This window comes from Trichomycterus rosablanca, chromosome 9 (genome assembly GCF_030014385.1).
Source record: "Trichomycterus rosablanca isolate fTriRos1 chromosome 9, fTriRos1.hap1, whole genome shotgun sequence".
Taxonomy (NCBI): Eukaryota; Metazoa; Chordata; class Actinopteri; order Siluriformes; family Trichomycteridae; genus Trichomycterus; species Trichomycterus rosablanca.
Window position 1 is genome coordinate 8,740,934 of NC_085996.1, and position 258,023 is coordinate 8,998,956.

General features: G+C 40.9%; 12 protein-coding genes across 20 annotated transcripts in view; 6 read left to right on the plus strand and 6 right to left on the minus strand.

Annotated features, from left to right (window-relative positions):
• LOC134320439 (exostosin-1) overlaps window positions 1-38,835 on the plus strand; it is a 148,562-nt gene extending 109,727 nt beyond the window's left edge. The window contains exons 3-11 of the mRNA XM_063001822.1: window positions 344-451; window positions 4,217-4,336; window positions 9,059-9,191; window positions 13,640-13,758; window positions 14,725-14,820; window positions 25,552-25,641; window positions 32,325-32,485; window positions 37,323-37,494; window positions 38,271-38,835. Coding sequence (XP_062857892.1) covers window positions 344-451; window positions 4,217-4,336; window positions 9,059-9,191; window positions 13,640-13,758; window positions 14,725-14,820; window positions 25,552-25,641; window positions 32,325-32,485; window positions 37,323-37,494; window positions 38,271-38,456 — 1,185 coding nt within the window. The 3' untranslated portion in view covers window positions 38,457-38,835. The remainder of the gene's footprint in view (window positions 1-343; window positions 452-4,216; window positions 4,337-9,058; window positions 9,192-13,639; window positions 13,759-14,724; window positions 14,821-25,551; window positions 25,642-32,324; window positions 32,486-37,322; window positions 37,495-38,270) is intronic.
• A 19,332-nt stretch (window positions 38,836-58,167) lies between these two features.
• On the minus strand, window positions 58,168-70,449 carry gnpat (glyceronephosphate O-acyltransferase). The gene is made up of 16 exons (XM_063001106.1): window positions 70,310-70,449; window positions 68,824-69,012; window positions 68,518-68,694; window positions 67,888-68,017; window positions 67,636-67,763; window positions 67,065-67,140; window positions 65,982-66,133; window positions 65,103-65,233; window positions 64,395-64,618; window positions 63,724-63,975; window positions 63,510-63,589; window positions 63,215-63,355; window positions 62,942-63,038; window positions 61,558-61,651; window positions 61,403-61,464; window positions 58,168-60,484 (listed from the first exon to the last, which is right to left on the minus strand). Exons 1-16 carry the CDS (start codon window positions 70,331-70,333, stop codon window positions 60,441-60,443), a joined length of 2,001 nt encoding a protein of 666 aa, XP_062857176.1. The 5' UTR covers window positions 70,334-70,449; the 3' UTR covers window positions 58,168-60,440.
• A 200-nt stretch (window positions 70,450-70,649) lies between these two features.
• Window positions 70,650-74,403, plus strand: c9h1orf131 (chromosome 9 C1orf131 homolog). Its single transcript, XM_063001107.1, has 7 exons — window positions 70,650-70,854; window positions 72,000-72,262; window positions 72,480-72,539; window positions 72,632-72,727; window positions 73,611-73,697; window positions 73,936-73,973; window positions 74,080-74,403. Exons 1-7 carry the CDS (start codon window positions 70,767-70,769, stop codon window positions 74,213-74,215), a joined length of 768 nt encoding a protein of 255 aa, XP_062857177.1. The 5' UTR covers window positions 70,650-70,766; the 3' UTR covers window positions 74,216-74,403.
• A 4,067-nt stretch (window positions 74,404-78,470) lies between these two features.
• On the minus strand, window positions 78,471-95,809 carry LOC134319852 (tripartite motif-containing protein 67). Of its 7 annotated transcripts, none has more exons than XM_063001109.1 (10): window positions 95,048-95,809; window positions 90,015-90,110; window positions 88,910-89,029; window positions 86,375-86,485; window positions 84,833-84,986; window positions 82,710-82,870; window positions 82,029-82,167; window positions 79,899-80,202; window positions 79,171-79,333; window positions 78,471-78,548 (listed from the first exon to the last, which is right to left on the minus strand). In XM_063001109.1, exons 1-10 carry the CDS (start codon window positions 95,807-95,809, stop codon window positions 78,504-78,506), a joined length of 2,055 nt encoding a protein of 684 aa, XP_062857179.1. In that variant the 3' UTR covers window positions 78,471-78,503. The 7 variants fall into 7 exon arrangements, with proteins under 7 accessions (XP_062857179.1, XP_062857180.1, XP_062857178.1 ...); XM_063001110.1 differs by having other exon boundaries at window positions 79,953-80,202; window positions 88,910-89,032; XM_063001108.1 differs by having other exon boundaries at window positions 88,910-89,032.
• A 2,070-nt stretch (window positions 95,810-97,879) lies between these two features.
• Window positions 97,880-100,948, minus strand: exoc8 (exocyst complex component 8). The gene has a single exon (XM_063001824.1). The coding sequence runs from the start codon at window positions 100,868-100,870 to the stop codon at window positions 98,810-98,812; it is 2,061 nt and encodes a 686-aa protein (XP_062857894.1). The 5' UTR covers window positions 100,871-100,948; the 3' UTR covers window positions 97,880-98,809.
• A 1,163-nt stretch (window positions 100,949-102,111) lies between these two features.
• Window positions 102,112-107,467, plus strand: sprtn (SprT-like N-terminal domain). Of its 2 annotated transcripts, none has more exons than XM_063001825.1 (5): window positions 102,112-102,570; window positions 103,420-103,519; window positions 103,591-103,743; window positions 103,925-104,216; window positions 105,004-107,467. In XM_063001825.1, exons 1-5 carry the CDS (start codon window positions 102,257-102,259, stop codon window positions 106,179-106,181), a joined length of 2,037 nt encoding a protein of 678 aa, XP_062857895.1. In that variant the 5' UTR covers window positions 102,112-102,256; the 3' UTR covers window positions 106,182-107,467. The 2 variants fall into 2 exon arrangements, with proteins under 2 accessions (XP_062857895.1, XP_062857896.1); XM_063001826.1 differs by having other exon boundaries at window positions 103,615-103,743.
• A 3,880-nt stretch (window positions 107,468-111,347) lies between these two features.
• Window positions 111,348-116,915, plus strand: fam89a (family with sequence similarity 89 member A). The gene is made up of 2 exons (XM_063001116.1): window positions 111,348-111,931; window positions 114,649-116,915. The coding sequence occupies exons 1-2, from the start codon at window positions 111,653-111,655 to the stop codon at window positions 114,904-114,906; spliced, it is 537 nt and encodes a 178-aa protein (XP_062857186.1). The 5' UTR covers window positions 111,348-111,652; the 3' UTR covers window positions 114,907-116,915.
• Window positions 116,916-119,872: 2,957 nt separating this feature from the next.
• arv1 (ARV1 homolog, fatty acid homeostasis modulator) lies at window positions 119,873-123,297 on the minus strand. The gene is made up of 5 exons (XM_063001830.1): window positions 123,023-123,297; window positions 121,586-121,705; window positions 121,313-121,466; window positions 120,444-120,665; window positions 119,873-120,357 (listed from the first exon to the last, which is right to left on the minus strand). Exons 1-5 carry the CDS (start codon window positions 123,116-123,118, stop codon window positions 120,224-120,226), a joined length of 726 nt encoding a protein of 241 aa, XP_062857900.1. The 5' UTR covers window positions 123,119-123,297; the 3' UTR covers window positions 119,873-120,223.
• ttc13 (tetratricopeptide repeat domain 13) lies at window positions 123,257-136,391 on the plus strand. 2 transcript variants are annotated; one of them, XM_063001828.1, is made up of 23 exons: window positions 123,257-123,467; window positions 125,209-125,303; window positions 125,428-125,503; window positions 125,592-125,662; window positions 125,774-125,839; window positions 126,149-126,241; window positions 126,672-126,788; window positions 127,435-127,545; window positions 128,294-128,376; window positions 128,874-129,015; window positions 129,154-129,328; window positions 130,123-130,279; window positions 130,663-130,793; window positions 131,047-131,179; window positions 131,276-131,368; window positions 131,740-131,823; window positions 131,937-132,021; window positions 132,652-132,761; window positions 133,796-133,931; window positions 134,089-134,168; window positions 134,270-134,348; window positions 135,239-135,318; window positions 135,416-136,391. In XM_063001828.1, exons 1-23 carry the CDS (start codon window positions 123,299-123,301, stop codon window positions 135,528-135,530), a joined length of 2,481 nt encoding a protein of 826 aa, XP_062857898.1. In that variant the 5' UTR covers window positions 123,257-123,298; the 3' UTR covers window positions 135,531-136,391. The 2 variants fall into 2 exon arrangements, with proteins under 2 accessions (XP_062857898.1, XP_062857899.1); XM_063001829.1 differs by having other exon boundaries at window positions 132,655-132,761.
• A 3,048-nt stretch (window positions 136,392-139,439) lies between these two features.
• Window positions 139,440-144,901, minus strand: clec11a (C-type lectin domain containing 11A). Its single transcript, XM_063001117.1, has 4 exons — window positions 144,681-144,901; window positions 143,401-143,500; window positions 142,083-142,274; window positions 139,440-140,083 (listed from the first exon to the last, which is right to left on the minus strand). The coding sequence occupies exons 1-4, from the start codon at window positions 144,816-144,818 to the stop codon at window positions 139,683-139,685; spliced, it is 831 nt and encodes a 276-aa protein (XP_062857187.1). The 5' UTR covers window positions 144,819-144,901; the 3' UTR covers window positions 139,440-139,682.
• Window positions 144,902-147,071: 2,170 nt separating this feature from the next.
• Window positions 147,072-150,802, minus strand: c9h1orf198 (chromosome 9 C1orf198 homolog). Its single transcript, XM_063001118.1, has 4 exons — window positions 150,491-150,802; window positions 149,434-149,484; window positions 148,765-149,337; window positions 147,072-148,592 (listed from the first exon to the last, which is right to left on the minus strand). The coding sequence occupies exons 1-4, from the start codon at window positions 150,800-150,802 to the stop codon at window positions 148,536-148,538; spliced, it is 993 nt and encodes a 330-aa protein (XP_062857188.1). The 3' UTR covers window positions 147,072-148,535.
• Window positions 150,803-153,066: 2,264 nt separating this feature from the next.
• Window positions 153,067-184,261, plus strand: rps6kc1 (ribosomal protein S6 kinase polypeptide 1). Its single transcript, XM_063001119.1, has 16 exons — window positions 153,067-153,168; window positions 155,086-155,121; window positions 157,010-157,130; window positions 157,439-157,554; window positions 158,804-158,897; window positions 159,089-159,148; window positions 159,831-160,154; window positions 162,654-162,778; window positions 163,389-163,481; window positions 164,294-164,341; window positions 165,724-165,856; window positions 171,133-172,518; window positions 175,259-175,348; window positions 180,921-181,003; window positions 181,420-181,515; window positions 181,921-184,261. Exons 1-16 carry the CDS (start codon window positions 153,067-153,069, stop codon window positions 182,020-182,022), a joined length of 3,009 nt encoding a protein of 1,002 aa, XP_062857189.1. The 3' UTR covers window positions 182,023-184,261.
• The last annotated feature ends 73,762 nt before the right edge of the window (window positions 184,262-258,023 follow it).

The window sequence follows — 258,023 nt, forward strand, 5'->3', positions numbered from 1 at the left end:
TTGATTTGTGTTATATATGCTTAAATACATGCCAATCAAGAAACCAGCTCCAGTTGTGTTCTGTGCTGAGATGCTTCAGTATTTAAAATGTTTTGCTAATGAGTGACCACGATATTGCTAAATATACATGAGCGCTGTGTTTTCATGGACCACAGAACTGAAGTTTTTACAGACTCAAGCTGTTGTTGTGAGATCTGAATCTAATATTAGCTACTGCCTCATTATTTTGACAAATGAAGTTTTTGAGGAGGTAATGAAACTAAATTGACAACAAAAGTTGTTATTTTTGTAATTTGTGTCTGCTTGTTTATATTGGGTGTGTGTGTGTGTGTGTGGTCTTTAGGCGGCATGTATCCCTGTATTACTGAGTAATGGATGGGAACTCCCTTTCTCTGAGGTCATCGACTGGAGTAAAGCTGTCATTATTGGAGATGAGAGATTACTACTACAGGTAACACACACACACACTTAAATTTTATATACAGTATATATACAGGTCCTTCTCAAAAAATTAGCATATTGTGATAAAGTTCATTATTTTCCATAATGTAATGATAAAAATTAAACTTTCATATATTTTAGATTCATTGCACACCAACTGAAATATTTCAGGTCTTTTATTGTTTTAATACTGATGATTTTGGCATACAGCTCATGAAAACCCAAAATTCCTATCTCAAAAAATTAGCATATTTCATCCGACCAATAAAAGAAAAGTGTTTTTAATACAAAAAAAGTCAACCTTCAAATAATTATGTTCAGTTATGCACTCAATACTTGGTCGGGAATCCTTTTGCAGAAATGACTGCTTCAATGCGGCGTGGCATGGAGGCAATCAGCCTGTGGCACTGCTGAGGTGTTATGGAGGCCCAGGATGCTTCGATAGCGGCCTTAAGCTCATCCAGAGTGTTGGGTCTTGTGTCTCTCAACTTTCTCTTCACAATATCCCACAGATTCTCTATGGGGTTCAGGTCAGGAGAGTTGGCAGGCCAATTGAGCACAGTAATACCATGGTCAGTAAACCATTCACCAGTGGTTTTGGCACTGTGAGCAGGTGCCAGGTCGTGCTGAAAAATGAAATCTTCATCTCCATAAAGCTTTTCAGCAGATGGAAGCATGAAGTGCTCCAAAATCTCCTGATAGCTAGCTGCATTGACCCTGCCCTTGATAAAACACAGTGGACCAACACCAGCAGCTGACATGGCACCCCAGACCATCACTGACTGTGGGTACTTGACACTGGACTTCAGGCATTTTGGCATTTCCTTCTCCCCAGTCTTCCTCCAGACTCTGGCACCTTGATTTCCGAAAACAGTACTTTGGACCACTGAGCAACAGTCCAGTGCTGCTTCTCTGTAGCCCAGGTCAGGCGCTTCTGCCGCTGTTTCTGGTTCAAAAGTGGCTTGACCTGGGGAATGCGGCACCTGTAGCCCATTTCCTGCACACGCCTGTGCACGGTGGCTCTGGATGTTTCTACTCCAGACTCAGTCCACTGCTTCCGCAGGTCCCCCAAGGTCTGGAATCGGCCCTTCTCCACAATCTTCCTCAGGGTCCGGTCACCTCTTCTCGTTGTGCAGCGTTTTCTGCCACACTTTTTCCTTCCCACAGACTTCCCACTGAGGTGCCTTGATACAGCACTCTGGGAACAGCCTATTCGTTCAGAAATTTATTTCTGTGTCTTACCCTCTTGCTTGAGGGTGTCAATGATGGCCTTCTGGACAGCAGTCAGGTCGGCAGTCTTACCCATGATTGCAGTTTTGAGTAATGAACCAGGCTGGGAGTTTTTAAAAGCCTCAGGAATCTTTTGCAGGTGTTTAGAGTTAATTCGTTGATTCAGATGATTAGGTTAATAGCTCGTTTAGAGAACCTTTTCATGATATGCTAATTTTTTGAGATAGGAATTTTGGGTTTTCATGAGCTGTATGCCAAAATCATCAGTATTAAAACAATAAAAGACCTGAAATATTTCAGTTGGTGTGCAATGAATCTAAAATATATGAAAGTTTAATTTTTATCATTACATTATGGAAAATAATGAACTTTATCACAATATGCTAATTTTTTGAGAAGGACCTATATATATATATATATATATAATAAAATAAAAATAAATTTAAAGTAAATAAAAAATAATAATAATAAATAAATAAATAATAATAAAAAATATATATATATGTTTTTCAGTAAATGAAATTTTTCAGTAAATGAATCATTTTTATTCATTATATATAAAATAAATAATAAATAAAAAATAAATTAAAAAAAAAGTTATCATGAATAATAAGTATAATAATAAAAAAATGATAATAAATAAAAATAATATATATATTTTTAATTAACTATATAATATATATATTTTTTAAATGTGTATATAATATCTTCACATCTTCATATCTTTACACAGTGCATCAGAAATAAATCTAATACATGATTCCACTCTGAATATGACCCTTGTTATCTGTTTAACCTGTAACTTCTCTAAGTTGAAGCATCTACTAAACAGTTCTTGGCTGATTATGAGTTAATCCTTCAGCCCTGCTGTAATCATGGACCTTTAAAACGACCAACTCATCAGCTGTGAATAATGAGGTTAAAAATGGATTTTTCAGCCCAGAGTGGTAAATTTCACATAGACGTGAGTCACCAGGCTGTAAGGTGTGATGTGATATTTATGTTCATTAATTACTAAGGTTATTAATGGTTGCTACCTGCCTGCCCTTTCCAAGCAAAGTCATTAACGTGCTGGTTGCGCCACGGCTGAAATATCACGGGCCAAATGTCACTAACGACAAGAAACGTGACCTAAAGCTTTTACACCGGGGGACAAGACTGAAAATTCTGATTATTAATGACCCAACACCCTTAAGGCCCCGTCCACATACACACATTAAATGTCTCTTAGACTCTAATGGACTCAAATAGCCTCTCATAGCATTTTGTACAAACCTGATATGGTTGTGAGTTTTGGAATTGATTAAACTCAAATTACCCAATAAGTCATTTTTTTACCAAGTCATTTATAATGTGAGCCGAGTTTGACACATTCGCCTTGACTGAATCATTTTTACACTGCTTTATTATTTATTAATTCATTTTATGTAACCAGGGTTGCACCGGATCTAGTATCACTAGGAAACCCTGGACAGTAATAGTTCCTTGCAGACCATCACACACCAATTCACTGACTTACTTAGATCTAGGGGGCGAGTTAGAGAAGTCAGTCTTTATTTTGCATGGTTTAGAGAACACTTTACACCTTAAAATACCACAGGGTCATCAATTCAAATTGTATTTGCACTTTTTTCTACAATGAACTTTGTTTCAAAGCAATGCTGTAAAAAAAAAAAAAACAACAAACCACGACTGTAATGGGAGATCCATCCTGCTTGAGCAGTACAGTGGAATTAAAAATTATTTTTTCTTTTGGGGTTGGGGTTGTTTATATTAAAAGAACAATAAAAAGAACATAAATCCAGTCTAGTATGAGAACTACACACACATTATATGGTTGAAAGTATTTGGACACCTGACCATGGGCTTGCTGGACATCCCATTTCCAAAACAAACAGTATTAAAACAGAGTGACCTCTCAGCTAGAACAAGAGCCACTCTTTTAATAAGGCTTCTCAAAAGACTAAAGTATGTCTGTGGGAATTTGTGCCTATTGAGTCAAAACAGTATTTTTACAGCTGGGCACTGATAGTGGTCAAGTGGCTGTTCAGTGGGTCTGAGGTCAGGGCTCTGTGCAGGTCACTGGAGTTTCTTTAAACCGAGATTTTAATCATGTCTTTATAGAGCTGGCTTAGTGCAAAGGGGCACAGTCATGCTGGAATAGTAAAGGACCTTCCCTAAACTGTTGCAGCAAAGTTGCATATAATATCCTTTGTATAATTGATTTATTACACCTGTTAGCAATTGTTGTGGCTGGAACACATCAATTCAGAAATAAAAAGGGATGTCCCATTACTTTTGTCCATAAAGTGTAATTTGTGTTTACTAAATGCTATTTTCCATATAAAAGCAGACCTGTAGTAGATCCGGTACCTACTCCAGACATACTTCATGATAGAAGGGAACACACCGTTGGCAGGTTGCCAGTCTATTGAATCTCACACTCACACATGCCAGGGGAAAATTTCTGAAGTGTAAAGAAAAACAAAGTACCTGGAGTAAAGACACACTCTTTTTCTGTCTGTCCACTGTCCGTCTGTCTTAGATTCCCTCCATCACCAGGTCTATCGATGCAGAGCGGATTTTGGCTCTGAGACAGCAGACCCAGTTCCTGTGGGACTCCTATTTCTCCTCGGTGGATAAAATAGTCTTAACCACGTTAGAGGTAAGTAAGAGCAGCAGGACCAGAAGTAAGAGTTGTTGTGTGGTGGGTTCAGAAGAAACCAAGTGCATTTTCCTAATTTGTTTGTTCTACGTTTCTCGAGCATAAACGCTTCGGTTTACATCCGTCTGTGTGGCACTGAAGTGCTCCAGTACCGTCGGTGTGACCTCACACTGTTAAACACCATCAATCTTCACAAACACCTCAGGTTCAACAACTTTATTTTCAGTGCAGCGATGAGAGGTGGAGAAGGTTCGTGGTAAAACAAAACAATGAGATTTAGCTGCCGTTTCTGTACAGAGTAAAATCTACGAGTCTACGAGATTGATTTATTATCTTTGGTCCCATGTCACCGCTGCATTCATTGTGAAAAATAATAATAATCTGTCAAAAACGCAGATTCTAATTCTGATTTGGTCTGAGGGATTCTACAGACAACTTTAAAAGGTGCTGGTCACCTTTTTATTACTTTTTTTTTTTAATTCCTTCTACAGCTCCCAGCGGAAGACCTAGATACCCACCCCCCCCCCTTCTTTCTTACCCCTCTTCCTTCCCCCCCTTTATATTTATACACTAGGGATCTTCAAAAAGTTTCGGCACTTTTATGTTTTGGTTGAAAACGGTGAGGGTGGGAGGAGTAGTAATCGGTCGTGTCCGAGAGACTGAGAGACGCTTATAGTCCGGATTTAGCGTCATCTGATTTCCACCTTTTTGGACGCTCAAAAGCTTTAAGGGGAAGAAGATTTTCATGTGATAATGATGTGAAAGCAGAGCTGCATCACTGGCTATGCGCTGAACCAAAATGCTTTATGTAACATCTTGTACAGAGACAGTACGATGCATTGTGTTGCCTGGGTCGATAGACTGTGTGTCTGTAAGAGGATGGACAATGGCTAAAACTGGGTGCAACCTCTGCTGACCAATCAAGGGAACTGCACAGGGACAGCTAATCATGGATGGCGATGTGTGGCTCTCTATATGTGAAACCGCACTCTGTGAGACCCCGCCCCTGACAGGTGAAAAGAAGTGAACACCGCAGCTGCAGAGATCACCCCTCCCCCTTTGATCCTACTACTTTAACTTTCATTTACATCAACTAACTATCAATTATCCTGGTCAGGGTCACAGCGGGGTCCAGTTTTACAAGGAAACACTAGGCGCAAGACAGCAACACCCTGGACAGAGGGCAAATCCATCACATGACTTCAGCCAGTTACCTAGTTGAGAAAGATTTATCTAATTTACTGGATATGTATCTAAATATTGTTAAATTTAATGTTTAATGACTGTGTGTGCTTAACTGATGCTGCTGTTGGTGCTGCTGTTAACGTTTTGTTGTGCTCACATAGTGATAAATCTTCCAGCATTTAAAACTGTAATTTAACGGCTCTCTGGACCACCGCTGTCTGACGCTGGTGCCACCTGTGAATAAGAAATAATTGAAAAAGACAGTGAATTAAAGAGAGGAAATAAAGCAGAACTATGATTGTGGAGGTGCCTGGAGAGAAAGAATTAATGAAAGTGAACAAGGAAGAAAGAAGCACTTGAGTGTTTTACTTTTGAAAGTTTGTCTTTGTACCAGGATTAAAGCTCCAGCTTCATGTTATGCCAGCGTAAATGTTACCAGGTGCAACACTGAAACTTGTGAGGAATAAATTAGACTCTGGTTTGAGCTCCTGTGTGTGTGTGTGTGTGTGTGTGTGTTTGAGTATGTGTGTGTGTGTGTGTAGCAGATGCTCCAACAAGGGGAGGAATAAGTGCATTGACACTGAGGTAAATGAGGCGTCTGTAACACCTCATGAACTGTGTGTGTGTGTGTGTGTGGAAGGGTGTGTCTTGTGTTAAATGTAATCTAAACTACTGTCTCAATCTGTAGAAATATCTTCACAGCCTTTGTGTAGTAAAAGTAAAAAGTAAAAGCAGCACTAAAGAAAACAAATGAGGTGCCAGGGTGGCGGGGTGTCCCACAAACAGGTGCTAAAACAAACTGGGAACCTCTTTGAATTTACCAGGATTTCAACAATAATTACAGATGAGATCTGATGTTTATAGTAGAAAAGCACATAGTGCCCAAACTATGTAACTCAAAACTATTATTGGAGGGTTGAGTTGCTCTTAATTACACAAGAAAGAAAAACACACACATCCAAAATCTAAGGGCGCATTGACATGAAAAGCGGCAAAACCGCGAGTGCAGGCGCAAACTGCCTCTTTGCTCAGCCCTCAGCTTGAGCGGTGTGGTGAAACGTCATCAAAGTCCACCACCGTCAAATCGTCAAATCCACTCTGAAAGCTCCACGTGTATCTGCGTTTAGCTGGATTTTCCTCACTGTTTCACTTTTAAACTTGTGTTTTAGCTCGGGCTGCTGAGAAGTTGTGAGAATCAGTTCATCTTATTGGAAGCATTTTGAAAAGGTCAGAGGAAAACTGGGTCAAAATTTAATCAGGTGAACTTCGAGCGCCACGGCCAGCACAAAAATCGGAACCCAACACAGCAAAAATGCGCCACACTTTATAGGAAACAATGGAACAGTGGCCCTAAGTCTGCTTTTCTAATTTTCTTTCCCAACAAACAAACTTAGAGATGCATTAATCTGAAAAATGCTATAAAATATCAGTACTGTTGCTTCTGATGAACAGGGTGTGTTCACCCTGCAAAAACTCCAAGTATACAAGTGCAATGCCTGAGAATGGAAATAGCATACACAAATATTTGGAATTTAAAAATATTGGTTTATATCTTTACCATAAAGAACATGATTGTGTTGGTGGAAAAAAACTAAGAAAAACAACCGCTGCCAAAACAAATGTAGACAAAAGAGATAAAAATAAATAAACCAACACCAAACTTCAGAACAACTGTGAAGGATGCTGGAGGAAGCATCAAGGTCTGGAGTGGACAAACATGAACAGTTTGTATTCATTAATTTGTTTGTTTGTTTATTAGGATTTTAACGTCATGTTTTACACTCTGGTTACATTCATGACAGGAACGGTAGTTACTCATTACACAAGGTTCATCAGTTCACAAGTTTAATGTTGAACACAGTCATGGACGATTTAGTGTCTCCAATTCACCTCACTTGCACGTCTTTGGACTGTGGGAAAAAAACGGAGCACCCAGAGTAAACCCACGCAGACACGGGGAGAAAATGCAAACTCCACACTGAAAGGACCCAGACCGCCCCACCTGGGGATCAAACCCAGGACCTTTTTGCTGTGAGGCGACAGTGCTACCCACCGAGCCACCGTGCCGCCCTTGTATTCATTAAAGAAACAAATATCAAATTACTGCTAAATGTCATGGTAGTTTTCTGTCACCTTGAGCTACATTAAGGTTTAAAATAAAACTATTTGGGGGGTTTGCTTTGGCATTTGGGTTGAAGTCCAGATGATGCGGCATGATCTGGTCTGTTAATGATTTAAACAAATCCATGAATGGGTAAAAATAACTCACTTCTGTCCAAGTTTGATCCAGGAAACATCATCGCTGCTTCAGTGAGTTCACATACATGTTCCTGCCTTACAAAAGATTCATTACAGCATTCACTAGAGACTAGAAAAAGAATTAATATTCACTGTTAGTTGAAAGAGAATGTGATATTTTATGATTAAATAGGGCCAGTTGGATATTTTTTTCCTTCGGCATAAGGGTGCCACTTGTGTTTTCTCTCAGACCTTTAAACTTGTGTTAGAGCTCGGGGTGCTGAGAAATTGTGAGAATCAGCTTCTCTGAGAGAGTCTAAAACGCTTATGGTTAAAAAAGATTAACGTGGTTTAATGTATTAAAAGAATGACACAGAAACACTAAACTTCTCTTAATTATTACTGCTCATCTCTTCACTAATTAAATTCCTCGCTCGTTGTTTCAATACAATAAGTCACGTTAAGTTTTGTTCTCATTGAGCGTTGTTCGTACGGAGGTCTCATTGGAGGAGCTTTGAAAAGGTCAGCGGCAAACTGGGTCAATCAGGTGAACTTTAAGCACCACGGCAAGTGCAAAAATCGCGAACCCAACGTGGCAGGCTGAGCAGCACCGCCTCACTATGCCATACCACCGCTTCTCATGTAACTGTATGTACATCTGAGTTGAGCTGTTTTTCCTACCTTAACTCTATAATTGTGTGTGTGTGTGTGTGTTTAACTTCAAGGGTTATTTTCAGCACTTGCCACAGGTCTTTCCTTATGAGATCCTTGTTATGCCCTCGTGTGCTGATTAGGATGAGTGTGAATAATTAGCACGACACTGCAGTGAGCTAGCTGCTAATGAAGTTTTTCTCTTTTGATGAAAATATGCTGAGAGCTTCTTGCTGGTGAAGCAGAGTGTCAAAAATCTGATATGTTTAATTTACACAAGGCTAGACTTACAGACTTACAGACTCTGACTGTAATCATTTTGAGGAAACCTTCACAGTGTTAGTGGTAGCTTAGTGGGTAGAGCTTTGAGCTATCTACTGTAAGATTGTTGGTTCAGATCCACCGTTGGGCCCTTGAGCAAGGCCCTTAACCCTATCTGCTGCAGGGGCACCGTTTATTGGCTGACCCTGTGCTTTGACCCAAGCTTGGATATGCAGAAAAAGAATTTAATAGTGGACTTTTATTTCTAAGTGTGTATGTGGTGGATGTAACCGGACAATCATTTTGTATGTTAATGATGGGTTAATAACACACTCAGGGTTTTTTCCTCATTATGTGTGTGTGCGTGTGTGTGTGTGTGTTTGACAGATTATCCAAGACAGGATATACACACATACATCCAGAAGCAGGCTGATGTGGAACTCTTTACCTGGTGGATTATTCACACTCCCTCAGTTCTCTTCTGATCTCTCCCTATTCCCCTTCTACTACCGATTAATGGGTAAGTAAGTGTGTGTGTGTGTGTGTGTGTGTGTGTGTGTGTGTGTGTGTGTGCTCTACTGAAGATCATGTACAGTGTATCACAAAAGTGAGTACACCCCTCACATTTCTGCAGATATTTAAGTATATCTTTTCATGGGACAACACTGACAAAATGACACTTTGACACAATGAAAAGTAGTCTGTGTGCAGCTTATATAACAGTGTAAATTTATTCTTCCCTCAAAATAACTCAATATACAGCCATTAATGTCTAAACCACCGGCAACAAAAGTGAGTACACCCCTAAGAGACTACACCCCTAAATGTCCAAATTGAGCACTGCTTGTCATTTTCCCTCCAAAATGTCATGTGACTCGTTAGTGTTACTAGGTCTCAGGTGTGCATAGGGAGCAGGTGTGTTCAATTTAGTAGTACAGCTCTCACACTCTCTCATACTGGTCACTGAAAGTTCCAACATGGCACCTCATGGCAAAGAACTCTCTGAGGATCTTAAAAGATGAATTGTTGCGCTACATGAAGATGGCCAAGGCTACAAGAAGATTGCCAACACCCTGAAACTGAGTTGCAGCACAGTGACCAAGATCATCCAGCGTTTTAAAAGAGCAGGGTCCACTCAGAACAGACCTCGCGTTGGTCGTCCAAAGAAGCTAAATGCACGTGCTCAGCGTCACATCCAACTGCTGTCTTTGAAAGATAGGCGCAGGAGTGCTGTCAGCATTGCTGCAGAGATTGAAAAGGTGGGGGGTCAGCCTGTCAGTGCTCAGACCATACGCCGCACACTACATCAAATTGGTCTGCATGGCTGTCACCCCAGAAGGAAGCCTCTTCTGAAGTCTCTACACAAGAAAGCCCGCAAACAGTTTGCTGAAGACATGTCAACAAAGGACATGGATTACTGGAACCATGTCCTATGGTCTGATGAGACCAAGATTAATTTGTTTGGTTCAGATGGTCTCAAGCATGTGTGGCGGCAATCAGGTGAGGAGTACAAAGATAAGTGTGTCATGCCTACAGTCAAGCATGGTGGTGGGAATGCCATGGTCTGGGGCTGCATGAGTGCAGCAGGTGTTGGGGAGTTACATTTCATTGAGGGACACATGAACTCCAATATGTACTGTGAAATACTGAAGCAGAGCATGATCCCCTCCCTCCAGAAACTGGGTCGCAGGGCAGTGTTCCAGCATGATAATGACCCCAAACACACCTCTAAGACGACCACTGCTTTATTGAAGAGGCTGAGGGTAAAGGTGATGGACTGGCCAAGCATGTCTCCAGACCTAAACCCAATAGAACATCTCTGGGGCATCCTCAAGCGGAAGGTGGAGGAGCGCAAAGTCTCGAATATCCTCCAGCTCCGTGATGTCGTCATGGAGGAGTGGAAAAGCATTCCAGTGGCAACCTGTGAAGCTCTGGTAAACTCCATGCCCAGGAAAGTTAAGGCAGTTCTGGGAAATAATGGTGGCCACACAAAATATTGACACTTCAGGAACTTTCACTAAGGGGTGTACTCACTTTTGTTGCCGGTGGTTTAGACATTAATGGCTGTATATTGAGTTATTTTGAGGGAAGAATAAATTTACACTGTTATATAAGCTGCACACAGACTACTTTTCATTGTGTCAAAGTGTCATTTTGTCAGTGTTGTCCCATGAAAAGATATACTTAAATATCTGCAGAAATGTGAGGGGTGTACTCACTTTTGTGATACACTGTAAATACCTTTCTTGAATTATTGCAAAAGTAGAATTGGGTTGGCTTGAGTGGTGCTTTTGTGGCACAGCATTGGGGACAGTTCACGCTCACGAGTTTGAATCTTAGCAGTGTTACCAGCCTGGCTGGGTGCCCAACATACACAAATGACCTGTCTAAAGGAGGAAAGGTCAGATATAGTTCATCATGCTGATAGGGGGAGGATGGGGTTAACATGGAAACCCACACTGACCGCACACACCAGGCTAGAACAGAGATGGTGCAAGTGGTAGTGGAATCTCAAGGGAGAATTGGATATGACTAGATTGGATGGAAAGGGAAAAATGCAGATTATACTCTCACAGACACAGATTTCCATTTTACTTCTTGTTTAGGTAGCAGGAAGGTGTCATGTGTGTGTGTGTGTGTAAGTGTGTGTGCGCACGAGTGTGTATGTGAGAGAGAGAGGGAGAGAGAGAGAAAGTGAGAGCAAAATGCCACCGTCTTGTCTCTCCTGAGCATCTTCTGCTCTGAGCAGTAAAAATCTGTCGCAGCAAAAATGAAACCATAACTCAAGACAGATGCCAACCTGTCCCTGAGCAATAGTGTGTGTGTGTGTGTGTGTGTGTGTGTACAGATAGGTAGACGTATTATTGCCAGCCCACATGACTTTAGGGAATTCATCCCCCAACCTGAATCATCACCACAATCTGAGATTTAAATCTCTGTGAAGAGAAGCTTTGGTGCCCGTTAAAGCCAGTGGTGTTTTATTGTTAATTAATTTTGCTTTAGGGTGGCGGCATGGTGCAGTGGGTAGCGCCGTCGCCTCACAGCAAGAAGGGCCTCGAACCCAGGCCCTTCTTGCTGTGAGGCGACGGCGCTACCCACTGCACCAGGGTTCTTTCTGTGTGGTTTGCATGTTCTCCCTGTGCCCGTGTCCTGTGTTCCTCCCAAGTCCAAAGCCCTGCAGTCTCTACCCAGTGATGGACTGGCAACCTGTCCGAAATGTTTACTGCCTTTCGCCCAATGAATCAGACCCTCTGAGACCCTGACCAGGAAAAATCTGAGGTTAAACAGACAAAAAAATAATCTTGGTTTATTAAGTGCTTAATTAAGACCCTAATTATGACCCTAATATGTGTGTGTGTGTGTGTGTGTGTGTGTGTGTGTGTCCGTCGGCTCACAGCAAGAAGGGCCTGGGTTCGAGTTGAATTCTCCAGGGAAATCGACTCAAACCCAGGCCCTTCTTGCTGTGAGGCGACGGCGCTACCCACTGCACCAGGGTTCTTTCTGTGTGGTTTGCATGTTCTCCCTGTGTCCGTGTCCAAAGCCATGCAGTTTCTACCCGGTGATGTACTGGCAACCTGTCCAGGATGTTTCCTGCCTTTCGCCCAATGAATCAGACCCTCTGAGACCCTGACCAGGAAAAAGTGGAGGTTAAACAGACAAAAAATACTTTTGGTTTATTAAGTGCTTAATTAAGGGCCCTAATTATGACCCTAATGTGTGTGTGTGTGTGTGTGTGTAAACTTTTGAACTGCACCTGCGTGTTGCGGGTCCCTGTATTTAGTCTCTGGGCTGTAAATCTGGAGCACGGCGATGATGGATGCCCTGTTTCTCCAGCAGCACTGACACTGTTACTCTCACTTTTCATAATTCTGATGACACTGCAGGAACGACTCAATGCGCTGATGTACGACGACAGCGACCCTCATAAATCTGCTCCCTTCCTGCTGGAATTTAAACACCACCACACACTACACACCACACACTCTAAGTATGCAACGCTGGATTAAAATATGTACCGGTAAGGGTGGCGTGGAGGCACGGCTGGTGGAGTGGGGTGCCACACGGCAGCGTGGGTCCTGGGGAGCTGGGTTTGATGCTAAGTAATTAAGTCTGTGAGAGGGTTCCACAGGTTCTCGGAGGTTCTTTTGTGTTATACGTCCCTCCTTAAATATGCAAAGGATGGACTGACCACCCTAAAGGTCATGGAATGAGTCCTGAAGTGAATTCTCTTCAGCTCTTCTTTTCTCGCCTCTGCATTCGGCACAGGTGTCTCTTCTGCCGATCAGGGTCCTTACACAGCGTATGATGACCCACCCAGATGCAGATAGGGTGGCCAATTAGTATCTGCTGCAGACACTGCCAATTACGCCCGCCAGATAGCAACGCCGAGTTTCGAACCGAGGAGTTCAGAATCTCGGCGCTGGTGTGCCAGCGGAATCTCCAGCTGCACCACCTGGGTTCCTCCATGTGCTGATGTTTAATGTCTGGATGTTTTATGTGTTGTTCTGCTGTCATATGACTGGCTGAATGGACGATTACATGAATTGGCAGGTGAACATCTGTTCCTAACAAAGTAGTTGGCGAATGTAAGTGTGTGTGTGTGTGTGTGTGTGTTGCTGTGTGTGTTGTCTGTTAGTGTATATGAGTGTATATGAGTTCCGTCCACTATGTGTCCATCACATCTATATTTTAGGCTGAGGCCAAACGAACATTTACACCCAGTCTAAAGTACAGAAATGAATAAATGTGTGTGTGTGTTACTATTGCAGTGTGATTTTGTATTATTTGCCTTTATAAAACGTGTAATGGATTTCGGTGTGAACGTAAATGCAATCAGTAAGTAATGCTGAAAAATGACAGCATATGGACTTTCATGCAAATATATACAGTATTTGTATTTGTGTGTGTGTGTGGGTGTGTGTGTGTGTGTGTGTGTGTGTGTGTGTGGGTGTGTGTGGGTGTGTGTAGGTAAGACCCCGCAGCAGGAGTTTACAGCTGTAATTCAGGTGGTCACACCTCTTCAGTCTCCACAGCAGCCTGTCCTTAAACTCATCATCGCAGTTGCCAAGTCCAAGTTTTGTACACAGGTAGGATACACACATACAGTGCTGACCTAAAGTCTGAGGCCACTAGTTGAAATTAATTATTTGCATTTTTCTCTATTTTAATATAATATGTCAGTGACTTCCTGTGTAAATCCACCTCAAGCAGGTGAAAAGAAGCAGTTTGCCTCTGCATACATGTCTGAGGGGGTGTGTGTTAGGTACAGCTCTATTCGGTCAGGATCAGGGTCTGCAGCAGTGAAGAAATGTTAAAGAAAAAAATGCAGAAATAGAATAAAAGAAAGAATAGTGATGCTTAAATTCCTCCACAATAACGTAAAAGATAACACCGCTCAGGTGGCGCAGCGGTAAAAAGACACGCTGCAACCAGAGCTGGATTCTGAGTACATCGTTTCGAATCCAGCTCTGCCTTCCCGGTTCGAGGCTGGTCGGCTGTATGAGCAACGATTGGCCGGTTGCTCAGTTGGGGCGGGTGGGAAAAAGAACCGGATGTGGGTCTCTCCCTGTCAGAATGCGATTACGACCTCTGCCGGCTGGTTAGAGGCGCCTCATCATCAAGAGATGAGGAAGAGTGCCCTTAGGGTGTGTCTCTCCGCATGCAACGCTAGGTGGCGCCAAACTCATAAATGTGTGGGTGGCAAAAATGCATCCGGCTGCTGCTCATGTTTCGGAGGGGATGTGGGTTAGCTTCGATCTCCTCGGTCAGGGCAGGGTTCGGCATAGACAGAGAGGAAGCACGATGCAAATTGAACAATTGGATGGGGAGAAAAAGGGGAAAAAATTTAAAAAAAAAAAAAAAAAAAAAAAAAAAAAAAATTACGTAAAAGATGAATATGCTAAAGATGCTGTGGGGTAGAAATTTTTTTCAACATTCATACAGATGTTGAAAAGCCTTGTTCTTTAAATCACGTTCTACAAAATGTACCTGTGATCATCTAATAATTAAATGTTAAACGAATACAGTAATGTGTTTTGGGCGTGTCTTTGCAGATCATCGTGTTGTGGAACTGTGACAAACCTTCACCTGCCAGAAACAAATGGCCGTCTATTACCGTCCCTCTCATCGTTATCGAGGAGGAGAGCAAGGTACATGCTACAAAAACGAGAACATTTGGATTTTGTGTGTATTGAAAACTGTGTGTGTGTGTGTGTGTGTGTGTCAGGTTGCCAGATATGACTACATTCATGCATCCACATTAACACTAGTTAGTACTAGCTCTACTGAAAGTGAGCTAAGTGTACTAATAAGGACTGATAGATTAAAGGTTCCAGAGCATATCCCCTAAACACTGGGCACAACACCACACTGGCCATCCCAAAATCATTCATGTATGTCACGGCATTCTGGCATTTCAGCAATTCAACAAAATACGCTAAGTGGCCAAAAGTATGTGGACACATAATTTCCACACGATTTTCTAGTATGTCTGCGATCGTTTGTACCCATTCATCTAAAAGAGCATTTAGGACATCAAACAATGTTGCTTGAGGAGAAGATCTTCAAGCAATGGACATTCTATTAAATCCTGAAAGTTTTTAACAGGGGTCAGATTAAGCTCACAGCAAACTACCAAATCACGTCTGACCCAGCAGATTTTTTTCATTTTTTTTTAAACCCACATTAAACTTATATTTATTTGTTTGTTTATTAGGATTTTAACGTCATGTTTTACACTTTGGTTACATTCATGACAGGAACGGTAGTTACTCCTTACACAAGGTTCATTAGTTCACAAGGTTATATCGAACACAGTCATGGGCAGTTTTGTATCTCCAGTTTACCTCATTTGCATGTCTTTGGACTGTGGGGAGACACAGACACGGGGAGAACATGCAAACTCCACACAGAAAGGACCCGGACCGCCCCACCTGGGGATCGAACCCAGGGCCTTCTTACTGTGAGGCGACGGCGACAATGCTACCCACTTAGCCACCGTGCCGCTCCATTAAATTTATGTAAGATACTACATCAGTTTACCAAATGATTAACTGACTATATGCTTAGAAACCTTTGTACACCACACTTCTCAATACGTCTCAATAAGCTTGAAAAAAAAAGAAGATCCTTATTGAGAAAATGAAGCGTATCTTAGTCATTTATTCAGTCACAGAAAAAGAAACTTGCAGAAAACACTGAGATCTCAAGCCTGCCGTGACATGCACGTCTCTGATAAGTGAACGTAACTGTTTGATCAGTATCAGTATTCATATTGTGGATACAGTATTTATTTAGCATGTAACAGATACCAGAATACAAAAGTGGTGAAGATCAACACATGCTTCTTTCATGCCATTATACATCAACCAACCCCTATTTATAAACTGTTGGTAATGCAAAGTCAATGTGTAGCTAATCACGCTTGGAGTACTGGACTAGTTATCAAAAGGTTGCTGGTTCAAGTCCCACTACCACCAAGTTGCCACCTTAACCTTCAATTGCTTGAATTGTATTCAGTCACAATCTAAACACAAGGTGACCCATGCGTACGAGTGACTATTGTTGCTCCTGTAATAGAGGAGTTGGGAATTCTATACCTCTCAGCCTAAGAACAGGGCTTATTTTGCTCTCCTGGACTCCTGTGTACTTGTTTAGTGTTCGGCTGCTTTACAATCTCTCTGGGAAGGTGCACACGTTACTGTTGTGCTGCTCAGAAGTCCAGACTGGTAGATTTATGGATTTTTGCTGTGACAGCTTTCAGAGCAACAGCAGGACAGGAGGTCTTTCACTCTTCATTGTTGTGCTGTAGATTTTAATAAACTGACCTTTACCAGCGACTTTATATCACACCCTCCCACAGGATGTGTGTGTGTGTGTGTGTGTGTGTGTGTGTGTACTTGACAGTATATAATAAAAAGTAAATGAAACAGTGGTACTTTTGCCAAGGTAACTTTCATCTTCATAGTTTAATTTTCTGTTTTACCACCACTTTATCCTGGTCAAGGTTGCGGTGGGTCTGATTCATTGGGTAAATGGCAGTAAACACCCTGGACACACACACACACACACATTTATACAGCTCCAGTTGATCTAACTGCATGTCTTTGGACTGTGGGAGGAAAACTAGAGCACCTAAAGGAAACTCACACGGACACAGGGAGAACATGCAAACCCCACACAGAAAGAGCCCTGGCCGTCCAGCCAGGAAACCAAACCCTGGACTTTCTTGCTGTGAGGTGACAGTGCTACCCACTGTCTTTAGGCCATGCCACCCTAAAATTAATTGTTCTGATGGGTTTGTAATTTACAGTACAAAGAACAGGTCTGCCATTCTGCCATGTACCATTCTGTATCATAATAGGTTCAGCCAAACTAGCCTTATTTATAATGGTACAGAAAAGCTACAGGATTTTTTGTAAATTATAATCACTTACTACTATTAATTAAGTAATTAGAAGGTCATACCAAATGATGAACTGACATTATAAACCTTTGTACACCACATTTTGTCCCAATACGCTTGGAAAAAATGATCCTACCCAGAAAAACAAGTGTATTTTATTCAGTCACAGAAAAAGAAACTTGCAGATCGCAGAATAAAACATTGAGACCTCAAGACCGCCACAACATGCACGTCCCTGATAAGTGAAAGTAACTGTTTGACTCTTATCAGTATTCATATTGTACTGTAGATCGAGCTATCCCAAAACATAATAAAACCAGAACACTAGAGATGTTTCTAGGCCACCGCAGTAGTTATTAACAAGCAATAAAAATGCACCAGACAATTTATTATTCTACATAAATAATCAGAATGATTTAATATTGCATGGTCAGGAGTGGTTTATAGCGTGATGCTTGTGTTTTTGTGGCTCACAGGAACACGGCTGATGAAAGTGGTTCAGATTTATTAATGTTACACATTAAATCATTACAGTTATCATGACTGAGGTTGTTAATGAAGTTTTTAATTACGCTTGGTGACTTGCTTTTCAATTAGATCACCTTCAGGGTAATTATGTTCACAGAGCTTATAGATGGTTTAATTAAGGGGCTCATGCACTCATTTATTCATTTGTATGTTCTTAACTAAAGCCCAGAGGAGCTACTGGCAGGACAAACTCCCTGTTGTGGTCTCAGCATTTCTGCTCCCAAATTTGTTTACTGAAGCAGCTGAAGTTTACTTTCTATCAAACTGAAGAAACTGTTCTCACTTACAAGCCTTAGTGTGTCAATATTGAACATCTTAACATACACTGATCAGCCATAACATTAAAACCACCTCCTTGTTTCTACAATTACTGTCCATTTTATCAGCTCCACTTACCATATAGAAGCACTTTGTAGGTTTACAATTACTGACTGTAGTCCATCTGTTTCTCTACATACCTTTTTAACCTGCTTTCACCCTGTTCTTCAATGGTCAGGACCCCCACAGGACCACCACAGAGCAGGTATTATTTAGGTGGTGGATCATTCTCAGCACTGCAGTGACACTGACATGGTGGTGGTGTGTTAGTGTGTGTTGTGCTGGTATGAGTGGATCAGACACAGCAGCGCTCCTGGAGTTTTTAAATACCATGTCCACTCACTGTCCACTCTATTAGACACTCCTACCTAGTTGGTCCACCTTGTAGATGTAAAGTCAGAGACGATCGCTCATCTGTTGCTGCTGTTTGAGTCGGTCATCTTCTAGACCTTCATCAGTGGTCACAGGACGCTGCCCAAGGGGTACTGTTGGCTGGATGTTTTTGGTTGGTGGACTATTCTCAGTCCAGCAGTGACAGTGAGGTGTTTAAAAACTCCAGCAGCACTGCTGTGTCTGATCCACTCATACCAGCACAACACACACTAACACACAACCACCATGTCAGTGTCACTGCAGTGCTGAGAATGATCCACCACCTAAATAATACCTGCTCTGTGGTGGTCCTGTGAAGGTCCTGACCATTAAAGAACAGCATGAAAGGGGACTAACAAAGCATGCAGAGAAACAGATGGACTACAGTCAGTAATTGTAGATCTACAAAGTGCTTCTATATGGTAAGTGGAGCTGATAAAATGGACAATGAGTGTAAAAGCAAGGAGGTGGTTTTAATGTTATGGCTGATCGGTGTGAGTATATTCATAACATTCACAACATTCACAACAGTATATTCTTTAACATTTTACTTATTGAAAATAGTGGTTACCATGACAACCACTTGTGTTTCTGCTCAACAGCAGCAAATGACTAGTGCATCACAAAATAAGTTCATCACATCCTATAGTGAAATATATACAGTATATATATGTATATATATACACACACACACACATACATACATACATATATACAGTGTATCACAAAAGTGAGTACACCCCTCACATTTCTGCAGATATTTAAGTATATCTTTTCATGGGACAACACTGACAAAATGACACTTTGACACAATGAAAAGTAGTCTGTGTGCAGCTTATATAACAGTGTAAATTTATTCTTCCCTCAAAATAACTCAATATACAGCCATTAATGTCTAAACCACCGGCAACAAAAGTGAGTACACCCCTAAGAGACTACACCCCTAAATGTCCAAATTGAGCACTGCTTGTCATTTTCCCTCCAAAATGTCATGTGACTCGTTAGTGTTACTAGGTCTCAGGTGTGCATAGGGAGCAGGTGTGTTCAATTTAGTAGTACAGCTCTCACACTCTCTCATACTGGTCACTGAAAGTTCCAACATGGCACCTCATGGCAAAGAACTCTCTGAGGATCTTAAAAGACGAATTGTTGCGCTACATGAAGATGGCCAAGGCTACAAGAAGATTGCCAACACCCTGAAACTGAGCTGCAGCACAGTGGCCAAGATCATCCAGCGTTTTAAAAGAGCAGGGTCCACTCAGAACAGACCTCGCGTTGGTCGTCCAAAGAAGCTGAGTGCACGTGCTCAGCGTCACATCCAACTGCTGTCTTTGAAAGATAGGCGCAGGAGTGCTGTCAGCATTGCTGCAGAGATTGAAAAGGTGGGGGGTCAGCCTGTCAGTGCTCAGACCATACGCCACACACTACATCAAATTGGTCTGCATGGCTGTCACCCCAGAAGGAAGCCTCTTCTGAAGTCTCTACACAAGAAAGCCCGCAAACAGTTTGCTGAAGACATGTCAACAAAGGACATGGATTACTGGAACCATGTCCTATGGTCTGATGAGACCAAGATTAATTTGTTTGGTTCAGATGGTCTCAAGCATGTGTGGTGGCAATCAGGTGAGGAGTACAAAGATAAGTGTGTCATGCCTACAGTCAAGCATGGTGGTGGGAATGCCATGGTCTGGGGCTGCATGAGTGCAGCAGGTGTTGGGGAGTTACATTTCATTGAGGGACACATGAACTCCAATATGTACTGTGAAATACTGAAGCAGAGCATGATCCCCTCCCTCCGGAAACTGGGTCGCAGGGCAGTGTTCCAGCATGATAATGACCCCAAACACACCTCTAAGACGACCACTGCTTTATTGAAGAGGCTGAAGGTAAAGGTGATGGACTGGCCAAGCATGTCTCCAGACCTAAACCCAATAGAACATCTTTGAGGCATCCTCAAGCGGAAGGTGGAGGAGCGCAAAGTCTCGAATATCCGCCAGCTCCGTGATGTCGTCATGGAGGAGTGGAAAAGCATTCCAGTGGCAACCTGTGAAGCTCTGGTAAACTCCATGCCCAGGAGAGTTAAGGCAGTTTTGGGAAATAATGGTGGCCACACAAAATATTGACACTTCAGGAACTTTCACTAAGGGGTGTACTCACTTTTGTTGCCGGTGGTTAAGACATTAATGGCTGTATATTGAGTTATTTTGAGGGAAGAATAAATTTACACTGTTATATAAGCTGCACACAGACTACTTTTCATTGTGTCAAAGTGTCATTTTGTCAGTGTTGTCCCATGAAAAGATATACTTAAATATCTGCAGAAATGGGAGGGGTGTACTCACTTTTGTGATACACTGTATATATAAAATATTTCACTTAAGGATGTGATGAAGGTAAATAAGTTATCATTAACAAAAACACCAGCAAGCCACAGCAAACACCTCAAACATCCCAGTCAGATCAATCAGCTCAGTAATCCTCAACTGGAAACCACAAATCAGCCAGATACACACACACAACATGCCGTCTAATGATGCGTAAAGAAGAGCTATAAACAGCAGGAAATACAGAACAAACAGCACAAAGAACAAAAACAACATACTGCACCACAATCATCTCAGTTTTTTTAAAAAAAAGCCCACCATTGCAACATCAAACCCACATAGACGTATATCTGAATGGAGCAAATGTACCAGGAATTTGAAAGGAATTTAACCTCATTAACCAAGAAATCTGGATGTTTTCACACAACAGTGACCACAAAATTAAGCCAAAGGAGGGTTGTTGTTTAGTTGAGATCTAGTTATTTACATTTTTATTGTATATAAAATAACTAACATGCCCACCTGTTGTGCCCATGTTGGCTGACGGGGGGCGCAGATTGACACGTTTTCCTTAAACTGCACTTCAAAAGCCTCATCTACACCTAATTAACCTGGGACTGGCCTCATCTCATCTCATATTAGCTCAACTGATTTTAATATGGCTTATGCTTTGTGTGTTAATCTTGTATTTGTTGATGCAGTGATGAACTGTGTTTACTGCCGAGGGTTTTCCGAAGTGTTTCTGAGCCTATGTTAGACTCATTACAGAGGCATGTTGGTTTTTAATGCAGCGCCATTTGAGTGATCAGAGGTCACAGGGATTTAATATTGCTTTTCAGACATTTCTCTGGATCCCCTGGATCTTTTTATAATGTTATGGGCTGTAGATGGTGAAAATCCCAATATGCCTCGCAACTATGCATTGAAAAGCACTGTTAAATTTAGAAGCAATCACTATTTCACTGAATCAATTAATATTCATTTAGTTCCCTAAACTGGTGCAAAGTTGGAAGCATTTGATTTTTTTTAATTAAATTTTATTGATGTATTACACCTGTTAGCAACTGTTGGCTGACACACGTGAATTAAAAAAATTATAAGGGCTGTCCCAATATTTCTGGTTCGTATATTGTATCTAAAATTAACTCACTATTAAAAATGGGTGCCTGCAGTGTAACTTCATGGTCTGTAGGCGCACACACACTGGTACCATTTATTCTCAATTAATTTTGATAAAAATATCCTTCAGGTACCCATTAACTGTCTCCAAAGAAAAATTGGCTTTCCTTTTTTAAATAAAGCCGTTTAAATAACTCAGGGATGCTAATTAAGAATCAATACTGTAATTAGGCTAGTGCTGAACCTCAGGCTCTTTATAGATAGAAATGATTGAATAGAGTCCATCAGAGCTGCAGAATCGATGCTGGATTTGCCCTGATACCCCTGGAATCCCACGTGGCCAAACGTACGTTTTAGCTTTTCTGCACTGAGCATTAATGGTTTATTTAAACACTGTCGTTACTGAATCTACAGGGGTGTAAAAATGTAAAAACCCTCCTTTTTACACTCCTTGTTGCTGCACATTTATTACACAGATTATTTTAGAATATTGAATGACACATACATGACACATACATACATACACTTTATGGCTAAAAGTATTTTGACACTTGACCAAGAGCTTATTGGACATCACATATTAAAAATAAACGGTACTGAATTAGAGTGACCTCTATGTGATCTTTTCAGCTATAATAATAGCCACTCTTCTGAAAAGGCTTTAAAGTATGTCTGTAGGGATTTGTGCTCATTTAGTCAAAAGAGCATTTGTATGGCTGGGCACTGATGTTGGTCAAGAAAGCCTTAACTGATGTTCCAGTTCATTCCAAAGCTCTTCAGTGGGGTGGAGGTCAGGGCTCTGTGCAGGTCACTGGAGTTTCTTTAAACCAAGATTTTCCTAATGTGCACATGCTAGAACAGAAAAGGACCTTCCCTAAACTGTTTGATTTATTACAACTGTTATTAACTGTAGCTAAAGCACATAACTTAAAATAGAAGGGCTGTCCCAATACTCACTCACTGTCTTAATCGCTTATCCAATTAGGTTTGCTGGGGGTGCTGGAGCCTATCCCAGCTTTTCAATGGGTACAAGGCACACAGTAACACCCTGGACGGGGCGCCAGTCCATCGCAGGGCAGACACACACACACACACACACACACACACACACACCCATTCACCTATAGAGCAATTCAGTGTCTCCAATTAACCTGATTGCATGTTTTTGGACTGTGGGAGGAAACCCACGCAGACACGGGGAGAACATGCAAACTCCACACAGAAAGGACCCGGACCGCCCCTCCTGGGGATCGAACCCGGGACCTTCTTGCTGTGAGGCGACAGTGCTACCCACCGAGCCACCGTGCCGCCCTGTCCCAATACTTTTTCCTATATAACACATTTTACAAAAAACACCTTGCATCAAAAAGCTACAAAACTCCAGATTTGCTTTTCCCCCAGACATGTTGTGTCCCCTGTTCTTCAAAAATGTTGAATACATTTTCAAGAACACATCATACATGCAAGGTCTGAGCTTCATCCAGATGTTTTAGTTGCAAATGTCAGACCAGCACTGATGCCTCTCTTGATTATCAGTGATTTCTTTTTTTCCATCCACCATAAATCCTTCATTTTTTTGCCCGGTCTGTTTCATATCGTGGAATCATAAACAGTGACCTTAGCTGAAGATAGAGATGCCTGCTCTTCTTTAGACATTTTGATGAGATATGTTGTGTACTGAACAATATGTTGCTGAGCTCATAGAGAAATTCCCTCCCGGAGGAAACCCACATAGACATGGGGAGAACATGCAAACTCCAAACAGAAGGGACCTGGACCACTCCACCTGGGAACTGAACCCAGGACCTTCTTGCTGTAAGGCGACAGTGCTACCCACCGAGCCAGCAAGCCCAAAAAACGTTCTCTTTTGCTTCATATGATGGATGTCATGTTACAGCAATAAACTGAGAAGAAAAGCTTCATTACATAAACTGAACACTAAAAGTTTCATGTTGGAAATTTGTTCCATTTTTATTATTTTTGTTTCACTTCAGTAAAACTTTTAAACAGGTCATTTTGATTCATAGCAGAATTTTAAAGGTTGGCTATTTTTGGGAATAAATATGTGCAGCTTATTTTGGGGAATAAATATCTGCACTATTTTGGACTTGCTGAAACAGCTACACGGCGCGGAGGGTGAGTGCTAGGTTTACAGAGAGACGGCGGAGGGAGGTTGTGTATTTCGGTGGGAGCAAACCTTGTGTTCATGTGTTCAGTGTTTTACACTTTTTTTTGTATTTGCTATTCAGTTTTAGTAAGCTGACTTCTGTGGAAAGCAGCAGCAAATGGCCAGAAGTATGTGGACACTTATAGTAATTATTAGGTTTAGGTGTTTCAGCCAAACCTGCTGCTATCGGGTGTATTAAATAGGTAATCTGTTATAATCTGTAATAATCTGTAAAAATAAGTCATTTATGGCAACAGTTTTTAGAGGCGCTTTTGTGTTCCATTATGTTTGTGCCCCTGTGAACAAAGTGAAGTGACTTCAACCCCACTGAACACATCTGAGATAAACTGGAAGGTCTGGGGCTTCCCAAGTTTGAACCTCAGCTCTGCTACCAGTCAGCTGGGCGCCCTCTAGTGGGCATAATTGGCAGCGCCTGCAGCAGACAAAAATTGGTCATTAAGTCTGCTGGGTGAGAAAAAGACCGGACCGAAAAAGTGATCCCTGACGCTGTCCAAGGATTCTGGTTGGTACCCTGAGGCGTCTGTACAGGTATTAATGGAGCACTGAGATTAGGGCGTGGCTCTCCGTGCGTGAATAAGAAGGGTTAGGGCTGCGTATGCGTCTGAGGGAGCGTGAGGCAAGCAGCCCTCCTTGGACATGACTGGAGTCTCCATCATTTGGGAGAATAGCAAAAAATATTTATTTATATATATTTATTATTAATAATAATAAATTGGAAGGTCAGTTGTGAGCCAGGACATTTCATTCAGTATTAGTGCCTAACATTACATCTGCTCTTTTAACTCAATGGGCTCAAATTCCAACAGATACAATCCAAAGCCCTGCCAGAAGAGTTGTATAGCTGCAATGCTGGGTCAATTCCATATTAAAGCAGTTTAAATACTGGTTGCCAGTTCAAGCACTACCACCACAAGTTGCCACTGTTGGACCCCTGAGCAAACTCCTCAATCTTTAATTGTTTTGAATTGTATTCAGTCACACTTGTATTAAGTTATATCAATGCTCATGGTTTTGGACTGGGATCTCCAGCAAGCTCATGGTCAAGGCCACAGTCATGCTGGAACAGGGACTGCAAGTGACTTTATACATCACGCTGTGCTGAAATCCAACGTGGCTGTTTAGAAATACATTATATAATCAGAAATATGTGGACACCTGACCATGAGCTTTTCAGCTAGAACAACAGCCACTCTTTTGAAAGGGCTTCTCACAAGGCATTGAAGTATGTCTGTAGGGATTTGTGCGCATTTAGTTAAAAAAGCACTTGTATGGCTGGAAACTGGGAAAGGGAACTGGGTCAAGTTGATGTTCCAGTCAGGGCTCTGTGTGAGGAAACCAAAGCACCCAGAAAAAACCCTCCTGAAACCGACCTGAAGACTAGTGGCGTCCACATACTTTTGCTCTTATATTCTAGCAGTTTTAATTGAATTGAGAAGCTGCAGTTTTACAGCCTAAATCTGTTTGTAATTTGTCATCTTTCTTTGGTGTGAAGCACAAGTTGAAAACAGATGTTTTGATAATGAAGATGGTGAATACACCAGACACAGATTTGTTTCTTCATGTGAAAATTAAGTGTGAAAAACGAAGTCAGAGCTTTCATTTCATTTGCTGTTGTTGTTTCTTTTAGACGATGAGCGGCCGTTTTTACCCTCACGATGTCATTAAGACTGACGCTGTGCTCAGCCTGGATGAGGACTCCGTACTGTCCACCAATGAGGTAAGAATCTACCTCGTCGACTGGTAGAACAGATGAGTATCATGAACAGATGAACATCATGGCTTGGATGCCTCATACGTGACTCAGGTCAGCGTTCATGGCATTGGACCTGTACAGCTGTTTGTCTGGGGTTCTGCTAGTCTCTAATAAATAAGTAATCGAGCAGTAATCTCTAATAAACGGTGTCTGCATCAGGCAGTAAGCTGTGCTAAAATCCAGCGTGGCTGTTTAGAAATACATAATATAACCAGAAGTATGTAGACATGCCACCTAATTATTGAGTTCAGGTGTTTCAGCCACACATTGCTAACAGGTGTATAAAATAATTGACAGAAAATGTATTTTGTATTTTCATTTTTCTGGCAACAGTTTGAGGAAGGTCCTTTCCTGCTGCAGTTTGACTGTGTCCCTGTGCTCACAGTGAGGTTAATAAAGACATGGTTTAATGAGTTGTGTGAGGGAATTTTGGTGACATCGGATGCGGGCCATTCACAAATGATTGCATGGGCACAAATTCCCTCAGATACACTCCAAATCTTGTAGTAGCCTTTCCCAAGGCTGTTATAGCTGCAAAAGGGAACAACTACATAATAACATGGTTTTGGAATGTGATGTAAAAGAAACTTATGATCAGGTGTCCACATACTTTTGATCATAAAATGTATTTGTACATAAATCAGAACAAAAGCTTTTGTTTTTTATACATAAACAACGCTTTATTAATCCCTCTTTATCTCCTCATTTTTTTGCTAACCGAATTAATACATTGGACAAAAGTATGTGGACACCTGACCATGAGCTTGTTGGAAATAGAAGGGGTGTCCACATACTTTTGTCCAATGTATTAATCCAGTTAGCAAAAAAATGAGGATACTTTTGGCCATATAGTGTACTTTCTTTGAGACTTGTTTGTTATGCAGAACATATCGTCTCATCCCTCAGTGCAGGTTTTGTATTTGTACGTTCACTTTATTAATGTCAGTTTTTCTCTCTTCAGATTCAATTAACACAGCCTGGAAATGTACTCAGTGAGGGATCAGTGAGCCGCTGGATTTGCTCGTAGTTGCTCTTGGCTGCAATTACAAAGCAACATGTCGGGGGGGGGGGGGGGGGGGGGGAAGGTGAAAAAAAGGGGGCGATACTTTCAGAGTTTTACATTTTACTACAAAACGAGTGATGTTAATCATTCATAAACACCAAACAATACGTATATTTTCACCTTTTTACATCTAATCCTTATGCTCTCTGGTGGGCTCTGCCTGCTGCAAAACGCCCTCGCCTTCCAAGGATGTCCGCAGTCTCAACACACACACACACACACACGTTTGAAGAACATGTTTACCAATAAAAAAAAATTACATTATTAATAAAGTAAAATGATTAAATCTAAATTATTTTTAGAAAGCCAGCAAATGCCTATATAGAGTTGTTAACAGCTACCCATCTTTCAGCCAGTTTTTTAAAACGTCTTTTGTCAGGATCTTTTCCTGTTCGTAATCCTGCCACTGAAAACAGGCGCTCATGGAACTAATATGAACCATTTCTAGATGCAACACGTATAGCGTCATGTGGACCCATATCGTTACCTATGTTAAAGCGTCTACAGTCCATTGCGATCCAGTTAACACCAGTGTTTGTAATGTTCCCACAATGGGTACAGTTCATGGACTTTCCATCCAAATTCATCTGAAATAAAGTTAAACTGAGTCTGAGTTCATTTAGCCTGTAACGTGTATCCGTGCACTCAGACGCCTGACGAGACAAATGTGCTCTGACCGAAGATGATATTAAAGCGGCAATTAATAACTGTAATTTTGTCTAGTGATGATTTCTTACACTTTTTGAAAACAAAAATTTCTATTTAAAACCCCCTGTATTTCACAATATGTAGCAGCAGCAGCTCGAGTAATTCGTAACTCACGACCGCAACCTGGAAAAAGACCCGTGTTATCACTACACAGTATAAACACAATAATGCTGTGTTAAAGCAGCGCAAATGACCACAGTGATGTATGTTTAAAGCTTCGCAATAAAATCATTTGATTATTCTTGATTAATTTTTTTATTGCAATTAAAATTTTAACGCCCTAATATATATATATATACTCCAGTCTTATTTTTCCACTGCTTTTGCCACAACCACCCCTCCCTCAGACACAACCAGCTGTGTCTGTCGAGCTCCCGCCAGACCAATGGCACTACAGAGACCCTTTAGGTCCCTAAATGATTGTCTTTTCTATAAGATTCTGCTTTTGTTTATGCAACATTAGGTAAAACGTGTACGTGCTTGAAGTGGGTTCAAATCTATAAAAGTCTAACATTGCTCACAATGCTGAATCTGATAACCAGGCTTTTTCATCCTGATGAATCTGACTCACGACTGCCAGACAAAATGATCCAGGCTGCCAAAAGAAACCTGGAGCCAAACCATCTCAAACATAAATGATCTGGTGAAAATGAGAGTCAGATTGTAAAGTAGAAATTTGGACACCGTGCAAGAAACAAAAAAGAAATAAAAAAGTTCTGCTGGCAGTTCTAACCATAAATAAATAAAATCATTCTTTCTTTCTTTGTTAACTTGCCTGCTGCTGCTATTGTCAGTTTGAACAAATGGACCCGAGGTTTTGGATCGTTCACTTTGGCCAGGGGCGCAGGAATGTGGGAAGTATTTATTTATCACACGTTGAAAGTTTGGATGGAAAACAGCGTTGGAGTCTTTGGCTCAATAAGAAGTTCAATCTTAAGCATAGAAACGTTTATGAAAGATTTAGAATGCAGATACACCAAACTAAAGAAGAATGCATAACAAGCAAATGCATAACAATGGATCATCAGTGAACTAGAGAAAAGGAACAGAGGAACTCACTCGTATATGCTGGACATCCTATTAGAAAAACTAACAGTATTAAAACAGATTGAACCTTATGTGATTTTTTTGGCTATAACAACAGCCGCTTTTCTGACAATACTTTGCTGTATGTCTGTGAGAATTTGTGCCCATTCAGTCAAAAGAGCATTTGTACGACTTTGTACTCATAAGCTTTAACTGACGTTCCAGTTCATTTCAGAGCTGATCAGTGGGGCTGAGGTCAGGGTTCTGTGCCAGTCACTGGAGCTTCTTTAAACCAAGATCTTTATAAACCTTACTTTGTGCACACGGGCTAGGCCTTCCCTAAACTGTTGCCACAAAATTGGATACATAGGCACCCAGGTGGCGCAGTGGGATATTCCGCTAGCTCACCAGCTCCGAGATTCTGAACTCATCGGTTTAAAACTCGCCGTTGCCACAAGTCGGCTGGGCGCCATCTAGCGAGCACAATTGGTGGTGCCTGCAGGGAGGGATGACCGGACTATGAGGGCGGAGTCTTCAAACGCTGTGTAAGGACAGCGGGGGTCGGAGGAGGCATGAGCAGCAATATACCCTCCTCAACTGAAAAAATACAAATAAAATTGTGGATCCCCAGCAGCGGAAGACAAATTGACTACGCTAAATTGGGAGAAAATGGGAGAAAAATGCATCAAATATATATTTAAAAAATTGGAAGCATATCATTTCATTAACATAATTGTTTATGTTAAAGTGTATATATCAATCCAACCTCCACATAGCAAATCAACTCATTATCAAAAGCTGTAATCAGAAACACCACCCCTCACACTACCTTAACCTTTAATGACCCTGTAAAAAATCAGTAGTAAAACAGTGTTGATCGAATCGAAGTTCCAACCAAAAGCATCAAGCAGTCGGGACTGCCTGGATTTATCAAGCGCCGTCAGGCCCAGTGTGTGTTCAGAGCCTGTCATTTATTATTCATCCAGCTGATCTTTTATTAACACCTGATCAATCTGCATCTCTGCCCACCTGCCTGCTTCTCTGAACATGTTGACTGGTGTGGTTGGGCGAGCTTACAGAGGTTTTAGATGTGATGGCGTAATAATATTCAGTCATACACAAGCGCAGATGCTTGTTTAAGCTGCAATCAGGAGTGAAAGTTGAGTGTAGTGATAAAAAAAGAAATGGTAGATGCAAAGGTTCAGACCCACCACAACCTTGATCAGGATGAAATGGTAACTGAGGATGGATGGATGGATGGATGGGCAGATCAGAAGGATATATGAATTGACAAATAAATTAATAAACGTATGGATGAAATGATCAGATATATATACAGATTAGTAACAGACTGATAAATGGATGGATATAGAGAGGGAGGAACGAAGGGATGGATGGATGGACGGACGGACGGACGGACAGACAGACAGACAGAGGGAAAGGTAGATGAAGAGAGGAATGGATGGATGGATAAATAGATGAAGAGAGGGAGGAATGAAGGGATGTATGCAATGAGGAATGGATGAATTGATGGATGGATGGATGGTGGATGGATGGATGGGTGAAGAGAGGGAGTAATGGATGGATAGGGGGAGGGAGGGAGTAATGAAGGGATGGATGAATAGATGATGGATGGATGTAGGGATGGAGGAAGAGGTAGATGAAGGGAGTAATGGATGGATGGATGGATGGATGGAATGAGGAATGAATGAATTTTATGAACATGTACTATAGAGAAAGATCTACAGATTTGTAAATGGATTGATGGACAAATGGATGGACGAGTGGATGGACAGATGAAAGGTTGCGTGGATCATGGGAATGACCAGTGGCATTATTTAATATATCTTTTGGACACGTCAGAAATGACCATTTGATTTGAATGTCAGGTGGTCTAACTGTCCGAACATCTTCAAAACATAGGGCAGCGGTAGCTAACCAAAAGGTTGCCAGTTCAAGTCCCACTACTGCCAAGTTGCCACTGTTGGGCCCCTGAGCAAGGCCCTTAACCCTCAATTGCTTGAATTGTGGTCATAAATAAATAAGCGTCTTCTAAAAAGTCTTCATAAAGACCAAGACCTGTTTGTACATTATTAGTTTATCAGTTCAGGCAGAATGTGTTGATCTATTGAGACTTGTATGAAATCAGACTCCTCACATGCGTCTAGGTTCTGCTGCTTCGTGCTTTCTCACCTCGTTCACAAACCCATAATTAAATGAGATAAATGTGCACTCGTCAGTTTACTCAACATATCACAGTGAAGCCTGGAGGCTGCATCATTTACACGAGCTTCATTCATCATGAAGTGAGGTAGCTTAATGTAGTATATAGAGATGGACCGATCGGGGTTTTTGGCACCGATTCCGATCTCCGATCTCCTTTCAGGGACATCGGCCGATAGCCGATTCCGATCGGGAAGGGGGGGGTGGGGGATTAGCAGTAAATAAACGTAAAAAGAGCCTCACAGTAAAGATAAACCGGAGCAGCGCGCGCGCGTGTGTGTGTGTGTGTTTGTGCCTTTGGAAGAGACGCTTTGTTCACAGTATCGCTATAAGTGATTCATTGATTCATGAGTTGATTCGTTTTTATGTGAAGCGTAAGTTTCTCTTCTCAGTTATCTCTCCGTGTTTACTGTTATTAATTAAATGTCGTGGTTTTAAATAAAAACCAGCAGCTACTACAGAACATTCTGTGTGACTCTCTTACATTAAAAAGCTTCATTAAACTGCTATTACCACAGATCTGTAACCGAGTCAGACTCGTTCCGTCTAAGGAGCTAAAAGTTTTCTAAAAGTTCAGCAGATGATCCTGAACTAACGAATTTGGTAATGAATAAACTTTTGCCTCTGATTGGCTCTGTAACGTCTTCTGTTCTCATCTACATCACAAGTAAGAACCGCTCACGATTTACCAAAGTGAACCAGGAGTTTATATAACGTGCTGATAGAATCGACTCAGATGTGACCGGGTTGAATGATCTTTTTAAAGTCAATATTACAATCAGCAAAATTACATCGTAAGAGCTTTCACGATGGTTTCTGTACGATTGTTGATGAATGGTGATGTGATGGTTGGTGCTTCGTAGCTCAAAGTCTGGATCAATCCACTGAGCTGTTAACTTAACGTGGTCTTTATATATCACACGATCGGATCGGCTACTTTTAGGAAATATCGCCGATCGCCGATAGCATATTTTGATTAAAAATCGGCCGATACCGATCCGTAGCCGATCGATCGTCCCATCTCTAGTAGTATAACATGAAGTCTGACATTTTTAGCCCTTCTTCCACTTTAAGTGGATTGTTTTTTATTTAATCTAGACACAGCAAACAGATCAGACACAGCAAAACCAAACTTTTCTGTGTGCCGTTGCAGAAATCTGAGTCTTTATTCAGCATGAGATGGATGTGAATAACTGTTTCTAATCTCAATGCTCCGAGTTAGCCAGCCGTTTGAATCAGGTGCTAGCCTGCTGGTATTTTGTTTTATAGTGTAAAAGAATATTGTCCTAACTGTAAATTTCATATGATGTAGTGCTTGGACCTCAGTACAATACAAGAGTCACTGTATAAGAACCAAAAATAGTAATGGGGGGAGCACAAATATTCTTTATAAGCCTTTATAAGTCTATGCTGTAGATGCGGTAGTTACACTGTATGGGACAGGCAGGCAGATTTTGGAACATGTCTGTAGGGATCGGTTGTAATTTACAAACCTTTCTTTCCACCTCACTTTTAATTCTCAAATTCTAAAGATGCCCCAGATTATTGCTCTCTGAAGTGTATATTGTGTAGTGTTCGCATTTACAGCTGTGTAAAGTGTTTTTCTCTGTGATCTCTGTGCTGACAGGTGGATTTTGCCTTCATCGTGTGGCACAGTTTTCCAGAGCGGATAGTGGGATACCCAGCACGCAGCCATTACTGGGATGCAGCCAAAGGGAGGTGGGGCTACACGTCTAAATGGACCAATGAGTACTCAATGGTGCTGACGGGTGCCGCCTTCTACCACAGGTACAACATTTACACTGAATTCATTGCGAAGTATACAAATAGCTAAATTTGCAAATAAAACTAGTCTAACTAGTGCTAGTTACTTTGGTACTTTAAAGACAAACCAAAGCTAATTAAAGTCATACGTTAATCACTAGCTGCTTCATCCTAGTTAGGGATGTGGTGACTCCTCACCAGAGATGGGCGCTCAAGTTAGCGACTCAAGTTACCGACTCGTCCCCAGTGACACCCGACTAGGGCGCCCATACATCCTCTTTTTCCTGCACACGGCAGGGATTTCTAAATCACCAAATATTTTGTGAGATCGGGTAAAACAGAAGATGTTGTTACTGCTGCAGAGTGAGTTTTTGCATTTCTTATCAAGAAGCATCACAACCGCTATGAATAATTCAGCATAATAATGTACAACAGATCATCGCAAAATAAGCTTATACTGTATCGCTCGGGTGGTGCAGACGTCTACAACACTAGCCCACTAAAGCTTGGACTTTGTTTGAATTTTTTCAGTGCTGTAGACCAGGCCAGGCATCTACACAGACATGATTGGCCCTGCAGTGGATTGGCGCCCAGTCCAACGTATTCCTACCTTACGACCAGAATTACGACCACTACAGCCCCGACGAGAAAAAAGCAATAATGAAAATAAAATAAAGATATAATAATAATACAAACATGTTTAGAAATTCTTATTCCTATTCTAAACAAATGTGAACCTCATACCCTAAACTGCCGCTGTTACATTTGACTTCATGTGGTGCTGTGTGGCACCTACGCCGTCTGCTGCATCACTGTGCCGCCTCTGTGGCTTTACAGTGTCTTTTTATGAATGAAGCTGTCTGAAGGTGTGTGTGTGTGTGTGTGTGTGTGTGTGTGTGTGTGTGTGTGTGTGTGTGTGTGTGATGGAGAGAGCTCTCAGACGCCATGTAATGATATGAATGTATTTTCTGACAGTTTCAGTGGGAGATTTCATAAGATCTATAGTGCATGAGAGACAGCAATCACAGTTTGTTTTAGGTGAAGGCCTTTCTGATCATTCTTCATTGCTGAAACACACACACACACACACACACATTCACACACACTATGGACCACGGATGACTCTAGGCATTTTGGTGCTCAAGACAAAAGACAGGAAAGGACAGAGCATTAGAGGGAATAAAGAAATCAAAGGGATTATTCTGGTACAACTACCAGTCTGTAGTTCAAATCCCATTTAAAGCAAATCACTACAAAAAGACACTAAATACATGAAGCCAATCTGCACTCATCAATCCAAGCAAAACAGTACCAGGACCCTAGAGACACACCATAGCAATATACAGCAGTCTATCTATTAATACAGACCCCACCGCTCTGGCTCAGGGCTAATGGTCTTTACCAATTGCTGCTCATAAACATTATCAATCATACACACTGATTTATACCAGTTGGCTACTTTTCCTTAAAACCCTTTATAAACAATAAAGCCACAAATAACAAAATAGTAGAGATGAAGAGAACTGTGATTGCTAAGCAAATTTCTGTAAAAATACCACCTATTAGCATGTCAGACAGGGCAAAATATGCAAATAAAACTAGTCCATGTGCAAGTCCTACCTGTTTGTTAATGCTAGTTACTTTGGTACTTTAAATACAAGTCATACGTTTTTCATTTTCACTACTGCTTCATCCTGGTTAGGAATACAGTGACATCTCACCAAAGATGGGCACTCAAGTTACTAGTGACATCCGACTAGGGCGACCATACACCCTTTTTTCCGGACTTGTCCTCTTTTTAGGACCTACAAAATGCACTGCTGGAGCCTATCCCAGCTTTTCAATGGGCGCAAGGCACACAGTAACATCCTGGACGGGGCGCCAGTATATCGCAGGGCAGACACACATACACACACACACACCCATTCACCTGTAGGGCAATTCAGTATCTCCAATTAACCTGACTGCATGTTTTTGTATTGTGGGAGGAAACCGGAGCTCCCGGAGGAAACCCACGCAGACACGGGGAGAACATGCATACTCCACACAGAAAGTACCTGGACTGCCCTGCCTGGGGATCGAACCCATGACCTTCTTGCTGTGAGGCGACAGTGCTACCCACCGAGCCACCGTGTCCCCCCAGACTCTAGTTCAGTCACTTAAAATATTTTGCTGATTATCCACTAGTTAAATTATTTCAATCTCACATAATAACTCACAATTTAATGAATCCACAAATAATTACATAATTTTCAAAATAATAATTGTGAGCCCACACACTCACACACACTCTTTCTCTCACACACATTCACTCTCTCACACACTCTATTTCTCTCACACACATTCACTCTCTCACACACATTCACGTTCTCACACACACTCTTTCTCTCACACACATTCACTCTCTCACACACTCTCTTTCTCTCACACACATTCACTCTCTCACACACATTCACGTTCTCACACACACTCTTTCTCTCACACACATTCACTCTCTCACACACTCTCTTTCTCTCACACACATTCACTCTCTCACACACACACATTCACTCTCACACACTCTTTCTCTCACACACTCTTTCTCTCACACACATTCACTCACACTCTTTCTCTCACACACTCTCACACACATTCACGTTCTCACACACACTCACACTCTCACACACACTCTTTCTCTCACACACATTCACTCTCTCACACACTCTCTCTCACACACATTCACTCTCTCACACACATTCACGCTCTCACACACATTCACTCTCTCACACACTCTCTTTCTCACACACATTCACTCTCTCACACACATTCACGCTCTCACACACACTCACACTCACTCTCTCACACACTCTCTCACACACACACATTCTCTCTCACACACACTCTCACACACCCATTCACTCTCACACACATTCACTCTCTCACACTCTCACACACACACTCTTTCTCTCACACACACTCTCTTTCTCTCACACACACTCTCTTTCTCTCACACACACATTCACTCTCTCACACACACACATTCACTCTCTCACACACACATTTACTCTCTCTCACACACACACTCTCTCTTTCTCTCACACACTCACATTCACTCTCTCACTCACGCTCTCTAACACACACTCACTCTTAATAGCACACCAGTACAGGCCTGTACTATGCTCAGTGGCTGATGAGGTAAAATAAAGATACTCACAGTTCAGAAGCAGCAGAAAGGAGACATAACGCGAAGGACAAGTCACGGAATTCCTCTTTTATCGAAGCAGCAGCGACACGATGAAAACTTCATCAGAAAACCCCCAGTTACTCCTGTCTCAGTGGGGTCTGGCTGAACTTTGTCTTTGTAAGTTCTCGGTCCTGGTAATGTAGACCCTGAAATCCACAGCTCGTGGGCTGAGTTTAACAACAGCACGAGCCAGCCGATTACAGGCAGGTGTAACGTTATAACCGCTCATTAACTGGTGCTAAAAAGTTCACAACTCATATCATCACAGCTTTAAAAACAGTGCTAACTTTTAGTTATTTTACTATATTTCTAATGCTTTCTCACAACCTATTTTTGCAGTTTATTCTCCAGTATGTATTAGCGATTTTGAACAGCTTTGTGCACGAGTCTAACTCGCTTATTCTCTTAAAGTGACAGTACATACATTCAGTCATGTAAAACATACACACCGACCAGGCACAACATTATGACCACTGACAGGTGAAGTGAATAACACTGATTATCTCTTCATCACAGCACCTGTAAGTGGCAGGGATAGATTAGGCAGCAAGTGAACATTTCATCCTCAGAGCTGATGTGTTAAAAGCAGGAAAAATGGGTAAGTGTGAGGATTTGAGCGAGTGTGACAAGGGCCAATTTGTGATGGCTAGATGACTGGGTCAGAGCATCTCCAAACCTGCAGCTCTTGTGGGGTTCCGGGTCTGCAGTGGTCAGTATCTATTAAAAGTGGTCCAAGGAAAGAACAGTGGTAAACCAGGGTCGCTCAGTGATCCATGTGGGGAGCGAAGGCTGGCCCGTGTGGTCCGATCCAACAGACGAGCTACTGTAGCTCAAATTGCTGAAGAAGTTTATGCTGGTTCTGATAGAAAGGTGTCAGAATACACAAAGCATCGCAGTTTGTTGTGTATGGGGCAGCAAAAGGGGGAACAACACAATATTAGGAAGGTGGTCATAATGTTATGCATGACCGGTGTAAGTACCTGGCTACAATTCACACAAAGAAATACTTTCTGTCACTTGCACACACCCTGCCTGGATAATAATGGAAAGTCTCTTGTTGTTCATGAGTTAATTTTGACTTATGAGTCAAGTCAGGTGTAGGGTGACCATATTTTGGTTTTCAAAAAAGAGGACACTAGTGGTAAGATGGCACTGAGTTGACAAATACATTAATAACGCAACTGTGTTATTGAACTTTAATGAATAAACAGCTACTCTTTAACAAAACTACTAACAAATGCCTCTATGATCAGATAATCTTATTCCCTTCCATTCAGCATTCAGCCCTAAACAATAAAAACAACAAATAAAATAATTCATCAGTTGAGCTGTTTTACCAGAATGTGGCGCTATCACGGCATTGACAATAACCTCCATCTTAGTACGCGCATTTGGAAATGTTTACACTGTTTCAGAAAAAGAGAATGTATGGTCACCCTAGTCGGGTGTCATTAGGGACGAGTCGCTTACTTGAGTGCACATCTCTGGTGAGGAGTCACCGCGTCCCTAACCAGGAGAAGCAGCTAGTGTAAATGAGTAATGTATGACTTGTATTAGCTTGTAAGAATTAATTTTTTATTGTGTAAAAGAGAGACACATGAAGCTGGAAACCTCATTCACTTTCTCCTTCTTTCTCAGGTACTATAATTTCCTGTACACTCACTACCTACCCAGCCGACTCCTCTCCGTGGTGGACCAGCTGGCCAACTGTGAGGACATTCTCATGAACCTCCTCGTCTCAACGGTGACCAAGCTCCCTCCAATCAAAGTCACGCAGAAGAAACAGTACAAGGAGACGATGATGCAACAGGTGTGTGTGTGTGTGTGTGTGTGTGTGTGTGTGTCTCAGGCAATTCCTATGCTGCTTTAGGTCCTGGGGCTGATCACTGATTCAGCATTATAACCTCCTTGACAAACGTCTCAATAGTTATGTCCATAGTAAAGTCCAAAGCACCTCGTTCATTCTTTCCACTGGTCAGAAAACCCATTGCTGTATATTCCTGCATTCTTGTAGGTGTGTTTGCAATTAATGCTCTGCTATAAGTCAGGGATGGGCATTTACCTTAGTATATAAAATGTAAGTATATGTCCAAAAGTATGTGCTCGTCTGACAATGAGATTGTTAGACATCAAATTCCAAAACCATGGGCATTTGGTGTGTACCCCAAACAAACAAACACACACACACACACACACACACCTTGGAAGATTTTTTTGGGTCTGTCTATGTGAGGTCAGACGAGTAGGTCTAGCTTGCAGTTGACATTCCAATTCTTCCCAAAAGGTTTTAGAGGAGTTGAGATTTTCATAGACCTTGCTTAATGCACAGGGGCACAGTCATGCTGAAACAGAAAATGGCCTTCCCCTAACTGTTGTCATTAGTTTATATAAATTATTTGATACTCTGGATGTTGCAAAAACATCAGAACTTAATCATTACAAGGGGTGTCTGCTGGACTAACCATGTCCAACCCTGGTCTCTTGTCCAACCCTGGTCTTTTGTCCAACCCTGGTTTTAGCAGATCAAATCATTTTATCTGTGTCTTGTCCTTTATCCTTCTGCTCCAATCTGCTTTTCTTTCTCAGGGTTCAAAGTCGTCGCGGTGGGCCGACCCGGACCATTTTGCTCAGCGGCAGTCCTGCATGAACTCCTTTGCCGCGTGGTTCGGCTTCATGCCACTTGTTCACTCTCAGCTCCGTCTGGACCCGGTTCTGTTCAAAGACCAGGTTTCCATCCTACGTAAGAAATACAGGGACATCGAGAGGCTGTAGGGCTGACCCGGAGTCCCTCGGACCAACTCGAACATCGTCTAGAAACTTTTTATCGAGAGATGTGCTGATCTCAGAAACCTTATGTCTGCAAAGTAATTTAATAAAATAATATATGCAACCCTGGATCTTTTATTGTTCGGTGACTCTGGTCGGAGTCACTGTGGGTATTTGAGAATCTAGCAATGCTGCTGTTGTTGTTGTCGTTAATATTGTCATTTGCAGAGACTGCAGCCTCTCCAGAAGAAAAGAAAAGTCTGAAGTTTAGGCCCCAGGGAGGAAGCCAAACTTGCCGATGCCTGTAATATGTACTTTCAGTTCTTTCATTTTTTGTACTTTTTTTTTTTATAAAAAAGACGTCTGAAGCTAAATAAAATCTCTGAATGCTACAGAAGTCATGCTTGATTAAATCTGAGGGCTCGTCTCAGCTGTTGTCTCTGAGGTCATAAACAGTCTGTTTATGACGACTCCTTTTTCCCGGCAAAAGGTTTTGTAGTTGTCAGTGATACACAGAGGCAGCACGGTGGAGCAGCGTGTAGCACAGCAGGATGGGCCTGGGTTAGAGTTTCGGCTGGGCGGTTGCATGTTCTCCCTGTATCTGCGTGGGTTGGTCAAAGTCTGTGCCATCCAGTAAAGCTTTATATTGTCAAAACATTTTAGCTACACATGTGAACAGTGTCATGTGAACAGTGTTAACACCTCTATCAGATGTGATAGAAGTCAGAGAGTGTTCTGTGTGTGTGTGTGTGTGTGTGTGTGTTAATTGATTTTGATTTCTGCTTGCTATAGAAACTCTTTCATGCCTCTCATGAGAAACATGTGGAACAGAGAGGACTGAGAGGTGGAGATTATCCCCTCTGTAACACTCCCTCCACACCTCCATCAGTGTCTTACACTCCATCCACTCCTCCTTATTCTCCTCTCTTAAAATCTCACCCTTTTTTAACCCCGTCTCTGGACTTTCTGCCCTCCCAGCTGCCAGCTCTCATCACAGCTGATGGCTTTAGCATGAACCTTGTGAAGATTGAAGACAGTGCTAATAATTCCACACATCATTCCTCACTTGTGTTTCTTTAGTTTGAGACGTTAACAGTTCTGTCACTGACTTCTTAATAGCCTTAAATCTCAGAATCATTTCTGGAGGGCACGGGTGGTGCTGCTGTCTCTTACGCCAGTCCATCACTGGTGCACCTGGTGCAAGATTCGGCAGTGCTAACAGCCAGCCAGGAGCCTACAGAGACACCACTGCCTTGCGCTCAGTGTTTCACGGTGGTAATGGACCCGCCAGACCCTGACCATTATAAAGCAGTTAAAATTGATAAGAAGCGGCTGCAGATTGGACATGTGTCGGAGGGGCCGTATGGTGATCCGGCTCTCCTTGATCAGATAGGGGATCGGATTCACCATAGGGAATTAAAAATTACTTAATTGGAAGATAAATGGGGTGTGGGGGATGGGTTGGGGGTAAAAATAACGCACCAGTAGGCATGCTGGTTCTTTCAGGAGTATAACAGTGCAGGCTAAAAATAAATGGCTGGTTTAAAATGGACAGTGAGTACTGATGGATATGTGGAGAGTTCAGCTGTGATTTTGATGTGATGCTCCACTCGAGTATGGGGTTAGAGAAATCACACACACTCTCTCTCCTCCAGGTCCTTTCTAACACCCCCAGATTGCTGGGCTGATGTCTGTCACTATTGGCTTTTCATTTCTCTGACAGATTTTTTTTTTCTTTTCAAGGACAAAACACAAACACACACACACACACACACTTGCTATCAGGACTCCAAACTTATATCATCCACAATATTACCCCTGAGTCTCACGAACCTATTCCAGCATTCTTGATGTCTGTCAGATTTGTTTTCACCATCAGAGAAAGAGTGATTGCTCTGCAGATGCTGAATTTGAACGTTGTTACATGCGACACATGTCTTGTTGCAATGTCCACATATTTAAGGCAGCTGCTGCTGTGTTGCTGTTTTGCTTCTAACATGTTAAAAGTCAGCAACACAATTCACTTAAGCAAGGCAGCCAGTAGGCCAATTGCAAATTGCAGCCTGCTTGACTGTGGACAGTGTCCTTTATGTTACAACAGGGTTTAATTCATGGCACACAAACTTTTAATGATTTACTTTATTATTATTATTTAGTAGTAGTATTGGTTTATTATTATTCATGTATATTATTATTTCCTTGTTTTACCACCCATTTGTTCAGGTCAGTGTGGCGGTGGGTCCAACTTTCCCGGATTTACTGGGCCCAATGCGGTAACACACCCCAAACAGGATGCCAATCTATCACAGGGCTTCAGTCACTCCCTCCCTCAGACACAGCCAATCATGTCTGTATGTAGATTTGATTTCTCAGAGACTTAGTTATTTATTTATTTATAAGTATTTTGACATCATGTTTTACACACTTTGGTTACATTCATGACAGAACAGGTAGTTACTGTTTACACAAGATTTAACAGTTCAAGTTTAATGTCAAACACAGTCATGGACAATTTTGCATCCCCAGTTCCCCTCACTTGCACATCTTTGGACTGTGGAAGGAAACCAGAGCATCTGAAGGAAACCCATGCAGACACGGGGAGAACATGCAAACCACACAGAAAGGACCCGGACTGCTCCACCTGGGAATCAAACCCAGGACCTTCTTGCTGTGAGTCGACAGTGCTACCCCGAATTCCCAGAAACAAAAACTCTCAGCACTAGATCACAGTTTGGTTTTTGTCCCAATCTTGGTAATAGATCTACGGTTTATGAACTTTGCAATGGGTTCAGTCAATCTAGCCCTGTTTATATAGGCACAGAGAAGTCACCAGCAACACTAACAATAGTCAATAATATTCACTAATAATGAATTAGGAGACTATACAACAAAGCAGAATGACATTATAGAACTTTCTCTACCATTAAGTGAAGCCATTAAATTGCTGTATTTATATTTTACTCAACAGTGTTCCAAACATCCCATCACAGTAAAACTCAGCTGCAATACTTCAGTTCTCAGCATCATGTTCTGTATCATGTTTATACTGAGTGGCATCGTTCAGCTTTTTTCACTGCTGCAACTCAATATTTACAAAAAGCATTTTCTTCTCCGTTAATGTTGACGTGACGGGAGTGGATGAATCACTCGATAAGCGAGGCAGTGTTAAAAAATACATTTCTTTCAATAAATGTTAAAAAAGCATTTTCTCTGAGCGCTAATAGAAATGATTTGTGCACCCTGTAGATTTCATAAGTGCATGTCAATACTCACTAATAAACTCGGCATGGTATAAATTGAGTGGAGATTGGAGATGCGGTGGCTAAAGCAGATTTCTCATCAGCGCTGATATTACACACAGTCGGGCTGATAAGCATGATCTAGCAGAGCTCAAACTTTTTTTCATGCGCTCATCACATCATAAATAGCCATTATTTTCTCTCTCAGACTTTCACACGAGCTTGTTTTCTTTCTCATCACACTCTCATTTAATTTCTAAATGGACTTGTTTATAAATACTCCTTTATGCGCTCATGCAGTATTTTCATTTATTAAATGAAATCTAGCTGAGAGCAAAAGCTCATGACCTGTTTTAATGACCAAATATAACAGATAACATTAAACAAATAACATCTATTAATTAATACATTTTATAGATATACTAGCACTGTCACTTCACAGCAAGAAGGTCCTGGGTTCGATCCCCCGGCCCGGCGGTCCAGGTCTTTTCTGTGCGGAGTTTGCATGTTCTCCCCATGACTACGTGGGTTTCCTCCAGGAGCTCCGGTTTCCTCCCACAGTCCAAAAACATGCAGTCAGGTTAATTGGAGACACTGAATTGCCCTATAGGTGAATGGGTGTGTGTGTGTGTGTGTGTGTGTGTATGCATGTAGGTCTGCCCTGCGTTGGACTGGCGCCCCGTCCAGGGTGTTACTGTGTGCCCATTGAAAAGCTGGGATAGGCTCCAGCATCCCCTGCAACCCTAATTGGATAAGTGGTTAAGAAAGTGAGTGAGTGAGTGAGTGTTCTAATATAAATGCTTCATTTTTCCGGGAATCACCGTGCACAATGCAATGACACACCCCAGACAGGACGCCAATCTATTACAAGGAATCTGCCATCCCACCATACACAACCAACCATGTCTGTATGATGCCTGACCCACAGATAGCACCACTATAGCACCACCCGAGCATCGTCCACTATAAACATAAAGAGATGACTGTCCATTTTCATGTGTTTATGCTAATAATAAATGGTATAATATGAAAATACAATACAATTAGTAGGGCTCTAGTCATGACTAAGAGTACAGAGCAACATATAGGCTACAGTCAGTAACTGTATGAGCACAGTGTTCATCTATATGTTAGGTGTAGCACATAAAATGGACAACAGATGTTCATACCAGATACTAGATAGGCTTAGCTAATAAAGTGGCAGGTAAGTATCTGGTTCTATTTGAGGTCGAATGTAATTTAAAAGAAATATTACTGTCGTATTGACGAGCCGGGTCAGCTGGATATTTATTGTCCGGGAGTGAACTGAATAGACGGGTTAAGTACAGCAGTCGCTTCCGAACACTGCTTCACCCATCAAAAAAACTATTACACACACCAGACGTGAATTTTATTAGTATTTTGACCCTTGGGCGCTGTTGTCATAGCTACTATAGGGTACGTCTGCGCCCTGTGAGATGATGTTATTTGTTTAGAGCTCAACAAAGCTCACCGTGTTACTCCCTGTCTGTTTATTCTCCACTTTTTTCATTTCATTCATGAATTAGTAGCTTTGTGCCTGTGCAGCAGATCCGGCTTTCATCTTTGTCCAGTACAAAGTGTGCACTGCAAAACCGAATCAAAAATAATATATATTAGCATATTCAGCAAAAAAAAAGTATAAACTGCACATGGAAAGACTTCTGACATTAAAGTGACCAAATCACCGTGAGCCAGGTAGGTTCATTACAATTACCAGCGTGTATTTACTAGCTCACTCACTCACCTTCTTAACCGCTTATCCAATTAGGGTCGCGGGGGGTGATGGAGCCTATCCCAGCTTTTCAATGGGCACAAGGCACACAGTAACACCCTGGATGGGGCGCCAGTCCATCGCAGGGCAGACACACACACACACCCATTCACCTATAGGGTAATTCAGTGTCTCCAGTTAACCTGACTGCATGATTTTGGACTGTGGGAGGAAACCGGAGCTTTCGGAGGAAACCCACGTGGACATGGGGAGAACATGCAAACTCAAAAGGACCCGGACCGCCCCGCCCCGCCCCGCCTGGGGATCGAACCCAGGACCTTCTTGCTGTGAGGCGACAGTGCTACCCACCGAGTCACCGTGCCGCTCTATTTACTACCTTTACTATATAATTTTTTATACATTTCTCCCACAATTTTCCTCTTAATCTAGTCATATCCAATTACCTGATCATAATTTGCCTGTACTGCTGCTGACTTCTGACCAAGGAGAGCCATAACACATGCCCCCTCTGACATGTGCAGTAGCCAACCACATCTTTTCACCTGCAGCATGCAGGTTCATATGAAGATCCGTATCACGCATGTAGAGTCACGCACCAATCTCCATTATTCCCCATTTCTGTTTAAGTGCCAGCAGTTATGTGGAATCCCTCAATGCCAATGTCTGCACCATTGGACTAGCGTTTTTACCGTTCCGCCACTCGAATACCCTGATATGTAAGGTTTTAATGCAACCTGAGGCAACTAACTAACACATAATATTCTTTTGATAGTTCTTTTTTAAGGACTTTAAAGTTTTGACTTTTAAATCATTCTACTGTACTTTTCACTCCTCAGTTCATCAAGGTTATTTTGACAAATGTGTGACGAGCCTCTTGGTTAGCAGTGGTTTTGTCTTTTAACTGAAGAATTCCTTTCAGCTGCTCTCATTAGGAGTCACCACAGCAGATCAGCAGAGCCAAATTCCGTGTACTATATCGCCAAAAGTATTTGGACACCTGACTATAAGTTTGTTGGACGTCCCACAAAAACAAATGGTGTTAAAATAAGTGACCTCTGTGTGATATTTTCAGCTATAACAGCTCTCTCTCTCTCTCTTCTCTTATGAGAAGGCTTCTCATTCAGTCAAAGGAACATTTGTTTGATTGGGCACTGATGTTGGTCAAGAAAGCCAGAAAGTCTCCATTGATATCCCAGTTCATTCAAAAGCTGCTCAGTTCATTCCTTTATATAACTGATTTATTACACCTGCAACTGTTGGGGCTGAAACACATGAATTCACTAATTAGAAAAGATGTCCCAATACATTTCTTTTTATAGTCTATGTACAGTAGGTCTACAGGGCAACACAAACACACAAATCAATTTGATTGTAATTGATCTCTACAACGACATATATTTAACCCTAAATTAGGAGCTCTGAACATTAAAACAAAGATAATTAAGTTTTCCAACTGCATGCACAGCCCACAACCAATTAGCCTGAGTAACCGTAGAGTTCATGAGTCTCTGCCAGCCTGTAATGGACATTAAAGACAATTAGCATGGTCTCCAGTGGACTCCATTTAGGGAATCATTTCAGCATGATTCGCTGGATCAGTTCTTCCGCATGCTGGAGCTGTTCCAAATCCATCTAATTACAATTTTCGTTTGCATAATAATGAGGTTCTGAATATAGTTTTGATCCAAAAATAGAGCCAATTACACTGTGAGAACTTTTGAGGAAACACAATTCTGGATCCATGGGAAGAATCGGGAAAGATCTATCTTCTCGAATATCAAATCTATGGCTGTTGGGGGTGCTCAGCAGTCTTTACCGTGAGTTCAAGTTCTGGCCTTGCTACCAGCCTCAGTGTGTCTGAGGGAAGGAAGCCTGGATGAGGTATGACTTCAGTGCCACTATAGCAGCAACTCCTATTTTCTAAATGAGGAACTGAAGCGAGTGGCTGAGAAATAGAGAAAGAATAGCAACTGTACTTCCTCCATACATAATAATGCTTAGCCACTGGTGTTAGCTAGCCTGCAGCTTTCCACTCTAAACATCACACCCAGACATGGGTAGACATGGGGAGAACATGCAAACTCCACTCGGAAAGGACCCAGAGCACTCCACATGGGAATAGAACCCAGGACCTTCTTAACAGTCTTTCAACAATGGCCCTAAACACTTTAAAATTCCAGCATTCATAATAAAAATGCTCAGTTTGCTCTGGTTGGGCACTCATGCTTTTTTTTCATATTCCGATCAATAATTTGCAGTGTTATGAAACTACCGCAGGCTTGTTCATGTTCAGTCTGACTCAGAGACTTTGGTCACTTTAACAACCCAGCAGAAAAGTGTTAACCTGCAGGATATTAACAGTGGGCGAGCATCTAGGTCTTCTCAACCCCACATCTCCCTCCGGCTCAGCCTGGATGAACAAAGAGTGCAGTGGAAGACAGAAACAGAGCGAAGCGGGGATGGAGGGGAGGGCAGGGAGGCAAAATTGAAAACCTGCTAGAAAATGAGATTTCAAATCAAGTTCTACCATGGGAATGAACATGGTGTGGTTTGTGTGCTCACAGTGATGGATTGTTGCGGCGCTGTTATTAGGATCAGACATACACACACACACACACAATCTTACACACACATGCTTCCAACCTTGTGGAGTTCAGGGAAGATTCCTTCCTACTTTAGAATGACTGTGCTTCTGTGCATGAAGCCCGGTGCAAAAAGACTGTCACTGTCTGCAAAAAGACGATTAAAAACCCACCTCTTTACTAAGCACTTAAGCTGAGAACCAACATGTACTTACTATCGCTCTACTTACTAACACAGATTTTTGTTCTTGGACTGTTGCCTACTTAAATTAGAGTAGGGAAATGTTTACTGTGGAAGATCTTCTGTAAGTCGCTCTGGATAAGAGTGTCTGCTAAATGCTAAAAATATAACCGTTAATGTAAAATACATGGCTTGACAAGTTTGGTGTGAAGGACCTCCACACAATTCAACACCAAACGTTGATTGTAAGCAAGATATCAGTGTCTGTCCTCATGAATGCTATTTTAACCCTATAGACACAAATATCCACAGATACACTTCAAAATCTCCATAGTAATGCAAATGGTTTTTGTATTGGATGTCCAACAATACTATGGTGAGGCATCCACATAATTTTGGACATTATGGAACATATACATGTCTCTTATATATACGCCAACCTGTGAGTGAAATATATTAGGCAGCAAGTGAACATTTTATCCTTAAAGTTGATGTTAGAAGCAGGAAAAATGGGTGAGCGAGTTTGACAAGGGCCAGATTGTGTTGGCTAGACGACTGGGTCAGAGCATCTCCAAAACTGCAGCTCTTGTGGGGTGTTCCTGGTCTGCAGTGGTCAGTATCTATCAAAAGTGGTCCAAGAAAGGAACAGTGGTAAACCGACGACAGGGTCATGGGCTGCCAAGGCTCATTGATGCACGTGAGGAGCGAAGGCTGACCTGTGTGGTCCGATCCAACAGACGAGCTACTGCAGCTCAAAAGAAGTTAATGCTGGTTCTGATAGAAAGGTGTCAGAATACACAGAGCATCACAGTTGCAGGGCTATTTTGGCAGCAAAAGGGGGACCAACACAATATTAGGAAGGTGGTCATAATGTTATGCCTAGTCGGTGTATATATTGATTATCCAAAACAGCTAGGTTTTTTTTCCTGGGGTGCACAAATATATACGAAAACACAACACTAAGGTCCACAACAGTGCTAAACATGCACATATGATAAACAGTAAAATTAATAACATGAATAGAGATGTAAATATGTAATGTGAAACCTGAAATAAATGTTAAAATTGGTGTACTGTACTACTGGGGAGAAATTTCATTTCATTTCAGATGTTTATTTTTTTTTTGCCATGATTGTATACTGGGGACTCAGAGTTTCTATTATTCTGAGTCTGAAGCACTGCTGGTGGCTACTGGAGCAGCGCTGGTGCAGAACTAAGCTCTAGAACTCGTAAAAATTAGATATAAAACACAGAGGGAAAAAAAACTAAATAAAGCGAGCCTCCAGACAAAATAAAGCCTCTCACTCATGTAAACAGAGAGACAACAAAGATTAGTGGACAATTACTGAACTACTGGTCTTGGTAAGCTTCTCACGGGAATATTAAACAATTGGACCGGACAACTGGTTTTCCAGATTTTGTCAGTTAAATCCGAAATCCGTTAAATATATATTTACACTGATCAGCCATAACATTAAAACCACCTTCTTGTTTCTACAATTACTGTTCATTTTATCAGCTCCACTTACCATATAGAAGCACTTTGTAGTTCTACAGTTACTGACTGTAGTCCATCTGTTTCTCCACATACTTTTTAGCCAGCTTTTACCCTGTTCTTCAATAGTCAGGACCCCCACATGACCACCACAGAGCAGGTATTATTTAGGTGGTGGATGATTCTCAGCACTGCAGTAACAATGACATGGTGGTGGTGTGTTAGTGTGTGTTGTGCTGGTATGAGTGGATCAGACACAGCAGCGCCAGTGTCCAGTCCAGCAGTGACAGTGAGGTGTTTAAAAACTCCATCAGCGCTGCTGTGTCTGATCCACTCATACCAGCACAACACACACTAACACACCACCACCATGTCAGTGTCACTGCAGTGCTGAGAATGATCCACCACCTAAATAATACCTGCTCTGTGGTGGTCCTGTGGGGGTCCTGACTATTGAAGAACAGGGTGAAATTAGGCTTTAAAAAAGCATTCAGAGAAACAGATGGACTACAGTCAGTAATTGTAGAACCACAAAGTGCTTCTATATGGTAAGTGGAGCTGATAAAATGGACAGTGAGTGTAGAAACAAGGAGGTGGTTTTAATGTTATGGCTGATCGGTGTATATATAAATGCTATTAAGCAAAACAGCGCTCGTATGCAGCACGCCTGATCAGTTCTTGTCTTACATCAACTGGAAACAATAGATTTCCGTCCCTGTGTGACACCAAGACCCACTTCATCACTTTGCCACTTTCCCTATCTAGGTATTATTGCACTGAGACACTTTCAGGAAAAGGAGGTGAAAGGATCATGCATAAAACAGACCAAAAAACACCTGCAGAAGCTGCTGAATATGAACCACTACATCATCCTGGAGGGAAACGGAGGCCCTGATGAATCCTGCTGTCGTTCTCCCCCTGTATTATATTAGTGCTGGAAAACTGCTCTGAGAAACCCAGCGAGTCATGAAACAGTGAAAGAGTAAAAGGAAAGATATTCCTGATTTTTTGAGTGCATCATGTCATCTCCACTCTGTTCAATTTTGCAGCGCTTGCAGGCTTTTACAGCACGACAAGGTCAAGCACGGGCATCCATATCAACACTGAGAATATCTCTTGGCAGGAATCAAAGGGATAAAGTGTACAGAAGACCATCTGTTCTTCATTTCAGCTCCTTCAGAGGGACATTGAGGGGAAAAAAGCATCTAAAACCAATTAACTAGTGTCATTACATAATGGAAACAAGCTCATTTTATCAAGATAAGTCAAGCAATGGTGGCTGATAGGCAGGGTGGGATTGTGAGCCAGGCAGAATGGGCAAATGCCCAGGGTGCCATCATGACGCTTTATAAAACAGAAGGATCCCATCTTTGGGGTGTTGACTCAACAAACCTACCCAGTAAATTACCAATAATAAACATCTATTAATTCTATTATTTTACTAGCCGTTCATCTTGGTTAGGATTGGGGCAGGTCGGACGCCAGATTAGAAGCAAGAGTACTGATCCCATGTCCTCATGACCCATGTTTTTCTGTACCTTGATGCTGGGGTATAAAGTACTTGTAGGAGGGTTTTTTCACACTAATAGTCACTCACCTTTCTTTCTGTCTGTCTGAATTGCACCCCCCCTTCCCCCCCAACACACACACACCCCCCTCAACAGCTCATCCATCTCTCCCAGTCTTGTACCAGTGTGATTTATGAAAACAGAAGCAGTGAAGCTCAGCAGTGCCGGGAGCAGCAAAATCCTGATAAAACCTCGGATAAAACCAATTTAATGCCATCAATCATGCAATACAGAAGCTGACGTGAAGGTGTGTGTGTGTGAGTATGTTTGTGTGTAGAGGGGGGTATTTTATGAACAGGGAAGGGGCAGTAGGGTCACTAGTGTGAGTAAAGTTTCTGAAAGATAGCACAGTGCTCGCTACACCTCTTTAAAATACAAAATAAATACACATCACAGTCAAAATTATGCGGACGCCCCTCCTAATAACTGAGTCCAGATGTGTGTCAAGCAGGTGTGTGTAGAAGGCCTTTTCCTGTTTTAGCTTGGATGTGATCCTGTGCACAAAGCAAGGTATGGAGGAACCAGTGCCCTGACTTCAGTCCCATTGGCCACATGGGAGAAACTGTGAACCAGGTCTTCTCATCCATCATCAATGCCTGACCTCACAAATTTAACCTAATTGGCACAAACTCTCACAGACACACTCCATTGGGTCTGCTTAAAAATCTAGTGATCTGCCTTGGTGTCTACTGTCTACCTAAGCAGCTGCCTAAATAGTGAGGATTCTAATAAAACATCGAACAGGGTGCCAATCTATACCAGGGTTTTAGCCAACCCCAACCTCAGACATGGCTTATCATGTCTGTGTAGACTTCAGGTCGGCTGATAGCATGGCTGAGAAAAAAAAATCGAATTCGATTACAGAAGATGAATGAATGAAACGAGTTAATGATTATTTACCTCAGAACCCGGAGGCACGGTGAAGAATTTGCTTCTGTGGATTTGGTTCTGTGTGATCTGTAGATATCGATTGATTTTTCAGACACCTGTCAAATCCGTTTCCAAGCCTTCCCTGGAGACAGGAATTATGTTTATCACACACTTCACTCTGACCACAACACACACACACACACACACACACACACACATCTTGTGAAGACCACTGACAGCTCATTTACAGAGCTCACAGAAACTTCTGGGATGGTTCTTGTTGACAGTAAATAGTAATAAAAGCATAAAATCTGTTTTGATCTAGATTATCACTCCTAAAATTCAGGTCCTCAACATAAGGGGGCAGTCCCCGATTTTGGGAACATGTTCCCATCTAGAGGAAGGCATGCAGGAGGATGTAATTAGGTCACACACACAGGGGCTCAAACATGCAATAACTGACTGACAGCCAAGTTATCAATCAGCAATAACTGATTGAGTTGCTGTTACAGATGTTGATTAATCAAACCCTTACTGCATGCCAGCAGTGTTCTCAGTAATCTTGTGTCCAGTGTGAATTTTGACTTTCTGCTGTCATGAAGCTTCCAAAAAAGATGTCATATTTAATCTGTGCAGAATGTTTATGGTGCACTTGCATTACAGTTAGATGTACTGTAAGTACATCTTGTAAATCATAGTGCTTTTACATTGGCATTTGAGTCTCTGTAAAGAGCACAGCAAAGTCTGGATGCAACACAGTGTGATAAATCTGGCAACCCTTAGGTTATTTTAAATGCAATTACCTTTGGTTGGCAAATGTACTGTTAAAATAATATGCTTACTTAACATTTATTTAATCAGTACATAAGAGAAATTGACACTCAGGTGATGCAGCAGGCTATTACGCAGGCCTATGATATATATTCTGAACCTATTATTTCTATTTAAATTTTCAGCATTTAGCAGATGCTTTTATCCAAAGTGACTTACAGTACTGTGACAGTATACTGTCTGAGCTATTGAGGGTTAAGGGCCTTATAGGGCCATATATATACAGTGTATCACAAAAGTGAGTACACCCCTCACATTTCTGCAGATATTTAAGTATATCTTTTCATGGGACAACACTGACAAAATGACACTTTGACACAATGAAAAGTAGTCTGTGTGCAGCTTATATAACAGTGTAAATTTATTCTTCCCTCAAAATAACTCAATATACAGCCATTAATGTCTAAACCACCGGCAACAAAAGTGAGTACACCCCTTAGTGAAAGTTCCTGAAGTGTCAATATTTTGTGTGGCCACCATTATTTCCCAGAACTGCCTTAACTCTCCTGGGCATGGAGTTTACCAGAGCTTCACAGGTTGCCACTGGAATGCTTTTCCACTCCTCCATGATGACATCACGGAGCTGGCGGATATTCGAGACTTTGCGCTCCTCCACCTTCCGCTTGAGGATGCCCCAAAGATGTTCTATTGGGTTTAGGTCTGGAGACATGCTTGGCCAGTCCATCACCTTTACCCTCAGCCTCTTCAATAAAGCAGTGGTCGTCTTAGAGGTGTGTTTGGGGTCATTATCATGCTGGAACACTGCCCTGCGACCCAGTTTCCGGAGGGAGGGGATCATGCTCTGCTTCAGTATTTCACAGTACATATTGGAGTTAATGTGTCCCTCAATGAAATGTAACTCCCCAACACCTGCTGCACTCATGCAGCCCCAGACCATGGCATTCCCACCACCATGCTTGACTGTAGGCATGACACACTTATCTTTGTACTCCTCACCTGATTGCCGCCACACATGCTTGAGACCATCTGAACCAAACAAATTAATCTTGGTCTCATCAGACCATAGGACATGGTTCCAGTAATCCATGTCCTTTGTTGACATGTCTTCAGCAAACTGTTTGCGGGCTTTCTTGTGTACAGACTTCAGAAGAGGCTTCCTTCTGGGGTGACAGCCATGCAGACCAATTTGATGTAGTGTGCGGCGTATGGTCTGAGCACTGACAGGCTGACCCCCCACCTTTTCAATCTCTGCAGCAATGCTGACAGCACTCCTGCGCCTATCTTTCAAAGACAGCAGTTGGATGTGACGCTGAGCACGTGCACTCAGCTTCTTTGGACGACCAACGCGAGGTCTGTTCTGAGTGGACCCTGCTCTTTTAAAACGCTGGATGATCTTGGCCACTGTGCTGCAGCTCAGTTTCAGGGTGTTGGCAATCTTCTTGTAGCCTTGGCCATCTTCATGTAGCGCAACAATTCGTCTTTTAAGATCCTCAGAGAGTTCTTTGCCATGAGGTGCCATGTTGGAACTTTCAGTGACCAGTATGAGAGAGTGTGAGAGCTGTACTACTAAATTGAACACACCTGCTCCCTATGCACACCTGAGACCTAGTAACACTAACAAATCACATGACATTTTGGAGGGAAAATGACAAGCAGTGCTCAATTTGGACATTTAGGGGTGTAGTCTCTTAGGGGTGTACTCACTTTTGTTGCCGGTGGTTTAGACATTAATGGCTGTATATTGAGTTATTTTGAGGGAAGAATACATTTACACTGTTATATAAGCTGCACACAGACTACTTTTCATTGTGTCAAAGTGTCATTTTGTCAGTGTTGTCCCATGAAAAGATCCAGTATACTTAAATATCTGCAGAAATGTGAGGGGTGTACTCACTTTTGTGATACACTGTATATATATGAATTGGTGTCCTGTCTGAATTGTTTTTCTGCATTACAATAAATGATTCACCGTGACCCTGACCAGGATAAAGCACTGGTAAAAGAAGAAAATGATTATGATGATGGAGTTTTTATATAAGATGTATTTTTTCTTTGTAGCCTGTGTTGCAACAGACCCACTGCAACCCTGACCAGGATAAAGCCGTACAAGAATAAATGATTCAGATATTGTGAAATGAAACTAAAGTAAGTGCTTTTGTCACTTGTGCAGTAATACAAACTCATATAAGTCGACCACACATCTCCTCTGGGATGCCAGATGCTTCCATTCATTCTGCCTACACACACACACACACACACACACACACACAGACACACACAGACACAGACACACACAGACAGACACACACACACACACACACACACACACACACACACTTCTGATTGTACAGCCCAGTTCAGTTCAATGGTCTGTACTCTCAGTGGGAAGCAAACACCAGGACTCACACTGATATTGTTAAGACTCATCCTCTCTAACAACTCTTCATCCTTTCATCACCCTCCTCTCAAAGAACCCTGTCTGACAGCTGCCGTCCTACCCCAAGACCTGCAGACAGAGACATTCACAGTGGGGGAAACAAGTATTCAACCATATATTTACATTTACGGCAAAGCGACTTATAGTTTTGACTGAATACAATGCAAGCAGTTGAGGGGTTAAGGGTCTTGCTCAGGGGCCCAGCAGTGGCAGCTTGGCAGTGTTGGGGCTTTAATCTGAAACCTTCTTATCACTAGTCTACCACTTCAACCACTGAGCTACTATTGTCCCTCATGCATTTTTATTTAATATGACACCATGACACCATATTTTAAAACTATAGGCATTACTATAGAATTGTCTTTTCACAAGATTTTGGAGTGCACCTGTGGAAATTTGTGCCCATTCAGTCAAAGGAAAATTGTTACGGTCAGCAGCTGAAATTGCTCCCAGGTGCAGATGAGTGAATAGATGAATGAATGAATGAATGAGTGAGTGGATGAGTAAGTGTGTGATATCCTGACTTAATGCCAGATATGCATTTTAGTCCTTTAGCTGCATTGATTTTAATACAGTGGAGCGAGAGCTAATCAAAAGCACTTTGGTTATGAAAATAGACAGCGCTAATGTAATAGCAATGCTAATGTGGATGAGTGCCGTTTATTCATTCACTTCAATCCGACGACGCTGCGTTTTATTCATTTTGGCCTCAATGGCCCATCAGCGGTGGTGAAAGAGAAGAAGAAGGGCGAGCGTATGCCGCGTTAATGCACGGTAATTGTAAGTTTAAGAGCTTTTTTGGCAGCAGTGTGACGAAGTTTACCTATCAACCCATTTTAATTAAACCAGCCTTCGCTATTCACTTAATAAAAAGCTTCATTGAAACCCAGTGGAACTCATTTGGTATTGCTAATTGGCTAGCGTTGCGGCCACAGAGGCGATTGTGGTGCGCACACACACACAGGACTAATACGCTAGACACTCTCATTTGAATAGTGCTGATCAGACCAAGAGGCTGTAATTTCATCATATAATTTCCTGTAATGCACAGCCATGAGCCCGTTACCCATGACATCACTATGGAGTTAAATCCCCATCCCCCATTTGCAGCTGTTACAGCTTCCTCTCTTCTAGGCAGACTTTCTTACAAGATTTTGGAGTGTGTCTGTGGAATTTGTGCCTACTCTGTAAAAATTGATGTTGACAAAAAAGGTCTAGCTCAAAGACAGCATTCCAATTAATCCCAGAGGGGTTTGGTTGGGTTGTCACGTTGTGCTACATAACTACACCATAATGGTGTTGCAATGGTTGGCTGCACAGCTGGCCAGTGGCGTTCCTCCATACTAAACCTGTCAAAGAAAGTCCTATAGTTCTAAGTTCTCAGGTTGTTATATTACTAGACAAAATTCTACATATTTATAACAATGTTTCCAGATTTTAAGATTCTCAAAACAATACGTTTCATATTTCTAGAATGTGTTCCCAGAGTCTTACATATGTAGAACATACATATTTCTAGAACGCTGTGTGCCCAGTTTCTTATTTCTTGACCATTATGTTCCCAGAGCCCTACATTTCTGGAGTACTATGCTATCTGTTTGTTTGTATATCAGGCGTTTATTTTAATGTCATGTTTTACACCCTTCGGTTACATCCACGACACATACTCGTTACACAAGATTCATCAGTTCACAAGGTAATATCAAACACAGTCATGGGCAATTTTGTATCTCCAGTTCACCTCACTTGCAAGTCTTTGGACTGTGGGAGGAAACCGGAGCACCCACGCAGACACAGAGAGAACATGCAAACTCCACACAGAAAGGACCCGGATCGAACTGGACCTTCTTGCTGTGAGGCAACAGTGCTACCCAGTGCCACCGCGCCGCCTACTATGCTAGTAAAGTTCTTTATTTATAGGGCCTAATGTTTTTTGTTTTTTTTTGCAAATAAAAAACTGGCTCTCAGGAAGCTTCCGTTCACCACGTCACATGGATCGCACTAATTGCGATTCATTTTAATGTCAACGTTGTATGAAGTTCTTAGTGCAGTGTCACAGTGTTTGGTTAGTAATGGTGAACATGGAACTGAAACCTGGGTTGCCAGTTGTGGTATCTGTAGCAGCTGTAGGGCAGCTGTAGCCTAGTGGTTAAGGTACTGGTCCAGTAACCAGAAGGTTGCTGGTTCAAGCCCCACCACTGCCAGGTTTCCACTGTTGGGCCCTTGAGCAAGGCCCTTAACCCTCAATTGCTTAGACAGTATACTGTCACAGTCACAGTGTAAGTCGCTATGGATAAAAGCGTCTGCTAAATGCTGAAAATGTAAATGTATCTAGTGCTACCATACAACCCCCAAAAGCAACATCTCTTTATAAAAACTGGCAACCTTATCATTGAGGATTGCTGCACCGTGCCCAGTCTTCACATGAGAGGCTCCTTACCCCGTGTTAGCAGCTACTGAAAATGAATAAATGAACCTTCATTTCTTATAGCTCTTGCAGCTACTCTGGCAGTCCTCTTCAAAGTGGCATGTCTGCTAAATGCTAATGTGCTGAAAAGGTTCCTCTAAATGAGCCCAATCAATCAAAGAGTGTCTGAGACTAACAGAGCTGAAAAGAGCACATGGATGAGCACAGTGGGACATGACGGCCCATGTAATATACACTGCAGGAACCCATAGAGGATACGGCTACACCCCTGCACCAAAAACCTACAGCTCGAGTGCTGCTAATGTCAAAAAAAAGTTTCGTTTCAACAAACACACAATTGTTCAAGGAATCAAAAATACAGGAGAGTCAAAGGCTGAACTGGTTTCAACACAAACACAGAGCACCAAGATGTAAACGTTGCTAGTTTTTTTTTAAGAAAATGCTTCAGGAATTTTGATCTGCCACCTGAAGAGAAGATTCTGTCTGCCATCTAGAGGTGAAATGCTGCTCTGCAAGGAGGCAGAAAATACAAGCAACCTCACTGAATGTTATTCTTCTCATACACAAAACCTCCCACTGGTTTTCCTACTGACACACACACACACAAAACACACTGCAAGACTCACAGAGGTACACACAGTCTCACACACACACAGTGAAACACACAAAGGTGCAAGCATACACACACACACACAGTGAAACACACAAAGGTGCAAGCATACACACACACAAACACAGTAAGAATTACAGAGGTACACACAGTCTCACATACACACACACACACACACACAGTGAAACACACAAAGGTGCAAGCATACACACACACACACACACAAAACACACAGTAAGACTCACAGAGGTACACACAGTCTCACACAGAGTGAAACACACAAAAGGTGCAAGCATACACACACACACACACAGTGAAACACACAAAGGTGCAAGCATACACACACACACATAAACACAGTAAGAATTACAGAGGTACACACAGTCTCACATACACACACACACACAGTGAAACACAAAGGTGCAAGCATACACACACACACACACAAAACACACAGTAAGACTCACAGAGGTACACACAGTCTCACACACACACAGTGAAACACACAAAAGGTGCAAGCATACACACACACACACACACAGTGAAACACACAAAGGTGCAAGCATACACACACACAAACAAACACAGTAAGAATTACAGAGGTACACACAGTCTCTCACACACACACACACACACACACACCGTGAAACACACAAAGGTGAACACACACACACATACACACAGTAAGACTCACAGAGGTATACAGTCTTACATACACACACACAGTGAAAGACACAAAGGTGCATGCACACACACACAAACACAGTAAGAATTACAGAGGTACACAGTCTCTCTCTCTCACACACAGTGAAACACACAAAGGTGCACGCACACACACACAAACACAGTAAGAATTACAGAGGTACACAGTCTCTCTCTCACACACACACATACAGTGAAACACACAAAGGTGCATGCGCACACACACAAACAGTAAGAATTACAGAGGTATACAGTCTCACACACACACACACACACAGTGAAACACACAAAGGTGCACGCACACAAAAAAAAACACAGTAAGAATTACAGAGGTATACACAGTCTCTCTCTCTCACACCCACACACAGTGAAAAACACAAAGGTGCATGCGCACACACACAAACACAGTAAGAATTACAGAGGTATACAGTCTCACACACACACACACAGTGAAACACACAAAGGTGCACGCACAAAAAAAAAACAGTAAGAATTACAGAGGTATACACAGTCTCTCTCTCTCACACCCACACACAGTGAAAAACACAAAGGTGCACGCACACACACACACAGTAAGAATTACAGAGGTATACAGTCTCTCTTTCACACACACACACACACAGTGAAACACACAAAGGTGCACGCACACAAACAGTAAGAATTACAGATGTATACACAGTCTCTCTCACACACACACAGTGAAACACAAAGGTGCACACACACACAAAAACACACAGTAAGAATTAGAGGTACACAGTCTCTCTCTCTCTCTCACACACACACAGTGAAACACAAAGGTGCATGCACACACACACAAACACAGTAAGAATTACAGAGGTACACACAGTCTCTCTCTCTCTCACACACAGTGAAACAAAAGGTGCACATACAGTCACAAACACAAACATACAGTCACACACAATAAAACACACAAAGCTGCATGCACACACATACACACACAAAGTAAGAAAGAAGTACACAATCACACAGCTTTTGAAGCTTTTCAAAGAAATCAGCAATTCAACATTTGTATTATAAACATTATTATTTTAATTACTTAATATACACTTACATACAGTGCATAATGGGTTATACAAACATTATCAAACCGTGACATTAGACTCATTGTTAATGCTCAAAATCCCACAGCAAAACAAAATTCAGGAAATGGCTTTGGCAAAAGAGTTGGCATAGTTCAGTAAATGTTCCTTGGAGTGACGTTCACACTCTCAACAAAGTCATTTATTTATTAGGCTTTGAAACAGCTGCTGAATAGAGTGTTAAAGTCTAAACCGTGCACTGGAATTCAGATATTACCTGCTTAGTTCTTCTGAATTTCAGTGTTTCTAATTTAGAAAACATACTCACAGCAAAAAATAATCATAGTTTTAAGTTTGTGACTGGAGAGGAAGGCTGGGGCACCAGTACTGTGGGGACAGACCTGGGCTTGATCCTCACCCCACCTGTCATTCTAGACGTTGGTATGCTACTTTTGTGTTCCCAGTGTGCTCCGGTTTCCTCCCACAGTCCAAAGGCATGTAAGTTAGATGAACTGGAGATACAAAATTGCCAGTTTGACACTGAACTTGAACTGATGAATCATGAGTAACCTGTAGCTATCTGTCCTGTGATGAATGTAACTAGTGTAAAACATTACATTAAAATCCAAATAAATAAAATAAATAAATGTCCATATGTATGAAGCTCTTTTAGCCTCAAAGTGGAGGAAGGGGGTAATTTAGTATTTATGGCTATGGTTTTGGATTGAGATGTCCAACAAGCAACATTACAGAACATTACACCAGACGTTCTTATAGAATTGCATATTCTGTTCTACAGTACAAAACTAGAGTTCACTTTTATCTTTATATGAATAAAAACATGTAAACATCTGATGGCATTCAGTGTCCCGAAAAACTCAGCGATTAAACAACCTCTGAAAACCATTTGGCAGGAGTAACAGATTAGACAGTTATCAACACTCAGTCAGTAACTTTAAAGCAAAAAAATATTTGTAACAAACTTAGAATAAACTTTCAACCCAGTACAAAACAGAACACTGCAGCAACGTGCAAAAATCACCTCCACAATAAAGCACACACCCAAAAAAACCCATTCAATATTACAATAAAATGTAGAGGGTTACATTTGTGAAAGTGGCAGTAAATAAATGAAAAGATGTAAAGAAGAATTAGAAAAGACAAAGTGTTTGAGTCTGTCTGCAAATCACAGAAGGCATGTCTATACATGGCCCTGTCAAAGGTCACCAGTTTATATATATAAATAAACAAGGCCGTTTAATGAAATTGTGGCCATGTCTGAAAAAGGGGATGGTCACTAAGTCCATGTATGGAAATGTCATCGTTACTAAATACATACATATAATTGGGGCCATAATTAAATCCATTTATGGAAATTTGAACATAACTAAGTCCATATATGAACATCTGGCTTTAACTATATACGGATGTTGTTCAGCATCTGAAGGGATGCCATGCCATCATGTATGGATTAAAGGACACAGCCACCACAAACAGACCCTCTGACAATGGAGTTGATTTAGATTTGACATCTTTGGTCACCTGCTACAATAATAGCAGAACAATACACACTACATACCATGTTATTACTTTGTTAGTGTCACTGCAGTGCTAAAAAATGGTCAAGCACCCAATTATTATCTGGTCAGTGCGGGGTCACGGGGGTGAGGAATTGTACAGAGTAACAGATGGGCAACAGTGGGCAACAGTCAGTAATAGCTTTTAAAATCCAAATATTTGTACCTAATACAAAGTGATCGGTGAATGTATATGTAAAGATTTGACTTATATATCTTCTAAGTATATTCTATAGCCACAATTTGTTTCTCATTTATATTCTTCTCTGACAGTAATGAATAAAATTCTGTCTCTGATTGGCTGACGCGTGATTTGGTCAAGATGCCTTCAGACTGAAATTGTGAATTTTTGTCGAATGATCTGTCATGTAATACATCAAGGTCTTACTCTTTATGCAACAGTGCATTTCTGACAGATGTTGAAAATGCCCTTGTGAACACAGCCTCAAAAATGAGACAGAAAGAGAGAGACACACAGAAAGAGAGAGAGAGACACAGAAACAAACAGACAGAGAGAGAGAGACACAGAGGGAGAGAGAATAGAGAGAAAGGTCATTACTGTCGAGAGCTTGTTCCAGACGGTTACAGCTCCTTAACGCTCCTTAACAAACACTCTTTGTAGTCAGCAAAGCTGTGCCATCTTGTGAAAATGAGCCATTATGGAAATGAAGGCAGTTCAGGCTGCAGTATCCTCACCGGAGTGTGCGTTTGTGTGTTTATAACCGTGCCAGGACAGGTTTCTGGGTGGGAATTTTACCCCCTGTGAGACGAAGCAGAGGTAAACGTAAACATGTTCTGATTAGCAAAGCACACTGCCACAGCTGCACTGTTCTTAATAAAACTGAGGCTTTGCCTGACAAAGACCCACAGGCCTGTACCAGGTCTAAGCTTAATAACAGCTCCATAAGTTACATATTATGTGGACACCCCTCCAAATGATTCAGTTTAGGTGCTTCAGCCACACCAGTTGCTAACAGGTGTATAAACTTAATGATATGAAATAAATGATATGCTTTAAAGGAACCCCAGTGGCCTGCACAGAGCCCTGGCCACAAACCCAGAGAACACCTTTAGATGAATTGTAGCACTGAGTGCAAGCCAACCTTTCACATCTAACATAAATGCCTGTCCTGACCAATGCTCTTTTTTGCTCTGTGAGTAGAAATCCCCACAGACACACTCCAAAAATCTGTGGAACGCCTTTTTAGAAGGTTATAGTTCTAGAGTGGGGGCAATACCATTTTACAAGTGGTTTTGTAATGGGATACTGTTTTCATTTATCCAAAGCAACTTACAACTGAAACCAATAACAATGCAAGCAATTGAAGGGCCTTGCTCAGGGGACCAGCAGCGGGAACTTGGTGTTGGGGCTTGAACCTGAAACTCTGGATGCCCTTTCTGATGCAACCCTAATTATTTTATGCAGGCTTGGGACCATCATTGACCATCATTGGTCAAGTGACTGGTAAGTGCATCTCCCAACGACTAGGCTCTTCAGCCACCAAGCTCTCAGACCTCAACACTCAAATCAAAGATCTCAGCATTAGTGGGCTAGCATGAATTACCGCTGCACCACCAAGCACCATATGTAAAATCTGTATTGGAGAAGCTGGATTTGTGGGCTGAGATTCCATTGGTATAAACTGTGTTCTTTGACAGGACAGGATGTGACTCTTACCCAGCATGTCTTCCAACGAGTTGACAGCAATCTTGTTGACCTTCAGTCTCACCTGATCTCCACTGTAAGAGAAAACCAGACAGAGGTCTGTTAGATAACTAAAATTCCTTCAAAACCAACCATTATGTCCGTAAAGTTATCAGAATGTCTCTTACATTTTGACCTTCCTGACAGCCTTCAGTTGTATCAGAGCAGCAAGAGCATTCTTCTGCAAATCTGAAGATAACACTTCATAACACTTCAGACTTCCTGCAATGGTAAAAGGAAACAAGACATCCTTAATAGGACAGTAACATCTCGCTTGTAATAATCTAATCAAAACAAAGCAGGAAAATTACCAGTATAAGCATTGTTTTCAGAAAAGTTGAGACATTTTGTAAAAAACAATAAAGACATGAATTTGTGATTTGTTAATTCACTTGCATTATTTTTTTTAATTACAGTCAAATTTAGAATATGATGCCTCCAACACATTCAAAGAAAAGAGGCCTGTTTACCACTGTATTCCATCACTTTCCATCACAAACTACAAACGGCAGTGATAGCTCAGTGGTTAAGGTTCTGGATTAGTAATCAGAAGATTGCCAGTTCAAGCCCCATCACCACCCAGTTGCCACTGTTGGACCCCTAAGCAAGGCCCTTAACCCTCAAGTTGCTTTGGATAGAAGCGTCTGATAAATGTAAAATGTAAATGTAACTTTTAATATTAATCCTATTAATATAACTATTTAACAGTCTGGTAAATGAGGACACTAAGGGTGTGTTCGAAAAGCTAGGAAGCTCTCTACATAGACAGCATTTTACGTCATCCTACGAGCTCTCCCGAGAAGGAGGCCGTACGAAATCCTAGATGCCTTAATAAGCTGTCTAGTAAGACATCTTAAAATTTCAATGTTATTTTGACTCAAGAACGAGTGAGCATCGGAAGCGTCCTTAGTGATCAAGGAAATCCCAGCATTCAGAGTTATTTTCAAACGTAAATAAATTATTATTGATTTTTAACATGTATAAACTTGCACAAGTGTTTTTATTTGCAAGTTCGGGCTTGTCAGCCTGCCTTATAAGTCATTGACTTATTACAATCCTCTCTACTGAGGCAGCTGCCTATGTAGACAGTAAGAGAGCAAGGCAGCTCCCTAGGTTTTCGAACACACCCTAATTGTTGCACTTTTGAAGGTGGAATTTTTGCCCATTCTTGCTTGACACAAGACTTCAGCTGCTCAACAGTCCTCAACAGCTGTCTGATTCTCCTCTTTACGCATTTTTAATAGTAGACAGATCTGTACTGCAGGCAGGCTAGTCAAACACACACACTCAGTGTCTACAAAGCCAGACAAAGCCACCGCAAGCACAAGATAAGGCCTGGCAAAACCTAACACTTCAGTCTGGCATTTGGAGTAATTTTTTCCCAATCTGAGATTAAGGATTTTAGGGACTTTAAACATCCCAAGCTAATTACTGTACAGTGTGTAAAGAGAATAAGAACGTACTAATGGGTCTACACTGTTTTTGCTGTAATAGGAAGAGTAATGCAGTTACCTTTGAGGATGAGTTGGAGAGCAAAGCTCCTCACTGCAGGAACATATTTACTCTCAGATAGATCCTCCATCTCCTCACACAGATACCGACACACCACCTCCAGAGACACACAGACTTTATGCAAACTGAAAACACCAGCATTTTCTCCTGCCATCCCATAATAGTAGACATGTTTTTGTCTAAATGGTGTAGAATCAGAATCGACTTTCTGAGAGGTTTGACCAGCTTTTGTACCATGCATTGTGAAAATATCTTCAGGCCTGAAGATGTTACCTGGTATCCCTGCAGAAATGGGTCCAGTAATGAAGACAGGAATGCAAGTGTGGTCTGTCCACTCGATGACACGACAACTTCCTGCTGCAACTCCTGAATCGCGCCACACCTCGTCAACAGGTTACACGCCTTCTCAAAGTCCTAAAGACAAACACTAGTGACCAAAAACGACTGACACTCTGACACAGGTCTCTGCAGTCGTGCACTATTCCTCTTCTTCTTCTTTTCTAATTATTTATGATTGTGCATGCGTGGATGTATGTATGTATGAATGTGTGTGTGTGTGTGGTCTGACCTGAACTGAGAGTCCAGGACAGAGGATAAATTCATTATAAAACACGTTCCGCAGGAGATGAAAGCAGTTGTAGATTTCCTCTGGAACAGGAACACACAGAACAGAAATCAGAATGAATCTCAGTGAGCTGGATTTTAACTCATTTTACTCTGAGAAAACCATGAGTGTATGTGTCAGTGCATATTAACATACGGGTCGCAAACCAATCCCCTACCTTTCCTGTGTGAGTTGGCCATGTGCATAGCCACAGCCAGCAGTGCAGGTCTGATAAACACATGCAGTATCTGATTCCTGTAGGAGGCACAAGAGAGCACACTGACAGCTCGGTTAAACTCCGCCTCCTCAGCACTGTGCTCCGCCCCCAATGGTTCAGAAACAACCAGTCGCACACGGCTCCCAGATACACAAGCTAAGTTTCTGTGTAGGGTCAAACTGGAGCTGATCACCGTACTGCAGGGTTCATGATCTGAAACGAGACAGAAAAGAGAGAGCGAGAGAGTGAGAATGAGAGTGAGAATGAGAGAGAGAGTGAAAGAAAGAGTAAGCGAGAGACGCAACAACTATGCAACACAGTTTTTCCCTGGTACGGTCAATGGAATTTAATGTGGGGCATTCTGGTGACACAGCAATGTAATGTGCTAGCCAGTGACTGCAGAGACTCAGGTTAGATGGGGCATCCACATACTTTTGACCATTCGATGTGGCAAGATCTTTACAGGAAAGACTTTGGGTAAGATTCACTTTGGTAACTTGTAGCAACAGCAGACTTGCAGCTGCAGTGCAAAAATAAAGAAGCAAACAAAAACAAGCATGTCTTGGCTTATCATACATAATTGGGACATGTGAATCATGAGAAATGTCTTTAATTTAAGTAAAGTCTCTTACCAGGCCAGTCTAGGAAAGCACCAAAGCTAAGCGCTAGACTCCTGAGCCAGTCAGCCTGCTGGGTGAGCTCAGTCAACTCCATGCCGTCTGGGTTCTGTAAGAGGAGCGTGCAGATCAGGGCCCACGGTTTCAGCACCATGTTCTGCTCCTGCAGACGTACCAGGTGATACGCCACATCATTCACGAACACCTGAGTGTCTGTCGTCGGCCTCTGTGGAATGTGCCTGAAAGAAAGCATGTAGAACAGTGGGAAAGACTGCATAGTTCAAGAGCTCAAAAAATGAAATGCTATTATTATTTTCCTTATGGCCATTTGCAAAAAAAGGCACAAAACCTTGGACTACTGGCATTATATTCCACAGACTGCCTGTTTACAGATAAATCACAGCCCTCAACCTACATTGATACATTGAAATCAAAAACAGATTTCAGAAACAGAAGTCTCCAATCTGATGGTTGGTTAGCAAATTAGCTAGTTGTGCCTCTCAGATGCTTATAGTCTCGGGATTTTAATAACTGTTGCAACTGTTTTTTTTATTTATGACTGAGTGATAGGAACAAATACATTTTTACACGTTTGTCAAATTTCCTAAGATTCTTGATGGATTCAGGAAAAAAAATGCTTAAATATGCAATAAGTAGCTTCTGACTGACCACAAAATGTGTGAATGTGTGTGCTTTAAGAGTACAGGGCTAGGCTGGTATCACCTGGGCACCAGGTTGTAATGAGAATGGCTGATTTGTCCCTGTGCCAGGCTGCGCAAGGACACTGGGGCGCCAAAATATACATGCATCTTCCCATAATCCTCACTGAGGATCTGTCTGGCCTTCAAAAGACCCTGATAGAGAAAGAGAGAGAGAGAGAGAGAACATGTTTAAGAAAACACAGTGAGATCAAAATAAACTAGAACACATACACACAGCACTTTTACCAAATTATTTCAGTGATTTAAGAAACAAATTTATCCAACACATATACTATATGGCCAAAAGGATTTGGACATCTGACCACGATTTGTTGGACATCGCATTTCAAAAACAAATGGTCCTAGAGCTTCAGAACTAGTTTTTGAACTCCAGTGTTTCCAGTCTGACATGTTTTTTGATGGCACAGTGTTTATGTAAGAACTTTAAGGTGATGTTAGCCATTAAGCTAAGTGAGATTTATATTATACAGGTCTAAAATCAGACCTGGCTGTGTTCAATTTTCTGAATTGACTTACATATTAAATTTGCCAAATGGGTTCATTAGGTAGCCAAAACGACAACTGATTTTCACCAGGGTGATGTAGGTGTTTCATCATTTTATTTTTTGATAAATGATATTGTTTTTAAAAATGTGTTGTTCCCTTCATGTAATATGTTTTGGATTAATAGTAAATTGTGTTTATACATGCAATGACAGGCATATCGGAGAGGGGGCAATTACTTTTTCACAGCACTGTACATGCTCAAATTATACATTTATTTACTAAAATTGTGCATTTTAATTATAGTATGTGTAGTATATGTAATAAATGTTGTTACAGCTGTTTTACTGCATTGTTTCACACTGAAAGAAGAACTATGAGGAAGAACGTTACTTACTGATGTGGACTCTTTAGGTTTGGGGACTCCAAGTAGCTCACGTGCATACAAGGACTCCTCTAACATTCTCTCATAGCTGATACTGACCGGAACAAGGTTCACATCAAACACTTCTCCTTTAAAGAATGGCTCCATTACTATATTTAAAAGACCTGAGAGATACAGTGAGAGAACAAAAAATTACAGTATTAAAACCTGAAGATGACTGTATATTCAAGTTTAAAACCACACATTGCTAGATGTTTCTTCACAGATCTGATTAATGATCAGATCACATTTGGGCTCATCGCATGAATAATGCAGGGTGATTAAAACCCTTCTCTGGCTTTGATTTGATTATCCAGCTGTTCACTTTCCCCCAGGTGTGTTGGCAACAACAGTATTTTTCCTCCATCACCTCCCTCACCTCCCATTTATTTTCCAAGAAAGTGAAAATAAAAAACGTAATAAAAAAGTAAAAGCTGTGACATGGCACAATATTGAGCCTGAGTCAGCAAGTGTGCTCAGTCAAAAACTGAGATGAGTGGAAACCATGCCAAAGTTTTATGCAGATTACATTAACTGAATAAATGAGGGTTCAGACCTGCCAACACAAGCACATTACTCTATTTATATTACACTATAAAGCCAAAACCTCTATAATTTGGATAGGACACCCATCCAAATTAATGACTTCAGGTGTTTCGGCATGCTTTTTAGTATTGTGACTACAGCCTGGGTAAGACTCTTGTCTGTTCCAGCATGACTTTTTTGTAAGACAAAGTTTATAAACACATGGTTTAATGTAGAGAAACTCCAGAGGCTTGACCTTACTAATGTTCTTGTGAGTGAACGGGCACAAAATCGCTGTCCCTGTGCCAGGCTGCGCAACGACACTGGGGAGATCCACCTTCAGAGTGTTGCAAATCGTAACCGACCTTATATAAATGCTCATAAATTTAAGCTCATGAGCAGGTGTCCACATACTTTTGGTCATGCAGTGTATCTACATGTACAGACGTTTTGTGTATGAAAATTCACCGTACATAAGAAGAAATGTAGGATCTACTACATGAGCTGTCTGTGGTTTAATGGTCAGATTACCTGTTTTTGGTGTGAGTGATTTGGCAGTTCGGCTCCTGGTTCCTTCCAAGAAGAACTCGATTGGTGCATAGCCATTCTATAATGTTAAATACAGATGCAACACATGATATGGTATTAGGTGCAGCTCCTCGACAACCCTTTGATTGTATATTCTCTTTTTTATCCCAATTGTCTGGCCATAAATGTTTACATATTCTCTATTCACCACATAACTTATAAGGAACTACCATCGGCCAAGCATTTAATAGATCCCTGATCCACACATGCACCAACAGGCATTGCCATGCACATTTTTAAGGGGTTTGGCTCATAAGTGTTAATAAAGAATTATAAAAATGTAAATATAAGTTGATATAATATTCCATTAATGGAGTATGATAAACTGTTGATTAAAGATGAATGTGCACGATGGTTGGACAGATTAATAAATAAAAGATGAAATAAACTGAATTGATGAATAAATAAAATAAATTAATTAATAACACAAGCTGAATTAATCTAATCTATGTCTAATGACTGACTTTGGTTGAGTGTACACAATACTTCGGGTGGATGGATAAATGCTTTTTACCCTCAGCATAGTTTTCACATATTCTGAGAAGACAGCCCAGTAGAGTTTGTCCCCGCCAAATGAACGACGAAGGAAAAACGCTCCCGACATTCTCAGCATCTCACCGACAAACTTCATACTCATAAAATCTGAAACGAAACAAAGAACATCAATTCGTGAGTTGTAACAGAAAAGATATCAACAGAATAATTTCACTGCTACAACATCGTGCTTTGAAACAGGGGTTGGTACATTCCTACAGAAGATACAAACCCATTCCTGCAGCGATGACGGGCAGAGCTAGGTCATAAGTGTACAGAATATAGGACATCATCAGGAAGTCCATGTAGCTGCGGTGACTTGGCAGAAGAACCACTGGATGCTCCTGAATGGCCTGCTGAAGCTGGAACCAAAAACCAATACAAATGTATTAATCTGTAATAAATATTAGAGAATTAAAACAGGGCTATGAATGAGGGCTCAAGAATAAGTACAGAATTTGCTGTGACCGCAATTTACTGATTAATCCAATGCATCAGAACATATTAACTGATGAATAGTAATGAATATTAAGTAATTGTATTTAGCCTTGTGATAGAATGGCATCCTGTCTTGCACGTAGTGTTTTTGGGCAGTGGCAAGCTCACCGAGGCCCTGATGGATGGATGGATGGATGGATGGATGGATGGATGGATGGATGGATGGATGGATGGATGGATGGATGGATGGATGGATGGATGGATGGATGGATGGATGGATGGATGGATGGATGGATGGATGGATGGATGGATGGATGGATGGATACTTTATTCCGATAGTAGCTCAAGGATCAAGGTTCAAAATTTGGCACACACACACTACAATTGTAAATAAAAAGTTTGACAGATTGCAGACTGGACTCACTCTCTGAATGCCCTCCTCATTGACACACACACTACGGTAAAGCGCCTTAAAGGCTTTGCTAAGCGTGAAGGCGAAGAAGCGGATGGTGCTGAGCTGCAGACGATGAGCCATTTCCTCCAGCACATGAGCCGCCTCTTCCTGAACCATTTCGCTGGTCTCACCTCTCTCTGCTGAAACCTACAGAGGGAATAAAAGGGTAATTTCAAAGTACAGTATATAGACAAAAATATGTGGACACCTGCCCATGAATTCCGTGGACTTTTTAAAAAAACCTAGGCATTAGATAGATAATGAGTGCAATCGTACCTGGTTGATGACGTACTGCAGTGAATCGGACTGAAGCACAATGTTTTGAAGCATGCTGGCTTTGCAAGGCACCAGGTTCTTATAAACAGCAGGTGTGTAGCACTTTAGAGCATATCTCATATCACTAGATTTCCTCCTCTCTTCCAGGATGTCTTCAAAATCATCTCTCTTCAGCACAGGGTCTCTGGACTACACATAAAAAGCATAAGAATAAGAAAAAATTAAATTGGTGATGTGAAGTTTGCTTAACTGTGGACAATAGCTTCTGATTTCATGGAAGACTTTTTGTGGCTCCTACATTACCTCTGACCAGCTGGAAAAATTCCCTCGCAGCATAGAATAACAGATCCGTTTTCCCTGACCTTGGCAAGCAGACTATTGCTCCATATACTTTGTACTTACAGTTTGTTTGGATGATCCTGTGATTTGGGTAAATCTACAATCAGCTTGCGTTTACAATTATGACATTTAGCAGATGCTTTTCTCCAAATCGACTTACAACTGTGACCAAATACAATGCAAGCAACTGAGGTTGCTGTGCTCAGGAGCCAAACAGTGGAAGCTTGGCAGTGGTGACGCTCGAACCAGACCTTCTGGTGGTTAATCCAGTACTTTAAGCACTGAGCATTGACCGTTCTCCATTGTAAAGTTTGTAGCCTAGTTCAATAAGTGCAGTCAAACTAGCATTATTTATATAGACAGAGTATAGAAAGAAGTTCTTAACATGACATTACAGAACTGTGCGGCGACACGGTGGCTCAGTGGGTAGCACTGTCACCTCACAACAAGAAGGTCCGATTACCAGGTGGGGCGGTCCGGGTCCTTTCTGTGTGGAGTTTGCATGTTCTCCCCGTGTCTGTGTGGGTTTCCTCCGGGAGCTCCGGTTTCCTCCGACAGTCCAAAGACACACAAGTGAGGTGAATTGGAGACACAAAATTGTCCATGACTGAATCTTGTGTAATGAGTAACTACCGTTCCTGTCATGAATGTAACCAAAGTGTAAAACATGACGTTTAAAATCCTAATAAAGAAATAAATAGAACTGTGCACTCCACCGAGCTTTATGTCTGTATAAATTTAACCAATTAGACTGTGTATTTTCAATAAACTCACAAAATACCTTAATATTGTGATTTTTTTGTTACTTTTTAAGAGTTATGTGTTTCAATCATGCAATCAAAGTAAAATAAAACAGTTGCATTTAAATCTCAAGGCTGTCACTCACTTCAACAGAACCAGGACCTGAAAACTATTTTTAAAGCAATGTAATCAATTTTTCAGTTTACTTTAGTTAGGTAGGTAATTTAGTTATATTGTGTGCACATTAGACTAGTCTGATAAAGAATACAGCTGGACAGATGTGGAACTGCTGTAACAGAAAACACTCAATAGCAAACAGGAATGAAACTCATGATATCATCTATTACAACATGGTGTGTGGACACAAGCACACTAGCATTTACAGCTTTAAGAAATAATTACTTACCGAATAAACTACCTTGGTTGCCATTGCAGCTCAGACTCTAACAAACCATGAGTGAAAAGACGAAAGATTTATAAAGATAAACTAGTTAGAAAACTAACTAAAACATGGCAGTGACTGCAAAGTTTACCATTCAAACACTAGCTAGCTGTTTAACCTGCTACACATGGGTGGTGTCCAAACTGATAGGCTGCACTCCAAATGCCTACGAATTGTAAACATAGTGCACTTAAAAGGCTACATAAACCGTTACCTTTATGAGATTTTGAGATGAATTTGAGACAAAGCCGTAAGTACCGGATACGAGCTGTACGGACGGTGGCTGCGAAAGGACATTCCACGAAGGTGGAAGAGGTTGCGCTGCTACACGTGATAAGTCGGTGTTTTTATTTGTAATGATCGACAATTTTCGAGTGGAATTTTTGTAATTCATTTGTTAATTTGTACTTTCATTTACAAAATGAAACAAACAAAGGAAGAAAATGAAAGCGAAGTCGACGTGGATCAGGATTTTCTGGACCGCGTTTTGAACAAGCTGTATGATTTTGGTCAGTTGTCTAAGCTACTAACTGGCTAACAGTAACGTTTACAAATGTACTTTTTTGTTTATTTGCATTTTGTACTTTTGTTTTATTTATGTGATTTACATTATTACATATCACTGATCTGCATGATTCATTTGATTACGCAGTCTATCTGTTGTGAGTGACAAAACAGGGGTTCACAAACTTTTTCCAATTAGTGACCCCCCTTGTTGTTACACCACAGCATGAACTATTCTATTATTGAACGCATTAGGCAAAAACTGTTTATGTATTTGAAAGTTATGTTTGCATACTTGTTGGGCAATAACACTTGGCCCAGTGTTGGTGCTCCAGTTTATGTCAAAGGTATATTTGCTGTTAAATATTGTATACTCTCAGACATTATTAGGAACGGCTTACTAATACTGGGCAGGACCCCCTGTGTTATCAGCCTTGTTTCTAAACATCCGGCTTGGAAAACCTGTGACCACTGTAGCTTTAGTTTCTTGCCATTCTCTGTTGAGCTCTCTGATCGTCAAGGCATTTCTGCCAGGAGAACTGCTGCTCACTGGATGTTTTTGTATGATTTTTTTGTGTGGCCGGCACGGTGGCTCAGTGGGTAGCACTGTCGCCCCACAGCAAGAAGGTCCGGGTCCTTTCTGTGTGAAGTTTGCATGTTCTCCCCGCGTCTGCGTGGGTTTCCTTTGGGAGCTCCGGTTTCCTCCCACATTCCAAAAACATGCAAATGAGGTGAATTTGAGGTACAAAATTGTCCATGACTGTTTGATGTTAAAACTTGTGAACTGATGAATCTTGAGTAACAAGTAACTACCGTTTCTGTCATGAATGTAACCAAAGTGTAAAACATGACGTTAAAATCCAAATAAAATAAATAAATAATGATTTTGTGTAAACTCTTCAGACTGTTGCACAATAAAATCACTGAAGCCACACTTTAAGATTTGTGCAGAATATTTGTTGAGATTTATACCTTTTAATCTTTGCTGTAGGATATTCACTTTTAATAAAGAAACAGAAATAAATGCCCATGGGTCAGGATGGTGAGGTTTAAATAAATGGAGTTTGGTTTAAGTAAATGTAAGGCCTTAAAATAACAAAGGTTTAAAGGTTTAACCTTTCTGTTTGTCTCTTTTTCTTGCACTTATCAGGAGATGCAGCCAACAGTAAGCGATCAAACAAAAAGCAAAAAAAGAGAAAAAAGCAAACTGATGTGGAAGATGATTATACCAGTAAAATAAATGGTGAAATGGATGGAACAGATTTGAGTCAAGATGAAATAAGATGTACATCGACATCTGCAGAGCCCAAGACTGAGAGCGCAGGGGGAAAAAAATCCAACGTAGAGGTTGTGACATTTCAGGATCCCCGGAAAATAAAGAAATTAAAAAGAGCAGCTGACCCCGAAGCTAAAGTAATCCGATGTTTGTTTTTGTAATTCTCTGTATTATGTGTATTATAATATTAATATGATTGTAATTGTTAGTAATAGCAACTTTAATAAGATTGAATCAGCAACCCTCCAGTTACTATCCCAGAACCTTAACCACTGAGCTACCACTGCCACTAGGACATAGCGTGAGCTGTAAACTGAGAAAAAGCTTTTTCTAACTCTTGCTTTGTATTTCTAGCCACCTGAAGTGACGGACAAAAGGAAAAAAGATGCAGATGAATTTTTAACCATAGAAAAGGTAATTCACATCAGTCTGCTGTCCACTATAAGGACAACAGTACGTTTGTGTGTGTGTGCGTGCATGTGATAGCTTCTCTTGTTGCTCTACAGGCTCGGCTGGATGTTCACCGCTTTGGAATCACAGGGTTTCAGAAGCAGCAGCAGAGAGTTTTTGAACAGGACAGAGCCATCATGCTGGGAGCCAGGGTTGGTCTAATTTTGTACATATACACTTTCCATTCCCAGTTTCCTTTGGAATCACTGGGTGCAGTGCAGTAACACTACTGGAGAAGAAGTGTGGATTTATGCTTTAGTTTCTTTATTTTCATGAATGAGAAAACAGGTCTCTGGCTCCCTCTACCGGCTGACTGCGGTAAAAACTTATTTCGAGTCCTGTGTGCAAAAGTTTGGACACCCCTGGTCTAATTCCATGTTTTTATTTATTGTTTTTTAAATTTAACATTAAGCACACCATAAAGGAACAAACATTTGCCCATTTCATGGCCATGTTTATGGGATTTTTATATATTGTGTTAAACTCTACTACTACTAAATACAAATCATGGGGCGGCACGGTGGCTAAGTGGGTAGCAGTCGCCTCACAGCAAGAAGGTCCTGGGTTCGATTCCCCAGGTCCGGGTCCTTTCTGTGTGGAGTTTGCATGTTCTCCTTGTGTCTGCATGGGTTTCCTCCTTGTGCTCCGGTTTCCTCTCACAGTCCAAAGACATGCAAGTGAGGTGAATTGGAGACACAAAACTGTCCATGACTGTGTTCGATCTTGTGTAATGAGTAACTACTGTTCCTGTCATGAATTTAACCAAAGTGTAAAACATGACTTTAAATCCTAATAAAACAAACAAACTAAATACAAATCATGCACGCTGAATTTGCAGAAAATTGCCATATTTAGATTTGTTTCTAATACAGGAACTTAATTTTAACTGTCAAATCAGAACGTGATTTTTACCAGCAGTGTCCAAACGCCAGTAACAGTTTCCTTCTTTTTTTTTTCTTTCCAGTTTTGCATTTTCAGAAACATGCTGTAAGCTTTTATGTTCATGCACTCATTTTTTTTCCCCTCATTTCTCAGCCTCCGAAAAAGGAATACGTGAATTATAAATTATACCAGCAAATAATCAAAGAGAAAAAGATGAAAGAGAAGGAAGAGGCAACATCAGTAAGTTGTACTTTTTTTGTACTGATTGGGGATTTGATGGGGTGTGTGTGTGTGTGTGTGTGTGTGTGTGTGTGTGTGTGTGTGTGTGTGTGTGTGTGTGTGTGTGTGTGTGTGTGTGAGAGAGAGAGAGAGATATTAAAGAGAAAGTGTTATCGAGGACTCATTTCTCTTAGGCTTTATATTTACTCTATGTAAGTTGCAAGTAATACAAGATGTTTTTATTTGGATTTATTTTCAGGATACACAAAAAAAGAAGAGAACATCAGGAAAGCAGAAGTATGTGCTAATCATGCTGTCCTATAAAATATCTATAATGAAATTATTAAGATTTATAATTCAATAATTACATTCAGTAAAGTAAATTTTTCTTATTGGTTTACAGAAATGTGAAACGCAAATCTGGCTCCTCTGGTGCGGAACCATCAGGACAAGTCGGTCACTTCAAGAACGGGATGCTGGTCCTGAGCTCTAAAGACATTCAGAAATTAAACAGCAAAGGGCAAAGACGAGCGAGATAAGCATGTGTGTGGAAGATTTTCTGTGCTTCTTTGCCTTTTATAGACCGACCTAATTCCTCCACGTCTCAGCTCACCAGTTCCAGGACTAAACAGAGTGTATCATACGTGTGTGTCATCATGGAATTTAGAAATCGTGTTTTCCAGGCCTGGAAGAGTCCAAGCAAATAAATACAGAAAAAGCTCCTGGAGTTTTGACTGTAGTGGTAATTAATTTTCATGTTTGTGAGTAAAATCCTAGGTTACACTGTTGGTTTAGAGGCTCGGACTGCGTTTTATTATCCAAAACATTAGCAATTTAATGGTCATTTGACATTAAAGTTTTTGCATACAATTTAGAATGTAACCTGCCATGCTCTTGATCTGAAATAAATACTACTGTAGTCTTATATAATGTAATCATAACTACAGGTTAAACAAATGTTTTCAACTGTCTTTGTAGGAATTTCATGTTTCTCCCTCTTAGTTCAAGCTCATAAAATTCTAGTTACAAGCTTCAGTTAAACAGCAGTAGTGTGGGGTTTGGGATGCAGCAGTAGTGTGTGGTAGTGTGGGGTTTGGGATGCAGCAGTAGTGTGTGCTAGTGTGGGGTTTGGGATGCAGCAGTAGTGTGTGCTAGTGTGGGGTTTGGGATGCAGCCTGTATGCTGTCTAAGCTGTTTTTTTGTAGGTCACCCTGGAAAAAAGCGTCTGCTAAATGCTGTAATTGTAAATATTAGGAATAATCTTCAGTGTTATTTAGCCATGCCCAAACCTGGATTTTGAACAGGAAGTGTTTAAAGCCCAAAAGAATGAACTAACATGAACTTATGTTCTACACTATCTGTCAAAAAATCAGCAGCATTTCAGCCGATTTGTATCCTTGACTGTTGTCTACTTAAGGGTTTGTCAAACCCTGGGTCACGACCCCTGGGTAGGTCGCAAGCCAAAAAAATGTGCCACAGACAAATAATAATTAAGGCAGGATATTCCTCTATCACACCAGCACCGAGATTGGTTGGACGCCATCTAGCGGGCACAACTGGCAGGTGCCTGCAGCAGAGAATAATTGGCCACCATGTCTGCTAGGGCGGGATGACCGGACTAAGTGGGTGGTGTCTTCAAACACTGTGTAAGGACCCTGGTTAGCACCTGTGCAGAAAGCATGGGTGAAAAGAAGGGGTCCACTAGGACTGCGCACGGGTCGGAGGATACGTGAGCAGCAATATACCCTCCTCTAATGCAATCAGGGATCCACAGCAGCGGAAGACAGATTTACTACGCTAAATCTGGAGAAAAATTCAACAAGGCACATAAATAAGAAATGACCTTGTACACAAATGCCCGTGACACCTTGTAAACCACAGTGGAACAGGATTGCCACCATTTACATTAATACATTACATTATATTTTGTTTTGTGTTTTGTTTTGATGAATTTGATGTGTTGCCTGAGTCACGCTAAAAATCATGAACAAAATGTGTGAAGAACGAATCAAAGCCCAACTTTTTTTGAATCTCACAGTTTCCATCATTTATGAAAAGCAGAAAAGACGCCGCTTTTACAAGCTGTAGTAGGAAAACCATGGCAGATACAGTGTACTTTAATATACAAATGGGTGCAGAGAAGTACAAAATGTTCACATTGGCAGGAGGGAAAAGGTAATTGAGTGCATGAAGAGGGAAAAAAACATCACAGCATTAAAACACTCGAGAGTGAGCTCAACGTGGTTCTGTTCAGATTAATAACCTACATCTACCAAACTGTACAAACCAAATGTCTAAATCAAATCAGAGGTTCCAAACCTGGGGTTCAGGTCTTGAGAGCAGGGGAATAGGAGGAACTGTACGTGGACGCCCTGTTTGTGGAAACTGTACACAAATACTGTATATGGTTTGTGTGGGAGAAACTCCAGTGGCCTGTACAGAGCCCTGACATCAACCCACTAAATACCTCCAGTCCTCTCAAATACTTACAATGCACAGATTCCCACAGGTACAGTTTACGTTCTTGTGGAAAAAATTTTCATATAAGTGAAGGCTGTTAGAGCCGCAATGAAGAGACCAAATTATATTAATCGGATCATCGGTCATGGAACAAGATGTCCAACAAGCACATAGTTAAGTGTCCACTTTTTAGACTTTATAAAAAATTACATAAACAATTCGTTTTTTTGTGTTTGGTTTGTAATTGGTAACATTATGAACTAGGTGAAAGCTTGTGATTTAACAAACCTTAAAAATGGATCATTTTCAGGCTTGTTTGTGCTGTATAGGTTTAAATACTTGCAGGACATTTTTTTCAATGAAAATTCACTGCACATGTTAGAATCTGGAACAGGTTGCAATGCTTCTGATTTGCATGAAATACATTATATACAACACAGGTTTAATATCGGAGTGTAAACCCCATGCTCAGGCTGTGTCTGCTCCACCGGTCCGTCCATATTTACAATTGTGTACCATGCACAGCTCAACCTTTCTCACAACACCTTTAAACTGTACAGTACAGAAGTTATAGAAGGAAAAACAAGGACAGAGTAATACACTGAAGTTTAATAAAGGATATACAGTATAAACTATTTAGGAATGTTAATACAGTTGCAGGAAAAAGTGTAAACCTTTAGCTTTGGAGACCTCAGCACAGGTGGATTTAACCCGGTTAGGATGCTGTAGCATGAGCTGTTCATGCAGGACATTTCTAAATTGCCCTCAGAATTCCTCATCACCCTTGTCTAAGTCTTAGCAGCTATGTAGCTGCTAAAGATGGTTCCACCATTTATTAAATCCATCCTGAAAATGGTCCTTCAGTGTCTTAAGTACATATATTACAGTGTTACAGTCTGTGTGCTATTCACTAAATCTGAATTATGACTTTTCAATCAAAAATCAGACCACAAAAATTCCTTATTGTAGAAATTCAGGTCAATCCAGATGTTTACAAACTTTTTCCTGCACCTGTTTGTATCACAGTGTGAAATAATTCAGTCCTACGTTTAAATCCAGACTGAACATTGTGTCACAAGTTCAAGCAGCAAATAAAATATTTATTGTTTTTCTGTACAAACTTTAGTTCCAAAAAAATGTTTGGGCAGGATGTAAAATGGTAAAAAGCAGTGATTTGTATTTGTAATTTAGATCCTGTCCTAACTTTTCTGGAATTAAGATTTTCATCATCCTAACTTTCTGTTGGCAGTTCGTACTGTTTGTAAACTTAAATAATTATTAAATAATGCCAAAGTTGTGCGTATCAAACATTTCATTCAGATCTGAATATTCAGAGGTTATTATCCAGAACTTTCTGTAAGGTCTGGCTACAGCCAGTAATTGTATACCCACAAAGTTCATATGGCAGTGGTAGCTTAACAGGTAAGGTAATGGACTCGTAAATAGAAAGTCGCTGGTTCAAGCCCAACCACTGCCAGGCTGCCACTGTTGCCACAAAACCCTTATCTATAAATTGCTTGAACTGTATTCAGTCAGAATTATAAGTCGCTTTGGATGAATGTGTTAAATGTGAGTGTGGTATGTGTGGCTCATAAATTACATACAAATTAAACATACATAATAAAGTGGCCAGTGTGTGTGTGTGTGTGTACGCATATTTGATCACATTGTTTAACTGCAGCAGGTTTTATTATTTCCATTTATATATACACTCACCAAGCACTTTATTAGGAACACCTATCTGGTATGTTCATTTATTGATTACTTTATAAGCTACATCTACCAAACACATTATCTTTGTGGGTATACAATTACTAACTGTAACCTATTTCTGTAACCTGTACACTTCGTAACCCCTCTGTACCCCATTTATCAATCAAAAAAAAAAATCATATACCAGATAGATGTACCTAATACTCAGTGCTCAGTGAGTGTATATAAGTCTCAGTATAAGTTTTGAGTATCTGCTTGTAGCCAAATCTTAAAATCTCAGAACTTGATCATGACACGTTTAAAGGTTTTGATTAAATCAGCGCTGTAAACCAGAGTAAGCATGAATGTAAAGCACCAGGATGGAACAGATGTAACTCGCTCTTTAAAGCCAGCGACACCTCATGGGAGTTCAGTTCAGCTATAAAAAGCCTCCTGGGGTGAGATTACTGTAAACACTGAGCTCTGATTTTACACTCTGAGAAGCAATTAAACATGAAAAACAACAACATTAACATGAAATATATTAGAGATATGTTTCCCAAAATTCCTCCTTGATCCCACCAAACCGCAATCAACAGCAGCTTGTTTCATGTGGAGAAGGAGGATTTGCACAAAAAACCAGACGTACATCACATCTTCACGGGTCCACGGTCTTTATTTGATGTTCTTTGGCACTTCTAGACCTGTGAGTAGAGTCACCTACAAAAGAAAAAGCCAAAAAGTGGAACATTTATTTAAACATTATGGAGACCACTGTGCAATACTACTACTACTAATAATAATAATAATAACAATCATCATCATCATAATAATAAATATTATTATTAATATTAATTAATATTACTATGATGATGATGATGATTATTATTATGAAAACAATTAACAATAACAAAAAAATAAAAGAAAAAAAAAATAATAATCATAATGACAAATCTATAACAATGTCAATAAAGGTTTCTAATAGTATTATTAATAATAATACTAATAAAATGAATAATAATTATTATTATAATTATTTTTATTTTTATAAATTTGTATAAAATCCATAATAATAACAATAATAATTATTGCAATAAAAAATTAAAATAAACACACTCACACTGTTCTTAAACAGCCCTTAATGAGAAGCTCAACAGTTCTACATAGCGTCTATCCTGCTAACCTGCACTAGACTGTAGTTAGCAAGCTAAGTTACTGACTCTTTCATGTTTATTAACCACTTTATCCTGGTCAAAGACACAGTGGCTCCAGGTTCAGGGACCATTTCTCTTTTCAGACAGGTATAGCTTTACTTTTGAGGTTTTAAGGCGTGGTACTGTACCTGTACATTGCGGTTGAGGCTGATGGCAGGCATGAACACTCCCTCCATGTTCTCGAAGGCCACGGGGCCATGCTGCTCTTTGTTGATGAAAAAGATGAGAGTGTGTTTGGTCAGGTCTAGCAGAACCCCCACTGTGGAGCCCTTGGTTATTCCTCCCTCAGCCCTGCAGGAGAGAGGATGCCAAGCAAAATTGTTTAATGCTGTACATGACCATTTATTTGTTTATTAAGAATTATAATCAAAATATACACTGTACTGCTAGAAATAAATGTGAACATGACATGACAATTGGTAACAGTTGCAGAAAATCAGTGATAATGAAACAGCTCTGGCTTCAGCCCAATTTAAAACCGAAATGGACATAAATTTCCACAGACAGACTCCAAAATGTTATGAAAAGCCTTTCTGGAAGAGTAGATGCTTTGCAGATAGCTGCAAAGACCCATAGCTTTGGAATGAGATGTTGAAAGACTCATGGTCAGGTGTCTACATACTTTTGGCCAAATGATATATTTATGCAACCAGGTTCAGACAACTTAACAAGTTTAAAGAAACTGTTACTATTCCACATGAGTGATATACTGTATGTGTTGCATAATCATTTTCTTATAATAAATAAAATGATCTTTAAAAACTGGTTTGTGTTTCTCTTAAAAAGGAAATCAGGAGGGGAGGGGGTAAATACTTTTTCTTGGCGCTGTAGCATATAGAAAATAAACATGTCTCACCTGTTAGTGTGTGAGTTGTTGTGCATAAACCACGAGCGATTGTTGTCCACATACATGGCCCAAGCTTTATCATCTTTACCCAGCATCGTGTCCTTCGTGGTGTTGATGCGAGCCACTCCGAACGCAGGGTCCGGGTGGTTATCGTAACGGTCAATGCTAACCTCCCAGTAATGAACACCTTTAGAGAAAGCAGCTGTTCCGAGCACCACACGGTCGTCGTAGCTGTTACAGCTCACCGTCTGGTTCTCGTTGGACAGGACGATGTCTCTGTGTGCTGAGGTAGGATCAAAGGTGAACCAGGCAACTGTGGAAGTACAAGAGAAGTAAGATCCAGTAAGTGAGGCTCAGAGGAAGATGATTAACGCTTAAGCGATGTGTTAACCTCAAACTGCTCAAGCAACGCAAAAGTGTTGACTTCTTTCTTAAGCTTAAACTCTTGTTGGCTTGTGTAACCCTGCTGCCAAATTCAATGATGTTAGAGGAATTTCTACCCCCCAAATTATGCATTTTAGCTGGTGTACACATACAAGCATTTAATTAAAAACAGCACAAGGAAGTTTTAATGTTTTTATTTAACGATGTGACACAAGAACATCGTGGTTACACAACATCGTTTTAAATACAGTGGGAAACATGCTCCTGTCCAAACTTTTCTGGCAGATGTTGCAGTCATTACATTTCGAATAAGCATAAATATCCATAAATATGTTTTAGCTCATTGGGGGTGGTCGTAATGTTTGGGCTCATTAGAATGGTGGTCATAATGTTTTGACTCATTAGGATGGTCATAATGTTTTGGCTCATTTGGGGTGGTCATAATGTTTTGGCTCATTGAGATGGTCATAATGTTTTGGCTAATTGGAATGGTCATAATGTTTTTGGCTGATTGGGGTGGTCATAATGTTTTGGTTCATTAGGGGTGGTCATAATGTTTTTGGCTCATTGGGGTGGTCATAATGTTTTGGCTAATTGGGGTGGTCATAATGTTTTGGCTGATTAAGGGTGGTCCGAATGTTTTGGCTCATTGGGGTGGTCATAATGTTTTGTCTCATCGGGGTGGTCATAATGTTTTGGCTCATTTAGGGTGGTCATAATGTTTTGGCTGATTAAGGGTGGTCATAATGTTTTGGCTCATTAGGATGGTCATAATGTTTTGGCTGACTAAGGGTGGTCTTAATGTTTTGGCTCATTGGGGTGGTCATAATGTTTTGTCTCATCGGGGTGGTCATAATGTTTTGGCTAATTGGGGTGGTCATAATGTTTTTGGCTAATTGGGGTGGTCATAATGTTTGGGCTCATTAGAGTGGTCATAATGTTTTGGCTCATTAGGGGTGGTCATAATGTTTTGGTTTATTAGAGTGGTCATAATGTTTTGGCTCATTAGGGGTTGTCATAATGTTTTGGCGTATTAGGATGGTCATAATGTTTTGGCTGATAGCAGGCTGATGAGCCAAAACATTATGACCACCCCAATTAGCCAAAACATTATGACCACGCCTAATGGGCCAAAAACATTATGCCCACTTGCTATCAGCCGAAACATTATGACCACCCCAATCAGCCAAAACATTGTGACCACTCTAATGAGCCAAAACATTACGACCACCCTAATGAGCCAAAACATTACGACCACCCTAATGAGCCAAAACATTATGACCACCCTAATGAGCCAAAACATTACGCCCACCCTAATGAGCCAAAACATTACGACCACCCCTAATGAGCCAAAACATTATGACCACCCCAATGAGCCAAAACATTGAGTCCACCCCCAATCATCCAAAACATTAGGATCTCCTAATGAACCAAAACATTGTCTTTAATTTCAGTGGGAATGCATGTGTTTTCAAGAAGCTCCATTTTATTTAATGGTTAAATTTTGTAACCTTCAAGTTTGTATTTTATTACAAAAGCTCCTTAAGCTCTCAGGAGGTCGCTGTGCTTCAGTGGTTTGAAGATTATAAAACAAGGGGAGAGATTTCCTCAGGCGCTAATTAAATCACACCAGCCCAGTCGGGGTCCTTCCTTTTCAAGATCAGTGAACGGAACGAAGGGGGGTACAAAACAAAGTAACCAGGCCATAGTGTGAGTAAAGAACACGGAGTTAGCTGAACAAAAACAGATACCAACCATCAGATGTCTTCAAAACTACTGTCTTGCTGTAAGCTCCAGGCCCGAGGGAGTTGTAAGCTTTGACTCGAGCATTGTAGGAGCTGTTGAAGTGAAGACCGTCCACTGTGCACACCGTCTCCTTTCCCACGTACACCTCCTACCACAGAGAGAAACGGAAGATTGGAGGGAGAAATATTCGCTGTGAAAATATGCAGCATGTTTGTCATTAATTATAAATGCACAGATGAACTGAAATGTTCTGAACTCAGTAATGAGAAAACATCAGAGAATCGTCTGTTCCCAAAGCCTAAACAGAATTTGGCTGGGGATAAAAAGTCTTCGTTCATTAAGTCATTTAAAAATTCTGGTGAGTCCAGACCAAACCTGAACCACTAAGCTGGTACAGAACTTAGTTGTAAAATATGAAGATCTGGCCACCATATCACAACACAAGTACTATTAACTTTGTTAAGTGCTCATAAAAATAAATAACTACATCCCACTTGGTCTCACCACGTCACATCACTGCTGGTATGTACAAGAGTACAAATCCAACCCACACGCACTAATTAAAGTAAACTAAAGAGCTGAAAAGATTCTCCAGCGAGGATTCATTTCTGTTTCATTTCATTTTAGCATGAATGCAGTATGTTCAGCCATTCCTCTTAAGCTCTCAAGAACCTAAATCTCAAGCCGTACCCGATACTGTCCACCACTCCCATCATCGAGTTCCAGGATGTAACCCTCAACTGGTAGCACCTGAGGCGTAGTTATCCTCCAGGCCAGCGTGGCACTGTTGTTCCTCAAGCAGCACTTCTCCAGCTCCAGTAGAGGAGCGGAAGGGACCGACTGGGATTCCACTGCAACATGAAATGATTTCACATATCATATTTGATTTTAGCATGCAGATGGGTTAGAGGGTGAGGTTGAGGGTTAAGGTTTTGGGGTGTGAGTGAGGTAGCATGCACGAGGGTACGCTGTGGCTCAAACAGCAGCAGAAGTTAAATTGGCCTTTCTGTGCTGATTTAAGACAAATACTTTCTGATAATTAGGGTTATTGGTTGTAATATGTAATGTACTATATATTAGGGAATTCAACATGGCCTTGTACAACTATCTAATCACTTAGTTCTGACCTGATCTAGATATAAAAAATTTAAAACAGCTAGAATGTGTAAAAGCTTCTTCAGAGTCACAACAGTAAAGCAGTTGTGTGAACGTGTGTTTCTTTCTATTTATTTATGCATTTTCTCCCTTTATCTCCTGATTTAGCGTAGTCAATTTGTCTTCCGCTGCTGGGGGATCCCTGATTGAGTTCAGGGAGGGTGTATTTGCTGCTCACGTGCCCTCTAACATGTGCACAGTCCTAGCGGACCCCTTCTTTATGCCCGTGCTACTGCACAAACGCCTCTATCTGCTAACCAGGGTCCTTGCACAGCGTTTGAAGACCCCACCGACTTAGTCCAGTCATTTCCACACCCAGCAGACACGGTGGTCAATTAGTGTCTGCTGAAGGCACTGTTAATTGTGCCCGCTAGGTGGCGCCCAGCCGACCGGTAGCAGAGCCAAGACTCGAACCGAGGTGTTCAGATTCTCGGCACCGGTGTGCTAGCGGAATATCTTGCTGCACCACGTGGGTACCGTGTTATTTTAATTGGATTAACAATTCACTATCAACCCTACTCATGTGAGTTTATCCAGCATATTTGATTCTTACATGCCAGCTTATTTTTACAGGTTAGCATAAACAAGCATCCAGAGGTGCAGGGACACAGGAGGGGAAAACAGCTGTTTAAGGTGAGGAGACATTTATAACGTATCAGGTCTTGAAATACCTCCTGTGCTCTCCGTGTCTTTTTGCGTCCCTGTATGCATTTGTCTCAATAATGGAGACTCCTTAGTGAGACAATCTAAAGGATGATAGGAGATAAAGCACAGCAGTCTGGATGAGTATGCAGACAGTGGATTTGTGTAGGTGAGGTGATGGTGCGGGGGCTGATTTTTTCCACAATGAGCCATGATGTCAGCCATGATTTGTACTACTGTGAAAAAATGTATTATGGAATATATTTAAAATGGTTTTTAATACTTACTTACATTTAGGGGCATTTTAGAGCAGCCAGAACACCTATCGGCATGTCAGGAGGAAACCCATGCTAAACACCTTATAGATGGTGCCCAAAGACTGGTGTGTGTGTCACTCAAGCCAGTACAACACACACTACCATGTTTGTGTTATTTCATTGCTAAAAATGGTTAACAATTCAGGTCCAGTTGAAACATTGTACTCAAATAGAATGCCAACTTGCAATTCAGTTACATTAAATGTAAACTGTAAGTAAAGCATGCCAGCACTGGACTCTGGAGCAAGTGAAACATTCTTCATCATCCGACAGTCTGACATTCAATAAACCTGGGTTTATCAAATGCCAAGCATTTATGTTAAAAACTATAGTGTTTGCTTGAGGAGAAAAAAATGGTCTGAGCTGTTTTTGCTGGTTTGGTCAGCACAGTGGCACAGCTGGTAGTGTAGGTGCCACTCAGCATCTGAGTCTTGGAGGAGTTTGACATGTGCTCTCTTTTGGGTCTGCATGTGTTCATATTGGAGACTCTGATTTCCATCCACCTTTCAATTATTTTCTAAAGGTGGACTGACTGCACTCAACTGGCCTTAACTGTAAGTGAGCAAGTGCTTGGTGTCCTTTGAAGGACTGGTGTCCAGCCCAGTGTTTAATCCCTGTCTCGCAGCAGGTATATAATAATAATAATGTCAGTTTTGTACATAAGTGTGTGTGGTGTGTGTGTGTGTGTATTAGTCTTACCATGGGCCTGTGTAAGGTCGAGTTGGAGAATGGCCTGCAGTAGGGGGTCGGTGTTGATGCTCAGGTTGAATTCAGGACAAACCTTGGGTTCCAGAGCACCTTTTACCCACTGCTCCTGAGAGAGCTGGACCCGCTTTATTAATGCATCAGAGATCTGAGAACAACCAAAAAACAAGAAATCAAATCAATAACAGTGTCCTGTTCATCCTGAAATACCAGTTTAAATCTTGACAGTGACAGTGGAATCATTTTAATTGCTGGGAAAAGTTAAGAGGGGGGTGGTGTGGCTGAAGGCCTGCAATTGATTCTGTGCTAATATCACTGGAAAAAGCAAGAAAAAGAGGGAGGAAAGGAAGGAAGGAATTGTGTTTGATTGAATGTGTTTATCTGAGGTTGTATATAGCAGGGTGCTGAGGTGGAACAGTGGGGTCTCAGACAGAAAAAAATCCAAACACTGAGATTGTTGATAAAAGAAATTCCATCTGAAAGGCGAATATAAATCCTCAAGAGTGATCTCAGATCTCTTTCATCTCTACTCCAAATAAATTATTCATAGAAAAAAATGGCTGAATGAGGATGAACAGGTTAGTCTGAGGGTCAAGAGGAAAGGAAACTGATACTTAATCATTAGTGAATTTCACTTATTACATCTGAACTGAAGATAAAATACCTGCATGTAAATAAATAATGCAATTACTATATTATTATAAATTATACATGCTAATGGTGATTTACACTGTCTATTGCTTGGAGATCATTACACTAAACATTTTGAAATCAATTTTAAAAATCTTAATCATTGAACACAGCCACTTTACAATCTCATGCCCACCTGCCATGCCATTAATGGCCGGCAGGGGGCATGGAGGCGCACACAACTAATTGTCTCAGTTCCATGAACCAAAAGTCTCTGCGCTTCATTGAGCATTAATTCACTCCAGGTGCTTCTAAGTTGGCAACTTGCTTTTTTATTTTTGAAACCGAGATGCCGGGTTCCATCTGGTCTGGTTTTTCACTGGCACAAATTTTGGCATCCCTAATCGTCTTCCCAGAGAGCTCCTGTGATTTGGGTGACTTTTTGCTGCCACGATCAAAGCACTCTGGACGGGACAAGCTACCTCCAGGGGTGGGATGATGGCCCTCTTATGAGCAGGGCCAACACATGGATACATGCTGGACTTGCATTGTGTCAGCCAGTGGAATGGCTGCCCTGCTCTTGTTATAGCCTCTCTCAGTTTGTTCTGTGTTCATTCTCTCTATTCATTTATTTGAGAACTTGATTGTTGCATGCGAGTAGCTGGTCGGTTCTCAATTTAATCCCTTTTCTGTCCTCTTCACTATGGGCTGTGGATGTTTTATGTAATTTTTTTGCTGCAATTCTGTCCACTATTTATTTTCAGCATTCCTCTTTTGACCCTGTTACACATTCCAAATCCTGTTCATCTCTTGTTATTTTTCCCCTATAAGTCCCTGTTCCAAATTTCTCTTCATCCCTCTTTGTCTCACAACAAATACTGTAACATAAACTCCTCCCATGATTACCAGTAGGAAGCCAGTGGGGTCGTTCTCCTTGATGACCTCCAGACAGAATTCCATCATGCCAGTGGTCTGTCTAAGCTTCATAGTGCAGTGTGTGATCTGATCTCTCACAGTCTGTAAACATAGACCAACATTTAGTTTAGCACACACACACACAATATTAAATTTTGCTTTAATAGGTCCCATCACAATCACTCCATTCATGTTTCCTTTGATGAAATGTAATTCCTTGTAGCCTTTGCAGAGAAGCAGTCGTATGTCATGATGCCTCCTCCGCTATACTTCACTTTCACTTCACTCACAAACATGACAACCTGAATTATTGCCAAATAGGACATTGGATCAAAGGTGTTCTGATTTGTCTAAGATTAATACATACTTCTGTTCCACCAAAAGCTTTTTTGCATTTACTTATGCATTTACATTCAAGTTTGCAGCATTTAACAAAAGCTTTTATCCAAAGTGACTTGCAGTTATCACCATTGAGCAATTGAGAGCTTTGCTCAGCTGCCCAGCAACCTTCTGATTACCGGTCCAGTACCTTAACCACTGAGGTACCACTACCACGAATAGCAACCACCCCCTATGACACATGCACTTCTTTGGACCAACTGCTTCTTTTTTACATCAGCCAGTGGTGGATTCTCACAGAAAGCCATTCAGCATATCAAGGATTGCAAAGAAATGGTATGCCCAGCCCTACAGTAGCAGTCACTGTTACAACAACATTGAATTAAAACTTTATCCAAATTCTCTCTCAGAAATGGCCAGTTGAGTCTGTTGAGTGCCCTGCCAAGCTGGTAGCACCACTAAACACCACTGTAAAAAGTAAAACACAGCCAGTTCTTCTTTTCCTTTACTCACAGTCATTTTTATGTTCATTTGTTCTCATGTGCTCCACAGAGCTGGGTTTCTGATTAGACAGGGAAGAGGTAATTACTGCAGCTTATATCCAGAGTTCAATCCCTGAGGTCACCATGCACAGCCTATATGGATTAACTCAATCACTGGATCATTTTTCCTCTCTTTTTTCACGCTTCTCCCTCCATGTGCATCCTTTCATCCTATCCTTCTCTATCTCTCTCTCTCTCTCTCTCTTTAGTATGACAAAACAGCCAACGCTGATGCCAAACCATTATAATATTAACAGTGGAGATCTCAGCTTTAGCTTAAAGATGCAACCTCTTCGATGCTTAATAGCATGTGTGATAATTGGCTAATGAATGAAATGAGTGTGTGAGCAGAAACACAGCGGGGAAACGGCACAATGAAACAAACACACCAGTCACATCAGTGACTGTAATGATGGGGCATTTGGTACGTCTGGACCTAAATGGTTCCTCCTATTGGCGAATTACTCAACACTAGGACTAAATAAAAAGCAACATTGTAGGTACTGAAAATAGGAACAACAAGAGCGTCCAGTGAAAATGAAAAGCTTGTCTTCTGGGTTAAAGATTTCATTTGATCCAACAGCAGTCTAGCAGATGAAAAGATTTATTGGGATGGATGAAATGAAATAAGATGAAATGAAATAAAATAAAGCTCTCAGGCTGCCGTAGGGAGCCACACATCAGCAAACAGAAAAACTCAATTTGCTGTCTGGAATCTAAATGTAGCGCTCTGACACAGAAACCTTAATTTTCCTCATAGTCATGCTTCCATTTTCTCTCATCTGTTTCAATTTCTCCTGCATAGTGTGGTGGAAGTTTGACCATGTGAACCAGTGAGATTCCCCCACAGGATGCAACAAATCTACAACAAAGCTGATATATTTTGCTTGCGTGTGCATGAAGTGTCACATGATTGGATCATTATACATTGACACTGTTGTATCACTAGATGCCAACACGATAGGCCACAGAAAACCCAAAACTAATCACAGGGCTGAATTAGGTCTCATGAGCCCTTTTTGTTTTAAACACACCCCACACCATGATTAAAATGAATAATAAATGGAGCTCAGGTGGCGCAGCAATAAATTATGCTAGCACACCAGAGCTGAGATTTCTGATCGCCTACAGGAATAACGATTGGCTGTTGTTCACACAGGATGGGAAGCCGGACCAGGGATTCTTCATAACTGATGCAATTACGACCTATGCTGGCTGACTGATGGCGCCTGCATAGAGTGAAGGAATAATGCGTTGATCAGGGTGTGGCTCTGTGTACACAAAGCTGATCCGCACGTGAACTCGCCTCAAGCAGGTAAAAAAGATGCAGTCGGTACTGCACACGTGTCGGAGGGGGTGGTGTGTCAGTTGCTTCGCTCCTCAGTCTGCAGTGGAGGGTGGTATCGGTGGAGGGAAAGCGTAATGCAATCAGGGTAGTTGGATATGACTAGATTAGGAAGGAAATGGGGGGGGGGGAATTGAAAACAGCAAAAGCAAAAAAAAGGACTGACAGCTCTCACACTATAAGCAACATCCTGTCATTTCTGAGTTGTGTGTTAATTCATAGATTCTTGATAACAGAATTAAACAGTCCCAAGTAAGTGTGTGTGTGTGTGTGTGTGTGTGTGTGTGTGTGTTAACCCACCTTCAGTTTGCTTTCTTTCTCCTTGGTGACCTTGGTAAGAAGTTTGGCTTTCTGCCTCGTCAGAGCTTCAATTAGGGCGTCACACTGAGCCACCAGACATGCTTCAAACTCCACCCCGTTCTCCTGTCACACACACACACACACACACACACATTGGATTCAATTAGAATTTACACATTAAGCACAACACATGTACTGTATGTGATGTAAAACATCTTAAAGCAGCAACACCTATATTCACCTTTTACAAACATACCTGTTATCTACACTACAGAAATGCTTTAAATCAGACTACTCATTTCCTTTCTCACCACACCATCTGAAGGACTATGACTAAGCCATTCCAAAACTTTTATCCTGTTTCTTTTCAGCATTACTTACCCTTGGATTTTTTAACATTCTGTGTATATCACAATGCAGCTCAATCACACCTCAGCTTTCACGATTTTAAATGTAATATTGTCCCCAATAAAATTTCTTTATACTAGAATTAATTGGTTTCTGCAAATGAGACCAGTTCAGAATCATGTTTGTGGGGTTTGAGTGGGCAGGATTGCTGATGGATTGGAGTACAACACTGATCACAGTGGTACTTTCCAAAAGCAAGCTGGCATGGTTTTGCCAAACCCTACACACACTCAGGACTCTACTCTCTCTTACTGCAACACAAAAGCATTTTACACTCTCACATCCTTTTAGCTGGACTAAAAATAACCTGACCTCTATAATCCAGCCTGCTCTAGATAAACCCACATCATGGTGAATGCACCCATCACTGCCCCACATACGCTATCCACATTAAAGCTTTATGCATCTCCTCATGGCACATTATCCACTGAATGTGTAAATGTGTGGTTTTTAAAATGGATTCATAAAATATCAATGTACCATCTTCATCCTGGCATTGCATCTCTGATGATTTTCTGTTGTGTTTTTTTTTCTTTTGGGCCAGGCAATGCAATGCAGATGCATTTATCAAAAGAACTTGTAATTTGGAATAACTGAACCCTTACACACATCTAGTGTTGTACTGACTCCTACGTTGTAAACACTGTAAATAAGAGATTTCATAAAAGCTGCTTAATTGTGACCATTTAAACTGTACCTGAATCTGTTGTAGCAGGCTCTTCAGCTGAACCAGAAATTCCTTGGCATCTTTCGCTTTTTCAGAGACTCCATTCAATGCCTGGGACAGCTGGCACTGTGAAGAAAACACACACACATGCAACATTAAAAATAAGGGGCAACTACAAGCGGTAGGCATCTAAAATTACCTTTGCACTGAGACCAAGACCAAGACAAAATCAGGAACCATACCAACCAAAACTAAGACCAAGCAAAATGTAACAAACCAAGACAAGAATCGTACCAATAAAAACCAAGACATGACCAAGATCCATATGAACTGAAAAAAGGAGAACACCAAAAACCATAGTGGCCAAGACAAGACTAATAACTAATGCCTACCAAAACCAAGACAATACTAAGACCTATACCATCCAAGACCTAATTTCCTTCTATATTTAACAATAAATAAATAAATGCCAAATCCAAAGCTTTGCTAGTTACCTTAAAAAAGAAAACACTGCTGGGAATTAAATCCTAATTAGCATCACCTTGGCACTTGGCAAACAAGGAACGACATGTCTATCACATACTGTGTTATTTTGGAAATATTATGCTATAAAACCACTTGGTTTTTTATCAACCCACCAAACACTGCTGAGACCTTGGACCTGATCCATACACACACTTCCCTCCCACCTGCTGTGCTTCCTTTGGGCCTCACTGGACCACCCGGCAATTAGCAGGATCTTAAACCAGCCCTCCTTTCACACACACACACACACTCCAATAATATGCCATCTGCCTCACCAAGCTGGCCGGTCCACTAACAGGAATATGAGGGATCAGATCCTCCTGTTCATATCTCACAACTGTCACTGATACGAGAACACTATTAGGTCACTGGTGCAGCAAGGTGGTCACTCTTCAGCTTGTAGTCCAGCCTCAATGCAAATTTGTCTTGCATTAATTTATTAAGATTAAAACCCAGCATTTACGGCTATACCAAACTTAAAACATCTGATCTCTGAAGCCAAGAATGTTGGGCTTGGTTATTACAGAAGTATGACCACCTAGAATCTTGTAAGCTTGCATTTTAGGGCATTTACTCATTTAGGTCTGGTCCCAGTTCTCTAAAGCTGCTTTGCAGTGATGTCTATTGTTATATGTACTATCTAAATACAACTGTAAGAAATAAAATTGTTAATTTCTTTTAGGCTCACTGGTCAGATATGTTTTATTCCTGAGTAAATTATTGTCTTTACAGGTGTGATGAAGTAACTTTTGCTTACAAATTCCTCATTGTATTTGGAACATCTACCACATGCCTGAATCATACAGTCTGTCCACCATTAAAAGCATATAGATCCTGTGGAAGACCAGGCACTATGTGACGTTTACCTATGGAAAAATGGCACCAAAATGTGTAAAAACAAGACATGACATTTTACCAAAGATTGTAAAACATTCCTCTGGTTACCTAAAAACATTTGACTGAATTTTTTAATTGCTGTCTTGACTTGTTTGTAGGTAAATTATATGAAAGATGGAAACTACATACTGTTTTTTCCACTCAGCTATATAAAGGAATAGCATGGGAATAGTACTGGTGTAATCTTGGTCAGATTCTGGCGCTGTGCAGCAGTGTGACTGTAGATAAGTGTGTTTGTGTGTTGGGGGGGCATAAGCTAAATCTCTCAGTCTCTAATGGAATGATGTGTTCTTCCTGCTGAAAACATTTACTGCCATTATCTCATTATGTACTCCAGTATGATGGCTGGACAAGAGACTGGAAGAAGAATGATGGAGAGGGACACTTGACACAATGACATGTAGAGCTGATGTTTGCTGTTTACAGACTGATGGGTTTAGCAGATCAGAGTGTTTACTAATGAGAAGATTGTGAGTCCAATACAAGGCAATATAAATATGTGCTGATGTAGCAGTGACCTTGGTTTTGAGTCAGTTCGGCATACATATAAAGTGTGTCATACACTATATGGCCAAAAGTATTTGGACACCTGACCATGAGCTTGTTAGACGTCACATTTAAAAAATAAATTGTATTAAAATATGGGGGTATTGCTGCCTTGTGCCTAGTGTTTCCTGGAGGTACCGGACACATCATTACCCTTACCAGAAAAATGAAATGAGAATTACTTCACACACTTGTTAGCTATAGGTGAGTTTTACACATATAAACTGACTAAACAGAAGGATTGTCCAAATACTTACGCCCATACAGTGTATTTTCCAGCTCTCTCTGTCTCTTTTGATCTTTTATTTATCATCTTCTTTGATCTCACCTGTTCTATTTCTTCCCCAGATCTCTCACTTTCCGTTCTGTTCTTTTCGCCTCCCACACATCCGTCTCTGTTCTCTTTTCCCCTCTTTTTTCCAGACATTCAGCCGGTCACATTAAAGCCCTATAACTCCAGGGACTGATTAAAATACTACATGGTCTATCATTCGCATGAGCTTTAACGACTGGGATTATTAAATATTCATACGGTTCTTCTCCTGTAATGAAAAAGACCCAATGTGGAAGAAGGTGTAGAGCTCAGATCCTCATGTTCACTTCTCTTTATTTCAGCATCACTGCAGGATTCATAAAAAATAGCTCACATTTACGAGTCTGCCCACAGGCAGGATGCACGAAACACTGACGGCTTGATTTAGTGGAGTATCCAACAGATGACGGGCATATCCGGAGAAGCTGTGGGCTTGTATGAGCTGGCGAGAGGACCCACGCTATTATGCCATAAATAACTCATCCTCTTCCTTTCTAGCATTCACAATCACTCTTCAACGCACAGCATCTAGATGGGTAGAGATCTGGTGACTGTGTAAGCCATTGCATGATTTACAATCTTGTTTGTCCAAAACCATTTTGTGCCCCCCCCCCCCTTATTCCCTGTGGATGGGAGCACAGCAATCCTAGAAGAGACCATGATCATTAAGTCAAATATGTTTCATTATATTGAGCAAATGTTTTGTTCAAAGAGCGGAGGTTGTTATTGTCACAAAGGAGGCTATGGAATGGTTTAGGTGTCCACATACTTTTGGCATCTTTTAGCATTTAGGAGACACTTTTATCCAAAGCGACTTACAGTACTGTGACAGTACACAGTCTTAGCAATTAGAGGTTAAGGGCCTTGCTCAAGGGCCCAGCAGCAACCTGGCAATGGTGGGGCTTGAACCTGTGATCCTCCTATTACTAGTCCAGTACCATAACTGCTAGGCTACAACTGCCCCATATATTAGCTATTTATTCTTTTACGGGCATAAACAGCCCATTTGAAGTCAAAGAGCATTCAAAACAAATCAGGGATCATAATTACAGTGAAGCACCAATCTGGAGAGGAACCATCTCAAAGCAACACAGCCCAGAGTTTAGCACAGTCTATTTTAGGAAAGTTCAGCAGATCCAAGGTGTAACACCAAAAGATCAGCATGGATTCACTCAAACAGTCTGACAGTAAAAAGCAAAGAGGCAGAAAGTCTGAGAGAATAAATAAAAATCAGCCAGGTAACACCATCCCAACTGTAAAATATGGTGGTGGTAGGGTAACATTATGAATAGGAGTTTTAGCAGCAGGGACTAGCTGATCTGATCAGAAATGATGGGGAATTTACTGGTGCACAGTACAGTACAGATCTTTGAAACCTACCCCCCTTTGGTAGATAGCAAAGCCTTAGTAAAGGGCAGCTTTTTAGCATTTTATTGATCCAGCGACACCCAACCATTCATCCAATGTCTATGTACAACGTCAGTGTCAGAGGTCAGGGTCAGAACCCTGAGAGATCAGAGATCAGAGGTCAAAAGCTAAACTGTCACCCTGATGAAGTGATCAGTGTTAATTAATAGCGATATGTGAGCTTGTCAGCAAAGCAAGGTCTTCATATTTTGATGTTACTGAACGTCATGGCAGAAATGACAAACATAAGAGGAACAAAGAGATAGAAAGAGCAGCTCCACCCATTTTGGAGCCAAATGAAAAGATTTATGGCAACCTTTCATTTACCTGACTCAGTCATTTATTTTCCTTTATCTGGTTTTATCTGTCCATATTCCTATTGTCCACTAGATCCATCTCATCATCATTCACAATTGAAGAATTCTCTCATTTTTTGATAAAACTCTAAGTATGTATAGTATGCTACACTGTATGGTCAAAATATGTCCAACAATCATGACTAGGTGTCCACATTTAGCTATATAGTGTGTCACCGTCACTGCTCTTCTTAGGGTCTTTAAATACGTTACGCAGTTACTGTCTGGAAGCACATCAAGATTTGACATTCGTCAGCTTTACGGCCTTATGAAATGCATCCAAAACCATTAACGGGTAAGGAGGAGGCACCTAGCAGGAGGTCCGGATCCTTACTGAGTCACAAGAACACCCCCACACAGACACACACACACAATCCCACTCACAGTCCTTCTCCTCTACTAAACTGATGACCTACTCCTACAAATACTGTAGAAGCAATGCTGCATGTGTGTGTGTGTGGAAGGGGGGGGAGGTGTTTTAGAGTGGGTACACAGAGAAAAGCAGTGTGATAGGGAAATACAGAGTCACCCAAGGAATATAGAGCAGCACCAACACTTTTCACACACACATACATCATCATTATCAAAGTATCATCATTATATTTATATGTTTTTGCCATATTGCCCATCCTTTTGTTGCCCTTTAAGAATAGAATGCCTTTATTTGTTATATATACATATACAGGTGCATATCCTAGCTTGTTTTTGGAAGCTGGGGCCAGAGCGCAGGGTCAACCATTGCACGGCACCCCTGGAGCGGACAGGGTTAAGAGCCCAACAGTGGCTGCATGGCAGAGCTGGGATTTAAACTCTCAACCTTTCAATTGATAGCCCAAAGCTCTACCCACTCGGCTACCACTGTCCAATTTTGTTGTGTTGGCACCTTGTTGTTTTTTTGATAAGCTTTTCTCTCCTGACATGAGGCACACTGTTTAATAAATCGACTAAAAAAACACTACATGTATATGAGGGGGTGAATACTTTTTCAAAACAGCACCAAGTTGCCCAGCTGTACTCACCTTGTGCGTTTTCCACATGACAGCTATGGGCTTCAAGTCATGTTTTCCGTGCTTGCCCTCCTCCAGACACAGGTAGCACACTGGGATCCTGCAGGTGGCACAGTAGGCACTGTAGCTCTGGGCTTCATGTTCAGCGCACACTGCGCCCGGAGTTTGAGCGCTCGCACCTGTACCCGCACCAGCACCGATCAAGGTGGGTCCAGTGCGCCCGGTGGCTGTGGGCGACACGAGCCGGTGCTTTGCGAGCGGACCTCTGGCAGGATGGCACCTTTGCTGGCACGGTGCGCAATACATGACGTCGCATTGCTCGCACATAACGGTGGCATCCGCTGGGTTGCGGTCGCACAGCTGGCACTTAGCTGGAGTCTTGCGGCACCGCGACACGATGGATTCCAGCAAACCGTTACGCGGAAATCCCCGCAGGCCCCGTTCATACAGAGACGCACTCCTGTGGCACAGTGGGCATGTCACGGAGCGGTGCCGATGGGCGGTGAGGGCAGGAGGGAACACCCGCACACCGTTTGGAGATTTGGCGCACGGTGTGTATGATCCGTATCCGCTGTCTGTCTCGCTCATCTTATCCGCGTCCGTGTAGTCGTAGTCCGAGCCGCCCGATGCCCGGTTAGGTGGAGGGGGTTCACCCTCCGGGGTCTGGACCGTGATATTTCGCGCACATGCCAGGCACACGTTATGGGAGCATGGCAGGATGATAGGCTCCTTGAAAAAAGAGCCGCAAACTGGACATTTTAGCTCTTCATCCATGGCTTCTGTTAATTCAGTCCATACACAGAGACAAACACACACAGCCGATCAGCACTACGGACAGCTCACTGAGCCGCTCTGCGCATGCGCGCCTTTAAATTCCTTAGTGGGGGGTTGGAGTGCGTTTGTAACCCTGACTCGCCAAGTGTCCTGCTCATTATTCCCTAAACATCACAGTGTATTATGGGAATACTGTAACGACAAACAGTCCAGCATCCAAGCACCAGAGTCCTAAAAACCTGGGTTTGATCCTCACATTTGGTCTGGGATGAGTTTTCCCATGTACCCATGTTTGCATGGGTTTTCTTCAGGTATTACACTAACCTACCACCTTACACAAACAAATCAAAGATGGCTTTTCTACTCTATATTGCCCCTAGTTGTAAGTAAGTGAACGTGTGAGTGTACATTGACGTCCTGTTTTTTTAATTTTATGCCAAATTCACTGCAGCCCTGACCAGGATAACGTGGTTAGTGAAAATATACAGAAGAAAGACTACCAGCAAGGTTCCACTCATTTTATCTTTATTCAATAATTATTTAATTTATTAATCATTAAAAACAGATTAGCCCTGTTTAGGATTGCTGTTAGTGTATTGTATACCCACAAGATGGAACTCTAAGCCATAACAGGGAGTACTATACTCACCAATTCGCTCACTCACTCATATGCAACTAAAGAGAACATGCTAAACTCATTACAAACAATAACTGAAAACAAAGATCTAGAGCTAGTTTTTTTTTTCTAACAAGAGAGCCTCACAGCTACTATGGTGTCCAAGTATTATAACTATTAATATAATGATGCTAATTTCTCTCAATCTTTTACAATTTCATTTTTCATTTTCATCAGCAGCCTTATTGTGGTCAGAGTGGCAGCAGGTCTGGTTCCACTGGAATAAAACCCAGCCATTTACTGCTAAGCAGAAGAGGTTTCAGACGTAAACCTTGTTCTCCGTTTCCCTTCGTAAAATACAAATCCTCACATTTTTATAATTAATGCAGAAACAGGAGGCAGACGGGACAAAAAGACAACCAATCCTACATATACTGAAGAAGGGTCAAGTGAAATGAAAAATAATTTGCAATTCAAATAAGTGCCAGTGTGTAATCAGCCGTGTCAAACAGGGACAAGCGTGTAAACTGTGATGGCATTTTCAATTCAGTATTCAGGGAGTGTTGCTACGCTACATCCACTAAAACCTGCACTGTAAAAACCATATATAATTGTGGCAGGGACGCTTTCCTTAAAAGATATCCAATAAAATCATCATTAAAAGTGTTGTCATGAGGTTTGAATTCTTGTTTTTCTTTTGTGTCTCTTCTGCATTTAAGAGTCACCACTGTGGATCATTTTGATCTGCATACCTAACTGTTCGACCACCACCCCTTAGACATAGCCAATCATGTCTGTGTAGATCCCTGACCGTCTGATAACACCAAGATCAGATCTTAGTGGCAGTGAGCTAGCATGTATTTTATGATAAACAATGCCATTACAGATTTCTATCTGTACCCAAAATATTGCATACAATATTTAAGCTCTTAAAAAGTCCAGAATCCATCAGTGTCTAGAATCGCAATCCTCACTCTTATAATTATTTGCATTATAATACCAAAAGTATGTAGACATTTGACCATGAGCTTGAACATCCTATTCCAAAACACTGCGTGTTTGTATAAAGCTCCTTTGCATTTATAACAACCCTCCACCTGCAAAGGCTCTGCAAGACTGTTAGAATTAGTCCTCATTTATCCGAGTCAAATCCCATCCAGATCCTGTGGCAAGACCTTAAAATGAGCAGTTCATACTAAAAAAAAAAAAACACCACAATTTTGAACCAAATTTCTTCACAGAAACATAAAAGACTGAATTGGAGGGTCTGAAACATTTAAAAATGAACAAAAACAGAAGAATTCAGTTGAGGGGCAAATAAGGTACCCAGTTCACTAGAGTTTCTCCACACCAAACTAGTCAGAGCAGCTATTAATAGACCTCACTTTGTGCAGGAGGGCACAATCATGCCATAACAGGAAAGAGCCTTCAAAGGAACACTTACATTTCTGGCTTTTAGCAAATGCTTTTATTGAAAGGGACTCATAATTGCAACTTATTCAATGCAACTGAGGGTTAAGGGCCTTGCTCAGGTCTAGTACCCTACCACTGATTTTTTACATAATCTATTATTATTATTTAAATGATAAAAAATTAAATTCATTTAAAGCTAATGTTAGCAGTTAATGTGGAGACATACAATGTGATCTTAATTATTAGTAGCAGTGTCAACATGCATAACTCTACTGTAGTTACTAAATATCATTAATAAAGACAAGACAGATGTATTTAGGGGTGTAAAGTCACATCCTTATAAACAAAACAGCATAAATGACATATACATCGTTCAATTATTTTAATGATGTACATTATTAACTGATTATCAGCAACAGATACAAAAATACAGTTGATGCGTTTCTAGCAGTGCATGTAAATAATAAATCTAAGTTATCAGACGTCCAATAAAACCCAGTGAAAGCAGTCAAATGATCTTTAGTGTGTAAACCTGGTTAATGTATTCATTTAAAGGTGCAAAGGGTAAAATTTTTGCTTCAGTGCTTACAAAGTGAACTACAGCAGCAGATCATGCTTACCCCTTAAGCAAAATTTTATACAATTTGAGTCCCTTGGCAGGATAGTCTGACATGTTTCTATTTGTGAGTAGTAAAATTTATTGTGAATTGCTTCTGAAAGCATGCCTATAGCATGAAAGACAGGATAAAGGTGAACAAGCCAACTCATGCTGTGTTTTTCTCAGGCTTGCTGAACACATCAGTTGATCAGACAGTTTCAACAATGCTGTTTCTTTGTGTTCTCTAGATATTTATAAATGTTCTATCATTAAAATTTGACCAATGCACCTTGAAAGCAAAACAAGTATGAAAGATTCAGTTAGTATTATTATTAATGTGTAGTCACACAGTCTTCAGTCATGGTGGTTCACATCACACCAGAGACGTGGTACTCTCTGGATTAACTCTAACAGACCTGGATCCCTTCCTGAGGTCCTGCAGCTGTTTGGCTGGTTTGCCGACACCTTCCTCAAACCTGCGCTCCACCACTGGAAGCACAGTCTCATGTAGGAATGAGTCGTTCTGCAGGATGAAGCTTTTCTTCTCAGAGTCCTGCTCACAGCGCAGACTGTAGTCGACGTGCTGCACGGCCACCAGGATGATCTCTCTCAGGCTCTCGAGGAACACCAGGTGCAACTCAGGGAAGTAGAGTTTCAGGCCTTCCTCCAGAAACGCCATCATCTGCTTGGTAAAAGCCACAACAGTGTAGCTGAGGTTCACCCAGCAGTCGTCGCCGGTGTACTGATTGAAGGAGATAATGCCACAGTTTCGCATTTCGTCTTTGAGCTTGGCGAGAGCTTCAGGGGTCATCAGGTTCATTCTGCGCCACATCTCCTCGGAGTTGCGGTGCTTGGTGGCCTCGATGATGACATCTTTCTGGCACTGAAGAGCTGCCTTGACGTCCTTAACAAGAAGAGATTGCAGGATGAATGTCAGGTCCAGTCCAATGTCGCTTAGCTGCTTGCAGTGCTCTTCCGCCAACTTGACACATTCAGCAGCTGTCGTCAGGCTCTCCTTGCTGTCGAAGACTTGTTTGCTGAAGGCATCTGCGAACATCCGCATTGCCGAGCGAGACCAGACAACAAAAGCAGAATAGCAGCCTGTGTCTCCTGCAAAGTCAGTCTCAAACTCCCGGGCTGTTTCTAGCAATCCAGTAAAGAAAACGTTGCAAAGCTTCTGGATGTATAACAATGTGGCCCCTTCGATGCGCAGCTGACGGATGGCTGTGTGCACTGCAGCAGCTCGATTCTTTAGGTACAGATCACAAGCTTTGGTGGACTGGCCAAGTCGGATTAACTGTGAAACAGCGCGGCGTGTCGCTTTCGGTCCACCACGCAGTGAGCGATCCGGTGAAAGCTCAAACACCAAGACCTCGGTCAGCTGCCGAACTCGGTTATCCACTTTCCCCTTCAGCTCTTTGACCTTCAAAGTCACTGGCTGGTCCTTCAAGTACTCATTGAGCTTCTGCAATAGGTCCACTGCCCCTTCAAAATCTCGCTGAGCAATACAGACATCAAGATCCTCTGGGAGTTCCTGAATCCACTCTGGACTTAAATCCACAATTTCCTCTGTGTCAAGAGCTTCCTCCTCATCAAATGGGTTGGTGGAGAGTGCAGTGACCTCCGGCCTGACTGGAGACTTAGGAACCTCCTCTTCTTTCTTGTTACGGTCCTTCACTTTGGATTTCTTAGTCTCATCCAGAATCTCCAACCACTCCTTTTTGATCTTGCTGTTCTCTGCTTGAAAAATGCGACTATCCGGGAACATCAGGATCTTAAACATGTCTTTCATGGGAGGGTTGTCTTTGACATTGACGACAGCAAAGCTCTCCAGGTCATAAAGAGCATTGTATTTGTACTTGACTGCACCGCGACGATTTGGTAGCCAGGTGGCTATAAGCAGACAGTCGTTCATCAAGAAGGCGTGCACTTTCTGTAACTGCGACATGTTGTCAGCATCGTATTCAAAAAGATCGCCGTTGTAGACCAGATATCGGCCAGGTGTCTCCATGATGTTCTTGCAACCTTCGACTTTCTCCAAAAGTGTCGTCAGGGTTCTTTGCTTCACCTCCTCGGTTTCTTTGGGGAAAGCAGTAAGCATTTCTTTGGCTGCTTCATCCTTGTCAGTTGACAGCAAAGCCTGGGTGATACTCTCCATGATGCTCTTCTGTTCAGTCAGTATATGACTCAGTTGGTACATCTCACTTTCCAGGTATGAAATCTCCTTGGCAGTCTCGATAAACTGCCTGTAATTCTTGTAGACATTTTTCTTGAGATTCTGTGCGGTCTCGTCAGCCAGCGTTTGTATCTTCTGTCTGTGTTCTTGAAGATCTCGATCTCCATCTGACTGCTGTGAGAGCTGTTTTACATAGTTTTGTGGATCAAAATTGGGTGATTCGAGCTGCTTGCGCAGTCTGTTTGCTGTTTCAGACATTTTAAAGTGTTTATTCGTTATTCTATGAAAGTATCTTCGAACAAATCGTCTCCCTGTGTCGTTATTTATCAAAAACAATCTACCATTTATATCTGCAGAGACGTTCGCTTCCTCCTCAGGAAGGGCGATGGCTCGTAATGCGCATGCGTAAATGTACGTCCCAAATTGCACTATACCTCACTTGCTTATGTCATTCACTATTTAGGGCACTGGATGAACTAATACATCGCATACTGTGAATATCCAGCGCAATAATAATGTCACAAAGATTATGTACTGCACTGAATTCTACTGGCGTCGCAACAGCGTTTTCCAGGATTTGTAGAGCAACTTTAAAGCATTATGCATTATACACTTTATAGGGAATAGGAGGTAGGGCACGATTTGAAACACGACCCTGGTAGGACGTTGCAAAGCGCTCAAAAGTAGGTGGCCAATCATAATACCTGAATAAAAATATAAATCAATAAAGGCAATGTATACACCTTAGTGTAATTAAAATATTACATACACAAATATTAAACAACACTAAATAAAATAAAATTGTATTAATTAGGCCAAAACAAACCCATGGGGTGCATAAGGGCATCTCCCCTTATAGTCTGAAATGAAGCAGACACAATAATAGACGTAAATATCAAATATTTGCGTTATTTTAAACACTTGAATGCTAAGAAATGTTGGCGCCAGCATGTTATATAACATGTTAAATAAAACGTGTGATTGCTGGGTTTTTCTGTCTTTTCACATTTTTCTGTGTGACATGATCAGAATTAAATATAAAAATACTGAGCTGCAATTGAATAATTAATTATTTATCATATTATTACAATCGTATACATTATTATATTTAAAGATTTATAGTAAACTTAAAAAGTGTTTCTTTTTAAAAAGAAAAAAAGAAAGAAACACTTTGGTTGGTCAGTTTTAAGCGATTTATAAAATTAAACTCAGGCTGCGTTCCAATCTAAATATTAGACACTAAATTATTTGTTGTTGGGGCGCTACTCTAGTAATTACGCAGTCGTTACTAGTGTGCAAATTAAGCAACCTGTATAGTGCGTATTCTTCTATTTGGGACACAGCCCAACCCAAACGGAAAAACGTCACTTAAACCAGCGGTTGGTTTGCTGTCCTTTTTGTTTACTCAGACTTCTCAGCCTGTTTTAGCCCAATTTCGGTTTATTTATTAACATAAATTTAAAAATATGCACCGAAATATTTTAGCGTTTGCTGAACAATGTTAATGAACGTTTATATAGGGCTGTTACAGAAAAAAACGGCCCCAAATGCTTTAACCGTGGCTGGGTAAGCTAGGTTGCTAACTGTCTGTTTCTGAGGCAGACCCGGCTGTGTGTTGCTGTGCTGGGATTAGAATCATTAATAATGGAGGATAAAGACTTTCTGCTGGCTCTGCAGTTACAGGAACAGTTTGATAATGAGGTTTTGGCTCACACATGGAGCGATGACAACAGTGACAGTTATCCTCTGAGTAAAAAGCGGAGAGTTGAGTCGGACTGGGATGTGGTGGAGTATTCCCAGCCTGTACAGCCGGAGAGACCGCTGTCTATAGTGGATGAATCGTGGGAGACGCTGGATCCCAGTCCGGATATCAGAGCCACGTTTCTCGAGTTCAATGACATGCTTTTCTGGGGGAAACTCAGCGGAGTCGAGGTCAAATGGAGCCCAAGAATGACACTGTAAGCTTCACATCATCTTCACCATGGTTTTCCAGTCTTGTCCTCAAAGGGTCCAACCAAGCACAGGCACACTTGATTTCACCTCTGTAATCAGTTAGTCTTGGTCTTAAAATGTATTCATTAGGATTCTAATGTCATGTTTTACACACTTTGGTTACATTCATGACAGAAACGGTAGTTATTCATCACACAAGATTCATCAGTTCACAAGTTTAATGTCAAACAGTCATGGACAATTTTCTATCTCCAGTCCACCTAACTTGCATGTTTTTGGACTGTGGGAGGAAACCGGAGCTCCCGGAGGAAACCCACGCAGACACGGGGAGAACATGCAAACTCCACACAGAAAGGGATCAAACCCAGGACTTTCTTGCTGTGAGAGGACAGTGCTACCCACTGAGCCACCGTGCCGCCCCAGTCTTAAAACACTAGAAGAGTTGTTATCAGATGAAGCTTTTGGCCAGTAGGTATGAAAAACCTACAGCCACACCGACCCTTTGATGATAAGACTGGACACCACCACGATTTAATTGCTTGGGTTTTACTTATTACACTTTTCCATAATATTTAATTATCATTTGTACTGTTATGGACTTGTACATCTGCTGAGTCCTTCTTGGAAAGTCTTACCAAACTCTAACCTCTTCTTGACCATTACATGAACCTACCAATTGCCAGTCAATGATGTTACAAAATGTTCTTACTTAATGTTGCTTCCATATCAGTGTCTAGATTCTTGAACACCAAGAGGTCACATAATGCATATTTTCTTTAGTGAGACACAAAAGCTTGCAGGTTAACATGTCCCATGATCCTAACGTGTTAAATGTGCCGTCATGTATGATGCAGGTGTGCAGGTGTATGCTCTTATGAAGGAAGAGGTGGTCTGTGTTCTATCCGTCTCAGTGAACCTCTTCTGAAGCTCAGACCACGGAAAGACCTGGTGCAGGTTTGTCTATAATTAAAAATGTTTTGGATTTTTTTACCCCACTGTCCTGCTTACCGGCAGTTTTTTTTAAGCCTGTTGTGTTGATCCGTCCTCAGACGCTCCTGCACGAGATGATCCACGCTCTGCTGTTTGTGACTCAAAACAACAGAGACCGTGACGGTCATGGACCAGAATTTTGCAAGCACATGAACAGAATAAATAAAGCCACCGGAACCAAAATCACAGTAAGCATTATTCTGGATTTTGTTTTCCTTATTCATTTATTTATTTTAACTGCCACTACAGATGCCTCTGAAAACAGCACTAAAATTAAGTTAACGATCACACAATTTAACAGCACTTAAGTGGAATTGAACTGCCCATCAGTCATTTGTACCATATTGTGTCTCTATTCCCCCTGTTTAGATTTATCACTCCTTCCATGATGAGGTAGATGTGTACCGGCAGCACTGGTGGCGCTGTAATGGGCCGTGTCAGAACCGCAAGCCCTTCTTCGGCTATGTAAAAAGAGCCATGAATAGAGCTCCGTCAGCTCAAGACCCCTGGTGGGAAGACCATCGGAGAACCTGTGGAGGAACGTACACGAAAATCAAAGAACCGGAGAATTATGGAAAAAAGGGCAAAAATGGTGAGAAGAAGGAAAAGAACGCCTCAAAGAAGCCTGCAGACAAACCCAAACCATCCACCAGCACTGCAGGTATAGCAGCCTACATGTATCTGTTTATCTATTAAATCTAAATTAATTTATTATCTGTTTATTTATTCATTTTTTGTCATTAGTTTTGTAGTCACCTGAATAAGACACACAGTGCTAAAAACTGTCTGCTTATTATGCTTATACGTGCATTAGGTTAGAACAGTTGCATGAAGGCTAATATTTAATAGTATGATAGCTGTGATGGTGCCCGGTTGGTGCAGTGGTAAATTACACAAGCCCTCTACCACTAGGATCTTGGGTTCAAATCCCCAGCAGTGCTGTCGGCCGGTTGGGTGTCTACATACAGACACTGATTGGCCATGTTGGCTGTGTATTGGCAATCCTTGGCTTAATAGGTACATATTTCCAGAGACACACTTTAAAATCTTTGGGAAAACTTTCCAAGAACAGTAGAGGGTTTTATAGCTCAGAGCGAGGTGCCAAGTCCATATTACTGTCCACAGTTTTGGACTGGGATGTCCAAAAAGCTCATGGCCAAATAATGTAGCTTCAAATGTGAGCTGCATGTGGTCTCGCTACATTTCAGTACAATTAAATCGGTGTTGCCTAAACATCCTGCTTCTTTGGAATGTGTTACGATGATACATTCTCAAAAACTATGCATCCGGCCAGTGATAATAATACTTCCTTTGATGTGTCGATTCAGACAAGATTTCGATCTTATTGTGCATCCTTGTAGTAACAGGCTGATGATAATTTAAAAACTATTTTGAAAAACTGCTATATTTATGTATTAATTTTACAAAAAGTTTCATTTTTCTTGTAGTTTCTGGTTCTCAGGACATCAGGAACATCCTTCCATTCAGCGGGAGGGGGTTTCTTCTAGGAGGAAGCACACAGCCATCAACTTCTATACAGAAACCACCTATCCAAAGCCCTCCAAGTAAAGCCCCACCATCACCAATGACTGTACAGGAACCAGCCAAAACTCCCCCCACAGACCTCTTCCTGCCTCGCAATGGGACAGTGCTTCCTAAAAGATCTGTCAGTAACCACAATGCTTTTGTGAACATCAACGGCTCTCCTGTGAGAATCACAAAAACCAACGGCAGTTTGGTCAGACCAAAACAGAGGACGGTGCAGGACCTTTTTCAGGTCAAAAAAACGAATTCTCCTCAGAAAGCAAACTCAAATACAACAACAAACCAGGGGTCTAAAACACTGTCTTCCGGTAGTGCCTCACAAGTGAAACCTTCTCAGGGTACAAACTCTCCTAAAACTGGCATTTTTAATAAAAACTCCTCAGGCAGCTCTGACAGACCAAAGCCTCCTTCTGCAGGATCACCGTTTTCTAAATACTTTGGTAGCCCTAAAAGTTCTGGAAGTGGAGTTCCAGGTTCCAGTTCTACAAATCCTAAAACCCAGATTAAAACGGAAAAGGGAATTTCAAGCTTCAGTTCGAACAATTTTGGAAACCCTAAAAGTTATGGAAGTGGAATTCTGGGTTCTAGTTCTGGAGTACAGATTAAAACAGAAAACAAAATTCCAAGCTCCAAATTTAGTCAGTTTGGGAGCCAAGAACGTTCTGGACTTCCAGCCTCCAGTTGTACCAGCATAGGAAGCTCTTCATCAAGTGCCAACTTAAAACAGGTCAGAAGTCCAGAAAAACCTGGAACAGGTTTTTATGTACCAGCCTCAAGCTCCAGACCGGTTGGAAGTCCCTTCAAATCAGGCACCACTTCAGGAGCAAGGAAACGGTTTCGGGAGGATCATAATTCAGCACACATCTTTGATTTCTTTCAGCGAGTCAGCCAGTCGCCCACAGCTTCCTCGTCCAGGGTTCAACGTGAGGAGGAAACTGCTTCTGATGTGCCTGCTTCAGGGGCATCAGGTGCAAGTAGCACTTCCCTTAGTTCTGCTGCTCTTACTGTACACTGCCCTGTGTGCCAAACGAAAGTGCTCGAGTCCCAAATTAACGATCACTTAGACTCCTGCCTCAGGTGATGAAAACTCAATTAAACGTAAGTGTTTGTGTGTTTCTGGATGTGAGTCGCTTTAAGCAGTGGAAGTAACAGTAATTAACAGTAACAGTAAACTTCATGTAGGTCCTGATTGGCGTCCTTGTTGCACTTGTCACCTCTGTTGCATGCTCAACATGCTGGTTGAAGATGCCTCAGGCTAGCACACTGCTTTCCATCACGTGTAAAGCCACCAACTGCTTTTTTTAGTGGGTAGCTACGGATTCCTACGCAGAGCTTAACATGCACAGAGAAACAAGCTTTTCCTCTGCCGATTGTGCCTGTGATAACACGGTGCTCGACAACACAGTAGGTGTCTCTGTTGTAGCGGCATTTTTGTGACCCCAATCCCAGCCCTCCACCCTCAGACATGGCCTTTGTCTGAGGGAGGAGGGCTGGGATAGAGGAAATAAAAAGGGAAAATGTTGGATCGAGATTGCAAACAATTATACCAGATACAAATGCAAAACTAGTCGACTAGACGACAACATTCAGAACCCAGTGGAAAACGGTAAAATACATCTGTGAGCGTTTTGTCACTGCACTCCTAGGACACTGGCTTAAAGTAAAAAGTTGTTAAGGCAATAAACTAACTATTAGGTAGCTAAAAGCTAGATTTAATAGATGATTAAGAAATAAGTCTGTTTTTCCCTGTTGCATACAAAAATGGTATTTTTTATTTAATTAGCTGTCAATAATAAATCGAAGGGTCAGTAGATATGTTCTAATTGAATAGTACTAACTTGGGTCATTTTAACAATTGACATGTTCAGTCAGCTTTTCACCTCATTGCCTGAACAAGCCTCATCATGGCAAGACCACCCTGATTGGTCAATGTCTTGGTGATTGACAGCACTGAGTCAGTGTTTCACAAAGTCCTTCGGTGCCTTCTCAGCAGATGCTCATTATCGAATTTCACTCCATCTGCTATTTACTCTTCACAGGGTCAAACTGGAGCAGGATATTTTTATCTCATCATCAATAACACTTCTACTATGTCAGTGCTGAGTCAGTGACCCAGCCCAACCCAGTTCTGTAAGACGCCTGTCGGTCTATTTTAAGGTGAACCTCAACTAACATTCCACGGTTGGGTTTGTTTTTGTAAGAAATTGTTATTATGATGTTATTTTAATTACTGTGATAATGCTGCACTGCGTGTTCTGGAACAATAGCATCTTCAAACAAACAGGTTTTAAATTGTTTGCAAATATGTTTACAGTTTTTTCAGACTGACCATGATGCTGCTAAATGTTACATTGTTTTAACTATTTGAAAAGCATAAGCTGTTTTGAAAAAAATAAATAAATGTTTTAACTATACAGTATGCTTTTTTATTATTATTTATAATTTTGTATACTTAGCCCTATAACACCTTAGTAACTCTTTTCCACAGTACTAAAACCTGGAGCCTAACTGTGGAAATACTGGGTTAAATGAGGGTAGCCAGATTGTTTCCAGCCAAAAGAAAGCTCAGAATGCACCAAAATGCATAAGAATATCCAAAAGCTACATATTAAAATGCTGAACAACTTATTAACAACAATACTAAATAAAATATTGTGTAACTTTAGTAATTAGACGGATCGTGTCTCTATTGTTAATTTAATGACATGAAATACTGGGACATATTACAAACAAATTTGATCTTTTAGAAGTTTTAATGAAACCCCAAACATTAAGCCAAAATAACCCAAAACTGCTTTTTTTTTTTAAAGACAGTATTGCAATGCCTAGCCTATCTCTTATATTCCATTAAAAATTCATGTAGGATTCCAGAACCCTTAGGGAATTAAGGACAATTTGCTAAGGGCAATGGGTCGAAACTGAACCGAAATGATGCCAAATGCAAATTAATTCTTATCATAGATCCCTCAAAGCTGTAACTACATATAAACAATGACTTAAAAAAAGTACTATTCATTTGTGGTGTCCGAATACAATTACCTTTTAGTTTATTTCTTGAAACAGATTTAATAAAATGCTTTTAAATACATACTTTTGGTTTATATTTATAACTACAAAGACAAAAGACCTTGTGTGTAAGTTTGAAGTGAAAAACACTGGAAGTGACTGAATACACTCAACCTCCCTACTGTAGTTTTTCCTTTCCTCAGATTTAGTCTTGTCATTTTTGTCAATGCCTGCATGGGGTACCTAGCACTTTCTAAAACAATCTTAATTGTTTTTCCCGGTCATGGTAGCGGTGGGTCCAGTTTCCCCTGAACCATTATGCGCGATGCAGTAACAGTATCACTTTTTAGACAAATGCCCCTGGAAGTGAGCAGCCTTGCCCTCACTATCAGCGTGTGCCATTACATTATTGTGTTCCTCTGTGTTACAACAATCCCCGGATCCAGCAGCTGCATTGTGTGTGTGTGTGGGTGTGTGTGTTATTGTGCAGGCCACATGGTGCTGAAAGAAAGTGCTTTGTTTCGGTCTATGTGTCGCCTCACTGCCGGCCATCTGCTTACTCCCATAGCCCTGACCTCACACCCCAGCTCATTCCATTCAGTCAATGCTGGATCCTGGCAGTGACTCCAAGAGTCAAGGTCTTGGCAGCTGACTTTATGTAATCTGGAAAAAACGTGAAGTGACACAGTCGCACATCTAGTATTAAGGATACCGAACAAAAGCATGGCTCCTGGGGATCTTGATTTGAACTTTGCATTCGCTATCTTTTAGGAGTTTTACATGTGCTTTCCATTTCCATGCGGATTTCCTCTGGGTACTCTGGCTTCCAACCACTTTTGAAAACATTCAGGAGGTGGATTGGCTACTCTTGCACCTACTCTATATGTAAGTTAGTAAGGGTATATAAGTGTCTATTTGTCTGGCTTATCCTGTTTCACCTTTCAGGACAACAGGGCTCTTCTCTGTATTAGCAACCAGGTGGAACTTACAGCTCTGTTTAAGCAGCTGAGCTTCACAAACGTATAGAATGTCTTTATTTGTCATATATACATATACAACCCCTGGCAAAAATTATGGAATCACCACTCTTGGAAGATGTTCTTTCAATTGTTTAATTTTGTAGAAAAAAAAGAAATCACAGACATGCCACAAAACTATCATTTCTCAAACTGTCAACCCTCTGGCATTAAGAAACAATAAAAAAAGAAACAAATATAATAGTTGTGGTCAGTCACAATTGCTTTTTTTTAGATCAAGTAGAGGAAAAAAATATGGAATCACTCAAATCTGAGGAAAAAATTATGGAATCATTAGAAAACACTGCACCATTATTACTTTGTTGCACCACCTCTGGCTTTTATAATGGTTTAAACTCTCTGAGGCATGGAGTTAACTAATGACAAACAGTATTCTTCATCAATCTGCCTTCAACTGTCTCTTGCTGTTGCCAGATCAGCTTTGCAGGTTGGAACCTTGTCATTGACCATTTTCTTCAATTTCCACCAGAGATTTTCAAATGGATTGAGATCCGGACTATTTGCAGGCCATGCCATTGACATTATATGTTTTCTTGAAGGAAAGTTTTCACGTCCTTTGCCCTATGGCAAGATGCATTATCATCTTGAAAAATGAAGTCATCATCACCAAACATCCTTTCAACTGATGGAATAAGAAAAGCGTCCAAAATTTCAATGTGGACTTTGGCATTTATTGAAGACCATCTCCCCTGTGCCTTTACCCGACATGCAGGCCCATATCATCAACAACTGTGGAAATTAACATGTTTTCTTTAGGCAGTTATCTTCATAAATTTCATTGGACAGACACCAAACAAAAGTTCCAGCATCATCACCTTGCCCAATGCAGATTCGCGATTCATCACTGAAGATCACTTTTATCCAGTCACCCACAGTCCACGATTGCTTTTCTTTAGCCTACTTTAACCTTGTTCTTTTCTTTTTATGAAAATGTCATTGACAATGGACCAATGTGTTTGTTCTTGGTCTCTACCACAGTACTAATCTTCATTAAACTTTTATACATTTATACATTTAGTCTTCATTGCAGACATCACCATGTTTACAGTAGGAACACAAATCAGTTATTGTACGCCACCCCTTGGAGCAGAGAGGGTTAAGGACCTTGCTTAAGGGCCCAACAGTGGCTGCATGGCAGAGCTGGGCGGCAGGTGGCACTGTTGCCTCACAGCAAGATGGTCCTGGGTTCGATCCTCAGGTGGGGCGGTCCGGGTCCTTTCTGTGGGGAGTTTGCATGTTCTCCCCGTGTTTGTGTGGGTTTGGTAAATTGGAGACACTAAATTGTCCATGACTGTTTTTGATATAAACTTGTGAACTGATGAATCTTGTGTAATGAGTAACTACCGTTCCTGTCATGAAACAAACAAACAAACATGGTGGAGCTGGGATTCGAACTCTCAACCTTTCAGCCCTATAGCCCAAAACTCTACCCACTAGGCTACCACTGTCCCCATCAATATTTAAAATAAAACAAAATGACATGTGTTCTTTACCCAGCTTTCCTTCTAACATTGTTTTATTCGATGTGTGTTCTAGACTATGTGTACTTGTACTATTTTGTTTTCTGTTTAAATTATTTATTTATTAATTTATTATTTATTTCTTTTAAAGACAAAGTGTAGTTTATAAAAGCTTAGACACAATGATGCTGATTAAATGAACGTGTAACCAGGTCCATCTGTTGTTTCTCCTGTGTGCAGTGAGAAGATTTGTTTGTTTGTTTGTTTGTTTATTTTAATGTCATGTTTTACACTTTGGTTACATTCACGACAGGAACGGTCCTCACTACACAAGATTCATCAGTTCACAAGGTTATATCAAACACAGGCCTGGACAATTTTGTATCTCCAATTCACCTTACTTGCATGTCTTTGGACTGTGGGAGGAAACCGGAGCAGCCGGAGGAAACCCACACAGACACGAGGAGAACATGCAAACTCCACACAGAAAGGACCCGGACCGCCCCACCAGTGAGAAGATAAAGCTGATGTGTGTGATGTTCCTCCATGTGCTCCTGCTCTTTTTTTTCTTACTGCATTTTTGTGTACTTGTAGTAGAGTAATTAAATGTTTACTCTGATTAAAGAGCTCCAGATAAACACTGTAGATGAGAGAACTAATGAATAATAATAAGCTCTGCACTGCGTCATCGCAGGCCACGCCCACTAAAAGTAACCGGATGTGCCAAATCGGGAGCGCAGAGATTTTAGTTGTTCGGTACAAGAGACGGGAGCTCGGTCCGTTAACCGTTTTTCCCGATATTTATTTGCACAAAAGTTGTCAGTCAGCGGCGGTAACAGTTTATATAGCTCAGTCGTGTTTACTTGGCTACAGAGATGAGCGGAAAGTGCGAGCTGTAAGCTTTAAACACACTGGTATTTACATTAGAGACTCAGTTCAGCTGAGCGACGGTTGGTTGGTCGGTTGGTTGTTTGTGTTGGGCGGTTATGTGAGGTTGTTTTAATTCGTCTCTTCAGCCCATTTGGAATTATATCGTTATACCGTTGAGGATGAACGGGAGGTCGGTAAACGGCAGCGGGCCGGGAGCAGCAGGAGGGGCTCCGTGCTGTATTGAAGGATTACCGCCGCTGCCCAAGAGCCTGAGCGGCCTGCTGAATTCGAGCGGCGGCTCGTGGAGGGAGATCGAGCGCATGCACGCCAAGAAGGCCATGATTCAGGACGACCTGCGGCGCGCGCGCACCACCGGAGGCGCGTTCCCGACCGACCGGGCTGTCCCGACCAAACCAGCCAACCTGGACGCAGCGCTGGCTCTGCTCAGGAAAGAAATGGTAATGTATTTATATCATATTAATACTGACCAGTATGTCGGGTCAAGAAGTGTTATTATTACCTGCATTATTATTATTATCAATACAGACCAATAGATCCGATCAACAGAAAGATGTTGCGTTCACCTACTATAAGCTGTATCATATTATTGTAGTTATTAGTTATATCAATACGGCCAGCTAGATCTGATCAGGAAATAGTGTTATTATAACCATTATCATTATCATCAATACAGACCACTAGATCTGATCAATAGAAAGATGTTACGTTCACCTACTACTATAAGCTGTATCATATTACTGCAGTTATTAGTTATATCAATACAGACAGCCAGATCTGATCAGGAAATATTGTTATTATAACCATTATCATTATCATCAATACAGACCACTAGATCTGATCAATAGAAAGATGTTGCGTTCACCTACTATAAGCTGTATCATATTATTGTAGTTATTAGTTATATCAATACAGACAGCCAGATCTGATCAGGAAATAGTGTTATTATAACCAATATTATTATTATTATTATTATTATTATTTATAATAATACAGACCACTAAATCTGATCAAGAAAAAGATGATGTTGCCTTTACCTACTATAAGCTGTATCATATTATTGTAGTTATTAGTCAAATCAATACGACCAGCAAGATCTGATCAGGAAATAGTGTTGTTATAACCATTATTATAATAATAATAATTATTATTATTGTTATTATAATCAATACATACCACTAGATCTAATTAAGAGAAAGATTCTGCGTTCACCTGCTATTAGCTGTATCATATTAGGCCAGCTAGATCTGATCATAGTATTGCTTTCACATTTAATAACCAGTATTATTGTTAGTATTAGTATAGTTCTATATCAATACCTTATCTGACTGTTAAGTCTGCTTAGGCAGTACCTCTAGTGTAGGTCTTGGGAATGTGAAATGCTGCCCTGGCTGGTCACCGGCCAAAAATGGTTCTGTTTCTCCATGATAAAATTCCTTTCTTAATGATTATTGTGATTAAATGCCTGAGACATACTTAAGAATGTCATTGACAATGGACCAATGTGTTTGTTCTCTGTCTCTACCACAGTACTAATCTTCATTAAACTTTTATACATTTATACATAATAATCTCCACTTTAAGGAAACAAATTATACAAATATAAGAGTCATTAAAATCTGTTAAATCTTAAAGTTAGTTCATCTTTATTATGCTTGTTTTAGTTTTCATTAAAGACCTCACCATGTTTACAGTAGGAACACAAATAAAATAAGATTAAAGAACACAGATTATACAAGGCGCTCAAGTGGCTCAGCGGTGTATTATGATAACCCCCAGGTGCTATTAGCTATCCGGGTGTCTACACAGCCATGATTGGTTAGAACTGGGGTGGGTTGGCACCCTGTCAAAGGTATTCCTGCCTTGCACTTGAATTTCATCATGGAACCGGACCTGCCACAATTCCAGAATAAAGTGGCTGATGAAAAAAAAGAAGAGTAGTTAGGAAGTTTAATCCCTTCAATGGGATCAGTGTTCCATCAGCTGATTGGCTGGTTAATATGCAGATCCTGCATGCAGCTGCTTTTAAATTATTAAAGTGAGTAAATCATCCCCTTTTGTACATAATGATTAAATAAATGCATGCCTGCAAGGGAAGCACGCTTTCCTCCTACAGCCCCAAAGACATGCAAGTTAAGTGAATTGGGGATACAAAATCGGCTGTGACAATGCTTGACATTAAACTTGAACTGATAAATCATGTTTCCTGTAACTACCAGTCCTGTCATGAATGGAATCACATGAGTGTAAAACATGACATTAAACGCCTAATAAACAAACAAACAGGTGTAAGAAAAACCTGATTCATGCTGCAGACATATTAAGTCTATTGAAACCCTATAATTAAAATGTTTTACCTAATTGGTCAAGTGTTCAGATCGTCACATTTAGCATGAAGTGCTGCGTAATGAAAACATACATTATTTTCCTTACAAGTGTCTTCTTCAAATAATGATTGTAATTGCATAAACCAGGAACTTAATAAATTATTTAAAGGAAAGTTTGTGTAATAGAAGTAGCGTTGACACATAGAAGTGATGTCTATTAATCTACGTCCAGAGATTGAAAGGAATTCAAGTTTAAAATAGTAATTCATGCATCAGGTCTCGTTAGGGACTAGGGAGGAAAATTTTGCCTATTTTATTTAACCAACATTGTAATAGAGCACACATGGCAGTGATGTACAAAAGTACAATCTTGTCTTTGTCTAGATGCCCGGCCAGTTGATAGCACCTCTTGAGATTTAAAGAAATTGACCCATTTAAAAAGTTACAAATTTTGATCACTTATGTATTTCTTTTAGCCAGTAATGCATCAACTTTTCTTAGTCCAGTAGTCCAGTGAACTAGCCCAGTATTTATATGGCAGTTGTGTCCATTTACTCTGCATTTTGACTCTGAGGTGCTTTTACACACAGCGCGTACATGATTAATTCTGGAGTAATGCCAGTGTAATTACTTCTTGGAGTTCTTTCTCTGCCTGTTAAACACATTATCTCCTCAACAATTGTCTGTCTGGCTTTTATTTACATAAATAACTTTAAGGTCACACTTTGGAAGGAAGCTGGGTTTAGTCATTGTATGGAGAACAATAGGTTAGTACCCAGTTGTAGTCCAGAACCCAACCTGCTAAGCTAACACAGTCTCTTATTTTTTAGGTGGGTTTGCGACAACAGGACATGTCTTTGCTTTGCCAGCTCTGGTCCCTGCACGAGTCCATTCAGGAATACAAGGGCAGCTGCCAGGAAGCCGGACCGGGCGCTATGGACAACGGCTACTTTGACGAAGACGACGAGTTCTACACCGACTCTGGTGTCACACCCACTGAAACGCCAGAAGAGAGCGAGACTACGCCAACGCGTAACGGGGCGTCAGAGGACACGTGGCTCCACGAGTCTTTCCGCATCGCAATATGATTAGCATGGATTTGCTTCAGCTGAAACTCAAGGCCAACGCTGTTCTTCAGGATACTGAGCTGTGATGCTGTCATTTAACTGACTTCAAAAAGTTTTCCAGCAGACTTTTCCTTTTTATATATTATGATAAACCAAGATTATTTATTATATATACAACAATATAGCATTTCTTCTTGATTTTGTGGAAAGACTTCATGAGTGGTGATGCATGTCTAGAACTATATTTCCGCTGAAACAGTACAGTTCTGATTTTGGGCTCAATTCTGCTGAAATTCAGCCTGAAGGTGGAGAACTTTCTTAAAGTTCGAGGATGATGGGAAGAAATGTGATGCTGGAAAAGTGCACCTACATCTGCATTCTTTTATTTGGCAGATGGTTTGCATGGGCTGTAGCCTCGGTTAAGCATTATAAAATGCTGGGAGTTGAACCAATGCAGAACCTCAAATGCTGACCTCTTAACGGCTTCAGTATTATGTCTTAAAATGAAGTGCTTCTCCTGTTTTCATGATTTTATTACATCTACAAGCAGTTTTACAGCAGCCCTTTCCTTCCTGAGAACATGCTGAATCCAAAAAGGTTACATGATGTCATAGTGGGATTCAGTTGAAAGTTTGGGCCCTGTACACATTTTCTCACTGTGGCATAAATTACCCACACAGTCTGCTCGCTGCATCATGCATTATTTTTCAGTCTACACTCTTTTTTTTAACATATCTAACACATAATTAAAACTATGTACAGCCTCTGGAACTTTGGACACTCCTGGTCACCTCTCATGCTTTGTTGATTTTGTAAGTGAATTAGTGAAGTTAAAACAAATATGCACATTTTAGTTTTTAACCACAGTTCACTTACTCAAATTAATATATTATTAGTTTTCAGTTCAGCAAATAAAATCGTCTTGTAGACGTCTTGTGCACGCTCGTGCACTACAATCTAAAGAGAAAGGGTCATGTCTAAGAGAAAGTGCAACAGCTCTTAGACAAATTTGACTAGGGGTGTCTAAACCTTTCCTTAAGACTGTAGGTTACTGTGTATATCAATACTGCATAGTGCTAGCATGGTGCTTTCTGCTTTTGAATGTCAAGGGAGTAATCTAGCCTACGCACAATGCCTTAATAAGATCATCTACACGAGTTATGCAGTACGGTGCTTTTATTTTTCATTTCTAACAAAACAAAAAATGCACAAAACCAAAGATACAAGGTTTCATACATCTTTATTGCAGCAGGTCCGATTCCACTGGCCAGCCACTCATGCACCAGTTACAGTGAAATCTACATCAGTAACGAAACTAAGACTATAACCTCTATAGTGTTTTTCATTCGTACATGTTTACGAGGAATCCTAACAGCTGGGTTAAAAGACTCTCTGAAGCATTGCGTGCTTGCATCTCAGATCAATTTTTTTTCCTTTAAATGCGCTTCAGTCATGTTCACCACATTGTGGAAACCAGAGTCAACTGAACCTGATCAGAAAAGTTGAAGGAAGAACCATGTAGGCAGTCATTGTGTGTGTGAACTTTCACCTGAAACATCACCGCTTCCTCACCTAGTGCCTTTGAACACCGGGAACACAATCCAGGCTCTCTGGATCTGATCTGTTTAAAATTTGCAGAATTGATTTACATCAGCGTATCATTTCAATGTAAGTGACTGTCCTGTTATTTATGTCAAACACAATGAGACCGCCACAAACGTCTTCTTACCCGTAACCTATCCACCATGTTGAAATCCCATTCACTTATAGAGGTGTGTTGTTGCTGGTGGACAAAATGTGGTGTCAGTTTGTACTGTTTCACTGATTCCACTTTTTGAATTCATAATAATTTTGTAAACGAGTAGTGACAGAACTTGTGTATCTGGAGTGGAGGTGGCATTAAGGTTGCATGTGTGTTCATCAGAAAGACGTTCTGCTGTATGTTTGGGGGGGGGATTTTATATGCTCTTTTTATATCCGTTATTAATTGTATTATTATATTAAAGCAATATATCATATCAGACAAAAAACCCTCTTGTAATTGTCTTTTGATGCTGTAATCAGTCTTGGGATTAAAACTCACAATGTTTTGAGCACTTTCTGCTGCAAAATATTAACTTGGACAACAGTTTGGATTAAGCTTGGATGACATCTAATCCATCTTTAGTGTAAAATGTAAGAATTTGTGTCAATACAGATGAAAAACAGCATTTTAAAGGTCAGGCACTGATATTCGATGATATGACCTGGCTTGCAAATGACATTCCAGTTCATCCCAAAGGTGTTTTGTGGGAGGTCTTTGCAGGCCAGTTTTTAAATCATGAATTTACAGACATTGCACAGGCATGCTATATTAGGAGAGGGTCTTCTCCAAACTGCTGCCACAAAAAAAGAGCTGGATCACCACACACCCTGTCCATATCCAATCTATGGCCACTAGTCCTGGAGATAACATATTGCAGCGGCAGCAGGAAGGCACTCGGACACGGCCAATTGTCTTCGTGTGGACATCCAGCCAGGAAGGTGCTTCCCTGTGGTGTGGTAGCACGTTAGACCGCTGTGCCACCTGAACGCCCCAGGAAGCAGAAATTTTAATTTACATAATTGATTTATTATGCCTCTTAGCACTGGGTGTAGCTTGGTGTTTTTTTTATTACATTATTCTTTTAAAAATGTGGGAACTGTATTATTTAAATATTCAAAATGTATCTAGGACTGAGTATTAACAGCTCTGAATTTCATTTCAGTGAAAACCAACCCTCTCCACAAGAGTCACTTATTGGTCACTGTGCACTGAAGAGCTCAATCTCTGCTAACTGTAAACCAGTGCATGACTTTGCTCTTCAACCTTGATTAATATAATCCTCTTTAATTCCCTGAGCATGTGCTCAAACCCACCTGTTAAGAAATGCTCTAGTACTGTATTGATAAGACATGCACTTAGTGTCCAGTTTATTAGAAACACCACTAATACAGGGTAGGACAGTTTGTTTTTAGATCAGCCTCAGTTCTTTGTGGCATGGATTCCACAAGGTGCTGGAAACATTTCTTGAATGACTGCTCTCATTTTGGGAATCAGTCCACGTCAGACATAGATGATCCCTAAACATTTTGGAAAAATATTCCAAGGGCCTTAGAACATTTTGAACAATGGTCTTATTATAGACATAATTTATTAAAATATTGCCCTCTTCTACAAGTAAGACACAAAAAGGTCAGGTTGGTCATTTTAAGAGAATGTGCTTCCGACAGATAAAATCTGAGCATTTGCAGGTATTCTGAAGTGTTCTTCTGCTGTTACTCAATCCTCATTTAGCAAACAATTTTACATATTTGAGACAAGAAGGTCTGAGAAGACCTGGAAATTTATGACGGTGGAATTAAGTTATTTCCAGAGCCTGCCTGTACTTGTGCAAATTCTGCAAAGTGTTCATGCAGTACAGTGCTGAGCTACAAACCCACTTCACTGATCTTAAAGTTTACACACACTCCTTAAGTCTTGGGATTTTTTTTTACATTAGAATTGAATGCCTTTATTTGTCATATATACATATACATGTGTACAGTACAATGAAATTCTTTTTTTGCACATCCCAGCTTGTTTCAGATCGCAGGATCAGCCATTGTACAGAACTTCTGGAGAGAGTGGCAGTATGGCAGAGCCAGGATTTGAACTCTCAACCTTTTAACTGATAGCCCAAAGCTCTACCCACTAGGCTACAACTGTCCCATTTCTTTGTGTTTTCCCCCATATTTCTCCCAATCTGTTGCAATTCTGTCATACAAAAGGACTCTGAGGCAGCCGTGATGAGTACTCCCAGACGGTCCAGAGAAAAACAAGCGACAGACCGCCAACAGAGGACTTGAAAACTATGGTGTCTGGTACTGACCAACAGAGGAGCTACTGTGGTTTAAACTGCAGATCATTGTAATCCTGATGATGATGGTGAATGTGTCTCAGCACAGACAGCTTCGAACCATTGTATATATGCAGGGCTGCGTAGTCCCTAATTAAAAAATCCGGTCACCTTAATTTTAGCATATATTGGTACGTTTTAATACATTGTGTATACACAATATATAGGAATCCATTCTAAACACTTGGCACAGTGTGTAAATAAGTGAGCGTGGTATTGAAGCAGAGTATCTGCATGGGTTCTGAGGTCATGCCTCCTAAATGTCAAGAATTTGGCAAATAACTGAAGGAATGTGTAGCAACCTCTCCAAAAACTCTGTAAACTCATGGGGCATGCTGGGATTCTACTGCACTGTTCATTTTTTGATGTGACGTTGGGCCATGACACAGTTACAAAAACACGAATAGCAAAACTAACGCTGCTGCTGCTCGTAATAGAGGTTCTGAACATCATTACTGAAGCTGTTCTGTTTCCTTAGTAGAGCTAACAAAGTGTCACAAAAATGTTTGTACTATGAAACTAGCTTTGGCTCGGTCAGATTTTCCTCAGACTGCAATGTCATGACAGGTAGGAGATAAACACACTCACTCTGAGAGGAGAGGAAGACGAACAGCTGCTACAGTCCTGCTTTCTGCAACACTCTTGTATGCAGCCTCTGCATGCGCTGCATACTGAATTGAATCATGACATTTTGGAATGATTGGCAAATTGAGTGCATGTAGCCTGAAGTATTTGCATATTTGTGTTAAATATTTTCCCAGGCTGGCTGGGTCACTCAGGTCTGCATACCTGATTTGGCACAGTTTTTACGCCGAGTGCCCTGTCTGTTGTTAAAGTTAAAAAGATCACAAAGAGGCCACTCTATTTTAATACCATTTGCTTTGGAAATGGGATGTCCAACAAGCTTATGGTCTAGTGTCCAAAACATTCGACCATATAGTGTAGATCTAATCAAAACTAAATCCATCCATCTGACCAAACATACCCATGCTAGAGTGTAACCATTATTCCAGGTGTTAACTAAAGTAATCATGACCTAGTAAACAAACTAAAAATGAAAGAAAGAAGGCCAGAGGCGTAGTCTGCTTTATTTTGTTTGGAGCACGCACATTTCGGGCGGACCCAAAGGCAGCAGAGAGATTCTTACATCAGATCACTTTGTTGGGCGTTATCTCCGACATATCTTATAGCTGACTGTCAGCACATTCTGTTCTGCTCTCATAAACAAACTGCACAGTCCTTTAAGAGTCATATACACACGTTCCTTCCAATCCTTCCTTTAGAGTGCAGTGTTGCACCCCTCACAAATGAACCACTATAGCTCGCAGTGGCATGAGTGACAGTGGGAGGATGAAGACATGGACAGAAGCCATTGCTGTCGACTCACTTTTGCATCCGATCAGAATTTTTTCCCTGCAGGTTCAGGTGTAAAGCACAAGCTTGAGGGTTTGTGTGCTGGGCTGCAGTGTGTCAGTAGTGTAAGACAGACAGGTCTCCAACAACAGGCCAACCAACACAGCAAAGATGGAGAGTCGTCTCCGACAGTTCAGGATGACTGTGATACAGAGAGAACAAGATCTGATTAAATAAATGCAGTAAAATGCCCACTGTGTGCATGTGTGTTTAGGTGTGTATGTGTACCCCGTATAGCCTGTGTGTTGGAGGTGAGGACGAACAGGCGGATGAGAGAGAAGCAGAGTGGAGAATAATCATGTTCCCAGATCACTGCAGGTATCAGCAGCACTTTTCCGTAGCAGGACAGCAGCAGAGCTTTCAGCAGATCAGCAAACTGCATAGAGCAACCATAAAACCTCTGTACGGGCCATAATGCTGCAAATACACCTGCACAGTACACAGCCAGCTCTGCCAAAACACACACACACACGTTACTGCTAAAGACTATTTTGTAGTTCTGCACTGAAGCCACAAAGTTACCATAGCTAATAAAGTCAGGTAAAAGCATTGTATGTGCTCTGTGTAAAATAAAGCACACACTGTATACACACTGATAAGCCTAACATTACGACCACCCGCCTAATATGTTGTCAAAACTGATCTGACCCACAAGACATCCTAGAAGAGTCCTATGCTATCTAGTACTAGCAGGTCCCTTCAGCTCCTGTGGGTTCCAGGGTCAGTTGTCATACAGACCATCTTGGTGACATCTCCTTCCTGTGTGAACGACAAGCACATACCAAACTGTCCACCTGATCTAGGATTCATGTGTGGATTTTTTCCCTTACTGGAAAACATCATATTGCTTGTGGCCCAGGAATCATTAAAAGTTTGAGACGTCTGCTATAACCCATTTCATCAATAATGATATTAAATGTTGACTATTTTCATTATTGATGCTGTTGGTTAGCTGTTGCAGCCCTAAGATCCAAGGCGTAGAAACTCTTGATCCTCTTATAACACGGCTACATTCCGATCCAATGCTCTGATGGTGATTTTTATTATTTGTGTTGTTTCCACTGTTATTATTTGTGCACAATGATGTGAATACATACCAAGTGCAGCCAGAGCGAACATGCTGTAGAAATCCCATTCTTTAGTGTATCTGATGATGTCGGTGGGATCACTGGTCACGTCCGAACCCTGAAGCTGTGACCACCTCAGATACGCTTCACACAGGAGACAGAAAACACACAGCTTCCAGTGGATCTGCACACAGATCATTTCCACATGCTTTCAGTATATAATAATGATGCTGTATGGATTGAATTTACGTTTTATAAACAAATTAAGAGGGGAGCTGTAGGATGGGGATTGTTTTTACTCACGTTTATCTCCGTGTTGAACAGGATGTGCCTGAATGCCTGCACTTTGCACAGTATGGCATCTATCAGAATAATGACGGGATCATATTCGATGTACTTGTCCACTGGCTTTGCACATGATTTCTAACAACGATAATAAAACATGAGCTTAATTTTTCACAGAACCTATGTTGCTGCTTTTTCGGTACTGTATGGTTTACTCACTCACTTACTTACTTTCTTAACTAATCAGGGTCGCTGCCTATCACAGCTTTTCAATGGACGCAAGGCACACAGTAACACCCTGGACGGGGCGCCAGTCCATCGCAGGGCAGACACATATACACACACCCATTCACCTATAGGGCAATTCAGCGTCCCCAATTGACCTGACTGCATGTTTTAGGACTGTTGGAGGAAACCGGAGCTCCCGGAGGAAGGACCCGGACCGCCCAGCCTGGGGATCGAACCCATGACCTTCTTGTATGGTTTACTGTTATTCAATCCATACAGCCAGTTAGACGATACATTTTGGCTTTTATTTATAAGTTGGCTGATCGGGCAGCACGGTGGCTCAGTGGGTAGCACTGTCGCCTCACAGCAAGAAGGTCCTGGGTTCGATCCCCAGGCGGGGAGGTCCGGGTCCTTTCTGTGCGGAGTTTGCATGTTCTCCCCGTGTCTGCGTGGGTTTCCTTCGGGTGCTCGGGTCTTCTCCCACAGTCCAAAGACGTGCCGCTAGGCTAATTGGAGACACTGAATTGTCCCATAGTTACCTAGCCGCTGGGATGCACAGACCAGTGCATTGTAGTGCCGGTCCCAAGCCCGGATGAATAGGGAGGGTCGTGTCAGGAAGGGCATCCGGCGTAAAAAACTGTGCCAAACCCCTAACGGAAAGAAGCCGGAAATGCCGACCCCGTAACCGAAAAACGGGACAAAGGCTGAGGAACAAGAAGAAGATTTATAAGTTGGCTGATCAGATTCAAACCAAATGTGGTTTTCAATGTAGCTAAGATTATCGGTCCAGTTGTTTTATCAGCAGATGTGTAGCTGCAGTGTATGGGCAGGTGATCAAATCAAATACGGCTGGAAATGGAAATCAAATACAGCTTTAAAAAGACACACACTTGTAGAGGACATGCACAATATTATGCAAATGATTGAACACTTGTGGTTAACAGCTTAATAAGTGCTGGGCGGTATGACCATAAATATGTACCACGGTATTTTTTAAGATTCTAGCAGCAAACAATATTATATGATTTGCTGCCTTTTGAAGCCTACATCTGTTGTATTAACTATGCTACGGTACGGCGGTATATGAAAAATCCATTCGGTATGAGAAATTAAAGACGGTATACCGAATGTACCGTCATACCGCCCAGCACTACGCTACATTTTAATACTCAGGAATCAAACCTCAATTATGTTAATATTTCTACAGGGTAGGTACTCTGTACTCACACATATTGTAATCTTGAGTATCCCGTTGCTGTAATCTCGGTATAATTCTGACGCATCTTCATTACATTCAACACATTTGAATGTTGTTTTCGCCATTACTGTACAAATCTGACAGCGGTGCTGTGCTTCTAACCGGCTGTTGGCTGAGAGGCGGGATTAAGCGCGTGACTTTTGGGAAATGTAGTTGTCACTTCATCCGATTGTTATGGTACAGTAATGCTTAAGGACTACATTACCCAGACACCAACGCGTCTTCACCTGCACAGCACCCGAAACATGGCACCTGCTGGCAGGCGAGTTGCTGTGCTAGCTCTTTCGATGCTGTATTTATGCGGCGCTATCATTTCTTCCCAGTATTTTTCTACCCTCGCCTTTTTTAACGAAGAGCTCACCGAGCGCGGCTGTGGCGCGCCGTCCGGCTGGGAGGAGTCTGCTCCGGACTGCGGTGAGTTTACTTACACTGAGCCGCCACGTCTTTCTAACTCAACTGAAATAAATGAAGCCTGCTAGTATTTTCCCCACCCGTTTTCTGACCAACTCCGCCTACTGCGCTTTACTTCTGTTCGAATCCTGTTGGACTCGAATCCAAACGGAGGCGTTTTCTAGTACTGAAAGTCAAAGGAGTCGATTCCAGGAATCGGCACTATGGTTCTTTCAAAACTTGGGAAATACTGTACGATGAACCGAATTCCAAGAGTCAAATAAGTTGATTCAAAGAATCGATTTTATACCAGGCAGTTTGTCATGGACGATACTAATTGTGATTTTTTAATAAATAGGCAATTAGGTTAATGTCTAACCTGACATTTATATGTTGTATAATTTTTTATATTTAAATATTTATATTTCATTTATATTTTGAAACTGTAGCTCACTAGACATAAAGTTAATTAGAGTATTCACGAATATATAACGACTAGTTTAAGTTAGTAGTGCAAGATGAATTACACAATCTGGCTAAATAAGTATTTGCGGTTGTGACAAAATTATTTGTTAGATAACGACATATTTCGTCACTTTTCACGACTCCCAGTGCAAACTCGATTCTTAAGAATCGGCTCTACATATCAAATGAGTTTATTTGAGGAATCGATTTTCCATGGAGCTGGATGTCATTGACGGTTAAATTTTCTGTCTGTTAAACCTCAACTTCACAGGTTATTTAAAACATAATAATAATAATAACAACAACAACAATAATAACAACAATAATGATAATAATAAATATTAACTATAATTTTTATTTTAAGTTAGAAATCTGTTATAAATATTCTCCTAAATATTCAGTTCCAGCGAATGGCTCGGCAGGGTGCGTGGTTTTCCCGAATACGGGTGTAAAACAAAACAACCGCTTTTCAATTTTCCTACCCTAACTTCCTGGTTTGTTTAAACGTTTAAGTATTCACAAAAAAACAAAACACCCTGTTTTTGCGCTAATGGAGCACATATCTGATGTATTTTCCTACTTAAATTCTGCACAAAATGATGTGGCGACTGATCTGACAGAATGCACTAGAATCCATGTGATCCAGTCAGTCAGACTTCACTCCTGAAAACTTGATTACATGTAATTAGGAAATTTCTGTTTACAGACACAAAAATATGTTTTGGATATTTTGTTTTAAACTGTGAAACCAGCCATGTAAATACTGGCTTTATATGTTCTATTTACATGACCATTCAAAAGTAAACATAATGTCAAACTATGTTACATCAGTCATAACAGTTCAATGATTTTACTCAAAGGGTAGTTCAATGCTTGTCCAGTGTTGATTAAATGAAGTTATTTAAAGTGTTAAAAGTGTTGATAATTGGGTGCACATTCGTTTATGGGAGTAATCTATGTGTCAAAATCTGTGGCAAGGAAAGGATCCAGTTGTAATCTAATGATACTAAGAGCCGGACATCCTCAGTAGAAATGTTGCACGTTGCACAGTAATTTCATAGCATAGGAATGTTTCCAACGTTGTACATATAAAGTAACAACAGCAGAGTTTAAGCAGCACATAGTGGTGGTGTTAATGGCTCACAGCTCCACTGTGTGAATTTTGGCATGTTCTTACCATGTTTGTGTTTTGTTTCTTCAGGTATTGTATGTATCTCCTGTTTAAGATGAGCTCCTGTTTGAGATGTTTGGTTTTGTGTGTGTGTGTCTGTGTGTTTGGTTTTGTGTGTTTGTGTTGTAGAAAGTAGTATTCTGCAGTTGGAGGACCCTGACTGTGAAGATGGCAGCAGCGCTGCCTGTGAGTCAGTCTTCTCTCTAAATGCTGAGAAGATTCTGGTGAGTATCGAACTAACACCTTGCATAACAGAAATGTGTGATGCCAAGACAATTATTCAGATAATGAGATGGTAAAGGAATGTGCTGTAGATATCTGATGGTTGAATGTTGTGGGGGTTTTCAGAGCCAGGCCAGACTGTTGGTAGAGCAGCGGCGCTTTCCGTTTGCCACTGATGACCCCAACATCAACGAGGAGCTCGGTAATCCATTTCTTTTTACTTTTATTATTAAAAGGTTTTTTTAGTTCATTTGTGATGATGTACTAAGACGAGTGTGCTGTGTTCTCAGCTATAGGATATGTGCTCATCGGAAACAGCCTCTTTGATGAGGCCATCAAACACTTTTCCCTCCTATTGCAGGTCAGTTTAATTACTCTTTCTTATAACAGTTTCAATTAAAATGTTTTATTGTTGTATTTTCTTTTGCAAAATAACAGTCAGTCCTAATTTAGGAGTGTGATTGTTTATCAGGGGGATCCAGAGCTGGTTAGTGCCATGTACGGAAGAGGAATAGCCTATGGGAAAAAGAGTCTTCAGGTAAATGTCTTTAACTCTGATGCTGAGAGGCTGTAAAATGTTTTTCTGTTGTACTCTATAATTTGAACTGCAGACAGACCAGTCTAGCACTTTTACTCTTACTATAAAGCCATGCTGTTGTAACATGTGCAGTATGAGAGGAAATATGTCGTTATCTAACAAATAATTATTATGTTCCCTGCAAGCGTTGTTCTACACAGACAGTGAAAGCAGAAGTTTTAACCCCATTGTCCTTCTGTATCATGCTGATGTCCAGCCTTCCTTCCTTTCATCCTGTCTCTCTCTTCGTCTCATTCTGTGTTTGTGCAGGATATAAAGAACGCTGATCTGGCTCTGTATGATCTGAGTAGAGTCATCACTCTGGAACCCAACAGACCAGAGGTGTATGAGCAGAGGGCAGAGGTACACACACAAAACACATACACACAAGTCAAATTACAGACCAGATTGTTGGTACAGCTGCATTACTTCTTTTAGTCACACCAGATCTGGTCTGGTAATTTTCCTGTGAGTGAGCATGTGAAAATGTGAGATACCAAACAGTTTACCTGTTCTGTGTTTGTATATCCACACCATATTGACAGAGTGGAAAAACCACAGGACTAAAATAGAGGTCCATTTCGGTTTGGCACCAGTGATGTGATTCTAAAATATAAAGTAAAGAGTCATGTAGGTGGCTACAGGCTCATTGGCTACAGGCTGAGGTCACTATTACAGTGGCAAATTGAAGAAACCCAACCAAGCTTCCTTCCCTCAGACATGGACAGTTGTGTCTGTTTTGAGATCAATTGAGACCAATTGGAGCTCAATATATGTCTCTCTCTGATTGTAGATTCTTTCTCCTTTGGGACGCATCAGTGAAGCTCTGAGTGATCTCACTAAAGCCATCCAGCTTCAACCTTCAGCACGACTCTACCGGCACAGAGGAACCCTGCTCTTCATCTCAGAGGTACACATACAGTGGAATTCATTTAGCTTTGCAATTTAAATTAGCGCATATGAACACATACACTTTTGTGCTCATTTGTAAGGTCAGTTACTGATGTTAGAGTGGCCCGGCTTGTAATTGACATTCCATTTTATTTTAGAGATGTTCAGTGAGGTTGAGGCCAGGTCTCTGTTCAGGCCACTAAAGTCCTTTATTACCAAACTGATCAAACTGTCTTTATACCCGTGTGCTCAAAGCAAGGTGCATAGTCATGCTGGAATAGGAAAAAACCTTCCCCAAACTGCTGCTCCCTTTTTGTGTGGCAGTGGTCTTATGTGCTAGCACACAGTTTGGGTTTAAGCAGAGTCACTGACCTGGCTGGGAGTCCACGTTAATACAACTAACCATGTTTGAGGGAGGGAAGGTCGGACGTGGGTCTCTTACCACTGTGACAATAAGCATTAAAGTCGTATTGTTTTAGAGGCTTGTGGAATTGATATCTGTTTGGCAGCTTGTGGTGGGACAATATCTTACAGACATTATGCTGTTTCCCTTTCATTTGTTCATCATGTGTACTTCTTATTTAGTTGTAATCAGATATTTTCATAGCCATACGATTACATTCTACCATTCTAGCATTGATTTGTAATGTTTGTGGTGTGTTCAGGACTACATTGCTGCCATGGAAGACTTCCAGCAGTCTCTGGAGCTGAAGAGAAACCAGCCCATTGCCATGCTCTATAAAGGCCTTACTTTTTTCCACAGAGGACTGCTCAAGGTATGCACTGCTTCATGTGTGTTATTTAAAAAGCTTACATTTATGGACCATCTTGTTTCCCTAAATCATTATGAAGTTTAATTCAGATTTTAAAATACAGAAAATAATGCTAGCTGATACTACAGCAAGAGGGACATCTGCTGTCTGAAAAACAAATAGTTTGGTATCCTGAAACTGGGCTGCAGACTAGCCCACGTCTCCAACATGTAAAGCCATCAGTCACTTTTATTTATTTATTTTAGTTTTACCAGCCACAGCTTCACGGAAATTAAGTATTAAGGAAATTAATAAAGGAAAAACATGGGGCTCGGGTGGTGCAGCGTTGCAATACGGTGCAGCAGTGCCACCAATGCTACAGATACAACTGGGTGTGTCTGAAGGAGGGGATGCCGGACAATGATTCACATACTTGCCACTAAAGCAGTGACTGCAGCAGTAACTACTGTACTCTCAGATACAAGAGGTGGAGAAATACAGGCAGAATGAACTAGTTCTTCATACCTGGTCAAACTCTCTGTAAAAAGAAGGGTTTAGTGGCTCACTGACACAGTGTATGAGACAAAGCAATTGCAGTGAGTAACTGGAAAAACAAAAAATTAGGAAAAACAGGAAAAAATGCACTAGATAAAAAAGAAAGGGGGAGAGAGTTTCCAGAACAGACTAAAACAAGAGTCATAAGAAGTTCAGCCAAGAAGTATTTCTGAAAACATGGAACAGGTCCATTAACCAGATGTTTCTATGCATACAGGAGGCCATTGAGACGTTTAAAGAAGCCCTGAAGTTGAAGTCTGATTTTATCGACGCACACAAAAGCCTGGCACAGGCCTACAGGTACCACACTTGCCATCACACTACCACCATTATGTCTTAATATTACATGCTGGATTTGCTTTTTGCCAAACATGGTGAAACCCTCGATGTTTACATTTGTCTGTGAAGACTAATGCTGCAGAGATAAGTTCTGTAGATGGATTTCAGAAGGAGCTCTCCAATGTCCTCACTGTCACCTTTTGTGTGTGTGTGTTGTTTGTTTAACTACACTTTTTTTTACATGTTTGATCATGGTATTTATTTTTCTTTTCTTTTTTACCGCCATTCTATTCTGGACAGGATAGTGGGAAATTGCTGGGGATTCGAACGCTGGATCCCAGCGTTAGTGGGATTGCGTAATTAACTACTGTGCCACCTGAGCACTGTATTTATAATTCATTATTTATTTTATAGCTTGATTGCTTTTTTTTAAAAGTCACACATGTGGAACTGAACAAGAAAATTATATTGCAGTGCTTGATTTTTCTGAAGATTTAGTGAATAATATTTGTCTGTAGGGAGCTGGGTGATTTTGACAATGCCATGGAGAGTTTCCAGAAAGCTCTGCTGCTAAACCAGAATCATCTCCAGTCTCTACAGCTCAGAGGAATGATGCTCTATCACCATGGCAGCTTGCAGGATGCCATCGGAAACTTTAAGGTAATCACCCACTGCGTTTCTCTGTATGTCTGTGTTTTTTCTCTGTTTTTCCTAAATTGTGTTATACAGCTGTTTGTCAGTTTAGTTACGTTTGTATGCACTCTAAAGGGTTAAAACTGCTGTTTCAATGTTGTGCAGAGATGCCTGCAGTTGGAGCCCTACAACGAGGTGTGCCAATACATGAAGGGTCTGAGTCATGTCGCAATGGGACAGTTCTACGAGGGCATCAAGGCTCAGACTAAAGTCATGCTCAACGACCCACTGCTGGGTCAGAAAGCCAGCTCTGAATACCTAAAGGTCAAGTACCTCCGAGGTAAGAGACTGAAATGTTTCAAATAAAAGGCACTAGTGCACTTTAGACCTCAGTGTATCTAAGCGTTGTTTATTTTTCATTTTTTTTCTTTTTCACCCATATTTGAGTCATATCTATTTGCAACCTTCCTCCTGCTGCTGTAGCCCCCACTTCTGATTGTGGAGGGCCTCATACTGTCTCTTGCTCCCTTGAAATTCCTTCGAATGCTTTTTTTTACCTGCTAAACACCGGGTCTCACAGACTGCACCTACAGAGAGTCACGCACTGCCATCCACGATCAACCAGCACTGTCCAAGCACCTCAATCAGCCAGCAGAGGCCGTAATAAGGAATTCATGCCATACCATTGTCCTTTTCCTCTACAGACACACAGCCAGACACATGCGGGTGTGGAGGCCCAGCTGGTTGCTAGCACAGTTGAGATTCCATTTATATTATCTTTTAGGTACTGCACACACTTGTTGTTTTTTTTAGCTTGACCCTTTGGATACGAGCAGCTAGAATGACGTATAAACTACTTCTCTAACTGAAAAATGATCATATGACATAAAAGCAGAAGCTGATTTGATCCCAATTGATCCATTGCTTCAGGTGTGCTTTAAGCAGATGCTTGGATTACAAAAAACATAAAATTGTGACTGTAATAGTGACTTTCCATTGGACTTGACAGCAACCACATGATGGTTGTAGGGCTTCCACCCTCAAACTCCAGTCGACAGTCCAGCACATTACCCACCCTAATGTGGGACTATGATAAGATTAATAAGTGAATCTCTGTTTTTCTATTTGTTTCAGAGTACTCTCGATATTTGCACTCTCACCTGGACATTCCTGTAGCAGAATATAATGTGGATCAGGATCTTCCAGGGAACTTCAAGAACCACTGGGCTAAAAGCCTGCCCTTCCTAATAGAGGATTATGAAGAGCAGCCTGGTCTACAGCCACACATCAAGTCAGTTAAATGTTCACTTCCCTTATAGTTCAGCAAACAGTAGAATGATTTTCATTTTGTACATTTGACATTTTACCTACATTTCTGACCCAATGGACTGCACGGAAATTGGGGTACAAGATACAAGATTATCTGTCTATTTGCTGAAATTGAGGTGTTATTTGTGGGTAGATCTTTGAACCATTAATAGGAAGGTTGTGGGTCAAAATCCAGCTCTGCCATGAAGCCATTTTTGGGCCCTAACCCTCTCTCAAGGCGTGCTGTTCAATGTATATTTATACATGACTAGGGCATTTCATCTGCCTTAGATGATTAGATTATGATTAGATAAATATTTTTATTTAATATTTTCCATATTCTGTTGTTCTCTCTGCATCCTGTAGAGATGTTCTGCCTCAGGATTTTGACAGTTACTCTCCGGAGGTGCAGAAGTTAATCTGTACAGCGGATCATCTCGGCACATTAATGCAGTACAACACATCAGGCTTTCTGCCCAACCTGCGCATCCACAGGGGTCAGTCAGTCCCACATCAGTTTACACTGAAAAACATACCAATGCAGCAAGGTTTTTAACTTCCCTGTTATAAAAACCCAATAACTATTTTATTTCACAATTTTTATAATTTGTAGGCAAACGTTGAGAATTTTTGTTACATGTAGTGGCTATAAACATCAGTACTTAGAATTATAATGGTAATGGTAAATAGTACTGGTGCATATCTTAAATGTACAATCTGTTTCTCTACAATCTCTCTTTTGTGTTAAAGCGATGGGTCTGGCCACCATTGAGGTGATGCAGGCAATGCAGCGCACCTGGAGTAACTCAAAAGTGCGAGTCAACGGTAAAACCAGGCAGCTACAGTGGAGAGACATGTTCGATATTGCTGTGAAATGGAGAAGGTGAGATACAGCTGAGATGATTCAGAATGGAAGTGTCTTGCTTTCTTTAGAACATTCTAAAGTTCTAAACATTCTAAAGTTTGTTTGCTTGTATAGAATTGCAGATCCGGATCAGCCTGTACTGTGGTTGGATCAGATGCCAGCAAGAAGCCTGAGCAGAGGATTTAACAACCACATCAATCTCATCAGGTACTGGAGTGCATGCTTGTGTTGTTGGTGTATTTGGGATTGCTAGTAGCATGAACGACTTCAAAAGGTTTACATACACCTGCAAGGGAGCTGCATGTCACGGAAGTCATGAAATGTCATTTATTTCTGCCACTGTATATGTATGTTTTGTTGAAAATAAATATACAGCAATTTATTTGATTGATTTGGGGTGTAGACAGTCTTTTAAAGTTGTTTTACCTTGTGGTATGACCTTCTAACTCATCATTGATAACAATTGACTATACCTGGTGACTTCTCTGTGCCCGAATAATAGTTTGACTGCACCCATATACAATAACGTAGTTTTTTATAACGTTATTTGTGTTGTAATGCTGCTGCTTGACTTGCAGGGGCCAAATAATCAACATCAGATATATGGAATATTTCAGCAGCATACTTGAATTCATCAAAGACAGAATATTAGTCTATCATGGGTGGGTATTTATTATTTTAACATTTTTAATACATTTTAATGTTTCGTTTCGTACGGCAAGTTTACCCTGTTGTTGTGTTTTTTCTCCTCTTTCTTTTTTTCTGGGGTTTTCAGGGCGTATAACCCGCGGGGGGTGCAGGAGGTAAAACAGGCCCTGGAGAACGTAAATAAGGTGGAGGACTTACTGCCTATAATGAAGGTAACAGCACTCTTAGGCATTAACCATGAACTTGAAACTCAGTTTACACTGGGGTGAAAAAGTAATTGCACCATTACAGGTGCCTCGATTTCTTTACATACAACATGATCTCGCGCAAAAGGACCTTGAGTATTAATTTCTTGTGATTCCTGGAAAAGTTCACTGCACGTTTAATTGTTATCACTGACTTGGATAAGCCCTCAATGTGTGCTATTTAGGTTTGGTGTCTTTAGTCTTAGTAGTTAAGTGTTGTGAGAACCTTGCAATATCCACCCTCCCAAACCTGGTTCAGAATTGCCCGTTTTGACCCTATCAGTATCACTAATCACTATCAGCCTTTAAAAAGGCTGTTTTATATGACTTAATCCTTCTTTTTTTTCTTAATCCTGCTTTTTACTTGGCTGGGCATCTAGCAGACACATTTGTCTGTGCCTGAGAGATGATGGCTGCTCGAGGCATCCGCACAAGGGGTGGATGATTACATAATAGCATAACATGGACTCCATACGTGATACTGTTCTCTGTGAGGCTTGATAAAAAATTTGGAAAAAAATCTATATCAGTTGAAAAAAGGAGAAAGATAAGAATAATAATAAAAAAGAAATGATGTGTGTGTGTCTGTGTCTAAAGCAGTTCAACAGTAAAACAAGAGACGGCTTCACGGTGAACTCAAAGGTGCCAAGTATGAAGGATCCTGGGAAAGAATACGACGGTTTTACAATCACTATTACCGGAGACCGGTCAGTCACTGTGTCCTTCTGTTTTTTTCCATCGTCTTTTTTAACCCAGAACAACAATGCTACTGCTGTCAGCTCGCCTTTCTGTATGCTACGGTCATAGAAATAAATTTTAGGTGCAGTGCAGGAGTAGACCAAGTGTTGCAGGTCTTATTGTGTCTTTATGCTCCTCTAGTTTGTATTTTTGTTTATAAAAATCTGTTCTTATACATAAACTGTTAACACTGTTGATGCACTTGCATAGAAACCAGTTCAAACCATTCAAACCAATTTCAATTAGATTTGAAAAACTTGTAGAGAAATAATTTCCAAACTACATCATTAGGTGGAGGTTTAGGTGGGAGGAAACTTGACCTAACCTTTAATACAAAATATTTGGTAACTATATCGCACCCATTCAGACCATTCTGTTCAAGAAATGCTTTTTTTTTATTCACCTAATGTTGCTGTATAAACATCCCAGTGTTGTTCCTGGCCCAAGGCTTCCTTCATATCCTTTTCCAGCTCTCCCCTTTTTCCTCTTTTGGACATATCCAATTCCCTATGGCATTCCCACCCTGACACATTCTCTAGTTTTCTGTCTATTATTTTTTATTTCAAATAATTTGAGAGAATATATTGTTTTGGTTTTGGTTTATTTTAGTTTCTGGTCATGGAGGCAAGGTTGGCAGAGGGGGGTTCACACGAATGTTCCTTTTTTTGTTTTTGGTCTTGGTGTTATAGAAGTTTTGCATGTTCTCTGTATTCTTACAGTTTTCCTCTGGTTCCATTTAAAACTGACTGATATAAAGAAGGTTATGTTAAAGTGTATGACTTATTTGGTTGTTATGGATTATAAAACCACCACACCCTGAATGAAGCTTGACAGGGGTGTGTACATCTGATCAAGTGAGGGTTGGAAAGTGAGTTAGCAGGGAGGGATGATGAATGTAGCTGTGTTTTTTTATGTGTACTTAGATATGTGATGTAACAATAATGTGGTATTGTTTTTTTTTTTTTTTTTTTTACTTGAGTGTTTGTTCTGTGTGTGTGTTTAGTGTGGGGAACATGCTGTTTTCAGTAGAGACCCAGACGACAGAAGACAGGACACAGCAGTACCAGTCTGAAATTGAGGCTCTTTATAAAGACCTGACTGCTAAGGGAAAAGCTCTCATGCTGTCATCTGAACTAGGGGTATGCACTCCATCTGTGTTTACTTACTAAACTAAAAACTATCACGTGTAGATTTGACGTGGATGTTTGCACTGAAATTAGATTAAATGAAAAAATAAAAGTAAATGAATACTTGTTTTCCTGACCTTGAACTTTCTTTTTTGATGTCTGTGTGTAGGATGCGGATGCCGTGTGTAACCTGGTTCTGTCACTGGTGTATTATTTCTGTAACCTCATGCCCCTGTCTAGAGGCTCCAGGTACAGATGAGTTTATCACAATTGCATGTTTCGGATGTAGCTGGAGTGTTGTTGGTGTAGGAATGTGCTTTTTGTTTTTGACTGTGTGTGTGTGTGTGCAGTATTGTAGCTTACTCTGTGGTGATGGGATCTCTGATGGCGAGTGGAAAAGAAGTCCTGGGCAGAATCCCAGCTGGAAAGGTGTAGTCACACTGTTCACAGTACACCTGAGCTATTCAACATGTTTAAAATATAGAAAGATTAAAACAATAACAGGCATGTTAATGTTTTTTTTGAATAATATTAAAACTTTGATGTAAAAACTGTAGAAATAAACTCCAATTCTAAATTATGTTATTATAAGAGTAACTACAGTTGCATAATTGGTAAATTATGGTAGCCTACTTATGCTGGGATCCATCTGTGTCTGAGGGGAGAGGAGTGGCTGAGACCCTGTGATAAATTGGTGTCCTGTCTGTGGTGTGTTTCTGCATTGAGCTTAGTGAATCCAGAGAAAATGGAGCCACTACGACCCTAACCAGGATACAGTAAAACATCACCCTTTGTTGTGGCACTTCAGATTGCAATCGGGTGCATGTGAGCTCAAATTATCCTTGCAATGTGTCTAGAACACAGTGGGATTCCATTTGTTGCAATTTTAATTGATTGGACATAATTTGGAAAGGCTTACCCGGGTCTTCAAGGGTCCGCAATTTACTCTGCATTGTCAGGATAAAACACTAAGCCATGAAATCCTGACTGTCTTCAGAACTCTGCAATCAATTTGTTACAAGGCACAGATCAGGGCAAGGATATACAAAAATGTACAAAGAAACTCCCATTACACAGAACTTTGGAACTCTAGGAAAGTTAAGGTTATGCCAAGGCTCTTCCAATTAAGATTATTGATGCCACTGTGGAAACTCAAAGCCTAGATATTAAATTCAATACAGATTAAAGAGAATGTACAAATCAATGCATTGAAAGCATTAAACATTGTTGTACAGTCCAGATGTTCTGTAATTCAAGTTATTAAATAGCTGTAAAATTGCATGTGTTTATTGGTTTAAAAAAATCACTTTTTTTTTCAGCTGGTGGACTTTGAGGCCATGACCACATCAAGCCCTGAACGCTTCACCAAAACCGCTAAAACCTGGATGAACTTGAAGAGGTCAGATCCCAAACATGTTTAACAATCATTTTCCCTTCTACCTTCATATGTTGATGTTATTACGTTTTCTTTTAACATCCTTTCTTTTGCCCTCCAGTTTGCCGAGCTGGTACCAGAACCTTCCGTCTGTAGCGGAGACATTTCAGTATGCTCGAACCATGATTGAAGTCCTGAACACTGACTCGTCCTCCCACTGTCCCAAAGCATCCTAACAAGGCCTCATCACTCCTCCAGTATTGTCCTTTCTGCTGAGTCATGTTCTCCCACACAGTCTTCCATCAAAATACTCACACGGGTAAAATGGGCACAGATCAGTTCTTTTCTTTTGTTTCTTGGACGTTGCCAGTGTCTTGAACATAAAGTATGCACAACGTTTTTCCCCTGGTGCCCTCCAAAAAAGATGAATTAATAAGAAATGTGTTAAACAGCAGCCATAACTCTGTTCTCTTAATTATAGTGAACAAAATGTATTTATGTTGACAATCATTTTAGTTCCAAACAGAAATTATAACAGATTTCTGCTGAATTACATCTTGTTTGTGCACATTTTCTCCTGCTCAGATACATCATGGTTTATTAAAGGATTGATTGATTAATAGCTGATGAATTAAATTGTGTTTGAGCAGTGAAAATAGAAAAATTTGTTCAGCACATGGACTTTACTGAATCAGGGTTGTGCACCACTGCATTAATCCTGATTAGTTGATTGATCTAAAGATCCTCATGAAGCTCTAGGAAAAAAAATAATCACACTTCCTTAGTCAGACCCTCGTTTCATTTTTTCTGTTAGTCCCAGATTCAAGAATAAAGAAAAACTTCTGTACTGTGAACTTGAAAGAAGAAAATATTTGTGGAAATGCAGCTCACTCCCAGTTTTTTATTTCCAAATGAATTTTCTCTTTTATTTAATTCAGAATTTATTATTGAAATTGTGTTTTAACTCAAGTATTTTTTTAAAAATGGGGCTGTGAGGACTTTTTAATGTCCTGAATGTAAACTTAAAGGTTGTGTGAGTATTTTCGAGTGTGAGCGAGGTAGAAATCTATAGTCAATAAAAGTTTTGAGGTTGCTCAGATATGGCTCCAGATTTCTTTACACTTTTTTATTTTATTGATGGTGAAGTGGCCATTTATACCTGAAAAACTGAGTCTGTGCAACACAAATTATAAAGGAATCAGCGGTTTGTATAAGCTACACTCGTTGGTAAGTTTGAAGCCATTCATAAAATGATGAGAACATGACGTCTTTGTTCTTAAAATAGAACATGAGCTGAAATGAATGAATGTATGTAGATGCCCAACCGGATGGAAGCATTGCTGGGGATTCGATCACTGGATCTCGGTGGTAGTGGGCTAGTGTAATAGTAAAGATTTAATTCAAAATTTGTTTCACTGCCAAAACTTTTTAGGTCGCAGTAGCAATAAATTAGCAGCTGGTGAGCAGGTCACATTGTGCCTTCCAAGACCACCGTTCTTAACTCACAAACATAGAAAATCTTTTACTATGAGCTATTTTGTCTACGAAATCGGGCCAATTATTAACATCGGCTTCAGACTAGAGTCTAGCCATTGCTCGTTTTCTGTAGCAAACGTGAACACATAAAAACATGATAATAAAGTGTTAGCAGGAATGTTGCAGCTTGTAACATCTGTTTCTTATTTATTAATGAAGGTTTTCTTTACTGTGTAAAAGTCTTTTTTTTTAGCAGAGATGTTTCACAGCACTTGTAGCCAAGCCCCTCTGTTACGATTGCCAAATTCTGTGGAATTTCTCCTCCAAACTATGATGAAAGAGTTCCAAGAAATCTTTGTTTTTCTCTCTTTTATTTACTCCCAGGATCAGACGTGGACACAATAACTGCAGTTTTGGTCAAACTAGAGTTAAGATACTCAAGTTTGACCTAAAATACTGACATCTATTTTACCCTGTAAGCAGATTTTCACGGTCCATAAAGTTACAGCAGTTCGTCTGGAAGCTGTGGCCCTGTGATAGTCAAAACGAAAGTACATTTTCAGGTTGCTAATCCAGTTTAGCCCCAGATGTTTGGCCACTGCTGTTTCTGGCTCCCAAAATATAGCTACAAAGAGCAGTTGTGATATGCAGTGATATTTTCATTCAGAATAATATTAATTCTCCTGACAGAGGGCTGGACATTGTCTTTCTGACAAAAAAAACCTGTACATGATTGGACAGGACAGGATGTGATTAGATCTGTCTAAACTTAGATCTGTCTTGGATTTGATGAACAGGACAGAACAAGATTGGTACGGAATAAGTTAGATTGGGATAAAATGCAATACGATCTCTTACAATTCAATTGACTTCACAGTGAAGCAGCTCACCAGTACCAGCAGCTGAAAAGCCTCCCCACACCATTACATCTTGTTCCATGCCTAACCATCTTTGATGTTAGGCATCAAATATGCCAGACAACAGTGGCATTTTGACAGACACTGTCTGGTTATTGTTGCTCCTGAAGGAGTTGTGTTTTCCATGGTTTTGGATTCTGACAGTTTTTAAAGCTTTGTTCCTGTCCTTAAGGACTGTACATTTCAGGCACCACACCAGTCATCCCTGCATGTTGTGGCTTTGGGCCTTTCACACCCTTTTTTTAATGGACATAAATTATAGAAAGCTTTATGTTTCATATCAGACATTTTTCTCATTCATTGATCGATAAATTATTACTTTAGGACCATTTAAAGCTCTTGTCCAGGGTTGTTGTTTTTATTTTTTAATTGAACGTGTACATATGTAAACTTTTCTGTAGGTTTACCTGATTCAATACCTCTTAAGTTAAACCAAAAAGCAGCTTGGCCAAGCATGGATGAGTTTTCCATTGTTTATGTTGTCAATTGCATTCTGATCTCAGCCATGTGGCGTTTTTGTTATTCAGTGTTGTTACCCATAGAGATGGAATCAGATAAATAAATCCAAACATTTTTAGTTTAATGTTACATCATTCTCACTGACAGAACAACATGTTTGTGCACGGCTCATGAACTTTCATTCTGCAATTTCATTTCATTCTGCAATTGGATTTTGTGCTGGGCTGTGAGGGTCAAATAGGCTTCATCTGCAGAATTTCACTACTCATTAATCTCATTTTGGGCCAGTACTGGACTAGTAATCAGGAGGTTGCTGGTTTGAGCCTCGCCACTGCCGGGTTGTCACAGTTGGGTCTTTGAAAATAAGCCCTTAACCCTCAGATAATTGAACTGTAATCAGTCACAACTATAAGTCACTTTGAATAAAATACATTTCTTAGTGGCATACGTGTTGGTCTATTGAAATCGTCTGTTTACATTATTTAAAACCAAGTTTTCTTCTTTTCCTGTTGCCTAATTAGATTCATTAATGATTCATTCTTTTTTTCATGTGTTCATTCTTTAATAGCCACTTAATTTTAATCAAGTTTACAGTGGGTCAGATACTGCCCAGAAACACATAAATGCTATGTATATTTATCACAGGGCACTGCTCAATTACAAATGTCCTCACTCGCCAACACCTGGGTCAGTTTAAAGCAGCTCATCCACCTTCTGCATATGTTTGGTAAGAGAAAAACACTTACAGACGGGAAGTCATGGCAAGATTCTGACTAATGGAGAGGATCGAACCCAGGTCCAGTGGACCCTGGAGCTGTGCTACAAACCACACAAGCTGTGCAGTCCTTATGGGTAAGTACTAGCCGTGTTTGCATTAAGTGTATTAATCACTTAGGATGGCATGGTGGCAAAGTTTGTAGAATTAGTGCCACATAGCGCAAAAGTCTACAAAATGACATGGGTCTAATTCTGTCCTCCAGTTAAGGAACAATATTTAAAAAGAATTGTGATCCAGCTATCTAGTGGAATTCCAGTGGTGTGGTAATTTAGTGGGTAAGGCACAGGACTAGTGGTCAGAAGGTTGTTGGTTCAATCCCCAACACTGCCAAGTTGGCACTGTTGGGCCCCTAAACAAGGCACTTAACCCTTGCTTGTATGTGACTTACAATTGTGAGTCGCTTAATTTAAATGTAGGTTCCAAAGACTTGTAAAATCAATCCTAAAATGTATTAAAGCTGTTATGGCAGCTTGTAGCAGCTCAACACAAACAGAAAATGATTGTTGGCACCCATATCAAAATAAGTGATATTTATTTATATCCTTGGTACATTGCAGAACAATACAGAGATCAACATCAAGTACTATTAAATACTACTGAATCCATCCAGGGTGTGAGAAACCCTTCGTTATGGCAGTAAAGAAAGCTTTTCTTTCTTTCCTAAGCTACAAGTGCGGCAAACAAACAAACCAACTAGCTGCTCCTCAAAACTTTACACAAGAAAAACCTCACGCTGTAACCCAGTCAGGATCACACGGTCAAGCATCGAACTCGCACAGATAGTACATGCGCCGGTCGCAGTAGTTATCCCACCAGTCTCCGTCATCAGAGGACATGGCCACGCAGTTCTCACGTTTCCCGCCGTCCGGCTGACTGGACAGGAAGTGTTTCCTCCACTGGAAGTAGGTGACCCGTGTGCTGTCCTCAAACAGGTAGAGACCCTCAGAGCGCAAGTCATTAATGCCCAACCACACGGGCCAGTTCCCACCGGGCAATGCCTGCTTCACGTACTCAGCCAACGCCTCCTGCTCACGCCGGTCCCGCGGCATTGCCATGCGCCCTCCACGCTCCTGGCATTTCTGAGATGTGCCAGCGTAGTTCTCATAAATGCGGTACATCATGAAGCATTTGCTGCCAACCTTCCGGCCCTTAACACAGCCTGAAAAACAAACAGACAAAGATACCGCCTAGTAATAGGTAGGTTGGGGGTTCAAGCAACTTTTAAGAAGATATACTTTATTTGTCATATATACAGTGTATCACAAAAGTGAGTACACCCCTCACATTTCTGCAGATATTTAAGTATATCTTTTCATGGGACAACACTGACAAAATGACACTTTGACACAATGAAAAGTAGTCTGTGTGCAGCTTATATAACAGTGTAAATTTATTCTTCCCTCAAAATAACTCAATATACAGCCATTAATGTCTAAACCACCGGCAACAAAAGTGAGTACGCCCCTTAGTGAAAGTTCCTGAAGTGTCAATATTTTGTGTGGCCACCATTATTTCCCAGAACTGCCTTAACTCTCCTGGGCATGGAGTTTACCAGAGCTTCACAGGTTGCCACTGGAATGCTTTTCCACTCCTCCATGACGACATCACGGAGCTGGCGGATATTCGAGACTTTGCGCTCCTCCACCTTCCGCTTGAGGATGCCCCAAAGATGTTCTATTGGGTTTAGGTCTGGAGACATGCTTGGCCAGTCCATCACCTTTACCCTCAGCCTCTTCAATAAAGCAGTGGTCGTCTTAGAGGTGTGTTTGGGGTCATTATCATGCTGGAACACTGCCCTGCGACCCAGTTTCCGGAGGGAGGGGATCATGCTCTGCTTCAGTATTTCACAGTACATATTGGAGTTCATGTGTCCCTCAATGAAATGTAACTCCCCAACACCTGCTGCACTCATGCAGCCCCAGACCATGGCATTCCCACCACCATGCTTGACTGTAGGCATGACACACTTATCTTTGTACTCCTCACCTGATTGCCGCCACACATGCTTGAGACCATCTGAACCAAAGAAATTAATCTTGGTCTCATCAGACCATAGGACATGGTTCCAGTAATCCATGTCCTTTGTTGACATGTCTTCAGCAAACTGTTTGCGGGCTTTCTTGTGTAGAGACTTCAGAAGAGGCTTCCTTCTGGGGTGACAGCCATGCAGACCAATTTGATGTAGTGTGCGGCGTATGGTCTGAGCACTGACAGGCTGACCCCCCACCTTTTCAATCTCTGCAGCAATGCTGACAGCACTCCTGCGCCTATCTTTCAAAGACAGCAGTTGGATGTGACGCTGAGCACGTGCACTCAGCTTCTTTGGACGACCAACGCGAGGTCTGTTCTGAGTGGACCCTGCTCTTTTAAAACGCTGGATGATCTTGGCCACTGTGCTGCAGCTCAGTTTCAGGGTGTTGGCAATCTTCTTGTAGCCTTGGCCATCTTCATGTAGCGCAACAATTCGTCTTTTAAGATCCTCAGAGAGTTCTTTGCCATGAGGTGCCATGTTGGAACTTTCAGTGACCAGTATGAGAGAGTGTGAGAGCTGTACTACTAAATTGAACACACCTGCTCCCTATGCACACCTGAGACCTAGTAACACTAACGAGTCACATGACATTTTGGAGGGAAAATGACAAGCAGTGCTCAATTTGGACATTTAGGGGTGTAGTCTCTTAGGGGTGTACTCACTTTTGTTGCCGGTGGTTTAGACATTAATGGCTGTATATTGAGTTATTTTGAGGGAAGAATAAATTTACACTGTTATATAAGCTGCACACAGACTACTTTTCATTGTGTCAAAGTGTCATTTTGTCAGTGTTGTCCCATTAAAAGATATACTTAAATATCTGCAGAAATGTGAGGGGTGTACTCACTTTTGTGATACACTGTACATATACAGGTGTACAGTACAATGAAATTCTCTCTTCGCATATCCCAGCTTGTTTGGAAGCTGGGGTCAGAGCGCAGGGTCAGCCATCGTACAGCGCCCCTGGAGCAGAGAGGGTTAAGGGCCTTGCTCAAGGACCCAACAGTGGCTAGCAGGGCCTGGATTTGAACCGCCAATCTTCTGGTTGGTAGCCCAAAGCTCTACCCACTAGGCTACCACTGGCCTCTATACGGATTCTATACGGCAAAAGTAAAGGCCTACACACCTTCCAGACGGCCGATTTCTTTGCGGTTGTTTTTGCAGAAAGCTGAGACATCCTGGACAGAGTCCTCTACGTTTACCAGTTTGCTCTCCAGCCGTACTACCCTGTCCAGCAGCTGGGTGACCTTCACGTCTAGTGTGTAGTGGCCCACGTTTAGCTTGTGGATGGCCTGGTCCATTGCTGCTAACCTGGACACTAAGACAGATATAAATTCAGTTGTTTTACCTAGATTCCCCACAGTGGCAGTGGGCTAGCAAATTTTACCTTCTTACCACACGAGCCCCTGACACCCAATCTAATCTAATTTTGTCAAATTATATTTCTCAAACTTGAATTTGAGCATTCTCACAAAAGTCCAAATGCATTACAAATACACTATATAGACAAAAGTATTGAGACACCCTCTTTTAGTTATTAAATGTATGTGTTTCAGCCATCTGTAGCTAACAGATGTCATAAATCAATTAAATAAAGGATATTATATGCTTCAGTTTAGGAAAGGTCCCTGCCTGTTCCACAATGACTGTGCTCCTGTGCACAAAGCAAGGTCTATAAAAACATCAAGACAATCTCGGTTTAAAGAAACTCCAGTGGCCTTCACAGCTTTGGAATGAACTCAGCTGAGGTTTTCTTGACCAACATCAGTGCCCAACGATACGAATGCTCTTTTGACTGAATGGGCACAATTTCCCACAGACAAACTTCAAAGTCTTGTGAGAAGTCTTCTCAGAAGAATAGCTGTTGTTATAGCTAAAAAGATCCCACAGGAGTCACTCTAATTTTATACCATTAGTTTTTGAAATTGGATGTCCAACAAGCTCATGGTCAGGTGTCCAAATACTTTTGGTCATATAGTGTGCATTATATAGTTAAAAGTCAGTATAATTATAGTGTAGTTAAGTTCAGAAGTAAAAATATACAAAATAAAGTTTTAGAAGTTAGATTACATATTTTGTCTCAACTGTTTTGGTTTGAATGCTGTCCCACATGTTTCTGGAACTGAAATGTGTAGATAATTAAATAAACTAGTGGTATACTAGTCTGATATTAAAGTAAAACTTCTAGAAACTGCTTTTGGTCTCACTATAGAACTTCTTCATATAGTAAAGGTTTTAATGATTTAGATGCAGGTTTTACTTGGTCACCTCTTTGTGTGGAATAAAAACACTGGAACATATTAATCAGATATATATTCCCGCTAGTGAAAGATAATGGTTAGCATGATAAAAGACGCCTTCATGTTCCTGTCTCATCACGCCGGTCCTTAGTTACTCAAATAAACACTGCAAGTGTTTTGGTGTTGTTCTGTAAGGACACGCACACACGTAGTTGTAGTTGTTCTCATAGTCGGTGTAGGCAGTTGTTGGTTCAGGTTCCTCTATCTCCGGAGTGTCTCCTCTTCTTATATTATCCGAGTCATTCTGAAAAAAAAAAAAATCACAAACACAGCTAAATACATTCATAAACACAAGAAATACTGCATGCTAAAAGCAGCTGCTAATACAGCACAATGAATACAATTTGATGCCAACAGCTAAAATACATTGCTGTAAATAATACTTTACTGCACAAACTACACATCCAATACAGTATGTTGTGAATACAAGCTTAAATACTGTAATCTACTGCAAATATATTGCCAATAGCTGTAAATACTACACAAACATCTTGCAATAAATGCTGCATTTTTACAACACATCTGCAAATAACACCACAAATTCCTTACAAGGAAAATGGCAGGTTGCAAAAATCATAAAACTACAACCCAGCAAATACCGTCTGCTGCAAACACTGTAAATGCAACAAATAATGCATGATAGAAATGCATCGGTAAATACTAAACTACAATACTGCATGTTACAAATATAACTGTATGTTCCACACCAATGCTGTATGTTACACCAGTACATTTTAACTACAAATGCTGCATGTTGAAAATACACCTGTAAACACTACTCCACAAATAATGCATGTTACAAATACACCTGTAAATACTAAACTATGAATACTGTATGTTACAAATGACTGTATTCCACACAAATGCTGCATGTTTCAAACTCACCTGTAAATAATAAACTACAAATGCTGCATGTTACACATACACCTGTAAATACTACACAACAAATACTGCAAGTAACAAATAGATCTGTAAATACTACAATACAAATACTGCATGTCACACATGTAAACACTAAACAACAAATACTATGTTACAAATGCCCCTGCAAATTCTACTACAAACTATAAAAACTGCATGTACAAATATGTGCAAATATTAGAATATCGTGCAATATATGTGCAAATAGACTTATTATGGATCTTTTTAAAGACATGATGACGTTATTTTTATTGATGTATAAAACTACTGACAGTGTAGAGGGGCGGCCAAGATTATAGTTCCAGTTCCAGTAAAACAATAGTTTCATTTTTAATACACTAAAATGTATTTTTGCATGAGGGATTAATTTTTTTTTCTTAAGTAAATAGATTTTTTCTAGATAAATAAATGCAGTATTGTTGTTGCTGCTGGACTGGTACATAGTGATTTTAGTATTCATTTTTAGCATACTTATTTTTGAAGTAAAGATGTAAAAATCCTACCTGTATGTCTGATGTAGTCTGATCCTGATCCTGGTCCTGATCCTGGTCCTGGCTGATTGCAGTACCGTTTGCTTCAGTATCAGCCCAGGATTTAGACGTCAAAGCCAACACAACCAGTAACAGCCCTGCAAAACACATCTTCCCTCATTCAGCTCACTTGAGTTCTTTAAACGTCCTCTATTCCTCACAGGTCCCTCTTGCTAAATGCTTAGTTTCTAGTGTCGCTCTCTCTGTTTGGAACAACAGGAAACTGAATCCCCACCTCCCACTTCCACGCTTTGTGTTGGCACCTACTGTACCTGCCTCCCTTACAGTTGCACACAATCACACAGATTCATTCACATGTGGGTATCAACGTCACTGGAAGCTTTCAGGTCTGACTGACTGCTACCAGTCCTGCTTTGATGTGTAAAGGCTGGTACTTATGAGATCAGCTTAGTTTCCTCTGGAATGTAGAGCAGCAGCCATGTCCCACTTAGCACTCTCACTTTTGGACACTCTGTGATGTTTGGATGGGACCTGGGATAAAAAAATTGGAGTCTGGCCCCAGACGGATCCCTTTCATTACATAACTTGACTTAATCTGTCCCAGATGAGAACAGACCTCATACAGAAGGTTCACTGTAGCCAGACAGGCTTTAAACTCGTTCTAATATGTTCCTGACAGAGAGGCTTTTAAACTTGTTCTGACATTCCTGATGCTTTTAAAATGCAAAAGCAGCCACTGACTGTAGTCATTAGTCACATGATACACATTCAGAGCTAAGAAATACCTTCCACTGACTCAGCCGGTGTCTGGGCAGTACTAAATCTGCAGAAAATGGGTCAAACATGAGAGTTAGTTAATCCTGAGGACGAAGCCCTAGGCTCAAAGCTTACCTTAGTCTACTATCTATGAAAAGGATGGTATGTTCTCCCATGGTGGGATAAGAAAAAAGTACCAAAGCTTGTTCATTTACTCATCTTCCAGAACCACTTGTTCGTAATTGGGTTGCTGTGAATCCAGAGCTCATTCAAAACGATTACTGTCAGTAAAGTACCTAATAAGGAGGGGGGGGTACTTATTTTTACTTTTTATATAAGTTCATATAAAAGTCATCAGCTATATTTCCCCGGAATGGGGACACATACTTTTCCACATCATTGTATGAACGTGTTTTGATTGCTTTTAATGTTGTCTATTTAAATATACTGTACATTTTCCAGAGCACAATGACTCACACAGAATATCTCTGATGCAAAACACAAGCATGAATTGGCTCAGCATAAAAACGATTACAGTGCTGATAGCGCCATCTAGTGGAGAAACGCCAATTGTAAAAAATAAAGGAGTAGGTGGGTAAGAGATCCATGAGGTTACATCTAATACACTGCTCATACTCTACAGAAGCATTTCTGTTTTATTACAATGGTATTATGGCCACATGATGGACAATTTTTCCCTGCCAATTTTGAATATATTTCCTTTTGCACTTTGGCAAAACACCCACTCTGGCTGAGGAGAGATGCTGACTAAAACACGCCTCAAGTAAAGCTTGCAGTAGTGGACAAACAACCACCAAGGAGGAGCCTCCCAATCTGGCCTTCCTTCCCTCCCTCACCCACAGATGGCAGATGGCAGATTGTCGACTACTGGACAGATTGCAGTGGCTACTGCACACGTGTCAGAGGGGGCGTGTTTTAGTCACAGCTCTCCTTGGTTAGGAGTGGAGGTCAGCAGCAGCAGAGAGGAAGCAAAATGCAATTAAGTAATTGGATGCAACTAGATTGGGAAAAACAAATGGGGGGAAAACAAGAAATGGGGTTTTTCATTGGGTGGACGTTCGGGTAACACTTTAGAAATATGTTCTTATCTGTGAAGCGTCAGGGTATGAAACGTCTGGATCGTCAGTCTTCAGTGCTTGGTATGCAGGTTGGAATGCATTCCTCGGTTGAATCTGCACTTAGTAGTTGACTCGTTCAGAAATGTAGTTCTACCAGTTGATAGCAATGGTGTTTGTATTGGAGTAGAGATGGGGTAATGGTGACTGGTGCATCAATGCATTTGCACCACTGCAAAGAGTTTTTGAGTTGCATGCTCCGATGGTGCTACCGGTCTAGTGGAAGGCCTGGTACAGATGAAAGGAGAGGTGGAAAGGGTTCCATCATTCTGCTGCTGTCAGGTCATTGTGCCTGCATGTGTATTAAGGTAACTGGGTTGAGTGGGTGGGCACTACTCTGGCAGTCCTCAGCTGGTGTAGAAATGGTGCAAGTGAAAGAGAAATGTTAATTGGGAATTGGAAATGACTAAATTAATTGGGAGAAAAAGTAGGAATTGTTGGTTGAAGAGATGTGGTGCTATACAAAGCTAAAAATCACTAGAAGTCAGCAAGCAGTTTGAATTTTCCTTTAATTTTTAATGTATGTTCAAACATTCATGTATCAGAAGGGGAAAGAGAAAGTCAAGAGAAGGAAGCAGAAAGAAATACATATTATAAATACTTCTTTTACAGGTTGCAAGAGCGATACATGATCATAAATGACAGGTTGCGTAGAAAATTCTAGAAAACTAGCGTAGTGTAAAATGCATCATTTCAAAGCCATGATTCATCTTTCTTACATCAAGATTCATGTACAACACTAGTACTCAGGTCTGTGTAACAAAAATAACCTACAAAATGCCGAGAAAGGGCACCGTTCAGTCTGAAAAAACCCTACAATACCAACAGGCTAGTGGAGTCTAGTTAGTGTTCTATCAAGCTGGTATTTTTGTTTTGAGTTTTGATATATTTTCATTCCTCATTTTCAATAACTGCTTCATCATAGTCAGGATCACGCTGAAAACCTTGGCTGTAGGGCAGGTATACACCATCAGGCAACAAACACATACATGCAGTCACTTATTCACTCATACCTAAGGCAGCCAATCCACTTTCTGCATGTTTTGGAGGAAAAGGGAAACCTTGAGTGTTTTCTGGCTTTTATTTTCTATGGATTTTTGCCATTTCGATTATATTATTATTTTTTAGATACGACGTGATGGATTGGTGTCCTGTCTGAGGTGCGTTACTGCACTGTGCCCGGTGATTCTGGCAAAACTGAACCCACTGTGACCCTGACCAGGATAAAGCACTAGTAAAACATGAAAATGGGATGAAATGAGATGAATGCATTTTAGATAAGTTGATGAGTTAGGATCTAAACTGACACTGTGAGTTATGACTAAGCAAAAGCTACCATCAGATTTTAGATTTTTCATGCACTGTTGTGTTCTTGAGTCTGATACTGAACTGGTTACATCATTAACAGGATCAGATTTAGCGGCTTTTTACTACAGGGTCGAGTATGAGGAGCCCTTAGATTGACCTACATTGAACCTACACAAACTAAAAAACTAACTTGGCCAATATTTCATGTTGTTCCCCCTGGTAGTCAATCTGCAAGGTATATAATGATACTGGAGTATCTGAAATACTACATGAACACATGCTAGAAGAACATGCTAAACTCCTAACAGAGAGCTAGGTCCTCAGGACTCCTGCTGATGGTACCTGTTCAACCAATAATAAGGTTTAATTCAACCATAGCTACAAGTGTCTTGAACCATTCAGAAAGGTTTATTCCTGTAGGTCCAAAACTAATATGTTTTAGTAGTGTGGACTTTTTAAATTAAAAGACTTTAATTAAAGAATTTCTTAATTCCAATGTAACATTAACTGAAGCTTCATGAAGGTCCTATAAACATGAGCTGGGCTGTCACAGCTCTGCATGTAACAGGTCTGTAACAGCTCTATAGAGAAGTGTGGGTGGGTTGTCTGGTGTGAAAGCTGAAGGTCCTTTAGCCTGGAATGGATCCACCACTCTGCTGCTCAGATGTTACCAGTTATCCAAGAAATCAAAGCCAGTCCTCAGGATGTTGCTACTAGTGTTAAACTGCAATAGAAAGAATACTATTATGAATATGCAGTTTGCTCCAAGAAATACATTTTGACTAAACATGTATTTTACATAGTTTACAAGGGTTATTTACTACCCTAGCTATGCTCATGGGCCCAACAGTGGTAACTTGGTGGTGTATGTGTGTAAAAAAGACCACAGTACTTACTTGTGAGAAGGTTGGGCTTGCAGCTTGTGAGCTTTCCTCCTTCTCCACATCTTTAGCTGGTTCTGTCTGTGTTTTGGGAGTGAAATTAGGAGTGAACACATCATCCGGAATGCTGCTGACGGATGGCAGCGTGCTCTGTGACTTCTCCCATCCTCCCTGTGGCGCAGGGGGAGTCGGAGTCACCGTCATGGCTGCCGGGGTCACACTGATTGGAGCTGGCGGAGGAGGAGCAGGGGGTTTGATGACTCTCTGTTTTACTGAGCGAGATGGTGCGGGTTCCTGTGACTCTTTGGAGACGGACTCGTTTCTCAGGTACGAGGGCAGCGGCTTCTCGCCTTTCTCCATTGACTTGATCTGACTGGGTGTGAGAGACTGGAAGTCGGCCTTCTCGCCCTCCAGACGGGATCTCTCAGCACTCAGCTTCCAGAAGGAGGACTCTTCATCACGGCGAGCCGAACCTGAAACCTCAATGCCAGGAAGTTTGACGCTCTGGGTCGTTTTTGGTTTGGATTCTGTTGCAGAGTTTGAGACGGGCTCAGAAGAACCCGAATTCATGCTGAATTCCAACTGACTCTGTGGGTAGAGAAAAAAGCCAAGTTTTACCATGTTTGCCAGAACTGTTATGTAGGGCAAAGGATTATTTTAGCAGCACAGCAGTGGCCTACATACTTTGGTTTCCCAGGAGAAGGGCGCAGAATGCTCGTCTTGCCACGTAAGATCCTAGATGGAAGAAAGAAAAATGTCAAGCACTGAGAAGACCAAATTCTCATTTTTAGAACTTTATTACACAGTCTAAATCAGGGATGGGAAAAGTAACAAATGTTTTTTTGCTTTACATGGTGTCTGCAAGTATAAATGAATATAGACTCAGTTGGCGCAGCAGGCGTCTAAACAGACACGATTGGCTATGTCTGAAAAAAACCGACCGGCTGCAACCCTGTACAAGATAAAGTGGTTGATGAAAATAAAAAAAGTGCTATATTTAAAACCAGACTCCAATAGGTTTCAATGAAGCAGTGTCTAGAAACACTTGGCTGATTATGTTATTAAATAATGATGTTGAGAAAAACTAGCTCTGGTTTTGGGATTATTGATTATGTTCTTGTTCTACATAAGACACAGGACTTATGGACATAAGTATGTGGACACAGTGGCATAAGTATGTACAGCCCAGTTTATAAGCAGTGGGCATTACTATGAGGTTGGTCTTTCTTTGCAGCTATAACAGCCTTCACACTTCTAAGGAAAAAAAAGCAGTTTTTAATAGTGTCTGTTTAAAAATTACATTCAATATTTAAAGAAGTCATGACATTTAAGGCATTAACACACACACACAGAAATATAAATTATACAAAACGTATTATTAAACGTAAACAGCTAAGAATTAAATTCAATGAAACAAAACACTATAATTATTAAGAATTAATCAGGTTAAAAACAATAATAATCATTTTAAGGCAACCAGTACTGTTATTATTTTGAAATACTAAAACATTACATTGGCATGCGGTTTTGAAATAAGCACATGGAACACTTCCAAAACACTCCTACAACACTACGCCTGCGCCCTACCTAGTGCGGACAGTCTTTTATTCCTGTACCCTATCTAGCGCACTTAAATAATATTTGCGCTATTCGTAAACAACCCATTCATAGTAAACTGTCAAACCCACAAACCAAAGTTGACACAGCAAACAAACAAGCCCAAAACCGCTTGAACACTAACCTCGTCCCCGAAGTGGACTATTTTCTGCCCGGTTTGAATGAGCAGTTTGGGGTAACACTGCACCTCTGACCGCTCCACCCGGTGCATCCCGTAGCGAGCGCGGATTTTGGGCTCCATCATCCCGTCATCTATAGCCGAGTCCTGTTCAACCGGAGTCATGTCCTCCCAGGCCGAACCGTACTGATCCTTTATCTTCTCTCTCTCCTGCATGATCTTTCTCGCCATGGAGTTGATGGAGCTGAAATATTCGAACTTTTTGGCCTCGGTGAGGCGCGCCTCGGCCGAGGAAGCCTCCATTGCCGTAGCGGCCATCTTCCTCAACAGCTGGATGTGGAAAACAGACGCTGACGTAAATACTAATGGGGCGGAGCTAGAAGATCATTTCAGGATGGCCACGCCCAACGACCACAGACTCCGCCTACCCGCCGGTATACACGAGTTTGGTCGCTGGATTATCTCAAACTCATAAGAAGCTTTATTGGCATGACAAATAAGAACATTCGTATTGCCAAACCTCAGTTACAGAGAAATAATAAAAATAAAATATTAATAAAATATTAATATAAACAGTGCAAATAATAACAATAAAAAAGGTGACATTTACAATAAAAAGGTATTAATAAACGTTTGTTGTGTGCGTGTGTTTGAGTGTGTGTGCGTGCGTGTATGAGACATGGTCACCCACTGTCCCCAGGTGTGTGTATATAGTGCAGCTCTCTCTGTGCTCCCCCAGTAGGTGGGGCAGTTTGTCGGGGTCTGGGAGGGAGTTGAAGTTGGGGATGATGTTATTAAATTTAGGGAAGAATTGGGCCCGGATGTGGTGGTACTTGGTACACTGGGTGAGGAAGTGCAGCTCCGTCTCTACTGTACTGAGAGTGCAGTGCTGGCACAACCTCTCCTCCCGGGGCAGCCAGGACCAGGTGTGTCGCCCCGTCTCCACGACCAGGTCGTGTGCGCTCAGTCTGTACCTCGTCAGGGTGTTTCTTAATTTAGGATCGGATACTGTGCTCAGATAATGTGCTGCACTGTAGTGTCTGTTTAGGGCCAAATAACAAATAACACTGCATTTTACTCTGAGCTTTAGTTTCAGTTTCCAATAATTCAGATATTTAGTTCTGAGCTTTTGTGTAATTTGGTTTATTGTAATTGGGTTTGCAGATTTCTCCTGTTCCTGAGTCTTTATTGTGTTAGTGTGTGTTAGTGGCGTGTCTGTGTGTATTAGTGGTGTATCGGTGTGTGTTAGTAATGTGTCTAATCCTGGTCAGAGATGCGGCTGGTCCGGTGTCACCTAGAGAAAGGTATAAGGAAAACATACCAAGCTCCTGCCAGACAGAGACAGGAAGCAAGGCTTGAAGCTTTGAGTGTCATAAACAAGAATTATTTCCAAATTCTAAATAAACAGTTTTCCCTCACCATTTTGCCTGTAACAGGGCAGCTTTAAAATGCTTTCAATTAGTGAAAAGCGTCATTTTTGTCTCAAAATTGTCGTGCAACAAAGCATTTACATTTACGGCATTTAGCAGACACCTTTATCCAAAGAGACTTATGTACTGTGACAGTATATTGTCTAAGCAATTCAGGGTTAAGGGCCTTGCTCAAGGGCCCAACAGTGGCAACCTGGCAGTGGTGGGGCTTGAACCAGCAACCTTTTGTTTACTAGTCCAGTACCTTAACCACTAGGCTACAACTGTCCTACAGTTAGCTACAAAGCCAACAAAATGTTTTTTGTATGCTTATTAGAAAAACACTGGGCAGGGTATTGCACTGTAAAAATACTGCAAAGCAATGACTTTTCAACATTATTTTGGGCTGTGTGCTAACGTTACACACAGTCAAGACAAAAGGCTTACATATGCTGTAGGCAGTACTCGTGATCCAGTACTCACCAGTATGCAGTAATGCCACTTCTCCATTTTACTCTTTGGCATACTGTATCCTTGTCTTGCACACTGGTACTTCTCACATGTTGCCTGAACTCTTGTTTGTCATCTATATATCAGGTTCTGTGACTGTATATAGCACTATCCCAAAATATAGAAATAAGAGGTCACCAGCTTTAGGCTTTCATAATGTCTAACAAGTTAATCTCGACCTCATGCACAACACCCATGCTGACCGAGGAGGCCCTAAACTAGCACACACACTTCATAACATGTAAGCCATCGGTCTATTCTTTTCATTTGCCACTGGCAGATCCTACAGAGAGCCATACCACAGAGGAACACACTGGATTGAAGAGTTTTGATAAAGTGCTCAAACAGGCTGGTGGCATCACTGAGACTCCAACCTGGAGTCTACCAACAACTCCAACACCTACCCAAGACCCTTTTGTATATTTTGACCCAGGTGTTTTTCGAAAACCCACAGTAAGCTTGGAAAAAATAGTAATAGAAAATTTAGTTTCTTGTCTTTTAGGGACTTGTAGCTTGAACGCAAAGACAGAGACACCAGTGAGACTTTTATTTTGAAAAACGTCACAGTTACTGATTCCCAGTGGATTTTTCTAGGTTTCTTTGTGCAGCAGATGACAGGGGGTGGTTGGTTACACTCAGGCTGCTGATAATGCCTGAATCAGAATGATATCACAGCGGGAACGAGGAGAACTGGCTCGATTTTACACCGTCACTGATCCCAAAAAGCACAAGAAGGGCTACACAGTGTATAAAGTCACTGCCAGGGTGAGTCTCATTGCACCTTTACCTGCATTAAATCACACTCGCTCTATGAAACAAGCTCGTGGTGACATTGGAGAGTCGTGTTGTCGTGTTTTGGTAGTGTCATTGAGATCGCAAGCTGTATTTTATTCATTATTGGCATTGCTATTTTGCAAACAGGTCATAAAAGCAAACGATTCTGCTTGTTTACTACCTTTGTGTTTCTGCACCCGTTTTCTGGAAAATCCCGCCTCCTTTGTGATGATTGGTCAGTTGGTTCCGTTAATTGGCTGATACCTCAACAGATTCGTTCACGCTATTGGCCAATTTTTTGCACAGAATGCGGTATTTGACGGAATACGGATAGGAAAGCAAAACGAAACCTACAGGAGCTAGTTTAAAATTATTAGTATTTTAATTATCATAAAACAATACTTCTAGACTTTACATCTTTCTTAATGATGAATTTGGTGACATTTAAAATATGTACATGTTGGATTTCAGTAGCTTCTGAGACACACTGGCCTACTTTTTACAGCACTTCCATTAGTACTTCTGTAAACGTATTTCAGGTTTAGGCTGAATCATCTAATTAACTGAATTAACAAATTTGCTTGTGTTTATAGAAAGTTCTGTAACGTTGGCTAAATTGTCCAGTAGTAATTATGATTGTCCACATCTGGTGACTTTTCTGTCCCCAACCGTCTCTTTGCAATGGTTGTTAGGAAATCCAAGTCACGTGATTTAAAGGCCATTGAACATGATGGTCAGATGTAATGCAAAAAAGGTCCACCATAAATTACAATCTACTATTACTGTCCACTGTCAGATGAGCGTTACATTAATATGGTCATAGAGGTTGCCATGTAAGAAAGAAGCTTCTGCTCTATGGCAGTGTCAGCTAACACAGCATTTAAAATATTGGACTGTTGATAAGAAGGTTGCAGGTTTAAACCCAACCACTTTTAAGTTGCCACCTGCTATGTCCTTGAGGCAGTCAATTGACAGTCAATTTCACTTTGCATAATTATGCATCTGCTAAACCTACACTGGTTTGATTGTTGGTCATCAGATGGACACAAAGTTTGGTTGGACCCTGACCAGGATAAAGCCCTGGTAAAACATGAACATGAATGAATGAATAAATGAATGACATGGCCACGCGTCTCTGTATTAGGGACAGTGGTAGCCTGTGGGTAGAGCTTTGGGCTATCAACTGACAGCATGAGAGTTCGAATTCCAGCTCTGCCATGCAGCCACTGTTGGGCCCTTGAGCAAGGCCCTTAACCCTCTCTTCTCCAGCAGCACTGTACAATGACTGACCCTGTGCTCTAAGAAGCCACAGAGGCACACATTTTATGACCTCAACTCATCCAAAACCTCTGTGAGGAATTAGAACAGTGACTGAGCAAAGCCTTATCATCCAGCATCAGTCACTGCTCTTGTAGCTAAGTAAAATCCCTGCAGACAGGTTAAAATTAGTTATATTATTATTATGATTAATTTTATATTTATACCCAGGATACTAACACTAAAAATAAGTTATGTTAAATGATATTTGTGGCTGCGTTTTTCTTACTCCTAGCGTCCATCTGTGTGTACAGAACAGAGGTTAATTCAGTGAATGGGGGGGGGGAGGGGGGGGGGTTAAGGGGGGCGGTTCTGAGCTGTCTCAGCCCTCTCTCAGTATGTATAAAGTCATCATTGTTTAGGTCCTCAAACCTCTTCCGGGTTCGAGAGGCACATATGCATATGCACACTGACCACTGAGTCCTGACTTGAGAGAGACACGTATGGGAATCCCTGCAAGTCTTTCATCAGTCTCAGTTCATCAGTTTAATCTTAAACTAGGTTTAAGCCACAGGATTATTAACTCAGAGAGAGATTTTTTTAATGGAAAGAGCCTTTAATAACTAATGTAATCTGCTCTAATTTTTCCAGATTATCTCGAGAAAGAACCCAGAAGACGTACAGGAGGTGAGATCACTTTTAATATTTGATTGCTGTAAGTACTGATGTACAGACTCTGCAGGTGAAGTAATACAGGAGTAAAAAGGGATTAGTAGTGATTTAGTAAATGTTGCAAGTCAGGTTAAGTAATGTTAAGAAATTTGCAGAGAACAATACTATCATTATCATTCAGTCTTATTAACAAGAAACGTCATGTAAAATTGGACAATATTTTACACTTTAGACTTACATTACTAATGAAAAATGGATCAGGGGTGTCCAAACTTTTCTTGTTCCAGATATAGAAAAAACATGCAATGACAGGCCACAGACTCGTAGTAATAAAACAAATAAAAAAACTAAGCTTACTTAATGACAAGGTATTAAGGTAATTAATGTAAAATGAATCGATATTTACTTTAAACAGCAGAGGGCGCTGGCGCTATTCACCTCACCTGGTTGACATCCCTACACAGAGTTGTACGGGAATATTCCAGACAACTTTATTTATGTGAGGATACTTTCTTTATTTGCATTATTTATTTATTTATATAATGTGGGATTTGTTTTTAAATTTCTGTTTTTTTTTTATTTACACAAAAAGGGAAATGTGCAGCATTGTTTTGCATAGTTTGTACCTACCTCAGAAATTAGATAAATAAAAGATTTTATTTTATTTCTTTTAGGAGAAATAATAAAAAGAAACTTTGTCATAATTTGTCTTCAATTTCATTTTGTTTAAAAAAATCGGGGAAAATCGTATCGTGAACCCAGTATCGTGAATCGTATCGCATCGTGGGTAGAGTGTATCGTTACATCCCTATTAATGACTATGAACAACACATACTTTTTATTTGAGAGACTAACGTTAATGGTCTATCTTTGACAGTCTTGTGTAAACTATTTTGCTTAGTAAATAATCCTAATAGGAACATTATTACACTTTGTCATTACAGCAACTGTTTCCTGACAAATTAAGCATACACACTTGCCTTGAAATTCAGTGAAAAAAGTTCAGAAACATTACTGTAGGTGTAAAGAAAAAGGGGATGGGAGCGTTTTACACTGGATTATAGCGACACCCAGTGTTCAAACTAGGAATGTCGTGTTTAAACTGCTTAATAGCGGGTGAACTTCAATTTTATTTTCAAAATACCTCACTGGAAGTTTCAAAGATGATAACTGGCCGCATGCAGGACGTGGTGCACCTAAGTGTCTGCATATAATAATTACATGATACGAGCAGAAGTAATTATTCACAGGCTTTTTTAACCCTCCATCTTATAAATGTAGTTTTTGGGACAATAAAAATGCCATAATAAGGATGGTTCTTAAGATTAATCCTATGTGGAATATATTGCATTTTTAACTGTTTAATATTGTGGTGTTCTTATCGATGTTATAAATGTTATTGCAGTGCCTTTATGTATTATGTTCATTCACACAAGACAAAAGCTGTAAGTGTAAAAAATCCCTTTTCCTCTCCACAGTTTTACAACCATATGACCGAGTCCAATGTCCAACCAAAAACTTACCGATTATTGTTGTTGTTTTTAAACTGACCTACTTGGAAAGTTTGGGGTAATACCACAACACAACCAGACTCACACACATATCAGCCCTAATGTGGCAGGCATGATCCTAATTACAGTGTAAGCCTGGTCTCCTCGGACAGAGGATGTGGGACTTGAGGCTTTCTGGCTGCTTTTGGGTTTGGACCTTTACTCTGTCTTGAGTTGGGATTGAGTTCAGTCTTGCTGGATTTGGAGGAATTAAAGTGTTTGATTGGTCAAACGAATAGGGGAGGTTCTTTACAATGATGAAGGGAATCAGTTTGGGACTGATGAAAGGAGACTTTTAAGAAAAGCCCTTTTAAACTCTGTGCTGTTTCTCTTTTATCATTATTTTGTTGTAGATTACAGTTTGGAAGAGGTATAGTGACTTTAAGAAGCTGCACAGTGATCTCTGGCAGATCCACAAAAACCTCTGCAGACAGTCGGAGCTCTTCCCTCCTTTTGCCAAAGCCAAAGTTTTCGGTAAGCTGCAAATACATGTGTATGTTTTGTCGATTTTTTTTTGTTCAGTAAATTTTTCAGTTAAAAAAGCAAAAGTAGTAGTTAAGTGAATAAAGATTCTAGATAATTGAAGTAAAAGGTCTGGGGTTGAATACTTTTTTAAGGCAGAGTAAAGATTTGACTTTATTCATTCTGTGTCTGTTCGAAAAATATGACTTACAGAAACATTTAATATTAATCATCTGTGTTTGTGTTTGTGTGTGTGTGTGTGTTGTGTGTGTGTGTGTGTGTGTGTGTGTGTGTGTGTGTGTGTGTGTGTGTGTGTTCAGGCAGGTTTGATAAGTCTGTGGTTGAGGAGAGGAGGCAGTGTTCTGAAGATCTGCTACAGTTTAGTGCTAATATTCCAGCTCTTTACGCCAGTCAGTACATACAGGACTTCTTTAAGGTGAGCGCACACACACGCACACACACACACACACACACACACACACACACACACACACACACACATACACACACACACACACACACACATACACACGCAAGCCTCAGCTGAGAGTGACTACGCAGACATGAGATTAATATATGATACACTATTAGGGCAAAAGCATCGTGACTCCCCTTCTGAATATTAAACTCATGTGTTTTAGCCAGAACAATTGGGCTAACAATAGGTTTAGTGTAGCTATAAGAGAAGATCACTGCTATCCAAGAGTAAAAAAAAATCAGGTGCAGTTTAGTCAAAAATGTGTTTTTTGACCACAGAGGCGGGTGGAATTCTTGATCATTTCAGGTCACATGTTCATACACTCAAGCTAAGGCATAACTGGATTTACAGCAGGATAGTGATACAAAATACTAAGGCTGAAAAGTGTTCAGCTGCATTTGTGTCTGCTAAAGGTGGTACAGCAGGTTATAAATTAAGGAGCTATTTATTTTTTGTAGCTTAAAGTGTGTAGACTCTTAATTATTTAGTACAGGTGATTACTTTTAGGTCAGTTTCAGCCACACCCATTTCTAAAATCAATGTGATAAGTTTGTTGTGGAGGATCTTCACTGGCCTGGCCAGGGCCTGACATTACTTGGAATGTGGATTGTGCATCAGACCTTCTTGCCCAACGTCAATGCTCTTTTGACTGAAGGGGCACAAATTCCCACAGACATGTTCCAATATTTCATATTTCATGGAAAGCCTTTCCAGAAAAGTAGAGGCTTTTATAGTTGCAAAATGGGTGGGTCAACTCTAAGTTAATGGACAGTGTTTTGAAATAGGATGTCCGACAAGCTCATGCACAGGTGTCCACATACTTTTTACCATATAGTGTATATTTTTCTCAGGTTCCCTTTGTATAACATGTATTGATCTGAAATCATTCAGAGTGACAAATCTGCAACAATAGAGGTAGTTAGATGGTGGCAATTACCACACATGTTTTGCCATCAGACTGATTACACAGAACTCATACATTCCACTCATGAACTTCTTAAAAATACCCTTAGAGTAAAAATAGGTACACTTGCATGGTCTCTCTCTCTCTCTCTCTCTCACACACACACACACACACACACACACACACACACACACACACTCAACTAACTTCCTGTATTACTGTATTGCACTGTCCTTCTCTGGTCTGCTACATGTCCAGTCTGACACAATACCGGTGTTTAATAAAACCTGTCTGTTTGTTTAGGACGGCGAGGTACAGGACGGGTCCGAGCTCATCGGTCCAGCCGAACCTTTCTCCGACTTCTTAGCCGACAGTCAATCAGACAGCAGCTCTGAAGGTGAGTGGGACGGAGAGAATCAGTCAGTCTGTGTGGGTTTAACATAGTATCCTGTGGTTAAGTTGCCAGTCCTTTGAGAGTGAGAGCGTCCAGCTGAGGGCGCCCTCGCACCATGTGCCATTCTGAGCAGCACCTCTTGTTTTGCTGAATTCTCACTCCCACACATTCTTTTACTTTCTCTTTCTTTACAGTTCATAAAAGCATCGGTGGTGTCGATGATTTGACCCTGACCAGCCAGTCTGAATATGGAGGTGAGTAATTCAATGAGATCCAAACACTGATGTTCATTAGTAATACAACATATTAATCAGGGCACACAGGCTGCAGAAAGCTTGAGAGTGCAAAAACGTCTCAAATGATGGTTATCTTGAGGTATTAAAAATCTGAATAATGTACATGGCCAGAAATATGTGGACACCCCCTCTGATAACTGAGTGTGACTGTTTTTTAATATTATTTAATTTCTTTTTGGCTGCTCCCATTTCACAAGCACACTGACAAGTACACCTCTCAATGGCTAGGCTGTTTGCCCCCTCCCCTTCCTTAGACATAGCCATTTCTGTCTGTGTAGATGTCTGACCAGCTAGTAGCACCAATGAGATTCGAACCCTTGATCTCAATGTTAGTGCGCTAGTTTTTTTTCCTGCTGCGCCACTCTCTGAACAAAGGACTTATTTGAAGAATGGAGGCTGCAACTGTAAATAGTTTAGGAAACAGCAGCTTGAGTCCTGGGAACCTGGGTTCAAACTCTGCCTCTGGCCATCTGTAAGACGATTTACTTGGTACAGTTGATCCGTAAATGAGAGTGCGTGTCGATTGAGTGCCACCCCAGCCAGAGTGTATTCATATGTACAATACATCATACTGTATTTTTGCACCAATCCAGTTAACTTTTGAAAACATATAATGCTTAGCATGTTGGGCATGTTTTAGGTCTGCCCAGTGAAGGTGATCTGATCTCTCTGCTGGACGGAGACTCCCTGCTCGATTTGGATGATGGAATGGCCTCAGGCTGTAGTTCTCCAAACCAGCGGGCAGAAAGCAGCGGGTGCTCCGTGTCTCCCAACAGGACAGAGCTAGATCCAAGCCGAGCTAGAAGCGTGGCGCCCTTCTCCTCTAACCTCTACAAGAAAGACTACCTGGGAAAAGCTAGTGAGCAAATTGGTCTGGCCGTGAAGAAAGAGGTGGAGCAGGACTACGCTGCTGCCTTCTCTTACTACCGCAGTGGAGTGGATTTACTACTGCAGGGAGTCCAAGGTACAGACATGCACTTGGCTAATCACATGCCTGGAATCTTTATTATTTTTAGAGTAGCAGGGGAAGTTGGCACTACTGGCCTACTACTGCTGAGATCAAGGGTTTCAATCTCAGCGATGCTGCTGGCTGATGAAGCATCACACAGACATGATTGACTATGAATGGCAAACAGATCTGAGGGTATGGGGATGGTTGAACAGCCTAGCTCATCGGAGGTGCACTTATTAGTGCTGGTTCTACACCCAGTTAAATATGAGAGCAGCTGAAAAAATGAGGAGCAGGAGAAGCAAAAAAACTACACTTGATAAAACACAACTGTCACTGTTCACAGTCAATCAAGCTTTACATAGCAGTGAGCTAAAAGAAACCATTGCTTTTTCTTGGTCCAACAAGCTTCAGTCAAGCTTTAAGGTGCCTGTTTTGTTTAGTAGCCTCTGAGTCCATGGTGATGTAAAGCTTGCTTGACCATGGACAGTGTTACCTGTCTTTCGTTAGCGTCCAATACATAGCAGGTTGGTCTGGATTTGACCATCCAGACAAACCTCCTCTCGTCATTGGATGACAGTTCTGATTTTGTTGCTTTTCCTTGGTAAAAAGACACCAGATACAGTTTTATGTACCTTCAGTTGGGCACAGTCAAGCAAGCCCTATTTATATGGGCACAGAAAAGTCACCAACATCGACAGCAAAAGTAATTTAGTCATTTGTTTTATAAATGTACTAGTTAGTTGGACTATTGATATGTAGCACTTTAAAACCTAATGAAAGTGTGTTGTGGTGCCAGAGTTGAGATTGTGTATCTATAGGCCATTAGGGCGGCGCTATACCCCCCATTAAATTCTGCTTGATTGCTTCTCTGGCATGGCTCTCACACGTGTTTTATTGTTCTTAAACCGGCACCTCAATCTGAATACCTTGGCTGGTTTGTTAGCGCTTGTTTACTCGTTAATGTGTTTGTGTTTGTTTACGGGTGAGTGACGACTCCTGGTGGCATCCACAATGAAACGGCACTGAGCTGCTTTTAGTACCTGCCAGGGCTCTTTAGCTTAGTGTGTACCAGAAAGAGATAATTGAGGAGAGAGGAGATGGAGGAAGGAGGGGTGGATGAGGGAAGAGAAAGAGAGGGTTATGGCTTTCTCCTGGCATCATTCCTTCTTTGTTTTGAACGTGCTGCTCTCATGTGCTGGCAGTAGACCGTCACACTGAAGAGCGTAGTGACATTCACTGTCGCACTGCCATAGGGTGCAACTTTTTCCAAAGAGTGCGGTCCAGATGAGGGGGTCAACTGTACATGGTTTGTGTTACGAGGTGGAAATCGTCTGTTTTTAATTGCAACACTCACTCACTACTGAGGTTCAAACTGATTTTGGAAGCAAGATCAGCAATAATGGTTTATCAAGAGTTCAATAGATTACATTTCCTTGGCAGAGCAGCTGCGCCCAATACTAAGATCAACATGCTCCATTCCTACATTAGACTCTGGAGTAATCATGCATGATGGGGGGGAAAATTAGGATTGAGCTTTTGTTTAATGTTTCTTTTATTGTTGCAACAATTTGGGAATTTTGCAGGATAATCCACTGTATGTCCTGAGCTATTCTGAGCTCCCGGGTTCGAATCTCGGCTCTTCTACCGGTCGGCTGGGCACCCTATAGCAGGCACAATTGGCTAATGGCTGCAGCAGACAAAATTGGCCTCTAGTCTGATGGGTGGGAAAAGACCGGACTAAGGGGTTGGGTTATCAATGCTGTGTAAGACTGTGGTTGCCCAGGGCGCCTGTACAGAAAGTGGAGGAGCGCAGAGATCGGGGCGTGACTATCCGTTCGTGAAGCTGACCTCACGCACAAATCTATCGAAGTATGGGAGAATAAGAAGGGATTGGTGGACTGCGCATACGTCGGAGGGAGTGTGTGTCAGGCGAATATTCACCCTTCTTGGACGCTGTTGGGGTCCCCAACGGCTATGCTAAATAAGGAGAAAAAGGGAGTAAAATGCATAAAAAAGATACTCAAAAAATTACTCAAAAAATACCTTTTCAGATCAAGAAAAACTTATTTATACAGCACTTTCTACAGTGAACATTGACTCTAAGCAAATTTACAGATTCCACAATCAAACCCCCCGGGGTGCTGGGTGGCACAGCAGTCTAACACACTAGCACACCACTGCAGAGCGTTTAACCACACGAGTTCCAGAGCACAATCGGCCGTGTTTGAGGATGGGATGGTCGGACAGGGTCTTTCTGTATGGGAACCCAACACCAGCTTTACGGCAGTGTAAAGCCTTCAAACTCTTCTTTTTACCAGCCAGCAGTGGATTCCTACATAGTCATAAAACACGGTGTGATCAGCAGACATCTACTGCCCGAACTAGCTGATACTCCATCCACTGCCGAGTAGGCCATTTTTGTTCCCTTTAGAGGATGTGTGGTGCTTGTTATACTCACAGCCTCAGTCATTTATTCAGGTGTGTGTGTGTGTGTGTTTGCATGTGTTTCAGGTGAGGTGAGTCCAAGCAGGAGAGAGGCCGTGAAAAAGAAGACGTCTGAATATCTGATGCGTGCTGAGCTCATTGCTAACATACATCTGAAAGAGAACATGGGTCAGAACTCCACTCAGAACCGGGTCAGTCCAGATTCCTTCACCTCAGTGGGTAATTGTAGAAGATGGGGATGGTGTTATAGCAGCAAGTCCATATAAGTGCACATGGTTTTTAAATAGGATGTCTAAAAATCTCATGGTATACTGTCTGTAAATCTATAAACTTTTGCATGAGGTTTTTTTTTCTTCTTCTGCATGCACAACACCCATGTTGGTCAAGAGGGCAATTTCTGACACAACCACAAGCAAACATCTGCCACATCTTTCCACTGGCCAGTGGTGGATTTTTCCAGATAGCTATAACATGTACGGGGAACCACACTATATTCTCTGTATTCCTAACCGCACATGCCAGTATCTCGACCACACAGTGGCATAGAGGACTTCCAGTTCAAGTTCTGTCCCTCATACATGGTCACCCCGTGGTGGTGGGCTAATACATTAGTCTGCTGTACCCTCCAGAGCTCTAGTTCTCTGGGGCTTTCGTGCACTTGAGCTTTTATCTTGTGTTTTGATTAAACTGCTGCTTTAAATCTTCAACACAACAATCAAGATCAAAGAAATTAGAGAACAGAGCCTGACACAAAACCTTTGATCTTTAATCTTTAATCTGTTCACCGTTCTCTGTCCATAGACGCTGGCAGCTCAGTGTTGTAAAGGCTCGTGGGGGCAGCAGACTCCAGTTGATGAATTGCACAACTACAGAGTGTTAGGAGTCATAGACAAGGTGAGCCAAGGTTAAAGGGTGAGGGTTACACCCATGAGTTTACTCTCTTACATGCCAAACGTGTGTGTGTGAGTGTGTGTGTGTGTGTGTGTTTGAAGTGATGCTCAATTCATATCCATTTAAACTGCACCTGTTCTGCTTTCTCAAGTTTGGGCATGCACACACACACAAAAGCAGAGATGATGATGACACCTACAAATTGAGATATTTAACTAATGAAGATTTGTTGCCAGTCATTTAGAAACTTTAATTGTTTTTGTTAATACTTTTAGTGGGATTTGTTGAATTTAGGATTTGGGATTCAAACCCTCAACCTTTCAGTTGATAGCCCAAAGCTCTACCCACTAGACTACCACTGTCCTAGTAGTAGTAAATGTGTTAGTAATAGTAGCAGTAAATGTGGTAGTAGTATTGATTGATCAAATTGATGGTGGTACAAGTTATATTGTTAGTAATGAGGTTGTAATGGTAAAGAGGTAATGTTGCTATTATAATTATTAGTAGTAATAATAGCAGTCATGTTATGTGTGTTTTTGGGATTTATGTAATGTAACCATAATTATTTTTTATGTGAAGCTATGCGCATTTTCACACATGGTGCAAATACATAGGTCTGTACTCGTAATCGGGTCTGTACCCAGATCAGAAATCTGTACCCAGCACTGCAACCAGACTAGGAAACTGTTATTAACCGTTATTGTTATATTATTATTATAATGTACTGAGCTCATGATCCAAACAAACACAAGTGTAAAAACTCCTGGACTCCTGGTATTGTTGCTGATGCTGTGGGGTTTGTGTTTTCTCTGCAGGTGCTGCTGGTGATGGATAAGAGAACACAGGAGATGTTTGTTCTCAAGGTGAGTAATCAGGTGTACACCCATCTCCAGTTAAACAGTTTATCTCGGAGTGTATAATCTCATGATCTGGCCTGACTGATCCCGGGTCAGTGTTTTTACTGATAACATAGAGTGCTTTTGATTCAGGTGCTGCAGTGATAATGACACGCTACTGTGAACATCAGTGTGTTTTAGCCAAAGCTGAAGATTCTCTGGTGCATTAGTGACTCTGAGAGCATAGGACACACACTTCTGTGTGTCTGTCTGTCTGTGTGTGTGTGTGTGTGTGTGTGTGTGTGTGTGTGTGAGTGTGTGATACCATTATTTGTGGGCTCCTTCACACTGGACAGGCTCCAGATGCCAGCTGATGGTGCGGGCACAGATGATGCTATTGCCCCTGCATACACACACAGAGCTCTGGCCTCTGACAGGAGACTAACTCAGACAGATGAGAAGGGTCTGATGGGTGTGTGTGTGTGTGTGTGTGTGTGTGTGTGTGTGTGTATGTGTGCGTGCATTGTTTTTCATTATATCTTTTTTGCAGTGAGCCTCCTTGTAAACAGAACATTTTAAATCTTTAAATTTAGCATTTTTTGTACTTTGTAATTGAATGATTTCTCACTAGGGTTGAATGTAATTGCATTTGATGTGGTATTTGAAATAATTTGTATATAATTAGGACTAAATATAGACTGAATACAGATTGAATATGGACTGAATATGGATTTAATACAAACTGAATACTGACTGAATATGGCCCAGCTGGTGCACCAGTAGTAGTATATGTAGACACCTGACCATGAGCTTGTCGGATGTCCCAATACAAAACCATTGGCATTAAAATGGAATTGCGACTACATCAGTCTTTAAACAAAAGAGCATTTGTGAAGTCATTGGTGTTGGATGAAAAGTTCTGGCTTGCAATTAATTCACTGAAATTTAATGTAAGGTGAGAAACGGAATTGAGGTCAGGGCTCCTTAGGCCACTGGAGTTCCTTTGTACAAAACTTGGAACCTTTTAGCAATGGGTGTAGCTAAAACACCTGAACTTAGTAATAAGCAGAGGTGTCCACATACTTTTTGCCTTCTAGTGTATCTGTCTTGTGTTGACATGCTGTGAGAGTGGATTTTTCCCTGGTGTCATAGCAATCGCTTTAATGTTTATAGCAGCAGACTGGATCAAAGTATCTAACTTCAATTGCAGCAACATGGCGTACTTGAAAAAAAGAACAATTTACTCAGGTGAACTGTAAAATGTTTTTGTTTAAAGAGACACAAATTCTGACCCGGGTATCATTAAAAAAAGCGAAATTCTTAATGACCTGCTGATTTACATGGGTGTGAATTGATTCTGAATCAGTTAGTGAATTGTGTTGTAAACGTCTGTTGATTTTCTCACACAGGGATTGAGGAAGAGTAGTGAGTGTGGACGGGTGAAGAAGACAATCGTCCCGGACGCCGTCCCCAACATGGTGCGACTTAGGAAATCCATCATTTCGGAGGACTCCGTCTTTCTGTTGCTGCACTATGCTGAGGGTACACAATCTTCTCTCTCACACTCATTTACATGTACTTGCAAATAACCAAAACAGCTCTAAACTAAGCAGCTGAGAGGTCGGGGTCTGACTACGAGTCCCAAATGAACTCTATAAACATCTAGTCACTCTCAGAGAACCTTAAATTAGTGTTTTTGGAAGAAAAATTAATATGTACTAATATTTACCCTGATTGTTGTATAAGTGTTAAAGGTGTGACTGAATAATGTTTCTACTATGATATGCACGCTGGACTTTAAATTAGGGCTATTTAAAAGGCGGCTCCTTCGTGAATCTAATGAGCTACACATACAATGTTTCCACCCTTTTTTGTACTGGCCACTTTTTGCACGACCCTCCCGTATTTGCATGTGTATGTGGATGTGAGGTGCAGTTAGCATCATCGTATGTAAATGTTGTGTGAACTGCACTTTCAGGCTCGAAGGGTTTTTTAGCAGTCTTGCGCCTGAAGAAGCACATCAGGCTCTCAGTTTGTGCATTGTGTCGAGGCTCTTTGCTCCTTATTATCTGATTGTGTCTCGTCCTCGTCCCTCTTTGATCAGCTTTTATTTGCACTCGGCTGTTTAGCCATTTTCAGTCGGTTGCACTTGTGAGTCTTACAATTGGCTTGAGTCTTTTTCTCTGAATGGCACTTTGACTGGCTCGTCATGGCAAGTCCTTTCTCCTCCTTCATGATCCACACCCCTATTCACACACACACACACACACACAGTCGTCTCTCTCTGTCCTTGTTAAGCTCGTGTCACAGGTCATTATCTATGGTAGCAGGTGCTGCTCCGGATCATTAACTAAGCTAACACCTGCGTCTCCTTATTCTCAGCCGGTTGAGAATGTGTGTGTGTGTGTGTGTGTGTGTGTGAGTGTATGCGGGCGTGTGTGTGTCCGTGCACACATCTGTGTTCAGGAGCGTGTTTATATTGGAATGAATAAACCACTTAATCTCCGAGCAGTCATTTGGACAAAATGTTGCGCCCGTGTTAATAAGTTGCCTCAAACCTCTCAAGTAGCCTAAAGCTGCATTTTATTTCACTTGCCGCACGAACGAGCGACTTGCAGAATTGCAATCGAAACGTTCTGCCTTACCATCAAGACTATGGAACAACACCAGCAGTAATGAGCACTTGGAGAATCTGTGGTAAATGACACACTACACACTTCTCAAACTCCTGTCCTGGCTTCTAACCCGACAGTAAAGCTAATGCTGATGCACCGAGGTTGGACTAAAGTCCACAGTTCTTCATGCAGAAAATAATCTCTACACAAACCCAGATATCAGAGAGGAAGTTTGGGCTGACCCGAGTGACATTGTCGAAGCCCGATTGGATGATTTTTGTTTGTTTGTTTGCTTTGTTCGTGGACTGGAATCATTTGGCTGCGACGGTGTCATTATCTTAGCGGTGAAGAGCCAATTCATTGTGTTAACGCAGCAGATGTTACCCTCCAATCACTCACAACACAGCTGTGCAAGAGTGTGTGTGTGTGTGTGTGTGTGTGTGTGCACTCAGGCTTTCAATCTGTTAGAAAAGAGAGCATTTAAAATTCTGGCTCTTCACTTTCTACTGACCTTTTCATCACGCTAGTGCTGTTTAAATTTCTCATCGTCCAAAATTCTACTATCCATGTGTGATGGAAAAAATGCAGTCGAGGTCAAAAGTTTACATACTCTTGTAAGAAACATGTACAGTGTATCACAAAAGTGAGTACACCCCTCACATTTCTGCAAATATTTCATTATATCTTTTCATGGGACAACACTATAGACATGAAACTTGGATATAACTTAGAGTAGTCAGTGTACAGCTTGTATAGCAGTGTAGATTTACTGTCTTCTGAAAATAACTCAACACACAGCCATTAATGTCTAAATAGCTGCAACATAAGTGAGTACACCCCACAGTGAACATGTCCAAATTGTGCCCAAATGTGTCGTTGTCCCTCCCTGGTGTCATGTGTCAAGGTCCCAGGTGTAAATGGGGAGCAGGGCTGTTAAATTTGGTGTTTTGGGTACAATTCTCTCATACTGGCCACTGGATATTCAACATGGCACCTCATGGCAAAGAACTCTCTGAGGATGTGAGAAATAGAATTGTTGCTCTCCACAAAGATGGCCTGGTCTATAAGAAGATTGCTAACACCCTGAAACTGAGCTACAGCATGGTGGCCAAGGTCATACAGCGGTTTTCCAGGACAGGTTCCACTCGGAACAGGCTTCGCCAGGGTCGACCAAAGAAGTTGAGTCCACGTGTTCGGCGTCATATCCAGAGGTTGGCTTTAAAAAATAGACACATGAGTGCTGCCAGCATTGCTGCAGAGGTTGAAGATGTGGGAGGTCAGCCTGTCAGTGCTCAGACCATACGCCGCACACTGCATCAACTCGGTCTGCATGGTCGTCATCCCAGAAGGAAGCTGACGCACAAGAAAGCCAGCAAACAGTTTGCTGAAGACAAGCAGTCCAAGAACATGGATTACTGGAATGCCCTGTGGTCTGACGAGACCAAGATAAACTTGTTTGGCTCAGATGGTGTCCAGCATGTGTGGCGGCGCCCTGGTGAGAAGTACCAAGACAACTGTATCTTGCCTACAGTCAAGCATGGTGGTGGTAGCATCATGGTCTTGGGCTGCATGAGTGTTGCTGGCACTGGGGAGCTGCAGTTCATTGAGGGAAACATGAATTCCAACATGTACTGTGACATTCTGAAACAGAGCATGATCCCCTCCCTTCGAAAACTGGGCCTCATGGCCTCACCCCAAACACAACCTCCAAGATGACAACTGCCTTGCTGAGGAAGCTGAAGGTAAAGGTGATGGACTAAACCCAATTGAGCACCTGTGGCGCATCCTCAAGTGGAAGGTGGAGGAGTTCAAGGTGTCTAACATCCACCAGCTCCGTGATGTCATCATGGAGGAGTGGAAGAGGATTCCAGTAGCAACCTGTGCAGCTCTGGTGAATTCCATGCCCAGGAGGGTTAAGGCAGTGCTGGATAATAATGGTGGTCACACAAAATATTGACACTTTGGGCACAATTTGGACATGTTCACTGTGGGGTGTACTCACTTATGTTGCCAGCTATTTAGACATTAATGGCTGTGTGTTGAGTTATTTTCAGAAGACAGTAAATCTACACTGCTATACAAGTTGTACACTGACTACTCTAAGTTATATCCAAGTTTCATGTCTATAGTGTTGTCCCATGAAAATATATAATGAAATATTTGCAGAAATGTGAGGGGTGTACTCACTTTTGTGATACACTGTATTTCAGGGGATTTAGGGGGTGCTCCTATGGCGGACGGTAAATTACACTAGCCCAGTAGTCCAATATACAGGGGTTCGAATCTCATCGGTGCTGTTGGCTGATCAGATGGGCGTCTTCACAGACATGATTGGCTCTGAGGGATTGGAGGTGTGTCCAGCCAAACAGCCTACCCATTAAGAAGTGCACTTGTCAGTGCACTCAGTGCTGGTCCCAAGCCCTGATAAAAATGAGGGTTGCGTCAGGAAGGGCATTCGTCGTAAAAAACGTCAATTCAGAAATGCAGACCAGAATGACTGGTCCACTGTGGCGACTCCTAAATATGGGAAACCCTGGAAAATATTTTAGGATGGTCTTGGAATTTTAGAGACCTTGTAATTCCTCATCAGTGTTTATGATTGACTGTAGCCTGTGATTTCTCTGTGCCCAAATACATGTATCATAATGAATAGTATAACCACACACATTAAAAAGTTCATGGAACTGGGCCCTTATGTTAAGAGCATAATTGTCCGTATAGTCAGGTATTATCCCAAACCACCAAAAGTTAGAAGCTCCTGGAACACGCTCCAGTGTGAGACTGTGTACAGTCAAGTGAGCTTTACATTGCTATTGTGTTAAAAGCTGCTGTGCTGGAAACTTGACTTGACATAAAAATACCAGAAGCATGTGGTAAGACTAGGCCCTATAAAATGTAAAGCTTGCTTGACTGTGGACAGCTAGGCTTACGTAAAGCTTGCAGAAGAATTCAGAAGCTAAAGGAATTAGGAGGCTAAATAAAACTTTAAACACTTCAAATAACTTTTTTTTACCACTAAATCAATAATCTTATTTACTAGCAAGTGGTTATACAATTGCAGTGACTAAATAAAGAGACACTTGGATAAAGGAGGTTTCTGAAAAGGTTGCATTGCTAATACTTGATGGTAAAAAAACAGTACCTGGTTGCTGGCGACTATACAATTCGTCTTTTATTAGAAGATAGCTGGGTTAGTTCCTTGCTTAACTTGCACTTCTATGACACTCGTCAGTCCCCTAGTGTTTTCAATGCATTGTAAGAGTGAGCCAGAGAAACCTGTGGTCAAGTCTTGCAGATGTTTTACCCCTCTTATTTGCTGTCTATATATTTTTGACCCTCCAGATTTTAGAAAACCCACAAAAACCTGTGAGAGATTGTAAAGATGTTTTTTTTTTTTTTTTTTTTAATAAGTACGTATGTATTTCTATCATTCACTCACAGAGAAACAACATTTGCAGATTTTGGATGTTACTGAAATCCCATGACTACCATTGAGTCTTGATATTTCTTTCAAGTGTCTGTAAACCTTTGAAAAACAGACATAAAGACATTAAAAGAGTGTTGGCATCGGTACTGTTCCCCCGCCTGCTGCCTAATTTAAACTAATTATTGTAACCTCTGCTTTTGAGGGGTTGAGGGACTCGCTCAAAGGCCCAAAAGTGGTTCTGTGCCAGTCCTGGAACCACCGTGAGAGCACTGAGCTGTTTGATAATGCCATGCCGTCAATATCTAGGTTGGAATACATGTGTGTTTCTTGTTTTCTTTATCTCGAGCTGTGATCCATGAATTTACCGTCCACGCGGCTTTGTTTCCGGCCTGGTCACAGCTGACTCAGTTTACGGAGGCGTCAATAATTACCTAATGAGGCTGAATCGTGTGTGCTAGAGCAGGAAAAACAAGAATATGGGGTCACCACGACTGGGACTGTGAACCAGTTTTATCAGCTGTAAAAAGTGTACAAGCAGCAAAGTGGATAAATCTATCTATGAGGAAGAAGACATGGTCAAGGATTCAAGTTCATAGTATGTTTCCCAAAACTTAGTCACAAGACCATCTGAATGTTGTGAGGAACATATCTACCAAGAGGTGTAAATCTCCCCTAAATCTCCCCTCTAGAGCTAGTTCTTATTCCGAACACAGACATGTTCGTTTATGCAAAATGTCTTAAAAACATGTCTAAGTGTCTCTGTTCTCTTTTTCTAGGAGGCAAATTATGGTCACACATTACCAAGTACCTTCATGAGGGAAGTCCGAATGAGAGCTTTGACATTTCCTTCATCCAGAAGTCCCACACGGCAGTAGTGCACAGTTCTGAGCCCCTAAACAGCTCAGAAAGCAGCGGTTCGAGGCCCAGCATTGAGCTTCAGGAAGACCAAGAGTCAGAGGAGCCCCAGTCAGGTCCTCCTGTGCTGAGGAAAACCAGCCAAGAGGCTCTCCTGCCTGGCTCAGTCGGTAACTCAGAGGAAGAACAGTGCACAACCAGCTATTTGACTCTGTGCCATGAATATGAGCAGGAAAAAGTAGAGCCTGAGGTTCTGGGTGAGGAAGAGGATGTCAAAGAGGCAGAGGAAGATTCTTGCGACCTTGGAGGTGAAAGTTCTGGAGCGGAAGCAATGGCAAGGTCCTACCGAGGCTCGTTAATAAGCAGCGATAGTTTGTGTTCTCCAGTGGCTGCGCATGAACTGAGGTTCTTTACTGAAGAGGAAGAACTTACTGATCCACCAACTCTTGACTCTCTGGACCAATCAAAACGCTCACCAATGTCACTTTTTCGGATCGACAGCAAGGACAGCTGTGACATCTCCCGAGTGCTGTTCTCCACCTCAGATCTGGGATCAGAAGTGACCGAGGTTACTGAGGATCCTTTAGAGATTGGCGAGGTTGTGGAAGTCAAGGGTCACCTGAGTGACCTGTGGCGGTTTGATAGCGATCAGGGTTCTAATGAATCGGTGCCTGTGATTTCTTTTAAAGAGGCCTTGGCAGAGGACGCTAACACTTGCTGTGCTGATGAGGGGCAACCTCCTGATCTTTTGGTCAACCTTCCAGGGGTCGGAGGAGCCTCTGGGGCTGTAGGGGAAGACTTGGAAGAGGAGCTTACTGCTGCTGGTGTGGCATTTGCCGTAGAAGCCAAGCCCTCGCCACAGTTTGGCAAACCAGACGTTCTTCAGCTCGGAGAGGAGGCAGGCTTGAACTTGTCAGTTGAGGAAGATAACTCGATCTTGTCTGTCTTGTGTAGCCAAACGAATGAATCTGAACAGAAAGGCTACATTTTCTCCATTGACAATCAAACCGTATCTCAGAAACTTTCCCCTCCCCTGGACTTCATCTCATGCAGGAAGGAGTCTAACCCAAATCCACAACCCTCTACAGGGTCAGAGACTGCAGAGTTAACTAAGAAGGAAGGGAAGACTGTTTCAGAGATATTCAGAGAGCTGGACGAGCTGGCAGAGGTGGCGCTGAACACACGCCTGCCCGAGGCCCTGGTAAGAAGCTGGGCAGTGGACATTGTACTTGCTCTTGAAGCGCTTCATCAGGAGGGCATCATCTGCAGGGACCTCAATCCCAACAATATACTACTGGATCACAGAGGTAAATGTGCATACATATAAGTAAATGTAATTGTCTTAAACCTTCATCCTAGTCCCACAATTGATTATCAGACACATTTTTATAATGCTTAAATATAAATATACAGTGCTGTGAAAAAGTAATTGCCCCCTTTGTAATTATGTAAGGAACAATATCATTAAACATCCGCTAGGAGCGCCCCCTAGCGCTGGCAGAGAAGGGCTGAGACTATAACCTGCCCTGACAAACCCCTGATCTGATCAGTAAGAGCCAGATCACAACATTCCCCCTCTGACCTGTATAATCTGTGGCCACTTCTTATCACCTGTAAGTGTTGGTGTCCCACACAGAGCCATGCTAAGCTCCCTGTGACCCCACACTCGCACAGGCGCTGGACCAGTTTTGTAGATCATGGGAAGGGATCTCGACTGACCTTTCCGCCCTCAGACGTGGCCAATTATGTTTGTGTGGACCCCCGGGCAGGTTGTTGCATCCGCTGAGATTCGAATTCATGAGTTTAAACTAGGGCTGGGCGATTTCATCAAGTAATCACTCAGCTCAGCTTTGATTTTGTCCTCTTGTGACTGGGGGGTGGATGGGGGTCTTAAGATTTGCTTCTAACAATATAGACTACAATTCCCATGCTCCCACGGACTGTCACGTGACTATCACATGTCCACGGTCAGCCAATCCTGATCACGCTCATCGGCTCCGGAGTTTTGATTCATTTCAGCCGTGTTCGATTCAGTGAATCTTAATTAAACTCTTCTGTTCGTGTGTCTCGTTTTGCTGATCGTGTTTGCGCTCCATATTACTTAATCTAACCGTTACCGTGTATGACACTTGTTGTCTTCCGTTTACTGTTTTAGTTTTCGCTGATTTTGTACACTGTTTTTGCCCTTTTTATATTAAACTTTACTTGATTCATATTCCGCGAGCCTCTGCTCAGTTTCTGCCTCGTGACATGTTGGTATTTTAATTAAAATATAAAGTATGTAAACAATCGCGATTGTCACATTTCTAACATGGGGTGAAAACATTCATTCGAATTAACCAAATTAATCGTGAAAATCGCCCAGCCCTAGTTTAAACACAGTTAGACCACTGTGCCACCCAAGTGCCCAGCCTTACTTCATTAAGACCCCTAATCAGCTGCTTGTAAGTAGTTGGTGTTGCTGATAACTGCTGTATTTACCGCGAATACACACAATTATAAGCAATAAATCAGCCATTAATTTGTTTGTGTGGTAAAGTCTTTAAAAAGTCAATGACTGAGTTCATGGTCAAATAATTTTAATTTAATTTTTTTTTACTCTAATAGGAGATTGTGAACATTTAATTTATTTTACTAAACTATTGCTTTAATTCTTTGTTTAGTGTAAAATAAAACACCTGCTTGCTTAACGCTCTACCAGGTAATGTGCTAATAGTTTCTTCTCACATTGTATGTGATGGATTTTGAGATCCTGCTGTTTCCTGCTGCTGCGTCTGTTTGTTTCGGCTTGTTTCAGTCAGCCGATTAGTCTGGCCCTCGTCTCCAAGGCTTAGGCCCCCTGCTCAGCGATCACGGCTCTAATAGGCTCTAATGGTTAATAACAGCATTACTGCCAATGACACAGTGCCAGCACTCAAAGCACAGCAATTACTGCTCCCTCGTTCAGAGACGAGTGTGTGTGTGTATGTGTGTGTGTGTGTGTGTGTGTGAGGGAGAAAAGGGCAGATTTGTTTCATTTCAGGCAAACATTGTAATTTCGACAGGCTGTTTTAGTGGAGAGGTGGACTTGCTTTCAGTTTAATTATCCACCTTATTTTCTCTCGCTGCTTTTTAGTCACTCAGGCATTCAGTTTCTCACTCTAACACTCGTTTTCATTTTCTTGCTCCTGTTCAGGGGCATCATTTGGGTAAAGCAGGGTGTGGCCGTGACCTCACCTTGTTCAGAGGATCAAAGCATAAAGCTCTTATGCTCACAATTCTCTACATTTAAGTTCAACGATCTGGATGTATTGTAGCATCATTCATTCAACAATCACTGGTTCATTGCACACAGAAGCAGATTGATTGGTTTCTTTAGTGCTGCCTGATAACAGCCAACCATATATATAGTATATATAGACAAAAGTATTGGGACACCCCTTTTAATTTTTGAATTCATGGGTTTTCGGCCACAGCAGTTATAAACTACGAATACAGTTATATATAAGGAAATTATGTACTTCCAACTTTGCAGCAACAGTTTAGGGAAGACCCCTTGCTGTTCCAGCATGACTGTGTCTCATTGAACAAAGCAAGGGCTAGAAAGAAGAAATTCTTGTTTAAAGAAGCTCAAGTGGCCTGAACAGTGACCCTGTGGGTCTTTGTGGACATAGCAAAGTCCATAAAGACATGACTGAAGGAATTGGCATAAACAGAGCCCTGTTCTTAACCCTAAAGAATCTATCTGGGATTAATTGAAATGTTAATTGAGAACCAGGCCTTTTTTCACCATCAGTGTCTGACCTCACAATTGCTCTTTTGATTTAATAGTCACAAATTCCTACACACACTCTCCTAAACAGTGACACCTGTTAAAACTTGCAACTCCATATTTATGCCAATTGTTTCAGGTCAGATGTCCACATACTTTTGGTCAGATAGTGTACATGTTTATCACAAGTGTGTGTAAACCTTTGACTTTAGCAGTGTTCTGATTGTCAGGCTCTCTGGTTAAGGTTCAGAATTTGTCTCATTCACACTTTTTCTTACTCTTCCTCAATCTTTCAGGTCATGTGGAGTTGACTTATTTTTGCAGCTGGACTGATGTGGAGGAGTCATGTGATCCTGCCGCCATTGCTAAGATGTACTGCGCTCCAGGTTGGTTCATCTTCAGCACACCTAAACTCCTTTACACAGACCCCTCAGAGCAGTTTCCTAATTATGTAAAGCCAATAATATACTTCCAACTTTGCAGCAACATTTTAGGGAAGGCCCTTTACTGGTACAGTATTACTGCGTCCTTGTGCATACGGTAAACTTTATAAAGCTTGGTTTAAAGAAATTGTAGTAGCCTCTACAAATTGGGTTACAGGAAATATTCTAGTGCTGGTTTGATGTTTTTATGACCTTATTTTAAGGATTTAAAACTTTCTAATCCTCTAATTCTACTAAATAATTCTGTAGGTGACTGGATATTTGGTTGTGGTAGCTCAGCAGTTAAGGTACTGAACTAGTAATCAGTGGGTTGCCAGATCAAGCCCTACCACCACCTTGTTGCCACTGTTGTACCCTTGAGCAAGTTCCTTAACCCTCAAATACGTAAATTATATTCAGCCACGGTAAGTGAAAGTCGTTTTAGATAAAAGCGTCTGCTAAATGCTGTTAATGTGATGCGTTCCAGTCTCCTCTGGCTGTGGGCAGTTTTAAACATCACCATGTGCTGCTTTGTCCTCTAGAGGGAGCCATATAACTGAATTACTGCTCACTTTTAGTTGAGGGTTGAACTTTTCTCTCCTTCATGCTGGATTAGCTTTGTGCCCTGGGTACTGATGTCTATCTCAACGGGCCCTTTCACTCTTATTTTGGAAATGCTGAGCAGGAATTATAAGTGATATCGTTTAATTATTATATCAGCTTGTTTGGGGAGTCTTTTCCTCTCCGGTTTCTTTGGTGATCTGTGTAAACAGAATTATGTGTTTCAAACACTCACACATTTATGATGTACACTTACAACACACACATTGCGTTACACTGAAATGAAACGCCTGAACACCAACCTTAAACAAAAGTCTGCCTAATGTACCTGCCTGTGTCCTTACATACAGCTCATACTTCCAAAAACATAGAAGAACATAGAGGAGAACTTAAAAAAACAAGAAAACTGTCAATGTCCGGTCCTCCAAGAATATGTGCTTATTCCCAAACATCTGCAGTATGATATTAACCCGACCGCCTAATGCAAGCACTAAAACTAAACAGGCAGTTGTAGCCTAATGAGCATTAATATGAGCATTAATACTGGTTAAAGCACTAATGAGCATTAATACTGGTTAAAGTACTGGACTAGTAATTGAAATGTTGCTGGTTCAAGCCCCAGCAACGCCACTGTTGGGTCCTTGAGCAAGGCCCTTAACCCTCAATTGCTTAAACAATACACTGTCAAATAATGTAAGTTGCTTTGGCTAAAAGCGTCTGCTAAATGCCAAAAATGTAGATGTGCTTATTCCCAAACTTCTGCATTATACTGTATTAACCACCTTACGCAACCACTAAAAACCATAGTGCGAAGGCCACATAGTAAGCATGGTATCTGGTGTTATGAGGTCACTACGAGACAGCCTTTTTGTCCTAAATCAGTTAAAAATGTTCTTATCATATCCGAATTCCTACAGACACACTCCATGATCTGTCCATAATGGAAAGCCTTTCCAGAAGAATAAAGGCTGTTATATAAATAAATATGTAGCGCAAATCCATATTAATGCCCATGGTTTTAGAACTGGATGTCTAACAAGCTTTTAGATGTCCATATACTTTTGGTCATGTAGTGTGTACACGAAGAGCCACTGAGGCTCTGAGCTGCATATTTCAGAATTATGAAAAACAGGAGCTGGTGGAGGTGGAAAACTGGATTCAGTGTTAATTTGACACCTGCTGAGAGCTGCTGTATAATAAACACACTTCATTACGACCATCCCAAGACATAACGAGCTACCCGCAAGAAAATGTTCCAGAATTTTGCATAGACGGGAACGCAGGATGAAATTTGTGTAAATGTGTGTGTGTGTGTTTTGCATGAGTGAAGGCTTACATGCATGTGCGTGTCTTGAGGCACTTCTCTTGTGGTTTGTTCTGCCGTTAGCTGCTTCCTCACAGCGACAATAGATCGGTTCTTTTCGGAAGTACGAGAGCGCACCTGTTCCTCCACTCGCCTCTGTCTGAGGAGAGCGGCACTTCCCCGTCAGGAGCCGAAACAGAACCCAGTGGCTTTTAGTGACTTGAAGTTGTGGCTGTTAGAATAAACCGCACCAGCCTGGACGTACGAGGGGAATATGGGAACTCGCTCCTTCTCACACAAGATTAAAGTAAATTTACTGGCAGTTCATTTACTCTCTTGTTTATTCTTCGACCATTTCATTTTACCTTGTCAGGGTCGCATTGGGTCCAGTGCTATCTGGAAAACAACAGGGTGCCAACACGCTCTTGGGTGACAAGCTCACACACTCACTTGAGTCTCAGTCACTGCAATCTTTTCATGGGGTGGAAGAAAAGTAGTCATGGTGTCAACGGTCACCTCCTCACAGACAGGAGGAAAGGATCAAACTCAGGTCCTTAGGATCCATGTTTCTATGCCTCACCCACACTACCAGCTATATCACTGTGCCGTCCTGACACCAGATTATGGACCAGATGAATAGAAAGAGTTTGACACTATATTTTAGTGCTTTAGCTGAGGCAATACAAGCACTTTAAGTCTCTACCAAATGACACAGAACAACTATAGGATGGTTGTTGAACACCATCACAGACACATAACCACATCCAGGTCCTTCAGACAGAGTGCAGGACGCCCAATCAGGAACCTTCTCACGTTACTCATTATAAAAGATTCACAGCTGGCAAAATCAGTTTGATTCAGTCATCAAAATGCTGCAGGTCCGAACCAATTAACGTAACGGTAGGGGGTTGGGGTGGGGTCATTCCGTTGCCTCGAGAACACCTCAGGCAACTTGATGCAATACCTTTGTGTAAAAAGTGAGCTTAATTAAGGAATGGATTGCTGAGTTTGGCGTTAAAAACTCTGCACAGAGCCTTGATTGTAACCTATTCAAGACTTTTTGTACGAATTGGAATGCTGACTGTGAGCAAGGCCACTCAAAATAATTGCATTACCTTACCAGTGCTCTTAAAGGAAAGCCAGTTCCTTCAGTCTTGTTTCAAAATCTAGTGCATAGAGTGAAGATTAGCATATAGTGTGGTTAGGGGATGTCATCCTGAAAGAGACCACTCCCACCAAGATAGAAATGGTCCATTAGAAGGATTTTATTTTCCCCAATTTAATCATCTCCAAATCCCTAGTGCTCTTACGCTCCCTTGCAGTCATGGCATCCATTCAGGTCGAGGAGGTTTGTAGACCAACAGCTTTAACACATACAGAGGAACTCTCTAGGCTTTCTGTATTCCTCCACCACTTGTGCCGGTGCTTGACCAGATGGTAGGAGTCACTGTAGCTGAGTCCTCAGCCGTCCTTTCCTCCCTCAGATACGGACGGTTATCTCTGTAAAGCGTCCAAACTCTAACTCTGAGACACTAGGGAAACTTGACTGGCCACCACAGAGCTTTGACCTTAACATCTGTCAAGACCTTGGATGAAATGGAATGCCAAAAGTGAGACAGGCCTGGTTGTCCATTGTCAGTGCTTTACTTTTATAATCCTCTTGGAAGAAAACCCTAACTCTTGCTCTCGCCCATCCTCTCTCTTTTTACTCTCTTTTTACTCTCTTTCTCGCCTTCTCTCTCGCGCTCTCTCTCTCTCTTTTCTTTCACTTTTTCTGTATCCCGTTCTCTCTCTTTTCCACTCTCCTAAACTCTCTTTTTCTTGCTCTCTCTTATCTCCTTTTTTCTGCACTCTTTATTTCACACTGTCATACTCAGGCTCTTTTTCTTTCTCTTTTCACACACATTCTCTCTTTTTCTCTCTCACTGTCCATCTCTCTCTCTCTCTCTTTCTCTCTCACACATGGTCTTTGGTTTGTTCTGCAGTATAATATTCTTTCCTTCCCTGGAGTCTCTTGGACATTAATCCTTTGTGATGACACTCGACCTTGCTGAGAGACTTCTGTGTGTGCTTGATATGACCCTGAGCAATCACACACACACACACACACACACACACACACACACACACACACACACACGCAGGTGCAGGCCGGCTGGATTTGACGATGATCATCTTCATCGTGCTGTCACAACATCTCCAGTGTGAAGCGGCGCTGCTCGGTTGCAGGAGCGCCTGCAGGAGCCGCCGAGCCTTCGCCGTGCTTTTAACCTCGACTGTAAGTGAGCAGTAAGACCTTCCTACAGCCTGGGTGTGGAGCTTCTGTAGCTTCAGGCTATTGCTCTAGTAGACCCGTTGCTCCAGGGGCTCATGGGCCATCTGGTGTTCCCGCTGAAGCCCTTAAGGCTTGAAAATGACCCCCCAACCACCTTCATCCACACTTCCTACCACTGATAGAGACAAACAACGAGACTGAAAACACATTTTCACTTAAGTTCCAGAACCTTTTGGGGGAACTCTCCAGAATTCCCCAGAGTCAGAAGTGCTTTCTGTCAAGTTCTCATTGAGAAAAGTTGAAGAACCCTTTGTTTTAGTTCTCATTAATAAAGGTTTAGGAACTTTTTTTCAGTTCTTATTCAGAATGTTTTTCCACCCTGCACCCTGTGCTTCCAGCTAGGCTCCAGACCCACCTTGACCCTGATCAGGATGAACAGCTGAGTAAATGGTGTATTAGGTTTGAGTAAATAAGGGAATCTGGAGAGTTGTTGTGTGTGGTATTTTGGATGCCAGATTTATAAATGTTGTTTATTTTCTGCGTCTGTTGTGGTGTGTTTGGCCTTTAGCCGGGTCACTGAACCGTGTGAGTGAGCGAGTGTGTAAGGATTACCTGTTCATGGTTAACTGCACTTGGAGAGAAGCCGAGCTTTGTGCAGGGTGTGTTGTGTGTTTTTCTGTTCATCTGTTCCCTTCTGAACACTTGGTACACGAGTGCTAAGAAAAGTTACATGAGCGTGAGTGGGTCCAGTGATAGCTCAGTGGGTAAGGTACTGGACTAGTAAACAGAAGGTTGCCGGTTCAAGCCCCACCACCACCTAGTTGCCACTGAGCAAGGCCCTTAACCCTCAATTGCTCATCGTGTTCCGCTCATTCTGTAAGTCGCTTTGGATAAAAGCGTCTGCTAAATGCTGAAAATGTAAATGTACAGTAAATGTAAGTGTGGGGGTGTCTATATAGGTGTGTGTGTTAAGGTGTTTTGATGTGTTTGTGTTGGGGTGTGTTTGTGTAATGTATTCATTAAGGTAATAGTTGACAGTTTGATTATGTAAATTAGTAAATAATGAATACAAAGTCTTCTGTTCCTCTTTCCTTGTGTGTGTGTGTGTGTGTTTGTGTGTTTATACGTGTCTCTTTGTGTGTGTGTTTGTGTGTGTCTACACACACGCACAGGCCGCCAAACATTCACTTGTTCTCTCTTACACACACACACACACACACACACACACACACACACACACACACACACACACACACACACACACACCCACACTGTGTTGTTTGACTCTTCAGGTCAGAAGTGTGTTTGGAGGACAACATATTTAAACCCAACAACACTGTACCTACTGTTACACAACCATTAAACCCTTTTGTTTTCTCTTTCTGTCAATCATTTAGAGGTGGGCGGGATCTTGGAGGAGACGGCAGCCTGTGATTGGTGGAGTTTGGGGGCACTTCTCTATGAGCTTCTAACAGGAAAGGTAAGTGTTCTCAATCAGGTCCTTTTCTAAAATACAAACACTGAAATTAAGTGCATGATTTTTCTTTAGTTTTTTAGGATGCGACAGTTTTAATTATTCAGCTAGATAAACTTGTTTTTTCTTTCTTACCAAATATATTTTATTCTTATTTAGTTTATTTGTTCTTGCTGCATCTCTTAGTTTTGCTTCTTTTCTCTCCTTTTTGTTTTATGTTTTCATCTCACTTTTATAAATTTATATAATTGATTTATTATACCTGTTAGCAGTAGTTGTGGCTGAAACACATGAATTCATTAATTAGAAAATGTGTCCCAATATTTTGTTTATATAGTGTAGATGGACTGCTACTGATTTTTGTGAGTAATTTTAAACTTGTGTGTGTGTGTGTGTGTGTGTGTGTGTGTTTGTGTGGGTAGTCACTTCACCAGTGCCACCCCGCTGGTATCAGCAGACACACGTCTCTGAACGTTCCTGATTTTGTGTCGGAGGAGGCCAGGTCTCTGCTGGAGCAGGTGTGTGTTCACATCTTCACTCTTACACAAACAAATGTAAAATATTTATGGAATTTGAAAGCATGTACATCTGTAACGTAGTCCTCAAACGGAGAGACACTTGATGTTTTTAATCCATATTATAGAATTCTGTTCTGCTAAATTGAATCCTGGCACTGCCAGCACAGAAATAGGTACAAATAATGCTGCCTGAAATGTGGCCAGATTAAGGGACCTTAGAGGATCGTTTAAATGCCACCCAAAAATGAACTTAATTAAATATTTGATGTTGAGTCCTGAAAGATGTCTAAATAAAAAGTGTTTAGTTCTTGATTAGTACAAAGTTAAATAATTATTTATAATAAGTTGCACACATGTAAAAGTCGTCCAGCTTACAGGTTTTGGTATATTTTCTGTCCTCTCCAGTTGCTCCAGTACAACCCTGTAGAAAGACTGGGTGCGGGAGTGGGTGGAGTGGAGGATATAAAATCGCACCCCTTCTTTGCTCAAATGAACTGGCCTAAATAAACACATCAATCTTCTAATGGAGCGACTGATCTGAGAGCTGAGTTTGTCTCAAACACTCCCTGTGTGTCTGTGTGAGAAGAAGAACCAGACTTTCTGACTTCATCTTGACCAGCTACATACCAGACGTCTTCTGTGCACCCAGTCTAAACTTACACTCTGCAATATACAGGATGAACCAGGAAGTGGTTTTTCACAATGACTAACTAATGTGCTGCACCAGAACCACTGTGCACTGTGAATCCTTGTTTCACTAACATCACTAACACTTCACATCAAGCCCCAGAGCTTCACACTGTCCAGCATGTTCCCAAGAACTTCATTAACCCCAAAATCAAACCCATCGATGCAAATAGGAGAACTGAATGTTTTGGAGGATTGGCTACATCTTGGGTAACGGACAAATTTGCTATTCAAACTGTTCTATCATAAAATCACTTTATTATAAAGAATTATAACAGTTAATTTAATAAGGATTCAGTAGGAGTAAGAAGTCATGTCAGTTTGTTAGTTGTTTTGATAAAAATCTATTTATTTGTCCCACAAAAGTGGTTAAGAGCAGTACTATCTACTACAAGCATGACCTGAAGAACATTGGGACCCAACAACGCAGTTTAAGATGAATTGCTGAGGTTATTACAGTGAGTGAACTAAAGTCGTGCGTCAGGAAATGACTGTGCAATGTTACACTTGATGTCCTTAAATAGTTACTAAAATGATTAGATATATGTGTATTTATTTGGCACTAGAACAAGGCCAATTTGTTTGTAATGATCAGAACTGGATGAAGAATCAAGCTCAGACCCTGAACTGTTACACGTTTGACCCTTATCCACTCTGTCTCTGCACTCATACAAGAAATGGATTTCAGGATGAGTAATTGAAATGTAATCCTTAAAGTCTAAAGATTAGTTTTAAAATCCTAAATCCTAAAAGATATTCGAGTGCTGCTTGGGAGTAAATTGAGGACATGGTCTCTGGTTACAAGCTTCTGAACTTGGAAGCTGAAGTTTGATAAAGTGGAAGCAGTAAAACTTTCTAGAATCAAAATACTGTAGGCAGAAGAGTGTTAAAGTCTGAGTCTGTCACCAAAACCTCATTTTATTTAATTCTATCACATACAAGGAATAAAACCTTATCAGAATTATAACTACTGTTAATATTTTTTTCAATATTGTTTTCTTTAAGCTGATTGGAAAGCTTTTTGTATCAGTTGTAACAACATATGACTCTTTAAAATAAAATGATTCAAATGTTCAGTCAAAAATGACACCTACTGGCCAATCAGAACTGAGAATTCATCAGCGTATTTTTATAAGCAATAATCAAGTCTTTTACTCGCTTCATTTGTATTAAAGAACACAAAAGCAAAAAATAAATAATACACTCTTTCTTAAAATATTTTAAACAAGTAGAAAAGGATAAACACTGTAGTTTTAGTAACACTGTGTAGTTGTGAGTAGCAGTAGAATTGAGTGGAAAGAACCATCAATACCCACAACTTTCAGATAAATCTCTATTTCCATATCACAGTTACCAAACTGTATCATTAAATAGCCCACAACTCAGAATCTATTTTACTAAATCAATCTTTCTTAAAGGTTACATTAAATAAGTCAAACAAATAATAAGGCTAACAGTTAAGAATTTACTCTGATATGAAACTACTGTAGGTTTTCTCAAGACCTTTCAACCTAAAAACCTAAACCTAACCTCTTTTTGAAAGTGTTGTTCTTTTGTTTACTGTTTTTTCAGCCATATAGTATTATATAACTGATATCAAAGTAAATCACTAAATACAAAATGTTCTACAACACAACTATGTACAAAAAATCCTAAGTTAAGATCACAATTTGCTTTATGCTCTACAGTATCACTAGAGTGCAAAACGCACAACATTTCTTTAGATTAATTAACTCGTTATGATTTCAGTTGTGAGTGGTGAGCCTGTTACTTAATCTGAAAATTAAGCTTTTAATAAATTATAAAACGTTAATGGTTCTTGGTGGTATGCTGGATATAAATGTAAAAAGTTTATGGTTTACACTTGTATCAGACGTCCTCTAAACCTTGCAGGAGTGTAATTATGTAAGAAAAGTGTAAGTGTGTGAGATAGAGAGACTGAAAATTCTTTGTACGACATGATGTTTACTTGTTGTGTATATAGAGGAACTAGTGTAAAATGTACTGAATATTTAACAATAACATGCCATTGTCTTTTGAATAAAATAAAAATACAGAATGAGTTACGACTTCTGCTGCAGGTTTGAATCAGTCGTTGAACAATGTTATAATATAATCGCTACCAGATTCTGATCTGCAATAAAGGACAGTACGGAGAGCAAGTACCAATTTTTTTTTCTGGTGCCGCTGGTCCAACCTCAGCCCTGACCTGGTCCAACCTCAGCCCTGACCTGGTCCAACCTCAGCCCTGACCTGGAGACTGTAGGTAGTTAAATTAATCCATGATAAGTTGGATAAACTAATCTTGAGGCTTTGGTATTAAACTGGGAATGAAGTAGATGTACTTTCAGAAATAAATGTACATAAATGTAAATAAAAGAAATTGCAAGATTTAGGACCCAAGGTTTCCCATCAGAACATTGCCCAAAGCATCACACTGCCTCCGCTGGCTTGCTTTCCTCCCATAGTGCAAACTGGTGCCATGTGTTCCCCAGGTAAACGACGCACACGCACCCAGCCATCCACGTGATGTAAAAGAAAACGTGATTCATCAGACCAGGCCACTTTCTTCCATTGCTCCGTGGTCCAGTTCTGATGCTCACGTGCCCATGGCTCTGGTGATAATGTTATGCCTGGTCAGTGTATATATATATTCTGGTATCGACTGTTTTATGGGGTTTGTATTATCCAGTTTTATGTGAATGTAGAACTATTCTCTCTCTCTCTCTCTCTCTCTCTCTCTCTCTCTCTCTCTCTCTCTCTCTCTCTCTCTCTCTGTGTGTGTGTGTGTGTGTGTGTGTGTGTGTGTGTGTGTGTGTGTGTGTGTGTGTGTGTGTGTGTGTGTGTGTGTGTGTGTGTGTCCGAGGTTAAAAATGTTGTCTCCCATTTTTGAGCCTAACTGAGCAAAACAGCAGTTCTTAAAGACTGTCATGACTCCTTACACTCAGACAACACACACACACACACACACACACACACACACACACACACACACACACACACACACACACACACACACACACACACACACACACACACACACACACACTACACCAGATTTAAAGCTGAGGAGACTGAATAATTGTAAAGAGCTGTATTAAACATTTACTCAACCCTGCGTCGAGTCATTCCTCTGTGAAGCTTTCCAGACACCTTAATGAGCCGACTGTACTGTGGGATGCGTGCTCTGATCGGAAGGTTGCGGGAGTGAAGCGTGAGGGTGAGCGTTGTGAAGACTGGACACTGATAATAGGAATATGAAATGTGCTGTTGTGTATTTGAGGTGTCCTGGTGCAACCTGCACATTTTGCTCTCTGGCTGCTGGTTAACAGAGGGGCCGTCATTAGCCTAAACATGGTAACGCCAAGCTGTCAATCACATGGTGCGGATGTGGCAGAGGTTTTTCAGTATCGCTCAGAGATGCACAGCAAACCGAATGATTGCAGATTCCATCAGAACAGCAAGATTCCTAATACACTGTATGGCCAAAAGTTTTTGGACACCACTTTTAAAAATTGAGTTCAGGCGTTTCAGCTACACTAATTGCTAACAGGGGTAGAAAGTTAATGTTATAATAACTAATTAATTGTATGATTTCAACTTGGCAGCAGTTTTGTGATGGTTCTTTATTGTTCTAATAAAAGAGTGGTGAGTAACACAAAGCACTGACAGTTTGTTGGGTGCCCAAGACTCGTTAATGCCATATTGGTGCTCATGTGCTCTTCGACGTGTGCGCAGTCCTAGCGGACCCCTTCCTTACGCCCGTGCTTCAGCACAGGCGCCTCTATCTGCTAACCAGGGTCCTTGCACAGCGTTTGAAGACCCCACCCAATTAGTCCGGTCTTTTCCCACCCAGCAGACTACTGGTCAATTTTGTGTCTGCTGCAGGCACTGCCAATTGTGCCCGCTAGATGACGCCCAGCCGACCGGTAGCAGAGCCGAGATTTGAACCGGGGTGTTCAGAATCTCTGTGCTGGTGTGCTAGAGGAATATCCCGCTGCACCACCTGGGCGCCTCGATTGGGTTATTTTATTATTTCATTTCTCCTGTAAAGTGGCATCCAGCTTCCAGTGACCACTGTTCCTTTTTGCTACTGCTGTAAGTCCATGTTTGACATTCACTGCTCTGACTTTTGAGATTGTTTCCTAAAACACACACAAGTTGGGCACCCACTGTTCGTCCTCTTTGGAACTCTGTTAGTGGCCTCGTGCTGCTTTGAAATGTCACGTGTCAGGGTCTCTGCCACCTATATATAAAAATTGCTAAAAATGATTTCAGGGTGATAAAAGTTTGTCATTGTGCTGTGAAGACCCTGTCAGAAAGGTTTTAGCGGCGGAGGCTGCGCCTCTGGCGGTGTTTCACCTACATCATCAGTGTCACTTACACTCACACACACGTTACACTCATTACCACTGCAGGTGTCTCCGACCGCAGCTGTCCACATCGCCTGTGTGTGTGTGGGCATGCCTCAGGCCTCGGAATAATAACATTAGTTCTGTAGTCATATCAATGTGCCTGCTCTTTCTGAGGTGGTTCTTTACGGTACGATACACACACACCTTCTGCAAGTGTGTGTGTGTGTGCGCTCCTCAGTTCCATTAGATCTTAAGAACTGGTGAATGAGATGAGCAAGTGTGTGTGTGTGTGTGTGTTGCCTGTGGTGTATTGGACTCCTCAAGAACATGGTGTTAATCTCAGCTTTGGCAGCAAGCAGAGATGTTCTATGTGTGTGTCGGATCCTGTGGATCGCAGCATTACTCTCAGGCCTCACAGCATCTTCAGATCTGGCACTGAGCAGGAGTATGGTGTTAGCATGTGTGTGTGTTTGGCTGTGTAAATAAGAAATGTACTGCACACTGTGAGACAGATTTCCTAATGTGTGAGTGAGTTCACTGATAATTGATTAAAGAAATGTAGCATTAGGACCACAGGATGCACCATGCAGGCGTCTTGACCCTAAAATATTGTGGTACAGTTTTTATTTCTGCCGAATTTCTCTCTCAAAAGCGAATCACTCCCAATTTCCCTATATCACTCCCTTTACTGCCCCCCTGCTTTTGACGTGCATATTCACCGGCTGCATCTTTTCTCCTGCCAATGGCGGATTCTCACAGAGAACCGGACAGTGTATGGACAGCCACACTTTGGATGCTATTAATACCTCACAAATGCAGGTGTTTTGACCAGACACCACAAGTCACATTGTACAACAGTAATGAAGCCCAGTCGACCTCCCTCCCTCCTTTAGGCACGTATGGCCAGGTTGTTAGACCACCTGGGATATGAGCTTTTTACACAAGACCACAAAATCAGGCACAAAAAGAGGCTTGGCACAAGTCAAGAAGGCCCTGGTCAGTTAGGTTAAAAAGAACCCAATGGTTACTATAAAAGAGCACCAAAAGTCATGTGCAGACCTGTTGAATGGACAACCATCTCTGCAGCACTTCACAGCAAGAAGGTCATACTTTGTGGATTATGCATGTTCACCCTGTGTCTGCTTGGGTTTCCTCCGGGAGCTCCGGTTTTCTCCCACTGTCCAAAGACATGCAGTCAGGTTAAATGGAGCTACTAGAGTTGCCCTGTGTGTGTGTGTTTGCCCTGTGATAGACTGTGACCTGTCTGGGGTGTTTCCTGCCTTTCGCCCAGTAAATTAGACCCAGCGTGACCCTGAATAGGATAAAGCAGAGGTAAAACAGACAATAAATAAATGAATGAATGAATGACTGGGGTTTGACTATTAGATAAAACAAAAAGTGAGAAAGTGATGGATTTTTTTTAGTTTTTACAGAAATGATCATCCAGCACCTACAGCAACATAAACAGACGTTACTTTTGATTTGTAATGTCCCAAAACCCACCTGCTAAAAAACAGGGTGAGTATAAAAGGTCTGCACGGGACTGATTCAAGTCTAACAGAGCTCAAAAAAGCCACTAATTATTGCTTAATCATCTAATATTAAGGAATTAAAGAAATAAGAGGCTTCTTATTTGATTTATTTATTTGTGCTGGGTTGTTTAGCATGTATTTGGCCATATGTCGTATATGTATATGTATGTATATATATCTGCCTTATATGTACGTAATTTTTTGACATCTGTATATGGCACCTCTTGATACTACAAAACGAATGGACTGCCACAAGTAATTAAAGAAATGTATGCTAGTCACTGTGCAATTAGTGCAATAATAATCTAAGGTCAAAATAATACAGTTTACATTTCTTCATCTTGCGTCCCTCGCCCGTCTGTCCACCCTTCCTCCGTCCCTCTTTGTCTCTTTTATTAACCAGTGTGACTGAACGTGGCATGTTTTGTGCCAAATGGCACACACTCTTCGCTCTAATAGCCAGATGTGCACTTCCAGAATCACTCCTGATTTTTGATTGTGCTTCAGAAGGACGTTTCTCCTCTAACACACTTCTTTGCCCTTCATGTCCGGTGCATAAACATGAACTGGTAGCTTAAAGCTTTTTATGTTTTAGCCACAGATCAAAGTGGTAACATGGCAAAATGTATACTACAAGCCCAATTCTAAACAAGGGACAGTAGAAAACAATCTTTGACCAATTAGAAACAGTACAATGACTTTTATTTTTGTTTATTTATTCTCCCCCCCAATTTTCCCCCCTAATCTAGTCGTGTCCAATTACCCTGAATGCGTCCTCTGATTCGACCCTTCACCGTTGACTGAGGACGCCTCTCAACTGACATACGCCCCCTCTGGAACGTACAGTCAGTACAGACTGCATTTTTCACCTACACGAGTCAAGTTCATTCACTTGACAGGCACTGTGTACGGAGGGCCACACCCCCATCAGCATTATTCCTTAGCCCTGTGCAGGCGCCATCAGTCAGCCAGCAGGGGCCGCAGTTGCACCAGTTATGAGGACCTATGATCTGACTTTTTACCCCTAACCCTATGAACAACAGCCAATCGTTGTTCATGCAGCCGCCCAGCCCAGTCGGAAAGCAGAGCTGAGATTCGATATGATGTATTCAAAACCCCAACTCTGATGTGCTAGCATACTTTACCGCTGCGCCACCCGAGCGGCCCAATGTGTCATTTTTTAATATACAGTGTATCACAAAAGTGAGTACACCCCTCACATTTCTGCAAATATTTTATTATATCTTTTCGTGGGACAACACTATAGAAATAAAACTTGGATATAACTTAGAGTAGTCAGTGTACAACTTGTATAGCAGTGTAGATTTACTGTCTTCTGAAAATAACTCAACACACAGCCATTAATGTCTAAATGGCTGGCAACATAAGTGAGTACACCCCACAGTGAACATGTCCAAATTGTGCCCAAAGTGTCAATATTTTGTGTGACCACCATTATTATCCAGCACTGCCTTAACCCCCCTGGGCATGGAATTCACCAGAGCTGCACAGGTTGCTACTGGAATCCTCTTCCACTCCTCCATGATGACATCACGGAGCTGGTGGATGTTAGACACCTTGAACTCCTCCACAGGTGCTCAATTGGGTTTAGTCCATCACCTTTACCTTCAGCTTCCTCAGCAAGGCAGTTGTCATCTTGGAGGTTGTGTTTGGGGTCGTTATCCTGTTGGAAAACTGCCATGAGGCCCAGTTTTCGAAGGGAGGGGATCATGCTCTGTTTCAGAATGTCACAGTACATGTTGGAATTCATGTTTCCCTCAATGAACTGCAGCTCCCCAGTGCCAGCAACACTCATGCAGCCCAAGACCATGATGCTACCACCACCATGCTTGACTGTAGGCAAGATACAGTTGTCTTGGTACTTCTCACCAGGGCGCCGCCACACATGCTGGACACCATCTGAGCCAAACAAGTTTATCTTGGTCTCGTCAGACCACAGGGCATTCCAGTAATCCATGTTCTTGGACTGCTTGTCTTCAGCAAACTGTTTGCGGGCTTTCTTGTGCGTCAGCTTCCTTCTGGGATGACGACCATGCAGACCGAGTTGATGCAGTGTGTGGCGTATGGTCTGAGCACTGACAGGCTGACCGCCCACGTCTTTAACCTCTGCAGCAATGCTGGCAGCACTCATGTGTCTATTTTTTAAAGCCAACCTCTGGATATGACGCCGAACACGTGGACTCAACTTCTTTGGTCGACCCTGGCGAAGCCTGTTCCGAGTGGAACCTGTCCTGGAAAACTGCTGTATGACCTTGGCCACCATGCTGTAGCTCAGTTTCAGGGTGTTAGCAATCTTCTTATAGCCCAGGCCATCTTTGTGGAGAGCAACAATTCTATTTCTCACATCCTCAGAGAGTTCTTTGCCATGAGGTGCCATGTTGAATATCCAGTGGCCAGTATGAGAGAATTTTACCCAAAACACCAAATTTAACAGCCCTGCTCCCCATTTACACCTGGGACCTTGACACATGACACCAGGGAGGGACAACGACACATTTGGGCACAATTTGGACATGTTCACTGTGGGGTGTACTCACTTATGTTGCCAGCTATTTAGACATTAATGGCTGTGTCTTGAGTTATTTTCAGAAGACAGTAAATCTACACTGCTATACAAGTTGTACACTGACTACTCTAAGTTATATCCAAGTTTCATGTCTATAGTGTTGTCCCATGAAAAGATATAATGAAATATTTGCAGAAATGTGAGGGGTGTACTCACTTTTGTGATACACTGTATATACGACGGATCTTCAAAAAGTTTCCGCACTTTTAAAAATTTCAAAAACAAGTTACATCACTTTTCTTCATCATCACCCTCTGATGCATTTTTCCAGCGTTGTACCAACTTTTTCATGCCATCAGCAAAAAATTTTTTTGGTTGAGCATGTAGCCACTGGTGCACCACTGCTTTTACATCATCATCACATGAAAATCTTCTTCTTAAAGCTTCTTTGAGTGTCCAAAAAGGTTGAAATCAGATGGTGCTAAATCTGGACTATAAGCGTCTCTCAGACATGACCAATTACTACTCCTCCCACTATCACCGTTTCCAACCAAAATATAAAAGTGCAGAAACTTTTTGAAGATCCCTTATATATATATACAGTGTATCACAAAAGTGAGTACACCCCTCACATTTCTGCAAATATTTCATTATATCTTTTCATGGGACAACACTATAGACATGAAACTTGGATATAACTTAGAGTAGTCAGTGTACAGCTTGTATAGCAGTGTAGATTTACTGTCTTCTGAAAATAACTCAACACACAGCCATTAATGTCTAAATAGCTGGCAACATAAGTGAGTACACCCCACAGTGAACATGTCCAAATTGTGCCCAAATGTGTCGTTGTCCCTCCCTGGTGTCGTGTGTCAAGGTCCCAGGTGTAAATGGGGAGCAGGGCTGTTAAATTTGGTGTTTTGGGTACAATTCTCTCATACTGGCCACTGGATATTCAACATGGCACCTCATGGCAAAGAGCTCTCTGAGGATGTGAGAAATAGAATTGTTACTCTCCACAAAGATGGCCTGGGCTATAAGAAGATTGCTAACACCCTGAAACTGAGCTACAGCATGGTGGCCAAGGTCATACAGCGGTTTTCCAGGACAGGTTCCACTCGGAACAGGCTTCGCCAGGGTCGACCAAAGAAGTTGAGTCCACGTGTTCGGCGTCATATCCAGAGGTTGGCTTTAAAAAATAGACACATGAGTGCTGCCAGCATTGCTGCAGAGGTTGAAGACGTGGGAGGTCAGCCTGTCAGTGCTCAGACCATACGCCGCACACTGCATCAACTCGGTCTGCATGGTCGTCATCCCAGAAGGAAGCTGACGCACAAGAAAGCTCGCAAACAGTTTGCTGAAGACAAGCAGTCCAAGAACATGAATTACTGGAATGCCCTGTGGTCTGACGAGACCAAGATAAACTTGTTTGGCTCAGATGGTGTCCAGCATGTGTGGCGGCGCCCTGGTGAGAAGTACCAAGACAACTGTATCTTGCCTACAGTCAAGCATGGTGGTGGTAGCATCATGGTCTTGGGCTGCATGAGTGCTGCTGGCACTGGGGAGCTGCAGTTCATTGAGGGAAACATGAATTCCAACATGTACTGTGACATTCTGAAACAGAGCATGATCCCCTCCCTTCGAAAACTTGGCCTCATGGCAGTTTTCCAACAGGATAACGACCCCAAACACAACCTCCAAGATGACAACTGCCTTGCTGAGGAAGCTGAAGGTAAAGGTGATGGACTAAACCCAATTGAGCACCTGTGGCGCATCCTCAAGTGGAAGGTGGAGGAGTTCAAGGTGTCTAACATCCACCAGCTCCGTGATGTCATCATGGAGGAGTGGAAGAGGATTCCAGTAGCAACCTGTGCAGCTCTGGTGAATTCCATGCCCAGGAGGGTTAAGGCAGTGCTGGATAATAATGGTGGTCACACAAAATATTGACACTTTGGGCACAATTTGGACATGTTCACTGTGGGGTGTACTCACTTATGTTGCCAGCCATTTAGACATTAATGGCTGTGTGTTGAGTTATTTTCAGAAGACAGTAAATCTACACTGCTATACAAGTTGTACACTGACTACTCTAACTTATATCCAAGTTTTATTTCTATAGTGTTGTCCCATGAAAAGATATAATAAAATATTTGCAGAAATGTGAGGGGTGTACTCACTTTTGTGATACACTGTATATATATAAGTTGGGACAGCAAGTGTTTACCACTGTGTTATGCAATCATTCCCTCTTAACAGCTTGTTATAATTAGTTGGGACCTGCTGAAACCAATTGTGTTAGTTTTGTTGTAGTAGTCTTGTATGATGGAACACTTTGTTGTCATATATTACGCTCTATAATCACTACACCTTTTCAGAAGGGAGACTGCAGGCAGGCCATACAAGCACTTGCGCTGTCTTACCATGGAGACACACTGTAGTACAGTAAATATATATTCAACACAGAAGCATGTTGATTTTTAATGTAGTGCTGTATTTAATATCATTTTATGTCATTTTCATCAACTGGTTTACTCTGGGCAGGGTCTTGGCGGGTCGGGTTCCATGATGTGATGGATTAGATTTGATGGATCCGACTAGAACCCTGAACGAAGGATCTGTTTGTCTTGACATGAACTGAACCAGAGAAGAAAAAAGACCAATGAATGAGGAGGTTCAAAATCTGTACAGCGCTTACTATTGTCTACTTAATCCTATTGATATTTACACAATTATTTTTATAAATGACTTGCAAATGTTCACCAACTATTTAATTTTACAAGCAAGTTTGGACTCTTTTGTTTAGTATTCTAGTTAATCAGGGTCTTCTTCTTTTTTATTATTATTATCATTATTATAGCTTTTGAATGTGTTTTTGCCAAACACTGCTCAGAGCATGAGTCTATGAACCCCAACTTCTGCTCACTGTGTGTGCTTGACCCCCTTACACCATCTCCTTTAGCCAAAGCTGTGATTTTCTATAAATCCGTGACCATCCGTGGCGCTGGACGCCTTTTAAGCCTGTTCTTTCCCTCCCTATTAAGTGTACGTCAGTGGCGCAATGCCTCTTTGTCTCGTCCCAAATGCTGGACAGCAGCAGCGATGCCACCCTAATGCGATCCACTTACACCCCCAGCAGAAGGCAGATGCCTCTACGCGCTGGCATCTCGCCCAGGCGGCTAGGAAAGCTGCCCCTTGACCATCTCTAAACCCTAATCGCAGATTTAACCCTCCTGTTTTCTCCAGCCTTTTCTTTGCACTCATCTCTAAATGGTGCAATCTGTGGGTATTTTTAAAAAGGTATTTATTCTGTCCCAAGATCATTTATCCATCTGTTATTAGGGTGTGAGGAACGCATGTGCATACAATATCTCAATCAGCCAATCGAACAAGGCCTCCTGATTTGGGGCCTCGGAGGTCCACTGGACGCCGGCCACTCTGGAGATGATCCCAGCTTGTTAGCTTTAGCTCAGGTCTTAGCTTCTATTATCGTAGCACAGTGTGTCAGTTTATTAATATAGTATTAATATGACTGAATTACACAATAAAAAACATAAAAGGGGCTTGAAAAATGTCAAGTATGATATATTTTAGCAGAATATTAAGTCTTGAAGGTCATACAATACAAGACTCGAAGATCAACACATTATTCACTGGGAAGTTGTGGGTTTAAATCCTGGCTCTCCTTTGCAGCCCCTGCTGGGCCCTTGAGCAAGGTGGGTCATACACCTGAGGGACTATTAGCAAGTTGAACTTTCTATGGTTGTCTTTTCTACACTATTAAGTTTTTTTTTAATTCCATGTGTAATAAATACATATACAATAGAACTATAATACATTTTAAATTATAATGAAAGTAAATAAAACCGGCATGAGTAGTGGCACCAGTAGTATCCACCGCTGGCTGGCGTAAAGAAGCAACTGGTGATTGTTGGAGGAGTTTTGTTCTAGTGTGCAGCTCGGACATTTGTCGTATAACAAAAAGCAGTGATACTAACAGTACCTTAGTGTTTACACTTACTGAAAACAGCTTTGAATCTTATTTTATCAGAAATGTACATGTTTTAGCATGATCAGTTAGCACTAAGCCCTTCCTCACAAGTTTCTAACTGGATCTTCTATACTGATCATCATTCACAGTAGACCTTTAAGTGTTTCTTGGCCCCTTATCAAATCCTGAGAGCATCTTCACCCAGAGAGTAAAAACACACCTGTGAATTAGCATTGACGCAAACAACTAGCATGCTAAATACTTACTGGAACTGGAACACCTCCAAATAATAATAAACACACAGTGGCAAAGTAAAACATAGAACATTTGTAGAGATGAATGTTAAGACAGCAATTTGTGAGATTTGTAAGTGAGGTAGAATAACATGATGTATAACATGTATAACATTCCTGTCCTGTGGGCAGTGTTTCTGGGTGGTTTCAGACCCATTGTGACACTGACCAGGTTGAATCTGTTAGTGAAAATAAGTGAAATATGGTATGAATTACTAAATAAAGTGGGAAAAGATGTCAGGCATTTATCTAATGTCCTAAAAACAAGATGTTTTACGCTATGTTCCGACAGCTAATGAACTTGTCATGTTGGCATCTAAACATTAAAATAAAAATATATTATATAAAGTGAGCTGCTACCAACATGCTCTTCTTATGCAGGAATCAGATCGTAATCACTTTGCTTGAATTTAAATTATTTTAAAAGGTTAAAAACAAGCCCGAGCAAATCTGATTATAGATTCTGACTCTGATGCATTTGGAATGAATAAAAAAAGAAGCTTTTTTACCTTTATTCCTGTTTATTTCAGCAGCTTAAATCAGTATTGAACTGTTGTGCATTTGTTGTGCAAGGTTTGAATCCAACAGTAATGTTATGTGTGGCCCAATCTGATTGCTTTCTGTGTATACACTTATCAGCCATAACATTAAAACCACCTCCTTGTTTCTACACTCACTGTCCATTTTATCAGCTCCACTTACCATATAGAAGCACTTTGTAGGTTTACAATTACTGACTGTAGTCCATCTGTTTCTCTACATACTTTTTTAGCCTGCTTTCACCCTGTTCTTCAATGGTCAGGACCCCCACAGAGCAGGTATTATTTAGGTGGTGGGTCATTCTCAGCACTGCAGTGACACTGACATGGTGGTGGTGTGTTAGTGTGTGTTGTGCTGGTATGAGTGGATCAGACACAGCAGCGCTGCTGGAGTTTTTAAATACCGTGTACACTCACTGTCCACTCTATTAGACACTCCTACCTAGTTGGTTCACCTTGTAGATGTAAAGTCAGAGACGATCGCTCATCTATTGCTGCTGTTTGAGTTGGTCATCTTCTAGACCTTCATCAGTGGTCACAGGACGCTGCCCACAGGGCGCTGTTGGCTGGATATATTTTTGGTTGGTGGACTATTCTCAGTCCAGCAGAGATAGTGAGGTGTTTAAAAACTCCATCAGCACAACACACACTAACACACCACCACCATGTCAGTGTCACTGCAGTGCTGAGAATGATCCACCACCTGCTCTGTGGTGGTCCTGGGAGAGTCCTGACCATTGAAGAACAGCATGAAGGGGGGCTAACAAAGTATGCAGAGAAACAGATGGACTACAGTCAGTAATTGTAGAGCTACAAAGTGCTTCTATATGGTAAGTAAAGCTGATAAAATGGAAATGTGTATAAAAACAAGGAGGTGGTTTTAATATTATGGCTGATCGGTGTATATACTATATGGAAAAAATATGCATACACTTGATTAAGAATTTATTGGACATCCCATCCTAATTTATGAATAGTTTGATCCACCGCTCACCAAATTAATGGCAATACCAACCTTAACTTCTCTCTAAAGGCTTTCCATTAGATTATGCACTGTGTTTGTGGGAATTTGTGCCCATTTAGTAAAAAGAGCATCTGTAAGGTAAGGCACTAACGTTGGATGAGAAGACCCAGCTTGCAGACTATCCAGTTCATTCCAAAACGGGGTTCTGTGCTGTTGGGATCAGGGCAGAGTTTCTCCAGAACAAAGTCTTTATGAACCTTGCTTTGTGCACAGGGTCAAAGTCATGTTGGAAGAGGAAAGAATCGTCACCAAACTGTTACCACAATATATTATTTTAAATAATGATTTATACACCTGCTATCAGTGGATGTTGCTGAACATCTAAAAGCATTCATTAGAACAGTGTCCACATAATTTAGGCCATAAGGTGTATTATTATTAGTTTTTTATTCTGGCTATAAAACTTTAAGCAAATGTTTTGTTGCACTATTTTTGTTGCATGTTACTGTTTATCTTACTAAAAAGCTACATGTTTTAGCAATAGCAAAGTGAAAGTCACGTTCACAGACCTTTCCAACCAGGTCTTAATTGCAAGTAAACTTCTAAGTGTTCCTGGGTACCTTATCAAATCCTGAATGGACCCATAGAGCACTGAAACACAGCTGTGAATTAGCATCAGTGCTAGCCTCTAGACTTCTTGGAACCGAACCACCAGCGAATATTCATAAACACACACCTGTAGGCGCATCAATGGCTGTAAGATTAGCATGAACTAATTGTATCAGGTCTTGAAACCAAGGAAGGAGAATAGGAAAGAGAACAGGAGCATGTTTTTTTGTTTTGTCGCCAGACTGAAAATGGCCATTCATCGCCGCTCCTTGATCAACAAGGACGTGGAAAAAAAGAAACATTCAGCGGAACAAAAAGAGGTTCGGGTTTAGAATAAACATGCATTATTCTCCCAAACAAACCATCCGGCGGGCGCTGGAGTCTTCTGCAATGAAGACATGATGTGTCATGATAATTAGGAGGCTGGACAAAAGGGGCTTGTTAATGAGCATGCAAATTTATGCACAACCCCCCCTTCACCCCAACCCCAATATTTCTGAAGCAGGCAGAGAGATGTGTACAGCTTTTTTTCTGTCCATTTTTTCCTTTCCCTCACTAACTGTTCCATTTATCCTCATTGCTCCACGCTCTAAAGAGCTGGCAGATGAGTGCAGCCGCTAATGTAGGAGGCTACAGGTCGAGAGAGGGAGGGAGGGATGAAGGGAACGAGAGTAAGACAGATAGATACAGAATGCCTGATATACCTACAATGCATCCATCCCTAAGCCTGATCATCCCCCAACACACAAAAACAAAGCTGATTGCACCCCACCCCCCGATAACACACATCGCATGCATACACACACTCATACAAAGCCTCCATAGTAATTACTTCCAGATGCAGTCATAGGCTTTCAATGGGAGTGACAGGGGTCATGCTTGTATGAGTGTGTGCGTTTGTGCGGACATGTGGGTGATAATTACTATGGTGTGTGTGAGTGACGAGGGTCGACTTCGAAAATGTGTGCGAATCTGGAAGCTTTGGTTTGTGCGCAGTAATATTTCAGTGTCTTGATCATTTATTAGGGACAAAGTTTTCTAAGTTTCTAATGTACCTGTAACTTCTAGATTCTACCCTAGACTCAAAGGCCATAGAAGGATTGGATGCCTATGGAATGCCACTGATAAATCTGGCTTTGAAATTAAGCCTAGCCCATGTCCAAAGTTTTCTTTAACCCACCCCAACTCTGGAGGATTTCAATTCACAACACACACAAAATTTCTCCAACCTAAGTAAACAAGCCTTGAAAGTTTAGAAAGTGAATGTTTTAGAAATAGACTTACTATTTGATTCAGTTCTCCTGAAGGTGTTTTAAATCATAATTCTACTTCCTTTGATTTCTTCACTGTGTTTCAAACTTCATCCTACGTTCTACATAATGTGCACTCAAACCATTTGAATTAGACACACTTTTTAGTTCACTAGTGTGCTTTTTGGGACACAGCAGCTTCCAATGCCATCATAACTTTGAGCTTTGCCTTCAGGAGGCAGGTCAAACTGAGGTTTGACCCTCTTTAATGTGTCTTTGTTTCCACCTACGTTTAAATCAAAATAATCCAACAGAATGTCCTGATGAATCTCAAGACGTCTTGTAATCCTAGAGAGCAGTCTGCAGTTAACACCTAACAAATATCATGTTTAATTTTACCACATAGTTCTTATTTGCTAAAAACAACATCACATTTAACCAGCATCTTATCTGTTGATTTCTACCCATGTCGACAGTGTATACAATATTAGGGTACCTGAGCCTACTGGTGAAGGTACTGGACTAGTATTCCAAAGGTTGTCGGTTCAAGCCCCACCACTACCAGGTTGCCACTGTTGGGCCCTTGAGCAAGACTCTTAAATGCTTACACAATATCCTGTCACAGTACATAAGTCGCTTTGGATAAAAGCGTCTGCTAAATGCAGAAAATGTAAATGTATACAAGCGTTTGTCAGGCTGCATCACAAACCACATACTTTGTGCTACAGAGTGTGTAACTATACCATTAAGTGCATTAATAAGCTATACTTTTTATACACTAGTGTGCCATTTTATACACAGTCGTTTTTTTAGCTGGCTTGACAAAAGGCATTGATTAATAGTAAATTGGGATTTTCTTCCCACCCAACTTTAATCCAAAATTACCTAAAAGACTCAACAGACTTTAAACTGGTCTTAAAAAGTCTTGAAAGTCTGTCTTTTTTGTACAGATTATTCTGTCTACCTGTGTGCAGCCTCGAAGGTTGCCATGTTTTGCCTGAGCAGAGGTCTTGAGCCATGAAATTCTGCCATTTTAATTCATTCTTAATCAGTACTTCAGAGAAAATAACAGCATATTACTTCTACAAAATAACTTCACAATAACATAAATTTATTTAATTTTATAATAACGTATTAATGGGGCTATCGGTTAGAATCCCTCTGTTCCCGATGGTCTGAATTTGTTCTTATCCCAGAAAGGAAGAAGGAGGTTTTCAGTACCCATGTTGCCTTGCGGCACCCACTCTACCAGCTGCGCTACCATGCTGTCTATAGCTAATACTGCAATTTAGTATACTTGTGTGTTCATAAAGGTCTGAAGCAATGACTTATGGGTAGGTTAAAGTCTCCACAATTTGGTTTCTTTCCAAGCAGATGGCGTGCAGGCATTCCAGCTATCCATATTAAAATGTTGGACGAGAATGAAGCCCTCCTGAGTTTAAGAGGAAGAAAACTTCTGATCATATGTGTCTGTTCCTCTCTGACTGTGATACATCCTCTTTCAGTTCGTTAACGAGTTTCTGACTTAATTTCTGGGCTGTTTGTCTTCTTTCTCCCAACGTTGTTTGCTCACCTTTGCTAAAGCCCAGCCCGCCAACTTCTTACACGTCTTTATATTGGCAGGTGTGCTGCATTTGTTCTCATTTCTGGCCTGTCCATTTTCTCCAGCTCTTGTTCTCTCACACTTTTTCTTCCTTCATCGCTCTCTGACATTTTTTTTGAGTGTTCATGCGTTTTGTAAGCAGAATACCTTTGGGCTAGGTGGTGTAGTGAAATTATGCTAGTTCGGGGTTCGAATCCCCATCACAGCTGTTGGCTGATCAGGTGTCTACATACAGACATTGTTGGCTATGTCTGACAGGGAAGAGTGGATGGATTGGTGTCCTGTTCGGGGTGTGTTACTGCATTGCGCCAAGACATTGTGGGTAAATTAGACCCGCCGTGATCGTGACACTGTCATCAGTTTAAGGGAGGTCCTAAATTAAATGATATTTGTTAACTTTGCTAAAAAATTAAAATATTAAAATATTTTAATTTCATTTCATCAACCTCTTTATCCTGGTCAGGGTCGCAGCAGGCATAGTTCCACCAGGAAACACTGGGCACAAAGCAGGAACACACTGAACAGGAAGCAAGTTCATTGCACGGCCTCAACCAACCCCCCTCCTTAACTTCCCCTTCAGACATACCCACTCAGGTTGGGTCTGCTTTACCTGGTCGCCCTATTCAAATATATAATTCCATAAATTAGATTTAATATTCCAACTGAACACAGCCAGGTTGGATTTCAGGAGCCTTGTGGAAGATAAACCCTCCTCAAACCAAACCATACCATAACAGTCAAGCAGTAAACTTAAACTTTCTACAGGAACACTGCCACAATCCAAGTGAGTCCGAAGTGATCCAATGAATAGTTCACAAAAAATGTCTATAAATGGTTACAAATCCAAGTCGAAGACTCCACCAAACCATCAGCGAGAGCCATTAGCTTTAAACAGAGGAAATTTGGAACCGTTCTGAATCTACTTGACAGTGGCCAGCCTGCTAAAACATTTTTAAGGACTCCCTTTGTGCAATGTTTTGGTTAATGCTATGTAATCATTCAGAGAAATCTGCAATAACAGAGGCAATTACATTTCCACATCACATTACAGCACCTGTGATAAAACCAGTTTTTTTCTGAACACTTGTTTCTAGTGGGGTGAATATTTCACCGTGTTGCAGTTCTTCTTAAATTATCATATTTATCTGCACAAGAAAGCAAGAAACAACCCACAGCTGGGGTTAATAAAGTCATATTTACCTTCACTACGTGGTCAAAAAGACATGGGCTCAGACTATGAGCCAGTCAGACGTCCCATGACTGTTGTAGTCTAGTGGTTAAGGTATTGGACTAGTAATCAAAGCGTCGCTGGTTCAATACCCACCACTGCCAGGGTGCCACTGTTGGGCCTCTGAGCAGGGCCCTTAACCCTCAATTGCTTAGATAGTATACTGTCACAGTACTGTAAGTCGCTTTGGATAAAAGCGTCTGCTAAATGCAGAAAATATAAATGTCCCAGTCCAAAACTATGGCCTTTAATATTATAACACCCCATTCCCTCCTTTACATCAGCGGTCCCCAACTTTATTTGCACCACGGACTGGTTTCATATAAGATATCATTTCATGGACCGGCGGGGGCTGGGGATTTAAAATAGAATAACTATAGAATGGAAAAATCAGTGTGAATCATAAACTTTTTTCGCTGCAACGAGATGGTGCTCCCACCTAGAAGTGATTGGGGACAATAACATCCGAAGAGTATTGCAAATTTAATTGCTCTTGCAGCGATCTCTAATTATTTATTCTTTCTGTGCGGCCCGGTAATAAATGGCCCATGGACCGGTACCGGTCCGTGGCCCGGTGGTTGGGGACCACTGCTTTACATTTATGTTTTTGGCATTTAGCAGATGCTCTTATCCAGAGCGACTTACAGAAGAGCTTCCACAGTAAACATTTCCCTACTCTTGTTTAAGTAGACAACAGTCCAAGGATACAAATCTGCTGAAATTGTTAGAACAAAGTGTTTTTTTAGTTGCTATAGAAGGTTATAAAGTTCATATTATTGCTCAGTCAAAGTGCTTAGTGAGTAGGAGGAGGTGGACACAAGGGAAGTTTGTTCCACCTCTTGGGTGCAAGTATAAAAAAGATCCTTGATGCTCATCTTCCTCGAGTTCTTGGTGGAGGATCAAGATGAGCAAGACTAGTGGCTCTGAGGTTGCTTGGTACAGGCCAGGGTTTTATGAGTTCTCTAAGGTAGCTTGGGGATGGTCCATTTTTAAACTGAATGAAGCCAGTGAAGACAGCGCAGCAGTGGGGTAATGTGGCAGCGTTTAGGTTGAAAACCAGGTAGGCAGATGCATTCTGAATTAGTTGTAGGGGTTTATCAGTGGACATGGGAGCACCTGTCAGAAGGGAGTTGCAGAAGTCCAGTCAAGTGTGTGGCTAAAGCTGCTTTGACCTTTTTTGAACAGTCTGTCCAGGTTTGGAGTATGCCTGTGATTTCATCCCAAAGGTGATGAAATGTGGGGTTACCGTCAGGGCTCTGTGCAGGCCACAGAAGTTCATCCACCCAAAACTTTTCACACATGCCTATAGACCTTGGTCCTTGGTGAAACTACCTCATACAGCAACTCACTCTACCTCACTGTAGAAACTGAATAATAAATACTATAAATACTAAATAATCATCCAGGAGTTTAAGGGCTGAAATCACACACACACACACACATACTCAAACACAAGCTTTTCCACAGGTTACTCCGCTGTACTACTGGCGACTAATTGCTCTCAATTATTAATTAATTGTTCTCTCAAACCCTTTATGAATGCGAGTGTGTGTTAATTCGCTCATGTGAAGGCACAATGGCAGTGAGAATGAGATTATTGTGTGTGAATGGCCGAGCTGTTTGTCAGGTAGAGATTATTGCGGCAGTGAGACAATAAGACGAGCGTAACAACAAAGAGACGGTTACAGCCAGCAAGCGATTCCTCTCTCTCGCACCGAGCTTTTTTCTTTTACAAATAAATGAGGTGAACGCCCTCTGAAACGTGCATACACCAATTTACTTTATTAGGGCTCCATGTTTTCCATCATAATTAGAGCTTCTCACTTTTCTGCCACTTGAAGAAAAAGAAATGAGGCAAACAAAGCGCTAATCTGTGATGCACGTCTGCTGTGGAAAATGGAGAGAGGGTGTATGTGTGGTCTGTACGAGAGAGAAAAAGGGTATTTCCAATGATTGTGACCCTTTCAGAAATTGCGCTTTTCCGCGTCCCCTCGGTGGTCCGTACACATTAGACGATCACAATGGAACGGGTCACTAATGCACCACCTTGTTTCTGCCTCTCTCTTGTCTCGCTCGCTCCCTCCCTTCTCTCGAAATTCAGTAATTACCCATCTGCTGGGGCGCCCATAATAGCACTCACAAGGGTTCTCCACTGGGTGAGTGTATGTAGTGGCAGGACAGTAGTCTCAGTAACAGAGCATTAGCATCTCACTAACTCATCTCGCTAACTTTCAACAACACCTTTCTGACACTTACCCCCCCTCCCCATTCCTCCCTCCTCCCTTCATCCCACCACCCCTGCATCACTCTCTAAATTATACTTGCCTTATTCTCATTCGATATTGGTTGAATTGCCTTCAGATGCTGGGGTGCCGCACAGCAACGTGGGTCCCCAGAAGCCGGGTTTCATTCTTGCATGTTCTTATTGTACCTGCATTAGGTTTCTTTGGGTACTCAGAGGTGGTTTTCTCCTATTTTCAAACATTATGCAAAAGGTGGATTGGCTGCTTTAAAGGCTGGTGCCTCTAGGTGTAAACAGGTGAATTTGTGGGGTTAGGTCCAGGGTGTGTGTTTGTCTTGTGCCCCGTGACCACAATCCTGACCATGATGAAGTGGTTAGGGACATTAAGATGCCAGTTTAATTATACAGTGCATTATGCAAGTTGCCTCCATTAATTATTTAATCATTAATTTTTAGTAAACCCTTCATGCTTATTAGGAATACTTAAGATACGTGGTGGTACACACTCATTTCTTAGGGCAATTTAGAGCAGCCAGTCCACCTTCTGCATGTTTTAATGAGGTCAGAGGAAATTGCCCAGTCTTTTCTATGTTGTAAAGTCATACACACTGACATAAATCACCCACTTAGACACTCAATCAGGTGTTGATTTTGAACATAAATCTCAAATCAAACCTTACCAACAAAGTCAAGCAGTTACTTAAAGTTTGTACAAAAACACTATGCCACAATGTATAGACATTTAAAATTCCAGACAAAGAAGGATAACAAGCTCATTTATAATGCTGTCCGACTCCACCAAACCACAGTGAGAGGTAAGAAAATTGGAACAGTGCTGAATAACTCATACAGGAGGTCAAAAAAGCTCCCAGCTCTAAAGAAATGCAGATATTTCTAGTCTCAGCTAAGGTCAGTGTTCATGACTCCACAATACAGAAGAGACTAGACAAACTTAGGATTCATCGGAAGCTGCTAACCAAGATAAACTTCAATGCTCATCAGCCATTTGCAAAGATGCACCCCACATGCCATCTATTTGTCTGGATTGTGTGACTGTTAGCATAAAGTTATTTGTATTAAATGCTGTTTTTGCTTTTCACCAGACATATTTTGGGTTTTTCCAAAGGCGCAGTATCTGAAAAGGCCTGCAGATGTCCATTCACCCTACAGAAAAGTATCTAAGGTAAGGTGGCCACTGTTTTTGACTACTACAGGGTGTCCCTAAAGTCTGGACACATAGGCAAAATGCATATTTTTAATAAATTTCAAAACATTAATCAATAACATCTTCAGTGTGTTTCCACTATTTGTGATGCAATATGTATGTGTGTTTATTTTAGTAAACATATAATTAGTTATAGTTAGTGATATTTCCCATGTGTCCAGACTTTAGGGACACCCTGTATATTAGGATCTCTACAATGTTTTCTATGGTTTGTTTGTGCTATTTGTGAGCTTTTAATCATGAGCCAATTTAAACACAAAACAACAGATAACGAAGATCTAGCAGCCCTCACAACTACCTGCAAAAAGAGTTCACCTGGTGTGGCTGACTCCTAACTGTACAGGGAGTCTTTTGTTTGAAGGACACTCCAGTGTTTCAGCTATAGGGCAAACTGCACAAATGTTGCCGGTTTCCATGAGTTATCCATGCTACGGTGCCTCACCACTTCATTAAAACAGTGCTGATGGCAACCTGTGCTTATTTGGGCCAGTTCATTACAGCCGTGACACCGCGGCCTCCAGTGTAAATGATTGTGCGACTGAGCTCCGAGCTACTAGAGTCTCCTCAGGTAAATGACTCTACGATCTGTGTTCTGGCACACATTCACACTCACCACTCACAGAGACAGCGAGGGGGGAAATGTGTCTGTAAGGGTCAGACAGGAGTCTGTACTAGAAATGTAAGTGCCTTATTCATTAGTAATGGATGAAAGATTGTAGATCCTGATTCATTAACTTAAGAAGGTCCTCTACTCATGTCTAAGAGCACTGGCATACCAGAAACATGTCGTGCATGTCAGTTTGGGAAGTGAGCTTGGAGTTTGGAAGACTTTGCCGGAAATGGTCCATCAGTCAAAAAATTTGCAACAATTCAGTTATGAGATAAAAACTGCAAATGCATTGAAATGTCCTGAATATTACTTAGTATACTTACATGTATACAAAGTTTTAAACATTTCAATGTCTCTTTTTTTACATTTTCAAGCACTGTTTCTTGCATTTTATGAAGAATGCAGTCAAACTAGCTTTGTTTATTTGAAAAGAGAAGAAGTCTCATGGTCAGTCATAATCAATTACAATTACAGGGTAAACAATGCAACACAGTTAAATGAAATTATAGAACTTTTATAAATTAATGACATTTGTATGTATACTTTTAACCCAGCAGAGGATGCATAAATCAGTGCATTGTAGTGCTGGTCCCGAGCCCGGAAAAGTAGAGAGGGAATTCCTTGTGCTAGGAAGGAATCGATAATGCGGATCACGATCCGCCGGCGACCCCTAACAGGAGCAGCCGAGGAAATAGACTTTTGACCCAACCGATTTGATCATATTTTCAAAAAAATTCCAAATAAACCTATAAAAGAACATTAATAAGTATGTATGTATAAATAAAGCATGTAAGTTGGGCAAGGAATTGCCATGACATACATGTTCCTTAGAGGTGTATGTAAACTTTTGACCTGAAGACTGTATATCCATATGCAAAAAGGCTAATAATTGCAGTTTATTTATTTATTATTATTTTTAATTATTTACATTTCTCATTAATTTTTTTTTTTTTTTTTTTTCTGGCTGTAATTTCATAAATAAATGGACAGGACCCCAATCCATCCTTTTTTGGAATTTCCCAATTTTTCTGGTCTATTGAATTTTCTTCTATGTAGATCATGTGAACAGCTGGACACTTGTGTATCATTTATTCAGGGTATTATGGCACCAGGATGCATTGTAGGACAAGCCACCTCACAAAATACAGAAGTTAAAGAACCTGCCTGTAATGTCCAGGTACAGTCCAGTCCTCACTGGGTTAGAGCTAAAATGACAGCAAATTAGTTGGGTGGTTCTAATGTTTTGGCTCCTCAAGGTGAAACAAACCCCTTCATATGAAACTTAATGTACCACATGTATTTATTTAAAAAGGCTGGTAAACCCCCCACCCACAACCAGAGCTTTCTTTTGTTATTTTAGATAGCCTTTCTTGTCATCACATATACAATCATGTACAGTACAAGGAAGTGTTTTTCTTCACATAGCCGGCTTGGAAGGAAGTTGTGATACGATGCCGCTGGAGCGGTTGAAGGTTAAGGGGCTTCCTCAAGAGCAGCTTTGGCAGATTGTTCATGCTAGGACTTGAACTTCCAACCTTCCCATCAACAATGCAGGACCTTCAAACAGAGATCAGAGATGTCCATATATGTCCATTCTATGACCAGATAAACTCTTTTAATGAGTAAGGAATAATACACCATATGGCCAAAAATATGTGGACACCCCTTCTAATTATTAAGTTCAGGTGCTTCAGACAGACCAATTGCTAACAGGTGTACAAAATACAAAAGTACATAAAATAAATAATACGCTTCCATGTTTGTGGTCAACATTTATGTGAGGTGCATACAGAAATAGTCTGATAAGTTGAATGGAATGATGGAATGAATTGAAACAGTGATTGTAAACCAGGCCTCACAAATGTCGCTATTAAATGGGCACAAATCCCCATATATACACTCCAGAAGCTTAGCCCTTCCAGAATGGTGGGGGCTGTTATAGCCACAAATAATTGCGAACACTATTTATTAATGCCCATGGTTTTGTAATGGGATGTCCAACAAGTTCATGGTCAGGTGTCCACATACTTTTGGCCATGTAGTGTACTTCTCTGGTCTGACTTCCAGCTATTCTATAAGAAAATGGAACAATCTATTGTTTTACAGTTGCCCCATGGCACAGGAGGTGGAGTGGCTGCTGCATTCCATTATGCTCCTGGAGACCTGGGTTTGATCCTCACTTCCAGTCACTGTCACCATGGCCCTGACCGGTCTGAAGCTGTAAAAAGGAATAAGTACTTAAATTCTAGAAGTAAAAACTATATATATAGAACTAACACTTGCAGATTTAACCTTCATTGGATGCAGTGTTTGAAAGACGAATCAGTTTCTGTTCAAGGAATCAAACTGACTCTAATACTTAGTGCCTTAAATTGGGAATCGGCTCTTTTTGGTCCGACTCCTAATCATTTGATTCAGTGAATATGATTTCAAAAAAGAAACTGTGCACAAGAACTGATCCAATGATGTACCATTTATAGAGAAGCACAGCAGATAGAGCGGGTCCTGAGGAACTGGGTTTGATCCTGGTCTCTGACCACTGTATGTAGGAAATTTTACATGTTCTTTTAGTAATGTCCGAAGCTCAAATGGCATCTGTAATTTGCCCTTATACAGATGCTATTTCAGCATGAGTAGGTAGTTGAACTATGCATACTGATGCTCTTGGCCAAAAGCAGGATGAGCCGCCAACCCAACACCTGCCCCCATCATTATTTGGAAACATTTCCATCACTCGGAACATCAGGTGTTTGCTTTTGTTGTCTTTTCCATGACCTTTGTAAAAGAAGAACCACAATAAGGTGCTGAAATAACAAAAATCAAAGTGACTTTTCCACTCTCTTTCGCAAAAACACTCCCATCCTTTCATGATTACAATCAGCTTGTTTATTATTCTGTTTCAAAATAATTTAATCCATCTCTCAAATATTTACAAGGGCTTGTTCTATCCTGACCAGGAAAGTTCTGTGGCGACAAACAAGAGCAGGACAAACACCATCATCATCATCAGAATTATCATTATCAGCTGCATTATCAACACTTAAGACTATAATCCTCATGTTTATCAGACACCCAACTGTCAGGAGACAGTAGTGGACGACCTGTGTGTTCCCTAAATGCAGATGAGGGATTAACACGTCTCCAGGCATTCGTGCAGGTCCGTGTGCCGGTTGGGCTTCAGGGTGAAAGTATTTTTTTGTCTGCAGACTGAAAGAAAGTCGTACACAGGGGTGTTTTCTTTGTGTGTGTGGAGGTGCATTATGAAATACTTACTGACATAAGAGTAATCAGGACCTGCCGGGGTCTCCCCGGGGTGGAGTCCGGTGAGCAGAGCTAACCTATTTTCTTTGGCAAGGTTGGAGTGTCACAAAGTGCTTTTCTCATCTCGGACCCGGATACCTCTCTTTCTTTCATTGCGTCTTGCACGCCCAGTGTTGGTGTAAGGTGTTGCAATAGTAGATTGATGCGTCTGGTCTGTAAGAGTGTGTTTGGTTAATTTGGGTCAGCAGAAGTCACGCTGACCTATCCGATGGCGCTGTCTGTTCGCCTTCGATGTTCGCCACCTTCGGATAAAACAACAGCTAAGTTTACACTTGTTTTCAGTTGTAGATCGTGGACTCTTTTTTCAATCTTACAACAAAACCAAAAGTGTGTGAATCATGAGACTTTTATTCAGCATTAGAAATTTTGGGCCTTGTTCAAAATAAGCAATCAAAATCATCCCTAAGTGTTAGATGAGGTTTAGGTCAGCACTTGACAAACAGGAAAGGGCACTGTTGCCACAAATCTAAAAGCAAACAAAACTGTAGCATGTCTGTTTTTAACATTATAATATTTCTTCTCTGGAATAGAGTAGCCCAGCCCAGAACAACCCTAGATCTTTCTTCAACCTTCATCATATTTTACAGACTTTACAAATTCCGCTTTGATTAAATGGGCACAAATTCCCATAGCTTGCCTCTCCCAGAATGGTGGAGTGAAAAGTACTCCTCAATAACACTACTTATTAATGACCATGGTTTTGGGATGTCCAACAATTTCATGGTCAGGTGTCCACATACTTTAGGCCATATAGGGTACTGAGTAAACTTAATACCAAGCTAGAAAGTATCAGAACAAAATTCACTTCTTCTCTGATCTGACTTCCAGCTATTCTATCAGAAAATGGAACCTATTGTTTTACAGTCGCCCCATGGCACAGGAGGTGGAGTGGCAGCTGCATTCCATTATGCTCCTGGAGGCCTGGATCCTTGTTCCTCATTTCCAGTCACTGTCAACATGTCCCTGACCGGTCTTAAGCTGTAATAATTTAAGTACTTAAATTATTGTAAATTATATGTATAGAACTAACACTTGCAACCGCCATCATATTTTACAGACAGCAGTATTCATTCTGGTAGGAATTATTTCCTGGCATCTCCATTATCTGGAAAACACACATAAACGTTTAACTAATGATTGTGGCTCAGTTTATCGGGTGCCGTCAAAGTAGCCCTGTTTACATGGGCAACAAAAGATACATTTGTTAAAGCTGTTGTTTGACAAAATACCTTTTCCAATCGCTAATCAAAGATCTGTTGCTAAATAATTGAAATTATGATGAGGTATGTGGACACTTGAGCTTCTTATAGATCTCATTCCAAAAGCATGGGGATTATTTAGTATGGAGTTATTAAATAACTCCTACTCTGGGCTACAACAGTCTTTATTCCTCAGGATTTTGTAGTGTATTCATGGGAATCAAAAGAGAATTTGTGAAGTCGAGCACAGATGTTGGACAAGGAGGCCTCACTCACAATTGACATTCCAATTCACCCCAATGGTGTTTAATAGGGTTGAGATGAGGATTCTGTGCAGGTCACCAGGTCACTGGAGTTCCTCCACACCAATCTCGTCCAACAATGTCTTTATAGACCTTTCTTCATTCACAAAAGAGGACCTAAATTTAATAATATGATGGAATTAACACATATTTTTGGCCATACATAGTATACATATGTATAAAGCTAATCCCTACAAACATTGAGAATGAGTTCTATTGTGACGTGATATTAAAATAATGTAACGAGAGCACTGTGTGTTTGCTCTATAAAACAGATCCTGTATTTATCATGATGCACTTCCTTTTTTTTAGCCGGATTTGGCTCCCAACTCTGAAAGCCAGTCTGCAGAAGAGCCGTGGTATCACACCTCCATTCAGCCTGGAGTGTTTCTCCTCCTGCGCTCGAGTGCCTGCCTCTCGCATCCCCGCCAATTACATGGTTATACGTCCTTTTGTTTAACCGGTGTCCGCTGGACTTCTCTGCTCTCGTTCTTCTCTCGTCCCTCTGTTTTCTCCACTTCATCTCACCATCCTCCATTCTTTGGGAATCATTAACGATAACCCATCAGTCCACTTGTCTTTCTCTAAGTGGTCAGTCTATTAGGAGTATAATTAGCATGCCGCCTCCAGATTGCCCGACTTGTGTCCACTAAGAGAGTTTATATAATATAGAAAAAAATTTGTGAAAAATATAGGCATAATCGTTCTGATATTTACTTATGTTTGTTTTTGATCCTGATACCTTCCAAATGCCACAAACGTCTGCCAGTAGTGGGTCTAATCCACATGTACTGGAAACCTAAAGTCTAAATAACCAGGTGTAATCCAAGATCCACCAAAAGAACAGGTCTGCCCTTTATTAGAAGCACACTGTCCGTAAACATATTAAAAATAGTGTTACAAGAAAACAATTAATAAAAAAATACAATACAGACTGTACGTCTGTGCCATGCCAACCACCAAAAAATGTAAGAAATTTTTAACTAGTGGGACTAAATATATAACTATAATGTCTACCAGTGTCTGTGGGAATTTGTGCCTGTTGACTAAGGAGAACAGCTGTGAGGTCAGGCATTTATGACTTGCAATCAACAATCCAATTCATCTTTAAGGTTTTCAGTAGGGTTGAGAAGGGCGGCACGGTGGCTCAGTGGGTAGCACTGTCGCCTCACAGCAAGAAGGTCCTGGGTTTGATCCCCAGACGGGGCGGTCCAGGTCCTTTCTGTGTGGCGTTTGCATGTTCTCCCTGTGTCTGCGTGGGTTTCCTTTGGGAGCTCCGGTTTCCTCCCACAGTCCAAAAACATGCAGTCAAGCTTATTGGAGACACTGAATTGCCCTATAGGTGAATGGGTGTGTGTGTGTCTGTCCTGTAATGAACTGGCCCCGTCCAGGGTGTTACTGTGTGCCTTGCGCCCATTGAAAAGCTGGGATAGCCTCCAGCACCCCCCGCAACCCTAATTGGATAAGCGGTTAAGACAGTGAGTGAGTGAATAGGGTTGAGGTCAGGGCTCAGTGCAGGCCCCTGGAGTTCCTCGATACTACTTATCAAACAATGTCTTCATGGATCTTGCTTTGTCTGTTAGGGGACGGTCATGGTGGAACAGGAAAGGACCCTCACCAAACTTTATAAACATACACATTGTGATGTGTAGTTATGTTTGTATATTATCATGTTGGATTAGGTGAGCTGAAATTGTGACAAATATGCAATATGAGAGGCGGTTAAAACGGTGGTAAATATTTTTTCACACTACTGGATAAACAATCCTGCTTCTGGGAGGCTGTGCTTCAGCAGGATGCTTCATTATTTGGGCGCGAACTGAAACCTGTGTAATTATTTCCACTGATCACTGCCTCCAAACCACACACACACACAAAGAGAAAGACGATTATTTTTTTCAGTCTGACCCAAGTTACCTGGCAGAGGGATGGGGGAGGGAGTCGCTGGCCACTGGGCCGAGTGGCCTGGAGTGAGGTTAGCCAAAGGAGAAACATGCAAGGACACACAAGAACACAAATATGGGCACAACAAAGAAACGCCTGGGCATGTGGGAAAGTAGTGAAAATTTAATGCATTTACTTTTCAGTACAGAGAAAGTAAAAGAAAAAAAAGAAAAAGACGGCGGAGGACAGGTGGAGGCAGGATGGAGGACAGAGATGATTCAATAAATGGAGACCATTAGATAAACGAGGGAGAGCATCAGTGAAACAGCGAGCCAGACAGTAAAATGAGATACAGTAGGAAGAGCTTCCCACTGGGTCTCTGTCTCCATACAGGTAATAAATGAGCAGTTTGATGCTTGATGTATGAGAAGCAGTGGGTCCAGTGTCATACAACAAACCCGCCTGCCAAATAGTGATGAATGAATAGAAAATGAAAAAGAGGGAGAGCTGTACCACTTTTCCACAGACACAGTGCTGCTGCAATAGCTGGTGTTCATTCCTAAAGCAAGAACAGGTCTCTTTGTCTATCAGAATAAGATCCACATTGTAATAAAATCAGAAAAAAATATGAGTAAACAGTTGAAAACCAGACGGCACAGTGGCTCGGTGGGTAGCAGGGTAACACTGTCGCCTCACAGCAAGAAGGTCCTGGGTTCGATCCCCAGGTGGGGCGGTCCAGGTCCTTTCTGTGCGGAGTTTGCATGTTCTCCCCGTGTCTGTGTGGGTTTCCTCCAGGAGCTCCGGTTTCCTCCCACAGTCCAAAAATATGCAGTCAGGTTAATTGGAGACACTGAATTGCCCTACAGGTGAATGGGTGTGTGTATGTGTGTCTGCTCTGTAATGGACCGGCACCCCGTCCAAGGTGTTACTGTGTGCCTTGGGCCTATTGAAAAGCTGGGATAGGCTCCAGCACACAACCCCCCAACCCCCCCCCCCCCACGACCCCAATTGGATAAGCAGTTAAGAAAGTGAGTGAGTGAGTTGAACACCTTGTATCCAAAGGACGTCATGTTTACCCACAGTTCTATTGGCTTGAGCAGTGGCCTTATGTGTTAATCCACCACTGTGTGGACGCTGGTTTAAGTCTTGGTGGTGCTACCAACTTGAACGCATACACTTTTGGCCATGTATGAAGGAGGAAAGGCCAGACTGGGAGTCTCCTCCATACCGCTGTAACAGTGACTTCTACTGTCTGGTTGGGGCACTAACTTAGGTGGAATTTAGAGAGCCTGACTAGCCTGTGACAAAAAGTTTTCATGATAATGCAATGCAAAGGAAACTAGGCCAAATAGGATCCAGCAAGGTTAGCAAGAATGATGCAAATACTAACCAAAAAAAACATCAGTGCCCCCCAATTCTTATAATCCCTATTCCTTTGGAATAATCAAGTTGTAAATTCTTAGACAACAAAGTTCTTGTCATTATGTCTAGCAAAAAGCAATTACAGTATTTCATACTGAGAACATTATACCCACGGTGCTCGGGTGGCACAGCAGTTAAATGCGCTAGCCCACTACCGCTGAGAACTGTGCTATTGTCCAGGCGGGCATCCATATAAAGCATGATTGGCTGTGCCTAGGGAGGGAGTGTCAAATGGGTTCCTCATTGCTGCTGCAATTGCAGCGTCTGCTGGTTCAAGCTGCCTGCTTGCAAGATGGTGATTCATGAATAGCAGTATGTGACTATAATGTGAGACCCTAGCGGGTGAAGAGAAGTGTCATGTGGGGGAAGGTGTGTAAGTCAATTCTAAAAGTCAAATTAACAGAACTGAAGTTTTAAAGTAGTCCTATAAAAGTTCTTACCTGAACCTGTTAGAGATGCTGTGGAGCTGAAGTGAGGATCATCATGGCATGAATGTTTTGAAGAAAGTAAAATCCTTAAACCAAATTCTATGAACTGTTTTGTTGCTGTCAGAAGGTCATTAAACTGGTAATAAAGTTAAAGTGAAAATAATTTGTACATGCTAATAAAGGTGCAGGATCATTTGTATTAATATATGAAGTTTAATTTTACAAAATGTGTTTATACTGAAGTTCCTCCAACAAATGTAGATAATATTCTGTACAATAACAGAGGTAAAATTAATCAGAAAGGGGGGCACAAACTTCTCCACAGCACTGTAGCGAATCTAAATGAAGCTGGTCGATGTTCGTGAGTAATTCTTCATGAGTGCATGTGGGTCTGGATGCATCCGTGAGACCTTTGGAAAAAAATGTGTGGGTAGATGATAACAGATCTGACGTCACACCGATAGGTTTTTTTTTTTACCTCTCAGGTTCCTCCCAGGTTTCCCAGCACGCATTCTGTTTTTAAAAACAGCATTTGGATTAGCAGATGCCCGGACTGTTTTTCTGCTTTAGTACAGCACTGAAAGCAGCCGTGGACGTAGATGTTTGGTAGATGTTTCCTGTCTAGAGATCAGTTACAAAAATCCTTATTATAATAGACAGAGTTGGGCACAGGTTTAAATACACGTGTTTGTCATAACATTTCTATTACTATTTTTCTGTGACTTAATGATTAAAACATAAACTTCTTTGTCTAAAATTTTTTTTTAAACAATCTAAGCAAACATTTTGTTTAGGATATGCATGGTAAAATATACTGTGTCCCAATAAATAGGCTTAGTTTGGCTTCAGCCATTAGAAAGCAAATGAAACAGTAATTTTTTGTCACGGTCAAGGAGAAAACCCAAACTTCCACCTTATACTAAAACGGAACCAGCAAGAAAAAATCGGGTCCGTCATGAATTAGAAGCAGCTTTGAGGTAGCTCAAACATAGCTGTTAACAGTCAAACAAGCTTTACATCATTTAAAGCTTCTAATAGCATATATAAAGGTAAACTATTGTAGTTTCACAGCCCACTAAAATTTAAAGCTTGGTCAACTGATTACACTGTTACCTACATTCCAGCATTTTCTGTTTACATCAGACCTAATTTAAAACGTTTTCCGATTGACTGCACAGTGGTGTAGCAGCAAGTGTGGGTGCTGTACAGCAACATGAGCATTTAGGACCTGGGTTTAATTCTTACCTCTGGTCGGTGAGGAGTTTTAGGATGTTTAGCCCATATTCTATTACGTTTTTTTAAAGTAGTACTTGTTTGTTGTCTTTACTCCTCAAAACATACTAGACTGGCTGCAGTAAACGACCTCTTGTTGAGAGTGAATGTGTGTGTTTGGTGCCCTGTGATGCGTTGGCACCCAGTGTTTCTAAGGGGCGCTGGACCACTGATATTTTACATTTACATTTTCAGCATTTAGCAGATGCTTTTTCATCCAAAATGACTTACAGTACTGTGACAGTATATTTGACAGTACAATTGAGGGTTTAGGATAAGCCTTCCCTATGGGGCCAACAGTGGCAATCTGGCAGTGGTGGGGCTTGAACCAGTGACCTTTTGATTACTAGTCCAGTACCTTAACCACTAGGCTACAACTGCCCCACAAAAGATCACATAGTGGTCAGTCTACATTTACATTTTTGGCATTTAGCATAAACATTTATCCAAAGCGACCTACAGTACTGTGACAGTATACTGTCTGAGCAACTGAGGGTTGAGGGCCTTTCAAGGGCCCAACAATGGCAACCTGACAGTGGTGGGGCTTGAACCAATGACATTTTGATTACTAGTTCAGTACCTTAACCACTAGACTACAACTGCAAAATAGGCTACAAAATCAAAAATGTAGTCTGAGAACAAAACAACTGATACTTCACTGATATTTGCAAAACTGAAGCTACACTGCTGAGGTTATAGAGAAACAGTTAATCACTGGTCCTCGGTCATCATATTCAGACTTCACATCTGATTGGATAAATGTGAACTGGTTCCAAAAACAGGCTTGGTGTTTCCCATAAATAGTTCAGTCTTAGCACCAAGTCAATGGAAAACTGTTAAATGATGTCTGCAGTACCAGTACTAACCAGTAAGCTGTGCTGCTGAGGGTATGGATCACCTAAACCAGGGTCAGTTTAATACAAATAGATGGACAAGCAGTGAGACACAGCCCCAGCTCATCTCATGTTATCAGATCCAGGGTGTTGTTCTTTTTATGTGATCATGTGAGAAAGCATGGTGTTGTTAAATGTATGAAAGCTAACATGTAAGATGTCTGAAGCACATGTAAATCACATGTAAATAATCACATGGTGTGTTCCAATGTAAATAATCACAGTTCACCCGTAAACTTCATGTGAATATTTTAACATAGTTTGAGGACAAAACATCCAGGATCTCAGAGAGATCCTCAGGGCCTTACTTTTGTACAGTTCACATACAAATATTTACATGTGACTTTTCTCTAATGATGGACATTAGACATTCAGACAGTTATTTTTGTAATGAAAAAAAAAATGCCACAATTTACTTGCTCAGGGGATGAGATTAAAAAATATGAAAAAATGCTGTTCTGGTGGGAATGGAATTGAAATTTTGATAAAATGCATTTTTGTTTCACACATTTATTTATTCACTTTTTATTTTGGCATTCCCCCTTTCTTTCTCCCAATCTAGTCATTTCCAATTCCCTATTGCAGTACTGCCGCCTGGTCGAGGAGACCAAAGTTTGCATCTGACCTCCCCTTCCTAAGACATGGCCAGCTGTGTCTGTCAAATGCCTAGCCAGACTGGTAGTACCACTGAAATAATGAAGAAGAAGAAGAATGCCTTTATTTGTTATATATACATATACAGGTGTACAGTACAATGAAATGTGTTTTCCGCATATCCCAGCTTGTTCGGAAGCTGGGGTCAGAGTGCAGGGTCAGTCATTGTATGGCACCCCTGGAGCAGACAGGGTTAAGGGCCTTGCTCAAGGGCCCATCAGTGGCTGCAGCGTGTAGCCTGGATTTAAACCGAACATTATTCGACCCAGGCGACACAAACAATGCATCACAACTAAACACAAAACGAAATATACATAATTATTAAAAAGGGTGATAATCTGGTCCCACTGTGGTTTACAAGATGGAACGTAAAGCCTCCACAAGGGGTGTTCGTGTACCAGTTCATTTTGTGTTTACATGCTTGTTAAAATGTGCTTTTTTAATTATTAATTTTAATTATTTTAGTTTTTTTGCATTTCTTGTTTTTTGGCTCGCAACCCACCCAAGAGTCACGACCCAGGGTTTAAAAAACGCTGCTGTAGAGGGTCTCAAAAGTTTGAGCTTTAATATGCTTAACATGCTTTCTAGTCACTTCACATGTTAGGTTTGCTATATTGTTAATAAAGTTAATAAATGTTCATGTTTGATCATGTGACAAAATTACTTTTCATTTTATTAGATCCTTTTTTTACTGGAGGAACATAAGTGTAGATGAGCTTGATGAAGGCAGGACTTTTGTCATCTTTTCATTGTTCTTGAAATGAAATTGTCTTACCATTCCCATATTCTTAACTTTCTGGCTTGTATATATTTTTAAGGTGACAACTGTGAGACAATATTGAGTCTGTACAGCTGAAAACAGAAAGCGAGGGGAAGGACGAGTGTGTCCAGCCGCTGGACAAATTTGTGTATTGGCTGCTCTGATGACTTTGTCAATGGCATCGATCGTACAGTTCTCCTAAAGCCACTGAACTCTACTCAAGTCAATACACACACAGACACACACTGAAATACACTAATCTCTCAAACACACACACACACACACACACACACACACACACATTATTTCGCTCCCGTGTGCTCTCATGATGATGCCAACCATCAGGCAATGTGTGACCCTTGATTCCCACCATCATAAATGGTATCCCTTGGAGTGTGTGTGTGTGTGTGTGTGTGTATGTGTGTGTGTTGAGACAGGGCGAGGAACATGTGTCAGATGACCTTGGTCACTGCTAAGGGGACCCAGTTTTTCTTGCCAAACCAATCAATAAGCTAAACAGGCTATTGAGGGCATGGGAAGCCAAACTCAAACACCGATAGGCTATCTGCTTTACCCAGAACCCACTTCTGTGCAAATATTGGAGCAGCGCATTTTTCACGGTGACTTGCATTTGGTGAAAAAAAAGCTTTGAAAGCACACGGAGATGGAAGAGAGAGAAACAGTGAGATACTGATGGACAGAATGTGTGTGTGGTTGGGGGGGCTTGGAAGAAAAAAAAAAGCGGGATTAGGACACATTGTTAAGGACGTTTGTAAGGACATGCAGTGTGAACAAAGACACAGGAGTCAAACTAAAATCATTATTGTGGTACTAAATCATGTAAAACAAAGTTTTGCTATCAGTAATAGCAGACAGTTTATGTAAAGAGGCACACTGGCTGAAAAAAAATATTGTTAACATGTTGTTAAAGTCCACTACAGTTTAAATAGACTACTAAGGGTACTAAAAATTTCACAATTGACATTCCAGTCTATCCCAAAAGTGTTTAATGGAATTCTCTGTTCAGGCCACTGGAGGTCCTGTCACCAAACTCATCATCCCATGTCTAAATGGATCTTGCAGAGGGATCGTGCAGAGGGACAAAGTCATACTCAAACAGAAAAGAGCTTTCCCTAAACTGTTGCCACAAATATCAAAGCATATTTGGTTGATTTTATACTCCTTTTTATTTAACAATGGATGCGCCTGAAACACCTAAACTCAATTGGACAGAGGTAGCTCATGGGTAGCTCAGCAGTTAAGGTACTGGACTAGTAATCAGAAGGTTGCAGGTTCAAGCCTCACTACTGCCAGGTGGCCACCGTTGGACCCCTGAGGAAGGCCCTTAACCCTCAATTACTCAAACTGTAGTCAGTCAAAATTGTAAGTTGCTTTGGATAAAAGCATCCGCAAAATGCTGAAAATGTAAATGTAATTACGGGGTGTTCACACACTGTTGATCAGATAAAAAATTTTAAAAATTTCTGCAACTGTTCTTTGTTTGTAGATGAAAAATTAATAATTAAAAATATATATTTTAGGGTTTTTAATATAAGTTTTTTTGGTTCTTAAATACAGTATGTTCATTGTGTGTTCTAAAAATGTATTAAAAAATTAATTCAGTGGTGTAAGTTCTTTGATGTCGTTCAACTTTTTGGGATTACGTGTCCATATGAATAGGAATAGTTTGCCAGCACTTGTAACAAAATATAACTTTTTTTCATCTTCAAATGTAGTCTAAAAACCACCAAACACGGGTCTGCTACAAAGGAGTTGCTAGAACAAAAGTGGCACTGTCCACAGTCAAGCAAGCTTGCAAAATAACAAATAGCTTAGAAGCTGTTTCACCAGAGAAATTATTATTCTGTTGCTGTGATCGGTAACAAACTATATATATATGTATGTGGAATTATAGCAGCATAAATGCACAGCTGATGGTGTAGGTGCGACAAAACATTATGGGTCCTGAGGATCTGGGTTCAATCCTTACCTCTGGTTGCTGTCTGTCATAAGATCTGCACTTTTTCCAATGTCAGCATACGTTTCCTCCAGGTACTTTGGTCAGTAAAGTGTGTGTGTGTGAGTGTGTGGTGGCCTGCAGTGCGCTGTCCAGGGTGCAGTTCTTTCATGCGCCTGGTGTTTCTGGGCTTACTGACCCACCAAAACACTGACCAAAATGAAGTGGGAATTACTGATGAGTAAATAAATGAATTTATAATTGAATGATAATGGAATGTGCATATAAGTGGTTAGGTGGTTATTTAAAGCATGTGTAATAACTGCAGAACACTGTGAAATAAAAAAATATATATACAGTATATATACAGTACCTCACAAAAGTGAGTACACCCCTCACATTTCTGCAAATATTTCATTATATCTTTTCATGGGACAACACTATAGACATGAAACTTGGATATAATTTAGAGTAGTCATTGTACAGCTTGTATAGCAGTGTAGATTTACTGTCTTCTGAAAATAACTTAACACACAGCCATTAATGTCTAAATAGCTGCAACATAAGTGAGTACACCCCACAGTGAACATGTCCAAATTGTGCCCAAATGTGTCGTTGTCCCTCCCTGGTGTCATGTGTCAAGGTCCCCGGTGTGAATGGGGAGCAGGGCTGTTAAATTTGGTGTTTTGGGTACAATTCTCTCATACTGGCCACTGGATATTCAACATGGCACCTCATGGCAAAGAACTCTCTAAGGATGTGAGAAATAGAATTGTTGCTCTCCACAAAGATGGCCTAGGCTATAAGAAGATTGCTAACACCCTGAAACTGAGCTACAGCATGGTGGCCAAGGTCATACAACGGTTTTCCAGGACAGGTTCCACTCGGAACAGGCTTCGCCAGGGTCGACCAAAGAAGTTGAGTCCACGTGTTCGGCGTCATATCCAGAGGTTGGCTTTAAAAAATAGACACATGAGTGCTGCCAGCATTGCTGCACAGGTTGAAGACGTGGGAAGTCAGCCTGTCAGTGCTCAGACCATATGCCGCACACTGCATCAACTCGGTCTGCATGGTCGTCATCCCAGAAGGAAGCTGATGCACAAGAAAGCCAGCAAACAGTTTGCTGAAAACAAGCAGTCCAAGAACATGGATTACTGGAATGCCCTGTGGTCTGACGAGACCAAGATAAACTTGTTTGGCTCAGATGGTGTCCAGCATGTGTGGCGGCGCCCTGGTGAGAAGTACCAAGACAACTGTATCTTGCCTACAGTCAAGCATGGTGGTGGTAGCATCATGATCTTGGGCTGCATGAGTGTTGCTGGCACTGGGGAGCTGCAGTTCATTGAGGGAAACATGAATTCCAACATGTACTGTGACATTCTGAAACAGAGCATGATCCCCTCCCTTCAAAAACTGGGCCGCATGGCAGTTTTCCAACAGGATAACGACCCCAAACACAACCTCCAAGATGACAACTGCCTTGCTGAGGATGCTGAAGGTAAAGGTGATGGACTAAACCCAATTGAGCACCTGTGGCACATCCTCAAGTGGAAGGTGGAGGAGTTCAAGGTGTCTAACATCCACCAGCTCTGTGATGTCATCATGGAGGAGTGGAAGAGGATTCCAGTAGCAACCTGTACAGCTCTGGTGAATTCCATGCCCAGAAGGGTTAAGGCAGTGCTAGATAATAATGGTGGTCACACAAAATATTGACACTTTGGGCACAATTTGGACATGTTCACTGTGGGGTGTACTCACTTATGTTGCCAGCCAGTTAGACATTAATGGCTGTGTGTTGAGTTATTTTCAGAAGACAGTAAATCTACACTGCTATACAAGTTGTACACTGACTACTCTAAGTTATATCCAAGTTTCATTTCTATAGTGTTGTCCCATGAAAAGATATAATAAAATATTTGCAGAAATGTGAGGGGTGTACTCACTTTTGTGAGATACTGTATATAACAAAAAATTCACTGTATAGTCAAAAGTATTTGGACACATCACCTTGAGACTGCTGGACATCTCATTTCAAAACCATTGGCATGGATGTTGAGTCACTTCCACATCTTTGCCACTATAACAATCTCCACTCTTTTAGAAAGGAATTTTGGAGTGTGTCTAAAGATATTTGTGCCCATGCGTATAAAATAGTGTTTGTGATTGTCTACACTTGTGAAACACCATAACTCAATAATTATGTGTCAACACACTATATATAGTGTAAGCTGCATTTTCCTTAAATTCTTATCTACATTGTCTCTATAATCAGTCTGAGGATCAAACAAACCTTATCTGGATGTGGCCTCGACTTCTAAAAGTCTGTTTGGAATGCAGATTTGACACCTGTGCATTCTGGGAATTTGACGTTTTCCCCAAAACGGACTTGAGGCAACTGGAACAATAGTGGCCCAGTGAAGTGTGCAGCCGCTCTAATGCCAGCTGTGCAGCCATCAATAATAAATGAATGACACATGCCAAGTTGTGTGTGGGGTAGACGGAGGGACAGCATTCGGCACACACACACACACACACACACACACACACACACACAAACACAAAAAACAAGGCCTTTTTCTGCCAAGCGGCTGTCGCATCGCAATCAATTTTAATCAAAGATTGAGGGGCAAAAGCACAAAAGAAGAAACAGAGTGAGTGAAAGAGGGTCTTGATGATGAAAGAGATGAGATTAAAGCTCATACACGACCAGATAAAAGACAGTTCAATCAAGCCAACCTTCTGACTAAACCATTAATATGCAAGAATTTTGTAGATCTAGAAATACACAGCCAGCCTGTTATCCTGTCATGAGACTCATTTAGTGCCCGTGACACCAAAACTTTTACATGTTTGGATGAGCTAGCAAAAGTGTAACAGCTCACAATATACCAGAATTAAAGTCTCACTGAGCTGATGTGATTAATGTGATTTTTATTATGTTACTTCTTCTTACATATGTAAACAATATAAACAATGTGTGTGTGTGTGTGGGGGGGGGGCAGCATTTAAACACTTCGGTTGTTTCATTGTTTCATACACACTATATATATATGTACGTATTTGGACATCTGACCATGAGCTTGTTGGACATCCCATTTAAAAACAAATGGTACTAAAATAGAGTGACCTCTGTGTGATCCTCTTGACTACAACAAGGCTTCTCCCAAGACTCTGAAGTACGTCTAAGGAATTTGTGCCCACTTAGTCAAAGGAGCATTTGTATGGTTGGGCACTGATGTTCCAGTTCATTCCAAAGCTGTTTAGTGGGGTTGAGGTCAGGGTTCTGTGCAGAGTTTCTTTAAACTGAACTTGTCTTCATGTATTTATAGAGCACAGACATGCTAAACTGCTGCAAGGTGGGAAGCATATCATATCTTTATATAATTGATTCAACATACCTGTTAGCAATTGTTGAGGCTGAAACACATGACTTCAATAATTAGAAGGGTGTCCCAATACTTTTGTCCATATACTGTACCTTTGTTGCAGATACACACTTTATACCTACACACAATATCATTTAACCTTGTTTCTTGTTTATGGAACTAAAAGGCAGCGGGCGCCAACATGCTTCAATTTTGCATTTTTATTAAATTTAATACAATATTTTCTTTACAAATCATTATTTCCACATCACATTCATTAATACTCAAAACGTCCAGCTGTCTTTCTTGACCACAACACAACAGGCTCCAATAGAGGGTATCAGTGTCAGCAGAGCCCCCTTCTGCACAGTATTACAACTGAAATCTCCTAATAAAACCCAACCTCTAGGCACCGCAACCTCTCGCCCACCTCGGATCAAAGGATTCCAAGCCCCTTGACTTACTGATGATTAGCAAATCCATGATTTTGACCTTAGGCTCAGATAAACAATTTAATCCCAACTACCCACTTTTCATGCCCCCATCTCTTGGTGGATTACTTACACAGACTCTCCTATGCCCAGCGTTGTTAGCCTGAGATAATTAGCCATAAGCTGCACTGCCGGGAGCAGAAAGGGATGCTGGGTTTGGCAGTACCAAGGCTAAAAATAATGCTAAGCAAGAACAAACACTACTGATCTTTACTACATCAGAACTGAGCAAAACCAAGAAGTTCTTTGAGATTTAATACTGCTTATCAATAATGTAAAATATTAAACTGTTTCATTACAGAATGAAATAATAATAATTAATTAATTAAGCATAGCAGAATTAAGGTCCAATGTGGGAGAGCTTTATAGCTGCAGAACTGTGTTTTGTTAAAACCTCAGCATGTATACACCGATCAGGCATAACATTATGACCACTTTCCTAATTAAGAAAGTCCCCCTTTTGCTGCCCCATACGCAACAAACTGTGATGACTGTGTATTCTGACACCTTTCTATCAGAACCAGCATTAACTTCTTCAGCAATTTGAGCTACAGTAGCTCGTCAGCCCTCAATGAACCTTGGTCGTCCATGACCCTGTCGCCGGTTTACCACTGTTCCTTCTTTGGACCAATTTTGATAGGTACTGACCACTGCAGACCGGGAACACCCCACAAGAGCTGCAGTTTTGGAGATGCTCTGACCCAGTTGTCTAGCCAACACAATTTGGCCCTTGTCAAACTTGCTCAAATTCTCACGCTCGCCCAATTTCCTGCTTCTAACATCACATTTATGTTTACATTATGGTTTAGAAACATAATGCTGTCCAAGCAACTAAGAATTAAGGGCTTTGCTCAAGGGTCCATTAGCATCATAGTGCTGGTTGTGCATGAAGCCTTAACCTTCCAATCAATAGTCCATTATATTTTGTGAATCTTGTGAATAGTCATAGAACAAACTGGATTTATCCACATCCTTCTTCATAACTTAAATCTGTTGCTAACCTAAGTGAATGAATCAAGACTCAAAAGCTCCTCGAAATCAGTAAAAACATTTTTTGACCCATTGTGTCGGAGTGAATGGAAGCATGTAACCACTGGATTTTAGAGGCTCATCAGAATTGCCACAACCCACCACAGAGTTCTGAACTAAAACAGCGGAAACCGACAGCCTCAGCTTCTCATCCAACATAACAGCAGATTAGTTGAAGAATTAAGTGCTGTGCTTTGTTTTTCTCTTTATCACACCAACCACACCACATTATGGGATTGCACATTATGGGAGAGCATTAATTCAGCACTGTGAAAAACTGAATCTCATCAAGTGTGTGCTGAGTGCTTGTGCAGTTGTGAGGTTTGTCTGAAAGTAACCGGCTGTGTCCTAAAGCCTTTGTGTAGCGGGAATTAAAAGCTAAAGGCGGCTTATGGAGCCGAGAGGAGCTCGAGAGAAGATCTGAGGTAGGAACATGCAGATTCTTCTTCGCTAAATGCTGATCATCTGATCAACTCAGCCCAAATCCAATTAAGTGGGCACCAATGAGTGTATGTTCAATAAATATATGCCCCTCATTTACTATTTGACTATGATCAATTATTCAAGTTCATTCCTAATATCTACAGATTTGTTTTCTTTTTTATTTCAGTAAAACAGAATCACAGAAGATTGGACACGTATAAATAGGAGGTGAATGGTGGACGAATTCCTTCACCTACAGAAAAAAACTTTACACAGTCAGGTAAGATATATAGGAAACTAATCTGAAGCAAAGTTTAATAAGTAGCAAAGAGACCACACATGATCCAGGGTGAGTTTGCATTTTTATTAAGGCAGTTTTATTTTTCCTTAAGCTTTATCGGTGGTTCGGAGAATTAACTTAAAATACTTAAAGAACATAAATATAATTCCTAGTCTTTCCCCTTGGGTGGCTCATATTTGACTTGGGTGTTATTGGCACATCACTGAACCACACAACAAGAGTAAGCACACAGGGGAAAAGATGATGTTTAAATAGGGGCCAGTGATAGCTCAGTGGTTAAGGTACTGGACTAGTAGGTTGAAGGTTCAACAGAAGGTTGCCGGTTCAAGCCCCGCCACCACCAAGTTGCCACTGTTGGGTCCCTGAGCAAGGCCCTTAACCCTCAATTGCTCATCGTGTTCAGCTCATTGTGTAAGTCGCTTTGGATAAAAGCGTCTGCTAAATGCTGAAAATGTAAATGAAAATGTAAATGTAAATAGACACTAGTAATAAACAGCAGATGTCTGTGGGCAAGCCGTAGCCTAGTGGTTAAGGTACTGGACTAGTAATCAGAAGGTTGCTGGTTCAAGCCCACCCCTGCCTGGTTTCTGCTGTTGGGCAAAGGCCCTTAACCCTGGATAAAGGTGTCTGCTAAATGCCGAAAATGTAAATGTAACAACCAGCAAATTAAACATCTCACTATTAAACCAAAAGTATTTGGACACCTGACCATGACCTTATTGGACATCCTATTTTAAAAACAAAAGATATTAAAATAGAGTGACATATACCAACAGCCACTCTTCTGATAAGGCTGCTCACAAGACTTTGAAGTATGTCTGTATGTTTGTGCCCATTTAGTCAGAAGAGCATTCGTATAGCTGGGACTCATGTTGATCATGAAAGCCTCCACTGATGTTCCAGTTCATTCCAAAACTGTTCAGTGGGGTTGAGGTCAGGGCTCTGTGTAGGACAATGGAGCTTTTAGCCTTTCCTAAACTATTGTTCCAAAGTTGGAAGCATATAATCTTTATGTAATTGATTTATGCAATTGTTGTGGCTGAAACACATGAATTTAAGAAAAATAGAAAGAATGTCCCGATACTTTTGTTTATTTAAGACACCTATAGAAAAGGTATTTGACCAGCTTTGCACTGGTTAAGTTTATATAATAGAGTCTTTATACTGTATAAGACATGGGAATTGACTGCAGGTTCAGTTTAGGTAGTTGAGTCCAGGAATTCGTGTAAGGGAGACCTCTGGTGGACAGGTGGGGGTGTTGGTAATGCCAGATGTTACAAGATAAAAAGAAAAACACATAGTCATATCATTTATTATGACAATAATATTATATTGTGATATTGTTATTTAATTTTTTATTTTCTTTTTGTAAAATACTACTGCTTACCCACACCCACAATTGGTTCATTTATGATAACCTTGGCACCAGTGACAGTCCCTTCACCGCTGTGGCACTAAGATCGTGTTCTGTTCCATTTCTAAAACCATTTAGAATCAAATCTGTGCCAGATTAATAAATATAATTGTTGTTTCTGCTATTTCCCTGTCTGTTTTAGTGTTTTTTCTGTCCATTCAACCCTCACAAGATGAGTATGAGGAGGGTTGTTTTCCAGCTGTCGCTAATGCTTACTGTTTGCTTCGTGCTGAGCTTCCCGTCTGTCTGTCCGTCTGTCTGATGTGAGAAAAGATGAGCGTCATTAGAAGAAAAGTTCCCTTCTTGGGTAGTGTGTGTGTGTGTGTGTGTGTGTGTGTGTGTGCGTCTGCAGCTGCATGAGCGTATAAACCTGAGTCAACAGGTAAACTCCAAAACACCTGTTTCCATTGTCATTTGAACACAGGGCCGATCTGAGCATACACAACCGAATACTAAGTAAAGATAACACACACACACACACAGGAAAAGAGAAGCAGCGCATCCCTGCACGTCTGAGGCCTTGAAGCTGACTGGTTTAGTCTTACCTTGTGTTTGCTCAGTGTGTGTACATGCGTGTGGGTTCTTTCTCACAACAATGCACGATTCAGATGGTATACACACGGTATTAGGAGCAGATGAGATGAGAAGAGTGATGAGATCAGGTTAAGTGTGTACAGTGTGTGTGTGTGTGTGTGTGTATGTGTGTGTGTACTGTGTACGTGTGTGTATAGTGTGTGTATTATATTAGCAGCAGATGAGAGGAGATGAGCGTGGGTGTGTTCCAGGCGTGTTTGCTTGAGAAGGTCTGCTGAAGTTCAAAAGGAGCTTTTGTGTAAGTGTCTGCAGTAATCGAGGACGGCCGCTCTGATGTGTGTGCGAATGTGAACCTCAATAACACCCCCGCTTTTACTCTCAAACCTGATGTTTACCGCTGTAATGAGATCAGTTGACGCTGTCGATTAGTGTATTCAAACGAGACAGGTAAATTCATGCTTTTGTGCTTTCGACATCTTGCAGCTGAAGTGGTTCAAATCAGGAGCAGGTGGATAAAATAGAATAGAATAGAAATGGTATTCTGGTCAAAGTTTTGTCAAAAATATCATTTAGAAGACACTTCTATTCAAAACAACTTATAATGGTGACCTAATAGCAACCAGCTGAGGGTTGAGGGCCTTGCTCAAAAGCACAACAGCGGCAAACCAGGTGGTGGTGAGGCTTAAAACAGCAACCTTCTGATCTCCAATACAGTGTGTTAAACACTTATCAACCACATGTTCTATTTTTTTCCTTCAATAAATCACAAAAATTATTGTAATAAATATTTTCAATACAAGAAACTTAGCAGTTGATCTTACAGCATCTTCAGCAGTGTCTGAAATGCTGTTACACCATACATTCAAACCTAAGGAGGAAAGCAGCTGAGAGCCGATTGTATTTGCACCATGACATTTTATCCAAATGCTTTTATCCAGGCAATTAAAAGTTAAGGGCCCTGCTCAAGGGTCAGTGTGGACCCTGGCAGTGTTAGGGCTTGAACCAGTTACCCTCTGATTAATAATTCAGTACCATAATGCTACCAACACTCTAGGTGTTTGACTAAACTGAAATGTATTTTAATGCATCTTCAATAAAAGGTGCATATAATCTATATTTTAGCACTTGTCATGCTTTTCTCCCTCTATTAATTTATTATTAGATGAGGGATCTTCAAAAAGTTTGCGCACTTTTATATTTTGCTTGGAAATGGTGAGGGTGGGAGTAGTAGTAATTGGTCGTGTCTGAGAGACTGAGAGACGCTTATAGTCTGGATTTAGTGTCGTCTGATTTCCATCTTTTTGGAAGCTCAAAGAAGCTTTAAGGGGAAGAAGATTTTCATGTGAGGATCAGTGGCTACGTGCTCAACCAAAAAAATTTTTTGCAGATGGCATTAAAAAGTTGATGCAAAAAAATCAGAAGGTGACGATGTAGAAAAGTGATTAGTTTGTTTGAGTTTAAAAAAGTGCAAAAACTCTTTGAAGAAGCCTCACATACGTATATATAAATATTGTCAAAATAAATTGTGAAAATGTGATAAACTGAATATTTGCATTAAGTGTATAAGTGTAAGTGTATTAAATAACATAAACCTAGTGTTTAAATACTTGTGCCCCCCTCCTCCCCACTGTAAGTCTCTCAACACTAAAAGGCCTCCAAGGTTAATGCACTCAAGTCAGAATAAGCAAGCAGCTGTTGACCTCCTAATACATAAAACAACCTCCTAATACTTAAAACCACAGAGAGCAAAGAGAGAGAGTCAAAGAAACAGAGGGAGAGAGAGATGGAGAGAGGGAAAAAGAGAAAGAAAAAAAAGAGAGAGAGAGATAGAGAGAGAGAGAGAGAGAGAGAGAGAGAGAGAGAGAGAGAGAGAGAGAGAGAGAGAGAGAGAGAGAGAGAGAGAGAGAGAGAAATTTGAGTAAGAAAGTGAGAGAAAAAGAGAGAAATAGGGCAAGAAATGTGAGAGGAAACGAGAGAGAAGAGAGAGAGATGCGAGTGGAAAATGGAAGCATCTGTTGCAGTGTTTGAGTTATTGTATGGGTCTTAACTCGGCTCCTAAGCAACGCTGTACCATTTTCTCAAAGTCTCAGTCTGTCATCTGCTCATAGACTTAAAGAGGATAAGAGCTGATAATGGCCTGCAGTTTGTGTGTGTGGTGTGTCTGTGTGTGAGTGTGTGCGTGTGTGTGTGTGTGTTTGCACTAAATGGCAGTAATGGGACAAGGATGAAGAGCTCGTATGAGTTCTGAGTGCTTTTAGAAACAATAGCGAGGCATTAGTATGATAATCTCCACATGCCTTCCATCTGAAATGAAGATGCCATGCTGTGTGAGACAGAGACTCAGAATTGATGTTCTGAGCCTTTTGCGCCTGGATTCTGCTGGAGAACTTTTGCATAAATCTGCTGCATGAGCCAAAACATGCCTTTTATGTGTAATGGACTTGGCAACCCACAATTTGTTTTACCCTCTCTCATGTTGACATCCATTTGAAGTATTGAGTTCAGGTGTGTCAGCCACACCCATTGCTTACAGGTGTGTGAAATCGGTTATCTGAAAAACATGATATGCGATACAACTTTGCATGAACAGTTTTGGGAAAGCAGTTTCCTTTTCTTGCATGACTGTGTTCCTGAGCCCAACGTTAAGTCCATCAAGACATGGTTTGTGCAGAGCCCTGACCTTGACCCCATTATTTATATTTATTATGTATTTATTTATTAGGATTTTAACATCATGTTTTACGCTTTGGTTACATTCATGACAGAAACGGTAGTTACTCATTACACAAGATTCATCAAGTTTATGTTTTTAATATCAGACACAGTCATGGACAATTTAATATCTCTAATTCACCTCACTTGCATGTCTTTGGACTGTGGGAGGAAACCGGAGCTCCCAGAGGAAACCCACGCAGACACAGGGAGAACATGCAAACTCCACACTGAAAGGACCCAGACCGCTCCTCCTGGGAATCATACTCAGGATCTTGTGAGGCGACAGTGCTACCCACCGAGCCACCATGTTGCCCCCCATTAATTAAACACCACTGGGATGAACTGGAACATTAATTGAGAACTGGACATTGTTGTCCAACATCATTGCCTGACCTCACACATGAGGTGGCTCGGTGGGTAGCACTGTCGCCTCACAGCAAGAAGGTCTTAGGTTTGATTCTTTTCTGTGTGGAGTTGTGCATGTTCTCCCTGTGTCTGCGTGGGTTTTCTTCTGGGAGCTCCTGTTTTCTCCCACAGTCCAAAGACATGTAAGTGAGGTGAATCGGAGATACAAAATTGTCCATGATTGTCTTTGATATTTAAGACTTGAACTGGTGAATCTTGTGTAACCAAAACTGTATGTAGCTCTCATAGAATTCTGGCTAATCATAGTAAACCTTTTTATATCCACAAATGTGCCAACTTAATACCATAAATTAATCCCAAATGTACTGTACTGTAGTATCATACAGTATTTTAGCTTCCATCCTGGTAAGAATAGTGGCTGCTACTGTCCCTAGCAGCGGGCGAATCACTAAGCAACTGAGTCAGTGTTTAATGCTTTTTTATTGTCTTCTTAGAATAGGCTTTAAACACACCACAACCCTGATGAAGCAGGTTTAGAAGATGAATGAACACAAGAATGAAAGAAATGTTATGGCTGTTAAGCTACAATATTATGAGAAGAATGTATAGACTGTTATTATTAGATATTTTCTCCTTTTCTCCTATTAGATCTTTTCTCCTTAGCTGGTCATTAGCCTGAGTTTGACTTTTCTGGCCACCATCCAGGATTTACATTTTAATAAACACCTAAAGCCCCATTAAACACTTTCGGCATTGCTCTTCTAACTAAATGAGCCCAAATTTTATAATACACAATTCAAAACCTTGTGTATCGCCTTCCCAGAAGATTGGAGACTGCAGTAGCTTCAAAGAAAGGAGGTAATGCTGTATTTAATAGCCATAGTTTAGGAATGGGATGTCAAACAATCTTGATGTCGGGCTGTCTACATACTTTTGGCTCTATAATGTATTCATGAGAAGTGTGTACTATTAACAGGAGCCCAGCTTTCATTGTGTGTAAATTTAGCATAAGAAAACAGGTGGACTAAAAACCTGCATAGCTTACCATTAGATTTCATGGATATCTTTTCTCCTTTTAGCCTTTTGTGTTTATAATTACATTCTCACACCCCAAACACACACACACACACACACACACACACACACACACACACTTTCTTGTGAAGCGCTTTGCTTGGCATGGCATGCTTCCATCAAATGCCACTGTCATGCTACTCAACTATGACAGGACAAAACAGCTGAGAAGGACCGATGAAGAAAGAAAGAGAGAAGAAGGGGGGGGGGGGTATGAAGTGAAGACAGGGAACAAGAACAATGCAAAGGAATGTCGGAACAAACCCCACAAGATTAAAAAACAATAAGGCTGGGGTATACATGTAGAATGTAGAATTGCAGCTTTATGGAAAAAGTGAGTCTCAGCTCTAAGTTATGCCGAGCCTTATAGAGCATTGTTCATCAAGGGCGCATGGTCACATGGCATGTGTAACATGACTCGGAGTGTCAGAGACAATAGGAGGCCGAATTCCCTGGACTGTCTTCAAGACTCACATGCGTGGCCGAGCAAGTATTTATACACCAGGAGTCAGACTTAAGCCCATGGAAAAAGCGCATCTGCTCCAGAGTTTTACACAGAGCACCTGGCAACCTTGTTTAGGATCAGAGGCCTAAATGCCTCATGTCACATGCCGTATCAATCAAAGGCTACAAGACAGGATTGGATGTACAATGCAGTGTTTGTTTGACTGATCTCAAGGATGAAGAAATTACATAAAGGTCGTCTTTTAGGTCTCTGTGTAATTGAAACTGCAGCTTGAGTATCATATAGAAGGTGGCAAACTGTACTTCTTAATCACAAGGGTATGTCTTTTCCATTTGAGGTACCTTTGAAATAATTAAGGTACATACAGTGGTGTTCAAAAAAATAGCAGTCCAACACCATTAACCTGATAAATCACTGTTTTAGTAGAAGTGATATTTCTACATAGCAAAAAATTCACTTGAAAGTGTAGTAGAGTAATGAAAACAAAACAAACCCAACAATTAGGACATGCATCCCACTCATTCTGAGTAATTGAAGCATTGATTGAAAGGGGGTTGTTCAAAATAATAGCAATGAGGAGTTCAATTGGTGAAGTCATTCATTCTGCAGAAGAACGGGTGTCAATTTTGGCCCTTATTTAAGGTAGGAGGGGGGCAAATGTTGCACAGGTTGGTCATAGCACATTTCCTTTTGAAATACTGGGTAAAATGGGTTGTTCCAGACATTGTTCTGATGAACAGCGTACTTTGATTAAAAAGTTGATTGTAGAGGGAAAAAACATACAGAGAAGTGCAGCAAATTATTGGCTGCTCAGCTAAAATGCCTTAAAGTGACAACCAAAACCTGAAAGACGCAGAAGGAAGCGTGGAACTACTGTTCGAATGGATCAGAGAATAGCCAGAATGGCAAAGGCTCAGCCAGTGATCACCTCCAGAAAGATCAAGGAACATCTGAAGTTACCAGTAAGTACAGAAGATGATTAAGTGAAGCCAATTTACCAGCAAAAACTCCTGCAAAGTCCCGTTGTTAAGATAAAGAGGTGTCCTGAATGGGTTCAAATTTGCCAAGGAACACATTGACTGGTCCAAAGAGAAATGGCTCAACATTTGTGGACTGATGAAAGCAAAATTGTTCTTTTTGGGTCTAGTGGCCGTAGACAGTATGTCAGACGACCCTCGAGCACTGAATTCAAGCCACAGTACACTGTGAAGGTAGTAAAGCACGGTGGTACAAAATTATGATATGGGGATGTTTTTCATACCATGGTGTTACGCCTATTTATCACATACGAGGGCTCATGGATCAATTTAAATATATCAGAATACTTGAGGAGATCATGTTGCCCTATGTCGAAGAAGAAATGTCCTTAAAATGGGTGTTTCAACATGACAATGACTCAAAACATCTTGGTTACAGACAAACAAGATTGAGGTAATAGAGTGGCCAGCACAATCCCCTGACTTCAATCCCATAGAGAACTTGTGGGCTGACGTCTGAAACACGTTTTTTTGAGGCAAACCCCAAAATTGCAGAAGAACTGTGGAAAGTAGTCTAATCATCCTGGACTGGAATACCTGTTCAGATGTGCCAGAAGTTGGTCGACTCCATGCAACACAGATCTCGGAAACAATTGTAATGCCACTAAATATTAGTTCAGTAATTTAAAGTAAAGTGAAACATCAAACATTTTTTCATGTTATAGATACATTTTTTTAGTTTTTAAAGAAAAATGCTGGCACTGCTATTTTTTTTGAACAGCCTAATATTAATTTTTCTTAACTTTCTGTAAAGGATTAACACAAACTGGCTACATTTAGTTAATGTTTTGATTTAGAATTGAAAGTGTAGTATTTTCAGTGCGTTTGCATTTATGTAAATAAAAGTTATTATAATGATTTTGTGCTTTATTCACTTTTTTAAAGTCACTGCTATTTTTTTGAACACTACTGTACATGGGTCATAAGTATTGTAGCTCTACAAAATAAAATCCAACAAAGTTGGGACAGGAGGTAATATACAAGTTAAAACAGAAAGCATTGGTTTGTAAACAAACCAGCACCAACAGAAGACATTTGTTTTACAGAAGATTTTGTTTAATCAGCTTCATTGATTTTTTGTAAATATACATTCATTTACTTGTTTTACCACCATTTTATCCTGCTCAGGGTTGCAGTGGGTCCAGTTTTCTAGAAATCACTGGGCACAATGTAGTCACACACCCCAAACAAGACACCAGTCCACTGCATTGGCCATCCCTTTCAAACCTTGCCAATCATGTATGTATGTAGATGCCTGACCGGCAGAGAGCACTGCTAGGGATTTGATCCCTTCATCCCAGAGAAGATGGGATTCCAGTTGTGGCACATAGGGTGCAGTATTGCGAGTGGAGAGCATCACACTGCCATCTGTGACTTGCCACCCCCTGTGCAGGCACCTTGCTCGGTCAGCTAAGGCCACACTTGCGCCAGTGATGAGAAACCTGTTTCAGCCATTGGGCTTTCCCTACAGACACACAACCAATCATGTGTCTGTGTAGGTGGCTGACCGGCTGACAGTGGAGTTGAGACTCGAACTCAAGAGCTAGTGCCACTTGAGCGCCACTTGAGCGCTAATTTGATGCCTGCAACACATTCAGCAGCAACTATACTGTGTATATGTGTGGTCACCTGAGCATGAGCTTGTTTCACACTTATTGACCTACAATTGTGACCAAATATGATGCAAGCAGTTGAGGCCTAAGGGCCTTGCTCAGGGGGGGGGATTTCAACCCATTTACTTAAAAGGAAGCCTGAGATAACATGATCACAAATATTTGGACACCTGACCATGAGCTTGTTGGAGACTTTTATTGCCTTAAAATTGTGACCAAATACGATGCAAGAAGTTGAGGCATAAGGGTCTTGTTGGATGAAATGATAGCACTCAATGTTCTAATTCATCTAAAATGTTTTCAGTGGAGTTGAGGTCGGGGCTCTGTGCTGGCCACTGGAATTCTGACTTGTACATCAAAAAAACTAGAAATAGTAATTATTTGCGTACTCTCTGAAGAAATTTAGGTTTTATTTGATTAAAAAAGAAAAGCCGTGAACTGTGTGCTCAGGCGTTTGTGTTTCTGGAACAAACGAGTTAGCAGAAGGGGAAAAATGAAGAAAGGCCTTGTGTAAATGTGAGTGTATCTATGTACACATGTGGTAGGAGTAAGGATGTGTTGCTGGGATCTGCACTGCTTGTGTCAGCAGTTATTGCTGAGGTTGTTTCCTTACAGGTGACTCTCTGAATGCTCGCTGACAGATATACACATCCTGCTTTTTTCCCCTCCAGTACAGGACAGAAGAAAAGGAGAATAGAGGAAAGAAAACACGTAGTCAGACGACTCCATCTGCTCTCCAGCATGCTAGATGAACCAGGCCTTCCTTTTGACCCGACCCTGCCGCGCCTTTCAAAGGTGTGTGCGTTCCTGGGTATTTTCCTGTGTGCGTGAGTGGCTTGATCTGCGCACAGCGTGCGTCTTTTTGGCTGTAGAGGTGTTGAATGCAATGTGTATGATTTATTACGAACGCCACCTTGGCTTATAGCAGGTCATCGTGTTTTTCTAGGCTTGTTTCTAACTTTCTATTTCGTGTCACCACTGGTTTTTAGTTTGCCTGAAAAAGGCTTAGAGATTTTTTTAAATGGCTGGACACAATGAAGGTGACTGTATTCATATAAGCTGTGAGAAAACACACTATTCACTTAGTGGCAGCTCAATACACTTAAAAAACAATGGCGTGGGAACTAAAAAATGCACTGTTACCTGAATCCTGCATCGTAATTTTATTTTATTTTATTAGGATTTTAACGTCATATTTTACACTCTTTGGTTACATTTATGACAGAACATGTAGTTACTGGTTTCATCATTACTGGATTTATCAGTTCAAGTCTTTAATGTCAAATACAGTCATGGACAATTTTGTATCTCCAATTCACCTCACTTGCATGTTTTTGGACTGTGGGAGAAAACCTGAGCACCTGGAGGAAACCCATGCAGACACAGGGAGAACATGCAAACTCCACACAGAAAGGACCCACACTGCTCCACCTGGCCTGCATTATACAGTGTATACAATTATACAACAAACAATATGAGAAACTCAAATTGTGTCATGACAGTTTACATCCATCTCGTGTTTCTGTAAAATGAGTCCTAAATCAACATAACGGTGGTAATGTTATACCTAAATAAAGCCTAATTAAAAAAAAATAGAAGGTATGTTGGTGCTGGATAAGAGCAGACAACTAAGAATGCCCATTCTTTAAAATAAACATAAATAAAAATGATAATTTCCCATCTATTAGCATCTGTGCTAGCTGTCATGTGATTATTAAGCAGGGTCAGTCTACCTGTATATTTTCCAATTGATTTCAATTTCTTTGTCCTGGCCAGGGTTGTGGCGAGTCTGGTTTTTCCAGGAAACACTGGGCACAAAACAGGAACACGTGGGCAGGGCACCTATCCTTTGCAGGACTTTGGCCACCCCCTCCCACCAGTCACAGCCAATCATGTCTGTATAGACACCTGGCTGGCTAAGATTTGAACCCAGATCTCAGAGATGATGGACTAGAAAAGTAGACCACGGCACCAACTGAGCACAGAACCTGTGTACGTATATTGGTATAAATAAATGTTTGTTTGTTTATTAGGATTTTAATGTCATGTTTTACACTTTGGTTACATTCATGACAGGAACGGTAGTTACTGCTTACACAAGATTTATCAGTTCACACAAGGTTATATTAGACACAGTCATGGATAATTTTGTATCTCCAATTCACCTTACCTGCAAGTCTTTGGACTTTGGAGGAAACCGGAGCATCCGGAGGAAACCCACGTGGACATGGGGAGAACATGCAAACTCCACACAGAAAGGACCCAGACTATCCCACCTGGGGATCGAACCAGGACCTTCTTACTGTGAGGCTACAGAGCTACCCACTTAGCCACTGTGCTGTCCTATAAATGAATGTAAATTAAAAAAATCACAGTGTTCCATACATTCGTTTTACTTAATTTCTTCACTTTTCTCCTATTGGTGCGTTTGAGACAAGTCTTGTAGCAGCAGTCAAGCTGTGAGAGTAAAATTTCAGACCCTGCCAGAACTTTTTCGTTGGTTGCTTTTGGTCACAGTAGCACTACGTTGGCTGCCAGTGAGCGGGTCACATTGTGTGTTCCAAAACCACCAATCCTCGTTCACGTCCAGAGAAAATCTTTTTGTCTGCCACAATAAAATTGGGCTGATTTCAGCACAGTGTAATTTTGGCTTTCAACATCATGTTTAATGACATGTTCCAAACTTTTTTTTGCTTATTCTGCTGGCATTGTAAAAAATTTTAAGACATCTTGACATGACATTTGATATGAACCCCCTGCTACTGTTTATATTACATACCCAAAAATGAAACTGTTATGGCATCGATTTTTTAAACAGCTGGACTACCAATTACTAGTAATATAACACTGTTATATGTTAAACCTAAAAATCAAAAAAAGGTGGAGGTGGTGAGAGTGAAACCTGTGATGTGTTTGACGGGCGGCACTAGTGTCCACTCACAGACCTGATGAGAGACTGATGAGAACAGGAAGTGGCCCTTTAGCAGCTGAGTGGACTTATCAGACAAATCCCAACTGAGACTGAACACGCCTGAATGTGTGTGTGTGTTTGTTTGAGTGTCTATGTCTATAGAGAGCAGGGTCTGTACCCAGTGTTTCACCTTGGCTTTGCCTTTGACCCCAGACTCCTGTCTGCCAGACGCCTGGTGTGTGTGCGTGTGTGTGTGTCTGCCTTTGAACTCGGTTCTTTTGTTGCCGAAATATGTGTGGCTTGTAATTGGGAGCCTTGTTAGTAATCTTTCAGTGTATCTAAGTATTAAAAGTCATTTTCACGTTGATTTATTGTGGTCACGTGATTGGTCACAACTGCAAAGAGGTATTCTATACTTACTTATCTACTTAAAAACATTTTATATTTTATTTACATAAAATATAATATATTGTAAATAAATAATATATTTAAAGATTTAAAAATATATTAAAAATATTTTGCCAACTTTTTAACTTTTATTTTTCAAATAGAATGTGTTTTATTATGTAAATGACCTTACATTTTCACTTTTGTTAATTGAAATAAAAATTCTTGTTTTCTTTTTTTAATTGAAATACATCTGCTTACTTTTCTTGCAGATGTGGGAAAAATATAAGAGTCAGGAAGATGCGGTGTCCATAATCTTACACTACTCTCTAAATAGTGTCCACTAATTGGTGTACTAACATTAGTGTCAGTACACTCTATGTAGTAGGTAGAATGTAAATTAAAACTGTCAAACACCATGTTGGATGTAGTAAACAAACGAGGTAATATGGCTGTAATGCTGGTTATTTATATTACAAACCCACTTCCCAGAATCTGTAGGACATGTAAAATGCAATGAAAACAAAAATGGGTGTTATGTTAATTACCTTGAGCCTTTATGTAACTGACAAAAGTACAAATAAATGATTTTTAATGTTTTGGGTGACCAACTTAATTTTTAATCTTAATCTTGCAAATGTAAACAAACTTTTAATTTTATGTCTGCAACACACTCAAAATTTGGGAAAGGGCAAGAAAAGAAGGGAAAGGTTCTAGAATATTCTAGAATATAAGTTACAGTATTTTGAAGTGTTCCACAATAAGCAGGTGTGTTGGTAACAGGTGAGGGAATCATGATTGGGTATAAGAAACAGAGATACGTCATAGTGCACCACTTTGTGCCAAACTCTCAATGCAATTTTGTTATTTATTTACATCTACCATATATAGTTTTGTGAAAAAATTCAAGAAAACAATTTACAGGTCAAAATTTTAGAAATAATAATGCTTATAAATTGAATCAGTTAGTGTCTTTAGTTTTTAAATGATTATTACTTGTTGGTTAAAGCAAAGGTGATGGAACACTGCAGTATCTGCACTTGTCTAAGACTTGTTTTTTTTAATATATATGTAAGCAGGCATCAATGCTGGAATAAGAATCATATTACAAGACAAAGCAAAAACTAACAAAAAGAACAAACAATAACTACAAATCAAAAGGTAAAACTATACCTGTTAGATGATGATGTACAGTTATGATGTCAGACTAGGACTGACAGCAGCAAAGCTTTCAAAATGCATCAACAATGTTAATGACTCATTATATATTTTTTGCCTTATAAACATTTATCAGATTGTTAGTGTTTTAACTTTTACAACTTTTATTTTTCAACCTTCTCAGATCCTTGCACTGTGATTATTTTAGTTCTGGAGGCAGCAAGAGTTTAGGAGAGAGAGAGAGAGAGAGAGAGAGAGAGAGAGAGAGAGAGAGAGAGAGAGATAAAGGAAGAGAGGGAGAAAGAACCCTGTGGCAAGGTTAGCTAGAGAACAGAGCAGTAACACACAGCTCAATGCCTCTCAACCACATCCACACACACAAAGTGAATCTGTCCATACATACAAAACAATCTATATGTCCTGCTGCCACTGACTGATACAGGAAGACAAACAAATGAGTGTAAACACACACACACACACACACACACACACACACACACACTGTCTAATGGACAAAAAAGTGCTCCATTTCCTTCATGATTGCTGTCAGTTTTAATACTAAAAATATTTTAAATTATTATTATTATTAAAACGAACAAATTAAATAATTAAAATTATTATTTCATGTAGAGCAGTGGTAGCTCAGTGGTTAAGGTGCTGGATTATTGATTGTAAGATCAGGTTCAAGCCTCACCATCACCAAGTTTGCATGGTATTCGATCACAGTTACAGTCTCTTTGGATAAAAGTAAATAAATGTAAATTAGCTTATTACTGTTTACACAGAGAACACCAGACAATGTCTGGCGTCTTTCTGAAAAAGCATAGAAATGCACATCTGAAACAAGCAATTCAACACAGAACTACAGTATTGTCAGATAGTTCAACAAAAACAAAACTTCTTTGCACTAGTGCAGCTCATCATGTTTGGAGAGGAGTTGCAGGTACAGTATGATTCCAAAAACATCAAACCTACGTTGAAGTATAGCAGTGGACATATCATAGAAGAATTTGATCTTGATGGCCGGGAATATAAATTCTGAACATTCCAACAGGACAGCAACCAAAACATAAAGCAAAAATAACTGTCGGGTGAAAAGACTGGCTTGTAAAATAAAATAATAAAAAAAAAGACTGATTCTTAAAGAAGAAGTTGAAAGTACTTACAAGGCCCAATAGACATTGTCTCAAAGCAACTTTACAAAATCCAGGACCAACAGATACAAAAACCCCTGTTGAGCAAGCCGAGGGCGACAGTGGCAAGGAAAAACTCCCTGAAAATTACAGGAAGAAACCTTGAGAGGAACCAGACTCAGCAGGGCCCATCCTTCTTGCTGTCTTTTTTTTTAAAATAAAAACACCAGGTTTTAATTTGTGGTGTCTGAATACTTAAATTGTTTTTCTTCTCTTTTTTTTTAAGCTGATTAATCCATACGTTTTAATTTATTTTTAATATTTAGTATTTATTTATTTATATTAAATCAAAATATTTAATACACGCTTTAATATATATTAACTGAAGGGCAAATTAAAAAAATATACAGTATACTTACATATATATGTATACAGTGGTAGCTTAAAACTCAATGTCAATTGGTTCTTGGAGTGGCAATGAGTTTAAAAGGCGTTGAGTTTCAAGGTTTTTTTTCCCATAAGGGAGTATGCTCCCATGAAACTGCATACATTTTAGGCTTATGTAAAATAATGTAGTTGTTTTAGACACTTATACACAAAAAATAACACAAATATAATATAAAAACACTGAAATAAAAAGCTGATTCTTACAATTTCTCAGAACCTCGAGCTGTAACACAAGTTTAAAAGTGAAACAGTGAGGAAAATCCAGTTAAACACAGATACATGTGGAGCTTTCAGAGTGAATCTGACAGTTATTCCACACAAAAGCCGTTTCGCCTCATATTTGCACTTTGATGACGTATTACGGCACCGCTCAAGCCAAGCGCTGAACAAAGTGACTGTTCATTGTTAATTTGAAATTAAATAAATAAATTTATACACGTTGAGTTTAAGGGAAACGTCGAGTTAAAGGGTACTAATTTTTCAATGAAGGGCGTCGAGTTTCAAAGATTTTGAGTTAAGGGGACGTTGAGTTACAAGGTAACACTGTAATTGTTTTCCTTCATTGTATACTTACATTTTAAATGATTTATCTACTAAATTACTTTTTTATTTTATTTATTTTATGCATAATTATTTTTATCTGATTTGAAATGATGAGTTTGTATTTTAGGATTTTTCTGAATAACCCTCTCTTTAATGTCATTTTTTAGTAACTTGCTGAAAATCTGGTGTGTATGTTTTCTGTTTTACAAGTAACATCAAAAGCAATGGAGACGGGTGGAACTTCTACAGTAATTAGGAGGTCACACGTTTAAGCCCTACCAGTACCAGGTTGCCAACTGTGGGCCCTAGAGCAAGGCCCTCAACCTTTAATTGCTTGGCTTTTATTTGGTCCCATTTGTGAGATGTTTTGGATAAAGATGTCTGCTAAATGCCAAAAATGTTCATTTTGTTTGATTTTTAGTCTGTTTTTCCTAAATAGTCTCTTTTCTCTTTTCTATCAGCATTACTTTTCCCAAAACTTACTCCTTCACTCATTCATTCATTCTTACACACACACACACACACACACACACACACACACACACACACACACTCAGACTTTCAGTGGCACTTGAAAGGTGGATTGGGACAGCGCTGCAGGCAATGTCCTTCTCTGTGTATTGAGTCGAACAGCTGGTGACATCTGAACACACACTCACACACACACACACACACACACACACACACACACACAAAAGACACTTGAAAGCTCCCTTTATGCCACTTACTTCTTCTTTTCATCCCATTGTTCTCCTCCTGTTCTTTTTGGCTCTCTAACTCACTACACACTGTGGAGATGTGAGTGTGTGTGACCACATGGACACGTGTTTGGATCTGTGTGTGTATGTGTGTGTGTCTGTGTGTGTGTTGTGTCTCTGTGTGAAGGATCTGTGTAGGCGTGTCATTTTTAATCACCTTTGATGAACTGATGTCCTACTAGTCTGAGACTAAAATCCTTTTTACTGAAGAATCCCCGTAGCTGAATTTCAACCTTTAATGGAAAAACAAACCTGCAGAGTTGAAAAAGCTTTCAAGTTCTCTCAGAATCATCCTAGAACTGAGACCAGCAGTGTGTGTGCGTGCGTGTGTGTGTGTGTGTAGAGAGAGAGAGAGAGGTATTGAACTTAGTTAAAAGAAAACAATTTGCACCGAGGCATTTAGAGCCTGCAGGAATGTCAAATGTCCTGCCTGTGCTTCACCCAATCACACACACACACACACACACACACACACACACACAACATTTAAAACAGGCAATACACTTCCGATACTTAAGTGCTAATACTTTTGACATAAACTGTAAAAAGTTGAATTTATATATATATTATTTGAAAATGTGTGTGTGTATATACTGTTTGTATATACACACTCCAATCAGCCATAAAATTAAAACCACCTCCTTGTTTCTACACTCACTGTCCATTTTATCAGCTCCACTCACCATATAGAAGCACTTTGTAGTCTGTAGTCCATCTGTTTCTCTACATACTTTTTTGCCTGCTTTCACCCTGTTCTTTAATGGTCAGGACCCCCACAGGACCACCACAGAGCAGGTATTATTTAGGTGGTGGATCATTCTTAGCACTGTAGTGACACTGACATGGTGGTGGTGTTAGTGTGTGTTGTGCTGGTATAAGTGGATCACACAAAGCAGCGCTGCTGGAGTTTTTAAACACCGTGTCCACTCACTGTCCACTCTATTAGACACTCCTACCTAGTTGGTTCACCTTGTAGATGTAAAGTCAGAGACGATCGCTCATCTATTGCTGCTGTTTGAGTTGGTCATCTTCTAGACCTTCAACAGTGGTCACAGGACGCTGCCTACAGGGCACTGCTGGCTGGATATATTTTTGGTTGGTGGACTATTCTCAGTCCAGCAGTGACAGTGAGGTGTTTAAAAACGCCAGCAGCGCTGCTGTGTCTGATCCACTCATACCAGCACAACACACACTAACACACCACCACCATGTCAGTGTCACTGCAGTGCTGAGAATGATCCACCACCCAAATAATACCTGCTCTGTGGTGGTCCTGACCATTGAAAAACCGCATGAAAGGGGGCTAACAAAGCATGCAGAGAAACAGATGGACTACAGTCAGTAATTGTAGAACTACAAAGTGCTTCTATATGGTAAGTGGAGCTGATGAGATGGACAGTGAGTGTAGAAACAAGGAGGTGGTTTTAATGTTTTGGCTGATCGGTATATATATATATATATATATATACAGTGTATCACAAAAGTGAGTACACCCCTCACATTTCTGCAAATATTTTATTATATCTTTTCATGGGACAACACTATAGAAATAAAACTTGGATATAACTTAGAGTAGTCAGTGTACAACTTGTATAGCAGTGTAGATTTACTGTCTTCTGAAAATAACTCAACACACAGCCATTAATGTCTAAATGGCTGGCAACATAAGTGAGTACACCCCACAGTGAACATGTCCAAATTGTGCCCAAAGTGTCAATATTTTGTGTGACCACCATTATTATCCAGCACTGCCTTAACCCTCCTGGGCATGGAATTCACCAGAGCTGCACAGGTTGCTACTGGAATCCTCTTCCGCTCCTCCATGATGACATCACGGAGCTGGTGGATGTTAGACACCTTGAACTCCTCCACCTTCCACTTGAGGATGCGCCACAGGTGCTCAATTGGGTTTAGTCCATCACCTTTACCTTCAGCTTCCTCAGCAAGGCAGTTGTCATCTTGGAGGTTGTGTTTGGGGTCGTTATCCTGTTTGAAAACTGCCATGAGGCCCAGTTTTCGAAGGGAGGGGATCATGCTCTGTCACAGTACATGTTGGAATTCATGTTTCCCTCAATGAACTGCAGCTCCCCAGTGCCAGCAACACTCATGCAGCCCAAGACCATGAAGCTACCACCACCATGCTTGACTGTAGGCAAGATACAGTTGTCTTGGTACTTCTCACCAGGGCGCCGCCACACATGCTGGACACCATCTGAGCCAAACAAGTTCATCTTGGTCTCGTCAGACCACAGGGCATTCCAGTAATCCATGTTCTTGGACTGCTTGTTTTCAGCAAACTGTTTGCGGGCTTTCTTGTGCGTCAGCTTCCTTCTGGGATGACGACCATGCAGACCGAGTTGATGCAGTGTGCGGCGTATGGTCTGAGCACTGACAGGCTGACCTCCCACGTCTTCAACCTCTGCAGCAATGCTGGCAGCACTCATGTGTCTATTTTTTAAAGCCAACCTCTGGATATGACGCCGAACACGTGGACTCAACTTCTTTGGTCGACCCTGGCGAAGCCTGTTCCGAGTGGAACCTGTCCTGGAAAACCGCTGTATGACCTTGGCCACCATGCTGTAGCTCAGTTTCAGGGTGTTAGCAATCTTCTTATAGCCCAGGCCATCTTTGTGGAGAGCAACAATTCTATTTCTCACATCCTCAGAGAGTTCTTTGCCATGAGGTGCCATGTTGAATATCCAGTGGCCAGTATGAGAGAATTGTACCCAAAACACCAAATTTAACAGCCCTGCTCCCCATTTACACCTGGGACCTTGACACATGACACCAGGGAGGGACAACGAAACATTTGGGCACAATTTGGACATGTTCACTGTGGGGTGTACTCACTTATGTTGCCAGCTATTTAGACATTAATGGCTGTGTGTTGAGTTATTTTTAGAAGACAGTAAATCTACACTGCTATACAAGCTGTACACTGACTACTCTAAGTTATATCCAAGTTTCATGTCTATAGTGTTGTCCCATGAAAAGATATAATGAAATATTTGCAGAAATGTGAGGGGTGTACTCATACGTATACACAGTATACTTGTATATACAGTATATATATATATATATATATATATATATATATATATATATATATATATATATCTCATCTTTAGGCTTCTCTCATTAGGAGTCGCCACAGCAGATCATTCGTCTCCATCATGTCCTGTCCTGATAATTTTTTTACACCGGATGCCCTCCTGATGCAACTCTCCCTATTTACCTGAGCTTGCGACCGGCACTAAGAGTGCACTGATTTGTGTCTCCTAACAGCTAGTTTGTTTTATATATATAAAAACTATATTTGTAGTTATTTTAAAAATGTCATGTGGTACAAACAATAACCAAAGTCTGTAAAATGCTTTTAACACTGGTGCATTAAAACACCTTGGACAGAACTTAATCAACTGTTAAGCCTATTGCTGGAGAATTATTTTCAAAGATTGGATTTGTATTCAAAAGTTGAAGACTGTTGTTTGCATTTTGGATTAAAAAAAGGAGTTTTGTGGTAATAAATTTGTGTAATGAAGTAAATGAGATGCATGTATTGGTATTTGATATAGGTGCCTTAAATGTGGGCAAGTGTGTATCTCTGTATTAGTGTGTATAGGGGTTAAAAGGTCAGGTGGAAACAGTTCTATGGACTTGCTGTGTCTGTGTGTGTCAACGGTGGGTCAATCCCTTCTTTCAGAGGCCTGGACGTGCCGACTGAGCCACTCTACACCATCCTACTCACACACACACACACACACACACACACACACACAAACATTAATTCAACCTCACAAGCATCAGTGGCAATTATCAAGCACACACTTTCAAGCCCTCTTAATCACAAACATTCATAAAACACAGCTGTGACACATGCAGAGGCTTCCTCTCGTTCAGGATATGGAGAGTGTGTGTATGTGCCAGTGTGTAGGTGTGTGTAGGGTTGTATGTTTGTGTGTAAGACCCCTTGATCAGCTTTGTAAAAGAAGAGAAAGATGACGATGACGATGCTAGCATGAAACCAGACGCCGGCGAGGGTTCAGAGGAGAGTTGTGTTCTGCTATCTCTCTGGGGGAGGTGTGTGTGTGTTTGTTGAGGGGGTGATAGAACTCAAGACAAAAGAGGAAGGAACTGCAGGGGAGCAGTAACTGAAGCTCCTTGTTGTTATGACAGGCAGACGGTAACATGAACTTCTTGGAAGACTTCTTCTGTCATCCGCTCCTGCCTCTGCCTTTATTCCTCTATTCCACCGGCCAGGGACGCAGGGGTCAAGTCCCGGGGCAGGTTACACTCTATGTCTGTGTGTGTGTACATGATGTGAGGGTACAGGAAAGAGAAAGACACAGACACACCGTTACACACACAATGTGTGTTTGTGTGTGTGTGTGAGAGAGAGAGAGTGTGTGTGTTTGTGTGCATGAGTGTGTATGAGAATGATGGTCAATGTCAGTGTCACTTTTTACATTTTCATTTACATTTTCAGCATTTAGCAGACGCTTTTATCCAAAGCGACTTACACAATGAGCAATTGAGGGTTAAGGGCCTTGCTCAGGGACCCAACAGTGGCAACTTGGTGGTAGCGGGGCTTGAACCGGGAACCTTCTGTTTACTAGTCCAGTACTTTAACCACTGAGCTATCACTGGCCCCGACTTTTCTACAGGAATTACAAGGATATTTTGCAGTATCACGCAAACACACACACACACACACACACACACACGATAAACATGCATTATTTTAGCATAGTAAATAATATCTAATTAATACAATCAGTACTTTGTTATTACAATGTTGTTTATAGTTACATCCTTGCAACATTTGCAACATCTACAGTGTGTTTTTGCAGCAGTTTTGATCTGTTGCTCTTGGCAAACTTTCTCCATTTTTTTAACTTACTGATATCAAAATCCTACATCAATTTTCAATGAGATTCACATTAGGAAATTTGCTAATCCATGCAAGCACCTCTACCCTACATGGACTACTTGTCTTTAGTTATTTTTGCTTCATATTTGGGGGTTGAAACGTCCATGTTCCAAGGTGATCAGATAACATTTTTGTATCCTGATAGTTCCAGTCTTGTTTTGTTTAGCAATGTGTAATATCACAGCAAAGCCGTGGCCATGAATTGAACAATAGGGGGAAGGGGGTAAATCTACTTTGGGATATTGGGATTGGGTTTCCTGCCATCCTGCCATTCTAAAATATTCTTGCCACATCAATAACTGATGGGATCACTGACGGTTCCTAACATTACACTAAGCTAGTGAGTGGAATATGTTTATTTATAATTTTACAACAATATATTGGGGGACATTATGAGCATATCTGAATATTGAGGGGGCGTGTCTCCTCCCCCAGTATATATTGTGATTACGGCCTTGTGTCACTGTACTGTTGATAAAGAAGCAGCCTTATATCAGAATGCCTCAACCTTCATACTCTACTCTTGGTTTTAATGTTTTTGGTATCATCGGTTCTTCATTCTTTTTGTTGCCATAGACTTCCATTTTTGTGTTGTCTAAATACCGTAAATGTGTTAGCATCTATGTTTTTAAACGTGGAGTTTTGTGTGAAGTGTAGAAACAGAGATGATTTCACTGCAGTTCATTGCTTAACTGTTGTTCCTGCTGCCTTTAGGTTGTCCTGCAACTCTTCTGTGTGATGGATGTCTGCTTTCTAACCTTCCTAGTCGTTAATCTGCAAGCTTGTTGTGAATTCTTTTTATGATTATTAAACCAGTATACTTAAATGCACACTTAATATGACATTTCTTCAGGTTCTCAAAAACATGCAGAAGGTGGATTAGCAACTGTAAATTTCCCCCAGGTATAAATTAGTATAAATGTGTCAGTGCGTTTCCTTACCATTGACTGACACTCTGTCCAGCATGTATTTTTGCCTTATGCCCAGTGTTTTCAGAATGAGTGAATAAATGAATCAATGGATGAATTAATGAATAAATTTGTGTGTTATTATTCAGCGCTTCATTAGTTCAGAAGTTAAAGTTTATGAAACTTTTATTAGCAGTAACGTTGCAGCTTCCACTCCAGTCGTCCTCCAGATGTTCATATAAAACCTACACAACTCTTTCTAACACAAACTCTTTTACAAAGTTATCTCTCATCGCTTTAATATCGGCGCACTGTGGCGTGCGTTGCCCGACGGGCCCTCGGGGCATGAGATGACAGACCTGCTGTGCCACACGGGTAACAAACACACACACACACACATACATACACACACACGCCAAGAAAGTGACAGTCCTTTCTCTCTCTCAGTCTATGTCTCTCTCTCTCACGCGCTCGCTCTCTCGTTAAACAGAATATATAAGTGTGATCTGAAAAGCCAATAAGCGGCATGGGCCAAAAGATCAGAACGTCAAAAACGAATGAGACGTCCATTAATCTTTTTCTCTCAAACACATACACACTTTCTCAATTTCCCCCGCTCTCTCTCTCACCCTCTCTTTCTCTCTGGAGACACATTACCATGACACATGTATTATTCAGGACACCAGTTTCAGAGGCACGGCGGCTTCTGACGAAAAACACGACAGTGGCCAAGTTTGGGCTCTTATCAGCAAACTACAACACCTGTTTGATAGAAAGAGAGAGTGAGAGATAAGAGAGAGATGAGGTGATAACAGAGGTCTCTTGATTTATATTTAATTCCCTCTCAGCTCACTGCACTGTTTGTTCTGATACAGTCTGATTGTCAGTGGGTGATTGGTTTATATAGCATTATGTAAATAGAGAAAGTAAGTTTTCTGAACATGAGATTTAGAAGACACGGGAGTCATTTTTTATCTGTCTGTCTGTCTGTCTGTCTGTCTGTCTGTCTGTCTGTCTAAACATAGTAATATTTATTATTGTTGTTGCTATAATTAGTATTATTTTTTACAATACAAAAATCAGAATTGGTATTGTAATAATAATTATGATTATAATAATAATATTATTACTTTATTATTATTATTATTATTGCTATAATTATTATTTACAATATCACTATCAATATCAACAATTGTATTTATTATTATTATTGTTGTTGTTATTGTTCTTATTAGTATTACACTGATATTAATGTAAATAATTATATTGATATTTATTATTATTATTGTTATTATTAACATTGCATTTGTTGTTGTTAATAATAATAATAATAATAATAATAATAATACAGTAATAATTAAAATATTTTTTTCTGATAGTACTGGATTTGTTTAATTTTTAAAAGTAAAATAATTTATATATGTTTAATATTTTTTAGTAAAGCTGTCCCATAGTTATATTAACTTTTTAATATAAATATATTGTTTATATTCAGTAGTAAATATATTTATTACTGATAAAGTATAACTTTTTTAACACTTATATACTGTATACGTGTATATACTTGCAGAGGGTCCAGTTTCACCAGGAAACACTGGCCGTATAGCAGCAATACCCTGCATAGGGTGCTAATCCATCACAGGGCTTCTGGCAATCAGACTCCCCCCTTAGAAATAGCCGACCATATCTGTGTAGACGCCCGACTGGCCGATAGCACTGCTGAGATTTGAACTTGAACTTCAGTGGGTGATGGTGGGCTAGCGAATTGACTGCTGCAACACCCGAGAGCCCTTTGAATTTATACAAATTTTACGGAACTGATCTGACAGCTTAAAGGAAGCAGGTGAGATAGACTTCCATCTATTATTCGTGACATCAGAACAGTTTTTGAACTTGGTTTTACTGTTGGACTACATTTGTCATGAGCTAAAATGTAGTTGTAGCCTAGTGGCTAAGGTACTGGACTAGTAATTGGAAGGTCGCTGGTTCAAGCCCCACCACTGCCACTGTTGGGCCCTTAAGCAATGCCCTCAATTGCTTAGACTGTATACTGTTACTGTAATGTAAGTTGCTTTGGATAAAAGCATCTGCTAAATGCCAAAAATGTAAATGTAAAATGTCACAGGGAAAACCCTGAAAATAAAGTAGGAAACGATAAATAATGTAAGAGAATCCAGTCCGGAAGCACAGGGAACAGAGAACCACATGTACCACTTTGTACAGAAGTTAGAGAAACATTGCAGCATAAATAAACTGCCTAACGAGGCATAAGGAGACTAATTACAAGAGGCAGGTGTGAGCAATGATCAGGGGCCGTGAAGAAGGTGGAGCTGAAGCAGAAATGATCCAAACAGCATGTAAACAGGAACGTTCGAATGCAGTGAGTCGCTACGATATTTCATCAACAGGGTCACTTACTGTACACTGCAACAAACAAACCCCACATCAGCCAATCAGAGACAATCAAATTAAGATTAGCCAATGAAAGAAAATCTTGTGGACACCGTCTAATTGTTAAGTATAGATGTTGAAATTAGCCGCACCTATTAGAAAACACAAAAATCTATTAAATGGGGAAGGCCTTTTCCTGTTCCAGCATCATTACATTTAAACAAACACCCTCCAAAATCTTGTGCTAAGCCATTTTTAGAAAAATGTGTGAGAGTAATGTGCTATGCTTGTGAATTTAGTTAGATACTTTGCCAAATAATTTACTCAATTAAAATTTTGGAAATGAACTTGTACTTTTATTTTCCTGCACATCTGTAATTGAAATGTAATTAATTAAAAAAAACGTTTTTGGATAGGACGCATTCACAACAACAGCCATCACAAACTGTATTGCTTTTCTATCACGATTCTTAAATCTCTAGTTATCAAAGGCTCCCAAAATGACATTGTGCTACCTCTTAACGTGTGTGTGTGTGTGTGTGACTGTGTAAATGTGAGTGTATTGATGAGAGCAAGGGCTTTATTAGGGATGTTAGAATAACAGTTACTATTTTGGCACAGGCACACCTAACTCCATCTGTCCGCAGTGTGTGTGCATGTGTCTGTGCGTATGTGTGTGTGTGTGTGTGTGTGTAAGAAGGGGATGGAGTCATTAATGACTGATTAGGGCTTTTGGGACAGAGTCGTTACAGCCTAAAGAGCTTCTGACAAGCCTGCACACACACACACACACACACACACACACACACACACACACACACACGGCAGCAGCCAGACTCCTGATGCCCAGTGCAGTAGCTTTTCACACTATGAAACCTGAGTGTTTCTGTTGTGTTTGAATGTGATATTATTACAAAGGTAATTGTTAGACCATTGAATCAAATGATTCATTATTAAGAATCGATTCTTTTAAAACAAATCATAATGCAACTGCAGAACGTCATTCAAAGATTCAGTCGCAGACTTTTTGAACTACGTTTGTAAAACCTGTTTTGTATCTGTTTGTTTAAACTTAATTTTATTAATCCAAATATCCTCTGAAGGTCCCTGTTGAGTCTGGTTCCTCTCAAGGTTTCTTCCTTGCCACTGTCTTTGTGAACTTGCTCATTATGGGTTTTTTAGACCTGGATTTTCCTTTTTCTTTTTTATAATTATTAATTTATAACACAATTTAAATTGACTTGACAGGCGGGTTCTATGAAAATGATTCTGTTGGGGTTCACAATAGGACAAGCATACTGTTATATTTAATTGTGTTAAACATTAGAATGTAAAGTGTTGATGTAGCCACACTGATTTATATCTATATCTGTTCATCCGACAAAAAAGTATTAATGACATTATATGTATTTTTGATATATAATATACCATGATAAAAAAAATCTTACATGGTGTACTGGTAGCGTTTTATACTGGCATAATGTCACCCATACACATGCAAATACACACATACATACACACATACATACATACAAACATACATAAATAAAAGTCAGGTGCTGTGTTGTAGATAGAGTCGGGGGTGTTTAATAGTTGAGCATTAATGTAATAGTACACTGTATGGTAAAATTCAGGTTAAGTCAATCATCACTCAGTGAATAACATCAAATGTATACAATAAACAAAAGACTGAATGGGCACAAATTCCCACAGACACACCACCACAAAGGTTGTAACTCTATGATTTTGGACTACAATGGCTAAGAAGCTCATGGACAGGTTTCCACACACTTTAGCCATTACGTGTTTACAATGTAACACTGGTGCAGTAAACAATGGGTTCCAGAATGTTCTGAGTACGATCTGAGAGCCAAATATCAGCAGTGCTATTAGTCGGTTAGGCGTCCACACAGACACGATTGCCCATGTCTTGTGTAGGGCATGGCTGAACAGCCTAGCCACTAGAAGTTGCACTTGTCAGTGCGCTCTCAGTGCCAGTCCCAGGCCCGAATTAAATATTGAGGGTTGCATGAGGAAGGACCCAGCAGTGGCAAAAACAAACAATAATCAGCCCGTTTGTGTCTGAAAAATAACAACAGTTGTTTTTTTGTGTCTGCACACAATGGGTTTGCACTTTTTGATGCCATCTGCTGCACTGTGACACTGGGGGCAAACCCTCACCCAGTCTGAATTTACCCCCCCCCCCCTCCCCCCTCCCCACGTACACACACACTGGGACATTCTTGCCAGCTTGCAGTCTCTCACACATAATCTCCCACGAAATGTTCTAAAACGGAAATCGTACTAAACGGGCATCATCACAGCCTTTATTATCACTTATGGGTCAAAACCCTATCCTCTGAAGAATACTCTCTCTCTCATACACACACACACACACACTTTCACCTGACCTATATAAAGCAGTAATCCAGTAAAATTCAAGGTTGTCTGTCAGCTGGCATTGATCGGGCGAAAGATGTCTGCGTGGGTAAATCGATGAGCAGTTTGATTTTTCCTTATGGATCAATCAGCGAGTTAGCCGCGAGCTAAACTGGCTCGGCTCTGTGTGCTGTGGTAAACACGGGACAGGACATCTCTGCCGGGATTTCAGTCCTTTTAAAGACAACTTCTATAACAGTGTAATGAAAGTAGCTGACACTGTCAAACATTGACATGAAATTCTCACAGGATTATGTTTCATCTTTAAAACTGGCAATGTTAAAAGTCGACGCCAATAAAAGTTGATTGTGTCTCAACTCAGAGAGGTGTAAAATATTTGACTTTTTTGGTTTTAGCTTTTTATTTAATCTAATTTTGATTTAAGCAAAAACTAGAGGATTTTTACATGTGATTTCTACACACTAATAAATATGATCACAAATTTATGTACCACAAATTAGCATTTTAATCAAGTGAACAGAAATCTTAAGCTACAGTGGCCTCAGGTTCAAACAAAACTGGACAGTTAAAAACTTTATACATATTAAAATGTGGTGGCACAGCTGGCATGGTGTCTATGGTCACTGTCTGTGAAGTGTTCTGCATGTTCTTACCACATCTGGGCACAGTGGTAGACTAGTAGGTAGGGCTTTGGGCTATCAACTGAAAGGTTGAGGGTTTGAATCTCAGATCTGCCATGCAGCCACTGTTGGGTCCTTGAGCAAGGTCCTTAACCCTCTCTGCTCCAGGGGCGCTGTACGATGGCTGACCCTGTGCTCTGACCCCTGCTTCCAAACAAGCTGAGATATGCAATGAAAGAATTACATTGTACTGTACAGCTGTATACACTGATCAGCCATAACATTAAAACCACCTCCTTGTTTCTACACTCACTCTCCATTTTCAGCACTTTGAAGTTCTACAATTACTGACTGACAACAATACTGACAGCTGTGTCTTATCCACTCATACCAGCACAACACACACTAACACACCACCACCATGTCAGTGTCACTGCAGTGCTGAGAATGATCCACCACCGGAATAATACCTACTCTGTGGTGGTCCAGTGGGGGTCCTGACCATTGAAGAACAGCATGAAAGGGGGCTAACAAAGCATACAGATGAACAGATGGACTACAGTCAGTAATTGTAGAACTACAAAGTGCTTCTATATGGTAAGTGGAGCTGATAAAATGGACAGTGAGTGTAGAAACAAAGAGGTGGTTTTAATGTTATGGCTGATCGGTGTATATTTATATATGACAAATGAAGGCATTTTATTATACCTGCAAGGTTTTCCAAGTTACTCCAGTATCCTCTTACCTCCCTGCCCCCAAAAACATGCATAAGGTGGCTACTCTAAATTTCTATACATTTGTCAGATATCATGAGTTAAGGAATAAAGGGAAAAAAAATTATTTATTTATTAATGAGTTTTCAATTATACTATGAATTCTGCTGGATCATAGATATACCCACAGCTTCCTAAATAAGTCATTTGTTAGTGTTAAAAAGTTTAATAACGTAATTTCTATTTGTTTCATGTCCTAATTCCTCACTCATATAAGTAGGACTATTTTAACTGCACCTTTTTACAAGGGGTCTTAAAAGCGATTTTCACGGGTGAGGAACGTAACTTGAAGGTCCCAAAATGTACGAACACTTGTCCAAGTGTTACTGTTCACGGTCAGGCGTGCTTTCTATCACCATGGGCACGGAGGCTGCCACGCAAGAAAGAAATGGACTCGCCTGATGTGTTACAATGCCATCTGCTCATTTATGGCCACGCTGACTGGCCACTCAAGTGAATTCTGGACACTACTTCCTGTTCACATTTTTCATGTTACCCTAAATGTATAATTCAGGTGCTTGGAAAATTAAATCTAAATGTATGTATGTGTGAATACATTATGATTTACCCATCAATGCTTTTTTGCCCAACCTAAGTGATACAGTAAAGAGTTTGCTCTAAAATCCTGCTGTTTCTTTCATTGTGTGTTTCTCACTAACCTTGTCAGTCTCCTCTCACTTACTTACCCCACCCCCACAACCCCCCTTGCTTAAGTTGGTGCCAGCTCGGTGGGCACGGATGCCATGTGTGTCCGCACTGGAACGCCTACTGCACCTGCGAACCGCTGTCTGCCCAGAAACACACAGGTTTTCTCTCTCTTTCTACACACACACACACACTTAACCATCAACCTATGTGCCTTTGCCAGCCTCCAATCACCTAGTAACGAACGCTAATTCAGTAATTCAGTCATCAGGAGCTGTTAGCCGAGCCGCAGCTTTTTGTCATCTGCCACTGTCTCCAGATCAACTGGAATAATAAAGAGTGTATTTTTCTTCTTCTATTACTGATTCTAGACCAAAAATCTTAAACCAGCAGCTTTCTTACCTCTATTACTGACCCCAGATTAACTCAAATTTCTAATCAAAATTTTTTTAAAAATAAAAAAAGTTTACTTTTCCCTGACAAACTGACTCTATGTGATCTGGACTCTCAACCTAGGAGCTTTCTGCCCTAAAACTGTATGCAGACCAGCTAAAAACTCAAAGGCTGTAGCTTTCTGTTCTGTCATACTGGAATTTTGAAAGTTAATACAGTTGAATTAATTTCTCCAAATGTAATTCAATGTGGTTTTTGTTAAATAAAGATTTTGTAGCTAGACGTGTGAGCTAGTTATAGAGACAGCGACATGTCGAGTCTACTCTCGTGCCAAGGTTTGTGTGTCTGTTGACATTGTTAATGAATTCTGTATAAGCAGCGGCAGTGAAGAAGCCCATTGTTTTCGGTTCCCTGTTTGCAGTTAATCACTTCCTCCACTCTGATAGCGCATAATCCCAGATTAAGATTAAGACAAGGTGGCGTATGGACACTCTCGCCCATGAGCAAAGTGGGCATGAAGCATGAGCATCTGCTGGTGTTTGTTGCTCTCGCCTCATAAGGACCTTATAGATCAATGGTAAAGCATGTAAACATCATAGAGCCTTATTGAGCCTTTAGACTGTACACTGTGCAGCTTCTATGTCCCGGACAATTTAAAGCTTGCTTGACTGTGGACTGAGTCACTTACACTCTAGTAGCTTCTGATTATGACAGATTTGTTATTTTGTGCTTATTGGACTCAATCCTGGAAAGACAGCACTGTTTTATAAAAAAATCATTAGTATAATTCAATGTATTATCTTGATCTACACCCTTAACCAACAAAACAACAAAATTATAAGGAAACACAGAAAGGAAGGTTTTTTCTTTCTCAGAAAGAGGTGAAATTCAGTTAATTCAGTAATAAAAAAAACATTACATATAAGACTGATGTATGTTAACTTTTGACTTTAACTGTTGACGAGTTCGTAGTGACAGTTGCCACAAAGTTGATGGCATTTAATTAATTGTACACAACTATTTGCAATGGGTGTGGTTGAAAAACCTGAACTGGGTAGTTAGAAGGGGTGTCCATGTTCTTTTGGCCGTATAGTCTACATTTATGTATATCAAAGTGTATTACACTTTAACTTAGCCACTGCTGCACCACTGCTTTTACTTTATCATCACATGAAAATCTTCACCTTAAAGCTTCGAGTGTCCAAAAGGTGGAAATCAAATGGCGCTAAATCCAGACTATAAGCTCTCTCTCAGTCTCTCAGACACAACCAATTACTCCTCCTCCTCCTTTTTGAAGATCCCTTGTGTATAGATAGATAGATAGATAGATAGATAGATAGATAGATAGATAGATAGATAGATAGATAGATAGATAGATAGATAGATAGATAGATAGATAGATTATTATTAGAATTAGATCATCGATTGGTACACTGCTCTGCTAGTTTGTGCATTCAGTTCAGAGCAATGTTTAAGATTTTAGTCTGAAGCTTTGGGTTCCTTGGGTAGGTTGCAGATTTATGACTGGATTGTACAGAGCCCACAGTACAGGATTATCTTAACAGATAATTGCTTAAGATCAGCCAATCTGATTAACTGCTGTGATCTAAGCAGTGTGAGCCAGGCATAAAGAAGCAACTCAGAGGAAAATGATCTCCATTGAAGTTTTTACCAAACAATTTTATTAAGTTTAAGTGAGGTGTCTGGTTACTGTAACTTTGTTTAATACTGTCAAATCAAATTATGTTTTTTTTTGTGATGCTGGTGACACAGTGGCTCAGTGGGTAGCACTGTCGCCTTACAGCAAGAAGGTCCTGGGTTCGATCCCTAGGTGGTCTGGGTCCTTTCTGTATGGAGTTTTGTTCTCCCCATGTCTGCATGGGTTTGTGATGCTAATGGGCTAATCCATATTTTGACATGATTCTGTTAATTCTGCTCTGCCTTATACACAAACTAGCCAAAACGTCTAAAGAAATTGTCTCACATTGCGGATCCGTATTTCTGTCAGTAACAGCTCCTAAAGAGAGACAATAGTAAGCCCAGACCCAGGGCTGCCAGACATTGTGTACTTATTTACATAAGTGTAAAAAGACTTCAGGGTAACCATTCTAGAATAAGTCTAGTCTTGGATGTGTTTAATATGCTTTAGCAGGTCTATGATGAGCTAATGGAATGAGGTGGAGGACGGGTTAAATACCACAGTCTTAAGCCTTCCTTTTACTCATCTCTTTAATGGACCTGGACGAGGGCTAAAACGCCTGAACGTAATGCTGATCTCCTTTTGTTTTTCATTTTTCATTTTTAAGTAACAGTAGCTTAGCCACGTCTTAATCTCATTTTAGTCATATTAAAGTGCAGCGGGCCGAGTCTCCGAGCTCCTCTGCGTTTCCTGTTGACCTGAGTGAGGGTTTGTTTAATCTCAGTAAAGCTGTGTCATCTCAATCTCTAAAGTCGGACCCGCAGTTTAAATAAAATCGCTCTAATCTAGATGGGGATGAGAAATAAAATGGCTTGGATTAACAATAATAGAGCAAACCTTCACATCTTTTATGGACAAAAGTATTGGGACACAGACACAAATGTATGCATTTTAGCCAGGACGATTGCTAACAGGTTTAATAAATTAATTATATAAAGGAAATGATATACTTACAACTTTGCAGCAACAGTTTAGGGAAGTCCCTTTCTTGTTCACAAAGCAAGCTCTATAAAGACATGAAGAAGCTGACCTCAGCCTCACTGCATAGCTTTGGAATGAACTGGAACATCAACTGAGGCTTTCTTGACCAACATAACTGCCCAGCCATACAAACATACAGTATATGGTTATCCACACCAAACTCATCAGCGCAAGTCTTTATGGAACTTTGGTTCACAGGAATACAGAAAAGAGCCTTCCCCATACTTTTACCATAAAATTAATATCATATAATTAATTTAACACTACCGTTTGCAATGGGTGTGGCTGAAAAACCTAAACCTGATACTGTAGTTAGGAGGGGTGTCCACATACCTTTGGCCTTATTGTGTACATGTCTGTGTATTAAGGTGTATTAAACTAGCAAGCTTGAAGTGTAGCATCAAATAATCCTTGATTATTTGTTAGGGACTGAATACAAACACACACACACACACACACACACACACAATCTCACACACACACACAATCTCTCTGCCATTCCCAGTAGTTTGTCACACATTGCTCTCTATTTTGACAGGTTGGCCTCAGTGTTGGATCCTGTTTTTACGGCTCGTCCATTTTTTCCCCTTCCATAATCACACCATTCTGATCTGTCTTGGCAGTCTGTTTATGTGTGTGTGTGTGTGTGTGTGTGTGTGTCGGGGCTTGAACTGTGAAAGGTTAACATAAGCATTGATATTCACAGTGAGATTAGCTTTAATCTTTAATCAGAGCCCGAGACCCCTAACGTCCTCGCCCTATCTTTCTTTCATTCTTTCTCTATATCTCTCGCCCCCTTTCGCTCTCTCTCTCTCTTTCTGACTCTGTAATGAGAGCCGAGGGTCTCCCACCCATTATC

Bases quoted from the DNA above. Each gene is read 5' to 3' on its own strand.
- ttc13 (XM_063001828.1), top strand. From the start codon at position 123,299: ATGGCACCTGCTGGCAGGCGAGTTGCTGTGCTAGCTCTTTCGATGCTG. The intron at 130,280-130,662 runs GTCAGTTAAATG...TGCATCCTGTAG, and splicing joins GGTCTACAGCCACACATCAA to AGATGTTCTGCCTCAGGATT. The intron at 132,022-132,651 runs GTAACAGCACTC...CTGTGTCTAAAG, and splicing joins ACTTACTGCCTATAATGAAG to CAGTTCAACAGTAAAACAAG.
- LOC134319852 (XM_063001108.1), bottom strand. From the start codon at position 95,809: ATGGATGAAGAGCTAAAATGTCCAGTTTGCGGCTCTTTTTTCAAGGAG. The intron at 82,871-84,832 runs GTAAGACTAATA...TTCATGTTGCAG, and splicing joins CGACCTTACACAGGCCCATG to TGGAATCCCAGTCGGTCCCT. The intron at 79,334-79,898 runs GTGAGACATGTT...TCTCTCCTGCAG, and splicing joins AACAACTCACACACTAACAG to GGCTGAGGGAGGAATAACCA.
- arv1 (XM_063001830.1), bottom strand. From the start codon at position 123,118: ATGGCGAAAACAACATTCAAATGTGTTGAATGTAATGAAGATGCGTCA. The intron at 121,706-123,022 runs GTGAGTACAGAG...TATCGTTGTTAG, and splicing joins TACTCAAGATTACAATATGT to AAATCATGTGCAAAGCCAGT. The intron at 121,467-121,585 runs GTGAGTAAAAAC...ATCTGTGTGCAG, and splicing joins TGTTCAACACGGAGATAAAC to ATCCACTGGAAGCTGTGTGT.
- fam89a (XM_063001116.1), top strand. From the start codon at position 111,653: ATGAACGGGAGGTCGGTAAACGGCAGCGGGCCGGGAGCAGCAGGAGGG. The intron at 111,932-114,648 runs GTAATGTATTTA...CTTATTTTTTAG, and splicing joins CTCTGCTCAGGAAAGAAATG to GTGGGTTTGCGACAACAGGA.
- exoc8 (XM_063001824.1), bottom strand. From the start codon at position 100,870: ATGTCTGAAACAGCAAACAGACTGCGCAAGCAGCTCGAATCACCCAAT.
- c9h1orf131 (XM_063001107.1), top strand. From the start codon at position 70,767: ATGAAACAAACAAAGGAAGAAAATGAAAGCGAAGTCGACGTGGATCAG. The intron at 72,540-72,631 runs GTAATTCACATC...GTTGCTCTACAG, and splicing joins AATTTTTAACCATAGAAAAG to GCTCGGCTGGATGTTCACCG. The intron at 72,728-73,610 runs GTTGGTCTAATT...CTCATTTCTCAG, and splicing joins CCATCATGCTGGGAGCCAGG to CCTCCGAAAAAGGAATACGT.
- clec11a (XM_063001117.1), bottom strand. From the start codon at position 144,818: ATGTGTTTTGCAGGGCTGTTACTGGTTGTGTTGGCTTTGACGTCTAAA. The intron at 142,275-143,400 runs GTGCGTGTCCTT...TATCTGTCTTAG, and splicing joins GAACAACTACAACTACGTGT to TGTCCAGGTTAGCAGCAATG. The intron at 140,084-142,082 runs GTGTGTAGGCCT...TTTGTTTTTCAG, and splicing joins AGAAATCGGCCGTCTGGAAG to GCTGTGTTAAGGGCCGGAAG.
- sprtn (XM_063001825.1), top strand. From the start codon at position 102,257: ATGGAGGATAAAGACTTTCTGCTGGCTCTGCAGTTACAGGAACAGTTT. The intron at 102,571-103,419 runs GTAAGCTTCACA...TGTATGATGCAG, and splicing joins TGGAGCCCAAGAATGACACT to GTGTGCAGGTGTATGCTCTT. The intron at 103,520-103,590 runs GTTTGTCTATAA...GTTTTTTTTAAG, and splicing joins CACGGAAAGACCTGGTGCAG to CCTGTTGTGTTGATCCGTCC.
- rps6kc1 (XM_063001119.1), top strand. From the start codon at position 153,067: ATGATATCACAGCGGGAACGAGGAGAACTGGCTCGATTTTACACCGTC. The intron at 157,131-157,438 runs GTAAGCTGCAAA...GTGTGTGTTCAG, and splicing joins TGCCAAAGCCAAAGTTTTCG to GCAGGTTTGATAAGTCTGTG. The intron at 181,516-181,920 runs GTGTGTGTTCAC...TGTCCTCTCCAG, and splicing joins CCAGGTCTCTGCTGGAGCAG to TTGCTCCAGTACAACCCTGT.
- c9h1orf198 (XM_063001118.1), bottom strand. From the start codon at position 150,802: ATGGCCGCTACGGCAATGGAGGCTTCCTCGGCCGAGGCGCGCCTCACC. The intron at 149,338-149,433 runs GTATGTAGGCCA...CTCTACCCACAG, and splicing joins CCTTCTCCTGGGAAACCAAA to AGTCAGTTGGAATTCAGCAT. The intron at 148,593-148,764 runs GTAAGTACTGTG...TTTCTATTGCAG, and splicing joins CAAGCCCAACCTTCTCACAA to TTTAACACTAGTAGCAACAT.
- gnpat (XM_063001106.1), bottom strand. From the start codon at position 70,333: ATGGCAACCAAGGTAGTTTATTCG. The intron at 67,141-67,635 runs GTAAAAAGCATT...TTAACATTATAG, and splicing joins ATGTGAAAACTATGCTGAGG to AATGGCTATGCACCAATCGA. The intron at 61,465-61,557 runs GTAAGAGACATT...TTTCTCTTACAG, and splicing joins GCTGTCAGGAAGGTCAAAAT to TGGAGATCAGGTGAGACTGA.